Source organism: Lepidochelys kempii, chromosome 12 (assembly GCF_965140285.1).
Source record: "Lepidochelys kempii isolate rLepKem1 chromosome 12, rLepKem1.hap1, whole genome shotgun sequence".
NCBI lineage: Eukaryota > Metazoa > Chordata > Testudines > Cheloniidae > Lepidochelys > Lepidochelys kempii.
Genome location: NC_136391.1, coordinates 6,624,245 through 6,869,805, shown reverse-complemented (window position 1 = coordinate 6,869,805; position 245,561 = coordinate 6,624,245). Strand labels below are relative to the sequence as shown.

General features: G+C 48.0%; 3 protein-coding genes and 2 non-coding genes across 25 annotated transcripts; 2 read left to right on the top strand and 3 right to left on the bottom strand.

Annotated features, from left to right (window-relative positions):
- Positions 1 to 45,377: 45,377 nt before the first annotated feature.
- On the top strand, positions 45,378 to 136,245 carry NDRG4 (NDRG family member 4). Of its 8 annotated transcripts, XM_073307347.2 has the most exons (18): positions 46,495 to 46,663; positions 65,516 to 65,607; positions 71,038 to 71,082; positions 100,641 to 100,721; positions 106,400 to 106,505; positions 114,235 to 114,355; positions 114,998 to 115,060; positions 116,559 to 116,619; positions 117,752 to 117,838; positions 119,091 to 119,147; positions 120,065 to 120,168; positions 124,462 to 124,518; positions 124,610 to 124,661; positions 125,679 to 125,726; positions 126,759 to 126,794; positions 127,332 to 127,383; positions 129,288 to 129,326; positions 131,668 to 136,245. In XM_073307347.2, the coding sequence occupies exons 1-18, from the start codon at positions 46,627 to 46,629 to the stop codon at positions 131,820 to 131,822; spliced, it is 1,293 nt and encodes a 430-aa protein (XP_073163448.1). In that variant the 5' UTR covers positions 46,495 to 46,626; the 3' UTR covers positions 131,823 to 136,245. The 8 variants fall into 8 exon arrangements, with proteins under 8 accessions (XP_073163443.1, XP_073163448.1, XP_073163440.1 ...); XM_073307342.2 differs by lacking the exons at positions 46,495 to 46,663; positions 100,641 to 100,721 and adding an exon at positions 45,378 to 45,733; XM_073307339.2 differs by lacking the exon at positions 100,641 to 100,721 and having other exon boundaries at positions 46,501 to 46,663.
- A 1,916-nt stretch (positions 136,246 to 138,161) lies between these two features.
- SETD6 (SET domain containing 6, protein lysine methyltransferase) lies at positions 138,162 to 157,013 on the top strand. Of its 2 annotated transcripts, none has more exons than XM_073307338.2 (9): positions 138,162 to 138,359; positions 142,532 to 142,630; positions 143,147 to 143,291; positions 143,776 to 143,917; positions 144,379 to 144,573; positions 144,872 to 144,995; positions 147,706 to 147,886; positions 148,319 to 148,461; positions 149,953 to 157,013. In XM_073307338.2, exons 1-9 carry the CDS (start codon positions 138,333 to 138,335, stop codon positions 150,262 to 150,264), a joined length of 1,368 nt encoding a protein of 455 aa, XP_073163439.1. In that variant the 5' UTR covers positions 138,162 to 138,332; the 3' UTR covers positions 150,265 to 157,013. The 2 variants fall into 2 exon arrangements, with proteins under 2 accessions (XP_073163439.1, XP_073163438.1); XM_073307337.2 differs by having other exon boundaries at positions 142,529 to 142,630.
- Positions 153,122 to 243,897, bottom strand: CNOT1 (CCR4-NOT transcription complex subunit 1). 13 transcript variants are annotated; one of them, XM_073307322.2, is made up of 49 exons: positions 243,685 to 243,892; positions 232,707 to 232,977; positions 227,803 to 227,910; positions 226,898 to 226,996; positions 225,547 to 225,615; positions 225,384 to 225,438; positions 224,777 to 224,980; positions 222,985 to 223,153; positions 221,269 to 221,395; positions 220,784 to 220,894; positions 220,030 to 220,200; positions 219,290 to 219,417; positions 218,223 to 218,463; positions 216,258 to 216,377; positions 215,218 to 215,340; positions 214,831 to 214,982; positions 207,366 to 207,516; positions 205,792 to 205,993; positions 204,932 to 205,078; positions 203,602 to 203,726; positions 201,100 to 201,386; positions 199,391 to 199,469; positions 197,459 to 197,692; positions 196,792 to 196,932; positions 195,192 to 195,371; positions 191,093 to 191,209; positions 190,564 to 190,674; positions 189,518 to 189,595; positions 189,019 to 189,196; positions 187,819 to 187,949; positions 182,238 to 182,534; positions 173,464 to 173,604; positions 173,277 to 173,381; positions 172,131 to 172,250; positions 171,330 to 171,521; positions 169,240 to 169,382; positions 168,474 to 168,582; positions 168,210 to 168,379; positions 166,966 to 167,218; positions 163,146 to 163,394; positions 162,443 to 162,606; positions 162,054 to 162,171; positions 161,423 to 161,524; positions 160,195 to 160,368; positions 157,613 to 157,762; positions 156,509 to 156,689; positions 155,220 to 155,352; positions 154,853 to 154,987; positions 153,122 to 154,155 (listed from the first exon to the last, which is right to left on the bottom strand). In XM_073307322.2, the coding sequence occupies exons 2-49, from the start codon at positions 232,806 to 232,808 to the stop codon at positions 154,077 to 154,079; spliced, it is 7,155 nt and encodes a 2,384-aa protein (XP_073163423.1). In that variant the 5' UTR covers positions 232,809 to 232,977; positions 243,685 to 243,892; the 3' UTR covers positions 153,122 to 154,076. The 13 variants fall into 13 exon arrangements, with proteins under 13 accessions (XP_073163423.1, XP_073163428.1, XP_073163425.1 ...); XM_073307327.2 differs by having other exon boundaries at positions 166,987 to 167,218; XM_073307324.2 differs by having other exon boundaries at positions 204,947 to 205,078.
- On the bottom strand, positions 192,476 to 192,614 carry LOC140896573 (small nucleolar RNA SNORA46). The gene has a single exon (XR_012154583.1). It is a non-coding gene; the product is annotated as a small nucleolar RNA SNORA46 (small nucleolar RNA).
- Positions 206,894 to 207,029, bottom strand: LOC140896574 (small nucleolar RNA SNORA50). The gene has a single exon (XR_012154584.1). It is a non-coding gene; the product is annotated as a small nucleolar RNA SNORA50 (small nucleolar RNA).
- Positions 243,898 to 245,561: the final 1,664 nt, after the last annotated feature.

Sequence of the window (245,561 nt, the reverse complement as noted above, 5' to 3'; positions counted from 1 at the left end):
CTATATAATAAGATTCCAGGATTGTCACTCTGGGTGTCATTTTGATGCCTAGTGTGTCTGTTGAAACAGGGTGAAGAGATGGGAACAGCTACAAGCATGGCTGAGAGCTTTTTGTTTAGAGTATCACCAGGCTGACTCATCACTGGGATTTGCAGTTTGTTACTTGTCCAGTTCTCAGCCATTTTCACCTTTTTACACGCTGCAAATTCAACCTGTACGACAGCCTGGGCTTTTACCTAGGGCAGATCATTATTGTTCATCATAACCCAGGCTTCCCATGAAAATACCTCCTGCGGGAAGAGTCTCTGAAGATTGCCCTCACAGCAGAGTTTTCAGTTGGGGAATGGAGCTGGGTGTAGAATCACAGTTCATTCTGCAAGGATCTTACTCCAAGCCCATTGACTCTTGGGGAATCTGTAAGAAGCCGCAGACTTTTGCTCCAAGGCCATGTCTTCTGTTTCCTCGCAGCAACAGGACCTTAGGGGTATGTTGGCACTGAAGGCTGGAAGCAAGCGCCTTGACCTAGCACGTTAAAAATAGCCGTGTGAGTGCTGCAGCTTGGGCTGCACCTTGGCCTCTCAAGCCTAGGGGCTCAGGTGTGCTTGAGAGCCCAAGCTGTACCCTGAGCCACCATGTTCACGTGGCTATTTTGAGTGTGCTAGCTCGAGCCAAGCTAGCATGAGTCTGTCGACCCAGGCTGGCTCCCAGCTGAAGTGTAGATGTACCATCAGCATCTTAATCACCTCTCCATTCACACCCATTCCCATTACCAGCAGTTACTCACATGCCTTGAGAGAGGACAGACCTGCTGGGGCTGGGTTAGATTTTGACATGTACATTACTTGCCCAACACCTTCCCCCACAGTTAAATCTGGCCCCGGAAATGCTCAGATCCCTTGCTGATGATCCACAGATTCAGTTTCATTGGAAGAGGGAGGAAGGCTCGGTGATGTCCGACTACTGTGACCAAGCCATTGTGATCTCAGCCAGTCATTTAGATTGGAGTGGCCAACCAGAGCCTGAGAAGGAGCCAGAATTTACCAATGTACATTGTCAAAGAGCCCCAGTAATATGTCAGCAGCCCCCCATCAGCTCCCTGACGGTGCTCCCAGCGCCTCCCTCCCACCCACCCCTTTCATCAGTGTCTCCTGCTCCCTCCCCAGCCTCCTGAACAGCTGTTTTGTGGCATGCAGGAGGCTCTGGGAGGGTAGGGGGGAGGAGTGAGGGCACTGCAGGCTCAGGGGAGCGGGAGGGGAAGGGGTTGAGCGGGGCCAGGGTCTGTGGCAGAGCCAGAGGCTGAGCAGTGAGCAGCCCCCGGCACACTGGAAAGTTGGCGCCTGGAGCTCCAGCCCCGGAGTCGGTGCCTGGACAAGGAGCCACATATTAACTTCTGAAGAGCCGCACGTGGTGCCGGAGCCCCACGTTGGCCACCCCTCATTTAGACCAATCACGTCAGGAGCTCAAGCTGTATTGTCTGCTGCCAACGTAAGCGACTTACAGTCGCTCTTCTTTTTATGGCAGTGTTTGTATTAACCGCTTGCTTGCGGAATCATACATATGTATCAGTTAATTACTGAATTTTCCCCACTAGTTCCGAGAGGAGTTTGAAATAACCCCATCTGTGCACTCACCTTCTTTGTGCTGTTTGTGAATCGCCTTGTCAGAGTCAGCAGAGGGAGCACTGAGCAGAAGACGCTGTTTTTGTATGAATCCTACCTTAACTTTTTTTTTAATCTAGGCTAGTATGAATCCAGGTGCTATTCTCCAGCAGCTGAGGTCAAAGTTGGAGCCTAAATTACTTGAGAATGTCTCTTTGAACTTGTAGACACTGTAACAGGATGGAACAAATATCAAATGGGACCCAACCTGCGCCCTGACAGCTGCAAACAAAAACCAAAACGTTAATTTCAAGCTCCATCAGGGACGAGAAAATATATCCCTGTTTGCCAAATAGAAAAGGACCAAACTGGCGAGAATGAAGCTGTGCTCTGACCTACAAACAACAGAGAGGACAACCGTTAAAGTAAAACAATGGTAAAGACTATTCCTTATCTGCGTCCTGTTAACAACAGCCTTGCTTGTGTTAACAGATCGTGCATCGACTTTGGCATAAAACAAGCCCCATCAAATCATGAGTAACTATGAGTTACCGGAAGGTCTGGTAGATGTCACAATGAGTCAAGGAATGGAACCCAGGCGTTCTGACTCCCTGTCCCATTCTCTAACTGCTTTAAAACAGCTGCATAAATATCCATCTGTCTGAGAGCAGGAGAACAGCAATTCCACCAGTAGTTTTGTTATGAATATGTTCCCCCTCCATCCAATAGGTCAGCACCTTGTGCCTGGCTTTATTTCATCCAGTGCTAAGAGGAGGAGAAAGGGACATTTTTGGATTAGTAATAACTAGTTCTTATACAAAGGCCAGTATCTTTAACCCTGCTGTACAGATGGGGAAACTGAGGCACAGGGAGGGACGTGAGTTGCCTACGGTCACCCAGCAGTCCAGGTCTCTTGAAAACACAGGTCTCCCTATCTGCTAGGCTACTCTGCCACTCCCACCCCCATATAGCGCACTCACTTTCCCTCCTCCCCCTCCCATTTCCAGGGCGCAGTGCTGTGGGCCATGCTTCCTGCACAGGCGAAGAGCGCACCTGATGTTAGTCTTTGCTATTCCCTTGTAGAGCAGAACTCCATTCCAGAGAGCTGTGCCCTGGGCATCCCTTAGATTGTTGTGGAAAATTACAAGGAATGGCACAACCGAAGAAGCCAAGGCGCTCGCTCCGCTTTTAAAACACTTCATTAATGTCATTGACAATTCCAGCAGGTTCCTGAGATTAGCACACTTCTATTTTTGAAGAGTTCTTTCTAACGGCGGCCTGCCAAGCAGGGCCAGCAGCCTCAGAAATCTTTCTATCTGGATTGGCAGGACACCCTGTGGTCTTTCACCTTGCATTAGCCTCTGTGAATTCTTGTAGCTTCAGCTCTTCCCCCTGCTGCTCCCCCGTGCCTGGAAAAAAATTGAAGTCATGTTTCGTAGTTAGCCCTGCAGGGAGGTGGAAGCAGATGCAAGCACCAATCTTTGGGCATGACCAGCATAAGTTTGTTGCCCTGTCTGGGCAGAATTTTGGGCATGGTGAGTCTCCTCCTAAAATATTATGGCGCTTGGGAGGGTCCCCTTGCCGAGCTCTGTGCCTTGGTGCCTCAAGAAAATGTCTGGCTGGATTAAAACAAAAAACCGTTCAGCACCAAACCGCAACCAATGCTCTCAGCATTGGGGGCGGCGTGTGGACGGCCCTTGCTCTCAGTGGGAGCTGAGCCTTCTTGAAAACAGGCCAAATCCTGCCAGACTGCAACTGGAAGCAAAGGGCGCAAAGCACCTCCCAGGATCAGGCCTGTACGGTGGGCCCCTGCCCCATGGACCCAACCGACCCCCCTCCACCCCTTCACCGTGAGCCAGCTGCACGAGCTGCAGCTGGTCTGCTTCCAGACCGCGCCACGGAAACATCCATACACGCTTGTGCTTCACGCCCTCACCCTTGTGTCCCGTCCCGATACAAAATGGCGGGACCTCCTGCCACCTTTGGAGGGTGAGGAGCCCCGGTGGGCCAGCCTATATTCCACCTTGGTCCCGAGGCCCACCGGGGATATCAGTTGGCGGCTCCTTCACGGAGCCGTGAGCCCGGGCGTGTTCTTGGCGCGGTTCACCTCTATCCCAGACACCTGCCCCTTTTGTGGCGTGAGGGAAACCCTGGCACACACATATCTGGAGCATACCAGGCTGCAGCCCCTATTCTGGCTCCTCACCAATATTTTATTATGCTTTTGGTTCACTTTTCCCCTCACCCTCTTATTTATGCACTCCTTATCTGCTGCCCCACAAAGTCACGGGATCTCCTGGTCAACCTCCTCCTGGCCCTAGCTAAAACGGCCATCTATCCCGATGGAGTCTCTGTGACTGTGGGGCCTATTTCCTATCCTCTGTCCGTTCACGTATCCGGGCAGAGTTCCTCTGGGCATCGTTCACTGACTCCCTTGATGCCTTTGAGGAGCAATGGGCGCTGTCCGGGTTTCTCTGCTCGGTGTCCCCAGCCGGTTCCCTTCGTTTGACCCTTTGACTGCACTCCTGTCCCTGTTATTTCATTAGTTGTCCCCCGGATTTATTTGGTGTCCAGGTCTTGTGGATCCCCCTCTTAGGCTGGTGCGGGGGATCCTTTAGCAGTGGATGGGCTTCGCCTGCCCACTTCCCGGATCCCAATCAGATCAGGCCTGTAGGGCCCAGGTATTTCTCTTGCAGGTATTTCTGTAGTGCCTGATGCTGTCTCGTGTGTGTGCGCTGGGCAATAAACAAGATTCAAGCAGAACATTACTTCTAAATCCTCGTTCCCCTCATGCTTCAGAGTCCATCTCCTCACGGAGTCCTAGGCATTAAAAATGGAATTATCCCAGCCAAAACAAAAACAAAAAAACAACCCCAGGGAAATGCTTTATAGCCTCTTCTGGTTCATCCTGGGATCAGAAGAGAAGAGGCTTCCTATATTAAATCTCTGCCAGAAAAATCACCATTTGGCCTAAGAATGAACGTGAGAAATTTCAACCTAAAGGTAATCTACCTCCCCCACTGCCCCCAGAAAAGTGCCCGAAAACAGGCTTGTAATGAAAATCCCTTCCTGGACCATGACTTTGCTGTTACAATTCTGCTGTGACATTGTAATAAAAGCATCAATGTAAAAAAGCAAATAGAAATGTTAATAAAAAGCCAACCCCCATAGGATCTGAGCTCTCAGCTTGTGAGGCCCATAAAAGCAGACAGATATTCTGCTAGCCACAGGAGGGCTCTGGGCTTGTTCCCTGGTTGCAGTAGAAGCATATGGAGAATTACAAGAACAAGAGAAAAAAAAATCAAATACCAGAGCTGAACTGATCAAATAAAGCCCTGTGCCGGGGTCACACCAAGAAATTGCAAAAGGACTGTGCAAAATTACCATGGAAAAACAAACCCAAAGCCAGCTCCTTGGCAGCTGTAAATCATTGTAGCATCAGTGGGGTTGATGGAGTTATGACAAGTTTACACCAGCTGAGGATTTGGCCCACAGTCTAATGGTTTAAAGATGGGATACAAGGCCAGGAACGCATAAGAATGGCCACACTGGGTCAAGACCTAAGGGCCCTCGAGCCCAGTATCCTGTCTCTCACCGTGGCCAGTGCCAGATGCTTCTGGTAGTAGCTCTGTTTTGACCCTGCTGCTGCCACTTACTTGCTGGATGATCTTGGACTAGTTACTTAATTGTTCTGTGCCTCAGTTTCCCTAGATGTAGACCAGGATTAATAATGATCCCCTTCTTCCCTCCCTCCCCCAGAAGGATGGTGGGATCTCCTTTGTGGCTGTCATGCCCAGCTGGAGGGCGAGTCGGCCAGGGGCAGCCTAGCTTCTGAAGGAAAAATGTAGAGGAAACCACACAAGTCAAATGTCATGGAGCTTCCTGGTGCTGAGTAAGGACTTCAGTATCCGCCATCATTAGAGCCATGAATGCCTTTCTTGGCTAGCAGAGGCATCTGTATCTGTTCCAGGCCGTCCATCTGGATGCTAGAGCTTTCACGATTGATGTTATATCCAGAACGTCATGGGTACTTGGCTCATGTGATAAGCGGCAAGTTACAACTTGGGTTAAAATTAATTTAAATGAGTATATCTGTCTTTAACAGACTCTTTACCTAAAATCACTGGAACGAAATAACCCCTAGCAGCCCTAGGGGCCTCCTCTTTCCTGCTGCTTGAAACATGCAGCCAGCCTACAAGGGTGCTGCGCTCCTGCAGCCGGGCCCCAAAGCCCCTTATGCTATACCGCTGGGAGAAGGGCCGGGGTAACGGACACATGCAAACGCTGGGGACAGGAGGCAGGGGGCATTCAAACAGAAGACAGGCCAAAACCCACCACATAATTCTCCTGCTAAACTCTCCTGATTTGGGGGTCAGTTGCATGGTTTGAGGAATTGGCAACATTGAGTGATATGACCAAGGTGACGTAGTGTGTCAGTGGCGAGCAAGGAATACAATCCAGCTCTCCTGACTCCCAGCCCAGTGCTGTCTCCATTGGCCCATGCTGTGGCCCATCCAGTATCCGTGCAGCGCCTTATCCTGTTCTGTTCTACATGGCCCAGGCAGTGGAACTGTCCACTGTGACCCCGAATGTAAATTCTGAATGGGCGTTTATTACTGTGGATGGTGTAATCCGATCATATGTGTAATTCACATTACTGCAGGTTGTGAATTAAACTCCCAGTGATCAGGAACCAGCAAAGGGAAATAAGGCAGGGGCCCTGTTCAGAATTAATGACATGTATGCTCCCAGCCTTCCTCAGCCATATAGAAAATGGAGGTTTTTAATGACTGTTCAATCATTGATTCTGAGGCTAGGCTACACTCCATAAATCAGTGGAGTGACGGCATCCATTCCTGAGCCCTCCTCCGCAAAGGCTTTCAAAGGAAAAACCACTAAAGGATAAAAGCAAGCCAAGGGCCAGCTTCTCATCTCAGACCAGTGCAAATCAGGTGTATGCTGGAGGAATGGAGATCAGAATCAGGTCCAAACTGTACCACTCCAAGCAAGACCACTATGTGGTCACTCTTACATTGGTGTCAATCTGGAGTAATTCCAGTGGAGTTGCTCCAGATTTACACCTGTGTGGATGAATCCTGCCTTGGTCTCTGATCAGGTTTCTGAAGGTCTTGCCTGCATTTTTGGTACTTATTCAGTGCTAAATCATACCCTCAGATACACAGGCACTGCTCCCATTAACAGCACTGTGACTCCAACACTTGCCTCCAAGGAGAGAACTTGGCTCATGCACTCCTCAGGACAGAGATCATGGGCTAGATTCTGACCTCTGTTACATCAGTGTAACTCCATCGACTGGAGGGGTCTCTCCAGGTTTACACCAATGCCTTGGAGCTCAGAATCTGGCCCATGTCTCCATCTCTGTTTAGACAGCACCGACTGTACTGACGGCATTTAGTGACCAAACGACGTTTCTAGGAAGCAATTGCCTCGCTTGCGGGTGGCTAGGGCTACCCATAAATCTGGGGGCACAAATCTATTGCAAATGAGTCTGCGTAGGCCCAGGGGTTTTGCCTGAATCAGCAGTGCAAAAGTGCAGTGATACCTCTGGGTGACATAGAGGCGACTGCTTTAAATCGCGCATTGGGAACTACATCCAATACGGGGCAAAGAAAGACGCTCTCATTTACAATTGCTTCTATCATAAAAACAAGCAGGGACCTAATTACTTGGGAGCCATCTGCCTGGGAGAGCTCTGATCTCACCAGGCTTTGAGCAAATCTGTTGAACCCGTTGGTTTTTTCACCAGAATAGCTGATATGCTGCCATACAGAATGGATCGGATGCCTTTGGCTGGCCCCCTCTGCCTTTACCGTCTGGAATGCAGGTGATGACGCAGGATGGGTGGATTTTTGCTGCACTGTGACCATTGTTTCGTGCCCTCTGCAGGCTGTGAGCAGAGAGTGTCTGTTACTCTGCACATGGGCAAGAGCGTCTCTGCACAGCAACCTCCGGTGGCAGGAGATGGAGACAAGCCCAACTGATGCTGTTGAGCACAGTAAACGGCAATCATCTCATTTGGGAGGCAGCTCAGAAATCAGCTGCATTGGGACAATATAAGGGATTTGCAGCCTAGTAAACAAACAAGCCTGCAGACAGGCTTTCCGGAGGCCTGATGCTGAATCTCCCTCTGCGTGAAGGGAGAAGGAATCCTGGCACTATAGTGAGAGGAGCTGAATAAATACCTAGGTAGGTTACACTGGGGAACCTCCTCTTAGCAGAGTGATCAGTGCCTAGAAGACTGGGGGTCCCGGAACACAGGGCCTTCCTCTTGGGTAGCATCTCCTAGAGAGACCAGCCGTGTCTGGCAATGCAAGACTGACTCGCACCACAGCCCCCTCTTGAGAACGGTGCGATAACAGCACCCACAAAAGCAGGTCAAGCAGGGAATCTGAGATTATTAGCCCCTTGTGCTCCTCCTGTAAACGATCAGAAAGCCAGCGAGGAGACCAGCGGGCAGGCGTTAGGTGCTCCCCTTGCCTCGGGCCACTCTGGGCCTGGAGCTATATTCTGCCTGGGTGCATCCATAGGCGGCTGTGAGCAGAGTGCATTGCGTGGGTCCAGCCTGGAGGGGGCAGAAATGTCGCTGATCATGTGGAGGCTTGTGCTGGAGAGCCGGCCATGAGAACCCAGAGAGAGGAGCTGCAGTCCCTTGGCCTGCTGCAGACGATGTAGCCAGTGGCTTGTGGCGCCTTCCTGCATGGGAAGGGATCCAGCGGGAGCCTGGGGCTGCAAATCATTTTGATCTCCAACGACTGGGTGCTTATGTAAATGATCCTTTGGGGGTTTACCAGGGACAGAGGATGTGGCTGCACAGACAGAACTTCTGGACTAGAAGTTGGTCCTGACGCCTGTGGCCACGGCAGATTCCTGCCCCCGATGCTACAGCTTGAGCCTAGCAGCCTTTAACTTGGATCAAGAGGAAGCCATGAACGTTGGGAGGTGTGATCTAGAAGGGGGGGTGTGTGCCTCCATAGGAGATGCGGGTGGGTGTCCTATGGTAGTGCCTAGCAAAGAACCTCACTAATACCCAAGTCATGAGATCCACCCTGCTCCTCTAGCTGAGCAAAGAATAGCTTCCAGGCTGCTTTCAGACTTCCATAGCCCTGGTCTGCCTGCCTCCCGCTCTGCAGCAGAGCTCTCCTGGGGGGCATGACCTTGCTGACCCAGAGCCCCCCCAGCCTCGATCGCATTGTGTGACACTGACCTTAGCTTCCCCAGGAGAGCAAGAGGGACGGGGGGTGGGGAGGGATGCTCCCAGACCTGTAGCTCCCTCGCCTGAGAGCTGGCCCCTAACCGTCCACAAGCCGATTAAGCCCAGCATGTTAATTGGCTGTGACAGCTCATTTTGTTATCGCCCGCCTCGTTATTGACCTGGTGCGCGTGACCGGGTGCAAAGTGAAGGTCAGAGCCGGCCCACAAGCCTCCCATTCCAGCAGGGCTCGGAGAGCAGCAGGCCCGGGCTCAGCCCTGGCAGCCTCTAATCTGGGACTGTGCTGGAAACAGGCCACGCTCTGGGATAGGAGGGAAGCTGCATGGTTTGGAAGCTGTAGCTTAATGCCTCTGCTGCTGGACAGGCCCCTCCTGGCAGGCTCACCCTCTGGGCTGACAGCCCCCTCGCCCATCCCACCCTCCTGCTAAAGAGGTCTCCCTTTGGAGTCCACCCATTCTGCTCCTTTAAACCATCCTTTGGAGTCACTGCCCAGCAATCTGCTCGGGCTGCCTGGCACGCTATGGTGCAGTGCTAAAAAAAACCCCAGTGGTGGGGGGCACACTCCTGTCGTGTGCACTGGGACTGCAAGTGAGCAGGCAGAGCAGAGAAGGCCTCCGTGATGAGAGCTGAGGAAGGTGAGGCACAGAGAGGAGAAGCCAAGAGAAAATGGGTGTTAGGCACACCTAGGTGTGCTCAGACCCACTGAGGTCAACATGGCACAGAAGTACGCAGGGATATGGGCGGGGGGGACTAAACCCTCTCAGCTTCAGAGCTGGCCAGTGCATATATTTTTTTAAAGGACAGCCTCCCTTTCCTTGGATGCAATTTGCCCTTGCAGATCGTGTGCCCACATATTTGTTTTGCCCCGGCAATGAACGACAGACACCCATCTGACTATTTAGAAGGTTAAGCCTCTGAATTGCAAGGTCCTGGGCCCTCGACATGGCTGGATTTGCATCCGCAGTTAGCTGCATGTATAAAAAATAACCCCACATGTGTGATGGGATGTGATGTGATGTGATGGCTTCTTGGCCAGAAGCAGAGGCAGGGAACTCAACCTCTCTCGGGTTTGCTGATGCTCATGGGATGTACACTACAAAGTCTGCTTTCCTGGGCTCCTGCAGCTGCCCCTCCAACTGTTCGGCCATCTGCCCAGCTTCGGCTGCACTTCTGGAAGGAGGAGCCTTCTGACCATGAGCAGAGCATTGCCTTAAGATGAGCTGACTCAGCCCTCTGCGCTGGGGCCTTCACTTAGAATCATAGAAGATCGAAGTTGGAAGAGACCTCAGGAGGTCATCTAGTCCAACCCCCTGCTCAAAGCAGGACCAATCCACAACTAAATCATCCCAGCCAGGGCTTTGTCAAGATGGGCCTTAAAAACCTCTAAGGATGGAGATTCCACCACCTCCCTAGGTAACCCGTTCCAGTGCTTCACCACACTCCTAGTGAAATAGTTTTTCCTAATATCCAACTTAGACCTCCCGCACGGCAACTTGAGACCATTGCTCCTTGTTCTATCATCTGCCACCACTGAGAACAGCCGAGCTCCATCCTCTTTGGAACCCCCCTTCAGGTAGTTGAAGGCTGCTATCAAATCCCCCCTCACTCTTCTCTTCTTCAGACTAAATAACCCCAGTTCCCTCAGCTTCTCCTCATAAGTGATGTGCCCCAGCCCCCTAATAATTTTCATTGCGCTCCGCTGGTCTCTCTCCAATTTGTCCACATCCTTTCTGTAGTCGGGGGCCCAAAACTGGACGCAGTACTCCAGATGTGGCCTCACCAGTGCCAAATAGAGGGGACTAATCACTTCCCTCGAACTGCTGGCAACGCTCCTACTAATGCAGCCCAATATGCCGTTAGCCTTCCTGGCAACAAGGGCACACTGACTCATATCCAGCTTCTTGTCCACTGTAATCCCCAGGTCCTTTTCTGCAAAACTGCCACTTAGCCAGTCGGTCCCCAGCCTGTAGCTGTGCATGGGATTCTTCCTTCCTAAGTGCAGGACTTTGCACTTGTCCTTGTTGAACCTCATCAGATTTCTTTTGGCCCAATCCTCCAATTTGTTTAGGTCACTCTAGACCCTATCCCTACCCTCCAGCGTATCTACCTCTCCCCCCAGGTTAGCGTAATCTGTGAAGTTGCTGAGGATGTAATCCATCCCATCATCCAGATCATTAATGAAGATGTTGAACAAAACTGGCCCCAGGACTGACCCGTGGGGCATTCCGCTTGATACCGGCTGCCAACTAGACATTGAGCTGTTGATCACTAGCCGTTGAGCCCGACAATCTAGCCAGCTTTCTATCCACCTTATAGTCCATTCATCCAGCCCACACTTCTTTAACTTGCTGGCAAGAATACTGTGGGAGACCATGTCAAAAGCTTTGCTAAAGTCAAGGTATATCATGTCCACTGCTTTCCCCTCATCCACAGAGCCAGTTATCTCATCATAGAAGGCAATCAGGTTGGTCAGGCATGACTTGCCCTTGGGGAATCTCTATTGACTGTTCCTGATCACCTTCCTTTCCTCCAGGTGCTTCAAAATGGATTCTTGGAGGACCTGCTCCATGATTTTTTCGGGGACTGAGGTGAGACTAGTTCTCTGCATTCTCCTTCTTCCCTTTTTTAAAGGTGGGCACTATATTTGCCTTTTTCCAATAGTCCGGGACCTTCCCCGATTGCCACGAGTTTTCAAAGATAGTGGGCAATGGCTCTGCAATCACATCCACCAACGCCGTCAGCATCCTCGGATGCAGTGCATGCGGCCCCGTGGACTTGTGCTCGTCCCACTTTTCTAGATAGTCCCGAACCTGCTGTTTAAACCTTAAACATATATAAAAACACGAGGCTGAGGCTTTGCTATGAGAAGCAAAGCAACCGACTGTGTGGGCAGGTGTGTCAGGCCACTCACTGTGAAGGATCCCCAATTGCCTTACATGCTGGGTCTGTGGGGATAAGTCACCAACCACTGAAATGCAGCCACCTCTGGGGTGTAGCACCTGCTTTACTCTAGCAACAGCTTTCAGGAGGGGCAGAACAGAACATCTTTTTGCATCAAAACCCCTTTGGGAACTTTAAGGAGGCAGAGCTGAAGTTTGTCCAAGATCCCAGAGCACTTACCCCTGCTCTTGAACAGATCTTTAAGGCCCATGAGGGGTATCTCATCAGCAAGACAGCCCTGCCAGCAGCACTGTGCCCCTTTAGCACCATGCTGGGGCTTCTTTCCAGTACTGACTCTGCAAGGGATGGGGGGGCAGAGGGGAAGAACGCCCCCTATTGAATCTTTAACACTGCTTCCTAGGTTTGATGTTGAGGTTTCCCACAGTTCTGGAGCAGGACTGATCCTGCTTAATACACAAGATTACAGCCTGAGTGGGTGGGGCTGAATCAAGAGGGGGGTGGCTCTTTCTCCCACCCCCCTCATGCTTTCGATGGCTGTCTCTCTTTTCGGAACCATTGCGCTGTCCTGAGCGCAACCCTCAGAGGCCGATTCCTGAGAACCAGGCCTGGAAAGTCCCTGCACAAGTTTGGAGCGCTTGGCCTGGGGGGGGTTGGCTGTTTCTGGCATTCTCCGCCCCCGGAACACAGTCCTGGAGCACCTGTGTGACTCAGAGCCATTACAATGGGCATGAAGGGGGTCCAGATCGTGTCCCCTGGCAAGTGAAATATTAACAGAGCTGGAGACCCAGAGGCAGTAAGCTACTGCTGCGAGGCTGGTGCCTTTTCGTGCTCCGCCAGGTAGCAAGACGTGGGTAGGAGGCAGAGATCAGACCTCTCCATGGAGGGGGGACAGTCCTTCCCTCTCCACGCCCCGCCACCACAGGCTAGCTGTCAGTGGCAGCAGCATCTGGCATGTGCTGTGGAGATCAGCTGGCAGAGGTTACTGCAGAACCAATCGCTAAGTCTCGCACGTCACTACCAGCATGCACTGAGCTAGCCCGGGCCCTGGGGATTTGGCATCTTTCCTTGAGCCTGGGTTTTCTTATTTTGCAGCTCAGCAGGCTGCTGCTGGGAAGATCTCTGCTCAGCTGCCCCAGGGACGTCATGGCTTTGTGGGGGATACGGCCTCTTAAGGGGTGGGGAGCTGATGTGATCGCTTTCCCCTGGGATAGGCGTTTCAGAGGTTCCCCCAGCTGCGCAGGGTCAGCAAGGCAGATGGGATACAGCCCCAAGAGCACTGTCTACTAACCCTTCCTACCCACCCTGGAGGCGAAGGGCAGGGGCTTGTGAGGGCAGTTCCCCTCACTGGCACCTCTGTGCCATCTCCACTCCCTGCAGGAGGTGGAAAATCCAAACCCGTGAATGACTCACAGGACTCCCCCAAAGTCCTAAAGTAGGGGATGGGCCAAAGGACTGCAGTGGTATCCGAGTACCCCAGGGAAGTTGTAATAGTGGGTTGAACCAAAGAGGGGGCTGTGGAACAGGGGGTGCGGCCCCTGTCCTGTTTGATTATCACACCCAGCTGGGAAGAGGTTCGGTGTTCCCTGTAAAGGGCTGAGAGACCCCGGGGTGGAGATGGGGATGCAGGAGGGAGGTTGGCTCCTGTGACTAGCCCTGGGATGCAGAGTGAAAGGTTCTGGGTCCCAGCAGTCTGCATTGGCTGGGAGCTTTGTGTTACTTGTGGAGGTTTTATTTGAATTAAGAAAACGGTGGTTTGGAGGAAGGGGCTGAAGGACCCTGGATGTGGCAGTGAATCCCTCATAGGCTGGGGAGACAGGCCAGCAGCCTACGGTTGTGACAGCAAAGCCTAGAGACAGCCCTTTACTTGGGGAGGTGTTTGAAATCCAAACTCCAATCCAGATCTGCATTTGACAAGCGGCTCTTGTCTTGATATGATTAACAACAATTTATTTGTGTTTTGGTAGCACCCAGGAGCCCTAGTTATGGGCCAGGACCCCCTGGTGCTCGGCGCCGTACAGTCACCGAACAAAACAACTGTCCCCGCCCCAAAGAGCTTCCAGTGTAAGGGCAAGACGAGAGACAACAGATGGATACAGAGTACAAGGAAACAAGGAGAGAACCCAACCCCACTCCTCCAATCCAGGGAGCAGAGTAGCCAAGTGGGGAGGATTCCAGACTGACACCTAGGTTTTCTTCCTGGCACAGCTATTGACTTGCAGCGTGACCTGATGCAAGTCACTTCCCTGCTCTGTGCCTCGGTTTCCCCATCTGTAAAAAAGGGTTAGTGGTCCCTTGTAAAGTGCTTTGATCTCCTTAGGAGGGATTTGCTGAGTGTTATTATTGAGCATCTCTGCACATTGGCTGTTTCACAGATTCCAAGGCTAGGAGGGACTGCTGTGATCATCTAAGCTGACCTCCTGCATAACCCAGGCCAGAGAATTTCCCCAAAATAATTCCTCCAGCAGATCTTTTAGGAAAACATCTAATCTTGATTTAAAAATTGCCAGAGATGGAGAATTCACCATGCCCCTGAGTAAATTGTTCTCTGGCAAATTGCTGGGCTGAGTTGCTTTGCAATCCAGGTCCAAATTGGCACCTCCTTGAGCTCATCGTGCTCTTGCAGAACGCTGCAGCAAGTTCTGAAAGCAGAGTAGCAAGAGAAAGGCAGCAGGGGCTGACAGAACAGTCTGGGGAGGAGGAGGTGTACAGAACTCTGAGCTGAGTGCTTGCTGCACCGCACCCTGGCTTGGTGTCTGCAGGGAGGCTGAGAGCCCGTACTTTACCACGGGGGCGGGGTGGGTGTGTGTAAGCAGTGTTGGAAACCTGCTCAGACACTCACGCCAGGTCTCATCAATCAGCACTGATCCAGTGCCCGTCTGACGCTGATGTGCCGGCGGGGAAGACTGCCAGGCTGGGGTGTGGCTGCTTCTTGACGTACCAGGCTCAATCTTGGGGACTGGGCAATGAAAACAGGGAAAGGAGAAGTGCCAGGGCTCTGTTTGTTGTTGCCCTGCAGTGGCTTTCTACTAGCTGGCCTGGGGCAAAGGGGCCACTAGGGCAGGCATACAGCCACCCCAGGGGATAGCCCTGGTGCAGGGGCCCTCTACGCCAGGTACACATTCAGCTGCGTGCTGCCCATGCAACAGGGGCTGTTCAGGGCAGAGCAGGAGTGGACCACAGGAAGGAGAGAGAGTGTTAGGGGCATGGATGGGGTGTTCTTATGCCTGCTGATTCTGCACGCCTGCAGTGGCCCATGGGGCTATTCCAATAGGAGGCCACGTTGGAGCAGCTGCTAGGGCTGCCAAGTGTACCCCTCCAGCCCCTAGGGATGCAGGTTTCTCTGTTAAAAGGGCAGCAGCTCAAACATGAAAACCACAGAACTTGGTGTTTACCCTCTGTGTTCTGCATCCCTTGGGAAGTGACTGAGAACCAGCTTCCAGCCCCACACACGAGTGATGTGTGGTCTGGACTGAAATACCAGTTTGTGACCATTAATCTTTCTCTGAAGAGTGACTCTGTGAAAATGACATTGTGAGGTTCCTTGTTCATTGGACCGATAATTTCCATCTCAAATGTTTGCCATTTACTAAGACAAAGATACGATTTTTCTAACGGCCAGGTCTGCAAGTTCACCTTGGGATCTGAGACTCAAGCTTGGTTCTTTCCTTCTTGAGCATCATCAGCTGTAATATAATTTGCCCTGAATAATCTTTGTCCTCATTTAGACCTTTACAACACCAGTGGTTTTAAGCTATGCCCTGTGGGACCTCTCTGGAGTCACACTGCTTTCACTAGTTTTAGTGTAAACATAACTTAGTAATCAGTTCTAGCGATAATACCCAGGAGCTATGGCATGGTCTAATGCGTAGGGCACTGGTTGGGAGTCAGATGACTTGAGTACTTGTCTTAGCTCTGTCCCTGAGCTGCTGTGTGACCTTAGGCAAATCAGCTCTCCTCTTCCCCTCCAACTTTTTGTCTACTTCGAGTCTCACCTGTGTGTGTCTAGCACCTAATACAACAGGGCTGCAAGGCACTATGGAACAGCCACCACTGAAAGAACAGGGTCCTGCTCCCAGAGTTGTGTAGAAGTTACAAGCAGTTCCATTTTCTGAAGTCAGAGCGGATGCAACCCTGGATACAGGCGGAGGAGGAGGTCTCTCTGAGTCCCACGATGCCATTTTGCCATGGACCCTTTCCAGTGTTGGCCCACACTTCAGGGCAGACGCTTGGGTCCCTGAGAGAGGCCGGGCTGCAGAAATTCTGCTCAGGGAGCTTTGGTTAGACAGTATGCAGCAGAGATGTTCAATCATACCCCGTCTGCTCCCTCGCTTGAATGCATGCTGTGTATTGTCAGCAGCAGCAAGGACGACTCCTTCCACCATCCCCTTGCCTGCCACTTCTCTCCCTGGCCCAGGAGAGCCACTAATTCCTTTTTTAAAACCGTGGGTGCAGATGCTGGAGAACTGTCTGTCTGTGGCGGGCGCTGGATACAACGCAGTCACACGGCCAGATACCGTGACATGAGCTGGATTGCTGTGATGCTCGGATACAGGGCAACAGCATCTCTCTCTTGGCTGAATGTGCGTGATCTATTTTCCTCCACTGCCTACAGCACTGCAGGGAGGCTCAGAACTTCTGCAGATCCTCTCGTGCGGGGATCTCCAAGCACTTTGCAAACAGTCAGGCACTGAGCCTCGCATCACCCCTCTGAGTTGTTATCAGAATTTTACAAATGTGGAAGCTGCGGGCCACAGAGGTGAAGTGACTTACCCACGGTCACGCAGTGAGTTAGTGCCGGAGCTGGGAATGAATCCCAGGGCTCCTGATTCTCACATGCCACATTTTGACTGCTTCGCTATACTGTGTGCTCTAAAAATTCGCCTAAGGCAGGCGCTGAGCACCATATGCTCAGAAAATGAGGAGGACAGCCGAAAGGGGAATGCAAGCCAGTCCGTGCTGGTTCTGAAAGCCCTGGTAGGAGCCTGTGAATAAGGTCATGGAAGGTAGATGAAAGGTTACAGAGCAGGGAGAGGCAAAATGCACAAATTGATGAGACTGTTCCTCGAACCCGCTCTTACAAAGGAGTATAGCCAGCCCCAGCGTGTCAGCTATTAATAATGCAGAGGCACTCACAGAGGAAGGTACTTGGTCTGTAGAATCCATGCGTCCTAGGTGGAGCCACACAGCACCATTCCAAGGAGAGAAGCGAGGCCTTGTCTGCACAGATTTGCCCTGATTTCCGCTACCAGTGACAAGCAGCCAGTGCAAACCCCTGGAGTAACCAGGCAAAGGCACTATCAGCCCCAGGGAGCGGAGCGCCTCCTCACTTGAAATCACGGCTTATAGTGGCGTAGCCTGTCTGCACGAGGGATTTGCACGAATGCAGTTACACTGGAGCAAAGCCCTAGTGCAAGGCCTGAGTTTCATTCTCCCACCGAAACCTCCTCTGTCCCCACCAAAGATACTTGGTTCTCCTTTGTGGTTCTATGGCCCACTTAGTGGCAGATTCCAGGGGCCTGATTCTCCTCGGCCCTGTATTACTTGTATTGTGGAAGCCGCTTGGGGCCCCGATCAGGGCCCCATTGTGCTAGGCGCTGTACAAACACCCACCCAGCAAAAAGACGGCCCCTGAACTGAAGAGCTTCCGATCCAAGTACAACAGCCGGGACAACAGGTGAGCACAACAGACGCATGGCGGGAGCACAACTCCTGTAGCCACCTGGGCAAAGAGGGTGCAAAGTGCGGCCAGATCCAAATTCTCCGCTCGCAGCAGTACCAGCGTTTTACATTCCCTGTGGCCAGGTGCAAATGATGACGCCAGGCTGCAGAGAGCTGGGCCCAAGGTGCCCTGCACAGAGGGTGAAATGCGATCACCCGAGGCATTACGTTGCTGCACAGAAGAATGCTGCCTGGCACACATGCGTGCCTGCCCTGATGGCCCTGGGTTGATACGCGGCTGCATTGACAAGAAGCAAAGCTTGTTTGTCGGGCGACGGGATCGATCGCTGATGCTGCAAGTCTGGTACTGACCTTGTAGTAGACACAGGCAGCCTGATCCTCCCCTCACTTACACCAGTTTAAATTTTCCCTTGACTTTCACTGGGCTACTCCTGATTTACACCAGAGTGAGGAGAAAACAGATTCTGCAGCATTTCTGTTGCCAGCGTTTCTTCGCCAGGAGTACGGTGTCTTCAACGCAGCCCGAGAAAGTCACCAGCGCTGGTAACTTAGGGCCTGTCTATGCTGCGGCTGGGAACAAGCCTCCCAGCCCGGGTAGACTTGCGCGAGTGGGGCTTGAGCTCCTGTGCTAAAAATAGCCGTGTGGACTCTGGCGGAGAGTCAAGCCACCCGAGCTCAACCCCAGTGGGTCAGGTCGGCTTGAGAGTCCAAGCCGCCACTCAAGCCGCAACGTCCACACTGCTATTTTTAGCCCGCTAGCTCAAGACCCACTAGCACAAGTCTGTCTGGGAAGCCTGTTCCCAGCTGCCCTGTAGCTATACCTTAGTCCAGGGAGAATCGACATTTCAAAGTTTGGTTCCTTATGAGACACACACTAGAATGGCAGGAACTCACCGGTCCGCCTCTGTGCTATTTGATCAGGTAGCTCCCTTCGTGGGTTTGGATCAATTACAGACGTCAGGAAGGCAGGTTGCTTCCCTTAGAGTGATGCCAGGAGCACAGATCCTGCTCTGCGCACTCAGAGATCCTCTCCTATGTGATCACTAGAGTTTGCTTAACACCGTAGCAGGCATGCCAGCTCTCAGGGAATTTATCGTGAGAGATGCGATTCCGAAGTAAAATTACACTTTACTCATGATCATAGAATCATAGGACTGGAAGGGACCTCGAGAGGTCATCTAGTCCAGTCCCCTGCACTCAATGCAGGACTAAGTATTATCTAGACCATCCCTGACAGGTGTTTGTCTAACCTGTTCTTAAAAACCTACAATGATGGAGATTCCACAACCTCCCTAGGCAATTTATTCCAGTGTCTAACCACCCTGACAGTTAGGAAGTTTTTCCTAATGTCCAACCTAAACCAGCCTTGCTGCAATTTAAGCCCATTGCTTCTTGTCCTATCCTCAGAGGTTAAGAAGAACAAATTTTCTCCCTCCTTGTAACGACCGTTTATGTACCTGAAACTGTTATCATGTCCCCTCTCAATCTTCTCTTCTCCAGACTAAACAAACCCAGTTTTTTCAATCTTCCCTTATAGGTCACGTTTTCTAGACCTTTCATCATTTTTGTTTTTCTTCTCTGGATTTTCTCCAATTTGTCCACACCTTTCCTGAAATGTGGCACCCAAAACTGGACACAATACTCCAGTTGAGGCCTAATCAGCGCAGAGTAGAGCAGAAGAATTACTTCTCACGTCTTGCTTACAAGACTTCTGCTAATACATCCCAGAATGATGTTTGCTTTTTTTTGCAAAAGCGTTACACTGTTGACTCATATTTAGCTTGTGATCCCCTATGACCCCCAGATCCCTTTCCGCAATACTCCTTCCTAGGCAGTCATCTCCCACTTTGTATGTGTGCAACTGATTGTTCCTTCCTAAGTGGAGTACTTTGCATTTGTCCTTATTGAATTTCATCCTATTTACTTCAGATCATTTCTCCAGTTTGTCGAGATCATTTTGAATTACAATCCTATCCTCCAAAGCACTTGCAACCCCTCCTGGCTTGGTATCGGCCGCAAACTTTATAAGTGTACTCTCTATGCCATTGTCTGAATCACTGATGAAGATGTTGAACGGAGCCAGACACAGAACTGATCCCTGCGGGACTCCACTCGTTATGCCCTTTCAGCATGACTGTGAACCACTGATAACTACTCTCTGGGAATGGTTTTCCAACCAGTTGTGCACCCACCTTGTAATAGTTCCATCTAGGTTGCATTTCCCTTGATCTCGCCATAGAACTCTCAAATGTCAGGCTTTCTGAGGAGGATCGGGGCTGATGGGTTAAGGGGGCTGTATTGATGGTGGGCTCTGAGCAGTGGGGTGAATGCTGGGAGGGTGAACTGAGAGTGGTGGGGGTCGCTAGGGTAGGGGGGCTGGACTGATGGGATGCTGATGATGCGGGTTGTGGACTGAACTGAGGAAGAGCTGAACTGGATGGGGACAGAACTGACGGGGGACAGGATTAATTGTGGGGATCAGAGCTCCTGCAGCAGGAGCAAAAATTACCTTATCCAGTACATGTGGGAGAGTGGGCAACACTAATTGTCACAAGTACACATCCTGGGGATGGCCAGGGGAGTTTAAAAATCAAGAGACTGACCTAAAAAACCACAATATGATCTTTTTTTAAAAAATTGTCATGATTTGTGGGGCAATCTCATAATTTTGGGGGATCCGACTCTCGCTTTTTTATCTCCTGAAGTTGGGAATACTGTGTACCCAAACCAAACAGTCATGAAAACATGACCTAGGGCCAGAAAAACCCACATCAGTTCCCACTACCAATCCTGGTAGCGGGAACTGTCTTAGAAATAAGGAAACTGATAATATTCATAATAAAAACCAATAAGCCGGTGAATAGTAAAAACATTTTATACGTCTATAGCCTCTGTTCCCTGAGGATTGCAAAGCAATTTACGAACATTGAACGAACCCCATAACCCACTGTGAAACAGGAAAATAACACTGACTTTTCTTAAAGATGGAGAAGAGGCCCTGAAGGTTTTTCGCCTTCCTCTGCAGCATGGGGCACGGGTCACTTGCTGGAGGATTCTCTGCTCCTTGAAGTCTTTAAACCACGATTTGAGGACTTCAATAGCTCAGACATAGGTGAGGTTTTTCGCAGGAGTGGGTGGGTGAGAGAGATTCTGTGGCCTGTGTTGTGCAGGAGGTCGGACTAGATGATCATAATGGTCCCTTCTGACCTTATTATCTATGAAACTGACACAGAGGATACGATCAGTGTTTTCAAAGGTGGGCACAGTAATTCATGTTTAAGCCTTATTTTCATGGATGATGAGTGCCCACAACTCCCACTATCCCCAGTGGGTGTTCTGGATGTCAGCATCTCGGGGGGAAAAATAATCAGGACTCTTAACGAGGTGCCCAACTTTGAAAATGTTGGTCTGAGTGACTGGCCCGTCATCCCACAGCAAATCGGTGGCAGAGCTTAGAATAGGATCAAGGTCTCGCAGTTCCCAGGCCCTCACTCCGACCACTAGGCAATATCGCCTCCCTTTAAAACCCAACCAACCAACCAGTGGCATAGCCAGTACCATCACAGCAACAACATTAACCGCATTAATGCAACTGCTCGCCTCTCTTTCATCGTGTCTGCACAAACTAAATCTGATGGCCCAGGTGCATTGTGCGTGAGAGGGCCAGGGGGGTCAAGACACCTCACAAAATGATCTCATTCCCTAAGGGAGAAGAGCTGTTCTTTGGAGTTGCAGGAAGGATTCATTCATATTTTCACGCTCTGACACTACTCCACGGGTTTCCAAGTACAGCAAGTTACCTTTATTGATCTCATCTGCGCTGCTGCAGGATGCAAGAATCCACCTGTCTAATTGCTTCACTTACAGGATTGAAACGGAGGAAAGGGAACAATGTGGTTTTTTTCCTTTTTGCGTTACCTTAGCACCTGGGAGCCCTTGTCCTGGATGAGGACCCACTGAAATATACAACTGTTGTCAACAAACTGCATTAAGGTAGGTTGGTTATTTGGCTGCGTGATGTTACAGTCGTTTAGTGGCTTTACAATCCCATCCGTTGTGCAGGAAGAGAATGGGTTGTTTACTTCAATTTTAAATGGCCTTTTGTTTACTGGCATGCAATATCATTTGGTGGAATTCACTGTGGGCAGGCATCATTGTATCAAAGACAGATCAAATCAAGGTGAGGCAGAGGATTGGAGAGGTGTGAACCCCTGTGGCTCTCCCGTGAGAAGGAGCTCTGAAAGGTTCTCCCCGGGGAGTCCATGCAGCACCAGAGGGAGGTGACTGAGCGAAGGAGCTCTCAGAGAGGTGCTGATACGCGGCTCTGAGTATTGTACTGCATGGCACATGCCTCCTGCTTGTTATCTCTATTGGTGGTGGTCTTGGGTCTAGAGTCAGGAGCGTGTGACTTGTAAACAACCCTTGAGCAGCTACAATGTCCTTTTAAAGTGTGGCTGAAAGTGACTTTGGCACCATGAGACTCTGCTTATTGTATCTCGGGTTTCCCAGAGAACAGCTGCTCAGCTTACAAGGGAAAAGGTGGCTTTTTCCTGTCTGCACAGAGCTGGGAGGGATCATTTCCAGCTCAGGGAGACATACCGGTGCTAGCTAGTGTGCTAAAAATAGCAGCATAGCCATGGCAGTGCAAGCGGCGGGAGGGTTTAGCAGCCCCAAGAACAATCCTGTCCGAGACCCTAGGTGCGTACTTGGGGCGGGTAGCCCATCGCCCTGCTTGTGCTGCCATGGCAACACTGCTTCACTCTAGCCGGAGTGCAGCCAGTGCCCATACGTCTCTGTAGCAAAGCAGGACTCACCCCTGCGGCGCCTCCTGCTGGTCGTCTGGGAATTAGCTCTTTTCCAGCTGACGGCGCGCCCTCTGCAGGCCAGTGTCTCGCCTACTGCTGGCGCCATGTCCCTCCCGGGCCCTGGTGCCCCTTTCCTCAGGGTTCTGCCCCAGCAGTACCCCCACCCTCTGAGTCTTCCCTCCCAGGGGAACCCCCAACCCTCTACACCCACCTTGCCTCAGTGACTCCTGCCAGTCATCATCTAGCCCCCTTTCACTGGGGCAGTCTGCAGTGGCCACTCATCATCGGCCAGGGGTTAGGACCAGCTGCCTCTGCCTATTCCCGGGCTGTATCTCTGCAGCCCCAGTACCTCTGTAGGCCTTCAGCAAGGCCTGCAGCCTGGGGGTTTACCAGGCTGGAGCTCCCCAGCTCCCTTTGTCCTTCCCCAGCACTGCCCACTTCAGGTACCTCACTCCCAGGCAGCCAGGCCCTTCCCCCTCTAGCGCTAGAGTGAGACTCCTTCAGCTCCTGGCCCCCAGCCCTCTTATCAGGGCCAGCTGGGGCCTGACTGAGCTGGCCACGCCTGTGGTCAGCTCCTCACTCAGGTGCTTTCACTCCTTTTCCCAGCTGCAGCCCTCTCCCTGGCTGCTTTTAACACCCTGCCTGCAGCTGCCCCATGACAGTCTCCTTGACACCTCCCAGCTCGAATGTAGACATACCCTAACAGCCAGCCCCGCAAACTCCTCCCGGGTGCAAAGGTCACTCAGGGTTCTGCTGGGCTCCTACACCAATACCAGTAAAGATTTGGCAGCTGGAGCTTGGCTGACCCGATTCTGATGGTGCATGATCCAGAATAGCCAGCTCCTTCGTCCAGAGCTCTGGTGGCTCTGCCTCACTAACAGGGGAGATCGTCTTATTTAGGTAGTGAAATAAGCGGATGTGACTCTGAAGGGAACAGAACTATTGCGTCAGGACGTGGGAGCCAGGGAGGTTTTCAGGGAGGAATAGCATTTTAAGGGCCTGGGTTCTGCTTAGTTACATCAGTGCAAATCGTAGAATCATAGAATATCAGGGTTGGCAGGGACCTCAGGTTATCTAGTCCAACCCCCTGCTCAAAGCAGGAGCTATCCCCAATTTTTGCCCCAGATCCCTAAATGGCCCCCTCAAGGATTGAATTCACAACCCTGGGTTTAGCAGGCCAATGCTCAAACCACTGAGCTATCCTTCCCCCCAGGAGTGACTCCACTGAGTTACACTAGTGTAACATCAATGTGAGATCAGAGCTGGGCTTAAAGGAATGAAGTGTTGTAGTTTGATGTCTCAGAGGGGCCAAATTCTTCATACCAAACCAGATGCACAAATACAGAGTGGGGGATAAGTGGCTTGGCAGCAGCGCTGCTGAGAAGGATCTGGGAGTTGTGGTGGATCACAACCTCAACACGAGTCAGTGAGGTGATGCTGCTGCAAAAAATAAAAGCAAATGCAAGTTTAGTTTGCATTAACAGAGGCATAGCATGCAAATCACAGGAGGTGATAGTACGGCTCTACTCAGCGCTGTTAGGCCTTAGCTGGAGTACTGTGTCCAATTTTGGAAAGGACCCAGAGGCGAGCGACAAAGATGACCCAAGGGATGGAATGCAAGTCATATGAGCAATGGCTGAAGGGACTGGGTATGTTTAGTTTGGAAAAGAGACGCTGAAGGTGGGGGACATGATAGCGGTCTTCAAATACTTGAAAGGCTGCCATAAAAGAGAAGGAGAAAAGTTGTTTGCTCTTGCCACAGAGAGCAGGACAAGAGGCAATGGGTTCAAACTACAGCATGGCAGATTTAGATTAAATCTCAGGAAAAGCTTCCTAACTGGAAGAACAGTAGGACACAAGAAATCCTGCATCTTGGCAGGGGGTCAGACTAGATGCCCCCTGCGGTCCCTTCTAACCCTGTGATTCTATGATTCTGGCTGAGCTAGTCCCACTAAATAACAGAATTTCTTCATGAGAAATTCCACCGAACTGTACAATGAGCTAACTGCTCATTCCTTGACGGGTGACTATCCTGGGGCATGGCTGCCCGTACTGCTAGCACTCCCTGGCTCAGTTTCTTTCCCCAAGGTGGGTCTCCTCTGCTCGCCACATACCAGGCTGTGCTGGAGATGTGGCTTAGCACTCTGGCCAAGTCACAAACAACACTTAACCACTTCCAGGGTAGCAAAAGTCCAAACTACAGAGTCCCAACAACCTCAAAAGTTCTTCTCCCTTTTGGGGGCATCTCTTCTAGGGTTGCCAGTTTTGGTTGGACACACTCCTGGAGGTTTCATCACGTGATCTAGTCTTTCATTAAAGATAATACTATAACAGGGTTCAAAAAAGAACTAGTTAAGTTCATGGAGGACAGGTCCATCAATGGCCATTAGCCAGGATAGGCAGGGATGGTGTCCCTAGCCTCTGTTTGCTAGAGGCGGAGAGTGGGTGGCAGGAGATGGATCACTTGGTGATTACCTGTTCTGTTCTTTCCCTCTGAGGCATCTGGTGTTGGCCGCTGTCAGAACAGGATACTGGGCTAGATGGACCTTTGGTCTGATCCAGTAGGGCCATTCTTATGTTCTTATTAATCTTTAATTCCTGGAGGATTGGCAACCCTAATTTCTTTAGCCCTGAGGGCCATATTCCCAGAGTCTTTTGGACTCTGGTATAGAGCGCTGGGCCCCCAGGCTGGTTCCCCTGGAGTACCTGGCCTCCTGCAGACCCTGGCTCAGGGCCTTCCATTGGAGCCAGCCTTCCTGCCTGCTCCCTATGGTTTCACTCTGAGGGCTCTCATCTAACATTTTTTACAAGACCCAGGTGTTGATTCAGCTATCACCTGACCCTCTTAGCCTGGCACCCTCAGGCTGCTGGGAAGCTAATTAATTATGGCACAGGTGTGGCTGGCCCCATCTCCCCTTAAAGGGGCCAGTCACCTTGTGACAGTGACACATCTATGCTTAAGCATTGAAGTACAAGAAATACACTTACGGGTGGCAAGGAGCTGCAGGAGCTGATGGCACAGGTGTTAATGAAATGCAGTATTATTAGTTGACGTACAGTAGTGTCTTGAGGCTCTAACCTTGTGCCAGACACTGTACAAAGACCTAGTGAGAGACAGTCCCTACCCCCGACAGCTGTCAATCTAAATAGGCAGACAGGGTGGGGCAGAGACTTGCTCAAGCACAGACAGAGGGTTAGTGACTGTGTCAAAGTGGGAATTTTCTCAATGTTTTGTATGAATACGGTGTGTGCCTCAGTTTCCCCTATGTGTTGCACTAGTCTCTAGGTGGTGGGACAAGGATGTGTGGTCATTGCGGAGACCCCTAGAGGGGCGGGTGTGACTGCCGTCTAGTTCCCTGGGCACACACAATGCCCGGACACTCTGATCCTGGTAACTGCTGGCCGGGGCCCACCCTCAGCAAGAAGCCAGCTGGAAGAGTTGCAGAACAAAGAGAGAGGTGGAGGCCAGGTAACTGGTTTGCCCGGAAAACAGCACAAAGGACCGAGAAAGGGCAGCTGGGCGTTACTGAGGGTGAGCTGTGGGAAACTGGACAGTCTACTGGTTTGTGGCTCGGAGGGAGAACCCAGGGCCCTGGATCCCCTGCTCCCCGCCCCCAAGATGGACTCTGATGAATCTTCCTGCTTTCTGTGCTAGCTAAGAACTGTTCTACGCTGTGTCCCAGTCAACCAGTAAACCCTTCTTTTCACAACGCTGGCTGAGAATCACTGCTGACTGTGAAGTTTGGGTGCAGGGCCTCTTCAGGGGGCATGTAAGGCTTCCCCAGGTGTCCTATTCATGTGGACTCACTGCGGGGAGCTCACGGCGTGAAACAGGGGTGCTGAACACCCCGAGGTCAGGCCCAGGAGCTGTTGAAGCCAGGGAGGCTTGCCCTAGTGAGAGTGTGCCCTGAGGGATGTCACACTGCAAGAGGGGCTTGTCTGAAGTTCATTCAGAGTGGCTCCAGAATACCGAGTCTGTGCACCCATGACCGTCACAAAGCCAGGAGCAAAACCTGGGTCTCCTGACTCTGAGTGCAGTGCTCTATTCACTAGACCACACTGCCTCCCAAGTGCACATCCTGGTATGTGCATGATCTGAAACACTCCATAGAAGGGACAAACAGCGAGGGCCCTTTTCCAAGGGACCTCGCAAAGGCCAGTGAAGTAACTGCTCCTGGAGGGGAGCTAGCAGATGGGCCAGCTCCAGTGGATGCTGGGTAAACTGAGATCCTTCTGTGTTGCAGAGCAAGAGGTGAGTGCGTGCCCAGGCCCACCGGAAGGAGCTGGTGCTTAGTCCTGAGAACTGAATTCTGTGTGGCCCAGGCTGGTCACATTGAGCCAAAAGGTTTCCCTGGTGGGAGGACAGAGGAACAGACACTGTGCAGAGAGGTCGAGGGCCCGAGAGAAGGGAGCGGGCTTGGCTCAAGGGTATCCCAGCTGGGATTCTGCAAGGAGATTTGCTATCTGCCTCTTCAAGGGAGATAGCAGCTGGAGGGCTCTGCTGCTCTGAAAAGGGGGTTGCCGGGGTTGGGAACCTAGTGAGAACACAGAAGAAAAAGAGATTCAGGCCAAAAATGTCAAGCTGGGGAATCTAACATGAGGCACCTAAATCCATATCTGAGCACAACTGTAAATAAAAATGGCTTGGTGTGGAGAGGTGTGATTTCCCACTGAGATCAACAGGGCCTGGAGGTGCTCAGACTAGCAGGCTGCTTCTCTTTCCTGCAAGGGAGGCTCGAGCTTTTAGACCCGGAGGATCGCTGGTCCAGTCCCCAAAGATGCCCAACCCCGGGTGTCATTCCACTCAGATATGGATTTAGGTGCCCAAGTGTAAACATATTGTCCTCGGATGTTAACTGTGGACTTAGTGCTGGAAAAGCTTGGCATGCCCCAGAGCCAGGGCTGCCTCCACCTTGGAGCAAGGCAGATGTTTGTGTGGAAGCTTCGCAGCGAGAGACTGTCTGCTGGGCCCAGGTGCCGTGCGAGAGCAGGGCGTTTGCAGTGGTGGAGGGATTGTATGACGAGTGCCTGCTTCTGACGGGCAGAATCCAGGAAATGGACTGGGTCAAAGACAAAAGGGAGGAGGGCAGGACCCAGCGTAGACATTTCATTCCACCCGTTTATTATTTCAGCTTGTGCACTGTGCTGCTCTATCATCTAACTGCCCCCACGAGCAGTTCAGTGTTTCAGAACAGATCCTCAGCTAACGTTTTCCCCTGCCCATGTGACTGGAGACCCCTCCCCACTCAGCTCAGCCGCTCCAAACTGGCCTGGATAAATGAACCTTGGGCTTCGCCCTGACAGTGCAGTTTTATTCCGAAAGGTGACTTGGGCCAAGATTTTCAAAAACAGGAGCCTGAAGCTGGGCTCCCAAATCCTGATGGAGGCTCCTAAATCAATGGGCTGATTTGCAAAAGTGCCAAGCACCCAGCAGCTCCCATGGAAGCCAAGGGGAGTGAAGGGCGGTATAGATTGAACCCGATGATAAATGACAGTGCCGAGCTAGACTGCTGTGGGCTGGGAGCTGGGGGAGGCTCTCGTTAGAGGGCTGGAGAACTTCTGTAATGGCGGCACTGTTAAGGGTTAGCCCGTTGTCCTGTGTCGTTAGCCTGCATTGTGCTAGCCTGGTTGATCAGGCAGTCCCTGTGGTTCTCTAGGGCCTCTGTCCAGCCTCTTTCGGGACCTGTGAGACACAGTACTTGGAAATCTCCACCCCTGTTCCCAGCGGAGAAATATCCACAGCCTAAAACCCGAGTGGCATGTTAGTGCATCAGCGAGAGCCAGGACGTAATCGTTACGAACAATGGATCCATCCCCAGAGAAAGAGGGATTGATCGGCTATGGGTCAGGGAGAAGGGCAGCAGCTGCGGGGCTGGAAGGGATGCAGGGCACCCTGTGCTGTTTCTGAACTGCGAATGAGCAGGCAGCCTTGCCTTTCAGTGCCAGCTTTTCTGACAGCTCTTAGTAAAAGCATGTAGGCTCAGTTCGATACCTGCTGTGTCCTCTACAGGGGCTGCCTGCCCTTGTGAGGACGTGGACTCGGTGGTCTGACAGCTGTTTCTCTCACTACTGTGATCCTAGGGACAGAGCCAAGCGATGGCCCACCACCCCAAGCTTCATTCTGAAGAACCTCCCTTTGCCTTTTCCATGCACCATCTTTCTGATGGGCGCTCCGGTCAGCCTTCCCTAAAGTTGACACTGATACATCTCCAGGAATCAGCCAGGACGAGTCACTCACAAAGCAGCCAGAGGTCTATTTCCCTGTCTTCTGCCTCTGACCCCTTTCCTGAATCTGAGCATGCCGCTTCCCCAGCTCTGGCATCCCCGAGAATGAGACCCAGGTCTCAGAACTGCTGACATGTTACCGTCATCATTACGCACCACGCTGTGGGAGTCTAGTTTTTGTAATGTTACATTCTTGTTGCTAAAGGTGTGGATCCTAGCGACAGATGCTCTGGATCCATCATTGCCTAGTGGCTTAAACAGAATGGGCATGTTAGGGTCTTTCAACACTAGAAGATGTACAACCCAGGCAGATGGGAGCTTGAATAAGGAGATGATAAGCCTGTCAGATCCATGGAAAGAAACATGGGTAATTAGTGGCTTTGTCAGAATGGGTGGTCATAGAATCATAGAATACCAGGGTTCGAAGGGACCTCATCTTGGCTGTTGGGAAACACACCATATCCTGGGCAGAGAGGGTTATTAGTGTCATGCAGGGGTGTATTGATGTTTATTGACCTAGTTATAGTCTAGAGAGAACTGATAGCAGAGCACAGTTTGCTGGATCCACTCGGTAAATAGAAGGGAACTCCAATCAAGCCCCACAAGCTGGGGGCTTCAGCTGAAATCTCCCCTGATTGTCATAGATTCCAAGGCCAGAAGGGACCAGTCTGATCTCCTGTATTACACAAGCCATGGAGCTTCCCCAAAACAACTCCTAGAGCAGATCTAGAAAAACAGCCCATCTTGAGTTGTCACCCTGGGTGCTCCGCACCTCTGAGACGCAGGGTCTCAAGTGGATCTGAGCACCCCATTTCAGAGGCGAACACATCATTGTGCTCTGTGTTATCCCGCGGGTCTGCAGCAGGCACGTCACACTGGAACAGGTTGTTCGTGACATACTATGGCCCGAGCTGTAATTGGGGCCAGAAATGTGCCCAGTACCTGGGGAAGGAGGCTGGCTCCTTCGCAGAGTGGGACCTTGGTGTGAAAGGCAATGTACCACCCCACGCCCACTCCTGTTCTGGTAGCTGAGCTTCTGACAAGCAGCTGGATTGACGTGCTCTGTGGTTGAGAACCACGTTCCCCGGGACTGTAGGAGTTGGATTCCAAACCCTGCCCTTTGATTTCCCAAACCGGGCTCTGGTTGTCATGGATTTTTTGAACGTGTGGAAACTTTTAGAAAAATGATTCTTTCCACGCCGACCCCCATAAAAGCCACAGATCAGCGACTTGGAGCAGGTGCATTGTGCTGCTCCCTGGAGGTAAAGTAAGGAAGTGGGCGTCATCCTCCCTCTTGATAAGTGGCTGCTTTATTAAAAATGCTTATTAACACTCCCTCTGATAACATGCTGATTCCTTGGCACTTAATAGAGGAGACCCTGTTATCCCTGGCCTCTCTGTGCCGTATCAACTTGTTAAACACATTTGCACACAAACAATCGCCCCCTTAACAGCCCCTCTCTGTTCCTTTGACAGGTATTCGTTTAAAGTCCAGCTCTGCTCTGAAAAGTACGTCTGTCAGTACTGTCACCATGGGGCTTCATGTCTGTCACCTCTCACTGACTCCAGGTCAGAGGTGCACAGTTTGCAAGGAAAACTGGTTTTGGGGAACTGCTGGCCTGGCAAATTCGTGCTTGGATCCAGATGTCGAGTGGGGATCTTGCTTCTCACCATGTCACTAAGGGGCTGCTGCTGAGAGCTGTTGACACCGCTGCAAACCTGATGGGGTTACATGGATTTGGACCTTAGCACACTGTGTCGTTGAAGTTCATGAGATGGAGGTGAAATCCTGGCCCTATTGAAGTCAATGGGAGTTTTGCTGTTGATTTCAATGGAGCCAGGATTTTCCCCTTTAGCTTGTTTTCTTGTACCTGTGTTGGCTCTTCCCTGGCTAATGAGTAAAAAGTAGTCAAAAGATAGGATTCTGAATATGCAATAAGGGGTCAGATCTGTTGAGTTAGAAGACATCATCTTTACAGTCACTTATCCGAGTGGGAACACACTTGTTCCATTATTTGATGCAATATGTTTGGTTAGGTCCATAGGAAAACGTGGTTATCTCATTAGGTATGAGGTTGGTCTCCAAGGCTGTTGTATCTCACAGAACTGTAAAGACAATTGTCTCTTGTGCGTCTCCTTTAGAGAAACTCTAAATTCCTGGTTTGGGGCTCGGTCTGTCTTTCATCCAAAGGGGCCTCTTTACTGTGGCATACGTAGCTAGGGAAATGTAGGGACGATGATTCTGCTTTTCCCTGCACTGCACCTTCAATGTAAAGGCCTGCTTTCCCCACTGTCTGGCACCTTGGGGAACCAACTGGACCTGTACAGAGTGGATGTCAAATGTGATCAGAATGGTAGTGTCTTACATGCACTTTCCACAGACATAAGGGCTTGGAGTCAATGGAAAGACTGTGATTGATGTCTGTGGGCTTTGGATCAGGCTCTATGGGCCAGATTCAGTTAGTGCCTAGGGTTAGTGGTAGGAGATAGTGACGGGGTGTCCCCACCCGAGCCAGGAAAGGGTTAACAGGCAGCTGGGGGTGCAGTGCGCCCTGCCTTGTGACACCAGAAACAGGTGTCAGGCACCAAAAGAGGAGCTAAAAAGGAAAAACCCAGCTCAGAAGCTGCCTGGCTGCCGGGAAGTGGGCCGGGGGGGTGGGGGCAGACTTTGAGCTCTCGGTGGCGGGGACAAGGCTGGAGCCAGGAGCTAAGGAAGGCTGCTCCTTAGGAAAAGGAATGGTTTGTTTCTTTGTGATGATTGTGAACTCCGGGTGCCATGGGAAGGGTGGAACTGTCATGTGACATAGCCGGAGGGCTGAGCCACCTCCACCCGGATGGTGTTAGGGGCTGGGCAGAGCCGCAGGGTCAGGAAACTGGATGCAGAGCTGGGGCAGAAGGGGGAATGATGTGGCCACAGGGCCATTCCCATTGAAGTCAGTGGAAACTTTGCCATTGACTTGGAGAGCAGCGGGGTCGCCGACTGGTGCCGCTGAAGTGGGTTCATATATAACTAACTAATGCTCAGCCCCCTACCCCCTAAAAATCAGGGCTGACTATATATATATATATATATATATATATACATATATAACTAACTAAATAACTCAAATCGCTGGGCGAATTGTCCTCACCCTTAAAAAAAAGTCACCTTTGGGCTGAGACCAAAACTGGAACATGTCATAACTGGCCAGTTCTGAGCAGTTGAAATAAGGGGAGCTAGAATGGAAACTGGTGCACCTCAGAGGAATAAGTGTATCCTGAGATCTCTATAGATCTGTAAGAACCTGTACACGTCAGCCCAGCTCTTTGAAGCCAACTGAAGTCACTGGAGCCAGCGGAGCTGTGCTTTAATTACACCATTGAGGATCAGGCCTCAGAGTGACACTTGCTACAGTATTTTGTGTCTGGCTAGCAAAAGAATCCAGATAGAAATGCTGAGTGGCACAGGGAGACCAGATGCAGCCTCGTGGGTGCAACCCCATTGAACCCAGTGGAGTTACCACTCGGACGCAGCTGTCCTATGGGAATTTCTATGGTCGGGTTTAAAAAAAATCCTCCATATTTGCACAAGATCAAGTGTGGGGAGGGAGGAGCTTGTGTTTACAAGGAGACCAGACGTCCCTTTGAATCATGACTTTAATTGACTTGAAACATGAATAACAAAATAAATGTGCACTGCATGGACTGGGGGCTTCATGAAAAGAAAATCTGGAACTGGACCCAGCCCTATTCAAGATACTTAAAGAAGAATCTCTCCTGCAAGGACTCTGGTTTGGGAGGCACTGGCTGCCAGGGTGGAAAATTACTGGCAGCCCTGTGCTGACAGAGCGGAGGAAATGGCATGGGGAAGCTGGCGTCCTTCCAGCCAGAGCACATGTTACACACTGAGGCTGAGGGAGAGGAGCAGCCGCGACTCTGTGCTACAAGGAAGCAGGCTGTGCTGGCCTTCAGAGACAAGGCTGTGGGCCTGATCCTGGGTGGTGCTAAGCACCCCCTCCACCCATTGATCTCAATGAGGGTAGAGGATGTTGAACTCCTTGCAGGATCGGGCCTTATATATGCCCCGCATCATAGGGTGCTGGAAAGAGAAATTCCACCCTCCCCCCACCCCCCATCCTGTTATACGCATCTGCTTCATTTGGAATCCTGGAGCTGATTTGCCTTCTCTGGGGGGGTTTACAGCCAAAGCCAAGGGAAACAAAGTCCTCCAGGAGTGTCAGTCTGACAACCCCAGCGGGCCATGGGCTGAGGTTCTTGCTCAGCTTGGTCTTGACTCAGGGAAAACTCCTGTTGGGCCAGAGGACAAAATCTTCACTCCATTTTTATTTACGAAGACAAAAGTGGCCCCATGCCCTTCCCCCAGTGTACCCCCCAACTGACTTCAATGCGGGTTTTGCCTGAGCGAGCCACGGCTTCAGGACTTGGGCCTTAGTCTATTTCACAGACAGAGTACGTGCACATTTTAAGCCGATGTGGAAGTCTTTGTAGCCACTGGGACTTAAACCAAGTGCTTAACGTGCATTGCTGAATAGGGATGAACTGCTGAGTCAGGGCCCAAAGGAGATGGTTCTGGGGTCCAACTGAGTCAAAGTGTATGGGCAATAGACGATCTCATGGAAACATGGGAACCATTACTAAGTTATAGCACGAGGAATGGTGCAAATTAAAGTGCAGGGTTTTAGCAGAGAAGGTAATTAACCATTGGAACAACTTACCCAGGGATATGGTGGATTCTCCATCGCTGGAAATCTTGAAATCAAAATTGGATGGTGGTTTTTGATTCTTTTTTCCTGACCGATATGCTCAACCACAGCTCTTGGGTTTGAAGCAGTAATTCATTCAGGGAAGTCTATGGGCTGTGTTATGAAGAGGTCAGGCTAGATGACCACAATGGGAATTTCTGGCCTTTAAGGGTACATCTATGCTGCAAAACCAGACCCATGACAGCAACCCTCAGAGCCCGTGTCAACTAACATGGACCTTGTGGGGCCGGAGCTGCAGGGCTAAAAACTGCAGTGTGGATGTTCAGGCTTGGGCTGCAGCCCAGGCTCTGAAACCCGGTGAGTGGCGGTGAGGGTCTCCGAGTCTGGACTCCAGCCCAAGCCTGAACGTCTTCACTGCTATTTCATAGCCCCACAGCCACAGCCCAAGTCAGCTGAACTGGGGTTTGAGACACGCTGCTGTGGGTTTGGTTGGGGTTTTTTTTTTGCAGTGTAGACGTACCCAAAGTTGACACAAATGGTCTCTATCGAGGCAGCTGGGCAAGATTTTCAGAAGTGATAGAGATTTTGGGGTGCCTCCTCCTTTTGGGTGTCTGGCTTGAGATGCCTTAAAAGGCCCTGAGGCCTGCTGGACACACAGGTTTTGTCCTGGCATAATTATTTCAGTTAGGGGCTACGTTTTTTTTCCTGCTATACCAGTACAAGCCGTTCTCTGCCTGCAGTTCTACTGGTATAAAAGTGCCTCATACCCATAGAGCGTATTCTCCATCCCCACAGGGACAGCTTCGCCAATACTGATCTCCTTGGTAAAGTGCTTTGAGATCTACTGAAGAAAAGAGCTGTATAAGGGTTGCCTATGTAATTGCAGCCACAGTAGTCCAGGTGTACCGCTTTAAATGGATCATTATAGAGAAAGTGATACAACTTTCTAGGGAGACCAGCCCTGATTTTTAGGGGGTGGGGGGCTGAGCATTTTTTGAAAATCCACCCCCTTTAAGGTGTCTCGGGTTGGGAACCTGAGACACAAGGCTTCCAAAATTGCTAATCCCTTCAATCGGAACCAAAACAGACCATCAGACGTTCAAGGCAGGGATGCAGAGGCCAGCTAGTCACTGAACCAAACTGATGATCAGATTTATTTCTTCTTCAATGTGCTTTATAGCAGGAAGGAACGTACCTCAGTGTGACATATGTTTCTGAAGCACTGCGATGGAGACAGATCGGCTTCACTGAAAACCAGCTGCACCTTATGTAGAATGACCTTCACACAGAATTGGTGGATTGTCATCAGGGCCGGCTCCAGGCACCAGCTTTCCAAGCAGGTGCTTGGGGCGGCATTCAGACTGGGGCAGCCGTCCGTGTCCCGCGGCGGCAATTCGGCGGCTTCTGGGTGACAGCTCCGCCGCTCTTCCGGGCCTGGCGGCAATTTGGCGGCGACTGCTTGGGGCGGCAAAATTGGTAGAGCCCTCCCTGATTGTCATCCGTCTCTATGCACCCCTTTTCCTCTTTTACAGACACCCCCTGATTGCTCTGTATCTATGTTGATATCTATTTATATACCATAGACCAATATGTGGGAGTGATGTACTGTTTGCAGGGCTCTCATAGGCTGATATATTGGAAAATGCTTCTGTCTGTAGATACAAATGAATGCAAGAGAATGGATGTCAGATCTGTTCTCACATGGACGTTTTTCAGAACTGCAAGCTGTTCTGCATCTTCCCATGGCCAACAATAACACTTGTAGCTGTATAGCCTGAATCCAGCTTCATGCTTCAGGACATAAACTGAGCAGAGCAGAGGGCAGGAAGGCACTCCCCTACCCCAGCATTTAATCTTCCACTCCTGGCGAAGATGACTGAGAAGAAGGTTGCGGTGAGACGAGTCTGAGTACCTGACTGCTTTTAACTGCCTTGAGCCTGGCCAATCTGCGTACAGAGCTGGGCGCTGGTTGCATTAGTAGATGATCGACTCCTAGAGTTGGATGGAGATCAGGTATCCAGGCAGGTGTTAAATAAGCTGAGCAGGAAACGGGGTTCCCGTCCTGTGAACATTTTTTAAGATTTCAAAACTTTTCCCTGTTCTGAACTGGGACAATAACGGAGACCTGCCAACATTGTTTTTGTGGAAAATGAGAGCGAGGGGGCAATTGGCTCTTCTGGGGTCTCTTTCCCTCTTTCCTGGCCAGCTGCTGTCTCCCTTCGATACTCATGGCCATGAGGGGTTGCTGACTCACTTGCCAACGGAAGCAGGAGTAGACTGGGCTTCTCTGCAGTAGCTTCGTTTTTCAAAATGGGAAAGATCCCTGTGAGCGTGGTTTGGAGCAATTGCTTTTCAGGCCCTAGAGCTCTCTATGCCCCTGTTCCCCTTTCACTGTGTACATGGAACTGTTAGGGAAGATTCCCATTGAGTCTAACAGGCACTGTGTCAATGCCTTAGTGAGGAGGCACGTGCTTCAGTGTTTTCAGTGTGCTGATAACATTCGACTCTGTCCTGCTGTCCCATCCAGCCCAGCAGATTGAAAGCATTGCTAGGTGATTGGTAATGACTGGAGCATGGAGGAAAACTAACTGGCAGAAATTCAATCCAGGTATGCTGAGCGGAGGGTGGGGAAGCAACTGGACGATGTCGTGAGAACTGTATCTGTCCCTTTAACTGTGAGTGCGTTGTGTGCGCACGAGCACCATTTGTTTTGAGAGTTTGCAGCCTGGAGTAGTTGTCTCTCTGCCTGTTGTTGTATCATCCTGTGGCAGCTGCCGGATGGTCTGTGTCTGGACTGGAGATTGCCATTACTGCAAGATGGGCGTCTTGCTGCGATAGTCCATGTCTACGTCACTGCGACAGACACGATGCTTTGGAAACGGAAAATTCAGGCTATTCTACTGAGATGTGACGGACACGTTGGAAACATGGAATGTTCAGACTATTGTACGGATGTTATACTGTTGTATGTACCATTGTGGACTGGCTAGCGGTTGTATTCCTGGCTCAGTGATGAGCCAATGAATGCTTCTTGCAGGAACTAAAGTCCCGGGGGATAATTATTTCAGGTCCCCAATCCTGGACCCATGCACGTATCAAGTCTGTGGAAAGTATGCCTCCAGCCTAGACTGGTTTGACCTGGTTCAAGAGACCGGGAAGACAAAAGACTTGAAATTCTGTAAAATATCAGCCCTGGCCAGAGGGGAGCGTCACTCACACTCGATCCAAGAACTGACATGAAACTGGGACCAAGAGAGACAGGTCCTGTGAGAGGGCTTGAATTACTTTGTTCCTACCAGGGTCTCCATAGGGAAGATGGAGATGGCCCGGTAAGCTAGCCGTAGCAGCTCTTTGTTGTTTTTGAGATAGCTTTTCTCTGAAATGCTTTTGTTCTGAATAAATTGTCACCTGTCCTTTGCTTTAGAACTGCTGGCTGGTCGTTGATTCTCCCTGTCATTGCCCTTGAGAGAACAGAACTGCTGATGCTGAAAGGAATCAGACCTGCTCAGATAATCCCAGTGAATCGCAGGAGCCTGCAGCCTAAGGCCCAGGAGCAGACTGCAGGATCCTGTCCTGAGAAAGGTGATGGCTGGAGGCCTGAGATCAAAGTCCTTAAAGAAGTTATATAGGGGTTAGGCGCAGTTGCCTCAGGACTGTGACTGTCCCCTCAAGATCAGATCCCTGCAATGTACTACTCCACATGGGGCTACGCCTTGAAACAACTTGGAATCTGAAGCTGTCACAGAACAGGGCAGCCCTCTGATTGAGCCTTGCACATAGCTGTCAGCATGACACCAGTGCCCTGGGGTCTTTCCCGGCTGCCTATGTGGAACACAGGCATTGCCAGGCTGGGTCAGACCAATGGTTCTGTCTCTAGTGGTGACCAGACCCAGTGTCAGAGAAGAAGCTGCAAGAAACCTGGCAGTTATGGAATAACCTGCCCACAGGGAAAGTTGGTAACTCTGGCTATTCTTGTTCTTCATAGAAAAGGACCTGCCCCTTTGGGAGGTCCCGTGCTAGTGCTGATGGCTGTCGGTAGGCCACCAGTGATCAAGTAGCTTCTTGAGCCCCCTCTCTCCCCTCCCTTCGTTGCTCATGCATGACTACCATCTAGCTCCAGCTTGATATGGAGTTTCCTGTTCACAGGCAGCTGAGAGCACTATTCATTAGCCTAGCTGTCTTTGCAAACACTCTCAAGATGGATGAACAGAGAGGGATGCTGTTGATAATTGCGCACTACCGGGCATCTTGGAATGTATCATCTGCCTCACTGGACACCACCCACAGCAGATTTGAAAATGCCTGTTCAGGGCTTTGAGTTACTGCAGAGAATTCTGCCCCAGGTATCTGCCTGTGAGTCTTGCCCACGTCTGAGTCTTGCTCAGGGTCTAACTGATCGCTATATTTGGGGTCAGGAAGGAATTTTCCACTGGATCAGATTGGCAGAGACCCTGGGGTTATTTCGCCTTCCTCTGCAGCACGGAGCACGGGTCACTTACAGGTTTAAGTTAGTGTAAATGGTGGATTCTTTGTAACTTAATGTCGGTAATCATGATGTGAGGACGTCAGTAACTCAGCGAGTGATTAGGGGTCTATTACAGGAATGGGTGAGATTCTGTGACCTGCGATGTGCAGGAGGTCAGACTTGATGATCACGATGGTCCTTTCTGACCTTAAAGCCTATGAGAACTGCTCTGTGTCCCCTTCCAGGCTAGCAATCACTGTCCCAGAGCAACGCACCATGTCCTCTCCCTGTGTTTAAGGTAATTTTTTCCATCTCGCTGCAGGATGGTCCATTCCTTTTGAAAGAGCTCCCTGGTTTTCTACCTCAGAGGCAGACTCCGCTGGAAGAACTGTGCCCGGGGCACCGAGGGTACCAGTCAATCACCTTTGCACCTGTCTTGGTTTCTCTGGCAACCACCTTGCAACAGTCACAGAAGCAGAGGGAAGAGAGGAAGGAAAGTGAATGTGGGGAAGGAGGCCTCTCACCTTGAGAAAGAGTCTGACGGTTAAGAAACAGCATAGTAATGAAAATACTGAGGAGAAGACTGCGTGGAGTGTAAACTAGGCATAGGGGAGGTGGCGGGGGATAGCACTGGTTAGGGGAGAGAGCAGGCTGGATACCACTGTAGATTCTGGGGAGCAAGCCTCCAAACTGGGCCCCTAAATGCATTGGACTTGTGGGGTGGGTTGACCCTGGCATTGCAGAGGGGGCAGTGACCTAATGACAAAAGCCAATCAACACCTATTAGCTAGGGATTGATGGTCTTTGTTTTGCTTTTCTTACATTTTCTTTCCATTGTTTTTCTCCAATAAAGGAGAAACTAAATGTAAACGTTGATGCCTGTCAGGGTCGAGGAATTAAGTACTCCGCAGTCAGGAGGTTCTAACTTCTCTGTCTGATTCTCTGTCCTGATCAGACCCCAACTCCCCAGTACCCCTGCCCTCGGAGCACAGATAGGCAACTTGTGCAACAGCGGCCACTTGGAGGGAAGCAGGATGGTCCTTTGGTTAAGGCTCCAAGACCTACAGCTCATTCCTCCTTCTAATCGGCAACCATGGACTCAGCCTCTCTGTGCCTCAGTTTACAAAATGGGGCTAATAAAACTTAGCTTGCAGGAATGTTGGGAAAATTAACTGAGCTTCATAAAGTGCTTTGAGATCCTTGGACATAAGTGCAAACTATTACAGCTGACAGTAATGTTAGTTCTAAGGATACATGTACACAGGATGTAACATGCAGGCCTAGTGTAAATGATTGCAACTCCCTGGGCTTCAACTAAACCTCACCAGCTTACACCAGGTCTGGATTTGGTCCATGAACTCTCTGGTATGCAGCTAACTCACTCTTTGCACATCCCCGGACACAGTAGCATCTGCCCAATACAGAGCTATTACAAAAGTAATTCATGGGACACACAGAGACAGCTGCTGCTTTCACATCAATGAAAGAACAATCCAGTACTCCCTGTTGTAGCTGTGTGTGGGTGTTGGCACTCGGAGTGCCCTGGAAAATGAAACGGGCGTGTCTATGGAGGTGGTGAATGATACATGTTGAAGGCCTGGTGAATGATGTGTCCCTGGGTTATATCATTGTAAAACAAACTACGGCAGTATTCTGCAACCAGGGGCCTAGTTCCCCATCACTGTGGCTTAAGCTAGCATCTCTAGCATCTAGCAGCTGCATAGGCCATTGCTGTCGTGTTTGTTCGCAGGGGTGTGGTGGGGAGAATTAGTGATGTGCATTTGGGAATGAGGGGGTTAATGATGCTGCCTTTTATTTCTGTCATGTGGGTCCTTGTGTCTAATATATTCAACCTATTGCCTGGCAAAGGTTTAAAGACGGCTTTGGCAGATGACACTGCAATTACGGCAGAAGCCCAGACTTCCCTGAACTGCTGAGTCAATGGAGTGTGCTCGGTCTTATGACCGAGCCCTGACTCACCTGGCTGCCTTCCCTTCCTCCTCCCACTCCGGCTTTCAGTGCAAGGTGGAAGAACAACCAGACCGACCGGTGACGGACAACTTCCTGCTGACAATGGAACCAAACTGGATCTGATCTGTGTGTGACTTTGCAGGGTTCATCTGGAACCGGGCCGGCCCCGCTGCGAGGATCTCAGTGGAATAGGAGGCCGTAGGTTTTGCTCATTGTCCGGGGAGGCGATGAGCATTGTTTTGGAGCATCTGTGCAGGTGTCACTTTTAGTGTGGCTGAGCTGACATCCCTCCATCTAAAGTGTGTGTGAATCAAGTGGGACCCCACTGATGTCTTGTTCCCTGCACCTGACTTCCGTGACGCCCCCAGACTGGTCAACCCCACTGCGGTGTTTCGGAGAAGAATTAAGGAGCAGTTGGGAGATTAAGTATTGGAAAGGGCTGGAACGCAGCTTTTGGGCATCCTGCCAAAGTTCTGGCAGGAGAAACATCTCTTGATTGATTGTTTCTGCAAAGAAACCTCTAGCACAGATAAAATTACAAGACCCACCAGTTGTCATGCTTCAAGATACAAAGCTGGCCGCCAGCTGGGATCAAGGAGAAATTTCACCCTGTTCTACTGTGCAAAAAGCAGGCACAATTATATTCTTTTAGGGGTTTTGTCCCTTCTTCCAAAGCATTTGCGTTCAACCACATGGGCAACAGGATATCAGACTGGCTGGCTCGTTGGGGGGTTATGGTATAGCCAAGCCAGTGGGTCTAATTCTGATCTCACCTACAGCAAAGACAGGCTGTCTACACAGCAACTGAGAGCTGTGATTCCCAGCTCAGGTAGATCTACACATCCTAGCTCTGTTCGACCTAGTGCACCAAAACCATCAGTGTGGCCATGGTGACATAGGTGGCAGCTCAGGCTCTCTGCCCAAGTACAATCCCACCTGGCCCTGGGGGTACATACTCAGGGGGTGGGGTTGGGGTGGGAATCAGGCCCTGTATTCCTGCAGGAAGTCCCTGAATGCCAAAGGCTGGATATTTTCTAGGCAACCCTCTTTTTGTTTTTGTTTCCCTGGGCCAAGCTCTGGTCCCATTAAAGTCAATCAAAATCCCCATTGACTTCAGTGGGAACAGGATTTAATCAATGTTTTGGCCTATGGGTGTCTTTGCTCCAGATTCTGCTCTCAGCTACACCAGGGTAAATCCAGATTTACCCTGCTGTAAATGAGATCAGAATAGGGCCCCTGGTGCCTATGCCCACTGAGGTCCAGGTCAAATCAGAGAAGGTTCCAAGGAGCCCAACAGGTTTAATTCTGACCCTAAGAGGCCACCATCTCCTCAGTGCCTTGAAGTCAAGCACATCCTTTAGCCTGGAGCCCTGGTGACTGCTGTCGTGGAACATGTGAATGTTGCTCCCAAGATTGGCTCAAGACACCCACCCCATTTTCACATCCACAACACCACTCTACTTTGTTTCCACAGCCTCATTTAAGTCCTTTCTCTTAAGATGCACTCAGTCTGGTCTTAAAATTGCCATTTATTTCAGCTTCCTGGATACTAGAGTTGCTTAGTGTACAGTGGCTTAGCCCATAGCACAAAACGGTTACTGCTTCTAGGGATCAGTCACTAGACACCAGCCCTTCAAGGTGTGTAGAACCCAAGCCCCTGTGGGTATAAATACTAGAACTTAAAACCTTTCCCAGGGACTCTGGGACTCAAGCTTTCTGGAACTCAAAACTTCTTGAGATGGGGTCAAACTTCTAAAACTCGAGCCATCAGTAGCAGGCATTAATTTCTGGTGGGTGGGCCTTCTGGGAGGTCCTAATCCTGTAATGAAAAGCTTCTGGGTGGTCTTAACTTCTAGAACTCAAACTTCCTAGGAACTGACTTGGACAAATCAAGCCAAGGCTTTTCGATGGGAGCTGGAGCATTGTCTTTTGGAACTCAAACTTCTTGGGCATCTAGAAACCAATCCTGCAAGACCAGGAACAGGCTTAATCTGTCTCCTCGAGCCTAGGTCTTCTTGGCATCCACGTTTTAGAACCTTGGCCTTCCTGATCTTCCTTCTAGAGCCCAACCAATATTCAACCCTCTTAGCTTTGGTTGGCTGAACTAAAAGCACAATGAAAAGCAATGTGGAAAATGCTATGTTGACCTGAATTGAAAAGCAATGTGGAAAAATCCATACTGCAGAACCCCATCTTCTCTCTCTTCAAACACACAACTTCCATGCACAACACATTTGTCCTACCAACAGATGTATTCTTTTCACAAGCTCTGTTTCTGAAGTATCTGTCAAACTGTGTTCTACATTCTCTGGCTTACTGTACAGAAAGCCTGTGCTTTTGGAGGTCTAATTAATATTGCAATTTATTTCTGGCACGCAGGCTGTTCTTCTTAATGGGTATCCATCTAAAATCCTTTATTCCATTATTCAATAAAGCTCGACTTGGTGCAGAGATGATGGCCAGATGCTGATCTTATTTACAGTGGTATAAGTCCCTGGAAGTCAGTTGAGTTAGTCCAGGTTTACGCTGGTGTAAATGAGACTGAAATCTGGTCCATTTTATTCCCATAGCAGAAATACACATAAACCTTTGAGTTCTGTATTTTCTCTCCTTGCTCATCTTTCCCCCGTGACTTAGGGAAGCACCATGAAATTCAGACCCATAATTTTCCCAGCCATGGTGAGATGACTGACCATAGAGTGCAGACTTTAAGGCCATGTGATTGCTGGTGACCTGTCTGGTAGTAAATTGTGGGGATTAAATGCACTCTGTGTTTTCATGTTCTCTCAGGAGTTCTCACTGGTAAGTGAAGATTAATGCTATACCTGATACTTAGCTATTAGATGTTCTGTTCATACGGCAGAAAGGTCGAATTAAAATTAAAAAGGGCTGCCAGGTGACACACAAAGTATGATAATAGATGAGTGATGATGCACCGACGATGAAATTAAATGTTTATATCAATAGTTTGTGTCTCATCAGCCACTTATTCCACTCGGGTGGTGAGAATAATGGGAGTTATCAGAAGTTATGAACCCTCCTTGAATGAATATACTTAGCAGCCTACAGGTTTTCCCATTGTAGGGATGTGTGTTTGTCATTTTAAGACATTGCACAATACATTGGTATTAGAGCAACCTTGTTGGTCAGCTAAAGAGAGAACAGGGTGAAGCTTGTGGCTTCCGTCTCTATACATCTCTATCAGCCTTTATCCTGAAAGATCTTTGAGTCCTGGGATTTTTATGACAAGAAGCCAGATTCTAATGCCCAGGTAAATGCAGGGTAACTCTAGTGGAGTCAATGCAGTTCCTGCAGAGTTACACAAGTGTGAGTGAGATCAGAATCTGGGGCAAGGAAAGTGAACTAGTTCATTAGTAATTTTCTGAACCACCAGCTCACTACAACCAAATGATCTGAGGTCACATGGCAACTCCTAAATATATGGAAATACATTTTAAGCAAAAACCTGTTAAGATTGAGACTTTAATGTCACAGTTGTAAGCCAGAATTTAGCAAGGGAATCCCCCGCATCGCTTGCAGTAAAATCTGGATCTCTTTCTCTAAATTATGCTATAGCTCCAACAGAAGTTATTGGCTTCATGCAGAAATTACTGAGTGAGGTTCTCTGGCCTGTGTCGTGCAGGAGGTCAGACTAGATCAGCATTTCCCAAGCTGTGCTCCGTGGAACACTGGTGTTCCACATGATGTGAACAGGTGTTCCGTGAAAGGATCTAGAATTTAATTTTGACTCTTGCACTTGATTTTTGCACTACTTTGTGCGTGCTTCCCAGTTAGAAATTGTTAGTTCACGTTATTTTAAATTTGTGTTTTTGCTTTGTTTTATACAATAAAATATATTTGAGCCTAAATAACGCAATTTTTTATTTGAAAACCAAACGACTGCAAAATAATATTATGCGTGTTCTGTAATAGGCTAAAAAGTGTTCTGTGGCCAAAACCGTTTGGGAAACGCTGGACTAGATGATCATAAAGGTCCCTTCTGGTCTTAAAATTGATAAATTCATGATCATTCAAAAGTTAAGGGCTCCATAACACCTGCATCTTGGCGTCATTATGCCTTTGTTACTCTGCGAGTGGTTAAATGGATTTCTTCAGAGGTAATGTGAACCTTGAGCTCCCATTGGCTCCAGCGTGAGCAGGAGATATTGATACCACAGAGAGAGAGCCTTCATGGAGCTTTGAGGTATGCTGGAGTTGCAGATCCCCTGCACAGCATCCCTAAATCCTGCCTCCGCGTGCAGCGTAACTGTCCCAGTCCAGGTCGCTCCACACTCAGAGGGCAGCATTTGCCCTTTACAATCTCAGCCTGAACACAGCACTTAACATACCGCTAGCTTTTGGCCTAGAACTTCTTTCTTGCTCAAAGGAAGCGAAAGCAACTGACCTTAGGTCAAAACCGTGACTTACATAGGCTGGGAAATAAATGAGATGCTTAAAAATCATTTATAAATCAGTGCCAGTTGGTGGCTTTGGCAACTAGTGTGTAATGTGGAAAGCGGAAACGTTTTCATCCCTGCTACAAATTCCTGTTGAAAATGTTCAGCTGGTTCCAGTGAGTGCTGGGTTTTGGAGTGGAATATGGGGTTTACTGGGCTGCTAACGGGCTACCGTCAGGACAGAACATAGATCCCCCTGCTCCAGAAGCACAAGGCCCTGCCACTGAGGCTAAGAAACAAAACTCGTTTGGCTGCATTCAGTATAGGGCTATGATAGGGGCTGGTGCAGGAACGGGCAGCAAGGTGTACCTACTAGCCACTCTCCCCTAGTTAAAGTCAAGGCTCAGGCTTTGCAGTTCACATGCCCTGGCTAGCACCTCAGCAGGTTCAGCTCCAGCACATGTGGACTGAGCAGAGGGGCTGCACCCTAGCCCTGGGCTCACCATCATCTTTAGGGGGGTAACAGATGTGAGAATCATAGAATATCAGGGTTTGAAGAGACCTCAGGAGGTCATCTAGTCCAACCCCCTGCTCAAAGCAGGACCAATTCCCAGTTAAATCATCCCAGCCAGGGCTTTGTCAAGCCTGACCTTAAAAACCTCTAAGGAAGGAGATTCCACCACCTCCCTAGGTAACGCATTCCAGTGTTTCACCACCCTCCTAGCGAAATTGTTTTTCCTAATATCCAACCTAAATCTCCCCCACTGCAACTTGAGACCATTACTCCTTGTTCTGTCCTCTGCTACCATTGAGAACAGTCTAGATCCATCCTCTTTGGAACCCCCTTTCAGGTGGTTGAAGGCAGCTATCAAATCCCCCCTCATTCTTCTCTTCTGCAGACTAAACAATCCCAGCTCCCTCAGCCTCTCCTCATAATCTCCCGATCGTTTTTGTTGCCCTCCGCTGGACTCATTCCAATTTTTCCACATCCTTTCTGTAGGGGGGGGCCCCCAAAACTGGACGCAGTACTCCAGCCGCAGCCTCACCAGTGCAGAGCCGAGGGGAATAATCACGTCCCTCCATCTGCTGGCAAAGCTCCTATTACTACAGCCCAAGATGCCATTCGCCGTCTGGGCAAGGAGGGCACAGGGCTGACCCGTATCCAGCTTCTCCTCCACTGTAACCCCCAGGCCCCTTTCTGCAGGTGCGGGTCTAGACGCCGCCAGGCTTCTGCCCTCCACGCCCCCGGCCTCGCGGGGCCCCCCTGCGGTGCCAGCTGCCAGCCCCAGTCCCGGGCCGGGCAGCCGCAGCCGGGCTGAGCGCTGCCTCCCTCCCTCCCGCGCTGCGCTGCGCTGCGCTGCCCGGTGCGGTGCGCCCGCTCCCCGCTCCCCGCGCCGCCGCTGCGCGCTGCGCGCCCCGAGCCCTCCCCGACGCAGCGGTGCCTCCTCTCCCCTTTAAAGCGGGGCAGCCCAGCCGCTCCCTCCCCCTGGCTGCAAACCCCGCGCCGCCGGCAGCCGCATCCTCCCGCCGCCCCAGCCAGACGAGCCCCCGCACGTGGGTGGATTTACAGCCCGCGCCGGCCGGCTGCCTCCCCTGCCCCCCCCACCCCCCCGGGACCGAGCCTGGGGGCGACGCGGTGCGGCGGCGGGGCGGGGGGCTCGCGACCCGCCCGCGCGTGGGGACTTTACCGCCGGGAGGCTGCAAAGAGAGAGGCGCAGAGGGCAGCCGGAGACCCCCGCCCTGCATCGGACTGATCTGGTGAGTCTTGGGGGCGCGGCCCCCCCTCCCGTGTCTCTCCCCCCCCCTTCCCCCGTGCCCATTCCCCACCTCCTGGAAGTCACCCCCACCCCACGAGAATGCCCCCCTCCCCCAGTAAAGCCTTTCTGCCCAGATCGGACCCAGGGAGGTGGAAACGCAAGCGGGGGTAGGGGGGATCGGTTCTTGGCTCTTCTGCAGCTGGTTGGTCCAGGCACGAGCTTCCCAGCGGCGGCCCTAAAAACGGGGCCCTATTTGTATAGCGCTCAAAGGTAAAATCGGGCTGCATTTCACCACCCCGGTAGCCTGGCCTTTGAGGGTGGGCGTCCCTCTTTGGAGCTGGGAAGCAGCCCTGCTTTCCCGGCGCCCCTTGTTGCTGCATGCGTGCCGGCAGACCCCCCCCCCCAGCTTTGCAGACATGACAACTGTTGTGTAGCGAGAGAAAGCTTTGCTCTTTTGTTCGAGAAGGAGGGGGGGCGGCTGGGGTTTTGTCTCCGAGCCCACAGCCTGGGTTGGCGGTCCATCTGTGCCTGGAAAACCCCAGCCGTGCGGTGCCAGGCTATCGGCTTTTTTAATGCCTGGCATTTTTGCAGCATAAGTGAGGGGTGGGTTTTTTTGGTCTTTTTTTGTGAAATGGGTGAAGCTCCTACCTATCTGCATTGAACAGCCAGTCTCGCGCCTTCTCTCTCTCACTCACTCTCTCACACACACACATATGCTCCATGTTGCACTTCCCACTCCATCCAGGCGCCCTGTTTCATTCCTGATCCAAGCTGCTTTGGGCTCAGAGGACTCTGATCATCCCTCGCTAGTGGATTTTCCTTACTGATTGTCTCCAAGAGCTTCCCTCCCCCCCCCCCTTGCCATTTTCACCTGTTGGGAGAATACGAATCACAATGAAGGTTCTGGGACATAAGATAGAATTATTAACAGGTAAATGCTGTTTGTTTTTTTCGACACCATTCCAAAGGCACTGTTCCGTCTGCTGGGCTGATGGCCAAGTTACTTTCCAAGCTAAAGTCGAATGGGTTTTCCTACTTCTAGCTCAAGCAAAGATTCTTAAATTGATATAGCTACTTTCAGCGGCACTGCAGTGGCATAATGACTTGGGGCAAAATCCTGCGAGTCGGGGGAAATCCCCAGGCGCAGACCTCATCAGAGACTGGCTTGAGCCCTTGGTCAGGTGTCTGTCTAGAGGAGAGGGTGGGGATGTGGCTTTATGCAAGAAAATAGTGGTGGAGAGTTCTTCTTTATTGACTCCTGAACAGGAGGCGGTGGGATGGGTTGGCTGGCTGCAGGAGTCCAGGTTGGTTCAGAGTCTGGGTATCTTTCACTTTTGGGGGCAGTTTTTCTCCTTCCCTGATCCTTCTCTCTCCTTAGCTAGTCAATGTTTGTGCAGTGCTTGGAAACGTGAAGTGCCATGTAAGTCTAGTTTGTTTTTCCTCAGTGACCAGCAAATTCCCTGCAGCCAGCAGTTTTTTCTGGGGTATTGACCTCCATCCTGCTCGGTAATCTGCCTGTTGCTGTGGGGGGTGGTTAAGGAATGGAGAAGGGGGCCATTTCTCCGTGCAGGAGGCCGCAGTTATGCCCTATGTGACGCATGATGCTTTCTGCCTCCTCCTCCACGGGACCAGTGATTGATCCCAAACCCTGGTATGTGCGGGTGGGTCAGCACCCCCGTACTGCGTCAGGGTTCCTCGGACAGGATGGGCACTGGAGAGTCCTGACTTCCCCTGCTGCCGAACGGCACCACTGCCTGCCCACCCACGGTACCTGGGGATCTCGCTTGGCTTTTTCCCTGTGTTGCTTCTGGTTGCCAACAGCCTGTGCATCTGCCAGGATGCTGTGACTGGGCAATTCAGGGTGTACTATGGCAGCGGGTCCCTCTGATGGGGGCACTGTGTGTTTGGGGCCCCCAACCTATGATAGGGCTGTGAGGTGGCAAAGAAAAGGGCCTGTACTTGGCCCCAAATATGTCTGGGGCTCTGAGTTAGCTGCAGCTCCTCATCATGTTTGCGGGGCAGGATTCACAACCCCGAAGAACAGCTCTAACTCTTGGTTTTACTGCAGTACTCTGCAGTAATGGCCCCCAACAGGAGAATATGGAGATATTCTGGTAGGATCTTTTTGCTGTAACAATAATCCCTAGCTCTTCTATAGCACTTTTAATCAGTAGATCACAAAGTAGGACAGTGTCATTATCTGCACTTTATAGATAGGGAAACTGAGGCACAAAGTGGGAACATGACTTGTCTAGGTCAATAGAATCCAGCGCTCCTGCATCTCAGACCCGAAGAGATCCTTGATCTCCTCCAGAGGCTAATCCCCTGCACCCCAGCAAGGGCTGGAGCTGGGGGAGGAGGCAGCCCAGTCTGTAACGAGGGAAGCCATGACCAACTGGTGGGGGACCCAGACAGGATATCTGGAAGCTGACCTGAGGTGCATAATCTGCTGGTTTTTATGAGCACCCACCTTGTTGGAGTGTCACCAAGCGAGTAAGGAGATGTGGCTGAAGCCAGGATCCCTCTTATGGCAGGCTAGAGGAGCTGCTGCAGGGAAAGTGCTGGAATAGGCATGGGTACTGTCTGTTTTCTTTCTTGCTCCAAACCCTCCTGCGCTGTCTGGCTGCTTTTTTTTTTTTTTTTTTTTTTTTGGCTTTCCTGCTCTGAGCTCTGGGGATTGGGGGTGGAGAATAGGTTACAGTCAGCCATAGCTGCAGCCCATGTAGACAATCAGTATATAATGGGTCCCTCTTCACGGTCAAGGCTGCTGTGCTTGGGGATCTCATTAGCTCACAATAGCACCTAACCAGATGTTAGGTTGTTATGTTGATGTATGTATAAAACGGTTTAGTTCTTTGGGGACCAAAGTGTTTTACAGTATCAGGAAAGATCAGGGCTGTAATAGAAATCTGTAACATGGTTCCATCTACACAGACGAGACTGAACCAGACCTCAGCCTTCCATGTGACAGAGTGGATGTGAAAGTGCGTACATACCCTCGTGTCTGGGCCCGTGCCCCGCATGGAACGTGCTGCTCTCTTGTTGACCAGTAGGGGGCGAGCTTCCCTTGGCATGGGACTCTCCCGCCGCTGGCGTCTAAGGCATTGTGAAAGCAGCGAGAATGTTGGCACCAGCTGGGTGGCCTTCCGGCCTGGGCTTCTTGGGGTAGGGACTGGAGGGATGCTGGAGAATGATGCCGATTCTCTTGCCCTGGGATCTGTCCAAACTGGGGTGCCGTGTGTGCGGGGCCACTGATCTTTCCTAGAGTGGGGAGGGGAGGGGAGCAGACCCTACTGGGGAAAAATGTGCTCTGCAAGGGGCCAAGATGAATTGTATGAGGATGCTTTCCCTTGGTATTGACATTGAACCAGTGGTGCCCTCCCCTCCCCTCCTCAGGGACTCCAGGTTAGACTGTGACGCTCTGATGTAAGCTTTCTCCATCCATTGCCAGTTGGGGATGGGGGGAGGCGAAACTCCCTTGCCTCCTATTTCGCTGCGGCCTTGTTCTACACACTCGTGATTCAGGGTCTCCTCCTGAATGCTTCCCTTGCCTCCCTCCTCCTCCGATTGCTCCAACTCTCCTTCGCTCCTCCATCTGGCGCTGGGCCAGGCCTGGCTCCTCCAGGAGGTGGTTTCGTTACTCCCCGTCGATCAAGGATTCCTGTATTAGCCCAAAGGCTCCGTGATGGGACTCCTAAGGAGTGGGGGCCGGCACCAAGCAGGCGTGCTGACACATTAGCCGCCGTGCCAGCAGGCCGTGCCTGCGTGTGTGGCAGACGGAACCGCCGGGGAGCCAACAAGTCGTTCAGTTTGCTCAAAGATCCCCAGTGCAGCGTTGTAATTCATGAGCGTAACGGCGGGCACTGTGTGATCTGTTTGCGCCGCCCTTACAGGGACACTGCTCTTTATAGCCTCCCCTGCTCTTTCCCTCTCCCGTTCTTAGAATCCTTCCCGAAGCTTCATAATAAATATTCTCTCCCTGACGTACAGTTTATTCCTTCTCCAGGAGGTTTGGCTGTAGTTCGCCGGTGCAGTGAAAGCCCAACGTGGTTGCCTTTCGTTTGCTTCTTTGCCTGTACTCTGAGATCTGCAGGAGAGGGTCTCTGGGAGCAAAGGCAGGACGTGCTCCTTTATTCTGATAGCTCCTTGGGGCCAGGGCTGGCCCTCACTTTGTACAGTGCCTGGCGCAATGGGGCCTGATCATGGCTGCAGCCTCTAGGTGCTGTGATAATGCAAAGAGCAGCCCGTCCATTCATCAGCACTCCCTGCCTGACACATGTAGAGGGAGATTCGAGGAGGCTTTTCTTTCTGCAGTGTGGGATTAGGAGGAGAGCTAGCCCCTGGAAGCAGACTCTCCGGCTGTGTTACATGGAGTTAAATTGAGCCCTGGAACAAGTGGGTGTTTCTCCTCTATGCTTCAGTGCAGGTTCTCTTTCTTGTGGTAAGAGAGAGCCAGTCATTGCAGAATCTGAGGACTGAAGTACAGCAAAATAAGAGGCATAAGCGACAAGCCCACATGGGCTCTGGTTGGGCTCCCCTGGGGTTCAGTCTCTTGGCTTTTGCTTTAAGTCTCCTCCCCAGTTAGTGTGGTGAGGCTATTGCACTCTGGTGGGATTAGCCCGTGGCTCTGAACATGGCCAGGGGAGAGCACAGTGTGATACTCTCGGTGGGAGTATTCCACCACCTCCGACTTCGCACAGAAAATCCCCAGTCTCCCTCTCCCAAATAGTCCTACCGTACCTGTTCCTTGTTTGTGTCTTGGGCCAGTGATGCTGGATTGGAGGGTTGTGGATGAAAAGATGGCAGCACATGTGGGGCCCCCATATACAGAGGCAGGTCTGCTGTGCCAGGGGATCTCATTAGAACACAGGAGTGCCCTGACCAGGTTATAACACGGTTTGGTCCCAACGCACTACGATTAGCATGCAGGCCTTGAGTCGGAGCCCGGGTGTGATGTTCTTCCCATGACCAGGCCTGCTCAGGAGGTGGGCAGCTGAATGTTGGGCAAGGTGGAATTTGGGTGGCCTTGGCTGTTAGCCCTATGTAGAGGGTGTTACAGTCAGTAAGTCTGAGTGATGCATGGTGGGTTACAGTTGCCAGGCCTCGGAGGACAGGGAATGGTCTCCTGGCAAGTTGGAAAGACATTTTTCCTGGTCTCTCTCGACCTGGTTACCCAAGAGCAAGGATAAGTCTAATACTGCCATGCAGCTTTGCAGTAGGATGGCAGTCAAGGAGTAGAGGGGAAGGTCGCTGGCTCCTCAAACCATTTCCCTTTCCAGCGCCCCTCTGGGCAGAGCTCCAGGCAGCTGTTTTCATCCCGGTGTCCGTCTGTGGCCGGCACTGACGTTGTGCGAGAGCACACAGCAGGGCAGTTTGCTGAAATAGACGTACAAGGCAGGGTGGCATCAGCACACCCGTGGCAGAGGAGCCTGCGGTGCCTGCTGATTTCCCATAGGAGTCTGTTGAACAGAAGAGGGGGCAGGCTTAGCTTCTGCAGGATTTCACTGAGGAGGAGCATCACAGCGGAGATCTGCTGGGGAGATGCGATGACCTAGGCTAGCATCAGGCTGCCCATCCTGCCTGGTCACGAGGGCAGGTCAGTAGCACTGTGTGATCTGGTGTGTTGTAGGTTGTTGATAGGAAGAGCACAGGAGTCTGACCACACATGCTGCTCAAATAGCTTCTGTGCTGGGACCAGGTCTGAATCCTGAGTTGAGGGGCTGAAGACAGAGGTTGGCAGGGACTCTGTTCTTGGTGGAATGGTGTTGCCAAGGAATGGGGTAGAGAGATGCATCTCCTTATGTCCGTGCTGAGTGTGGTCCAAACCATTTCAACTACTCCATTTCTTCTGAGAATCCAAACTGCTGGCAGAATGTACTCCTCAGCCCCAATACACTGAGCCACCCCAGAGTTTCTCCTCCGCTTAATCTCCTGGCAGGACCGAGTGTTCCCCCGACTGCTGTGTGGCTGGCTGAGTGCCTGGAGTAATGCCAGAAACACGGGAAGCTGCTTTGCTTTAGGACCGTTACCTGCCATTGCCGGGAACCCCAGAGCCCTGCACGGGGGGAATGTACCTTCCGATTGTTTGTTTGCAACTTCAGTATAAAGCTGTTTTATTTCTGGTCTGGGATCTTAAGCTAAAAAGGGACAATGCTTTTCCATTCTCCTTCAAGTCCTTTTGCCTGCCTCAAACTTCCAAAAAGCCTGAACATTGAGAGTCGAGATAAAATTGATTGTGTGGCTCTGTCCTTCACTCGCACTGTGTCCTAGTATATGTACCACATGTTACACTCAGTCATCACAGTTCTCAGACCCTGCGATACCTCGGCCTGGCCATGAGATTGCAGCACAAGGCTAGGCACTGAAGGGCCATCCCCTCCATGAATACAGTGCGTCAGCACTGGGATGCCGTGTTGAGTGCCCACTAGTCACTAGGGAAGAGGCCAGTCAGCAAGTTTTCAGGCAGGTAGATTGTTGGCTTGTGCATATTCTAGTGCCCCCAGCATGCTGGGGGGGGGAGGGATAGCTCAGTGGTTTGAGCATTGGCCTGCTAAACCCAGGGTTGTGAGTTCAATCCTTGAGGGGGCCATTTAGGGATCTAGGGCAAAAATTGGGGATTGGTCCTGCTTTGAGCAGGGGGTTGGACTAGATGACCTCCTGAGGTCCCTTCCAACCCTGATGGTCTATGATTCTATGAATGTCACGGCTAACGCTGAGCCCATCTCCTCTTAAAGCCCTGCCCGCTCTGTCAGAATACCTATCTAACTGCTGCTCTGAAACATGGTCGTGCATTATAACAGGGCTTCTCATTGTCAAGCGAAGGAACCATGTCCTGGATCGCGTCTCTGCTAGGGGAGCTCTGCCAGGCCGCCCTGTTGACACCGTGAGTGTCCTTTGACACTGTTTAAATCATGTTTTTATTCTGAGAACTAACTGCTTAAATTGTGCTACCGCCCTGGCTCTGTCCAAGCCAGTAATGTGGGTTAAGCAGATGGGTCCCCAAAGGTGTCTGTCAATCCGAGATAAAACCATCTCAGGGGAGAACTGGATGATCCCCCAGCAAGGAGGCTGTCGCAGCAGAGTCTTACTCCTAGTGCGGCTGTCAGCCAGGGGAGAACATGGGCCACTACTTTCTATTCACACAGGCAGGAAGGAACCATATCAGAACATGGTTGGCCCACAGCCATGGTTCACAGCTGGGTTTAAACACTGGGGCAGGGCTGTGATTGATGCAGGGCTCGGACTTCAGAAACACCTTGCAATGAGTCAGCTCTACCTCCAGTACACAGCCATACCAGTCACAGTTATCTCTAGATCGCAGAGATTTACAAAGGAATAGTTACACTGGCCCTCCTGTTTTACAGATGGGGAAACTGAGGCATGGAATGGCCAAGTTATTTGCCCAAGGTGTCAAGGTTCCTTCCCCACTCTGAACGCTAGGGTATAGATGTGGGGACCTGCATGAAAAACCTCCTAAGCTTATCTTTACCAGCTTAGGTCAAAACTTCCCCAAGGTACAAAATATTCCACCCTTTGTCCTTGGATTGGCCGCTACCACCACCAAACAAATACTGGTTACTGGGGAAGAGCTGTTTGGAAACGTCTTTCCCCCCAAAATACTTCCCAAAACCTTGCACCCCACTTCCTGGACAAGGTTTGGTAAAAAGCCTCACCAATTTGCCTAGGTGACTACAGACCCAGACCCTTGGATCTTAAGAACAATGAACAATCCTCCCAACACTTGCACCCCCCTTTCCTGGGAAATGTTGGATAAAAAGCCTCACCAATTTGCATAGGTGATCACAGACCCAAACCCTTGGATCTGAGAACAATGAAAAAGCATTCAGTTTTCTTACAAGAAGACTTTTAATAGAAATAGAAGTAAATAGAAATCACCTCTGTAAAATCAGGATGGTAGATACCTTACAGGGTAATTAGATTCAAAACATAGAGAACCCCTCTAGGCAAAACCTTAAGTTACAAAAAAGATAGACAGAAATAGTTATTCTATTCAGCACAATTCTTTTTTCAGCCATTTAAAGAAATCATAATTTAACACATACCTAGCTAGATTACTTACTAAAAGTTCAAAGACTCCATTCCTGGTCTATCCCCGGCAGAAAAAGCATATAGACACACAGAGATCCTTTGTTTCTCTCCCTCCTCCCAGCTTTTGAAAGTATCTCGTCTCCTCATTGGTCATTTTGGTCAGGTGCCAGCGAGGTTACCTTTAGCTTCTTAACCCTTTACAGGTGAGAGGAGCTTTCCCCTGGCCAGGAGGGATTTCAAAGGGGTTTACCCTTCCCTTTATATTTATGACACAAGGCAACATAGCTAATCCATGGCAGAGCCAGGAATAGAATCCAGGCCTTCTGATTCCCAGTCAGGTGCCCTATGCTGTAGGCAAGCTGCAAACCTTTCAAGCCTTTTGGGCCAGCAGGTTTTTGTGACTGCACTGTCTGTGTGGGTTCATGGAGTGGCTGGATGTGTATTGGTATGGGGAGAAACCTGAAGAACCCTATTTGGCCCGTGCTGTGTACAGAGAGCTGCGGGAGGGCGTCTGGAGAGCTATGGATGGGGAGCTGGTCTAGCGACCACGTAAAAACAAGAATGGCCCTAGTGGGTCAGACTAGTCGTCCCTCTAGCCCAGTATCTTGTCTTCTGACAGTGACCAATGTGAGATGCTTCAAAGGGAATGAACAGGAGAGTTACCAAGTGATTCATCCCCTATTGCCCAGATGCCACATCTCGCAGCTTAGCAACACTCAGCATGGGGTTGCATCTCTGACCATCTTGGCCAATAGCCATAGACGGACCTATCCTCCAGGAACTTATCTAATTCTTTTCTGAACCCGGTTATACTTTTGGCCTTCTCAGCATCCCCTGACAATAAGTTCCACAAGCTGACTGTGCGTTGCGTGAAGTCCTTCCTTTTATTTGTTTTAAACCTGCTGCCTGTTAATTTCATTGAGTGACCCCTGGTTCTTGTGTTTATGTGAATGGGTAAATAATGCTTGTTTCTCCACACCATTCATGATTTTTATAGACCTCTATCATATCCACCCTTACTTGTCTTTTTTCAAGACTAAACAGTTCCAGTCTTTTTAATCTCTCCTCATATGGAAGCTGTTCCATCCCTGTAATGATTTTAAAATATATCTTTTGAAATGGGGCACCAGAACTGCACATCATCATTGTCGTCAATCCATTGGCATTTGAGGATGATTGCCATAAAATGATAGCCAGTATGCAAGGTGTGGGCATACCATGGATTTATAAAGCTGCATTATGATATTTACTGTCTTATTATCTATTGCATTCCTAATGGTTCCCAACATTCTGGTCGCTTTTTTGACTGCCGCTGCACATTGAACAAACGTTTTCAGAGAACTATCCACTATGACTCTAAGATCTTTCTGGAGTGGCAACAGATCATTTAGACCCCATCATTTTATATATACAGTTGAGATTGTTTTCCAATTAGCACTATTTTGCATTTATCAACATTTGAGTTTCATCTGCCATTTTGTTGCCCAGTCCCCCAGTTTTGTGAGATCCCTTTGTAACTCTTCACAGTCTGCTTTGGACTTAACGATCTTGAGTAAATTTGTATCGTCTGTAAACTTTGCCACCTCCCTGTTTACACCTTTTTCCAGGTCATTTATGAAGATGTTGAACAGCACTTGTCCCAGTACAGCTCCCTGGGGAGACCACTATTTTCTTCTCTCAGTTCTGAAAACTGAAGTTTAGTTTAGATTTAGTCCTATCTTTTTTGTTTCCTGTCTTTTAACCAGTTTCTGATCCATGAGAGGACCTTCCCTCTTATCCCATAATTGCTTACTTTGCTTAAGAGCCTTTGGTGAGGGACCTTGTCAAAGGCTTTCTGAAAGTCTGAGTACACTATATCCACTGGTTCACCCTTGTCCACGTTTATTGGGCCCCCATCAAAGAATTGTAATAGATGAGGGAGGCATGATTTTCCTTTACAAAACCCACGTTAACGCTTCTCCCAACAAATCATGTTCATCTAGGTGTCTGATAATTCTCTTCTTTACTATAGTGTCACTCAATTTGCCTGGTACTGAAGTTAGGCTTACCAGCCTGTAGCTGCCAGGATCGCATCTGGAGCCTTTTTAAAAAATTGGTGTTACCCTAGCTATCCTCCAGTCATCTGATACAGAAGCTGATTTAAGTGATGGGTTACATACCACATTTAGTAGTTCTGCAATTTCATATTTGAGTTCCTTCAGAACTCCTAGGTGAATACCTTCTGGTCCTGGTGATTTATTACTGTTTAATTTATCCGTTTGTTCCAAAACCACTTCTGACACTCATTCTCGGACAGTTCTTCAGATTAGCCACCTAAACAGAATGGCCAGGTGTGGGAATCTCCCTCACTTCCTCTGCAGTGAAGACTCATGCAAAGAATTCATTTAGCTTCTTCACAATGGCCTTGCCTTCCCTGAGTGCTCCTTTTAGCACCTTGATCCTCCAGTGGCCCCACTGATTGTTTGGCAGGCTTCCTGCTTCTGATGTAGTTAAATTTTTTTTTGCTATGCACTGTTAGAGAGAAGGAGACCCAGCAAGCAGCTGACCCAGTCTGGAGCCTGGGCTGGGCTGTTCCACAGTGCATGTGCTCCGCTGTTTGCATGGAGACTTAGGTGAGCTCTCGCGAATAGGAAGGCTGCTGTGTTATGCCATGAGGCTGTATGTGTTGGGGCTTGTTCACTTGTTGTGGACTTGGGACCTTGGCAGGGCGAGAATATGGCTTTCACAAGCCTTAATGTACTGGAGCTGGGACTCCTGGGCTTGGTTCCTAGATCTGCCACTGACTTGCTGCATGAACCTGGGCAAGCCGCTTTGCTGGTGTGTGCCTCAGTTTCCCCAGCTGTGAAATGGGGGTGATCATTCCTTACTTCCCGGGGGTGCTGGCTGGCTGTATTCACAATGTTCTGAGATGCTATGAGATCCTCCCCTGTGGAAGGGCAAACTATTATATAATAAAAATAACATTTAAGGGACAAATTCCTGCACCCAAGCTTGGGTAACTGCGGGAGAATCCCCAGTAAGATATAAATGGATGCAGCTGGGTAACACTAACAATAGTACCCCCCGTCTATCTATGTAGCCTGGCCCCATGGCCCTAGCTCACCCCCATCCCTGTGAGGCATTATCACTATTGTACAGGTAGGGAAGCAAGGCCTAGAGAGGCTAAGGGACTTGCTGAAGATCACACAGGAAGTCTGTGGCAGAAAATTCCCATCTCCCAAGTCTCAGGCTGGGGCCTTAACCACTGGACCATCCTTCCTCTCCAAGTGCCTGGAGACTGGAGGTTTGCTCATTAACTGGGTGTTAACTGCTTGCCCAGCCAGCCTGACCTTTCCCTGCTGCTGTATGATCGATCAGCTGCCTCTCTGATGTCCTTAAGGTTGCCGACCTGAACTGGGGCTGGATGAAAATCCACCCCCCCCCGCCATGTTAAAGGTGCCAGGTTTCTTCCATATTGAGCTGGGGGGGGGGGGGAAGAGACTTTTTTTAACCCTTCCATGGATGTGCCGCGGTCATCACTGCTCTTGTGCAGCCATGGTCTACTCCCTGTGCTGAATGCTCAAGTGTGTCGGGGGTTAAAGCCATGGTTGTGCCCCATGATGGTGATGGGGGATAGTGATCAGAGAGAGGTCTGCCCCACCACTCTTTGGGTTAACCCGCCGTCTGCGTGTTGCGTGCCGCCCGAACGCTCCATCACCTGGGATAATTTCTTTGGCTAGAATAGAAACCCCCCTGGGTCTGTGCTGGGGGTGGGTGGGTCTTCAGGGGGGCTCAGCCCAGAAATCTCCCTGACAGAGGGCTGCAAGTGCTGCTTGGGAAATGCAGCCCCCGACCTCGTTGGCAGGGCTGAGTTCACTGGGACTGCGGCTCCGTTTGTGGCGCAGTTTGCTCATCACACTGTACAGCATTCGCTCCTTCTTGCTTTACTGAGGCATTAACCACCTCATTACTGGGGTCGCCCTTATGGAAAAGGTCTGCAGAACTGAACAGAGAAGTCTCTCTCCTGGACAGCCCATGGAATTCTGTAGCAGGAGGCTCATTCCCTGTCAAACTCCATAGGTCGATAGAGTATCTCCTAGAGAACCCTGTTAATGTCGTCTTCTCCATGAAATTCCCCAGGACATTTCTGTAAAGGGTGACCATTGGAGTCGTGCCCAAAGCCTCCCATGAGCTGGGGACTTTCTGCCCTGAGTTGCCAGTGCTGGAACTAGAGCTTATCTGAAAAATTAGGACTTTTCTGTGGAAAATTTCAGCAAAAATGAAGAAATTTTGTTTTTGTCGACCGTTTCCATGGAAAGTTTAGAGTTTTCAATGCAAAATCCAAACTCAAAATATTCTGAAATGCCACCATGGTGCCTCATGGGAGTTGTAGTTTGGGTGCTTCTGCCTTCAGCCTCTCCTACATGCCAGGCTCCCTGGTCAGACTACCCTCTTGGTGAGGGGAAGTGGTGCAGTTGCATGGCTGCAGTGCATCATGGGAGAAGTAGTCCAGTTGGGAATCCCAGTCTCTCGAGAAGAATGGGAGAAACAAAGCACTTATACTGCAACTCCCATGAGGCACCTCAACAACATTTCACCCTCAAAGTATTTTTGGGTTGGGCAGTCACTTTAATGAGGAAAAAAAAGGAGAGAGCAGACATTTCCACCCAAAAACGTTTTCTGGCTGAAAACCCAATTTTGCATTAATCCCCCCCCTGCAGTTCTGACAGAAAATGTTCGACCAGCCTTTGCCAGAAGCTCAATTTACAAGAGCATTTGGAGTAGATGAACGCTCCCTTGCCACTCTTGTTTTCTCCCGCTCCAGCTCCTTCCTATTTCAGTCCATCCCTCCACATGCCGCTGTCTCCACTGCACCCTTTTTATAGCCGCCTCCTCTGGGGAGCTGAGTGGCAAGGGGTTGCGCCAAGATACCCAGTGGAGTAGAGACGATCTGTGCATACCGATAGTGGGGGGGGAGGGGCAGAGTGAGGGCAACTGGCTTCAGCAGCATTACTGAGCATGCTCAGTCCGTGTGAGCATGCGCCGTACAAGCCAAGCCGCAAATCTGGGGGTGGGCACATGACCCCGCATGCCCCCCCCCGCCCCGCCCCGCATCACTCAAGGAGCAGGGAGAGTTACCAGGCAGCGCCCTCTGCCATGCGTGGTGCGCAATGGCTGCGCGTGAAGCCCCGCGTCAGAACAGCTAGGGAGAGATTTGGCATCTAAAAATACATCCTGTCTGCATTGGGTCCTCCAGTTTCCATGGATACAGCTGAGCCACGGACTGTGTGGCCAGGGGCTTGGATGGAACAGGAACGATCTGTCCCCGGTGCAGTCCAGGTGCACTAACGAAGCCAGGTGCTTCTCCCTATCAGTGATGTGGGGCTACTGTTGGTGGGAACACCCAGGAAACCAGCTGGCGCTGGCTAGCAATGTGTGACTCTCCAGTATCACCGCTAGCCTCCTGCACAGACCCAGGAGGGGATGGTGTGGGAATCAGTAGAGACCTACCAGACCTGCCTTGGCTGGGAGCCCTGGGTTGTCAAAAGAAATCTAAATAGAAAAGATTTCCATTGGGAGGAGGAAATGAGGCCTAAGCCTGAGGTATCAGTCAACCACTTCATTGCTGCCTAGTGCACCAGATCCATGGGGCAAAACATGCTTCTGGGATGTGTGGGTCTTGAGGGCTCTGCACCTGACTCTCATCTCATGCCTGGGTGAATAATGAATCCACTGATGTCCATGGAGTTGCACCCATTTTGCAGCATTGAATCCCCATAGGTTACAATGGTGGTTACAGCTGATTGACGTTGGCATCAGTGAGATCAGAATTGACTCTAAGCCAGGGGGTGTCTAAGGTGTGTCTCACCTTGGGATGCAAGTACCATCCCTCTGCTTCCTCTGCAACCTTACTCTGGGCAACAGTCTTGGCAAGCACAATTTCCTGGGCCCTTCTTTCCCTGCGGGTGCATAACGTGGGCCTACGTGTTGTTCTCCTTGAATCTCTGATTCCGTCAGGCACAAGCGAATACGCCTGTGACATACACCTGTTGTGCCAGGCACCTGGATGAGTCCTGCGAAAGGGGCCTGCACCACTTGGCCACTTTCAGAGCCATTCCAATCATACCAAGCTTGTCAGGGTCCCTGGGCTCTGGCTCTCTTGACTGGTGCTTCCTTCCTCTCTCTCCGCTCAATGCATCCCCACATCCAACCTGGGGAAACTTCCCCAGTCACGCTTTTGGCAGGTTGGCCCTGTACTTCTCCACTGGCCGAGGCTTCTGGCCCTTCTGTCCTGCTGGCTTCAGAATGGGGGAAATCCTGGACCCACTGAAGTCAGTGGTGGAACTGCCAGTGTCTTCAGTGGGGCTAGATCTCCCCTGAGATCATCCCCTACTTGATAGGGGGATATTGAAATTCTGTTGTACTCCAGGTGAGCAAGTTTGGCCCTCGGTTACTCCACTGGAGCACCCATGACCTCAATGGGGTTTCATGGATGTAGCAGGGCAAAATTTGGCCCTTGGTCTTACAGTTTGTCCCCCTTTGGTCCCTCAATTCAAAAGACTTGACTGTCCCCTCACTTACACCAGTTCTGCACTGATGTGACTCCAGGGTCGCTACTCCTGACGTACAGCCGGGAATGGGAGAGGTGAATCAGGCTTCCTCTTACCCTCAGATGGCTGCCCCAGAACAGGAAGAAGAAACGTAGAGATTCTCCCTTCGCTTAATTCTATTTCAGAGATGCCGAGAGTTGGGATTTCTTCTTTAGTTCTGCTCAGACTTGAGCCTCAGTCCTATCATTTTTAAGATAACCAGGATAATGAAATTACTCTACCATGAGAAGCCTGGTACGGGCTTAAAGACAGGCAAATAGCACAAGACAGTTTGCATGTTTTCTTTAGAGGAAACACCAGGAGTTTGCTGTGGTGGTATTCACGGTCTGGGTGATTTTGCCCTTCCCCCCGGCCCCCCAACGCTCCTGTTGCCTGATACTTTCATTTTTTGGTTTTCATGTTGTGCAACTGAATGCTCCAGGTGAATGTGTTCCTCCCTTAGGTCTTGCCTGGTATGTCTAAAAGAAAAGGAGTACTTGTGACACCTTAGAGACTAACCAATTTATTTGAGCATAAGCTTTCGTGAGCTACAGCTCACTTCATGGGATGCATAAAAGTGGAAAATGCAGTGAGGATGTTTTTATACACACAGATCATGAAAAAATGGGTGTTTATCACTTCAAAAGGTTTTCTCTCCCCCCACCCCACGCTCCTGCTGGTAATAGCTTCTCTAAAGTGATCACTCTCCTTACAAAATAAGTGATCACTCTCCTTACAAAATGGCCCACCTTGATTATCATACACATTGTAAGGAGAGTGATCACTTTAGAGAAGCTATTACCAGCAGGAGCGTGGGATGGGGGGGAGAGAAAACCTTTTCAAGTGATAAACACCCATTTTTTCATGATCTGTGTGTATAAAAACTTCCTCACTGCATTTTGGCCCATGGGCCATGACTCCTCTGCTGTCCTATCCATGGGCCTCTCTTGAGCAGAAGTTCCCCAGTCCTGCCCAGTAGTGTGGCCTGTGGGTATGCACAGCTGTCTCTTAGGGGCAGGATAAGACTTGGTAGCCCTGCTGAAGTCTCCAAACCCTCTTAGGGCTTGTCTACATGGGAACGGCGTCCTCTTTGATGCTGAGAAGGTGGGACTACTGGTAGGACTCCCCATGTGGACGCTTATTCCAATCAAAAAGCAGCTTTGTTTTGGATTAGCTCAACCCCTTCCAACACAGAGTAAATTAAACTGCCTAATGCCACTGCTGTGCTGGAAAAAGTGTGTCCGTGTGGGTAGTCACACAAGCATAACTATAGTGGTTTAGTTATACCGGTGTAACTGGGAACACTTTCCTGGTAGACAAGCCCTTACTTAAGACCCCCTACCCTGCACTCCCAGGGCAGTGGTTCTCGTTGCTCCATTGCACAGCCTGGACCCTGGGACAGGGCAAGACTTACCCAACTGCAAGCTGCTCCGGAGCGGGAGTGCCCCCCCCCCCTGCTGAGCTAAGGAGCCCAGTGCAGAAATGCAACAGGAGGGTAATGAGCAAATGACTTGTAATGGGCAAACTAGGGCATCCTCACGCTGCTGCCCTGCCCTCTAACCCAGCATTGTCTACAAGGGAGTTAATTAATCTCAGCTGCCTGACACCTCTCTAGGGAAGTGAGAGAGGGAGGATGGTTTGGCTCAGGCTATATATAGAGGGCGGAGAGTACAAACGTGAGGGTGCGGAGGGGCTGTGATGTCTCCTAGGTAGGCGTGCGTGTGTTTCAAGCCTGAGGCTTAGCTCAGCAGATGGGGTAGAAGAAGTTCAGATCCATGGGTATTACTCCAGGCTCTAGCTGTTGTGTGGCTGGAGGGGCTCTGTTCTCTCTTGGGGGGGTGGGGGGGCCCACACCAAGCACTGCTCTCCGTATTCTTTGCAGTATTCAGGTGTGGGCGCACCCCTTGAGGGCAGGCTTTTGTTCCAGTCCCCCATCGTATCACTTTGTGCGTAGCCTCCTTGTGCTGCGGCAAGCCTGACACATGTCCAAAGTCAAGCGGGGCTGGCCCTTAGCTGGGGGTGGTGCTGCTGGGATGGTGCCACGTTTCACGGTAGGTTGGCCACGTGTGGTCACAATCCTGTGGCTCTTTCTACAGAAGCAGGAGAGTTTTTGCCTGAAATTCCAGCTTGGACTCTACATGCTGAATCCCCTGCTGCTCGGTCAGTTTGATGCAGCCTCCTTCAAGTCTGTCGTAAACTCTTGTGCAGTGGAATATAGCACCCCAGAGGTGGCTGGGGTGGGTGAAATGATTGGTGTATAAACTGCTTTGTGCAGCTGAGATTAAATTTATCGGCAGCATCTCCCTGCTGTGTCTCCCTCCCCTCCAGGGTTTACACGGGAGGCTTGTTTCCCCCTCTTCCAAGATCTTTTGCACAGTTGAAATCTCTGTTTAAACCCGTCCAGTTTAGATTGGAAGCTCTCTGGGGGCAGGGATGTTATTTTTGGGTCTGTGATTGTACAGCCCCTAGCATGCCGGGGTCCGGGGCTGTGTCTAGGACTCCTAAGTGCTGTGGCAATACAAATAATAAATGATAATTAGGGCCCGACCAAATTCACGGCCATGAAAAACGCGTCACAGGCCGTGAAATATGGTCTTCCCCTGTGAAATATCCTCTTTTGTGGGTTTTTTTTTTTACCCTATACTATACAGATATCACAGGGGAGACCAGCATTTCTCAAATTGGGGGTTCTGACCCAAAAGGGATTAGCAGGGGGGTCACAAGGTTATTTTAGGGGGGTCGCAGTATTGCCACCCTTACTTCTGTGCTGCCTTCAAAGCTGGGCGGCCAGAGAGCGGCGGCTGCTGACTGAGGGCCCAGCTTTGCAGTCACCAGCGCAGAAGTAAAGACCAAGCCATCCTTCCTTCTGCACTGCTGCTGACCGTGGGCTCTGCCTTCAGAGCTGGGCTCCCGGCCAGCAGCCACCGCTCTCCAGCTGCCCAGCCCTGACAGCAACGCTGCCGCCAGCAGCTGCGCAGAAGTAAGGGGACCCCCCCCCCAAACGCCTTTTTGGGTTGGGACCTCTACAATTACAACACTGTGAAATTTCAGATTTAAATAGCTGAAATCGTGACCTTTACGATTTTTAAAATCCCATGCCCGTGAAATTGACCAGAATGGATGGTGAATTTGGCAGGGCCCTAACCATCATGCTCTTGCAGATTACTCGGCAACGGGTCTGAAGGTAACCGCTGCTTGGCACCAGCTTTCTGCTCACAGGATGGAGTTAAGCACAGACCTGCGCACAGAAAGTGAAGCTCTTGTCTTGTTGCCAAGCAGGAGCTTGGGCCCAGTTTCCCAAGGTCCCAAACGGTTCGAGCCAGCTCAGCGCTGACTTGCGTGGGTTCCATATGTAGCTGTTAAGAGTCAACAGTTCCCCATAGCTCAGATTGCAAACCTGGGCCGTTCCAGCTGAGCTTTTCCCTCGCCTCTGAACCTCAAACAAGCTGGGGCTTTGTACATGCACTTGGGTGCACTGATGGGTTAATCTGGTGCAAACTCCGGCATGGACGCTTGGTTAAGAGCAGCTGCTTTCAGTTTAGTTTAGCTTTATTCCTAATCAGCAGGAGTTTAAACCGAATCAGCCAGGTTTCTGTGGATTTAAGCGTGTCCGCACCGCTTTTTGCATCAGTTCAACTGACTTCACTTTCAGTTGCACCTTTCGTTGAAACTGGTGCAGCTTTGCATGTGGACACAGAGCAGAAGGAAGGATTTTTGTGACAGCCCAGTCTGATATGCCTGAGGGTTATGCAGCTGTAACAGTCCACCCTGCAATTCCATAGGTAATCTCGATTTATTCCAGGGGCTTGGACATCTCAAACTCTTGGCTATTAGGGGGCGACAGCTCCAAAGCCTGCAGAACTGATGGCCCTGATTCTAGATCAAGCTGTCCGGGGTACTCACCTGACCCCTGCGCACCCCTCACAAGTGTTAAGGCATTTCTCCCCACAGCACCCCTGGTGGGCAGGGCAGACCTGTTATCCTCGTGACGCAAAGCAGGAGCGGAGGCACAGAGAGACCGAGGCCGAAAATGCCTTTAGGCGCCGTTCTGCTCAGTGTTGCAAGGCCTAAGACCCAGCTCCACAAAGGTCATTAGGCTCCTAACTTCAATGGAAATAGGAACCTAAATACCTTTGCAGAGCTTGGCCTGAGTGACAGAGGATCCTGGGCCCCTTTCAGTGAGATTTAGCTTTACAATGCTGAAGTGACGTAGGAGCCTGAGTGGTGCACTGCCTAAATACTTTTAAAAATCAGGGCCTAAGTGACTCAGCCAAGGTCACCCAGGACGTCAGTGGCAGAGCACAGATTTGAACCCAGCTCTCCCAAGTCCCAGAGTGCTCCCTGCCCTCGATGACCACTTGGAGGATCCAGCCAGACGCTGCCCACAAATTTGTCAGTGCTTGTGGGCTTCAGCCCAAAGGGTCCCCCTGGGCCAGCCAGCTCAGCGGGGTGCGCTAGGATGAGGGCACTGAGGTTAAACCCCAGGGCCCCTGGAGCGGTGAGGGACATGCCCCTCTTTCGGGTAACGGGCTCGTGGCTGAAGCAAGGAGCTGGGGTGCGATTCCTCTGGAGAGTCTGTCACCCAGCGACACGCAGGAGCCTCCCTCCCCACGTGGGAGGGTTTCACAGGCTGCACCCCAGGGTGCCCTCTCCTGGCAGAGCAGTTGGGTGAAGGCATCATGCACACGTGCCTGCCCCCCTGAAGGTGAGGGGGCATCAAGCGGCACTAAGCCTGTCAGACCCTCCCTCTCACCTTGGTGGGGAAGTTCCCCTCCCGCTGCCCGAACCTGTATAGCGTGGGCAGCAGTAGTGCAAGCTGTACCCACCCCACCAATGCGCCCCCCTCTAGGCACGACTAGGGTCAGACTCCACGGCCCAGTCAATCCCTGGCCCCTTTGCTATGGCTGTCCATGCGGGGGACCAGCTACTGCCTGCTGAGAGAGCCACCATGTGCTGGGCACATCAGCCCCATCCTGATGCCACCCCAGATGGACCTTATGGGAGAGCTGATCCTTGGGGCGCGCACAGCAGAGATCTGGCTGCTCTCCTCTGCAGCTGGCCCTCGCCAGCTCCAGCCCAGAGCTCAGGCTGAAGGTCTGTGGGCAGTGCTAGGAGGCTGGCTGCCAGGCAGCTGACCTGTGTGCTGGGTTTTTTTCCCCCTGCAGGGCTGCTGCTGCAGGAAGTGACCATGGCAGGGCTGCATGAGCTGCGATTCACCGAGGAGAAGCCACTGCTGCGAGGCCAGGATACCGAGCTCGTGAGTTGCCTTCCTGCCCCACCCCGTCCCGCCTGTCAGCCTCCTTCATTCCCAACACGGAGGTGCCTGTGCCGAGCGAGGAGGTGTTGATTGTATGGAAAGGCTTCCTGCCTTGCTTTGCTCTAGCCTTGGTTTGATCTGTTCACCCAACAGCATGGGGTATCTGTAACGTACTGGCTTTGTGTGTGGGTGATGTTGCCCCCTAGTGGCTCAGCGGACAAGGTGGATAAGGGATCTACTACAGCCACCAGCTAGGGGAGCTCTCCTTTAGCTCAAATGCAAGGGATCTAGCCCTGGCTCTGTGTGTGTGTGTGTGATTGTTCTCCTCCTCACACAGCTTGTCCTATAACCATAAATTTACCAGTGCATTCTGGGATATGCATCTGTCCCAAAGATCCGTTTCTCGGAGCATGGGCTTTTGGATAACTTCCACATAGAGATGCAGCTAGGAGGACTAGCTGACCTGAAACTAGTTGCAGTGTTTGCCCACGCTGAAGGGAAGCCATTATAGGCTGGACTAGTTCAACGGGATTTGAGCTGAGGGCGTAGCTGGCTTTGTGAGCCGCGAGGGTGACATCATGTGGCCCAAGTGAAGAACGGCAGCTTGCACTCTGCAAGGTTCTGAGCGTCTGGTAGCCGCTGGGCCCCTGTGGAGAAGGTGGCCAAGAATCAAGTGCTTGTCTGTTCCTAGTGTCTCCACTGCTCCCCTCGGCACAGCCTGGAGTACAGGCTGGCTGCAGTGACGGGCAGCGCCCAGCTGGGCAGTAGGTTCTGAAGCAGATGGGAGGGTGAACAATGCAAAGGCAGGAGATGAGGGTGATCTGGCTTCCCCCACCACTTCCTGTTCCTCAGAGGCTCCTTTCATGGCAGCCTGTGTTCCATCTGGAGTCTTGCTCCTAGCTCAGCTGCAGGGGGTTCTCTGACCGAATGATGCAAGATCACCCACCTGCCCCTGCCAGGCCTGGGAGTAAGGGACGACTCACAGGGACTCCCCCCACCCCGCGATCAGACCTTAGTAGGTATTTGTCTCAGAGTGGGAGGGAGGTGCTGTCTGGAAAACAAGTGGGAAGGAGTTGGTGAACGTCAACAAGCTGACTTCTTCCTACAGGCTAGAAAGTGTGGGAGACCCAGCCAGCCCAAAGAGCACGCCCCCAGCACAATCTCTGAGGCCTGGAGGAAGGGGAGAATGCACGGTCATCTTCCTGAGGCCTGTTGGGTGGGTGGGGTGCAAGAGACAGGTCTGGTGGAGCTGAGTTGATAGGGGGAGGAAGGGGTTGAAACGACTCTCACTAGCTGGGTGTGGGTGGGCTTGTTCCTCCCCATCCCGCTATCTCCTGTGGCCTTCTAATGTCCCTTCCCTAATCCCCTATGAGGATGAGAGCTCCAGCACGCCCTCCTCCCTGTCGTAATGCTGACCTTGAAGGGCCCAGCTTGGTCTGCCGCTTTCCTGGGTTCCCCCAAGCCACGCTCCTGGAGGACCGTGCTATCTGGATGCCGGGAGGTGGGGAGGGCTGGCTGGTAACCTGGGTGAGTTCAAGGAGCAGGCAGCTTGCCAGGCCCAGCCAAGAAATCTGCGTTCTGAGTTTCACAGGGAGGAGGGGAGTAGTGATGGGAGGGGAAAGAACTGGGCAGGAGGCAGCTGCAAGGAGCCAGCAGGCTGCAGCTTACACTGAGATGGTGCATCCATCGTTGCACCATCCTACCTTGCTGCCCCAGCTATGTCCATGCACCTCCAGCCTGGCCTGTGGCACTCCCTGCTACTGCAGGCATATCAGATGCTGTCCAGCCTGCTGAACGGTGGGTTGGCTCTCTCAGGTCGAAAGGCGATCCCCAGCAGTGAGGGGGTTGGCCCCCTCTCGCTGAGCCAGTCTCCAGCATCCTACCTGATCTCAGGAGTTGAAAGGCTGTTTTGCCAAGCCAGCGTGTGAGCATGGACCTGCTAAGCTGGGTGTGTCACCACCCGTCTGTCTGTGCTCCTCTCGCTGGCCTCATCAATCCGAGAGCGGGAGCCAGAGGACTGGGTGTGTGGTGGGCAGGGCCGCCCGTCCTCAGAACCTGCAAACATTCATTCGCTCTGGAGCTGCACTGGGACATTCCTCTGGGCTCTGCAGTGGTGCCCAGGCATGGCGTGTGGCCGGGTCAGGGATAACAAAGGGCTCCTAGCGAAGCAGACGTGGCTTTGAACCAGAGACTGCATCTCTGGACGTGCCCGTGAAGCTGTGTCCTCCAGCATTGTTCCTTTGGGGACTGTCTTAGTGTCCCAGAATCTGGTCTGATGCCAGGACTCTAGAATCTGAAGAGGTTTGACTTGGCCCCTTCCACCTTTCGGAGGTGGATATTTGCTTGGTGGGGATGCTGCAGACGAGGTCACATCCTGCTTCCTGCGGGTGGGCATTGGAAATCTCATAAGTGAAGGGGTTTTCCCACGTGTCCATGGTCAAAATCTTCCACTCCTAGTGCTGTTGTGGTGGTGGCTGCCCCCCACCCCAGAGCTGGCTGCATTTCAGGGCCTCAGTGTTTGGCTTGTAAAGTGCTCTGGGACCCTTTGCAACTCAGGACCATCCTTTCAGCCTGAGGTTTGGATCTGGAATCTGATCTGATCCCAAACTCCTGCGAAGTCTGGACATTTGAGCCGGATTCTCCTCTGCCTTTCCCCTTATGGAATTGTTTACACCTGTGCAACGCGGGGCTCGGCTGCTGCCATTCTGAGATGTGCCAATTGCACTGGTAAAAACCAGTTGCACAAGGGGGAAGGCAGTGTTCTGGTCCAGCCTGTTACAGACAGGCCTGAGTGACACAAGTCAGATCTGACACAAGTCAGAACTCCCGCCAGGGGTTGCGGGAGTTAGACCAGGCTCAGAACAGCAGATCCATCTCCAGCTGGATGGTGCTACAGCAGAGATGCATCCCACTACATTTTCCAGTGTGGGTGCCTATAGTCAGGCACTAGAGTTGCTTGGAGAATGGGATTTCTGTCCTGCAGGAAATTCCGACATCCTGAAAGTTTGTTGCATTTCGAATCGGGACAGAGTTGAAATGTTCTCGGAACAGAAATTCCAAAATATTTAAATTCAGAAACACTGAACCGACCTTGTCAAAACGTTTAATTTTGATAATGTCAAAACATTCTTCTATAAAATGAAGTAAAATTACAGTAAAAGTCTCAAGGGAACAAAGCCAGAAAGTCCAAACAAGTTACCTGGAACCATTTCTGTTGAAATCGACGCGTTCTTGCAAACGCGTCGTTTCAATTTCAGCAAAATAGCATTTTTCTGCTAGACTGTTGCCTCGTGTGCTTTTCACCCTGCTGTATTAAACCCCCAAATAATTATCCGGTGAGGGCCCCTTTCCCCGGATTTCTAAGCTAACAGGAGTTGTGTGCTCAGCACTTCTGAGAACTGGGCACCTAACTTTAGGCCAATACGTTCTAACCTTGGCGTCTGGGTGTCCGCTTCTGTAGAGCCAAGGGTTGGGTGCTGGGGATGGTAGCGTTCCTCTACCAAAAATGTGACTCTTCCTTGTCTTCCACCCCCACCAGTGCTCTCTCTGCCCCCCGCCCCCCGGATCCTGTCTCTGCCTGATCACTCGGAGGAGCGGTAAAGCTCGGACTATGTCACTGATGCCAAGAGGCCGAAACTGCTGGGAGACTGAGCACGTTAAGAGCTTTATTGATCCACTTGAATGACTGGCTGGGGGCCGAGGGAGGCAGCAAGGGGTTGGGGGAAGGTGAGGCCTGGCTCAGTCAGCTGCAGATGCCAGGTTGCTGGAGCTGGGCAGGTGGCCAGTGAAGACAGAGGCACTCTTCCAACCCAGCCAGGGGTGGCTCCATCACTTCATCCTGGCACGGAGGGGAGGGGAAGAACACACACTCCTTGGTGGTGATAGGGGAGGGCGCAGTGGTCAGCAATTGCAGGCTGGAGCCCTGGAACTGTGCCGGGAAGATAATCTCTGCAGAGATCAGAGCAGGAAGCCTGTGCCCAGCTATCTGGTATGTCTGGGTCTCAGGTCACTCCAGCCTTTGGGTCTCTGCAAATGCAGCCTGAAGTCTGGATGCGGGGGAGCTGCACATTCATGCTGAGTTGTTCCATCCTGGGCTCCCTAATACTGAGATTTCAAGGCTCCAGGAGTCCAAATATTGCCTCCTCCCCCCCCCGATCCCTGGCTGTGGTGCTGGGGACGGGATGGACGGGAGCTACAAGCACTTGCGTGGGTGTGGGGGACTCGTGCCATGTCCAGGGGCAGATACTCTGAGGCCTAGTGACTTCTGCCAGGCTCAAGCCTCTAGAGGCTGCTGCCTCCCATCTCATCATGCCTCCTCCCAAGTTGGTGCCACCAGCTGATGGACAACGCTGTGACCCGCCTCCCAGCTGCTGGAGGTACTGAGGGATTGGAGTCAACTGCTGACACCAGGCAGAGCTCTGCTTCGTTTTCCGTGGGGAGACTCTCCCTTCACCTAACCAAGCGTGCAACAGGAAGCTTCCCCAGCAACTCAAAAAGCCGGGAACCACCTGAGACGCCAGCGGGAGGAATCTTGCTCCGGCCTGTCCTCCTCCTTGTGCTCCTGAGTGTTCCCTGCCTGAGCCCTCTGATCCGTGCGTCAGTACCGAATGCCATCGCGTTATGAGGACACGCAGTCCTATGCCCGAGACACAGCCCAGGTGGCGTCTCTAATGCCCATGTGCGGATGCTGATCCAGGGCACATGCCTGCACCCAGACAAGGGCTCGCCCAGGCGCTGATGTGGGATGCTGGTGTAACCTCGGCACGTCCCCCTCTGGGCCTGATCCACCGGCAATAGGAGTGTTACAACCCCAGCTCTTTAGCTCAGGCTAGCGCAGATTACGCTTTTAGCTCTGAAGGTCCCCAGTTCAGTCCCCAGTGTGTTGGCCAAGCTGGTGGCAGCTGGACACGTACTGAGGAGGGGGGCTCTCAAACCCTGGTGGGCACAGCTGCCAGGGCTTCAATTCCGTAATCCCCCTCTGACAGCATTCCTAGAGCTGGTTGTGGCAGAGATTGGCAGAGAGGCCTGCGTCAGCGGCAGGGGATGAGCCGCACAGCACAGGGCTTTGCCGTCTCAACGCTTCTCGGGTCAGTTGTCCACTGGGACTGGCAGCTCCCTGCCTCCCTGATCTCGACGGCCTTTGGGCCGGCAGTCTCAACTGGCCGCTTTGCTGCGGTCCCCGAGATCCTTCCCAGCTCTGAGTGGCGTGAATTCCTCCCTGGGGTATTCGTGATCGCCGGCTGTAGCCTTCTCCGGGGTCCAGAGGAGGAGGCTGTGCGGAGGCGCATCAGAGCTCTCAGCGGGTGACCGGAGGGCAGGTGGTGGCAGCGAGGGCATAGGGATGAGGCGATAGCCAGATGTCTGTGTTACTGCTCCGTGGTCGGGCCTATATGAGCTCTGATGGTTCTTTCTGGTCTGTTTCCCCTCCAGGAGCATTCGGATACGTTCCTTTCCGCGGTGGACACGGACTGGAAGGTAAGGCCCCTCCTCTGACTGTCCATCCCCTCTGCCTATTCTCTGGGACCTGGGTGGGATGGTCGTGTTCTCCCGATTGGCCCCGCTGTTCCAGCGCTGTCCAGCAACGGGCTCCCCTGCTCCCTGACCAGTGCTACCGGGCTCTGCTCAGCTGGGAATGCTGCAGAACAGCTGCCGTTCGGCCCTCCTTTCCTGGTGCGCTTGGGTTCTGTGGCTAGTCACCCACTCCACATGCCTGAACTTCAGGAGCGAGGGGGACAAAATGGCTTGTGGGCACATCCCTGAGTGTGGATGGCTGTTGTGGGGGATTCGGCCTGGTTCCCAGCCTGAGGCTCTGTGTCTCTCATACACTAATACGAATACTCTCAATGCTAACGGGTCTCTGTGCACCTAAAATCAACGGGACCGAAGCCATGATCTTCAGAGTGGCAGATAGTTAGCACATTACAGTATTCCGCCGCAAGTGTGTGTTCGCATCGCTGTCTTCTGATGGAGGGAATTGGACCTGCTACACTGTGTGACATTGGCCCTATATTGCTAACCTTTAATGGAGATCCTCCATTAGCTCAAGTGGTGGAGACTGAGCAGGTTTAACCGCACTGTCACAGTGACATTGCAAGTGGCGGTGGCATGTGGTATAGTGACAGCCATAACGTTGTGACTGGCTTTGGATTTGTTAAAATAGTTCAGCTTTGAAATCACCCATCTCGATCTATTCTAGTCACGACACCCACCATGGAAGTGCAGCCACCTCTGTGGTGTATCCTGGCAGCTGGTTAATGGCACCACTACAGCTGGGGGCTGGAAGTGTAAAGAGAATACACTATAGGAGAACAGAATATCCAGACCTGCAATAAAATCCCCCGCCCCAATGCAATTAAGTGCATGGGGCCAAATTCAGCTGAGGTGTAAGAGGATAACTGCTGCTGTCAGCGTTGCCCCTGATGGTCACACTGCTGTGGAGAGTGACATCTGTGGGGTTTATGGGCCCTGTAGGGGACACGTTGGCAGCTCTCCCCTGTCTCCTGTTCTCTTTCATGAGGCAGCATGGGAGGCTGGATCTTATTAAATATCATTTTCCATTTATACCAAAACAAATCAAGGAAATCTCTCCTCATGCCTACGCCTGCCCAGTGCCCTGGCTTCCCCTGGCACTTATGCTCCTCGGGGTGGCTGTGCTGCCTGGAGAGGTGGAATCAGCGGGCTGGCCTTCAGGAAAACCGACTCCTCCCAGGAGTAGGGATGGAATAGGAGCGCAGGCTGCGGCGCTCACAGCTACTCCAGTCTCTGCCTCCTCCAGCAGGAGGCGCTGTGGGGAATTACACAGCAACGCTGGGTCTGGTGGGGGGTCATTACTGCAGTCCCTCGCTTCTACCAGAAGGGGGCGATATGGGGAATGGCATAGCTGCAAGCTCTAGGGTTGCCAACTTTCTGTTGGCACAAAACCGAACACCCTAGCCCCGCCTCTTCCACGAAGCCCCCCACTCCCCCCGCCCCCAGCTCACTTCATTCCCCCTTCCTCGGTGGCTCACTGTCCCCCCCCCCCCACTCACTGTCACTGGGCTGGGGCAGGGGGTTGGGGTGCGGGAGAGGGTGAGGGCTCTAAATGACGGTGTGGGCTCCGGGGTGGGGCCAGAAATGAGGGGTTCAGAGTGAGAGAGGGGGCTCTGGGCTGGGGCAGGGGGTTGAGGTGCAGGGGGGGTGAGGGCTCTGGATTTGGGGGACTCAGGGCTGGGGGTTGGGGTGCAGGAGGGGGTACAGGCTCTGGGCTGGGGGTGCAGGCTCTGAGATGCAGGAGAGGGCTCCGGGTTTGGGTGGGGCTCAGGGCTGGGGATTGAGGTGCTGGGGGAGTGGGCTCTGGGGTGCAGGAGGGGGCTCTGGGTTTGGGGGGATCAGGGCTGGGGGAGGAGGTTGGGGCTTGGGGTTGGGGTGCAGGCCTACCTCAGGTGTCTCCCAGTCAGTGGCACAGCAGGGGAGCTAAGGCAGGCTACCTGCCTGTCCTGGGGCACCGCACTGCACCCCGGAAGCGGCCAGCAGGTCTGGCTCCTAGGTGTGGGGGAGGCAGGAGGCTCCATGGCATGCACTGCTCTCACCCATAGGCACCGCCCCCTCCCAGCTCCCATTGGCCAGGAACTGTCCAATGGGAGTGCGGAGCCAGTGCTCAGGGCGAGGGCAGGGCACGGCACGGAGGCTCCTGGCTTCCCCACTGCCTAGGAGCTGGATCTGCTGGCTGCTTCCTGGGCACAGGAAGGGCAGGGCCCAAGGACAGTTTGGGACTAGCCTGCCTTAGCTCTGCAGCACCGCCAACCGGACTTCTAACAGCCCAGTCCACTGTGCTGACCAGAGCCCCCGGGTGTTCCTGGTCACCCTAGTAAGCTCCCTTTTCCTAGTCTCTGGAGCACTGGCTGGTGCGGTGCCAGCCTTGGCCTGAAGCGTGAGCCACACACGCAAACGCTTGGGGGTCTCTGCCTTTCGGAGGCCACAGAGTCTCAACAGCTCACAGGCTGGCCCAGTCTCCCTTCCTCAGTAGAGCCGAGAGGGGCCCTACGAGCTGGGAGCCCTGAGGGGAGCTCCCAGCGTGTTCCAGCAGGAGGCGCTGCAGGGGATGGAGTAGCAGCCCTGACTGTGGGGGGGGGGTTTGCTGTTTGCTTCACGCACACACAGCCCCCCCATCTCTCAGGACTTGCTGTGGGGCGCTCCTAGGGACTCTCACCAGGAGTTGCTGTGGGGCAGGTGTTGATCGGCTAAACAGGAGTGGGGGGAGGCTGTCAAAACTAGCAGCTTCCTCCAATAAAAACCAAGCTGACTTTCAGAAATAGCTGCCGTTTCCACGGTGACAGTTGCCTGGGCAACTCCACCCTGGGTTTTGTGCCAAGCCTGCAAATCTCCCTCTTCCTCTGAGGGCTTTCGGCCCTAGAAAGCTGCGGCTTTGCTTGCGCTCAGAGATCCAGGTACCCCCTGCTTGTGCGGCAGAGAGATTTCAGCGCATCTCTTACCGAGACCACGAGGAACAAGCCCATTTCCTCCAGCCCTGTCTCAGCAGGGTGCTGCGTGGAGAGCTGTTATCCAATTGTGTTAGGCTGTCTGGGTCCTGCTGAGTCTGGCTTTCTGAAGAGCAGCTCTCCCAGCTAACAACATCCACGCAGCTGAACAGAACTGGAGCATGCGAAGGAATGACTGGAGAGTGGCGTATGTGTGAATCTCATTGTAATACCTACGCTAACAACTCTGTGGCCTCTGTAGGACTTGTCACTCTGTTGCCCAAGTCGCTTCTGTGCTCTGCTGTGCCTCGGTTTCCCCATATGTAAAATGGGGAGAATGCTATTGACCTCTTTCTAAAAGTACTTTGAGATCTGCCGATTAGACTGACTGTGTAGAAGAGCAATATATTATCAATAGAATTCCTTGGAACTACACGCTGACGGTGCTCAGGGAACTCGGATCTTTTGGAAGGAGAAAGAGACAGTATCAGGGCTATGACACGCACATCGGATTCTGGCAGCAGTGTGTCTCGCTCCTCCTCCTGTCCCAATCCCAGTTCATTACAATACTTTCTACCTCTGTCACCGGACAATGCCAAAGCATGGTGCAAATGTAGTAATGAATTACTTCTCACATTCCCCCGCCCCGCCCCGTGCTGCTTGATTAGCCCAAGGTCACACAGCACATGGGTGCTGGAGCTAGTGATAGAAGCCAGGACTGCTGATCCCCACTCTAAACCATGTTTGTTTATAGCGGGGTCCAGGCCCATGGATTGTGACTGTCAATTTCCACCCTCCCAGCAAGACACTGAAGAGCAATACCATGATGATTGCAGTGTGCAGTGGAACCAAGTTAACAGGCATAGAGTGGGCTTGGGGAAGCATTTGGTGCTGATGGGCTGTGGGTCCTGGGTTCAAACCCTGCTGCAGGGGGCAACCATTTTAAAATGTGTTTTACTATATAAAGGGGAAGAACAGGCCTGTGGTTGATGCACAGAATTCTGTGCATCCATTCCCAGCTCTGTCACTGCCTCACTGGGTGACCTTGGCCAACTCGCCTCGGTTTCCCCACTTGTAAGATGGGAATGATTCTTGCCTACCCCACAGGGATGTTCTGAGGCTGGTAAAGAGATCGGAGCTTCTCAATACAAGGGCAAGGGGCTAACGGGGTTATTTGATGCTGCAGAGTTTAAAGGCCTGAGACGTCACGTTTTTGGCATTCCACAAAGGCTAAATGTGAATGTAGCCTGTAGGCATGCGTGTTGTGACGAAGTGGGCCTGTTCTTAATGTTTCCTACAAATATTGTGGGGGTGCCTCAGTTTCCCCTATGCAGTTCTTAAGTATCTAGGTTGTGGGGTAAGGGTGTATGATCATTGCAGAGCCCTAGAGGGCAGGTGTGTGCAGGGGTCTGGACACAGAGAATGGCCAACACCCTGTTTCCTGGCAACTGATGGCCTGGGCCCTTCCCCCCTGCAAGGTGAAAGCTGAAGGGTTGGAGAACAAAGGAATCAGGTGACCACCTGGCCCGGGAAAGGAACAAAGCCCAGAGGAGGAGGGGCTGGAGGGAGTGTCAGTTTGGGGCTGGCTGGGACATGGAGTGAAGGGCAGACGTGGTTGTCTGGCTCACTGGCCCCAAAATGGACCCAGCTGAGGGGTCCCGTTCTCTGCACCTGCAAGCTCTGTTTTAGACCATGTTCCTGTCGTCTAATAAACCTTCTGTTTTACTGGCTGGCTGAGAGTCACGTCTGACTGCGAAGTTGGGGTGCCGGACCCTCTGGCTTCCTCAGGAGCCCCGCCTGAGCGGACTGGCTGGGGGAAGCGCACGGAGGGGCAGAGGATGCTGAATGCTCCGAGGTCAGACCCAGGAAGGTGGAAGCTGTGTGAGCTGTGTGTCCTGAAGACAGGCTGCTCACAGAAAGGCAACTGCCCCAGAGTCCTGACTGGCTTCATGGGGAGCAGTTCCAGAGCATCGCCCAGGGACTCCGTGACAACTGGTGGCAGCGGTGGGATGTACTGCACCCCGTGGATGGCGCTTCCTGCAGTAAGTGACTGGGGAGCAGTAACACGAAGGGGGATCGCCGAGGACCAGGCCTGCTGAAGGCTCAGAGAGGAGCGGTTTCGGGGGGCGGTTAACCCCTGGGAGTGTGTGACCAGCGAGAAGGACTGTGCAGTAATTGGGTCCCCCTGGGGACTGCAGTGAGCAGTGTCAGGGGCGGAGGAGCCTGCAGCTTGGCGCGGGGAGAGAGAAGGACTTTTGCAGTAACAGGGTTCCCCTGGGGATTGCAGCTACCAGTCCAAGGGGCGGAGGAGTCTGCAGCTCGACCCTGGCAAAGAGGTGGTGACCTCGAGAAGGGCTGGCACACTAGGGGTTCTCCCTGGAAACCGTGGGGAGCTGAGAACACATGGGCCTGTGAGTCCACAACAACTTGGGAAGAGCGGAGTGATGGCCTGTCCCCGTCTCCTTAAGAAGGACATTGTAACCCTGTGCAAAAAGAGAGGGTTGAGCGTTGGAAAGTTCACCAAAGCACAGTTAATCGTGCAGCTGGAGGAGGATGATCGCTCTAAGGAACAGATTCCTGACCCCAACTGGGGCTATCGCAGGATCTGGGAGCAGCTGGAGTGGGAGCCAGGCATCGCCAAGACTCCTGTCCCCGACCAGACGGGGGTCTTCACGATCGGGTTCCCCATCGGGGGATCGAGACGGATGGGATTGGAGCTGAGTCCGAGAGAGCAAGAGGACCGTGGGAGACAGCGAGAGCCCGAGAAAGAGCTGCAGAAGCAGCAGCAGCATGAACTGGCGGTGGGGGAGCGGAGAGGCCTAGGGGACCTCCCCGGGGTGAGTGGGGATAGATCCCGGGGGGCCAGTTCCGCAGGGAACCTCGAGACTAAATTGCTGCCCCTAGTTAAGGAGGGGGGGGTGGATGCCCACCTCACTGCCTTTGAGCAGGCTGGCAATTTGAACCAAGGGGACCCTGCGGAAAAGCCCCGGTGTCTAGCTCCCTTGCTGGGTCCCAAGGCCACAGACTCCATCAGCCAGATGGGTGGGGAGGTGGACAGGCTCCCACTCCTGACCCCAACCTATATGTCTGTGTGGAGTTTCCTGGGGCCAGGCCCCTCGGACCCCCAGTGGGAGCGGAAGGTGATGGTCAATGGGGAGACATTCCTGGGGTGGCGAGATCCTGGGACAGAGAGAACTGGTGTCAGACCCTGGGTGGTGCAGCCTCAGATGCTGAGGGTCTGTGTGAGCTGGGTGAGGGTCCCAGGGACGAAGCCCCTCGCCCTGCCTATGGCCCAGATCCCTGTGCAGACCAAGGAGGGGTGGGGCTGGCTGGTCGTTGGGGTGCCCCAGGACACCAGCTGCGAGACCCTGTTGTGGGGTGACTGTGTCTCTTTGGGACAGGATCCAGGCCCTGTTCCTGTAACTGCCAAGGGTTTGAATTTGAATCCAGGGAACCAATCGGCGGAGAGGGAATGGTCAGTGAAAATGCAGATGACCTGGCTGGCAGCAGGGAGGAGCCGCTAGGCTCAGGCTACCTGCCTGCCTGTAACCAGACCCCTGGGGCTGGGTGGGACAGAGAGATGCTCCCTGCCCCCTTGCACACAAGAGTGGGGGCTCTCGCTGGCTCTGATGCATTGAGGAAAGCAGTGGCCTGCCCCACTGGGACAGCAAGGGCAGTGCTGAGCACAGTGGGAGCTGAGACCCCAGCTGAGTGGGGGGAGACATAGGCAGGGCAGGGGATCTGTGGGGAGTGGCAAGGTGCTTGGTAAGGAAAGTTTGGATGAGCCTAGGCAGCCTTGTGATCTGATGGCTGTGTCCAGTCAGCAGGGTGCGAAGGCGAGGAGAGTGGAAGATGAGAGTCCCTGGACCTTACCTGTTAGCTGGGTGGAGAATTGGGACAGTGAAGGAAATGGGTCTCTGTCTGTCAGGGGTATTGACTTGCCTATGGAGGGAGCTACCCTGGTCTCCAAGCAGTTGTCTGTGACCAGCCTTGTGTGCTGGGACAAAGGGAATGAGATCCCAACCTGTGTGTCTGGTAAAGGAGAAAGTGTGTCCGGCTCTTCTTGGTCTGTGGAGCAGACAGAAGGGGCCTTTCAGCCTGTGATGGTTGAGGGTCGTGCAGTAGTCTCAGAGCTGGTTCTGGACTCAGCTAAAGCCCAGGAAGGGAAGGGTCCTAAGTTTCTGTCTGCTCGGGAGAATGGCCCTGTAACTAGGTCGCATCCAGTTAGGGTCTATGTAAAATCCCCGAGACCAGACAATTCTGGTGCTTGTATTTTGCCTGTTGCTAGTGTGTTGTTGGAAAGGGTGGAGCAACTCTGTCTAATCAGGGTGAGATCCTAGCCAGGGCACAAGGAGAGCATGAAGGTGTGTGATTGTGTTACCTACTGAGGGTGTGGAAACCTGTAGCAAGGAGGAAAAGATTCCTGAACTTGTGTGTGGCAAAGGGAAGGAGAATGCTTCTAACCTTTTATCTAGGAAGTCTGTAAGTTTGCCTGAAAGGGGATTGTGTAGGAATCCACCTGATGGGCCAGAGGTGATTCTGGATGTAAGGGAGACCCAGAAAGAGTCTGTTGTTGCTCAGGAAAGTGTTCCCCTAGAGCAAGCCCTAGGTAAAGAGGGTAAGAGCAGAATTTCTGGGAGGGGTGAATTGTTGCATAGAAAAGCCCTTGGGAAAGGAATCCTCATGGAGTCTTTGCAAGCAGTTTACTGCAACTGAAGGGTGTGAAAATGATTTAATCAAGAAAGTTTCAGTTCCTAACAGCCAGAAATTTTCTGTTGTGAATGGATCCACTGACTTTCCTGTTGAAAGATCCAGTGTGGATAGCTTTGAGAAGGTCTCAGATGGAGTGAAAGCTGTTAAGAAAGGTATACCGTCCTATAACCAAGTGGCTGTGTTTGGCCAGCTTGTTGGGGAGACAAGGTTGTGGAGAAAGGGATGTCTCCATGCTAGTTCTGTAAGTGAACAGTATGTGGCCCAGGTCAAGATGGGGGCCCTTAACCAAGAGAGCCCGAATTGCAGCCCTCCAGACTGGAGCTCTTGGAGAAAACCCAATCCCAGTTTGACCCCCTGGGGTTTTGGGGTGGCCAAAGGGCATGGGCTGCAGAAACCTTCCCACATGCAGCCTGCTAGTGCTATCGACCACCCCCGACCTAAGGGAGGGCGTGAAACTGGAAGGACCTGGTGTAACTCCTACCAAGGAATGGGAGAGATGCTGGGGCATCCATGGGAACATTGGTGGCTTCGAACTTCCCCAGGTCACCGGGTAAAGTGACCCCGCTCAGTTCGATCTCGAAGGGGGGAGAGATGTGACGAAGTGGGCCTGTTCTTAATGTTTCCTACAAATATTGTGGGGGTGCCTCAGTTTCCCCTATGCAGTTCTTAAGTATCTAGGTTGTGGGGTAAGGGTGTATGATCATTGCAGAGCCCTAGAGGGCAGGTGTGTGCAGGGGTCTGGACACAGAGAATGGCCAACACCCTGTTTCCTGGCAACTGATGGCCTGGGCCCTTCCCCCCTGCAAGGTGAAAGCTGAAGGGTTGGAGAACAAAGGAATCAGGTGACCACCTGGCCCGGGAAAGGAACAAAGCCCAGAGGAGGAGGGGCTGGAGGGAGTGTCAGTTTGGGGCTGGCTGGGACATGGAGTGAAGGGCAGACGTGGTTGTCTGGCTCACTGGCCCCAAAATGGACCCAGCTGAGGGGTCCCGTTCTCTGCACCTGCAAGCTCTGTTTTAGACCATGTTCCTGTCGTCTAATAAACCTTCTGTTTTACTGGCTGGCTGAGAGTCACGTCTGACTGCGAAGTTGGGGTGCCGGACCCTCTGGCTTCCTCAGGAGCCCCGCCTGAGCGGACTGGCTGGGGGAAGCGCACGGAGGGGCAGAGGATGCTGAATGCTCCGAGGTCAGACCCAGGAAGGTGGAAGCTGTGTGAGCTGTGTGTCCTGAAGACAGGCTGCTCACAGAAAGGCGACTGCCCCAGAGTCCTGACTGGCTTCATGGGGAGCAGTTCCAGAGCATCGCCCAGGGACTCCGTGACACGTGTACACACACACACATACGTATTGAGCATGCATATAACAGGGTCTCTGCTGTGCACTGCACTATGTTGTTAGAACTTAAGGCCAAATTTTGCTCTCACGGGTCTTGCACCTGTGAAATTGTGACTTCAGGGGTGACTCTCACCTGTGTCTGTCAGATCTGAATCTGACTCCTGGGGCCTAACCCTGCTTGCACTGAAGTCAGCAGGGGTGGGATTGGCCTTGCTAGGTGATGCTAGCTAAGCAGGATGTGATTATAACTTGATTTCTAAACCAGCTTTGTTTCTACTCCTCAAAGGCTCCTGTCCTCTGTATGGACTCAGCCCAGGGCATGGTTTAAAAATAAGTCCCTCTGGTCCTCGAGAAGCAAAAAACCCTGCCACTGTTCTGACCTAGAGAACTGGGTGTTTCTTGGGCCCCCCCTCCCCCCCCACGCACACACAGTTAGGAAAAGTAGCTGCTGGAGTTGTCTTTCCAAATCCAGTTCCCATGAATCCATCACAGCAATGCCAGTCGCTGATCCTAGAGCAGAGCTTCTCAATGAGCTGTCCGTGGACCGGTGCTGGTTCCTGAGATCTGACGCAGTTTAGGAAGGCAGCAAGCCAGTCCCTGGTATCAAGAAGGCTGAGGAAACACTGTCTTAGAGGACTGTAATCAGGCCTGTTGTCCCAGCTCTCAGTGAAGCCAGTGACACAGCTTCTATTCGCTTTAACAGAGACCGGGCTGGCTCCAGTGTTTTCAGGCTTAAACCCTGTTAAAACTTGGTTTCAACCCTGTGAGCCATTCTTTCCGTTTGGACCAACCCGAAGCGTTTGTCCACATGGGGAAATTGACCCAAATAGCTCTTCCGAAATACCTCCCTGTATAGACACTCTTATAAACACTTCGGAAGTAGATTAAGCTGACCCACGCATTTCGGGAATAAGTGTCCATATGTGGTGTGACTCTGAATGTCTACAGCACTTTCAGTTCAGAGCCTTGCTTATTCCAGACTAATGTAGCCTAGCTCCAAATTTAGCATCCTCTTGGAAAGCTGCTTTTCCCCCTTGTCTGGCCCAAGTTGCTGTACAGCTTTCTACCCTTGTGCGTAGACCTAGAACGGGCCAGCACATCCAGCCCACAGCATAAAGCAACAGGGTGCAGCAGGCATCCAACAGCAGCTAGCTTAGTCTCCCCCCCTGTTTGTTCTTTTTAGCAGCAAATCTAAAGCTGAAACCCACTGGAAAACCGCAGAAGTGACTTTTCCTGTCGCCATCCCTGTCCCTCAAATTAGCACTTGCGTTTTCGTCACCTGCTCTTTATAACCCTCTTCACATGCGCCAAACCCTCCCCGCACTCAGATGACCGCCCCTTCTCCATAGCCTTGGGCAGCACACCCTGCGGCTTAGAATACCCCACAGCTGGGTGCTGAACTGTCTCTGAGTAGGGCACTGGCTGCTGCACCATTAACGGTGAGCTGGGAAGCATTGCGGGGGGGGACTGATGTCAGGAGTTGACGGTGTTACTCTGCGTGCTCATTTGCTGTCCACGCTTGTAACACCCCTTGAGAATCGGGCTGCAGGTGTAACCCACTGGTGCGTGCGTGTCAGGTTCCCCCCTTTGCGCCTGGTCTGCAGGGGGCATGAGTCTGCTACATCCCACCTAAGGAGAGCTGGCTCTGGAGTTCACACTGTGGCAGTTTATGCTTTAAGCTCTGGAAGTCCCCGGTTCAGTCCTTGGTATGGTGGCCATCACACAAGTGCCTTGAGGCAGAGAATGGGTCTGTCTCTTTGTGCTGTACGGTGCTTTCCTCGTCTTGGATGCCGTGAACAATCACTAAGGGCATGTAACCAGCAGGGGGCACTCAGACACTCTGATCTGGGGCTTGTGTGGGATGGAGTGGGGACACTGGCGGAGGAAAGTAGTCTAGGGTGATGGGCTGAGTCCAGATGAGCATCCTCAGAGGCGTAATCAGCAAGACCGTTACTCAGCAATGCCGTCCTCCCATCCTGGGCTCATTGTTAAGGTCCCTTCCATGCAGGCAAGCTCTCTCTGGGCCTGATTAGCCTCTCACTTACGCTGGTGTAAATCAGGAGCAAGTCTACTAAGTCACTAGTTTCACCAGGGTTAGAGGAGAATCTGCCGCCATCTCCCTTTGCCGTCGAGCAGGGAGCTGTAGTCCAGATTCCCTGAGTGCGAGCCTTGCTGTCCGGGGAATCGGGCTCTGCAGGGGATGAGATACGGTGCATTAATCAGCTGCATCACAGCATCCTCACAAGAGTGAATGAATAACAAGGCCATGACCTCAGAGGCTTTCAGGGACAGCCGCTCACTGTGCCCCAGGAATGGAGGGAACAAGTTCTTCCCCAGTAGCGGCATGGCCCTACGTCTGGGAGTATCCCCTCCCATAGAGTGGGTGAGTCAGTCTGGCACCAGCCGCCATTGCACTGAAATCCGTGCTCCAGTGTGAGGTTCCTCGGCTGGTGAGCTGCTGCTCCTGGCAGGAGGGTTATTCGCTAACACAGCTGGGTGTTCTGCTTTCTCTGAGGATTAGCACAAATGGGAAGGAGTGGCTGTGTCACTCTGGAGAGCTGTGAAATTGACAGTGATTGCCCTGCCTGTGATCGCTGGGTGCAGTGCAGCAGCCGGCTGCTGCAATTAGCACTCTCCTGTCCCGTGATCTGGCTAAATATATTGGACTCTATATCAGTCCGTCAGCAGCTGTCCCTCTGTCCTCACGTGTACGGTGGTGGTTAAAGAGGAAGAGTTGCACATGCTCAGCAATCAGCCTGACATGACCAAATGAGTCCCAATTCTGAGCCCATTCTCCTGCCCTCCAGAAGTGGCTGGACCAGGTGTTGGCCATAACTTAGCACAAAGGCAGTGACCAGCTAGAATTCATGAGCAAGAGTTTTTGCAGCCTGAGACAGGGACCTTCTTGTGACAAGGTATAGTAGTCTGAGTACCTCTTCAGCACCAGGTTAAGCTCTAGGGATTTGACTTGTGCATGCTCACAGAGAAACTGGTTGTAGTACTTTCTATTCTGGCAGTAACTGGGGAGGATATTACACAGCAAATGCTAAAACTAAACTTTTTCACATCTGCGGGACTGGATAACTTGCACCCAAGAGTTTTAAAAGATTTGGCCGAGGAGCTTTCTGTGACATTGATATTTAGCAGTGTTTGGAGTGCAGGGGATATCCCAGAGGACTGAAAAAAAACAAACTAGGTTTGTTCCAATATATAAAAAAGGCAATTGGTATAACCTAGTTAACTATATGTTGGTTAGCTTGACTTCGATCCCTAGGAAAATCATGGGAACGCTGATATGGGGTGCAATCAGTAAAGAATTAAAAGATGGCAGCATAAGTAATATCAGTCAACATGGTCATATGGGAAATAGATCTTATCAAACAAAGTTAGTATGTTTTGATGAGAATACAGGTTTGATTGACAGATAACTGTGATATAATATGCTTCGACTTCTGTAAGGCATTTGACTTAGCACCACATGACATTCTGAATAAAAAATTAGCAGTATTCAAAATCAGTGCAGCACATATAAAATGGATTAAAACCTGGCTACCTGATAGAACTGAGAGTAACGGTAAATGGAGAATCCTCATCCGATGGGGACATTGCTAATGGCGTCCCACAGCGTTCTGTTCCTTGCCCAGGGCTATTCAATATCTTGATCCGTGATATAAAGGCAAACATAAAATCATTGCCGGTAACGTTTGCTGTTGTAACTGCTAGCAAGATGCTGTTCATAGCTCTTGGAGAAAAAGCAAAGCACAGGGCCTCTCCTTTAGGCAGACTGGCAGTCTGGGAATATCAGCAGTGTAAGGCAGGGAGCTGTGCAGCCTTAAAACCCCCAGTCAGGAGGGAAGGAGACCACGGTCTCCACCCAGGAGAGGTGATGGCTGGGAGCCAGAAACCTTAAATGGGTGCCCCCAAGGGACCACGGAGGGGGAATACAGGTACTGTTACCCTGAAACTGAGATATCCTCAGTCAGCTAGTCTGCCTAAAGGCCAGCCCCTGTGCTTTGCTTTCTCTCTCCACAGGCAGTGAACTGCGAGCAATTACAGTTACCACACAGCTCCTTCTAAGCAAGCACATTTATTCTTAAGGTAAAAACATTACAGAGAAAACCTATAGGAACATATATTTATATAAGTATGCTTAAAGCTCACTGGGGGCCACTCTCATGGGACCCTCGTCAACCAAAGTCTTTCCAACCCTTCCACCAGGGTTGGGGGGCCCCCTTCGGGCAGAAGGTCTGTCCATTTGCTGGATCAGCATTGCTGTGTCTCAGGCCCTGTCTCAGTAAATGCTCATCCTTTTATGCCCAAAAGCCCTTTCTTTGTCTCTTCATCTCTGGAAAACCAGCTTGAACCAGTCTCTGCAAACCCCTCCAGGGAGTGGTACTTCTCTAGGGTTGTTCAGTCTCAATGATTCATCTTCATCACTGGTTTTAGTGCCAGGAGGAGCTGTCATAACCCCCTTTTCCCATGGAGTAGAACATAATCATACATAACCCTTTCATAGAGCTAATGCAATATGGACCCCGAATAGATTGGTAAGAATCATAGAATATCAGGGTTGGAAGGGACCTCAGGAGGTCATCTAGTCCAACCACCTGCTCAAAGCAGGACCGATCCCCGACTAAATCATCCCAGCCAGGGCTTTGTCAAGCCTGACCTTAAAAACTTCTAAGGAAGGAGATTCCACCACCTCCCTAGGTAACGCATTCCAGTGTTTCACCACCCTCCTAGTGAAAAAGTTTTTTTCCTAATATCCAACCTAAATCTCCCCCACGGCAACTTGAGACCATTACTCCTTGTTCTGTCATCTGCTACCACTGAGAACAATCTAGATCCATCTTCTTTGGAACCCCCTTTCAAGTAGTTGAAAGCAGCTATCAAATCCCCCCTCATTCTTCTCTTCCCTCAGCCTCTCCTCATAAGTCATGTGTTCCAGTCCCCTAATCATTTTTGTTGCCCTCCGCTGTACTCTTTCCAATTTTTCCACATCCTTCTTGTAGTGTGGGGCCCAAAACTGGACACAGTACTCCAGATGAGGCCTCACCAATGTCGAATAGAGGGGAACGATCACGTCCCTTGATCTGCTGGCAATGCCCCTACTTATACATCCCAAAATGCCATTGGCCTCCTTGGCAACAAGGGCACACTGTTGACTCATATCCAGCTTCTCGTCCACTGTAACCCCTAGGTCCTTTTCTGCAGAACTGCTGCCTAGCCATTTGGTCCCTAGTCTGTAGCGGTACATGGGATTCTTCCGTCCTAAGTGCAGGACTCTGCACTTGTCCTTGTTGAACCTCATCAGATTTCTTTTGGCCCAATCCTCTAATTTGTCTAGGTCCCTCTGTATCCTATCCCTACCCTCCAGCTTATCTACCTCTCCTCCCAGTTGAGTGTCATCTGCAAATTTGCTGAGGGTGCAATCCACACCATCCTCCAGATCATTTATGAAGATATTGAACAAAACCGACCCTTGGGGCACTCCACTTGATACCGGCTGCCAACTAGACAAGGAGCCATTGATCACTACCCGTTGAGCGCGATAATCTAGCCAGCTTTCTATCCACCTTATAGTCCATTCATCCAGCCCATACTACTTTAACTTGCTGGCAAGAATACTGTGGAAGACAGTGTCAAAAGCTTTGCTAAAGTCAAGGAACAACACGTCCACTGCTTTCCCTTTATCCACAGAACCAGTTATCTCGTCCTAGAAGGCAATTAGATTAGTCAGGCATGACTTGCCCTTGGTGAATCCATGCTGACTGTTCCTGATCACTTTCCTCTCCTTTAAGTGCTTCAGAATTGATTCCTTGAGGACCTGCTCCATGATTTTTCCAGGTTCCGGCACTTAACTGTCGTTACAGTTTTAAAAGTTTTTCCTGATATTTAACCTGACTCTCCCTTGTTGCAGACTAAGCCTCTTGTCTTTTCCTCAGTGCAGATGGAGAACAAGTTATCACTGTCCTCTTTATAACAGCATATTTGAAGATTGATATCAAGTCCCCTCTCGCTTCTCTTCTCTGGACTAAACATGCCCAGTTCTTTCAATCTTTCCTTGTAGGTCATGTTTTCCAAACCTCTTATTTTTTTTGCTCTCCCCTGGACTCTCTCTAGTTTGTTCACATCTTTCTTAAAATGTGGTGCTGAAAACTGGACACACTACTCCAGCTGAGACCTCGCCAGTGCTGGGTAGAGTGGAACATATCTTCTGTGTCTTACGTACATCACTCCTGTTAATACACCCCAGACAGATATTCGCCTTTTTCGCTGCTGCATCACATTGTTGGCTTGTATTCCATTTGTGATCCATTATAACCTCTGGGTGCTTTTCATCAGTACTACTGCCTAGCCAGTTACACCATTTTGTAGTGGAGCATTTGATTTTTCCTTCCCAAGTGTAGTACTTTGCACTGCTCTTTACTGAAATTCTTCTTGCTGATTTCAGACCGATTCTCCCAATTTATCAAGATTGTTCTGAATTCTAATCCTGTCTTCCAAAGTGGTAGCAACCCCTCCCAGTTTGGTGTCATCTTCAAATTTTATAAGCATTATCTCCACTCTATTATCCAAGCCATTAATTAAAAATATTGACTAATACCGGTCCCAAGACAGATTCCTATGTGATCCTGTAGTGGGGTGGGCTGTCTGGTCAGCAGGCGTAGTGGCCTGCTGCTCTAGTCTTTCAGTTCAATGTGTCTGGCATCCCCTGGACAGGGTTCAGCTGGATCCGCTTTCTTGTTGGTAGCTCTCTAGTCCTGCCATCCCAGGGCTAGGCGTAGAGGAATCTGGGATGAGTAGGGGGACCTAGGCCTTTACTAGGTCAGGGCTCTGAAGATGTGACAGCACAGGCTGGCCTACGCTTGGCCCACCTCCTGTTCACCTTCCCCTGGGCCTCTTCCTGTCCCACGCGATGTCTCCGTTTCAGGCATGGCTGCTGTTTGATTGTAGTTCTTTGCTCCAAACCCCCAGGATCTCAGTGCTGATGCAGGGACCCTCTGGTGCCCTGCAAGTGGTTCTCCATGTCTCTGGGGCGGCCTCCAAGGAGGGGGAAAAGACTCAGTCAGGCCTCCTCAGGACGAGCTCCTGCTGCTCCTGAAAGTGGTTTCTCTCCTCCCCACTCCGGCCTGGGCTGCTGGAGCTCTCGTTAAGCTGGGCAGTGCCAGTGGGACAGAGCTTTCCTGGCCCAGTGCTGCTCCAGCCTCTCCCAGCCTTAGCAAGGGGTCGTAAACCCCGTCCCAGAGCCCACTAGATCCATCCTGCCAGTTTGACAGTGACTCTGGGAGTATGGCAAAGTTGTGCACGCACCTCCTAGTAATTTCATCTCCATCCCATTTCCCTCGCTTGTTTATGAGCCGCTCCTGCGAGGCTGTGCCAAAAGGCTTCTTCTGAACTCCCTCTGTATCCCCTCTACTGCTTCTCCCCCATCCATTGGGCTGGGTACCCCGTCAGAGAAGGAAACTAGGCTGGATTGGAATGGTTCTTCACAAATCCATGCAGGCTGTTCCTTAGCACCTCATTATTCTCCACGTTTGACCAAACTGATTGGTTAATACTTTGTTCCAGTCTCTTTCTGGGTATTGAAGTTGGGCTGCCTGCTCTATAATTCCTGGGGTCCCCCTCTCCCCACTCTTTGAAGATAGGTGCTGTTTGTCTTTCTGCAGCCCTCCTGGCCCTCCCCCATCCTCCAGGAGTTCTCAGAGATGATTGATGATGATGATTCAGAGGTTGCTTCAGCTGGTCTCTTAAGTACTCTAGTGTCCATTTCATCAGGCCCTGCCGACTTGAATAGATCAAACTTATCTAAGTATTCTTTAACCTGTTCTTTCCCGATTCTGGCCTGAGATCCTTCTCCCTGGTTAATATTCATTGTGTTAAAAAGATCTTTTTAGTGGAGACGGAAGGAAAGAAGGCCTTAAACACTTGTTATGCAGTAGGTAAGACTAGATGATCATAATGGTACTTTCTGGTCTGAACCTCTTTGAATTTGTAATTAAGGCCGAGTTGAGTTTTGCAGCCTCTGTGTTAGCGTGGATGCTACACTGGGTCCTCTCCAACCTTCCAGTGCTGGCTCTTTGAAGACAGAATCCATTTTCTGAGCATTTGCAAGCAAATCTGTTGATTGTTTGAGTTCACATTAATTTAAATGAGCCTTCTAAGAAATAAAATATGTAGTAAACCATGGGCAGTACCTAGGAGCCACAAGATGTGCAGGTTAGAGATTCTTTGGGGGTATCTGCTGTCCCCTGAACAGCTGCAGCCAATAAAAGAATGGTTAATTAAAAAAAACAAAAACCCCTCACCCCTTTGGCCTTCCTAGTTGTCATTAGGTTACAGCCACCAGCCACTCGTGGCCTCTTTGAGTCGGCGGAGGTAGAACTCAGGCTCTCCTGCTCTAAAAGCATAGGCCTTTACCGCTTCAGCTAAAGGTGAATCGCCAGTGAGCGTTAGTAGTACGGGGGGTATGGCACAAGTACTGCCATTCCGATACCATCCAGGAGAGGGCAGCGGCACCGAAACACTTGCCTGTTTACTACCAACTGCTTAATCCTGATTCTGTTCTGGCATGGGAGATCCATATATTTTTAGCCAAGGAGACTGGGCTGTTAGCTCATCTGTGTCTCCTCGGGTTGTGCTCGGAGGCCAGGAGTCAGATTTTGGGCACTAGCGCTTGGAGGTTGGTGGTGTGAATTCCAGCGTTGGTGCTGTGGGGCGTGGATCCTTCTGCGCTGAGAGGCCAGCTCCAGGAGTGCACCCACCTCACAGGGTCCTACAGCCCGGGCTCCAGCCTGAGCCTGGAAGGCCACACAGCAATGAAACAGCCTGAGCCATTTGTTGCCCTCAGAGCGTGGAGTGTCACTACCCAGACAGATCTGAAGGTCTAGTCCGTTTTACAAGTTTTATTAAAGTTACAGTTAAAGTTATGATGATAGAATTTGGATATGCATGGGTCAAGACCTGTGCACAAGTTACTCACGTCCTCCTGGATCGCGTCAGGGTCTGATGGGTCTCTCATGGTTTGATCATCAGTAAAGGGATGGTTCCTGCTGGAGTTTCCCATAGGGAGCTCAATTTGTCCCACTCTTTTTATAATGCGATTCTGACTATACCTCATTCGCAGGTATGCACATATTGCACCCCGTGGTGATGGCATGTGCTAGAAAAATATGATTACCGAGTATCTGGTAAGCAAAACATTGCTCTTACTATTGATTTTTTGCAGTATCACCCACTGGGACCTCTTTTCCCATCATCTTGTGGCATAGGATCATTCTTTGGTCACTTACGTATGTCAAGCCTTCTCTTAAGCCTATGGCAGGGGCAGGCAAACTTTTTGGCCTGAGGGCCACATCGGGTTTCGGAAATTGTATGGAGGGCCAGTTAGGGGAGGCGGTGCCCCCGGCCCCTATCCGTCCCCACCTTGCTTCTCGCCTCCTGACACCTCCCTCCTCCCCAGGACTCCTGCCCCATCCCCTACCACCCCTGCTCCCTGTCCCCTGACCGCCCCTGGAATCCCTGCCCCTGACTGTCCCGCACCGCCCAATCCAACCCCCCCTCCTTCCTGACTGCTCCCCCTGGATCCCTGCCCCCATTCAACCCCCTCTGTTCCCCACCCTCTGACTGCCCCGACCCCATCCACACCCCACCCCCTGACCACCACCCCAAACTCCCCTGCCCTCTATCCAACCCCCCCGCTCCCTGCCCCCTTACTGCGCAGCACAGAGCACCGGTGGCTGGCGGTGCTATAGCCGTGCTGCCCAGAGTGTTGCCCGGCCGCCCAGAGGCCTGTGTAGCGTAGTAAATTGCTCTCCCTAACGGCTACCAGTAGCACATTCCTACGCGGAGCAGTTTAATACACGACACCCGCAACGTGGCATGCTGAGGCTGTGGGGGAGGGAGTACAGCGGGGGAGGGGCCGAGGGCGAGCCTCCCGGGCCAAGTGTTCAGGGGCCAGGCAGGATGGTCCCGCGGGCTGTAATTTGCCCACCTCTGGCCTGGTATGGCTAACATAAAATCTTACAGGCCTTACGTTCAGCCCTACTTACTTAGATACCTAATGCATACTTAATCCTTCTGACTGCTGATCAGTCTCATACTTCTATAATCCAACAATTTAACACTAATTAGCATACAGTAATTATATATGATGTGATGTTGCACTCCATATGCTTTATAAAACTATATTTATAAGTGTGAGTATGATGTAACGGGAATATGCTTTATGCAAAAAGTCTCTTGTAAGGTATCATTACAAATCTTATAATCTATTGAGTGTGTTCATTCTATTTGTATGAATGTATCATTCTTGTATCTAAAACTAGGAATATGAAGTATACCTCTGAGGTCCTATTGTAACTATGCAAATTGTGGGCCATTAATGATGATAATGATAAAGATAGAATCTTGATGGCTCCCATTGACTAGGACAATTGGTTGTAAATGGGTTATTTACCTGCAAGCCTTCCTGTATATGTGCGGACCAGCCCTGGAAGAATGGAGGGGGGGTCTCACAGGACATGTGAACATGTCACCTAATACTGGAATTCATCTTATACCTGGTGCTTTTCCATTTCGAAGGAGGGGTGGGAACCCAGAGAGACAAAAGATTCTTGCCTTGTGCCAAAAATATAAAGGGGGGGTGGAACAGGACAGAGGGGGTCCCAGTCATGAGAAAGCCCCTGCTTTTCACCTACGATGCCTGCTGGAACCGACAAGGACTGTATCAAGGGAAAGGATTGGGCCCAGACTAGGAAGGGGTCTAGTCTGTGAAAGAAGTGTATTGGAACATCTCTGAGGGTGAGATTTACCTGTAATCAGTTTCTTAATGTGTTAGGCTTAGACTTGCGTGTTTTGTTTTATTTTGTTTGGTAACTTACTTTGTTCTGTCTGTTAATACTTCAAACCACTTAAATCCTACTTTTTATACTTAATAAAATCACTTTTGTTTATTAGTAAACCCAGAGTAAGTGATTAATACTTGGGGGAGCAAACAGATGTGCATATCTCTCTATCAGTGTTATAGAGGGCGGACAATTCATGAGTTTACCCTGTATAAGCTTTATACAGAGTAAAATGGATTTATTTGGGGTTTGGATCCCATTGGGAACTGGGTGTCTGGATGCTGCAGGAAGGTAGCCTGCTGAGCAGTTTTTGGTTAAAGTCTGCAGCTTTGGGGGCGTGGACCAGACCTGGGTCTGTGTTTGCAGGTGGCTAGCATGTCTGGCTCAACAAGGCAGGGTTCTGGAGTCCCAAGCTGGCAGGGAAAATGGGCTCAGAGGTAAATTCAGCAGGTCAGGTGACAGTCCCAAGGGGGTCTCTGTGACCGAACCCATCACATATGACATGACATGTTGGTCATTTATGGTGTGATGTTATGATTAACTAATAACCTAAAATCATTGGCTACAGCTGTAACGAGGTGGTGTTGTGATGAGGGGTGATGGCAGACAGCAGGGGAAGGTTTTCTGACTGTTGGGTCCAGTAGCAGTCGCAAACAGGGATTTTTGCTCTGTCAGAACTGATTTGCATGTCCCTGGCACGGTGCGTCACTCAGCAAAAATAAGCCATTTGAGCCGGGGCGGAGCGCCTCCATACATCCACCAGCTCCCCTTACCCTGGGGCAGTGCCCAGCGCCCCAGCAGCGCCCCAGCCAGTTTAGATCGACAGTGGGGTTGTGGCCCTGGTTATACATCAGTAGCTGGCCAGCCGGACTGCACCTCTCTCCAGGCCCCACCGTGCAGTAGGGCACTATTGGTGGACTCTGGGGACTTGGCACTGAGCCCCCTAGAGCGCTCTCCAGGGTTTGGAATGTCAGTACAGTGGCTGAACAGGGGGTTGGCATTCCAGAGCATGGCTTGTGGGCCCTGACACCTTGAGAGCTGGGTGTGTCAGCAGGCCTGTATTTGGGCTGATGGCTAGCCTAGCAGGGGCAGTTGCAGGTCAGGATGGAGGAGCATGGGCAGGTCTGTGGGAGCCTGGTCTGGAACAGCATGTGGTGCTGCAGCTCATGGCTGAGGTGTGTTAGCAGAGCTGTGCTTGCTTCTGTCCCTGAAAGACTGGCTGGTCTTCCCCTGAAAGCAGGTCAGGGTTTGCGGGGCCCCTCTGCAGTGCACAGCAACGTGGGAGTCATTTTCAGAGGACTGACACGGCTCCTCTTCCCCGAACTGGCACAGCAGGGTCCTCTCTAACACATAGGCAGCAAAACATCAGCAAGGGAGATGCTGCTCCTCGTTTGTGTGTGACTGCAGGGCTGGGAGGGCCAGGCGTCTGCCTAGGGCAGCAAGAATCCTCACCCAGGCCCTGCAGCTACGTCAGCGGGAGGAGAATGTGCGATGGATTTTTATATGTAGAAGTTAGTCCAATAAAAGAGGTTCCCTCGCCCACCTGGTGTCTCCAATGGATTTTTAGGCAGGAAAGACTAGGGATATTGATTTCCCCCCCCCCCCCATGACTTTCCCAAGGAAATCCAGACTCCTTAATTATGTAACCCACTCTGATGCATCCCCTAATCCCATAGCATCCTGAATATTATTTATCAGGGTTTTCTTCACTCCATCAGTCTCCTTCTCCCACACTTCAGCTAGGAAGTGAAGGGGGAAGGCCAGGAGCTGAGCTGGGATCAGCACCACTGAGATGCTCAAAGCTGCCAGCTTGCCGTTTTCTCCTGGCTGAGTTACCTGGCGCTGACCTCGCTAAGATCACCCGCTTGCCAGTGCGTTGCAGAGGAGAGGAGGAGGTAGAGGAAAGGAGGGGAGCTGCTAGCGCAGCTCACTAGCCTTGTGCCACTGGAGACCAGGGATAAAAATCTCACTGGCGGCACATGTGCAAAGAGTTTGGAGATCTCGGGCTAATTCCCAGTGGGAGTCTCAGAGCCAGCACCCCATTCAGGGAGCTCTCCAGACTGGAGTGCAGTGGGCTGTCGAAAATGAAAATGACAGATCCCAGGGAGTTCATTGACAACCCTTCCTCCCACTGTGACAGTCTGTAGCTTTACGTTCACCACTTATACAAAACTATGATCAATCTTGTACAAAGTATGTTTTGTGAGGTATCACTTGAAAACTTATAATTGGCTGATCATTATTGTCCTGGTACAATATGTGTGGCAAATTTGTATGCAAAGTTATAAAATTCTATTGTATGATTTTACTGAGACATGCTCCAACTTTAGAAAAGCAGGCATTGACCAGTTTCTCGGGGACAAAAGGCAAACTGGCACCTCAGCCAGGTGTCAATGCAATTGAATGGACTATCACCTGGTTAAGTGGCCATTCTTTGGCAGGAAGAAGGGGGGGAGTGAGAAATTTACGTTTTTGGCAGTGGAACAGCTGGGGGTTCCCATGTAAACAGACTGGCTGTCGCCTGAACCCTAGCTAGAGATGATTCTCAAAGAGAAGGAAAAGATATACAAATGAGGAACAGAGGCCCCAAATCACCTCTCTTCCCTCATCTCTATTCATGGCATCAACAATGGTTGAAAGACAAAGGAAGCATCATTGAACTGGGGAAGAGGTCCCGTCTAAAAGACGCAGCCAGACTGCTGTGAGCATGTGGTGAGGAAAAACTTTTTGCTTCAAGTTCAGGTAGCTTGTTAAGTTAGGTAGTAGTTTGCGTTGACCTTTTATTTCTTTGCAACCAATTCTGACTTTTATGCCAGCCTCATTACTTGTAATCACTTAAAATGTGTCTCTCTGTAGTTGTGTTTGGATTGAAGTGTGTGGGAAAACTCCATTTGAGATACCAGAGTCTGTGCATATCACTTTCTGTTAACAAAATGAGGGACTTTCTGTGAGCTTGTATTGTCCAAAGGAAAGAGCTGGGCAATACAAGATGCACACTCCTGGGGACAAGTCTGGGACTGAGAATTTGCTGGTGTCTCTGTAATATAATTCAGGAGTGGCTGGCTAGAAGCACTCGTGTAATTCAGCTAGGAGTGATTTTGCACACTGGCAGCTGTGTGTGAACAGACCTGGAGTGGTTGTTCTCACAGCGAAGCAGTGTGAAAGGCACCCCGGGTTGGAGAACCAACGGGACACAGCTGTTCAGCAGTACAGATTGTATTCCGGGTAATGTCACATCCACCCACTGTGGCGTTGAGTCATGGGCTTGCCCTCTGACTCCCTGGCCAAAGCAGCCCCCTTGTTGGGCTAAGCAATCCTAGCCCTGCAGTCAAGAGGGGAAGCCCAGCAGAGAATGAACTGGGCAAGGAGCAGGGTCTGATGCTGACAGATGCTGAGCACTGAGGGATGAGGAGTGGAGGTGCCAGTGAGCCATCCAGGTATGCAAAGGCCCCTTCTTAAGGATCCTAGATTTTGTGGCCTCTTTTCCAGGTTGACCCTTTCACTGGTTCCTTCTTTTGGTGATCTACCCCCCCCCTGCCACCCCCACTCCTGCAAAGTACTTGAATCCACTGGATTTTAACAGCTCAGCCTTCCTGATGTTTCAGCAGGTTGAACCAGTCCCTCTAGAGCAGTGGTCCTTAAGCAAGGGGACGCAGAGGTCTTCCAGGGGGCACATTAGCTCATCTAGACATTTGCCTAGTTTTACAACACTAGCAAAGTCAGTGCAAACTAAAATTTCTTATAATGAATTGTTTATACTGCTCTCTATACGACACACTGAAATGTAAGTACAATAGTTATATTCCAGTTGATTTATTTTGTAATTTATAGGGTAACAATGCGAAAGTCCGCCATCTTTCAGTATTAGTGGGCTGTGACCCTTTTGTATTTCTATGTCTGATTTTGTAAGCACATAGTTTTTAAGTGAGGTGAAACTTGGGGGTACTCCAGACCAATCAGACTGCAGCAAGGGGTACAGTCTGGAAAGGTTGAGAGCCACTGCTCTCAGAACGGGTACCACTCTGCACTATCACAGCAAACAGAGTGAGGCCTATTAAAAATGCACCGTGTACTAGAGAAGCCGTGTACCTGTGTCCCTACCTGTGTGGGGTTGTGCGTGAGCACATTTTTCATGTCTCTGTGGGCATGTGTCTGTTTGCATGTAGGCATGCTCATGCCCTTGTGGAGCTGCATCTCTCTGGGCGTTCTGATGCATGCATGCATGTTAATATACTTCCTGTTATGTGGGTCTGTGTGCATGTATGCTTGTGCATGTTTCCATCTCTGTGTTTGTGTGTGCATGCATGTCAGCACATGTCCTTTTGTGTGTGTGTGTCTCTCTCTCTGTCAGGGCAAGGAAGATGGAGGGCGTAGTGATGATCTGCAGTGGTTTGTTTTTTTCTTAAACGGGTATTTTGAGCCAATTGGAGCATGCATAATTTTATCAGCAGCCAATTGCTAAGCTCCTGGGCTCCATTTCAACAACTGCCTGCAATAAAAAAGAAGGAACAATTCCTAAGCCAGAGCTGGTGGAGGGAGAATGGGGCAATGGGAGGGGCTAATAAAGGGGATGGAGCTGGTTTATAAATCAAAGCCGAGAGGTTGACTTCATAGCCAGGCTGTCAGCTCTCCGCACTCAGGACAGGGACTCAGGAGGTGGGCCACTGTCACCAGTGCTACCTTCTCTCCCCTGAGGAATCTGCACCGGACGAGCTCCTCACGATGCCAGAGTGCTGGGACGGGGTAGGTACAGCCCCCACCTCTCCCCAGTGTCAGGTAGGGATTTCCCAGGCAGCAACACCCATGATCCACACAGGGTCTTTGCACCAGCCAGGGCTGCCTTTCACAAGCCAGCCCAGGCACCAGGGCAAAGAAATCTCACCCTGCTTTCTAACTTGTGCATTTCCCCGTTTCCCCCCACCCCTGAATTGCAAGCAGGGGTGCCCAGTCCCCAGCATTATCCTTGAGGCTTCGTCCCCACTAGGCTCGGGAGCTGCAGAGAACCGCCTTGGTCCTTGCAGCCCTGAGGGAAGGAAAATGAATTCAGGAGCTTTCTCGGGCAAGAGAGATGAGGTGTAGGGAAGCATGCCTGGAGTCCCGGGGCCATCCCTGCATGTGTCTTTCCCAGCTGTGATGCCTGTGTCCTGAGAGGTCTGCGGGCTGGCTGGGGGGCGATGGGGGGCATTGCGTGGCTTGTTGCATGTATCAGCAGCCATCAAAGCCAAGCACATTCTGCAGTCTGCAGGGACTGCAGTAGCAAATGACAACAGGCACTGCTGGGGCGGGGGGGAGCACTACAGCGGGTGTAGTGGATAACCTTGTGCAGGCTGTAACATCGAGGCGAGATGCGCAGGGCTGGGCTTGACGAGCCCCGCCGCAGCGTGATGGATCGTCCCCTTGAGCAGCAAACGTACGGGGCGACCCATGATGACACCCAGGGCCTGGATGGTGCTCCCCATATCGCCCACCCAGGCTCAGTCTCCTCCCTTTGCTGCGACCCTGGCCCAACGGCATCTGAGCACCTAAGTTGGGCTAATTTGTGATGAGCTAGGGTCTCCCCCCCCCCCCCACCCTCCTTCCATGTAGGGAAGCAGGGTGCAAAGGGGCCCTTCTGCTCAGCCCAGGGGGAAGCAGGGGGACTGGGCTCAGGGACGCAGCGGTGTTGCTAGGCAGGGTGGAGCGTGTGGGAAGCTGCAGGGGGACGCTGGGGAAGGGGCAGGGAAGTTCTGGGCTATTGACCCTGCGCTGGAAGGAGCCGGGCCGGGGTAGAAAGGTGTGGGGCTGGGGCACCGCGTGGCTGGAGAGGAAGGTGCAGCAGCAGCAGCTTTGGGTAGCTTCCTATTTCCGACCCATAAGGTGGGGGATAAGTGCTACATAGCACCGCATATGTGCTAGCTGTTAGTCGCTAGCCAGGGATAGCAGGGCATGGGGGGGCTGGTAGGTAGGTCTCAGAGCTGAGTGTCAGGACACCTGGGTTCTAGTCCTTGCTCTGCCCTGTTCTGTGACCTTGGACAAGTCCCGTCTCTGCTTTGTGCCTCAGTTTCCCTGTCTGGAAAAGGGGGCTCATGATCCTCCTGTGAGAACGGTGGCTGAGAAGTGGAATATAATTGCCAAGCGGAAGTAGGGACGGTCATGGGGATGATAGGTACTTGCCTCCCGGAGGGGTCATGAGGCCTCGTTAGAGAGCTTAGGACAAATTACGCTTGGGCAGAAACAAGCGGGTGGTCAGGATGGGGTGTGCAGGGGGGACTCATGACCTGGAGGCTCAGCACCATCCTCTGGCCCCATTGAGACCTTGAGCAGCTGGCTGGAGCTCATCAGCCTCCTTTGGAGGATGGGCCAACCTTGGAGCAGGGAGGGTGATTCCTGAGCATCTCGGTCTCTGTGGCTGATGGCTAGGATTCCCCTTTTCCTCCCTTCCCGAGCCATGGTCTGTCTGTCTGTATCGGAGACACACATGGCTGTGCGTGTCATGCCGAATTCCCTTCTGCCTCTGCCCCTTTGGGAAGAGACGCATTCTGCCTTGGCACGGGGAGGGAAAGACCGCTGTGACCCTTGCCCCAGAGCCAGGAGGAGCAGGCAAAGCCAACGTGCCTGGATGGGAAGGGGGATGTACTGGCTGAGACAGAAAGCACAGCAGTTTAGTTAAGGTGACAACAGAGAGCTTTCCTAGCCAGACAGACACTGGGTCCAGGTCAACCGTGAGTTATCCTTGCGCAGCATCAATGAGTTTGCATGGATACCAGGGAGGACAGGATCAGGTCCCTTGCATAAAAGCAAAAGCCACACCTGGCCAGCCTCCCCATGGGGTGTATTTCTATTAAAGCCAGCAAAGTGACACCAGCCAGGAGTCTAGATTAGGAGCCAAAGGGCCTTTAACTCACTGGGAGGGGACTCTTCAGAAATGCACAGCTCTAAAAAATGGACAAAAGCAAGACGCAGTCTCTAACCTGAGTCCGTCCTTGGGAACACAGGCAGGGGATGACATCACTGAGAGCCGGTCAGAGAGCTGAAACTGCATCCCAAAGCCACCTTTTGCTTTTTTCCTTTGTTGCAACTGGAATTTTGTCAGGAACAGCTGAAGAGGGAGTGTTGGTTTGGGGTTAGAGCAGAGACCTGGGAGTCAGGATTTCTGGATTCTGTTTCCATTCCTGCCACTGAACTATTGGGACACCTTGGACAAATCACTTAACTGCTGTGTACCTCAGTTCCCCTAGAGAGAATGATTCTTTCTTACCTAACAGGAGCAGGGGAAGCTGTGAAGTGTAGCTATTAGAGCATCTAAAGTCCTTGGAGATCCTTGCCAAAAGGCTCGGAAGAAAAGCACAGGGTCACTGTGAAGTGTGTTGGAGAAATGCAGACTCTCCAGCCAAAGCTATGCACAAAGCTGAGAGGTCAAGCAGAGAGCACACTAGCAATCCAGGCCAGGGGACATGTAAGCTGCATGTGCAAAACACCTGGCATGCTTGAGCAAGGAGGGGATTGGCTTGCAGATGTGTCTGCGTGCATAGCCCTGGCTTGCGCGTACAGATCAGGTGTTTTGCAGGTGGGAGTGCACTTTTGCACACGTGCTCTCAAAACAGTGTAAGGTACCGGGGCCAAGAGGGGGATGCGGGAGGGGTGTTCTCAATGTCCCAAACAAAGTTTGGTGGCACCTTGAGGTCCAAGTCTGACAGGGCCCCATTGTTCTGGGTGCCGTACATGTACTCCAACTGCTCCTCTTCGTCCTCCTCCTAGCTAAGGTCTGGGTCAGAGGAGCAGTTCTGGGTAAGGGGTCCATGCCCTCTCCCAATCCCTATTCACTAACACTGAGCAAAGCCCAGAAGCTCATCTCCAGAAAGGCAGTCTGACCCGTAAGTCATGCACGGCGGCACTGGTGTGTGACGCTGCACACTCACTGGGGTGCTGAGACTCCCATGTGGCAAGCCAAGGGTGATGCTTAGTTCTGATGCCCAAGCATCCTGCCCTGTCCTGTTCCCACTAAGCCCCGGTGACAAAATTTCCATTAACATTCCCGTCTCCTAGTTTTTATGTATTTAACTGATTGGAATTAAAGCAAACCCTTCCATAAACCAAATGTGATTTGTCTATGGCTCTGCTTGTGAGAGGCTGGACAGGCACCCTGGGGACAGCATCAGGCCTGCAGGTTTTTGCTGGGGGGGATTTTTGCAAGCACACTACTATAAGCATACCGCTGCTGCTTTAAACCAGTGGGCCTGGGTCTCGGGGTATCGTTTTCCATCCTTGCACATATGACCCACCCTGTTGCAGCTGCTGTTTTGGAAACCCTCATTTCTCATAAGCTTTTAAGACCCTGGGCCTGGTGGAGCTTTTCTACCCTTTCACATAACCATGGGAACTTGGCCACTTTGGGCAGAGTGAATCCAAAATGGCAGCCATGAGAGGGAGGGAAGGTATGGAGGGGAGACATCCAGCAAGCCCTGACCCGTGTGCTTTTAAAGGAATGGCAATGATGTGATGTATATTAGATCACTGATTTGGGAGATACTTTTATGACTCCCTTGTGAGGCAAAATATACATATTAGGGGGAGATACCCAAGGGCAAAGAAATACCATGGGCCCAATTTTCCTCTGGTCTGGTGCCTAGTTTTCGAAATACTGAGCACCCACCACTCCTGTCAAAGTCAACGGGTGCTGCAGTATTATGGCAATGCCAGAAGTCTAAGTCAGGACTGAGGCCTCATGGTGCTAGGTGCTGTACAAACACACAGTCCCCCGCTCTGTTGACAAAGAAAAGGAGCAAAACCCCTCCACCACAGAGCTTCGTGACAGAGGGGCAGAGAGACCTGTAGCACCGGGCATGGGGTGGAAGCAAGGATCAGAGAAAGAGGGGTTGTGGAATGATTAGTTGAACCTCCTCCCCTTGTACCCAATGCCCTTCACCCCGGCTGAGTGACTCGACCAATGCCGGGAAGCCAACAGAAGCTGACTCATGCCTGATTCTTGTAAACTGTTCCTCTCTGATCCACAAAGGGCAGGTCTGAGCAGCATGGCCATGCTTGAGGTAGCAATGAAAGGCCGGCTCCATCAAGAAGGCTCCCCAAGGCCATCCCAGAGCCCAGGCCTGCATTCCCTGGAATGTGGCCAATTATTAGCACATGGCCAGGTGCACTGTGCAGTCGATTTCGTCTGCATGGTGATACACACGTTGCTGGGATCACGGGCAGGTGCCCAGAGGTGGACTCCAGCTGGGGATGTAACACCCTGGGCTATGGCATCCGATATGCCCTTCCCCCTCACTGCCGGCAGTGAGAATGTACGGGGGGCTAATTAAGAATGGAAGGGGGAGCCCTGAAGTCTGGGGACTTCTGGTCGATCTGTCTGTCTTAGGGGCTTATACTGCTGCCCATCGGCACGGTGCTGTAAAATCAACAGCAGCAGCGAAGTCCCGAGTGGACTTTAGATTTCAGATCAACCCACTGGAACTGGAAAGTCCAGATCCAGATTTGGGCTGAGATTTCGAACCCCCCGACCCTGGGTGTGGTGTGGGTGTTGGGTTGGGTCCCCTCTTTAATCCTATTATATATGAGTGCTCGGTGCTATGGGGCGTTCCTGCCCCAAGGTGTTTACCAATCTGATGCAGACACCAGAGCTGTGCAAGGGGATGGGTTCTTAGCAATGGGGTGAATGTTCTGACTTAACACCATTTTCCCCTACAAAAAGGAGAGACTTCATGGAGAAGATCCGGTTCCTCGGGAAGATGGGTCTGACGGTAGCAGAATAGCTCTGATACAGCGGATGGAGGTTTGGCCGGAGATGTCCTTGCTTTCTGCTGCGTGAACAAAGCTCCATGACGCACCCTCACTCACCCCTCGGCTTGTGGGCATCTATGATGCGCTTTACTGGGGACTAAACTAAACGAGCAAACACCGTAGATCAAAATCCCGGGGCTGGTTGCCTCCCTCCTGTTTGTTCCAGCGCATTGCAGGGCTCTGAGCTCCCGCTCCCTTTTGGTGCATGCTGCAATACTGCCAAGCCACCATTAATCCCTGCCCCAAATCAATACTCCGCCAGGGGTGGGAGTCGAGAAAGCAAACCCATCAGAGCAGGCAGCTGGAATGTGGCTCATAAGAGGGCGAGTGGGAGCTGGCAAGCAGAGCCGATTGGGTCTGTGCCCTGGATCTGACTGAGCTGGGAACTGGAATGAATGCTGAGCAGGGAGGCCAGGCAGCTTAGGGGCTGGAGAAGGAGAACAGAGCGGCTTTCCCCTCGCTGCTGTGGTCCTGGGACAGACAAGGGCCAGCTTTGTTCAAAGGGGGCAGGATTCAGCCATTTCAGCAGCCGTACAGTGGAGCTAGGAGGCAGAGCAGCAGATGGTGCAGGATGAAAAGCTCAGGGTGTCGTCTGGAAACCATTCAAGTGACTCTTTGTCTGACAAGGGCTGCCCTTCCTCCCCCTCCACAGCAAGACAGATTAGGGTCAAGGGCTCTTTCTGAGGGAGAACCTGGAATTAGAGCATCTCTAGCTCCTGCTGATTGCGATTGAGCGGGACCAGGGCTCACTGCGTCTTTTAGCATCGTGCCTTATTGGGATTTAGCTTCCCGTTTTAACCCCACGGTCCTTGTTGTGCTATTCCAGTCCCCTCATCCCACCCACCCACATCCATGCTGGGAATGATTCTTTCTTTCTAGCAGGCTCCATTGTCTCCAGTAAGAATGATTTTCTCTAACACTAAAGTTCTTGCTGATTCTGGCTGCAGATCCTGTTTGCTAATTGCCCTAGTTTTCGTTAAAAGGGAACACTGATGTCCTGAGCCCGGCATCCTGCTCTGGAATCTGGCAACTTTCCAGTCCTCCCCCCAGGCGCTCTGGGAAAACCCCTGCCATGGCCAGTTTGCAGCCCCGGCACATGCTGTCTTGAGGTTGTTTCCAGCCATGTGCCTGTGACCCCAAAACCCCGAGAGGCTTGGCACGGCTGCCCTGAATCTGTCCTCCTGCCAATGCTGCTGCCTCTCTGGTTATAGCACTGGGTACCGATGGGGGGACCGGGAGCTGGAGGAAGGTGTTGAAAGACTGCCTGTTCCAGCCAATAACAACAGAGGCTGTCTGCGATTGACTGCTTACATTATCCTCCTCCTCCGGTAGGCAGGAATGGTGTGTTCTGATTGGCTGGCAAGGAGATCACGGTGCGGGTGTGATTGGCAATTTTTAAGGGCAAGGGAAGTGGCAGCCCTGACAAGCTTAATGCCAGCCCAGAGGGACCACCTCTAGGCAGGAGCATAAGCCAACCTGTACCAAATGGGGAGAAGTGTTCCCTGGGGGCAGGTGGGCCCGTAACTGCCTGCTGTGGGGATGCTTGTGCCTTCCTCAGGAGCAGCTGGCTGTGGCCGCTGCTGGAGATGCGGGGGCTGGAGTGGGTGGAGCTGAGCAGGGCTGTGGCCTGGTCTGGCAATCTGCATGTGAAAGGGCATTTCAGACGCCATAGCCCATTCCGTTGAGACAGGCAGCATCCCAGGCGTCATGGGGGTCTGTGAGGTGGACACCTAACCTGAGATTCTCCAGCTCATTCCACAGCAAACGCCTGCGTGATCGTGATGGCTGACTTAGGCCTGGTTTGAACCAGTGACCTAGGGATGAAGGGCCCCGTAATTGCCCTCTCTCTCTCTCTCTCCTAACCCTGTGCTCATCGTCACTATAGTATCTGAGCAGCTCATCTCCTGGTGTTGGTTCCTCTCTTCGGAGGCCTCCATGTCTGCCATGACCCTAGGATCCTCCTCACCCTGCATCGTGACCTCCCACTGGAATTAGGAAACTCTCAACCTCTGGCGTGAGATGTGTGGGAGCAGGAAATGGGGCTGCCCCAGCCCCTGGTCAGTACCGTGGGACTCCCTCGTGGTGGAAATGAGAATGATCACGAACCATAGCATCTTCCTAGTGCAACGGCCCAGCCTTCCCCCGGGAACAGAAACATCCTATCCATGGGGCAGGAAAGGCGTGACTGTGACATTACCCAGGGTTGGGAGGCACCTCACCACCACCTGCCCTGAGCACAAGGAAGTCATGTCTGTGCCTGCTCTGGGTCAGCTCCCTGACACCAGCAGCCTCTGGCAGCACGCGTGCTGCTTTGCAGGCCTCTCTGTCTCTGCGCAGGTGGCAAAAGGGGCACATCAGCCCCTGCCTCATTTGCGTGTTCCCTGTATAGTCCAGCCCCTTATCCACTGGACAGTCACAGACTTACCAGGCCTGCTCTTCCCAAAGGAACACATCTCAGGGCCAGCACTTCGTGTAACCCTACAGCATTGAGATGTAGCGAAAACAAGAATAAATTTGTTGTCAAAGCACAGAGATTCAAGTGAGAGTGAGTAAGAACGTTGGGAACAAGTGGTTACGTACAGAACAAAATCATAACACACTTTCTAGAGCCTAAGCTTAACTAACCTGTTCTCCCCCGTCTGTTTATCGACCCAATGTTCTCTTCAGCGTTCTCAACCATGCCTGGTTGAGACTCCTCTTTCATGAAGTAAAACCCGCTGCCCGTTTACTTGCTAGGCGAAGGAGGACAGAGTGTCGTCTTTGTTCCCCAGATACACTAGAGCAAACCTTGGATGTTTACCTCAGGGAAAGCCCTCTCCCCCAACCCCTCCCTACTCCCTGCAGGGTTTACTTTTAATTTTCTCTCTTTGAAATTCTTACAATCCTTACGGGCAGTTCAGACAGGTGAGAGGAGACCTGTTGTGAAACATACAATACTTAATTTATATGTCAAGAGCCAGCTAGATAAATATTTCTTATCTGAAAGAGAGCCTACCTTTCACTTTTGCTGGTGACTGGTCCCCAGACCGACTCTAAGAACACAATTTTCAGTATACATACATAACTCCTCACACAGCCTCTGTACGTACGTTTCACGACAATGTTGGTGACCAGTGTGACATCGGCTTTCATTTGAGACCTCACTTGACGTTCTTTGGTGAACTATAATGTACATACCCGACCCAAGAGATCCCAAACTGTGACCCAACCTCTCTGCACCCCCTTTGTGCTGCTTGCCAGTTGGCATTAAGACGTTCCTGGGTCACATCAGACCCTTTGGGGTCTTTAACTTGTAAGGCACTTGGATATCATGCTGATGAGTCAGCTGTAATTGCCTGGACAGTCATCCCATTATTGTCAGTAAAAACCACGCTGAGTTCAGTCCCTGTGATCTTCCCAGATCTCTTGTATCTGCTGTCAAGCTAGTGAATTGGTGCGAAATTTGCTTGTCTGCAATTTGGTGTGTGTCTCAGCATTGCTGTGATGAACCTCCCTTCACCAGATTCTCCGCTGATGTAAATTGACATCGCTCCTTTGAAGTCAATGGATCTATGGTGATTTCCACTGTCTGAGGATTTGGGCCCTGTTTCTCTGCAACTGTTGAGCTGCTAATTCAAGAAGCTTAATGGGACAGGACATTATTCCCCTGTGTACCCACTTCGGATCTTCCCATTTCATTAGGGCTTCTGGTAAATGCTAGAACTGCAGCATAGAGATCAACATTGGTGTCCCAAGGCTGCCTTGTGATGCCTTTAACTCTCTGATGGTTTAGGAAGGAGGGGGAAATTTCTTAGGTGATTAATTTTTATGAAGCTGCCGCTACTCTCTGGAGTGTCAAGAAATCTGTGCTAATAAGAGCCTAATGAAGTTGACATTTACAGGAAGGATTGTGCGTTTTATGGGTGCCAGGAGCTGTCACTGACTCTCTGTGTGACCGTGGGCAAGTCACTGTCTCTTGTTGAGCCTCAGTTTCCCCATCTGTAAAGAGATCCTGATGATTGCCTCATTGAGGAGTTGTAAAGCTTAATTCACAAATGGGGGAAAGGCACCCTGTGCAGAGGGGGTTTAAGTAGGGATTTAGTGGGATTTAAATGGTTCAGGTGGTTTTGTGCCAGCCTTCACCATGGGGCGAACATCACCCTAATGTTTCTCAAGAGCTTTGACATCCTTGGATGGAATAGACCCTAGAAGGGCAAAAGATTATTTTTGGATAGCCTCTTTCATACATATTATGGGCCTGCTGCTATTTAAGTCAATGAGAATGACCGGTCCCTGTGTCCTGATGGCTTCATATAGTTAAATAATAGAGGAGTGGGTGAAATGCAGTGATTTGTGTGGAATTGCCGTGTGCATGTGTGTGTGTAATTAAAGGTGGAAAATTCAAATCTGATGAAAGGAAATCCTTTTTCACACAACACACAATTAGCATGTGGAACTCACTGCCACTGGATGTCATTGAGGCCGAGAATTTAGCAAGATTCCAAAAAGGGATTGAACAGTTGTTTAGATAACTAGAATAGCCAGAGTTATCAGAGTTAATGATGATACACATGTTGGAAGGGGTTCAACCTTGTTCTTCAGAGCTTCATTCAATTATTAGAGACCAGTGTGGGGGGGCAGATAATCCCACATCTCTTGGTTCTTGCGCCTTCCTCTGAAGTATCGGGTTCTGTCCGGGGTCAGAGACAGAACACTAGGCTAGATACCTTCAGGTCTGCTCCAGTCTGGCAATTCATAGGCTCCTAATCTTTGGGGCATACTTCAAGACCTTCCTGGGGCTGGAAGACAGCAGGACAGCCCTGTCTAATCTGCTCTAGATCCACATCTGGCCTTTTAAAAATGCAAAATGGCAAGACAAATCTGGGTTGCTGTAATCCAGAGTCTCCTGCCAATACCTGCCAGTGGGGGATATCTGGCATGGTTTTGGATACTTTTGTCTGTCCCATTGCTCATCCCGGTTGGGTATTTGTGCAGGTAAATGACCATGTGTGTTTCCAGTTGGTGATTTGGGTGTGAGTCATGTATGCAGATGAGGTTGTGGATTTGGGATGCGGCTGTTAAAAATCCATCGCCCCTTTTCTATCTTTGGGAAGGATGTGGGGGATATTTGTGTCGATCGGATCCAATGCCATGAAAATGGTTGCTGTGTTTATGGGCATTTATGGGAGTCAGTTTGGGGAACGTCTGTAGGAGGGAAGGGTCGACTGGAGCGTGCATCTGCATGTGAGGGTACACCTGTTTTGAGCTGTAGCTCACCAAAGCTTATGCTTAAATAAATTGGTTAGTTTCTAAGGTGCCACAAGTCCTCCTGTTCTGTTTGGCAGAGTGGACGCTAGAAGTGTGTAAAGGCATGGGTGTGTCAGTGCGTGAGAGTGAACGTGTGTGCTGCATGTGTGAACAGGCTTGAATGCATGGCAGCGTACACACGTGTGATGATGTCAGTGACAGGGGTGCATCTGTTGCAGGCAGAGTGTGTCTCTAGTGATTGCTGTCACTGGTTACTTCCATCCCAGCACGATGCATGGCCAGGCTTGCATGGCTCTGCGAGTGAGAGAGCTGAGGAGGGCAGAAGTTGCTTGGTAGAACTTTGTTATTGGTCACCTTTTTCGGTAATAGGGTGACCCCAGGGAGGGGCGACATGTAACCCTGTCTTTTCTCTCTCTCTTCCAGGAGCATGATATCGAGACCCCATACGGGCTGCTGCATGTGGTCATTCGAGGGTCCCCAAAGGGAAATCGCCCGGCCATCCTGACCTACCATGATGTTGGACTCAACCGTAAGTGCAACCCTTCCATCCTGGCCACAAGCTGCTAACCGTGTAGGGGAGGAGGGGGCGTGATCCCATTGTCAGTTTGGTCAGTGTTATCCCCAAGGAGTCCAATGTTTCATGGCTGCAGTCATCAACTGGCTGCCTTTGGGGTTTGGCATCAGGAATAACTAGCAGAGGTTGCCAATGCAACCTGCTGAGAGTGAGCAAACTGCTGCAGCTCCGAGGGTAGTGATGGCTGGGATGTAATGTTCTCGCCTTTTGGGTTTCAGATCCCATTTCTAGGCAGGCTTAGGATATCTGTGGAACTCACTGCTGCCGCATGTGATTGAAGCTGAATAAGATTTACCAGAGATTTAAGAACGTGCAATGGGGCCTAGTAGCATGGGTTCTTAGATGCTGGGGTAAAATTACAAGAGGTATTACTCTTTGTGTGCATGGTGCAAACTGATCACCAGCAGGGGGCAGGAAGTTCTCCCTCTCCCCTCCATGGCTGTGTATGACGCACGGCAGGTTATGCTGCTTGAAGGTTTTCCACCTTCCTCTAAGGAACCCATGTTGGCCACTGACAGAGGATGCGGGACAAGATGCAGCCTTGGTCTGCCCCAGTATTGGAATGTCTGTGCCTCTATCTCCCGACACTGCAGAGGTGCCGGGGGTCACTGTGCTCCTGGAGACGGGCATGTCTACCTCGTGAATTACACCTTCTCCCAACCCTCCAGGATGATGCCAGGGAGCCCTGAGCTGCTGGGTGGTGGAACTGAGCCACCTCGGCTGTAAGGCGCCAAGTAGGGGCTGAACGCCTGTGACCTCGTTAACGTCCTCTCTGATGCCTCAAACTGACAGGGCCGTGCCATCCTAGGCAGCTGCATTTGCGCTCCATCCTGAGCTAAGCGCACTCAGGGGTCTGAGTGCGGGCGTGGTGGAGAGAGCTGGCAGGGGGTCGGTTTTCTGAGCACAGCCCCAGCGGAGAGCAGCGAGGTTCTGTGGAAGTGGAAAGTGAGGGGGATTAGACGCAAGCCCGGAGGCAGGCTGCCAGCCACAAAAGAAGGGCAGAAGAAAGTAATCCTAGTCCAGAAGAGACTGGAGATTATAGCTGAGGGGCTCCTTGCCCGTTGCTGCCGGAGTTGGGGTTGATGGCTGTGTGGATCTGAGACAGCCACTGCTCCCTGATCTCAGAGCAAACCCAGATGAACTGGAGCCAGGGGCTTATTAGCCAGTGATGATGGGTGATGGCTCAGAGCAGCAGTCACCACGGGTGGCCGAATTGGCTTCCAACTTAAGTCCTCCAGAAATTCTGCACCTGGGGTGAAATCCTAGCACCAGGGAAGTCAAGGGGAGTTTTGTCATTGACTTCACTGGGCCCAGGATTTCACCTCTGCAATCAAGCTGCAGTCTATACTCTCGGCTGCAGAGGCAGGGAGTGCTATCTAGTGGTGACAGCAGGGGTCCGAGGATCAGCACAGATGGGTTCTGTGACTGACACTGGGACAGAACAGTGTGTTGTGGTTAGAGGATGGGGACTGGGAGTCAGGACTTCTGGGTCAGTTCTGCCACTGACTCTGTGTGCACGGGGAAAGGCCCATTTAACTCTCTGAGTTTTCCCACCTGAAGTTAAGATTATTGTTCCCATTTTTGTCTCGCAAGGGTGTTGTTATTTTTACTTCAATGTTTGAGAAGAAATTATTTGCACTTTCATTCTAGATCATTTTATGACCCCAAAATGTCTTTTATTTGAAATGGTCTCCCTCCGCCCCCTTCAAAATTGAAGTTTCTCACATTTCCAAATTTCACATATTTGGATGAGAAAAACTGATTTTAGAGGCAGTGACACTGTGACTTTTGAAAAACCTTTAACTATTTGCCTTAAAACGGAATCAACAATTTGAGAGTGAAAATTCTTTTTATTTATTTGTAGCAAAACCCCACCTTTCCCAGGTGCTTTGTGAAATTTGAGATAGTTTTGTAAAATCTGTTTTTTTACACAAGTCTACTTTTGAGGATTTCAGATTTTGTTCCAATATTTTGTACAGCCCTCAACCCTGGCCCTGCCTGCCGTGCAAGGGTGAATTCCATTGAATAACACTGAGTTCCTGTTCAAAAAACTGAACAGAGGAATTTTTAAGGGCCAAGACAGTAGTTGTGAGTCCAAGTGAATGTTAGTAAAGCACATTGGATGAAAGGGAAAGCATGTATATTAGTTATTTTCTATCTATCTAGGTGTTTATATGGCCCTCAGCCCTGTAATAGCTGAGCACCTCTCAATCCTGAATGGATTTTATCCTCACAACACTCCTGTGAGGTAGGGAAGGGCTTTTATCCGCAATTTGCAGAGCAGGGACCGAGTCACAGTGATATTGCCTAGGGGCTAAAGCACTGGAATGGGAGTTGGGAGACCTGGGTTGTGTTCCCAATTCTGCCACTGGCCTGCTGGGTGACTTTAGGCAAGTCACTTTTCCCTGTGTGTGCCTCACTTTCCCCATCTGTGAAATGGACATAATGAGACTGACCTCCTTTGTAAAATGCTTTGAGATCTATAGATGAAAATTGCCATATCAGAGCAAGCTATGATGATGAAGTGATTTGCTTAAGGTGACACAAAGGGTACGTTTACACTGCAAAAATAACCCTTGGCAGTGAGTCTGAGCCCAGATCAACTGACTCGCACTCACGCTACAGGGCTAAAAATAGCAGCATAGACATTCCCACTGGGGCTGGAGCCTGGGCTCTGAGACCCACCTCTTTTGTTCAGCACCCGAGCGGGAACGTCTACACTGCTATTTTTAGCTCCATAGTGTGAGTCTCAGGACCCGAGTTAGGTGATCTGGGTTGTGAGACTTGCTGCCACGGGGAGGTCTGCAGCATAGACGTAGCCAAAGAGTCTGGCTGAGACATGATCTTTTGAGTCCCAATCCAGTCCCCTACCCACCAACCTGTCCTTCCTATCCCATTACCTTCTCCTGGTGAATTGATTATTATTATTGATTATTTTTGATGACACCAAGATGGAAGTGAGCTGTAGCTCACGAAAGCTTGTGCTCAAATAAATTGGTTAGTCTCTAAGGTGCCACAAGTCCTCCTTTTCTTTTTGCAAGATGGAATTGTCTCCAGTACACAGTTCTTGATGCAGAATTGTATTAACGCAATTCCCCATACTGGAGTGTGTGTGAAATCCAAGTTCCATTGACTACAGTGGGGCCAGCATCATGTCTGTAGGGCTACCAAGCTGTATCCACTGACAGTGTGAATGGCTGTAGTGTGATTGGCAGCTGTGATTAACCAATCAGATTACACAGATTTGCATAAGCACCATACAGTGTTTTCTCAAACTGTGAATATACAAATCTGTCTACTCTGATTGGCTAACATCATCCCAGCACGCAGGATAGCTCCTGTAACTACTTCCAAGCTGGCGACAGGGATTTTCTCCTCCCACACTGACGTCCATGGGAGCTTTGCCAGTGAGGTCAGAGGCTGCAGGATTAGCCCCTCATGCCTGTCCCTTAGCTTCGCTGCAGTCCCTACAGCCTACCACAGCTCTTGTCCCTACAACAGCGGCTGTTTTTTACCTTCTGAGAGAATCCAAGCCCCTCCCATCCAATTCCATTGTGAAACAAAGTAGCAACAGCAAAGGGTTGCATCCATTCTGGGGAGGGTCAGCCTTGCTGAGTATAATAATGACTCCGCAATAATCCTAGCTGGGTAGGGAGCTGGCACTCTGGCACTTTCGAAAAATGAGAAGTGGGGGGGGGGAGATTTTGTTGTGGGTTGAAGCGAAAACAAACTTTTTTGAAATGTGTGCCGAATCAGAAAGTTCAAAGCCTTTTGTTCAGGAGCAGAGAGTTTCGATTTTGTCCAAACAAAATGTTTTGCTCATTTCAGTATTGACCCGTTTCAAACATTTTTGACTGCTTTTTTTAATTAAAGGGAATCTTGGACTGAAAAATCAAAACGTTTTGTTTTTAAAAAAAGTTGAAACTAACCTTTTTGGTTTTTCCACACTTTGGTTTCAATGAAAAAAAAAAAACCCATTCGGCAAATCCAGCATGAATTTGTGAAACATTTCTGTGCCACCGAATCTGCATTTTTTTGCAGAAAAAAAGTTTTGGTTGAAAATCTTGCCCACTTCTACTTCAGAATTAACCCAGGATAGAATTATTAACTCCTAGACAGTGGAGACCCTCCAAAGTTGCTGTCAAAATAAAATAGTACATAGTGATTGCAACAGGCTGAGTACAGAGGAGCCCAAATCCCAAAATGGCAGATGATATTTTATGTAGGATTATAAAATCCAAAGTCTCTGAGCACATTCACATTGGATTATGTGAGACCCTTGTATATTTAAAAATCACCATCTGGCTTCTTCAAAATATATTCAATTAAGAATGGGGTAGAAATGGTCGTTTAAACCACAGTATGCAGCCGTTGAGTAATCACATGGCGTTTTCCTTACTTTATAATAAATCCATTGTTCATCCTAAATAAAAATTCCGCGAGAAAGCCCTGCTTTGACAAAGGGAATTTCACAGTGCAGTTATTTGGAAGCTAGTGAATATTGATATTAAACTCCTCCATGCCCCCTTCTATCTCTGGACTTGCTGGTGGCCAGAGTGTGGTGAATGCTGCCTTCTGTGACAGGATGTGCCAGCTAGGTTGAAATGGTTCCAATTCTGCTACCAGTTATATGGGTGTAAGTCCGTAGTACTTTTCCAATACTAATACAGTCCCAAAGCTTGCAGAAAGCAATGCCTGCCTCCAGCCTGCGGACTGCAACAAGGAGGAGACCTTCTTCCAAGCAGGCTGCGGATTCCAAGCTAATGGAGGCTGCAGCCGTGGAAAAGCAAACAGGAGCAGTATGATCAGCCGCTGATTTAGGGACTGTACTGAAGCCTCAGAAGGAGGGCTGGGGTGAGAGGAGCGGTGGGGGGAGGTCTGATACACCTGGCTTATTTTTTTGCCCAGTATAACAGCGCAGAGCCAGCAAACATTGTTTGATGTGACCCTGAGACACGAGGAACAAGGCTGTGCCGAATCAGCCTGCTAGTGCTTAAAAACGTTTGCCTCTCCCCAGGGATAAGCAGTAGGGGATTCTAGGGCAGAGAATCGAGATCGAGATCAGCCCTGCTTCTGGGAAAGAGCAGGGGCTGCTTTCATACCCAGGGAGGCTTTTGGTGAATGCCCCATCCAGAGGGGATGCCACCGGGAAGGTCCCAAAGCCCCCATCACTTGACTTGGCTTGGCTTGTGGGGCCCATGCGTGCATCACACTGTCTTTTCCTTCTCCTCTCCGCCCACTCCATTCTTGAGAGCAGCCTGGCACCGAAGCGTACAAGAACCCTCAGAAAGCGATCCCCTGCCCGGGGCACCCGTACCAGCACAGCAGATGGGCAGGGCGAAAGGACAGTGGGGCGCAGGCAGCCAGCCAATGCTGCTGGGTTGCCTGCAGGGAGCTGGACGGTTGGTCAGCTGTGAATTCCAGTGCTGGCAACAGGCGCTGGGTTGGGGAGCAGAGTCCTCTCCTGATCCACAGCAAGGGATGCTTTCCCCCCTGCCCTGACCCTCTGGGGAGAATGAGGGAGCGTCTCCATGACGCATTTGGTTCTTGGCCAGGCTGCTGAGTCTGCTGCTGCAATGGCGATCCCAGTATACACAGCCGTGCCCTTGGAGCTGGCCTTGGGTTCACGGCAGCCTGGGTCACATTCAAACCGCTGGCCTAGAGCTGAATGCCGTGGTGTTCGCTGCCCATCCACTCCGCCCCAGCTGCTTGGAGGAGCCCGGAGGTTTGTTCTTTCCCCCTGGGATCGCGGTGTGAATGTTTTCTGGGGCATTGGTGGGTTGTGTTCAGTTCTGTGGCCCAGCAAGGCCTCGCTGAGCAGTTGTGGGCATGGCAAGCTCTGGTTTGAATCGGACTTCCTCCTCAGACAGGCGATGGCTGGAAGCAAAGGGGGGAACCTTGTATCGTTCACCATGGAGCTGAGAGGGGAGCATTGATGGGATCCAAAGGGAGCCCTGCCCAGAGAAGGGCGTCCTCTCCTGTCCCCCTTGCTCAGCTGTGACAAGGAGCCCAAGGCTCCTTGGGGGGAGTTCCTAAGTGTTGGGGGGAAGAGTTCCTAAGTGATGGGGGCTTTGGGACCTTCCCGGTGGCATCCCCTCTGGATGGGGCATTCACCGAAGGCCTCCCTGGGTATGAAAGCAGCCCCTGCTCTTTCCCAGAAGCTGGCTGTGGCTGTGCAAAGGGAGGACTGGATGGGAGCAGAATGGATGTCACCTGATTGCAGGCTGGAGGCAAGCTGCTGCTGCAGGAAGGTCACCTTGGAAGCGCTGCAGAGGGGGGAGGGGAACGGCATGCAGGCTGGCCTGCCGGAGAGAGGGGGGATGGTAACCATCTTAACCAGCCCTGGTGAGCTGGGCATTCCCAGGTCAGGTAAGTGAGGCATACAACAGTTAGGGGATGAGAGTTTTGAAAGAGCCCAGGGGGATTAGGAGCACAAATGCAGCCCAATAGCATTTTGGTGGGGCATGTGTGCCTAAGTCACTTAGATGCTTTGGAAAATCCCACGCCACGGGCCCAGTTTCGAAATGTGCTTGCCTGTAGTTAGACACCCAAACGACTAGACAGACCCCACGAAGAGTGGTTTGATTCTCAGTGCCACGCAGCTCTGCAGATGCTCTGAAAATCAGGCCACTGCTGTGGGTGCCTCCGTATGGATGTAGGTGCCTGAAGATGTTGGCCTTTCTGACTTGCCCAAGTCCACACGAGAAGTCAGTGGCAGAGCCTTGAGTAGAAACCTGGAATTCTGACTCTCAGACCTGTGTGCTAACCACTAGACCACATTGTCTCCCCTAGCGATGGGTGAGTAAAGTGTAGCAGGGAAAGCCCATCAGAAAGGATTGGTGTTTGTGGCCAAGAAACACAAGATGTTGAGAAGAGGACAGGCCTGCTTCTGATCTCGTTCACCCCAGGGTGAATCAGGAGTAACGCTCTTGATGTCAGCAGCGTGAGTCAGGGGCAGGTGTGAAAGGCGAGTCAGGCCCATCCAGGAGTCAGATACCTGGGGTACCACATCTGCTCTGCACCCCAGAGCCAGGCTAGATATTGAGAGCAGCAGCTGATGGCCAGGATTTCTCTCTCAACGTTTGTCTCTCTATGCATTTGTTTTCTTTAGCCTTCATCTTGATTAAATGTCAGCTTGACAGAATTCCATTTGTATGTTTTTACCATTGCAATAGATCCTGTCGATGTTTATTCTTAACCATTTAAAAACATTTTTCATGATTTACATTGTCACAGTTGCAGGAAATTACGGAGGGATTGGACCATGGGGAGGGGAGGGGGGGTCAGACATAGGGTGACCAGATGTCCCAATTTTATAGGGACAGTCCCGATTTTTGGGTCTTTTCCTTATGTAGACTCCCACCCCCTGTCCCGATTTTTTCACGTTTGCAGTCTGGTCACCCTAGTCAGACAATTAATTACCGTAACACGTCAAAATATACCAAGTGTAAATATCCTGTTCTCAGGCAGCGTTCTTCTTACTTGGCCAGTCTGTAAATTTCTATCAGGATCGATGGAAATATTTTTATTGGTTTGTGTGTGTATGGTGAAATTGACGGTTTACCAGCATTTACTGCTAAAAATCTAATCATTCCATGCCTAATTAAATGGTTGCTGACCTTTTGCCTCTGGTCTTTTTTCCCCTTTGTCCTTTGTCCTCCTTCCTTCCCCCGACCTTGTACAGACAAGCTGTGCTTCAACACATTCTTCAACTTCGAGGACATGCAGGAGATCACCAAGCACTTTGTGGTGTGTCACGTGGATGCACCAGGGCAGCAGGCCGGAGCGTCGCAGTTCCCACAGGGGTAGGTGCCCAAGCCCTCCCAGCCTGTCTGGGATACTGTTCATGGAGGAGCCCAGCTCTTCATGTTCAGGGTCTCTGTCTGATTTCCTGGCTCCTTTCCCTGGTTCAGAAGGTGGGCTCTCCTGCCGGGAACGCCCGGCCTGTACCAGCTGCTAGGAGGCGCTGCAGAGCAACTTGGGACTTGGCCTCCCTCATCCTGGGCCCCGCAGAGCATCCCGTTTCTGAAGGGGAGTCAGGTTCCTCAACCCCTAGAAGGGTCAGGATCATGGGGACTTCCTCCTCCCGAGCACATCAGCACGGCTCCTAGCGTAGCAATAGGGAGGGCGGCTGGAAGGGGCACCAATGGGGTCCCTGGGCATGGCCCACACCCTGTGGGGGGAAATAGGAAGGGGATGGTTGTGTCTGTCCTAGAGGGGGGAAGGGAAGGGCTGTGCCCTGCTCTGGGAGGAGAGGCCAGGTAGTGGGGAGTGGGAGGGGAAGAGCTGTCTCTCCCTGGAGGTAATGCGTGTGCGTAGGTGCCCAGAGCCTCTCCCAGCCCTGGCCTGGGTTCTCCAGGCCCCAAGGCCTGGGCTCCCCCTGTATGAGCACTTTGGGGCCTTGCCCCAACACTCCTTTTCTCACTGTGTGTCCATCCTGCCCCCAGGTACCAGTTTCCATCCATGGACCAGTTGGCTGCCATGCTCCCTAGCGTGGTGCAGCATTTCGGGTAAGTGTTGGGGGCCTGTGACCTAGTGCCATGGGGCCAGCAGGGAGGGGTGGGATGTCAAGAAAAATGCCAAGGGCAGGCAGCGGGCGTAGGGAGGCAGAAACCATGATGTGGCGTTTGGGATGCACAAGCGATGCAGGGTTGGGCCTGGCTGAAAAACAGGGATCGAAGCACCCATGCCTGCAATGCACACTGTTAGTGCCGAGACTGACCTACGAACACCAGGTAACTCGGGGTTCCAGGCCTCACAGCTTGTTCCCTGCTCTCCTGCCTTGTCCACTTGGCTGGCGCTGGAAACAGTTAGCTCTTCGGCCATGGCTCGGTGACCCCCAGTGAGACAGGTCAATCCCCTCCACGCCGTGGGAGAGCCGCGTGGTGCGCAACAGACTCCGCTTGCCACAGAGTCACTGCTTAGACCAGGGTCACAAGAGACTCTCGCCCTTTGTCCCCTGCTCGTGGTTTGTGCCGTCACCTTCGCGGCACGGAATAAGGGAAGCTGCTTTCTCCGTTTCAGGAGCCTAGAAATGCACCCCAGGGCCTGTCCCGTCTGGCCCAGGGGTCTGAATCCAGCCCAAGTCAGTAGTAAGCAGCTGATCGATGCCCTGTGGTGAAAAAGTTGGGAGGTCTCCAGTCCTCACCAAAGCCACCCTGATGTCTGGCTCTAGCTGGCTTCCTTCAGGGCCCCACTCATCAGGGAATACGCCAAGGGACCTGAACTCCCGTCTCACCGGCAGGTCAGGGCCACGTGTGTGAGGGGGTTAGCATGGCAGTTGGCCAGGTTCCGTGGGTAGCAGTCTTCTAGCCCCGAGGCGCGGTGCCAGCCCCCAGGCTGGATTTCGTGGCTCAGGACGACAGTCTGGTGACAGCCACAGGATGCTCATATTCCCTACCACTCTGGCCTTGATTTATCAGATGCTGCCCCTAAAGTGAGAGAGGGAAGATGGGGGCAGGTTTACTCACAGAAGAGGAGGAATGTAGTGTACAGCTGTTTCTGGCGGCTTCTAAACCACAGAATATGGTGAGCACTCTTAGAGGGCTCCCGACCTATTTAAAGGGACACTACCCAATTCCTATAGGCTACAAGGAACTCTGTTTGACCAGGACTTGAGAGCCAGGAAAGGAGCCCAGGATGTCAGGGGAGGGAGAGCTCAGTGGTTTGAGCATTCGCCTGCTAAACCCAGGGTTGTGAGTTCAGTCCTTGAGGGGGCCATTTAGGGATCTAGAGCAAACAGTGGGGATTGGTCCTGCTTTGAGCAGTGGGTTGGACTAGATGACCTCCTGAGGTCCTTCCCAACCCTGAGATTCTATGATTTTATGTGGAGACCCAGCCAGGGCCCTGTGGGAAGATCTCCCAGGTACCGCCTCCTCTTGCCTTGGCCCCGTTTCCCTCTCTCTCTGCTGCTCCCTGTGCCCTGCCTAGAGGCTCCTTAAAAAGCCAGACTGGCCTAGCAAGGGCTATTGGGAGCTGCACAGGGACACTTCTGTCTCTGTTTCTCAGGTTCAAGTACGTGATCGGAATCGGCGTGGGAGCAGGAGCCTATGTCCTGGCCAAGTTTGCTGTAAGTGAGCCCTGGCTGGGAGCATTCTGCAGAGTAACCCAGGATCCCATAGAGCAGGGCAGGTGTGACCCACTTCCAAGAGAGGTCACGGGGCAGAGGGAGAGCTGATCTCTCAGGCAGCAAGTCAGGCTGCTCCGTTTGCACCAGCGGGAGCTTTCTCAGGGTGTGGGGCTCATTCCTGGATGGAAGGAGTTGCAGTAATCAAGCCTGAAAGGAGGTCATCAATGTGTGGATCACTGTGGCCATGGCTGTTTCTGATAGGCTGGAATACAACTTCCTGGCCAATCAAAGCAGGTGTATTTTGCCACTGTGGCTATTTGGGTATCCAATAGCATTGAGGAGCCCCCAACAATGTCAGCCCATAGCCTTGGGGTACCAGATTCTCTGAGAAGTCGGGGATCTGAGAGAGGAGACAAGTGCTTCAAAGTGCGTCCCGCATCTGACCAGCCAGAGCTTGGCTTTAGCCAGCTGTTCTTCATCTGGCTGGTGATTTTGGCTGAGCGTTGAGAGAGCTAGGAGATGGTGCTGTTCACGTTTGATGTTTGGGAGCCATAGTCCTGGGCGTATCCTGTAGGCTCTTATGAGTCACATGGACGAGAGGCTTGGACCATCTGGGGCTGCGTCCTGGAGCTGCCTGTGACAGCCCTCTGGGTTCAGGCCGACAGGAAGGGCCTCTGCCATTTCAGAGCAGTTCCTTCTATCCCTGCAGTTCCTTGGTGTAAAGAATGCAGGGAGGTGCACCAGGGTGAACGTGGATGCCCTTCCCTTGTCTGGCGGTAGGGGCAGTTATCCACCAGAGCCATCTCTGGACCATGCCCTGCTCCCAAGCCTGGCTGGGAGGGATCCTGGCAGCCTTGTTGTAGATTCTCCGTGGGCAGAGGTGCAGAGCAGTGGTGTGCAAAGCCTTTACCTCGTTGGCACTGGTTGGCCTGTTTCATGTCGGAAGGTGGTGGGAGGGTCCATCCGAGGACGTGGTCTCCTACCCATCCCTTGCCCCTGGAGAAGTGCGTCACTGTCAGTAAAGGATCTCCACCTATGGTGAATCCACACATCTGCTAACTGCCCCCCCAGCATAGGCCTCTCCTATCGCACCAGTGCCGTGAGCAATAGCCCTGTGTCTGCTTGCCTGCAGCTGATCTTCCCAGATCTGGTGGAAGGGCTCGTCCTGATGAACATCGACCCCAACGGCAAAGGCTGGATTGACTGGGCAGCCACCAAGGTGAGCAGCGTCCACCTCTCAGGCTCCAGCTGGGATGCACTGGGATGAAATCACTTGGAGCGGGCGTAGGCACTGGCAGGGTCTCCTGGGGCACAGGAGAGCCGGGGTTCGGCTGTAATGAATATAAAGGGAACTCGTTAATGAGGCCGCTGGACACAGACAGACCCTGTGGTTCTGTCTGGCTCCCCAGCTTGAAGGCTAACCACAGCCCATGTTGCCTGGTCTCACCACACCGTGTCTTCCTCAGGCATGGCCTTGACTGAGGCCTCTGTGCTTAGGAGAGGAGGGAGCAGGGAAGGAATAACGTGGATTGTTGAGTTTAAAATAGTCTCCTGTGGCCAAATCCTGCCTGAAAATCCACCCATGGAGCTGCCCCGGTAGTGTGCAGGGACTGTGCCTGCTTCCCCTAGGGCAGTGCCCCCCTGGGGGGAGTGTGCGGCAGAACCCAGCCGGCCCTGACTGGGGGCAGGGAGGGAGCGCCACCCAGTCCCGCTCTGGCCCCAGCTCCACTCCGGCCCTGCCCCCAGCCCCAGCTGCAGGTCCGGCCTTGGCCTCAGCCACCAGCTGGCCCAGGCCCACTCCCAGCCATAGCTCCCAGCCCTGCTTCTGGCTGCAGCCCCTGGCTCCCAGCCCCAATCGCAGGCCTGCTTCTGGATGCGGCCGCTGGCTCCCAGCCCTGACTGCGGCCCTGCTCCTGGCCAATGCCCCAGCTGCAGCACTGACCCCACTCCCAACCATAGCCCCTAGCCCTGCCTAGGGCCCCGCTTCTGGCTGTGGCCCCCGACCATGGCTCCTGGGAGGGCATGGACCAGGTAAGGGGGGGACATAGACCAAAAAGTTTGGGGACCACTGCCCTAGGGGTTAAAGAAGTCAGTATCCCCAAGAAGATCAGCCCTCGGGGTACATGGACCTGGGTAGTCCAGGGTGCAGAAGCTCCAGGCATGGGTGATCACCTCACAGCAGATACCATCATCGGGCTCTTCCCTGACCCAGCCCTGGTCTACAGCAGGCTCCCCAGAGACAGGGGATGGTCTCCGACTCCTCTTCTTTTCTTTCTGCTCCGATTGGTCCGAGCCAGAGCAGCTGTTGCTCTTCCCCGCTGGCTCAACAGGTTCTGGGCTCTGGCTCCAGTGACGCCTGCCTGTCTCCAGTTAACGTCGCGAGGAGGGATCCCCTGGCGAAGGTGCAGGGGTGGGAGTGCGTGGTGCCTGGCGCCAGTCAGCGTAACACTTCTAGCGTTCTCTGTCCGCAGCTCTCTGGCCTGACCAGCTCTTTGCCTGACACCGTGTTATCTCACCTGTTCAGCCAGGTAAGGGGGAGAGCACTGGACACGTTCACAGCTGCCCTGCTCAGATCAGACTCTGGTGGAGAAAGGGCCAGTGTACAATCCAGACAGAGGGTCAGCCAGCTACCGGCTGGACTGGATCAGTAACTGGGGCTGCTCTGCTGTCTCCTGGCCATGCTGCTGTATGGAGGAAGAACAGGCCAAGAGATGCCTCCCTCTCTGGTCCTGTCTGTAGCTGGGCTATGCCATGGGGAAGGAGAGCTGGCTTGAGATGCAGGCCCCCGAAGAGAGCGCAGTTGTGAGTGCTTTGCCCGCCTGTGCCCAGGATGTATAGGAGGGGCCCATCGACAACTGGATTTGTAGGGCACAACGTGGGGTGTCTCCCCCAGGATGCAGTGCTGGAGGGCCCCACAGCCCACAGTGATGCATGCTCTGCTCCTCTGGCCAGCACCCCTCTCCCAGACTGCAGCCTCTTCAGCACAAACTAGTTAGCGGGATGGGTCAGAACCAGTCCCTGGGAGCCAGCCCCAACTCTTGGAAAACTGAAGCCAGATCTGACTCCCAGTGTCTCAAGTGGCGTCACCTTTAGAGCAGGCTGAACCCCTGTCCTGGACCCAGGTACTGTGCGATGTTCAGACTCCAGATCCCAGGTCTGCAGCTTCAGTCCCTCTCCTGGTGGCAGCCAGAGGCCAATCTCGGGAGTTCGTTAGGAGCACTCCCCTCCCTCAAATACAGCCCTGCAGGGTGTGAATGCTCTGCGGGCTGAGTGGCTAAGACAGCCCCTGCAGGGTGATCCTGGGGGAAACTGGGTCTTTTTCCTCCGTTGCACTCAGATCAGTCCCCATGCCCCGCTAGCCTGTCCCTCCATAAAACACAAGCCGAGCCCTTCCTCCCTGCCACGGGCCAGCTGATCTCTCGTTTCTCTCGCCCCTGCTGCTCAGGAAGAGCTGGTGAGCAACACGGAGCTGGTGCAGAGCTATCGACAGCAGATCGGGAGTGTGGTGAACCAATACAACTTGCAGCTGTTCTGGAACATGTACAACAGGTAACTGCCCCCCTCACCTCTCCGCATGGCACACGTCTCCACCTGGGGCAGACTGTACCACCCGGGAGGGGTTATCTCTGGCGTCATGGGCTGAAGAGCACAAGGGAGCAGGCACCTTTGGCCAGATGCAGATCCTCTGTGGTGCGGTGGAATCTCTTCCAGCTGGCTGGGGGGTCTGTGCGGCCACCGTTGGCCTTTCACATGCAGACCCAGCAGAGGGTGGGTGCCTCACGGGGTGACCCTCTTGTGCCTCGTAGCTAATGGCCATTGTTAGCTGGGGCATGGGTGGGGCAGGGTGGCACGGCACCGGTGGGAATGGGAGGGAGATCTCTGCTCCATCTGCCCGGGTGGCAGCTTTTGGAGATGGCAAGCAGCGGAGCTGAGGATGCCCCTGGTGCCACCAAGAGCCCAAGACCATCGGATGCAGTTCATTGGTCGAGGAGCAGGAGACCCCATGCGGGTAGCCATAGAGCCCTGCTGCTTCCGGGCCCCCTGGGGACGAGGTGCAGGAGGCCACCCTCTGAGAGCTGGGGTGGTACGTGTCGTGTTGCCCCCCGTCAGGCTCCAGATCAGGATTCGCACCCAGCACCCTCACAGACACAGGCCTTTGGTGAACGGCAGCCAGAGGCATGGGAAATAGCCCGCAGCATGTCTGGCCTTTCTAGCTTGGCCACCACCCACGGGACCGTGGCTGGAGTGGGGCTCTTTGCCTGTGAGAGGCAGGTCCTGAGCTGGGCACCCCCGTTGCTTAGGGGCTGTTGGGGTGGGAATCAAATTACAGCTGGGTCAAGCACCACCGAAAATCCAGCTTTGACGGGAACAAATGGCGAACGTGGTGCCTGAGGTCCTGCGGGGAGGCTGTCACTGCACTCGTGTGCTTTGGGCAGTGGGGCACACAGATTGGCCGTGCTCCCAGCAGGGGAGTAGTGGGGCATGTGATCCAGCCCTGCTCTGGGCAGGTGGGGTGGCAGGGGTATGGGCTAGCCCCAGTCTGGGAAGGGGAGCAATGGGGCACATGGATAGGTCACACTCTGGCAGGGGACTGGTGAGGTGTGCTGGCTGGCCCCACTCTGGGCAGGGCGGGTAGTTGCGACACCCAGGTAAGCCATGCTCCAGGCAGGGGGTGGTGGGAGGCATGATGCGGACCAGGCCTGCTTCGGGCTAGGGAGTAGTGGGGGCATGTAGGCTGGCCCCTCTCTGGCCTGGGGCCAGTGGGGCACACGGGCCATGCTGCGAGCAGTGGGGCGGTGGGGGCATGTGGGCTGGCCCCTCTCTGGGCAGTGGGACATAGGGGTAGGGTGCAAACAAGAGTGATGGGTTATGGCTGGAATCTACGAGAGCCCATCTAACCAGGAAGAAGAGATGGGTGAGGCTTTTTTTAAACAACTAACAAAATCGTCCAAAGCCCAGAACTTGGTGGTGTTGGGGGACTTCAACTCCCGAGACATCTGTTGGGAAAATAACCCAGCAGGGCACAGATTATCCAACATGTTCTAGGAATGCACTGGAGACCATTTTTTATTTCAGAAGGTGGAGACAGCCACCGGGGGAGAGGCTAATCTAGATTTGATTTTGACAAGTAGGGAGGAACCAGTTAAGAATGGGAAAGTGGAAGGCAACTTGGGTGAAAATGATGGTGAAATGGTAGAGTGCATGATTCTAAGGAATGGTAGGAGGGAAAACAGCACAATAAAGACAATGGATTTCAAGAAGCGGACTTCAGCAAACTCAGGGAGTAAGATGGCAAGAGCCATGGGAAGCAAGTCGAAAGGGAAAATCAGTTATTGGCAGTTTTTTAAGGAGACATTATTAAGGGCACAAGAGGAAACTATCCCCCTGCATAGAAGAGACGGGAACTCTGGTCAGAAACCACTCTGGCCTAACCAGACCTTCAGTGAGCTGAAACTCAAAAAAGAGTCCTACAAAAAATGGAAACTATGTCAAATTATGAAGGATGAATACAAACAAACAACAACAAGCATGTAGAGACATAATTAGAAAGGTCAAGGCACAAAACAAGATTAAGCTAGGTGGAGACCTAAAAGGTAACAAGAAAACATTCTACAAATACGTTAGAAGCAAGAGGAAGACCAAGGACAGGGCAGGCCCATTACTCAATGAGGAGGGGAGAGGAACAATAACAGAAAATGTGGAAATAGTGAAAGTGCTAAATGCCTTTTTTGTTTGTTTTCACCAAAAAGGGTAGTAGCGATTGGACGTCTAACATAGTTAGTGCCAGTGAAAGTGAAGTAGAATCTGAGGCTAAAATAGGCAAAGAACAAGTTAAAAGTTACTTAGACAAGTTAGATGTCTTCAAGTCACCAGGGCCTGATGAAATGCATCCCAGAATACTCCAGAAGCTGACTGAGGCGATAACTGAGCCATCAGCGATTATCTCCAAAAACTCATGGAAGACGGGAGAGATTCCAGCAGACTGGAAAAGGGCAAATATAGTGCCCACCTATAAAAAGGGGGAATAAGGACAACCTGAGGAATTACAGACCAGTCAGCTTAACTTCTGTACCTGGAAAGATAATGGGACAAATAATCAAGCAATCAATCTGCAAACATCTAGAAGGTGATAAGTTACAGTCAGCATGGATTTCTCAAGAACAAATCATGTCAAACCAACATAAATGCTGTTTTGACAGGGTAACAAGCCTTGTGGATGTGGGGGGGGAAGCGGTAAATGTGGTATATCTTGACTTTAGTAAGGCGTTTGATACTGTCTTGCATGACCTTCTCATAAACAAACTAGGGAAATATAACCCAGATGCGCTACTATAAGGTGGATGCAGAACTGTTTGGAAAACCCTTCCCAGAGAGTAGTTATCAGTGGTTCACAGTCAAGTTGGAAGGGCATAACAAGTGGGGTCCCACAGGGATCAGTTCTGGTTCTGGTTCTGTTAATGATTTAGATAATGGCATTGAGAGAACACTTAAAAAGTTTGGGGCCGATACCAAGATGGGAGGTTGCAAGTGCTTTGGAGGATAGGATTAAAATTCAGAACGATCTGGAGAAGCTGGAGAAATGGTCTGAAGTAAACAGGATGAAATTCAATAAGGACAAGTGCAAAGTCCTCCACTTAGGAAGGAACAATTGGTTGCACACATTCAAAATGGGAGATGACTGCCTAGGAAGGAATATTGTGAAAAGGGATCTGGGGGTCATAGTGGATCACAAGCTAAATATGAGTCAACAGTGTAACACTGTTGCAAAAAAAGGGAACATCATTCTGGGATGTATTAGCAGGAGTGTTGTAAGCAAGACACGAGGAGTAATTCTTCCGCTCTACTCCGCTCTGATTAGGCCTCAACTAGAGTATTGTGTCCAGTTCTGGGCGCCACATTTCAGGAAGGATGTGGACAAATTGGAGAAAGTCCAGAGAAGAACAACAAAAATGATGAAAGGTCTAGAAAACATGACCTATGAGGGAAGGTTGAAAGAATTGGGTTTGTTTAGTCTGGAGAAGAGAAGACTGAGAGGGGACATAACAGTTTTCAAGTACATAAAAGGCTGTTACAAGGAGGAGGGAAAAAAAAATTCTTGTTAACCTCTGAGGATAGGACAGGAAGCAATGGGCTTAAATTGCAGCAAGGGAAGTTTAGGTTGGACATTAGGAAAAACTTCCTAACTGTCAGAGTGGTTAAGCACCGGAATAAATTGCCTAGGGAGGTTGTGGAATCTCCATCACTGGAGTTTTTAAGAACAGGTTAGACAAACACCTGTCAGGGATGGTCTAGTTATTATGTCGTCCTGCCTTGAGTGCAGGGGACTGGACTAGATGCCCTGCTGAGGTCCCTTCCAGGCCCACACTTCTGTGATTCTGTGCTCTGGGCTGAGGAATGGTGGGGTGTGCGATCCAGCCCTGCTTTGGGCAGGGGGGTGGGCCAAACCGGTCAGGCCCATTCTGGGTAGCGGGAGTCAGGCAAGTGGGTTGGCCCTCCTGCAGGCCTGGGGCCACGTGGGGTACGCATGGTTGCAAGGGTAAGAGGAAGACGGCCAAGTGTCTCATTAACCCCTCTGACACTGGGTTCGGGGAACTTAGTGCTCGTGCCAAGACTTTGCCGTTGTGATATGTGCTGGAGTTCGGAGACCATCACTCCACATTTCCATGGGTTGGGCTGGGTTCTGCTGCCCTCTTGCACCTCCATCCATGACTCTCCCCTGTCTGGATGAAGAGAAGCTTTCAGGCCGGAGAAGCTGCTGGCGTGCTTTGCCTATGGGTATTCTGGAAGGTCTGCCATTTTGCTCTGGGGCACTAACCTCTGGCCCCACTCTCTCCCCCTCAGCCGCAGAGACCTGGACATTAACCGGCCTGGGACTGTCCCCAATGCCAAAACACTTCGGTAAGTCACACACTGGTCCCAGTGGGGCTGAATTGCAACCGGGTGTTAAAGACCAAGCCCCTGACCACTCTCCTCCTCTTGGTGTTTCCAGCTGCCCAGTCATGCTGGTGGTGGGGGACAACGCTCCTGCTGAAGATGGGGTGGTGAGTAAAGGGTTAAACCCCATGCTGCCTACTTCTCCCCCTAGCAGGAGCAGGCATTCCTAGGGCACTGTCATGTCCTGCCCAGACCCTCGGCATCCTGTGCCACTTTCAGGCTGTTCCAATACACCAGCCTTCATGCTAGGGGGATTTAAACCGGCTCCCCAGAGTAAGGCAGGAATCCAGATTCTCTCTCGCTGCTGCACCCCCACTCTCTTTTCTCCATTGAGCGGTTTCTCCTGTCCTCACTCCCTGAGAGTCGGTTTCTTCTCGAGCGGGTTGAAAAACAAAATTTGTTGACATTTTGATTTTCTTTTTCCTTTGCTGTATGTCCCTTTCTTCTCCCTCTCTCTCAGCATGTCTCTCTTTCTCTTCTCCCTGCTCTCCCGGGTTTTTGCAGAACAAATTCCCGTTTTCCACCGGGTTTCTCCCCCAGCACCTCTGCATGCCCCCATCCCTGCCACTTTCCCTTCTCTACCCCCTGCTCTCTCCCCATTCCGGGCAGACACAGTAAGTCAATCCTTCCCTACGGACACTGGGAGGCCACTGCCCCACCCTGCAGGGCACTTTTTCTCTCCAAGTTCCAGCCTCTGCCTGCATCCCAGATTCACCCCGAGCTGAGCCCCACCTGGCATGGAGCGGATAGTGCATGCTGCAACCACGGGGCCAAATGAGGAATCCCTCAGCTACTTTCTGGTTCTCTGTGTCTTGCTTTCTTGACCCATAAAGGAGAATTAGCTCTGGGCACATGGAGAGGGAGGCCTGTCTGGGACAGAGTCAGAGGGTGGGGCACCCTTCAATTCATAGATCCCAAGGCCAGAGACCTTCCCCAACGTAATTCCCAGAGCAGATCCTTTAGAAAACCAGCCAATCTTGATTTAAAGTTGCCAGTGCTGGAGACTCCACCACGACCCCTAGTAAATTGTTCCAGTGGTTAAAAACGCATGCCGTGGAGGTGTGGCAGGCATCCCCGGCACGCTGCTCTCTGACCATCCTAAACCTCTCTCTTCTCCTTGACAGGTGGAGTGTAACTCCAAGCTGGATCCAGTCACCACCACATTCTTGAAGGTAAGCTGGATCCGCCAGCCACCTCCCACTGCGTGGGGGGCTGGCAGCCAGTCAGGGCTGAGAGTGGTGCAGACTTCTCCCTCAGAGTTCTGCCCATGCCTCTTGGCCCCCCCGCTATTCCTTTCCCGAATCCCCCCTCCCCCGGCTCTGCCAATGGGGGCCCCTTAATCCTGCCCTGGAGTCCTCCCGCTACACCAGCCCTGCCCCCCCAGCTCTGCCAATGGGGGCCCCTTAATCCTGCCTTGGAGTCCTCCCGCTACACCAGCCCTGCCCCCCCCAGCTCTGCCAATGGGGGCCCCTTAATCCTGCCCTGGAGTCCTCCCGCTACACCAGCCCTGCCCCCCCCCAGCTCTGCCAATGGGGGCCCCTTAATCCTGCCTTGGAGTCCTCCCGCTACACCAGCCCTGCCCCCCCAGCTCTGCCAATGGGGGCCCCTTAATCCTGCCCTGGAGTCCTCCCGCTACACCAGCCCTGGCCGCCCACCAGCTCTGTTCAAACCCCTGAGTCCCGCCCTGCAGTCCCCCTGCTACACCAGCCCTGGCGCCCCCCATCTCTGCCAACACCCCTCGATCCTGCATTGCAGCTCCGCGCTCCTCCCACCCCCCACCGTTATGCCAAACCTCTCCTGCACGCTCCTCCCCCAACAGCTCTGCTAGCTTAGACTCGGGTAGTAGGAATTGCTAGCTGTCCCTCCATGGGCAGGGCTGGCCTCTCCCAGGAGTGGCCTGCAATAAATGGCCCGCGCCGTGTCCCTGTGGCCTGTCCCCCGCCCGCAGGTGACCAGGGGCGTTCCAGCAGGGAAAGGGCTCTTTGGGCACCCCCACCACTCCTGAGCGCCCATGTCCACCTTGCTGGATTCCCCCTGCGCAGCCAGCTGGGCTGAGGTGCTGGCAGGTTGGAAGAGGGTCCCTGCAGACTGCCCCAGCAGCCACCGAAATGTCCATGCAGCAGGTGGGCTGGGCTCTGAGCCAGGGCGCCGGTAGAGTTGTCCCCAGGGCCCTCCACTAACAGAGTCCTGTTTTTCCCCTCCAGATGGCCGACTCTGGGGGGCTCCCACAAGTCACACAGGTGAGTCCTCCAGCCCCCCACCCTGGCTCTTTCTCTTCCCTTCCCCCATCCCGGTCCTCAGCTCCACGCCACCCTGGCTCTGTGCTGGAGCAGCAGGCAGAGGTGTGTCTGCGTGTGGCTGGAGGGGGCGGTGGGATCCCTGCCCCAGGGGCTCGGTGAGCTGCCCCCGCTGCTCTGCCCAGGCCCTGCGGAGGCCCCCACTCTGCTCCGCTCCCATGGGGGCTTGGGGTGGCCCCTGGCCCTGTCTAATAGTGGGGGAGGGGCATGTGCAGAGTCCACCTGGCTGCTTTGCTACAGTCAGGCCAGCCCCGGGGGCGGGGGCATCACCGCTGCCCAGGAGAGGGGGAAATCCACCCCCCCAGTCTCCTCATAGCCTGGGAAGGGGCTGCCGGGGATGGGGTCTCTTGGCCTCTTGGGTTTGGTGAGGGAGGGCAGCAGTCTGTGTCCCAGCAGCCCCTCCCTGCTGAGCGAGCCAGCAGCAGCCAGCATCTCCTCCCGCCCTTTCAGCCTTGTTTTTCCTCTCTTCCCCTCCAACAGCCTGGAAAACTGACCGAAGCCTTTAAGTACTTCCTGCAAGGGATGGGTTACAGTAAGTGCAGGTGCCAGGTGTGTGTGGGTGTGAGTGTGGATATGGCTGGGGGGACAGGTGTGTGTAGGGTGGTGGGAATGTGCCCTACACATGCGGGGGTGTGTGTGTGTGTGTGTGTAAATGTTCGTGCATGCAGGTGTGTAGGTAGGCGTGTATCCATGCCGGTGCGTGAAGTTGTCTTTCGCACGGCACTGTGTGTGTGTAAGGGCACAGGTTGGGTGGATGGGCACATGCCCACCGGGGCGTGGTGGGGTACCCATCTCTGCGACTCAGCCTGGCACGGTGCAGTGCCCGGAGCCCCCGGCATGCCAGCGCTCTGCCCCCATGGCACTGTGCTGACAGCACGGTCCCCCCTGCCCTGCCTGTGTAGTCACTGCCCGTGGTGTGAGCATGTGCCCTGGGCCAGAAGCCCCTGCCAGGCCCCTGGGCCCAGGGAACCCAGGAGGGGGAGAACCGAGTTGGTTTTCGGCACTCAGGAGGTGCGTGTGAAAACCACAGATCAGTGAGACAACCTGGCTGCCTCCCCACGGGCTCTCTGGGCTCCATGCTCAGTCCCTGCTCTTTGCAGATTAATTAGCGTGGCTCAGCTCTGCAGGGACAGAGGCGGCAGGTTGCCCCTTGGAGGGAGGCAGGCGGAGAGCCCTTGGCCCTTAAAAAGCCAGTCCCAGCCCAAGGTGCCTGGTCTCCCTGGGTGCTGAGCACCCACTGGCTGGTGGGAGCTGCGGGCACTTCAGGATCAGGCCCCACAGCAAAGGCCATCTGAACTTCCTTGCAAAGCAGTGCGCACAGTGTGGGAATGCGGCGAGGGGGCCTGCCCAGCCCCCCCCTCGCCATCAACACTGCTGCCACCTTCGAGCAGGACGAAGGGGCCTGTGCACAGGGGAAGGGCAGGGCCCGGCCTGGCACTGGGAGGTGTCCGAGCCAGCTCTGATTCCACAGTGGGGGAATGGAGGGGGATGGGACTGAGCTGAGATTCCCCTGACCCCTCTGCTCTCTCAGGCCTTGGCTGCTCTGGGGTCTCCAGGGGGTGGCCAGGAACCAGCATCGCTTCATTAGACCCGTGCGGTCCCGTTGATGGTTCTGTGAGACGGGCAGAGAGGTGGGGGGCGAGCGTTGTCCGATCACATTGCGACTTGACTTGCCTTGTACAGATCACTGGGCTAGCCCCCAGGAGAGAGTGAGTGTGTGTGAGTATAGATAGGGGGTGTAATTGTGGGAGTGTATAGACGGGGGATAGGTGTGTTTGTGGGGAGGTATAGACAGAGTGTGTGTGTGTCTGTGTAGACTGGGGGGGTAGAGATGGGGTGTGGGGGGGTGGAGACGGAGGTGTGGGTGTGTAGATGGGGTGTGTGGAGACTCTGTGTGTGTGTGAGGATAGAGACAGGGTGTGTGTTTGTGTAGACTCTGGGTGGGTGGGTGCGTAGAGACAGGGTCTGTGTGTGTAGACGGGGTGTGTGTGTAGATGGGGGGTGTGGGGGGGCGTATAGATGGGGGTGTGTGTGTAGACAGGGGTGTGTGTGTGTCTGTGTAGACTCTGGGTGGGTGGGTGCGTAGAGACAGGGTCTGTGTGTGTAGACGGGGTGTGTGTGTAGACAGGGGTGTGTGTGTGTGTGTGTAGATGGGGGGGTGTGGGGGCGTATAGATGGGGGGGCGTGTAGACGGGGTGTGTGTGTAGACGGGTGTGTGTGTGTGTGTAGATGGGGGGTGTGGGGGGGGCGTATAGATGGGGGGGGTGTAATCCTTCCTGCCATCTGTCTCTCTCCCTCCCACTCTCTCCGTTTTGTGGTTGCCATCCCAGTTGTTTGGTTTTTGGGGCAGATCGAATGCTGACGCTCTCTTTCTCTCCCAACGTCTCTTGTCTCCCCGCCCCCTCCCACCCCCCTTGCTCTCTGTCTCTCCCTTAGTTGCATACTTGAAGGATCGGAGGCTGAGTGGAGGAGCAGGTACCCCCGTCACTGCTGCTCACCCTCCTCCCCATCCGCTGCATGCACCCCCGTCCCCCAACTCCATATGCATTGCTGCGGGGGGGGGGGCTGAGTTCCAGTGCCCACCCCCAGCCCCGCCCTCTCCAGGAGAGGAGCGGTGGCAGAAAGAGGCTTCCCAGAGTGAAAAAGTCTCCGGCAAGCTGTGAAAGAGGCCAAGTCAGGGATGGGGACGGGACTAGGCTTCGGGTGCAGGAGAGGCGGGGGAATAGCTGCTTGGGGCAGGCAGGGTGGGGAGCACCCTCCCTGCTTGGAATCCGACCCCTTGGGATCTCTACCCGCAGCTGGGCATCGGCATCCTCCACTCCTGCTGTTGGCCGCCAGTGAGTGGCTGGTGCTGCGGTGGCACCTTGTGCCGCTGGGTGCTCTGTTCGCCGGGGCTAGCGGCCAGCTGTGGATTGTGCGTGTTGGTGGTGAGGATGGGAGTGTGGCTGGGACAGCTCAGGGCTGCTACATGTTTCCCCTGCTGGGTACCAGCTGCTCTGCGGCCCCCACCTAGGTTGGAGAAGCAGCCTGGCTCTAGGGGTGCCAGGGCTGCTGCCCCTCACTTTCGAGAGCCCCTTGCTTGCCTACCCGACACCCGCCCTGAGCTGCTTGGAAAGGCTGGAGAGGTGTTAGTGGGGAGGGGAGGGGACGATTCCTGTGGCCTGGGACCATTCCTGTGCCACTTCTCCATCCCCTCCCAGGGAGGCAGGAGAAGGCTGCTTCACCTGGGACCCCAAACCAGGGAGGAGACCCCTTGGCTGCTCTAAAGGCCGGGACTGGAGCAGCGAATCACCGAACCATAACTAGTTCTCGGATGATCTCCTCCCCCGGCTCTGCTGCACTGAATTGGGTCTTTTGCCTCCTGGCTCCTCTGGGGCCCAGGACGCCGGCTCAGCTGCTGCAGGGGGTCCTGCCTCCTATTTCAGGGAAGATTTAGGGATGTCCTGTCCTGGCAAAGTGCATTCAGAGCCCACCGGATGGTGCGCTGGGGACTGCGGAAACACCACCATGAGAATAATTAGCTGCTCTTCTTGGCCGCACATGTAGGGTCTTTTCAAACCTGATGCAGATGGGAATCCCAGGGCAGCATCACGGCATAAGAGTGCCGGTCAGATGTTGGGGGAGCGGTGGGCTTACAGCTTCCCCCGTGGGGTTGTGACTCTGAAATCCAGCAGTGGGCTAGTGCATGAGAGCCCAAGAGAGACCAGCCTACTTTCGTGGCCCCCAGGTGTAGACGAACAGCACAAGTGGGTGAATGTGGCTTCCATCCCACTTTGGCTCTTACTGCCACATCCCTTGGGAATAAGCCGCATTCACAAAATGTAGCTGGACTAGTTCATTGCTGCTGGGGGGTGTCTCCTTCCTGACCTCTGCTCTGGGGGGAGTTCTAGTAGCAGTGGTGTGTCCCAGTCTCACAGGATGGGGACGGGAAGGATCCCATTTCCCATGTCCATTTAGCACAGAACAGTCTCCCCTATTCTACCCTCTCCGTAGGGAGCAGCTCCAAGGCAGTGTTCCCCTCCCCCAGTGTCAGGCAGAACCCCCAGGGTCCCCATTGTGGATAATACGCCCTATTATCCACAATGGGGATAATATTGCCCCGCACAGTGATTGAAAAGCTGTGTGGAACAGTGCAGGAGGCTGAGACCCCATTGCTTTAGCCCATGTATTTAAGGCACAAGACACGTCACCACCCCTTGTGCATTGCACTAGGAGGGGTATGTTTCACAGATCATCGTGAGTGCACGATGGCATGCCAGCATTCTTGTGCGTGGGGATTTTCATGGCCATATCAGATGCTCTGTGTGCACAGACCAGCTAGCATACCAGTTGGGTGTTAAGGCCCAGATCCTCAAAGTCTTTAGAACACCTGACCGCCCGAAGGGGCAAAATATCACACGTTAAAACCTCCGCCTGCAAACTCCCACCGGGACTTGCTGGAGGCTGGGGAGCAGCCCTTCCAATAGTCTGTTCCCACACAGTCTAGAGTGCACCGCTCCAAAGGTATCTGGGCTTAGCAGCAGGAGTCTCCCCACCTCCCACTCCATCCCAGTGACAGATGGATTAATGGACCCCTGCTGCCCTCCATCCTAGGCCGGTAGCAGCTCATCTCTTGTAACACCGCATGCTTCAAGCTTGAGCAGTTGGAAGCTGGCATCTCAGTATGCAGAGGCTGGGAGAATGGCGCTTCACTCAATGGGCTGGAGAGCCCGTTACTTCACCAATGTTGGCTTTGCTTGTGTGTCGTGTCTGCCTGAGTCCTCCTTGCAGGCCCCGGGTGCAATCCCTAACCCCATCTTTTTCTCCCTCCTCCCAGTGCCCTCAGCCAGCATGACCCGCCTGGCCCGCTCCCGCACTGCCTCCCTCACCAGCGCCAGCTCGGTGGACGGCAGCCGCCCTCGGGCCTGCACCCACTCGGAAAGCAGCGAGGCCATGGGGCAGATCAACCACACCATGGAGGTTTCGTGCTGAGGTTTCTGGTCCCTCCACCGTCTCCTCCTCCTCTTCCTCCTCCGCTGGAGACATTTAGCATCGTTCTGCATCGAGTCACCATCCAAACGGCCATCCTGTGCGGCTTCCAACCGTTACCGTGTTGGGGTTTCGTTTTCTTTCTCGTTGGGGTTTTTTTTCCTTTTAATATTACATAAAAAAGGGGAGTGAGGAAACACCATTGTAAGACCGACGGTTCAATCCACCTCTAGCTATAGCTGCAGCTTTGAATTAGTGACGTTATCTTGTTGTCAGTAGAGCCGTAACAAGTCTCTCCACTGGTCAGGTCCGCAGGTTTCTGCCGTGCAGTTGGTTCGGAGAGGCTCCTGAGACAAGCCCTTGGCAGAGGCAATGGGTGTTGGCTCCGCCCAGCCACTTCGGTAGCTTGTTAGCCAAAGGCTTGGTTTCCTCAGGTCACCCGTGGGAAGTGTCAGCGAATTGGCCAACGGCGGGAAAACTCAAGCAAGCACGTAATGTCCATAGTCACCGAAGGGTTCACCACAATTCTTTCACGTGAGGTGGGGTGTTCATAACCATCTGGGTTTGTTTGTTTGTTTAAATAAACTGCTAAGAGTTAAATGTCGCATGGGCCCCCCCCCTTCCAGTGATCGCCACCGTCCTTTTTTCTCCGATTGACCTGCCCCTGGGGGAATTGAACCTAGGACCCCAAGAGCTAAAAGCATGAGTCCCTACCACTTGAGCTAAAAAGACCACCCCAGTTAGCCACAGTACACTCCTACCCTGCTATAAATGGTTCGGCCACTAGAGGGGGGACAAAGACCCACACAGCATTTACACGGGTTAAACACTCTATGGTGTTGAGTGTCACTGGGTAGCCGTACCCAGGGTCGGGTCCATGCATCCTTGGGATAATATGGGAGATGGGGAGGAAGAAACAAAAAAGGGCTTGAGAAATCCTGGTTTTAAAACGTTGCTGCCCACTGGGATTTAATCCCGGTCACGCTGAACTCTAAGCATTTGCCTAGCCATGGAAAGAGCAATCCGAAAGGTAGCTTCTCTGCAGAATGGCTCCCTGGGACCTTCCTTCCTAGCCCTCTGGCCTGTCCGTCCAAAACAGGAAGTAGAATTGTTTTAAGGCAGGAAGTGACGTGTCATGAGGACTGGGCATTAGCCCCTCCCCTACAAGACAACATCACCCAAATGCCACAGGGGTGAGAGCTGTAAAACCATATAATAAAAATAACCATGCCCCAAGAAATACCTACACTAAATGAGACCTAGTGATCTCTGCCCTTTCTGGTTCCAATAAAGCGCGCAAGTCACAGGATCTTAAATTTGCCCCAGACGCATTTAGAAACAATAGTCGCGCATGAGCCAGTGCTATAAACTAAGCTCCCAGGTGCTCCATGGCAGTAAGGAGCCCTGGGGTTCCTGTGCGTGTGTGTTCGTGATTCGTGCACACACGCAATTATTTTTTGCAAGAAGGACAATCAACGACAGTAACCAAAACCAGACTAAACTCCTCCGCGGTCTCTGCACCTCCCCCTCCCTTCCACACCGATCCAAGAGTCACAAGGGAAAAGCTCCGTCCTGGCTCATGGCAGTGCTGCCAGGGGCAGGATGTTGGGGCTAGAGGATGGAGGAAATTTATGCAGCGGCAGGTGGTGGCAATGTCCGTGACAGGGCTGCTGGCTGTGCAGGTGTCTTTCTCCCTCCCTTAATGTGAGGCCTGTTTCTGCTCTCCAGAAAGGCTGTTAGAAGCAAACACTCCAGGAACTTATAAGGAGCGTCCAAAGGCCCACGGGGCAGCTGCTATTGTTCTGTTGCTGTTTTGTGCTCTGTTGGTGGACAACTGTAGTATTTACAGGCCATGTGCTGGGGATAGCCTGCCCAAGGGACAAAAGCAGTGCTTAATTTGTGCCAGAGCTCGCCAGGGCTGATCCCCAGCACCTCCAGGCTTGGCAGTTCAGAGCCCCGGCACTTCTGGGCTTGCCGCCTCCGATATGAAAGTAAAAACATTGCTTGAGCACTGGTACCTCTTTCATCACAAATTGAGCACTGGACAAAAGTATCTTCGGTTGTTTGTACAGCACCTACCACAACTGGGCTAAGTTCTAGCGAATGGGTGATGCATCTTTGCGTGATTGGGACGTGACTTCATTGGGTGTTGTGTGCGTACCACAAGCAGGCGGCATGGACTCCAGAAATGTCTCTCTCCCTCTGACTGTGTGTCCAGTACTAGCTGAATTAAGTCTGTAATTTGTCCCAGTCTATTCTGTTTACTGTTAGTCTATGTGAATTGGGCTTTGAACTTTGCATCCTATGCCCACTGCTAGGCAGGTGTGAGGCCTTGTTTCTTGGCTTTGTGCCAGTGTTTCTGTGGTTGGCGCAGTGGAATCAGGGCAAGTGGGTACCACCTTTCACAGGGATATTTTAGTCTGTGCCAGTCAAGAGTTTTGCTCCCCAGATTCTGGTGGGAATCCCATTGGAAACCCCCAGAGCCAACACCTCTCCCCCCACGCCCCATTCTCATTGTCTCAGACACATTTGTCGCTTGGCGTACCGTGCTGAGTGTCTGTCTAGGGCTTGGTTCTTCCTCAGTGTTGTGGCTCGATCCATTTTGAGTTGGTGAAGTTCCTACGTGTCTGTGATCCGTCCTGAGGATCTGGGGCTGAGTGTGGTTTGGGTCTGGTGTTTCGGGCACAGGATGAGAATTTGTATTGTAACAAATCCATGTCTCTGTGCTGCATGGCTGCTCAGAATGTCCTGGTGACAGCGGGGAACTGAACACAGATCCTCTTGTTCCAAAAGCCCAGCCCTACCCACTTGAGCTAAAGGAGAATCTCTGTGAGCTGTTAGCAGTACAGGACCCATGACATGCAGCTGAGCATTTCTGATTCCATCTGGTAAATGGCTTGTTAGCCAGTTTGTTCCAGGGTTTACTAGTTGGTGCGTTGGGAGTGGAAATTTCCCTAGTCTCACCTGTCAATGGGATTCCCTTGGTTGTCAGCGCCTTGTATGCAGAGGGTGAGGAGTGCTTGGGAGGGCATCTGGGGTAAGGGGAGCTATGTTATCATGTACTTTGTATGAAAGGGCTTCCTAAACTTCATGTTAGCCCCTCAGGGTCACCTGGCTCTGGGGCTCTGCCCCCAAAACCCCATCACAGCATAAGCTGGAGACAGCCAGCATTTGCAATTCCTCTGCATGGTTATAGAACTGTTCCTTTTTCACCAGTCCTGGGGGGCAGGGAGAGAAACAAGAGCTGACCTTACACATTCCCGGGATTAGCCACCATCTCCTTCCACCATGTCCCAGGCAAAAGTGAGTCGCCAAGGGAGGCCACAAACCAGTGGGCCCAAGCATGAGCCACGGCCACATGGGAGTGCCATATTTTCTCTGTTAGGATGAGAACCCTCCCCTTCCTGTTGTATTGCCCTTGGGCCAGGGAGGGGGGAAATGGACCATAAGATGAAGTCAAAGGGACTACCGAAGACCATGAGGAACACAACCAGTGGCATTCTGTGCCATTTCAGCTGGTGAATGCCAGCTCACTGCAGAGCCAGTTACTAAGCTACTGAGCATTCACCATCTCAGATGCTGGGTCTCCAGTCCCTTTGATCCACCCAACTTCCATTCTGGTCCTTTGTGACCACACAGTCCCTACAGGGCTCCTCAGCTGCCTGGCTTGCCACTCTAGGTGCTGGAGGGAACAAATCCAAAGCTGATCATACTAGCAACAAGAAGAAATTCTATTAGAGATATAAAGAGAGACAGCATTAAACATCCCGTGGTGTTCCAGACACACTGTCTCTATGCTGTCGAGGAGAGTGTGCGTCTCTCACCTCTGCTTACCATACGGATAAATACAGAACACACACGCCACACACAAGCATACTGCCTTTAAATGGTATGACATTACCACAAGCATTCTAGAAACTCTCTGTTGTGTATTAGTTTGTCCCAGACTCTGTTTTTCCGTGTGCTTCCTTCTGAACATTAAATGTGAATGTTTGAAAGCTAGTAGGAATTCTTTTTACTGTAGATACTGCTGCAATTTTTCTTGGTTTTTTTAGTGTGTCCTTTCAGATAATATATATATAAATACCTATACATAATATATATATTGGATTTTCCCCCCTATTTCTTTCGTTCTTGTAGCAACTGGTAACAAATGTGTGGTTTTAACATTTAAGGTGTTCTGGCTGTAATTTTGTTCTGGGTTTGTTTTTGAGTTTTTTCTTTTTTCCTGGTTAAGGTGGAATTTAATGGATTTCAGACTTCTGTATGAGGTGAATCCTCATAGTTGTGTGCATTCAGATGGTCGATGCTCAGAAAGTTGCATCGATGCCATGGTATTTACAGACGACTACGAAAATGTAAAATGGAACAAAAAATGGTTGATGTAGAAAATTGTGTCGAAAATTAATAAAGACATTAAGAAGAACCTAGCAGACTCTCCTGCTTCTGTATCTATCAATATTATGTATATCTTTGTGTGTGTGTGTGTGTGGGGGGGGGGTACTAACCTTCCCCCAGGGACCAAAATGCGGTGGGGGGGGGTGATTACTGGAGGGCAGGTAAACCACTCTGGTGAAGTCTCTAGACTGGTCAGACTGGATTCAAGAGGCCCAAGAGACAAAGAAAGAAAGAGCTTGTGGCATTTCTCTAACATATGGCTTAATCCTGGTTCCATGGAAATCAATGGCGCTGAATTCTCAGCAGCAGAATCCGGCCCTTCACAGGCATGTTGGGTTGGGAAGCGAAAGGAGGGAAAACGCATCCTGTTCCCTGTGTATCTCCCCAACCAAACTGGCAATGAGTTTGGCTAGGAGCCCTTCAGAGCAAACAGCGAACCTTGTTCTCTTCTGTCTGCCCTAGGGGGATCCCTTCAGAGCGCTTTGGGGAGTGGTCTAATCATCAACTTCCCTCTAAAAGGGCTTGATCAGAATAAGGCTTGTCTTTTAGCAACATGTACGCTATAAAAGCGGGAGTTTGGGGCGCGTGTTGTAAGGGATTGAATGGGATTGGGAACCTTGATCTCAGTAGCCTTATTGTACTGTACCCTTTTGTGATGGGGTTTGTGGATCTTCCAGCTCCCGCGTCAGATTGAAAGGCTAGGGCAGAGACTGGTAGGACAGTTCTTAGGTATGTATATTCCTTATGGATGGCCCAGGAGCTACTTCCTCCTACTGTCACTAGAAGACTGAGTTCGTGTCTGACTTTCAGCCTTCTGTAGTAGGTCCTCCACCTGACACCTCCCAAGGAATGTCGGCCGGTAGAGGAAGGATGGGCCAGTGGTTAGGGTGCCACACTGGGATTTTGCAGTTCTCTCCTCCACAGGCTTCCTCAAAACCCCTGCTCAGCTCCTATCTAACCCTGCAGGTGCCTACATTTCTGCCAGTGGGCATGCGCAAAGCCACCTAACTCCTGCCACTGCTGAATTGCTCTGGTAGGATTCACAAACTAGGCATTCCCCTGCCTATTTCACCTGCAGGCCCGACCTTGTAGGCATTCTCAGAGGCTCCCTTTAAAGCCATTAATGACACCAACATCCCAACCCGCTTCCTTTGGCTAAACGTTTGAAGCTAAGCCAGCTGAGCTACAAATCAGTGTGTCTGACAACGCTTCCTAAAAGGGAAAACCAATGACTTGGGCACAAGGTTTACAGTGTCAGTGTTGAAGTGACTACAGTGTGGGGCCACCACCCCAGGAAGGCCATGGGGCTGCTCTCATAACCACCCCCTCTGAGAACTGATTTAGCTCACTTCACCAGTGGGAATGGCACCTTCTTACTGCAAAAAGCAGCAGCAAAGGGTTTGAATTTTAATTCAGCTGGAAACTTCTGAAACCAGAACACTGAGGCCAAGTGTTTCCAATGGGACCAGGGGCTGGACTGCCTTGATTTCTGGGTGTTCAACTTGCCACCCAAGTCAGGCCCTGCTGAGCCACCTGCCCTCTGGAAACAGGCTCCTTTGAGGCACCTCTTGTCCCCCCTCCCCCCAATCACTGGTCCCTTTTGAAAACCCCCCCGCCCCCAGCTGCATTCCCCAAAGCACTGTGCGCCCTTTGTTTTCAGGGCGCCTCCCAGGGGAGCCCTACACGCCAAGGGCCCACGGGCTGCGCGCGGACCCCACAGACCCCCGCACTGGAAGGGGTTGTCCCGCCAGAATGACCCTGCTCCCCAGGGCCTGGGGCTGCACTTTATTGGGGGGTGGGGTGGGGGAGCCTGGCCCCATTCCCCCAGTCACCCCTCCTGGCCCCTGCCCCCGGCCCTCGCCACCCCTCCCCCCTGGCCCCGCCCCCTAGTCCCCAGGAAGCCCCGCCCCCTAGTCCCCAGGGAGCCCCCTGGGGCTGGGGGGCGGGGGGGAGGAACCTGCCGCGGCAGGCCCATCTCGGCCCCCGTAAGCGGAGGGGGCGTGGCCGGCCCCAGCCCGGAAGGCGGCCCCGGGTGCTGGGGAACCACGTGGAAGCGGCGGCCGCCGCCTGTTTTCTGCGCTGCGGACGCGGCTCTGTCCCACCCCGAGGCCGGGCATGGCGACGGCGGCGAAGAGGCCCAAGGTAGCGGACGCGCCTCTCGGGGCTCCGGCCCCTGCCCCCCCACCCTGGGCGGCTCCAGCCTCGGGGGGGGCCGGAGGGAGGGAGCGAGCCCCGTGGGGCGGGACCGGGCCCCCGAGATGCCGGGGGCTCTCGCTGAAGGAACAGCCGCCTCCCCAGCCGCTCCTCCCTGGCCGGCCCCAGAGCCGGGGCCACTTGCCTGAGCGAGGAGCGTTTGCAGCGGAGGGCGGAAGACGCGGCTCTCCCAGGCTCGCCTGGGCTGGGCCGGGCCGGGCCGAGCCGAGGAGGGAGCGGCGGGCTCGGCTGCAGCCAGTAACTACTGGGGCGGGGTGGGGAAGCCTGTGGGCTGGTGTGAGCCGGGCTGGGGAAATAAACCCCCCGCCCCGGGTAGCCGAATCCAGCTCTGCCGGAAACGTTGTTCTGCCTTCGTTAGGGGCCGTGTCTCCTGCTCTTTATATTAAGAACAGGAGGATTTGTGGCACCTTGCCGCTGCAGCTCAGGAAAGCTCACGCTCAGATAAATGGGTTAGTCTCTGAGCTGCCACAAGGCCTCCTGTTCTTCTTGTGAACACAGACTAACCCGGCCGCTACTCTGAAACCCATCTTTATATTGGCACTTCCGAGCCTAACAGCCAGTCACTGTCATCAGCGCGACGGGTGAGAGCCAAGAGTCGGCCCCTGTATTGACTCCCTTGAAATCTACTTAAATTAAACATTTCTTAAAGCGGGTTAAAGTCTGAATCTAAAGGTCTGGAGATGGGTGGTGGGCAGGGAGGTGGCAAAGTTTGCAGATGCTACTACGTTACTCAAGATCGTTCAGTCCAAAGCAGACCGGGGAGAGTTACAAAGGGATCCCCCAGACCTGGGTGACTGGGCAAGGAAGGGGCAGGTGGAATTCAGTGTTGATAAACACAAAGTAGTGCACACGGGGAAGTATAATCCCAACTATGCATATAAAATGATAGGGCCTAAAATAAATTAGCTGTTACCGTCAAGAAAAAGAGATTGGAGGAGTCGTGGAGAATCCTCTAAAAACATCTCAATGTGCAGCATTAGGGACCGCTAGGAAAGGGATAGATAATAAGACAGAAAATATCATAATGCCATCATAGAAATCCATGGTACATACAGCTCTTGAATATTGTGCACAGTCCTGGTTCCCCCATCTCAAAAAAGATAGATTAGAATTGGAAAAGGTACAGAGAAGGGCAACAGAAATGATGAGTATGGAACAGTGTGAGGAGAGATTATAAAGACTGGGGCTGTTGAGTGTGGAAAAGAGAGAACTCGGGGGATATGATGGATGTCTATAAAATCATGACTGGTGTGGAGAAAGGGAATAGGGAAGTGTTATTTGCCCCTTCACATAACACAAGCACTAGGGGTCACCTAATGAAATTAACAGGCAGCAGGTTTAAAACAAACAAAAGGAAATATTTCTTCACACAGCGCTCAGTCAGCCTGTGGAACTTGTTGGCCTTCACAGCATCCCCTGCCAAAAGTATAACTGGGTTCAAAAAAGAATTAGATAAGTTCACGGAGGACAGGTCCAGCAATGGTTATTGGCCAAGATGATCAGGGATACAGCCCCATGTTCTGGGTGTATCTAAACCTGTTTGCCGGAAGCTGGGAATGAGCGATGGGATGGATCACTTGATTGTTACCTGTTCTGTTCATTCCCTCTGGGGCACCTGGCACTGGCCACTGTCGGAAGACGGGATACTGGGCTAGCTGGACCATTGGACTGACCCCGTGTGGCCGGTCTTATGAAGATTAAAATCCTGAAAATGAAATCAAACCAACCTTCTCACCTTGCTCACGTTAGCAATAAATATGTAGGAATAATGAGTCAGAAAAACACCGAACAAAGCAACTTGACTCTAGAGGGAGTGAATACAGGTTTTAGGTGGAATCTTTTCATCAAAGCTTGTCAAATGGTTTTAAATAATTTTCACTAGCAAAGTAGCTCCCTTTAATTAGCAGCTTAGTCACAAACCAGCCCTGATTTCTGCAAAGCTGATTGCCGAATAGTCTGGTTATGGAATTTTTACCTATGGGTTGTTTCCAGACCGCCCGCTTTGACCCTTGGCTGTTTTGTGTTGTATGAATGGCCATGCAGTCTTGTTTCTGCTGCCTCATTGGGTAAGTGACCCTTTGAGCTAGGGCTCGTCTACACTACTGCTTATGGCGATGTAACTTATGTTGCTCGGGGGTGTGAAAAAACCCCATGCCAAGCAACGCAAGTTACATTGACTTAAGCCAGAGGCGGGCAAACTACGGGCCACATTCGGCCCGCAGGACCCTCCTGCCTGGCCCCTGAGCTTTTGGCCCGGGAGGCTTGCCCCCAGCCCCTCCCCCGCTGTCCGTCCCCCTCCCCCGCAGCCTCAGCTCACTGCGCTGCCCATGCAATGCTCAGGGCGGGGGGCTGGGAGCTCCTGGGGCAGCGGTGCTCTGTGCCCAGCCTGACCCGGTGCTCTGTGCTGCGCGGTGTGTGGCTGGCTCCAGCCGGGCAGTGCAGCTGCCTGTCCTGGTGCTCTGGGCGGCGCGTCAGGGGAGTTCGGGGTGGTGGTCAGGAGGTGGGGGTGTGGATAGGGGGCGGTGCGGTCAGAGGACGGGGGGGTTGAATGGGGGCAGGGGTCCCAGGGGGCAGTCAGGAAGGAGGGAAGTTTGGATGGGGCGGTGGGGAGCAGTCAGGGGCAGGGGTTCCGGGGGGGGGGGGGGCTGGTCAGGGGGAAGGGATGGTTGGACGGGATAGGGGTCCTGGGGGGGGCAGTCAGGGAACAGGGGGGGTTGGATGGGGCAGGAGTCCCGGGGGAGGCCGTCGGGGTGAGAAGCAGGGAGGGTCGGATAGGGGGCGGGGGCCGGGTCACGCCTGGCTGTTTGGGGAGGCACAGCCTCCCCTAACCGGGCCTCCATACGATTTCGGAAACTCAATGCGGCCCTCAGGCCAAAAAGTTTGCCTGCCCCTGACTTAAGCAGTAGTGTAGACAGGCCCTTTGTAACACTCTTCTAGAATGAACTTTTGGACCAGAATGATCACCCTGCAATTTGAAACGTTTGGGATTAGCGAAGGATTAGACACCTGCACGGGCTAGTCGAGTGATTGTGAATGACAATAATGGCCCCACAAATCCTTGCAAATGGAGCTCTGTGTTCTGACCAAGGGGGGGGGGGGGGGAATCCCAGATCGTTGTGTTTTGCCTGCTACTTGTCTAACGTTTTCAGTAACAATCCAGTTTCAAATGCTAACTTTCAACGATACTTTGATTTTTGGCATTTCCCGGCATTTCCCTCGAACGTAAGCTTGTTCTGACCAGGCAAACAAACAGTAAATGGGAGGGAGATGGGTTTTATTCCCGTTGGGGCACAGACTCACCAGTGGTGTGGGGAGCAGCCATGCTCGCACTGAAGGGGGTAACAGTACCTGTTACAGTCTGGAAGACTGCTGGGCCCTGTTGAATCGAAGAGCAATAGCAAATAATCTGTCTGTGCCACAGAACGGAAGCCCTACCCGAAGAAGTGACTTAATCTCTTGTAAATGTTTCTGAGATCTTTTAGCTTCCAGTTCAAATCTTCTGATCGCAGCCGAGAACAATCATTTTCTGTCATTCTTCCTTTCTTCCCTGCAGCCAGGGCCTGTGTTGGGAGAGACAAGCGTGACTAGCCTGTCTTCTGATGATGATCTCGCATATATAAATGTCCCCTTTCATCCCAAAGCACTTCACTCACTGCAGGAATGCAGCCATCTCTGCCCAGAAACACAACAGATGTGTAACAGTGCATAGCAGCCCTTAAAGACAGGAAGTGAAGGAACCAGGGTATCCAATTGAAGCTATAGGGATAGCTATTAATAATACTCGGTCCGTCCGTAGGCTTCAAAGCAGTTTACAAAGATGGATAGGCACCCGTATCACCCTGTTTGAGATGGAGAAACTGAGGCCCAGGTGAAATGAAATGATTTGCCCAATGCCAGACTGATCCTGGAAATAATACCCAGGTCTCCTAACGTCTGATCTGTTCCGTCCGCTGGACCCTAGGGCTTCCCTCTGTGGTGTAATTTACCCAACCTGGAACTTAGGGAGGCCTCCAGGGTTACCCTCCGTTCTCTGCCATAAGATCTCTCCAGTGCCTGAGCTGTCCTTGTTTTCTAAGCTTGACCCCTATTTCTGTTAGCAGGTAGCCGCGGGGGGCAGCCTTGCCGAGGATGGCAGTGCTGACGCCCTTTCTGGCTTCCTGGATTGGTGTGAGAAGGTCGGGTTGGAGCTCAGCCCAAAGGTAGGAGGATCCGGATGATGGAAGCTGGGTATCGAGTGACCCTCACCTGGGTGTGAGTCCCAGTGTTCAAAGGTCTCAGGCTGAGTGTGGCGTATGGGTATCTGCAACCCATCGGGCTGATAGGGCAAGGCTGGCTCCCCAAGGGCAGGGTGATCCCAGAACTTCTGCAGATGAGTGGGGAGGGGTTGGAGTGGTGGGCCGGGAAGCAGCGAGGCTGAGTGTGAGGGCTTACGAGGTGGTGATTTCCAGTTACTTCTCACATGCACTAGTGCAAGGGTGCAGCTGTCGGGTCGGCTATCAGTTTGTTATTTAAAAACCAACCTCCTGTTTACGTTGGCAGGAAATCCCTCGGCCACGTGGGGGATGAGACTAGCTGTCTGGGCTTCCATGGATGCTGCTTGGATTTATTCTCCTGACCTCTTGGCTTCATTTCTCTTGCAACCCTTCACTGCTGTCCCATCAGAGGCAGGTTTTCACCAGGGTCCCCACAGGCCCTGACAGGCCTCTCTCTCATAGGTCTACGTGAGCAAAGAGGGCACGGTGTCAGACTACGGCCTGTTGGCAAGAGAGGACCTCCAGATGGGAGAAGTCCTCTTCACCATTCCAAGAGCTGCGCTCCTGTCCCAGCACACCACCTCCATCCGGTCCCTCTTGGAAAAAGGTAGGAGAGCAGGGCACGTGGCGTAGAGCTGAGGAGTCCTGCAGCTGACTTCAACTGGCTGCCACGTTGGAATGAAGTTCTTAAAAGTTCGGTGCTTTTCTAACCTGGCTGTCTTTGATTGGACCTTAGTCAATGGCCAATGTGCTCTCGTCTGCTTCAGGCAGCCTGTAGCCTGAAGAGGGAGTTGTCTGAGCTAGAGCTGGAGAGGGCAGTGGTTGGCAGGGCTTCTAACAGAAGTGGGAGAAGGGATTGTTGGTGGAAGAGCCACCCCCACCCTCGTGTCTCCCCGCCATCCTGGGAGTAGCAAGTCTGGAGTCCCCAACTCAACCCCACCCCTTCTGCCAGGGAGCCTGGAGCAGTGCAGTGATTTTGGTCCGTAACAGCCTAGGGCACTGGCTCTCCGGTGAAGGAATAACAGGACCTGGGATCTCGGCATGTTCTTCCTCTCCTCTCCTTCCTGTCTCCTCTGTGTTTGGCTCCCTAGACCAAGCGTCCCTGGAGAGTCAGTCTGGCTGGGTGCCTCTTCTCCTGTCTTTGCTGCATGAATACACGGCCAGCAACTCCCACTGGCGTCCTTACTTCTCGCTCTGGCCTGACTTCAGCCGCATGGATCACCCCATGTTCTGGTAAGATTATACCACATGCTAGCGTCAGGCTGCAGAAATCCAGCAGCCTGCATGAGACTCGGTCCTGGGCATTGGGTCCCTCCTGCCGCCGGGGCGCTGGCTCTTGGGAGTCGGTGTGTTACGGGGGATAAAGCGCTGGTCTGGCCTCGGTTCTGTTCCTGGCTATGTGCCTCTTGCCCTCTTTGGCTGTTTCCCCAGGGGTCAGCAGCACTGGGGCTAGGCATGTTTGTAGCTTGGTTCTGTTAGATACGTTAGCAGCCTAGGTGGCTGCCCATCCTAAATGCTAGCCAGGGTTTATGGTGGGTTGAACTTGGGGTCCAGGCTAACTGGATGCAGACAGCAGTGGAGTGGGAGGCCATAGGAGATCCTGGAGACTTGACTCAAGGGTAACTATATTAATTCAATCCCTTCCTGGGTGGGGATAATGGGATCGTCTTTGCCCTCCCTGCCCCTTGATACAGGCCTGAAGAAGAGAGGGTGAGGCTCCTACAAGGCACTGGCATCCTAGAAGCAGTAGACAAAGACCTGGCCAACATCCAGCTGGAGTACACCTCCATCATCCTGCCCTTCATGGAGTCCCACCTGGACCTCTTTGACCCCAAGCTGCACACGCCAGAGCTGTACCGGAGGCTGGTGGCGTTCGTCATGGCCTACAGGTGAGATGGGGAGGGCAGTTCCGCAGCAGACATCTCTGGATCCAGAGGGGCGGAAATGAAGCCTCCCTGGGTGAGCCTGAGGAATCTCCTTGGGGAGTCAGACAGGAGGGCTAGATTGTAGCTCACCGGGCTTCTCCTGGAAGGAGGTGGCTCTGGCACTCACACTGCTTACTCTTCTCTGTGCCCTCCGAGGTAGCCAGCCGGCCCCTGGCAGTCACCGGCCCAGGGTGGGCTAAGGGCCATGGCTTCATTTCACAGGGCTGGGAATCGGCTTGTCCTCTCCTCTCCTCCCAAATAGCTTCCAGGAGCCCCTGGACGAGGAAGATGAGGATGAGAAGGAGCCCAACCCGCCCATGATGGTGCCCATGGCTGACATTTTGAATCACGTGGCCAATCACAATGCCAACCTGGAATATTCCCTGGTGAGTAGGTGGGGAGCCGTGTGAGTGGAGAGTGTATGTATCCCTAGGTATTGGCCAGGACTCATTATTCGTCCAGCTGGTTCTGTCTGATTGCAACAAGCTGCAGTGTGGTTCCCCTCTGGTTTTCTCCCTCTTGATGGGGGTGCTGGAGGGGAAGCCCAGCCCTTGCTCTCCACTGAGACGCCTAAATTCCAAAGCCAGGTGGGGGACTGTTAAATCATCCAGTCTTCTGCCCTGCCTGCCACAGCCCCATCCCTGTTACCCAGTACTGAGCGCCGTGACTTGCGACCCATATTGCTCCTGCTTGGTGGAGGCACTGCTCGGCGACAGTAGCCCTAGGGGATTCCACGCTCCTGGCCCCCAATGCAATGACCAGATCTTCCCGTGTGAAGCCCAGTGGGGTTCTTCATGGGCAGCAGGGTGTGCCTTTGCCAATCTGATTGCAAAGGGGGCGTTGATGCCTCCATGTTGGGAGCTGTCAGCCTGGTGGCAGATAGGGGGCTTGGCTCCAGGACATGCCGAGGGCCTGAGCACTGGGAGGTACGTTTTCCTGTAGGGCAGGGGTAGGCAACCTATGGCACGCGAGCTGATGTTCATTGGCATTCACCCTGCTCAGGTCCTGGCCACCGGTCCGGGGGGCTCTGCATTTTAATTTAATTTTAAATGAAGCTTCTTAAACATTTTAAAAACCTTATTTACTTTAGTATATAACTAAACTCACGAAAGCTGATGCTCAAATAAATGGGTGAGCCTCTAAGGTGCCACAAGTCCTCCTGTTCTTTTTGCAAAGACAGACTAACCCGGCTGCTACTCTGTAAACTATCGTTGTACGTATAGACTTACAGAAAGAGACCTTCTAAAAAGGTTAACATGTATGAGTGGCACGCGAACCCTTCAGCTAGAGTGAATAAATGAAGACTCGCCACACCGCTTCTGAAAGGTTGCCGACCCCTGCAGTAGGGAATGATGCTGGCCTAGTTTGCCCTCTTTGAAGACTGATGTCCCTGTTTGCCATGGAATGAGCACGGGCAATGGCAGCGCAGACTCTCCCATCCCAGCGACTTGGGGCAGGGGAAAGGGCTTTGTGATCACATGGGCCACCAGGGTGCTTTTATGTGACAGGAGCGGGGCCAGAGACTGAGAGGTTGCAGCTGATGTTACACTCACCTCTGTGTTTGCCAGGGACTCTCTCTCTCTCCCAGGTCAGCCTATTGTGCCTGGTATTAGCTGGGCCATGGAGAAACCCTCCTGCGTTTGCCAGGCGATAGGATTTCTTGGTGTGTCCCAGTATCATGGGACCAAGGGAAGGTCATGCCTGACTAATCTAATCGCCTTTTATGATGAGATTACTGGTTCTGTGGATGAAGGGAAAGCAGTGGATGTATTGTTTCTTGACTTTAGCAAAGCTTTTGACACGGTCTCCCACAGTATTCTTGTCAGCAAGTTAAGGAAGTATGGGCTGGATGAATGCACTACAAGGTGGGTAGAAAGCTGGCTAGATTGTCGGGCTCAACGGGTAGTGATCAATGGCTCCATGTCTAGTTGGCAGCCGGTATCAAGTGGAGTGCCCCAAGGGTCGGTCCTGGGGCCGGTTTTATTCAATATCTTCATAAATGATCTGGAGGATGGTGTGGATTGCACTCTCAGCAAATTTGCGGATGATACTAAACTGGGAGGAGTGGTAGATACGCTGGAGGGGAGGGATAGGATACAGAAAGACCTAGACAAATTGGAGGATTGGGCCAAAAGAAATCTGATGAGGTTCAATAAGGATAAGTGCAGGGTCCTGCACTTAGGACGGAAGAACCCAATGCACAGCTACAGACTAGGGACCGAATGGCTAGGCAGCAGTTCTGCGGAAAAGGACCTAGGGGTGACAGTGGACGAGAAGCTGGATATGAGTCAGCAGTGTGCCCTTGTTGCCAAGAAGGCCAATGGCATTTTGGGATGTATAAGTAGGGGCATAGCGAGCAGATCGAGGGACGTGATCATCCCCCTCTATTCGACATTGCTGAGGCCTCATCTGGAGTACTGTGTCCAGTTTTGGGCCCCACACTTCAAGAAGGATGTGGATAAATTGGAGAGAGTCCAGCGAAGGGCAACAAAAATGATTAGGGGACTGGAACACATGACTTATGAGGAGAGGCTGAGGGAGCTGGGATTGTTTAGCCTGCAGAAGAGAAGAATGAGGGGGGATTTGATAGCTGCTTTCAACTACCTGAAAGGGGGTTCCAAAGAGGATGGCTCTAGACTGTTCTCAATGGTAGCAGATGACAGAACGAGGAGTAATTGTCTCAAGTTGCAGTGGGGGAGGTTTAGATTGGATATTAGGAAAAACTTTTTCACTAAGAGGGTGGTGAAACACTGGAATGCGTTACCTAGGGAGGTGGTAGAATCTCCTTCCTTAGAGGTTTTTAAGGTCAGGCTTGACAAAGCCCTGGCTGGGATGATTTAACTGGGAATTGGTCCTGCTTTGAGCAGGGGGTTGGACTAGATGACCTTCTGGGGTCCCTTCCAACCCTGAGATTCTATGATTCTATCACTTGCTCTCATGCGCAAGGGCCATTGTGGGGAGCCAGCAAGGCGTAGTTCCCTTTGCAGACGTGGCGGGGGAATTCGGCCACACTTGCCCCATAAGGACGGAGTCTCTTACTCTGAGTATCGTGACACTGCCTTCACATTCGTGCCTGTTCTGTCCCTCTGCCTACAGGAGTGTTTGAAAATGGTCACCACGCAGCCCATCAGCAAAGGCCAAGAGATCTTCAATACCTACGGCCAGATGGCCAACTGGCAACTCATGCACATGTACGGTTTTGCTGAGCCGTACCCCGGCAACACGGACGACACCGCCGACATCCAGATGGTGACGGTGCGCAGAGCTGCCCTGCAGGGTGAGTGGCCTGTAGCATTTGGAGGTAGGGTAACTTAATTCTGAATGACTCTGGTAGAAAGAGACTATGGGCCATATCTGCAGCCCTTTAAACGAAGCGTATGGTAGGCAGCCTTTCATAACCACTCACTGTGGGGCACCCTCAACGTTTTCCTTCCACCATCAGGGATGAGCTTCAAGGCCGCCACAATCAACATCTGCCTCTGCTTTAGGAACGGTCCCTGAAAGTGCTTCTTGCCTCTGGGTTTTAAGGGGTGTGGTGCTCAGCACGTCGTGGCAATTGGGCCTCTTTAAGGCATTGCACGTTGGGGTACAAATTCGCTAGCGGCGTTTGAAAGTCTCGGCCTGTGTCTCGCTCTACAGAGTTTTGTCCGTCCCCCCTGCAGTATGTAGCGGGCGTGGTTGATGGGTCTCCCCCGTTGGCCTCAAACAGGTGCCAGCACTGAAGCGGAGCGGCAGCTGGTTTCTGAGCAGTGGGATTTCCTTTGCCAGCTGGAGATGGTGGGGGAAGAAGGCGCCTTTGTGATTGGCTGGGAGGAAGTGTTGACGGAGGAAGAGCTGTCCATGACATTGAAGGTGCGTGGTGCTCTGGGGGAAGTGATTTCATCTCTAGGTGGCAGAGATGTCTGAGGTCTACACTGATCCTGCCCCATGGAGTCCCGTTCTCCAAAGGCTCCGATGACTTGTGCTGTTGTTCCTTCTATGTGGGGTTACAGGTAAAATCTCTGCTCTGGAATAGTTTATAACAGGGGTAGGCAATCTATAGCATGCGTGCCAAAGGCAGCATGCGAGCTGATGATCAGTGGCATTCACCCTGCCTGGGTCCTGGCCACCGGTCCGGGGGGCTCTGCATTTTAATTTAATTTTAAATGAAGCTTATTAAACATTAAAAACCTTATTTACTTTACATACAACAATAGTTTAGTTCTATATTATAGACTTATAGACAGAGACCTTCTAAAAACGTTAACATGTATGACTGGCACGTGAAACCTTAAATTAGAGTGAATTAATGAAGACTCGGCCCACCCCTTCTGAAAGGTTGCCGACCCCTGGTTTATAAATACAGTATGTTGACCTGTTACGGAGATTTTTACTGTAAGAATAAAGGGGATGGGGACATTTTTGCCTTCCTGTGATTATAGCTTTACTCAGAACTGGGAGGAAAGGGCCTAATTGCAAAGATGGAGTCTGGCGCTCTAGGGTTATATGGAGGTCAAGTTAGTCTAGTGTGTTTGCACTCCTTTTATTGTGGAAGGAGATGCGTGAGCTTCCTAGGGTAGTTGAGGTTCTGTGCTCTGATCCTCTTCAAGAGGGAGAAGTGCTGTGACAGGTTGGGGGATGTGGCATTTAATTCTTTGGTGGCTGCGAGCTCCAATTTGTAGCAGGGACTTGATGTGTAGTGGAGAAACTGTGCAGGAAGCTGAGAGCAGTCATGGGCTATCCGTATTGGAGGGTCTATGCTTGTGACAGCCCTCATGAAGCTAGCTGGGAAGGGGGAAGTAAGTATTTAACATGAGGCCCCTTCACTCCCCAGCTGTGCATTAGCAACACTGAAAACTTGGAATCAGACCTCTGAAAACCATGATCTTAAATGTTGAGCTGCTTTATTTGCCTTTTTTTTTTTTTAAAAGCTTTCACAGTGCAGTTGACTAACATTTAATCTCTTCTCTGGAAATGAAAACAGATTCTCATCTGATAAGGTTCCAGGAGCAGGGAATTTTAAGAAACACACCAGCCTTCCCCCCTCAGGACTGTTGCAATAAAACTGAGTACTGCTGGGAAACTGAGGCCCCTGAAGATCACATGCTGTACTGAAGCAAGCAAGCATGCTCAGCATTCACATCTTGGCCAAATGCCCCCACTAAACCAACTAGCTGCTTTGCTATCCTGCTGATAGGAATGGGTGCTAAGGAGGTAGTGAATAACCCCATGCAAATCGCTGGGAGTCCAGAAGGGTTGTGTTTTGCTAACTTCAGTAGCTGAAAATTGGGACCTTGATTCTATTCAGCTGTAGTCAAGCTTCACTGCCTGAGATAATGACTAGGTATCTGTGGTTGGTTGTAGGTGCTGTGTATGGCTGCAGAGGAATTCAAAGAGTTTAAAGAGCAGGAGGGCTGGGAAGAAGACACAGAGGATGAAGAGAGCTTTACTTTGTCTAACGAGACAATACCCAGACTCAAAGCCTCATGGAAGAAGCTGCTCCATGACAGTGCGCTGCTCACTCTGGAGTCTTACAGCTCAGACCTTAAAGCAGAGCAGGACTTGCTCAATGACAAGGTGATTTATGGCAAACTAAGCCAGCGAGAGCAGCAAGCCTTGCAAGTGCGCTATGGGCAGAAGAGGATCTTGCACCAGTTGCTGGAGCTGGCCAGCTAGCAGAGGATGAACTCAGCTGTTGGAAGCAGGGAATTGCAGGCTTTGTATAAAGCAAACCTTGTTCTCTCTCCCCCACTGTCAGGACAGATGGGGTGGCCACTTGTATTGAGGAAGAACAGAGGGTGAGAGTTGATTTGGACCCAGTTACTCCTGATATGTCTGTATTGGCTTGTCATCTACCTCTTGACTTTTCTATAAATTACATACCTGTCTTACTGGGGAGGAAAGTCTGTTCATTAGATTTTAGCCTTAAGTGGGACATGGAGGAGGGTTCCCCATGTTCAAGAACCAACATGGGTGAGAGTTGAGGAGAAAGCATACCCGGTCTAGCTATGCTAACTTTGACCAAGGAGTGCTTTGCAGGGAAGGTAGTCAGAATGATGATTTTATACTTAGCAAGGATGACAGCTTGAAGTGGATTCTCCTCCTTCACTGTTACAAGCATCTCAGAAAATGCTCATGGTAGTCAAGAGGGAGTCAAGTCAAGCAGGAACAGCCTGCAAACTTGAAGCAGCTGGGCCTGCAGCAGTGGTAGTGATTTGTTCAAAGCCTGAGTAGGGCTGCAGATTTGTCCAATCTTCAGACCCCTTGATCTGCTACAGTTGGCTCAGTACCTCTCCCTTGGACTTCATTCTGCCGATGGTCAAGCAACAAACCATAAGACAGCTAGCATCATACTGTTACCTCAGTTTTGCTGTAGGTAAAGCCTATGTTTGGAGGTGCCACTGAGACTAACAGGCTTTTAGTGCTGATTAGTGTTATGCATTTTTTTTGGCCTGTACATGACAGGATGTTTTTACCTGCTGCTTAGAGGTCAAGAATTCCTCTGAGTGGCAGTGGCTATTTTGCTTGCTTATCTGCCTTCCTCAGTCAGCAGAGAGCAGCTAAATGATCTGTCATGCATTAGGTAAGGGATCCTTGGCATCACAAGTTGTCTTTAGGATTGCACTACTATCTAGAGGCCTGGATGGTCACTGCTAGAAGCTTAAGAGCCTGGAATTCCCTATTTTAAGGTAGGTACATCTCTAGGAATGCTATAACTAAAAGTGCCGATGCCTTAGTGAAATGAGGCTTTTTTGGCCTATTAATACTAAAGGCTCTGTAGGTCCAATTATGCCCTTTGAGTACAAATTCCTTTGCTTTCATAGTTTGAGCTGGACTCTGCTGGTGCTGCATGCTGATAGGAGTAGTAGCTGGGTGCTTGCTAAAATGAAGGTATGACAATTCACACAGGGAAGAGGTCAGCTGCAGTAAGGTTTACTTACCAGAGCTTTTGCATGTCTTCTTTTAATCACTTGTACTTGTCCAGTTGACAGCTGGGTCCCTGATTTCCCCTTATTCACCACTGCAGTAGTTGAAGCCTCTAAGTAGGCAGGGGATGGAAGATGGGCTTGCTTTTCTCCCACCAACTGAAAGTGGTGGGGCAGTGAGCTTTTCCTTTACCATGAGTGACCTGAAATACTACTGTGGGATTGACCACAGGGTGTGTGCATACTGTCTAGCAGGTAGTTTGTGGTGCTAGTCTTAAGCCATGGTTGCATTGCCCAGGGTCTAGCCACAGGCCTGCTTCCTTCACCCAGATAGAATTCACTGTATGGCAGGACCCTAATATAGGTGCCCACTAAAGAGAAGGAAGCCCTTAGCCAGCACCCCCCAACTTCACTGCAACCAGGCAGTGATGCTCTCCCTCATTCTGCTTTGCCAGCTTTAGGCAATTTTGTAGGAACAGGCTCAGTCTTTTGAGACATTGCTTGATTAAAAACCAGACATGCCAGAACTTCAGCATATCTACTCCCTTCAGTGACTATTTAGTTCAGTTCTTGATAGGGGCTGCTACAGCTGAAAAGCAGTTAGTTGACTGGATAACAGCACCTATGCTGCTGGTATCCAAAGCTCTGCTGCAGCCCAAGCTAGGAAAAAAGGGGGACCTAGGGGTTTTGTTGGTATCTGCAACAAATAACCAAGTACCCTAGAAATTCATTTACCATAGGGAACACACAATGTGGCAGGGCTTCTGTGGTCAGGTTTCATTTTAATCATGGAAAACTTTGGATTTTTTCCTCTTCATAAACTAGGATCCCTGTTAATAACTAGTAAGGCCTCTCACCACATTCAGCTGGTGGCCAGCCTGCCAGAACTGCTTAGGTTTTGTCCAACTGCCTCTGAAGTATTGTAGAGATGTGCTGTACAAAACACTGTTCAGAGACAGTTTAGGGTGCCAGAGTTCACCATTGTTGGATCCTTAGCTCTAGTTTGTGTGTTGCCAAGGAAGACAACATTAAGATGAACATGTAACTGTTCACAGGCTACTGTGTGGCGTTTAAGAAAAATAAGTGGGTATTTTTACATGAAGTTGTTAAACTGAACCTTGATGGATGAAAGCCAACCTATTAAGTGTCAGTAATTAAAAGACAGCTACACATTAATAAGATCAGATTCCTTCAAAGGGAACTTATGCAGGAATTATATTTACTTGATCACCAAGGATTAAGACAACTGAGCTAGTTTACTGCTTTATCCACTTTCCCATAATGCTATATTAACACAGAGGCTAGTCTAGCCAGGAAAGTACCCAAAGCTCAAGTTTGGATGCTTTGACAAACTGCTAATGTCATCATTTGTGCATGTGAATTTGTGATTAACCTTATGAGCCTCCCTCATGTTACACTACCATCCACTCCTTTGAGATTGGAGTTACAAACATGACATTTACTTGAATTTTCTCAGCATTAGCTCAAGTTCAAAACATGTCTAAGAGGCCTGGCCCAGGTAGTATTGTACTATAATGTCTTTCAAGTGAATGACTAGAACAGTGTTGTGTATAATGGTACTACTGAATAAGCAGAGCTGCACTTGCTGCATGTCATGACTTTAATGTGTAACTACAGTATGCATACATACAAGAAGTGGGAGAACTAAAGCCCAAGAACTAGAAAGGCTACAAAATACAACACATGGACCAATACATTTACAAAACATTCAAAATCCTTACAAAATGGGCTGTATTGGTCCTTTGTTCTTTTTACAAACTTATGCTGTGTGGCCACAGGGGACAGTTCTAGATTTAGGTCCCCCCTTCCAAAATTTACAAGTGTTAGGGGGAAAAAAATGCTATAGGCCTTGTCTCTCTACTAAAAACAGCCGACCCTCTCCCAAAGGGCCTGATGTTTATCTTCTCCAAACAGGAGGAGGGCTCTGAAGCCTACCTCCCCCCACTGTCAGCAGTTGATTGGGGGGCAGGAGGAAGAAGCAACACTAGACCTTAATCCCAACCCCTCCCTCCCACATTCCATAGTATTCCCATATCCCAACACATCCACTTTTTTTTTTTTTAAACAACTTAGTGATTTAAAGGTCCCCCATCCACAAAGAAAAAAAATAAGTTACATAATATTTAAAACTGGCTTTTCAATATTCTTTGGGAGTCCGGGAATGTCAGGACAAGGAGGTCTGCCCTAGACAAGTGCTTGGCATCAGCAGCTGCCCCTTTATTACAAGCTGGACAGGCACCAGTTATCTGCCTGCCTTTAACACAATTTGCACAAACCCAAGAAGTCCAGACAAACGTTTCGGTTCCATGTATTTACACTAGTTCAAAATGATATTCACAGCATCTTCTGAATTTTGGCCAAGAGTCAAAATTTTGCTTTAAACTTTGGAACATGCCCACACAGACTTTCACCCAAAGGCTGCTTGTGTGTACTCAAATCGAGGGGCTGGGAAGGTCAGGAAGAGCTTTAAGGATTCTTCTGTCAGTTTGATGGGAAGGGGACCTCCAGGCTGGCACGCTTACAATACAAGCTGCAGTTCATCTAACTGGCACCAGTCCCTTCCATCACTTGCTGTGCCTGCTTCTGCCCCATGCAGCACTGTGCAACTGACTGAAACAACCTAAACATGGACAGAAGAGCAAAAAGTTGAGACAGAGCTAGAGTTCAGTCTAAAAATCTTCATTTTGAGACACTTTCAACACGGGGATTTCCTATAACCATAGGAATACAAGCGCTCACAACCCACGTAGCACCAAGCTGCATTTTGAGATGCTATTCTGAAGTAGCAGTCATGGAAGCTACAGCATAATGGATCGTTCTTTTTCCAGTTTGATTGATTTAGCTTTCAGACAGGAATACATTGATTTGAGACTTTCAAAAAGAAAGCCACCTTCCACTACTGAACACAACATTTAGAGATTTATGAAATATCAAATTACATGGGAACATGCTGTCATGGGGTTATGCACTCAAATATGCAAACAGAGGCACTACAGTGAGATGGACAGTAAACTGTCCTGGGAGTCGGACAAGTTCTATTCTCACTTCTGCCAACGTATTCTAACATTGTGCCTCATTCCCCACAATCTGTAAAATGCAATTATTTCACCTGCTTTATGGATGCACTTACATATCTATCCACGTAAAGCATTTTACAAGGCCAAAATAGTAATATTTATTGTCACCTATTTTATCCAATGGGCCTATGTCAGCTTAGTATGAAATGGAATATCACCACTGATATTTCCATTACATGACTGAATAAACCGAGCGAGCATGAGTTTGTAATTAAACCATACAAAAAGTTATCTACTCACTTCTCAATTTCTGGAGCACAGTGAACAAACTCATGGTTCCAAAATTTAAACGCTGGATTTTTTATCAGCTCAATGAAGGTAATGAGGAGACCCCATGGGTGAGGCCTATTTACAATCAGTCGTTCCAACAGTACCCTGAAGTACACAAAGAAAAAAAAAAACAGGGAAGGCTCAGAGATCTCCTAGACAGACACAGATATTTACAGCTACAGCCCAGTGAAGAGAACACACAGGTTTGCTTTTTCTGTAGCACTAGACAGTAACATTATACAACTCAACACCTGCCTCCAACACTAGAAGTCATTTAATGTCAAGCAAAGTGAAAAGTTGAACTATAAAGGTTGTGAATGTAACTGCCCCTCCTCACCTAGTGATCTGTTCCTGGATAGCCTCAGTATTGGCCTCTGCAAATAGGTAAAGCATGGTACAACTGAAATAGTGCGTATGGCTGTTTGGGTACCGCAGCTGATTGGCAATTGCATTCAAGAAGAGGTACCGACCTGGAAAGAGAGCAGGCGTTTAGTAGGAAGGAATTGGTTTTCCTTAGACAACACAATGTCGCAAGGAAGCACCCTAGCACCGCTTATGGATTCAGTTGTACGGCTCTGCACTACACAGTTTAAAGAAACTTCAGTTAAATAAAGCTAAAAAAAATTAGGGGTGCTTCACAACACCGATCCCAGCTGGAGTTCTCATACCAAGAGTCTGGGCTTCCTCCTCATGAGAAGTGTTTCAAAGTCGTGCATCCCCTCAGGTCTGCAGCTAGCCCAGGAAGGCTAAACAAGATTTCCTTTCATTGTACCGATTCAAAATTCGCTGCCAAAGCAACATTCCTACTCCAAATTCAGAATCTATTACATTAATTAATATTCATAAAGCACTTTAAAAGATGGAAGTTTCAAAACGAAGTGTTACATGCCGAGTATTATCCTAACACTTTTTATATTTCACAAGCCATGCAGGTGTAAATCTAACTTTTGCAATCTTACCCACTACTAATCTTGGATGGATGCTATTTATTAAATCTTCCCAGGACAGAAATACCAGTTTGTGTGCCGATTATTCCAGACTCTAGAGAACATGACCTTGGTGTCCATCTTGAAGCAAAGCTCACTACACTTAAAGGTTATACTGCGTAAAGGGGGTGGGAGGGTGACTAGCTGATCTCAGCACATAAGTAAGTCTCCACTAGAGGAAAGAATCAATATTTCTCCAACAAGATTCAAAATCTAGTTCACTCCAAAATTAACTTTTTACTTAGCGAATTGTTAATGTGTTTCAGATAAGTTTAGTTCCAATAAAATATTTTTAGGGTATTCAGAATTCTATCTTCTAATGCAGTGTTGCTTAATACAAAATCACTAGCAGTTAAGTGGTATTTCAGTTTTTTCCCACAGTACCCAGAACTAATCTGCAAAAAGAAAAGGAGGACTTGTGGCACCTTAGAGACTAACCAATTTATCTGAGCATAAGCTTTCGTGAGCTACAGCTCACTGCATCAGATGCATCCGATGAAAAGTCCTCCTTTTCTTTTTGCGAATACAGACTAACGGCTGCTACTCTGAAACCAGAACTAATCTGCTCTCTTAACTAAGAAGGTTTCAAGAACCATTTCAGGCTAGAAGCAAACAACCGATCCAGAGAAGTTCCACTTACCTTCTGTGTCCAGGTCCACAGCCAAGTTCTGGAAGATGTCCATGTGAGCTGAATGGGTGATAGTGCTCATAGAGGGTGTGCTGCCTTTGTTGTGAATATGTGCAATAGCCTGAGTGCCTACATAGAGCACTAGTGCATTAATCAGCTGGATGTTGTAGCGATTGCCAGGTTCATTTGATACCTAGGTAGGCACAGCACAAGAAAAAGGTTAGCTTTTTACAATCCTTCAGAGTATGACAGACCCGAGAGACTCTAAATTAATTACAGCCTAAATTAGATCCTAATAGCCAACCTTTAGTACCTAATTCTGTGGCAGGTCAAGCTCTGCAGTTACTGAATTCACATTTAACATACACTAAAGTGGTCTTTAGCTTCCATGGCCTGATTTTCAGAAGTGTTTGTGTATACATGAAACATCTGCAACTGCATGAAACCATGTACCAAATCTGAATGTATAATTACACAAATAAAAAGGAATTTCCATTAACAAGTGACTCAAAAGCAACTTTGACTCGAACTTGTTTAATCACTTTTAGAAACTGATTAGTTGAGGTGAATGCAATAAAGTCTGGTGAGAGTCTCAAAGATGTCCAGGTTATAAACGCTAAGCTGATTTGAGAACTGCTGAAAAGACAGCAGACATGGACACCTCCTCAGCCCACTGGTATCAGAGGCTCTCACTGCAGGATGAAACCATCAGAACACATTGGTTTGGAGAATTTTTGCCAATTCATGCACTGAAGCAGTTTCAGGAGTAGGAGTTTATGGTACCCTGAATGGCAAGTGAAGTCCTATTTTTCTACAGGACTAAGATGGATTCTTCTCAAAGCTACATTGCTTGAGGATCACTGCAGTTAACACTCCCTCTGTCAAAACACCACATTCCTCTTGGTGATACTAAATTAGCAAATTATATTTGTCATGCACTGGGAAAAACACTGAGTATCTAGCAGGAAAGAGCATTTTGGGAGGCTCTTATCCCAGTCACATCTTCCAAACAGTACATCACATGGTATTTTATACCCACTGAGTCACATTATCTCACTTCCTACATGGTTTTCAGCCTTAGACTCTAAGAACATTTTCAAGAATGGATCCACTAACCTGTAGATTGCTGCGCAAGTCAGACAGGAAAGTGACAGGAGAGCGAGTTTTGAGATAGGAATCCAAATCTTTTTTGAACTGAGGGGGCATCACTCCAGTAAAGTTGGTGAGTATCCGTGGTGCAATATTAATCTCACTTAACATGTCCACCTGCCAAAGAAAAACTCAGTTAATAATCCTTTAACCAATTCCTGCTATTTTAATCCAAAATTATTGTTGCAAGACTTTCTAAGGAAAGCAAGTTTAAGTTCGCCATACCAGCCACTCTTAACTATACATTTTTATATCAGAAGGTATAACATGAAATTCAATTCGCCTGGTGCAGGGCTGGAGCTCTGTATCTTAGTTTTCAGACTTCAGAATAGCTGGTTTCTTAATCTGATGTCACTTACAAATTGCTGAAGACTGGGTAGGTCATAAGACTGATAATGGGATACACAGCGTGGCCACTCTAAATCAACTGACTGAAATCAGCCCAGACTGGTAGCATTCAAAGACCATGATGGATATCTGTGTGAAGTGGATTTGGAAGTCTTGTTCTAGCTCCCACATCAAAAACTGCCATCCACATTCAGTTCTCTTTTCTGCAGTCTCAACAAGGAAGACTAAAACAAAAACGGGCCATTAAAAAACGCAACTCCTACCACTTCTAGAGGTGGTTCATGCAGTAAGGGATCACAGAATATTAGTTAGATGACTCCTGAAGTCTCTTCCAGTCCAACCCCCTGCTCAAAGCAGGACCAACACCAACTAAATCATCCCAGCCAAGGCTTTGTCAAGCCAGGCCTTTAAAACCTCTAAGGATGAAGATTCCACCACTTCCCTAGGTAACCCATTCCAGTGCTTCACCCTCCCAGTGAAACAGTGTTTCCTAATATCCAACCTAGACCTCCCCCACTGCAACTTGAGACCATTGCTCCTTGTTCTGTCATCTGCCACCACTGAGAATAGCCGAGCTCCATCCTCTTTGGAACCCCCACCCCCTTCGGGTAGTTGAAGGCTGCTATCAAATCCCCCCTCACTTCTCTTCTGCAGACTAAATAAGCCCAGTTCCCTCAGCCTCTCCTCCTAAGTCATGTGTCCCAGCCCCCTAATCATTTTCATTGCCCTCCGCTGGACTTTCTCCAATTTGTCCACATCCTTTCTGCAGTGGGCGACCAAAACTTGACAACACTCCAGGTTTGGCCTCACCAGTGTCGAATAGAAGGCAATAATCACTTGCCTTGATCTGCTGCCAGCGCTCCTACTAATACAGCCCAATATGCCATTGGCCTTGGCAACGAGGGCACACTGGGACTTGTGGGGAAACTCACACTGCTGCAGCTGTACCCATTATGTGGATTAGAAGACTATGGTCTTCAGGATTTAAATAGGCCAAAGCAGTAATTCTGTTAAAGTTTATGACACTTCAGAATGGCTGATCTAAAAAAAATTACTGGAGACAGCAAGTAACTAATGTGTATTTTGAGAAGAGTCATAAGTACACCATACAGAGAGCACTTCATTTTTTTGATCCAATAGAGAGGACAATTGCTCTTTTCACTGGTTGCTCAACTGGATTCCAGCCAAGCATACACCAGGGTAGATGAAATATACTGTATACCTCCAACTTCTAGAAACCAGACCAAGAAATGAAGTGTAAGTTGTCAGTTGAGCTCTGTTTTACTGACTTTCTTCCTTTAAGAAAAAGAACATACTGAACCAATATGGAAGACTGCCAAAGTAGTCAGTGGTTTCACAGATAAGCGAACAGGAGGTAAACTAGTGTAGTACATAACACTGGAATGCTAGAGAAGGGGGCATTAATCCCAGTATCATACCTCCACTGGTCTTAAGTGGTGGCCTCAATATCTTTGCTCCAGTGTTTAGTAGTCAAGCATGATCAAAAAAGCCTCTATTTGCTTCAGATTTTCATATCTAAAACCCTTATGGTATTTTACTGTGAGAAATCCAGCTTCCTGTTTAATGCTCCTCAGCTGAGCTAAGAAAGCCAAAGGACCTGATCCTGCAATTGGATCCATACAGGCAGACCCCTGCAGCCATGCAAAGATCCACTGGCATCAGTGAAGCACCACACATGTGCAGCTGTCTATCCACGTGGATCCGATTGCAGGGCCAGGGTCTTGTACTTATGTTCTACAGGATGAGGACTGAGTTTCTCTCTCTCTCTGGAAAGTCTCTAGCACACTGAGTGCTACAGCAATGTCAATTAAAGACTATTATACCAAGTTATAATTATAACAGAAAGAAAAGGAGGACTTGTGGCACCTTAGAGACTAAAATTTATTTGAGCATAAGCTTTCGTGAGCTACAGCTCCTTTTCTTCTTGCAAATACAGACTAACATGGCTTCTACTCTGAAGCCTGCAATTATAACAGGCTATTTTACTTAACTAATTCCAATGATTAATTGCATATCCAAAGTGTTACATACCTTAGGAACTTCTAGATTGTTGTGTTTATCAAAATAGGACTTTGTTTCTGAAGTTTCACTCCCTTTCATATTAGATTTAAAAGAAGCCATGCAATAACGTTTCCCATTGTTTCCTTATGTGTGATAGTTTGAGACAGCGTGCTACGTACTTTTAGGTTGGGAGTGAAAGGATCTGGAAGCCTCATGTTACGTGGGAAGGCACTCAGGATCAGATTCCTTAGTTGGATACAGTTTGGTGGGATCACATCACAGAACCCATAGTGGTAGTCACAAAGGAATTCTGGGAAATCATGCAATAAGACCAGCAACACACGCAGAGTGCCCTACAAAAGAAAAAGGAATGGGGCATGTAATTAGCAGGTTCTGAGCTTCCCCCAACAGCAACTGTACCACAGCCAGACAAGCAGAAAGGGGGAGGCCTTTTCCCTCCTGACGCATCATGTAATCAAAGTTTCTTCTTCCTGGTAATGAGTTTAAGCAGCCAGTGTTTAGCAGACAAATCCATTCCCTGGTCTCCAGTGTCTTACAGCAAAGTTTCAGCTTACAGATTCATAGATACTAAGGTCAGAAGGGACCATTATGATCATCTAGTCCGACCTCCCGCACAACGCAGGCCACAGAATCTCACCCACCCACTGGTCATTACTATTTCATCTTGGTACTCTTGTCTTTGGGAGAATTGTTGAAAATAGGATGAAAAGAATATCTTTTAGAAGGACTTACTTGAAATCTAGTCCATTTTAAAAAGTTAGTAATAGTTTCAAGTACTAGAGCGGTCCCTGAATTTGCCATCAAAATTTTTTTTTTTTATTAAACAAAGCATGTTTCTGTGTGACACCTACCCCTGTACATCAGTCGCACCCGAAACTATTTTTAAAAAAAAAGACCAAAAAATGTAAGCAATGAGATTTCAAGTAGGTCTCCCTAAAAAGGGGGGGGAAATGGGAGTTATTCAATGCAGTGCTGTAGGAATATACATCTTCTACTCCCACAGTAGAAGGGCTACTAACTCAAGACTCTGAGATGAGAGGAAATTAGTTAATGTTTTACAAAATATAGTTGTAGTTAGATTAAGATCTACAAGGTTTGTTTTTGCAAGAATTTCTGTTCACCATCATCCATGACATTAGAACAGATTACTTCCTGCTAGAAACAGGTAATACTATCAACCTCTGATCAGTTACCTGTGATTAACAGTCAAGCACTGATTTCTTGACCAGTGTAAATACCTAAACTGTACTTAAATTAACCTCTAATTCACAAAAGATAGTCAGTCATTTATATTCAGCTAACAAAAATAAGTTGCTTTCCTGTGCACTCTAACCCATCTTCAAAGTGCTTTCCTGGAAAATACCTGCATCAGCCAATACTGTTTACCTTGTAGAGAATTTGCATAGGTTTAGTGAGTTCCACATTTCTAAGGAAAGGAGCCAAGTACTTGAAGAGATCAATTAGCAGCTGGGCATACATAGGCCAACCCTGCCAAGAGAAAACCACCACATAAGTAATGTATAAACAAAAGCAATTAAACCTAGATTGTTACAGTTTGGTAAAAAGCAGAGTCAGATAGAGATACATCATGTTTAGACATATCCCCGTCTAAGTTTGAAATGATCATTTGCACTACGACTAGTCAACGACTACAGTACAGCTCCAGTTTTCTGAGGGCCTCAGGGTTACCTGGAATGTGTATTTAAGAAAAGTCTTCCTCTATGTTTTGTATAGCACCAAGCATGCTATGCTTAAGTGACATGGAAAGCAATGACCAATACAACCTCTGACAGTGACAGAAAGCTTGTGGTAAATTTGATGATTTGGTTTACAGTGGAAACCCTTATTTACAAAATTCCCCAGTCGGTCTCCCCTCCATGTAGTTATCATGAATACAGAAAACTACATGTGAAGACATACAAATAATGCACTAAAAAAAGTGAAACAGCATCAAATCAGTTAAGGAGCCTTCTCAGTAAGAGTTTTATAATTTATGGAAGATAAACTGCAGCCACACCTTCTGCTGTGGTGTATGTGCCAGCATTCTCGCAATAAATATCCGATGGGAGATCAGTTCCAGCCAGGCATAAACAAAACCTGGAGCTTTTGTAGGCCTCAGGATGTGAAATGTGTTACTGAAAGAAAAGTTAAAGGTGATTAAGAGCGCACAGCGGTAAGACTTGTTTTCACAAATGTTGAGAGAGAATGTATGTAGTGCATAAGACATTAGCGTCTGTTTTACTAATAACCTCCATTAATAATGAATTAGACAATACAGGATATTAACGGTTACAAAAATGATCAGAGCTGCCACTATGGAGCGGTCAAGTTACTTTTAAATCCAAGTCCTCACCCTAGTGGAATGCTTAAGTTCTCTGCAACAGCCATTCATTCAGAAGTACGTACCAGAAGGCTGTAAGGGTCTGGAAGTTGATGGTCTCCAGCACGTGTTCAGGAGCATTTAATTCCAACAGCAACATGATGAAAATGCGGTGGTAAGGAAGCTGCTGAAATTCACTCTGCCGAACATCATGGTCCTGGAGGAGAACTCCCACCACTATACCAAGAACCTAAAGAAATGAATCAACAAGCTTCACTGTTTTTAATGTGTCAATTGTAGAAACCATTTCACTACAGTCAAAGCCTGCATTCAGAGTACCTATGAAGAGCTGAAAGCCATTTTGGTAACCGGAGCGCATCACATTGATTATTGTCCATTAAGCGTGCAGCTCAGCCTCACAAAACAGATCCGAGTTCTCACTCAACCAAATGGTATTTATTGTAAGTTTCAGCCTTAAGCTATTTTTTGTATCTGGGGCACTTTATGTTCATTTTTAAAATCTGGCAGCATTGGCCTTTTCAGCAACAAAGACGACAGATATCATGTTTGACATTGGTCAAAGGTTCTGTATCACGGAGAAAGCTACCTGGCTTTGCCTGCAGTCCTGCCTATACTCCATTTTAAGAGTCATCTGAAAGTTTAGTTCCCATCTCAGACAGTCTGCCCCGCCCCAAGTTAAGGCCTATGCATTAGCTCATAAGCAGAAATACATCAGGTTATGTAATCTAAGTATGCCAAGTACTGCTTGGAAGAGGGAAGATTTCCAACCTTGTTCAGCAGGTTGATCTTTGTGACAGTGTTGGTTGCCTCCCCAGAGTGCTTCACTAGCAGTGCGATAAGCCGCACAAAGGCATCCAGGTTGTGGTAGCACTTGGCTCTGATCATGGTGGGATTGGCGGCAGGATTGTGCTGCTGCTCAGCTTGAGCACGATAGCTGATTTCAACACACATTTCAGTGCAAAGACGAAAGAACCGAGTTATCAGGTCATCCGTTTTCAGGATTCCTTGCTGGTGCATCTATTACAAGGACAAGAAAAACCCTCAGAACTACAGAATATGGTAATTTAAAAAAAACTTCACTGTTATACTGAAGCAAACAAGTAACATTTTATGATAATTCATCTGCCATGCAACATGGATGTAACTCAGCTACCTCTATAAAAAGAAACAGGCAGCAGATTACCTCCTTCATTTACCCCAAAACAGATGTTTCTAAAGCAAATGGGAACAGCTAGAGAGTTAAAGCTGTGCGCCTACATAAAAGTACTTTATCAATGGCACCTGCTTCTAAATTGAGGGAAAAAACCACGCAATCCTACTTTTCAACCATCAACAGAGCTGATGAAGTGTGGTTCACTGTCAGTGCAGCAGTATCCTTCCTCTGCTACTGGTGGCTTAAGCCTTGGAAGGAGAAGAGTGGAAGCAAGAGTTCAAGTTGCCTCACCTTTAGGAGCCTACAGATTGCATCAGTTATTGGGGTTGGTAAAGTTTGCCTGATGCCTTGTTGGATTATAGTGCTACAAATCTACTTGTTAAGTCATAGTGGGATACTGTACTTCACCTGTTAAGGAAGATAAATTTTTTCATAGGAACATAACATGCCAAAAGGAATGCTAAACTCTACACAGTTTCAATGGCCAGTGCCCATATCTCTAGATAAAAATCTCTTTTGGGTTTGTTACCAAAGTACAAGGTTAAACAGGAGTAAGCTATTAGCATCACAGAATTATAGAATACCAGGGTTGGAAGGGACTTCAGGTCATCATCTAGTCCAACCCCCTGCTCAAAGCAGGACCAATCCCCAATTTTTGCCCAAGATCCCTAAATGGCCCTCTCAAGGACTGAACTCACAACCCTGGGTTTAGCAGGCCAATGCTCAAACCACTGAGCTATCCCCCCCAGATTCAGATTAGTAGTGGACACCAACTTTGCAGTTCTTGAACAAACCTTTTTGGAAGTTGCTACAGCCATGCTGACAGCGTACTTAAAAGCAGCAGAAATTCTACTGCAGTGAAACTGGCATGAGTAGCCATGTTAAACTTTCTGGGGAAGCTTTTAGAACTTATGAAGTGGCTTTGGAAAAGTGAAGGCACATGCCTGCTTTGTTGTAAGACGTGCTCCTTCCCGATTTAAGGAGGCGTTGGGGAAGAGGCGATAGTATTTAATGAAAGCAGACAGACTGTTTTGAGCCCTATCCCCTTGTCCAATTATTACCAGAGCTCCTTTTGGTCTCATGTAACTTAAGGAAAAAGTCAAGACTACAGCAAAGCATTTCAAAAAGCTTTCAGTTATTCCAAACCTTTCCAAATAAAGACTTATGAAATATCTAGCAGCCCTAATGAAATTTGTTCAGAGTGTAAAGTAGCCTAAAATTTCAGAGTGTAAAGTAGCCATTTTCTTATTGTTCATTAAGGGGGCAGAAGTGGGACTGAAATAGCTCATGGAGAGTGGAGACAAGAGGTAGAGAAACATGCTACAAAGCGTCATGTACAAGACCCATAAAGAGTTGTTATATGACAAGAAGCAGAAAGAGCATACACAACATAATTTACTCTCCCTAAAGACCAACTGTGATGGCAAGGCAACAAGAGAAAGTTAAACAAAAACAAAAATCAATATAGGTGCAAGTTGCAACATATACAGTATCCATCTTTATAAAGATCACCATATAGTATTTACAGCCAGCCAGAAAGCGAGACATTACTATAAACTATGTAGTTGCTCTTTTATGGGCTAGAGTGTTTTTACATAGGGTTATCTGCCTCACTCAAACAAACATGTTTTGGTGCAGGGAAAGGGGATCGTCTAGGCTGCAGGGAGGGTAGTGAGGTCCCTTCCCTAGAGGGTGTATGGAGTAGCCCAGGTTGTGCACGATTTGTTTTTACCCATACTGCACCACCACCACCACCACAAGGAAAGAGAAAAGATTACAAAATGCTTGTTGCATTAGACCAGTGTGGAGAATAGAATCTTACAGTCAAGGGCCTGCCAGGAGTTTCAGCCTCCTAGTGCTCATACAGCCCTCAATCTCTTGTAGAAACCAGGGAAGCAAAGAGGCTCCACCACCTGGAGCCAATAAAAAGGAGATATAGAGCTGACTTAAAGTGAAGATAGTGATGTGATTGAGCTGCATTTTCAATAGCCCCACATAAGCCAAGAAAAGTAGGTACCTTTCTATACGTCACACAAAAGCACTCAGGGGAAAAAGAGCAAAGCATACTAGTTTCTTGGTCCCCTCATACAAAAAAGGAGCCACATAAGTGATCCTTTTATGCCTGTCAGAGTTCATAGCTACATCAGCAATACTTCACAGGCATCAGTAATGAAAGTAGCTGATCAAATAGTGACTATGAATTTAGTTCCCATCCCTCACAAGGAAAACACTGACTATTTAATCTAGGGCCATCTGTGCCATGACCTGGCCTGAAGCCAGACTGAAGAGAGGACCGGAAGTCTGAGAACTGCAACTGGCAATGCATGTCAGCCTCTCTCAAGTCTAAAAGGTTACAAGCTAGACTAGATTATTCACATCAAGAAAGAATGGGGGGGCTTCGAGTTAGAGCTGACCCAAATAGATGGATAAAGAAAGCAATACCCCTTAGCTAGGCTCCATTCCACTTGCCCTGGCCTCTCAGAGAAACACCTGAACTCCAGTTTAGATTTCATATAGCTGTTGCTTTGTGGCTCATCAGTCTTCTGTGGACTATCTAGGTTCTCACTGCTTATAGTTTTGAAGGGGGAAGTGATATCAGCAATCAATCTACAGAGTAAACTGGGAACTTCCTCTCCTTGCAGCCATGGCTAAGTTGACTTTGTAGCAAGTGCAGCTGTTAACTGCAAATTCCATTATAGCATAAGTCTTGCTGCCATCAGTTTACAACATATGTCGAACGGCTGCATTTTTGTCCATACCCAAAGAACGAAGGTCAGTAGAAACACTGGGCTACTTAATTCCCACTTCTCTTCACTGCAATCCCCATCCTACTCCCACCCAAGTGGATAGAGTTCCATCTCTTCAGGCAAACCCTGTAGTCATGCGTGTTAAAGTAGAAGCAAGAGGAATGGCATTTATACAAGTTTAGAAACCATTTTAACCCATCCAGTTTAACAGTTTCCTCCAAAAACAGTGGATAAAAATTGAAGGTGTTTCCTGTTCAGGTAGGACAAGGCAATCAGATGCACTTCCACCCACCAGACATTGGTTTCTCTAGACTGACTTTGCCACACAGTTTCTGCTAAGTGTAGGGGAGAAGCAATGTTAAGCCAAATTTCGTTTGACGCAGCTATTACCAAGATCTGTCTCAATAGCAGCTCTCCTTCTGCCAGATTTACTCAGTAGAATCACAACCCGCACTGACAATTTGTTGCTGTGGTAACTGAATTGGAACAACAATCACTGAAGGGAGGAGAGATTTTCCACTAAAGTGTCTATCATCAGTGATTAGAAAAACATGCCATAGCAGATAAGATAGACAGAATTTTGATAGTCATACTCATGAAAACTTCAAAAGGATGTTTAACACTGGTACATAACACTGTGCTTTAACATGGAGGGCATCACACCCTACTTATGTTGAATAAAAAGCACCTTTCTTTCCAAAAGCTCTACCTGTCCAACAAACGCAGAGAAAGCTTTGGTACTGTCACGGCCAGCTGCAGCTGAATGGTAGAGATTCACCCATTCCCTCAGTAGATACTCTGCCTTCTCCCTCAGGCCTGGTGGATCATCATACTCAGAGGCTTGGGAGATCCCAGAATGCATCATGAAGTTAGGGCCTCCATGAGCACGATCAATCATTGCTTCATAGTTGGATCGGACCACTTCCATCAACTGGGGTAATCTAGTCAAACAGACCCAAATTAAGAATTAGTCCTATACATTTTATTTTTGGGAACAGCATGTAAATGAGAAGCTATTGAGAATAAATTAAAAGCATATTGTAAACCATTTAGCAACTGCCCTTCTGATACCTTATATTAGTCTCATTGTGCTACATGTAATACAATTATCTGGAAGGAGCTTTACCCCGTAGCGTCCCTGTACAATCAAAAATCAACTCATTTTTAGGGAAAGTCAAATTTTGAAGCCCAGCCCTACTCCCCGAACTTGAGTGTTTTGACAGAGCCATCCTTCCCATCACAGGATGGGAGTTCTACTTCCTATGGATTAGTGGGGCCCTTAGGAGGAGAGGGACCAGTGACAGATGCCACGGCCTAGTACCCAGATCGGTAACAGCAGAGTAGGCGGCACTGAAAGTGTTCCTTATGCAAGATCTCAGACCATCAGAGCAAGCCAGGAGTTACTTGGCTGCAGCAACAGAAAGGTTGTCGAGGATGAAAAAAGGTAGGTTGGGTTAGAGACCACATGTTCGCTAATACAGGTTTATTCTCTGCCAGTCTCTGCCTAATCTAATCTAGACAAACCTAAAATGGCTGAGTGAGAGACTAACCAACTTAGACACTGAGAATCTAGTGAACAGAGCTTTTTGTCCACCCCGAGAAAGCAAGCCTCGTTGCAGTTGCTTTTCTGAAGTGCACATAGGTTTTTGTGCAAAAGTTTAAATGCGTTAGTCTAAGGTGCCACAAGGACTCCTTGTTATTTTTGCTGATACAGACTAACACGGCTACCAATCTAAATATAGAAGAGTTTCAGGTGGGGACAACTACATCAGTGATATCAAGACAGAAGTAGATTAATCTAGTGCAGAAATGTGTCTGAGAGGAAGTTTAAGTCAGAATATGCAAAAAGAGTACAGTTTTAAACAATTTTAAATCAGATCAGTATTGAGCACCTTAGAGAAGTTCAGTATTTGACCAGTATTTCAGTCTCACCCTTCTGGAGCATTCCCTCTGGAGTGAGCATTAATCCTCATCAGAGTCTCAATGGTGTGGAACAGATCTGCCTCTGTTACATGGGCTACACTCCTCTCATCCACCAACAAGATCCTCACCAACTGCATGGCAAATGCCACTGCCATGTAGTTCAAGCCATTCTCCATTGACTGCCAAGATGGAAAATGTAGTCAAGAATATGAAGTGTAAATCCTTTAATGAACTGCTTACATGAAGTGTGTTCAAAAGGAAAAAACCTCTTACCTGTGCCAAGTGAAGATCGTACTGCTGCATGGTAACAAGGTGATTGCGGATTAGCAGCTCCACAGCTTCTACATTGTACTTATACTCATCCCGGCATTCAATCAAGCATCTATAAATATTACACCTTTTTAAGACATGCTTGTTTAGCCTAGCTGCACTTATTAGAAAAATGTGATACCTCAAGACAGCTATAGATTTGAGACATTGATTTATTGTTCAACTCTAACAGCGATCTCCTCTACAGGGTTCACCAAGTTAGTGTTTGAGCTTAAGAACAGTCTCAACTGCATCACAGAGCAGTCTAAAGCTTTGCCACATCTTAGCTCTGGTCATCAGTCCTTTTTAAAAGGCTTTTTACACTGAACCGATGAAGCTCTATTTCCAAAGCATGGAAAATTACATGTCTACCTACCAAGCACTCCTGGAATCAGTCTCTAATAGAAACACATCAACATGAAGACGACTTATTAAAATTAGATTCTCTATATAAAAAAAAAGTGATAAACCTGTCACGCCTGAGGTATGTTTTAAACCTTTTAATAAAAAAAGTAGCTTCCTATCAATCTCTTGGGCAAAGGAGCAATACTTAGACACCTAGTTTTAGTTCAAGACAAATGGGAAGTGACAAATTATGTAGGAGTTAGTCTTTTGTACAGTTACACCATTTTACACACAAGTGTTCTGGAATCACATATGGTAACTCAACAAGACTAGAGGACAAGGTATGAGGTATTCAAACAAGTGTTCTCTTCCTCCCGTTACTGACCTGGTGATCTGCTTGTTACACCATGGAGACCCATAGGCACGGCCATCCTGCAGAGCTTTTAGTACAAGTAAGTGACACTCACGGTAGCGGAGCAGGAGGTCAGCATCCGCACCACTGGTGGCATCCAGTAAGCCCTCAACAGCCTAGAAGAGAAGCAGCTGGTCAGCACATATGGAAAACCCAGTCCTTCACTACTGCCTCCTGAAAATCAATGAACTTTAAGTACTTTTCTCCAAAACCAGTTAACCTTAAAATGTGGCAGCTGCAATACTATCCAAAAACCAGTGATCTCTGCTCATAATGCTAGAATATCCGGAAAGGTCTTATATAAGTTTACCACATGGAGGGCATTTAGTTAACTGCTCATTCTCCACAAAGGTTTTAACAAAGTATTCTGCAATGATTTTATATAAACACTAAACAATAAGAAAAAAATTGCAACTCTTTGGGCTGCAACATCAATAAGCCAATGTCTTTTCATCAAACCCAGGTTCTAGAGTCAAATTCTATGTCTGGCTCAGATAAGAATGTGGATGAAAAACTGGGAGAGAAGTTATACCTGTTGATAGAAGTAAGCATTCAGATGGTCTACATTAGTAGACCTGACCAGTTCAGGTGAGGTTTAAACACAAGTTATCTAAGCCAGTCCTAAAAAACTTTGCCCACCCCTGATCTACAAGCTGATATCCTGCATTACATGAGGAGGGCAAACTTCTTGGCCCAAGGGCCACATCTGGGTATGGAAATTGTATGGCAGGCCAGGAATGCTCATGAAATTGGGGGTTGGGTGCGGGAAGAGGTGAGGGCTCTGGGGTGGGGCCAGAAATGAGGAGTTCGGGGTGTGGGAAGGGGCTCCAGACTGGGGCAGAGGGTTGGGGCACAGGAAGGGGTTGGGGTGCAGGCTCCAGGCAGCATTTACCTCAAGGAGCTCCCAGAAACAGTGGCATGTCCCCTCTCTGGTTCCTGTGTGGAGGCGCAGCCAGACAGCTCTGTGCACTGCCCCATCCGCAGGCGCCACCTCTGCAGCTCCCATTGGCCGTGGTTCCTGGCCAATGGGAGCTGCAGGGAGGCACTTGGGACTGGGGGCAGCACATGGAGCCCTCTGGCTGCCCCACGGAGGAGGACATCACACTGCTCCTGGAAGCAGTGGCGAGTCCCTGGCGGGAACTTGAGGGCCAGATTAAAAACATCTGAAGGGTTGGATGTAGCCCTGGGCTGTAGTTTGCCCACCCCTGTTGTAGATCAATTTAGCTGATCAAGGTGCAGTCTAGGCTCCTGCCAAGACCTAGTCAAGACAAAAACCAGTAGAGGGTGTCCACACCACCTCCTGAGGACGTAAAACTATCTTTCACACTGGTTTTCAGCTTTTAGCACTTTTGGCTCCATCACTGTTCCTGGATTGTAAAAGAGCAGTGGCACCGAGTGTCTAATACTAGTTTCCACACAGAGCTTGCAAGATTCTTCTGCATTTGTCATCTCTAGACACTCATCACTATAAAGCCATACATACCATGCTCAGACCCTAGGTTAGGAGTAATGTAATATGCTCTACTTAGTAGTAATCCTTGATGTTTCAATTATTGCAGAATGCAGCTGTCTCATCACAGCCAATTCTGTTTAGGAGTATAGCCCCCTGTGCTCAGCACTGATTTGTTTTGTTTACTTCCAGGTGCAATTCAAAGGTACTGATGAGCATATTTAAAGGAATCCAAGTTGATCTGGAAGCACATTAAGAGACTGGTTGATCTTAACTAAGTTCCACAGACTTAATTCTCCCAGCTGCAGGGTCTCAGTGAGGAACCTCTATAGTGTTGGAACTTGTTCCTCGTGGTGACTTGCCTAAATCTGGCATCCTAGAGGGCATAATGTCAAGTGTCTGCATCTTGCGTGTAATCTGTTTTTGCTTCTTTCATTTCTTAACATCTGAAAAAGGCAGTAGTGGTCCTTCAATACAATTCACTGAGTAGTTCCCCACTGCATTTGTTCAATTCTAACTAGGCATCTGCCAGCCAAGAAGTAACCTACAGGCAAAAGGAGTCGTAAAAGCAAACGGAACTGCACATTAGCTGACAGGAGAAGTTTACACTAACCTTCTGGAGCAGTCCAAGCGCTGCTATCGCATCACGGGAGTTGCGAGCTACCACAACAGCCTCCAACAGGCTGCGTAAGGCTTGAGCTTGTGGGTTCATGGCCAGGGTGTGGGGTATGGATTGCAGGTGTTGCTCCAGTTCTGTCATACATTTATCATAGATCTGTGCTACATCATCTGTAGCCCAAGCTTGCTGTTTTAAAAGGAAGTGGACATGTTTAGTAAGACTTGGCAAGGATTACTTGAGGGGTGGGAGGGGGGGGTTTAAAAAGTAAAAACAAGTATGTAGAATTCATTAAATACCAATTAATCTTTTGACTGCAGCAGAACCTCTGGCACCAGAAAATGCATCGTAAAGAAGAATCCTAACTCAAATGCCAATTTAATTGCTTGATTAGTGATATTTTACTTGAATGTACAGTCAAATATTGGTAGCATACTAAGTTGTGTAACTGGCAGAGGCGATCCAAATATGCCAGTTTAGTTACAAGTTGGTCCATTAACAAGCTCCCAGAAATACCAGCATTGTTATCCATTACATTCTCAAAAGTTACATATCTAGTCCTCTCAGTTCCCTGAGTAGCACTTCAGAACTCAACACAACACACACACTGATGTGAGGATGGTGTTACGTTTCCTTCAATTTGGCTGTAGAAGCCATCAACATCCCTCCCAAAAAAAAAAAAAGTTTTCTAAGTGCCATTAAAGCCAGAATACCAGTGGGTAATCAATGTGAAACTCTGCAAGGCTCATCAAAATGGCTTTGATATCTTCAAGCCAACACAGTTACAGAAATCTGTACCTTCATAGGCTGAGCCAAGAATCCTGTGGGCTGGGTTAAATCATTGGTAGGCAAGAAGCCGGGGACATTGCGTGCAAACTCTTCATAAACAGCCAGCTGTTTTGGGTCCACACCACCAACCTTTACAATGAAAAAAAGTGGCAAGTCCTTTATTTGGCTCTGACAGTGGAGAAAAATTGTAATTGCACAACTTGCCCTTTAGTTCTAATCAAGTGACTTATAGAAGTAGCTCTCAACCAAGAGTATGCATACCCATGGGGGTACACAGAGGTCTTCCAGGAGGTACATCAACTCATCTAGGTATTCGCCTAGATTTACAACAGGATACATAAAAAGCACTAACGAAATCAGTACAAACTAAAATTTCATACAGACAGTGACTTGTTTATACTGCTCTATATACTGAAATAAGTACAATATTTATATTCCCATTGATTTATAATTGTATGGCAAAAATGAGAAAGCAAGCAATTTTTCAGCAAGTGTGTGACATTTTTGTATTTTTAGGTCTGATTTTGTAAGCAAGTAGTTTAAGTGAGGTGAAACCTGGGGATATGCAAGACAAATCAGACTCCTGAAAGGACTACAGTAGTCTGGAAAGGTTGAGAGCCTCTGACCTATAGAGCATAAACTCAAAGCTGTACACATCTGGGGAAGAGTTCAGTGCAGGATTGGCGGGAATCCTATATTCCCTACACCCTACTTAACTGCAAAGCAGGAAAATCCCCCAGTCTATGCTGCTGCACTTAAGTATGCAGTCTATCCATTTCTTTCTGCCACTGTGAACACTGTCTGCAGCTTTAGTGAAGCAGATGTCATCTTAGAAGGTGATGAGAAGCAAAAATAGAAAGATGGAAGACACTCTAGTGACCTTCCTCTACCACCACTGAAGCAGTACTGTAGACAATCTCTAGAAGGAACATACAATATCCTCAGAGTTGAGAGGAAGGGAAGGGGAGAATTGAATAGCTTATTTCACAATATGTTTCAGCTACTAAGCAGTTGGATTATTAACCATGAGACCAAGGCAAAGAAATAAAGACTCATCTGCTAAGTGTTGCCACCTCCTCCTGCAGTTTTAAGATTAGGAAGAGAGGGAGAAGAGCAACATCACCAAAAATTAAAATTCAGCAAGTCTGTTCTCACCTTCAATCTGATCTGCTCTGGCATCCGTTCAGCCTGGTAAGTTAATACAACAGGATCACAGTACCGACGACCCTCTTGTCTAGCATGCTTTCTGAGCTCAAATTCCTGCAAAAGCAATAATACAGAGAAGTTGTCAGTAGGCATCTTCTAGAGGCTTCACATAAACAATAGACACTTCTATACTTACAGTTGCCAGCCTCTTGTCCATTTCAGGGCCTGCCTTTTCCACAGCTGTCTTCTGAATGAAGCAGCATGCTAATTCACAGTTATCCTGAGCTAACTGTGCAGCTGCCTGCTCCATCATCTCCCTCTGCTGTGGGGATGCTGCCTATTAAAAAAATGGTATATTAATGAAGGCTGTAAGTTTCCACTGTAAAATGCATCAGTTAATCTTGAAATTTGAGCCACTGACTATACATAATGCCAGTATCAAACAGGCATGTTCTCATGAACATGAGTCACTTTGCATGAAGTTAAATGCTTTATGTTTTATATTTTATATCAAAACTTTCAGTAAACCATGCAGGTAGGGGAGCTAACAAGCAACTTGATCAAGAAATAAAATCAAGAGGGATCTCCTGTACCTCCAGTGTGCGGAATTAAGGAAGAAAGCCCATCAGTACTAGGCTGACAGAGCAGTCGGTTCCTATGCAGGAGAAAACAAGCTTCATGTTAAATAGTCTATGGCCCACACAAACTAAGAAAAAAGTCATCTGCAGCTAGCAGAGTAAGTTGCTCTATTTATTCCAATGGCGTGTGAAACACTGACTAAAAATGTAAATCTGTCAACGGCTTCCATCTCCAGAAAGACTAAGTGACCACTGCTCTACTTTAATGTGTCCTGATGGGAAATACAGGTCACAGACAGACCTATTTACAGGGGTACAGAACTTGCATTGCAGTAATAGGATGTGGGTGCCCAGTACCTCAGAAAACCATGTCAATATGGTTCAGTCAAATTTTCATATACAATATAGCCTTAACTAGAATGACAGTATTTTTCCCTTCCCTTTGGAAATGCTACGTGTGCAACAGCACAATCTAGGCTACATTCAGACAGACAAGACAGACAAGAAAAGGCATTATGAATCGAGACATTTTGTAACAGTGTTTAGGAGCATACACAAGATGTCAAAACTATCAGAACCATTCGGCTTCCCTCCCTCTCCTCCTCCCCCACAAAATCAGAGTTACTCCTTTTTTACTACTATTTTCTGAAAACCAGATTGCCTCTACATATTAAAATTGGCATTTACTAACCCGTTCTAGGGACATACTCTGGATTTAACAACTGATTTAAGGTTCACCACCTGCATATTATCTTTTTAAACAGCATAACTTTACAGTAAAGGTAGTTTGTAATCCAGGAAAATTCTATTTCAATACCCTGTAGCTTCAAGGGTAGAGAAATCCTTGCTGCTTTTAGATTTCTACAAACAAGGATAGTACAAAGTGTCACACAAGCAGTGAGCCTCTGCAAAACTGAAATAATCCTTGGCTGTCCCTTAATTCAGAAAACCATGTAAATGCAGAGATTTACCTGCTTCTGACTCTGAGAAACTGCCACAAATTCAGAGATTAATCAATCCTTTTTTCCAGCTCAGGTTATTTTGATAATCATAGCTTTAGCCATGATTGACAGAGTCAGTCTCCCAAAAAGAGAGTTGTCAGCATCTGCAGGCAAAAATCCAATGTATCTATTTTAAGCATGAAACTCGAGGTGGATGCTTGCATCATATCCAATTTTCTATGACTCAAGTCTACAGAAATGGGTGATCTCACCTCTAAGAAGGCTAGACTGTCAGAAAAGGAAGATCACTTACCTTATAGTAACTGGAGATCTTCAAGATGTGTGGTCCCCATGGGACTCACTATACTCCGGCATACACTCTATACGTCTAAGACCGGAAGAATATTCAATTGGTCCGCACCTGTGCCCTACACCTCAAGCTCTGAACCGAGGGTATAAAGGGTGGTGCAGACCAACTGCCTCTCCAGTTCCTACTCTGCCATGAATCAAGTGAGAATCTGAACAGAGGGAAAAGGAGAATGGGACATGAATACCCATAGGGACCACACATCTTGAAGAACTACATTACAATAAGAGCAGTAACCTTCCTTCCTTCACATGCTGGGCAGGCACTGCTGGTGAACTCTCAAATAGTGCTCACAGAGGAGGATGTGAGGAAATTTTCCACACCACAATTGCGGGAATGCTGAAACAAAGGAAGCATCCTTGGCAGAAGCTTGCACTGGGTAAAAATGCTTACTAAAAGTGTGAATGTAGAGATGCAGGGCAGCACCTTAGAGCTGATAAGGGGTTCATGGGTTCAAGTTGAAGGTTCATATGTGCCGACTGCACCAGGTTTTAATACTGGAGGAAATGTTCTAATAATGCCTTTTAGGAATTTCACAGTTGTGGGATGAGGAAAACCAAGCAGTAGTCCATTGAAGCAGGAAAAGCATTAATAGCTGCTAAGTAGTGAACTAATGGATACAGCCGATGTGTTCAAGGAGAGAAGATACTCCAGGATAAGAGGCACCGCAGACTCCTCACAGAAGATAAGTGACATTGCTGATACCAAATGAAAAATCGTTCTACATGGCGGTATAGCCCTTCCTTCTTGAGGGTTTCCTGCTGTCACTGAGGATGGACTGTACTTTTTGCGAACATGCTCTCTAAAAATTTGTTGTCCATACAAAATCCAGACTACCAGATGAACAGAGGCTGGGTTGGGATGGATGATCCTGTTTCCTTTCTGAGGCATTAAGTGTACATATGGGCCAGAGGCCATCTGTAGGACAGTGAACTAGAACTGCCTTGGCCACCACCAAGGCCACCATCAAGATTACTGTTGCCTTTTCCTGCCTGATCTTCTTGAGTCCAGCCACTGTATCAGGAAGGCATGCCCTCTGGAATTGTGCCCCATGGCAGCTTGAGAGCAATAGGCTGCATACATGTTTCTCTGGATTGCAAAGAGGTCCCAGGATGGGAATCCCTACTGCTGAAAATTATACAATACTCCTGAAAAGTACAGCTCCCACTTGTGATGCACCAGTTCCAGAGCTTGATTGCCTCCTGGCAGAGTGGGACAAACTTCACTCCCCTTTATTATATAAAACAAAAACAGTCATCTTGTCCCACCTGATCTGGACAAATGTGGACCATATGAAGGGTAGGAATATCTTGCACACTTCATGCACTGCCTGAAGCTTGAGAAGACAAAGAATCGGGACTACTGCAGAGTTTGGAGACCCTGAGCAGTATAGTCACGTGTGTGTGTTGCCTATCTTTGGTGGGTGATGTGAGAACAAAGTGAACCCCTCCACACACACTATCCTTCCTTTCCTACCAGGTGAGTGATGGCCAGATGCTCTGCAGAAGCAAGACTCATTTGTCCAGGGAGACCCTGCTCAAAGTGTAGCCTGTCATCAGGCATGGTTGCAGACACCATAAGTGAAGCCTTGCAAAGGGGGATCATGTAGGTATATGAGGCCATATAGCCTACCAGGATCAGGTAGAATGGGACTGTCATCTGGGGGCTGAGCCAAAGTTGGGCCTCTGTCCCAAGGTAATTCTATAACTTGTGCAAGGATTAAAGGAGACTTTTCTAGATTTACCTGAAAGCCCAAGGAAGGAAAGAGTTGGGTTAGGAGGCAACTGGTACCTGTGCCTTCTCATATGACTGTCCCTTGAGCAGCCAATCACTTAGGTAGGGATATATTAGGCTGCCTTGTCAGCACATATCCACTGCTACCATGGACAGTACCTTCATAAAAACCTTTAGGGCTATCAAGAGGCTGAATGGGCACTCTGTTGAAAGTGGTCTAAGCCCACTGTAAAGCACAGAAAGCTTTTCTGTGTGGGGTGAAGGTCTACATGAAAATAAGCATCCTTCAAATCAAGAGGCACATACTAAATGCCTTTGTTCAGGGAGGGGATTACAGTGGCCAGTGTAGTCATCTTAAATCTTGAAGAACGAATGAAGACATTTAGCTGCAAGGTCCAGGATAGCTCTTCAGGCCTGCCCTGCTTTCTTTTTAGGGATGAGGAAGTGTTTGGAATAAAAGTTCTTCCCCCATGTGGGGGTGGTACAGGCTCTCCTGCCCCTAACTGGATTAGGGAGTCCACCTCTTGTCTGAGAATGCTCTCATGAGAGGGGGGTCCTTGAAGAGATAGGGAGAGAGGTTTGGAGAAGGGGGCAGCAAGGAATTCTAGGTAGCTAGTAGAGATAACACTTAACAGTAATCTGTCCGATGCGATACACTGCCACATTAGGAGAAACATGTCAGGCAGCCATCTAAGGGGGTGGTGGTGCCTTCCTAGGAGGCAGGTGAGACTGAAGAGGGGAAGGCAGTGGTTGTGGTTTATCTCTTCTGCTGTATCCTCTAGCACTTCTTAGGGAGCTCAGGCTATACGGCTAGGTGGTACTGATGAGAAGGCAGCCTGCAACATTTCCTATGAAGTGCCTGGGTATATATCCTCAAAGAGCAGAGGGTGGCATAAGAGTCCTTGAAGGAGTGAAGCTCCTCATCGGTCTTCTCGCTCAATAGGTTGTTACCCTTGAAGGGGAGATCCTCTACTGTTCCTTTGATTGCCTTGGGAATTCTGAGAACTGCAACCAAGAAGCCTGCCTCAACCACTGAAGTGACCACTGGGCAGAAAGCCAAGTCCACTGCATCGGGAATGCCCAGAGAGATGATCTGGCAACTAGTTTCCCTTTGTCCAGGATGGCCTGGAATTTGGGCCTACATTTCTGAGAGAATTAGCTTGCTAATAAGCTAACAGTTCACTGTAATTAATATCCTATTTGGACATTAATGCCTGATCATTCACTCTGCAGAACAGTAAACTGTCTGATGAAAAGTTTTTGCCAAAGAGCTCTAGTCTCCTTGAATCTTTGTCCAAAGGGGTATACCTATGCTAGTGCATCCTGTTTTGTTCCCTGACTGCCTGGAGCTTGGATAGAGTAGGAAAAGAAATATTCTGCCCCCTGGGAAAGAACAAAATGGGGTTGAGGCACAGGTAGCTGGTGTATGCCAGCACATCTTAGTGGGCTCTAATCAGGCCTTATTTGCAGGCAGTGCCAACTTGGACTGAGCTGCAGTCTGGAGACTATCCAGTTTACAAGTAAGATTGTGAACCTTTTCTAGTGGGTTCTAGAGAGTTTCTGTGATCCTCCTCAATAGGTCCCCAATACCGCCTAGGATCATCCAGTGATGAGGAAGAGGCCAATGTTACCGCCTTGTCTGGAGAGGAAAAAAGTGCTGCTGACAGTTCTAGCTGTACTGGCTGTTCCTGCTCAACAAGCAATCTGGGAAGGACTGAGGCTCCTCTGGGCACCAGTGTCAAAGATCACCACCCAGTGCCCTCATAGTCAGGGACTCAAAAGTACAGACCTCAGGAGCTCAAACGGTGGAATCATAAGGATACGAGTCAGTTCCCAAGGAGGGTACTACTAGTCACTAACCCAACACTGCAGATCACAAGGGGGTGAAGGCAACTAGGAGCCTCTGGAAACTGTCTGAGCTGATGTCTGGACTCAGACCACCCAGGGGAACCACTGGTATCTCTTTCTGCTCGTCTGAGGAATAGGAGTTATCCAACTATTGGCGAAGCGACCACTCAAACGGTCACAGTAACCAGCAAATAGTACACTGACAGCATCCAAGTGCCGACAGCATGGCTGGTGCTTGGGACTGGCAAACGATGTGCCAATGATTTAGGGATGTCCCCCGATACCATCCGGTCCGAAAGGATCAGTGACTTGGGAACAGTGTAAAACTGCCAGGTCCTACGAAGAGCATATTCAGACCTAATACAGTGGCTCTCAAACAGGAGGTCCCGAGGTTATTACATGGGAGATTGCAAGTGGTCAGCCTCCACCCCAAGCCCGCTTCGCCTCCAGCGATTATAGTGCTAATATAAAAGAAGGTGTTTTTAATTTATATGGGGAATTGCACTCAGAGGCTTGCTGTGTGAAAGGGGTCACTAATACGAACTTTTGAGAACCACTGGCTTAATAGAAAGAGTGCTGGAGAGAGTCTTGGTACTCCTTTTCTTTTTGGTACAGGTGGATCCACTGGGTGAGAGTTTTGGCACAGGAATTTTCTTATGATGTGTTCCAGGGATGAACACTCCCGCTACCCATGTGTGGTGCAGGGGTCAGTCCTGGTCCCTTTCATTGACTCTTTTGGAGCGGTAGCACTTCCCAATAGTAGGGGTGCTGTCCCCACTATGAGCTCTTGGTGCACCCAGCCCTGGGCACAGCATCTCACTTGGTGCCAAGAGGGAGAGGAGAAACAATCCTTTGGAGTCTGGGCCTACCGCAGGAGTCTGAGCTAGAGCACTCTGGTGCCAAACTGGCACTACCCAAAGGCTCAGGTTGACAAGATGGGGAGGAGGCTCCAGGATCTCACTGGGGCCTAATGGAGCATTCTTTTAATTGTATACGAGCCTCAACTACTTGGAATGCCATTACTTTTCCCCTCATACTAGGCAGTCACACTTTGAAGGAATGTGCAAGGAGAATCCAGAAAGACCAGGGGAGCCTCAAGAACGGGACAATTCCTAACAGTAGGAAACTGTGGCAGGCAGAACATGTAAATTGAGTAAGGGTCCTGCAAGAGGACCAAGAGCTGATGGGGCGAGGACAAGCGATAGCTTTTTGAGAGACACAGGGATCTCACCCGGGACCATCAAAGAAGCCAAGAGGAGGAGCGTGCCAAAACAGGATTCTTCAGTAGCTTGGCTGGGTACAACCCTGATGTTGGCCAGTCAGAATTGTCTCCACCTTTACTTTTCTATGCTATCTTGAGGACTTCCCAATGCTGTGTTCCAGTTGACTAATAAACCCTACTGTTTTGAAAAGGCTGCTTGATGTCACGGCAAATACTTGCTGAGGTGCACTAATCCCTGAAGAAGGCAAAAGTCTAGGAACAGAAGAAGTCTTATTTCGACTTGCTAGACAGAGCTCATGATGTGAAACAGGAGTGCTGGAGCCCAAAGACTCAAGATGCTGAAGCCATCTGGCTTACCTTTAAGAATGGGACCCTTTGGGGGTCTGGCACGCTGGAAGTGTTCCTCCAAAGGACTGTTTAAAAGCTGGGACATAGCACAGATCCTGTGGATCTGTGACACCCTCCCACCTACCTCCACAAAGCCACTTCAAGCCAATTTATGAAGCAGCAAATGTTGTTTAAGATGAGCTGACAAAATTCCTTTGAACTACAAATGCCAGACCAAAAGGGGTATTCACTCTGTTTTAGTCAGAGAACTAAAGCAATGAATTTTTTAAAATGCTTTCCTGGTTTAGTTTTAACACCTCAGAAGAAGATTGCGCTGTCCTTCTTGGCCTGGCAACAGGATTTCTACACGTACTGCTGAAATGGAAGGAATCTGTTAAGTGATTTAAAGGATCAGGCATATCAGATCAACATTTGATCTACATTCAGACTGCATTCTGGTGACAGTGTGATCCTGAGATTATATAAGATGCCTTCACAGTTCATTTGAAGAAAACAAAATAAAAATCCATTATAGTACTACAAGTAAAGAAGAGACAAGAAGTCAAACAGTACTCTAGCTATAAATTTGCTATCTAGTCCTGGATGCATCATCAACAAGACAGTGCTATAATGAGACCTATTCACAGTTTCATGCGCTGCCAGGACTAGAAGTTTGCAATGGTAGATATGCACTATGTTTTTCTAGTTACACTGAGCATTTATCAATGCCATCAGTGATCTCAACTGCCAAAGCTGTGTTAGGACTGAAATGGAAAAATACAAGGTGGTAGTCTAAGTTAGTATCTTTTAACAGATTATTCTGATAGGCAGAAGCCTCCATCCATTCCTCTGAGTGCTTAAACCATACCAAGACAATTACATATAACTGACTAATGCCTCAGTCACCCGTTGCAATAATAGGTCTTGATCTACACTCTATGCCCCTCAACCCTTGCAGATGAATTGGGGAGTTCCAGAGTCAAGAAGTTGTGCCAGCAGTTCCCCCAATTTAACCCAGGGGCTTTCATATGCCTTCCACAGATCCTCGAAATCCTGCCCTAAGCTCATTACTATACAATGGAGCCATTCCATTACAACATGACCCCTCACAGCCACAGAAAAGGGGGAAGGGATTTGCCCATAACCAAGATGTAAACAGATTTCTTCTGGAGCCCTAATTTTACCCCTCAAAACAGCTACACCTTGAACTTGCATGATGCTTCAACCCTCATGTCTACCCAAAATGGTTCGTATACTTGAGTGCTGGTGGTAAGTATGGTAAGTTTTCTGGCTAATGACCTACTAAATGGATTTGTTAGGGGCTGGCAGTTCATAAATTGTTTAAAACAAAATTGTATCATCATCTTACATTACTTTAACCAATGGAGAAAAACCACAGGGGAAGCTTTAAAATAATGTGTTAGAAGACTTAACAGCCTTTAGAAAAGCCAATAAATCAAGCAGTTTAATTGTACAGAATAATCTCTCAATTTTATACTTGCTAATGGAACAATTAAGTGAATGGAATGGATGGTCTGAAGTATATACACATATACAAAGACAAACTTGTCTATTTTGTCAAGAAATTTAATTTTCAGTATCAAGGGCTAATCTCCCATTGCTTTTGGATTCTATTTTAAAGGTAGCAGGCCCATGCATGTCAAGTACAGGAAAGGTGAAGGCAATCAGGAAAAGAGACACCAGAAGATGCCTCTCAATGGTCTGTAAAGACTGAGGGCTAACTCCTCTACTATTTTAAGGCAAACTTAGTTCCACTTCAGCTAACCATGTTGTCACACCAATCATACAAAAACTTCTTGGTCCCTGGGATCCTCTACCCCCACATTCATGATTCCAGGTAACTCCAATAGACAAGAACTCAATTTATGGCAATGCAATTAATTAGAAAGTCAATGCTAATGGGTGAAGTTCAATGAAGTTGCACCATCTTACCCGCAGCGCAGTAGCAAAACTGTTCTTCAAGTTGGTAGCAATGCTCATCATCAGAGGTTCCCTGCAGGTAATCATGGCCATACCAGCAGTCAGGTTCCGCATCATGTGGTGTGCTGCTACACGCATGCGTGACTCCTCTGAATCCAGTGCAAAGTCCTTCCTGACTATCTGTTCACAGGTAGTCATGGCAATCTTAATGGACCGATCTACCACTGGATGGACAAGCTCTTGCACTGCACGCTCTATAGCTTGACGCACGCACTGCTTTAGCTGTGGGTGGGCCTGGAACAGTGGAATCTACAAGGGAAAATGAAAACCACTTTAAGTAATTAGGCAACAGAAGGCTCAAAACAAAGTCAAAGAACAGGTACATATATAGTCATACTAGTGTTCCAAGACTCACTCTGCCCTAAATATCCACAATTTCAAAACATTAAATCTTTATATAGAGCCACGACTGATGTATGAGCTTAGTATGTAGATCACAGAAATTCAAATTGTCAGATTTAGTTTTGTTCATCTTATTTGTTCCAAATAATTTGTTCAAAATAGAGACTTAGCTCGGGAGGGACACATCTGAACACATGAAGTGGTGATGTATCAATATAAAAGCTCAATGAATACATCTGCCAATAGAGCTAGGCAACTGATGAGATGGCCAAAACATGTGGAAAGCTGCCTAGACTGCTCTTAGGTAAGCAACCACTCTGAATTAGATCATGGAATGATAATTAATTTCCAGAGATCACCTGTTTGACCACTTGAAACAGCAAGTTTAACTGCTACATCTATTTTTAAAAAATAGTAAAATCATAGTTCTGATCTTTTAAAAAAAAGATCACATGTGGATTGCCAAGAATCATTAGCAACTTTAGCTGTGAACCACTGCTTTCCAGCTCACAAGACACTCACTCCTCAGCCAACCAACAGGTACTTGTTTGACAGCATTGGTAGCAGAGTGCTTTTGGCTACAAGAGAGCAGAAGTAACCCTTTCAAAAAGAACTAGAGAAAAAAGTCTGGAAATGAACAGAAAGGCATTTAAAAAGGGTAAGAAGCAAAGAGACAAAGAAACTGGGAGGTATGTAGGAGACAGGGCAGCAAAACTACAAAGCTGCAGTTTTACCTTGCAAAAGGGCATCCCTTAAAGGGATTTAAAATAAAGTTGGATTAAAAATGATAGTATCAGGTAGTACACCCCCTTCTGAGTCCCTGTGAACTGTTTTTTCCCTGTTGCTCTGAAAAACCCATACAAAAAGGGAAGATAGACAAAGTGCTATCCCAATGCACAAAAATAGAAAATGCTCTTTTTAAAAACAAAAAACACCTCCTAGTGTTACTTGTAAAACCTGAGACTAACTGAAAGAAACTAAGTCTCCTTAAAATATTTCTGTTGGTGCAGTTGTCCACCCATGTTCAAGTGTGCACAAGAGTGAAATGAGAGCTACAAGTTCAACAGGCTTTGTTCTGCACAGCTCTTTCAGTCAGATTGCCGGTGGAATCTGTCGTTGGTAGCTACCAGTGTGGTGCTCTGCTCTTGTTCGATAAGTCGGCTGCGTGTGTTCCCTCTGTGCTGCCTCTGCTCTGCGCAGGTAGCTAACACAGAAGGCTCCGAGAGAACTCCCAAAAACCAGACTAGTAAGGTATGAAGGAACCCGAGCCAGGTTTATTGTCAAACGAAGCACAGTAATAGTTCCCTGTAGACTCTACAGGGCATACTACCAATTTGCGCTCCCTGGCAATGAACACAGTTCAGTCAGTCAGTGGCGGGACACTCCACTGTCCCCTAGGCTGGGCAAAGATGTGAGCTCCCGAACCTACTTTTATACAGTTGCAGGACCGATTACTCATCATAGTTCAAACGAATCTATCCATCATGTTTTTCTTTTGACCCTGTCTTTAAGATGCACCTGCCTGTTCCTTGTTATGTCTGTGGAGTGTTCTGATGCCATCCTGGAGCAAGTTCCTCTCATTAGCACTTGTGCGTGTGCGCATGTGCTTTTAACAACCTTTTCTTGCCGACTTCTGAGAGTGGCACCTGCCTCTGGCTCACAGCCCAGCTTTGCTTAACACTGCCTGGAAGTACTTTGGTTCAGGCTTCAGGCCTCAGACTGGGCCTCTGATACAAGAGTGTTTCAGGGCCTCCTCTTACTAGAGGATCAACTGGTATCTTAAAACAAAGGTTACAAAAAAAAACTTCTCTCAATGCCAACGAGGAAGTGAAGCAACCAAAATTTACAGTAGGCTAACTGAAAAAGGTTCAGGTGTCCACACATTCATGACATCAGTTCATTTTAAAATACTAAACCAATCAAGCAGAGCTTCACATACAGATGAAAATTATATGAAATTAAGTATTCAGTACCAGCATTCTAAAAATTGTCTAGTGTACACAGACAGATGCTTTCCCTGCACCTATTAAAGACTTAGCATTGAGGTACTCCTACGTACAATTGTTTAGACAATTGCAGTTAGTTCACAACAGAAAAATATCACAACTCAACACAGAACATTTTAGTTTTGACCCATTCCACAGAGGTTTGGCTGAAGAGATTGATTTTGCACATCAGTGAAAGTTAGCGTTCTGATGGCCTGCCAGAGTAAATTCTATGCTCACTGACTCCAACATGTTCACTCTTGACTAGAAGCAGGGTGCAGTTCGAGTCAGCTAAGCAGCCTCAGCTGATCTCAGTTGTCATAACAGTAGTAAAGCGGTCTTTATGCAGTTAATCCTAAACTATACTGACTTTTACATTAAAGGAACTCAAACTGTACCTAAAAAAATTTAGCCACACCTGTGCTTTGTGCACTCCTGTAAGCTGTGGTTACTCTAATCGACTGCATTCTACTGAGGCAGAAGTTTTGAAAGGATCTTTAAGGGTGGGATAAATATAGCCTATTGCAATAGTCATACCTGGCGGTGGATAAAAGTATCACCTCTTCCACATTAGCAATGTTAGACCATAACTACAGTCCAGACCTGTTTCCTTACAGATGTTGGGAGTCAAGCAGTCGCAACCATGTGTTAACGGACCGTGGGTTAAAAGGGCCATGCTGAAAGAAGTGTCTATGATTCACTTAGAAAAAAACGCTGTTATTTTCTGCTCTTTCTGGCTCGCATTTTTCCCCCTCTTATGAAGTCTCACTTGCCACAGATGAATGATTTCGATATTTTCCGCATTTTGCTCCTCCGTAAATCTTACAACAGTTTCTACAACACTAAGGGCTTCTGTGGGTGAAATTTTGACCTTTTCAACGACATCCTCACCATCACTTTCGTGGTCCGACGTAGCCTTGCAGCCTGTTAATATTTCTTCCTCGGACAGAAATTCTGAGGTTGGACAAGCTTCATCCATCTCCAGCCACCTGGTAATGATTTCCGGTGACATATCCAAACTAAAACCTTTTATCATTTGAAAGAGAAGAAGTTTACCTTTAACCTTTATCCTCTTTTGTCTGAGTACATGTTTGTAGGATGCCTTCTTCCAAAAATCCTTCCATGTCTGGCTCTGAATCAGTGCCACTGTTGGAGTTTTCTGAGTCTGAGCCATCTTTGACAGAAAAGGCATCACCAAGAGCCTTCATCCAGCAGTTTTCAATGGACTTTTGTTTTACTCCGTCCCAAGCTTTAACTAAATAAATTTCCTTCATGTTTAAGGTTTCAGAGTAGCAGCTGTGTTAGTCTGTATTCGCAAAAAGGAGTACTTGTGGCACCTTAGTGACTAACCAATTTATTTGAGCATAAGCTTTCGTGAGCTACAGCTCACTTCATTGGATGTTTAACTGTTTCAGGAATTTGGAAACGCCTGAAGACGTGCATGACACAATCACCGAAATCAGCTCCCCTCAATAACTGCTTTTAAAATTCTGAAGAATGCCCTGGTCTAAAGGTTGACTTTTTGATGTTGCATTGAATGGCAGGTATAGCATTCAAATTTTTCCATCACTTGATACCAGTGATTCGGCTGGAGGATGGGCTGGACAATTGTGGTAGCAAAAGTGCTTTGGTTTCGAGTTTCTTCGACTGCAGAGGCTTACGAACAGCTGGAATAAAGCTGTTGTGGAACCAATCTCATCATCCAAGCATTTTTGCTGTTAGCATATATTACTGGCAGTTTGGCTCTATGAGGTGATTAAAGCAGCGAGGGTTATGAAAGCTGCCAACAAGAAGGGCAAGCTTATGGCTGCCCATCTTATTACTACAAAAAAAAAGTCACACGATCTCTTTTTAAATCCAGCTGTTTTCTGTGTCTCGTAATTAAAGGCTGAAGTCTTATCAGGTAGCAGTTTTGCAAATAAAGCTGTTTCATCACAATTATAAAGTTGTTCTTCGTGGTAGTCTTCATTTTGTAAAATAGATTTTAACTCGGCAGGAAACGCGTTCACGGCCGATTCATCGGTTTTCTCCAGAAATCAATACCTGCGCTATGCCATGACGCTTTTTAAAATGATTTATAAACCACTTGCTGGCTTGGAAGGATTCATCCCTTTAAATTTCCAAATTTTGTCACTTGGGCTTGAAGAATTGGCCACTTAGCGGCATTCCTTTCAGCCTTTCCTGGGCAAACCCCATGCACATGGCTGTGTCTACTGTGGGTTTTGCTGAACAGCGCACATGTTTTCGCCTAAGCCCCGTGGCAGAATCGATATTTTGTACAAAGCTGTTCAGTTTAGATTGAGGATGGCTAAAAAACTAGAGTAGATTCAGCAATCCCAATATCTTTTGAAACTTTGGCCTGGGTTTCTCCGCTATTTACTCATTCTACAGTGTAGGAACGCTGACGCTTGCCTTCTGCCATTATATAGGCCTATGGTTAAAATTTTCTAATGTAGTATATATATATATATATATCTCTAGCATGACGACTAAACGTGTGATACGTCTTTACCAATATCGGTAAAGACGTACCACACGTTTCCGCTCCGCACTTCCTGTCGATTTCTAGGTCAGTGAGTTAGTGAGCAAAAATTTTAGAGCTACATAGCAAGTGCCTGTACTGCGTGTTAACAAGTCTCCCGTGTTAAATACGTAGCACTGGGAGGCATGGCGCTACCGCACATTAAGCGGATTCGCACGTAAACGGGTCTGTACTGTACTAGCTAGTAACAGAAAAGCATTCTTAGTTACTGCTGCTACCTGGAACTGAAGAGTAATCAGGCATTCAGAAGTAAAAGACTGAATCTCTTTACCACAGATTGGACTTACTCCAGTAGATGCGGAGATGCTAACTGCACTTACCTTACTACAAAATCAATTCAAATTTGGTTCAACTCACAAGGTACAGATAGGTCTCATTCTGGTTCTAGTAGATCCTTGCCTAAAAAGTTTCAAGGCAATTTGACACCACTCCTAGGAGGAGCTTGGTGCAGAAACAGTTCTGGCAGGACATATGAGGACTGAAATACTTGTATGAAAGATGCAGACCACCTGTATACATTGTGCTTAACTTCCGTAAGTCAACATAACTAGTTCCTTCAATTTCAGAAGCAGAGTGCTTTTTGGCGAAAGACCCTGCAGGCCAATCTTCTACTCTGGACTACAGAAACTTTCTGTAACAAACCACAATGAGCTCTAGTACTTACAGTCGGATTTAGAGTAATGTGCGGAGCCAGCCCTCCCAGAGAGTAGACGTTGATGTCATGGTAACTGTACTGAGGTTGTGGAGGAACGGATGCTGTACAAGTGGTGTTAGTAGCTGGGGTTGTAGAAGCAGCTGTAGAACATAGAAGTTGTGAAGAATTCTTTAGAGTTGCTTCCTTTCTAGAAACTAATTCATTAAGAAACTAAAGTTCTATGCTTGCCTCGTACACTTGGAAAGTACATCATTTGAAAAATTAAGCTTTAACCATTTAATCGCAAAGCTTCTGAAAAAGCAGGGTGATAAGCCAGTAACAGCTTACACCATATCTCCACCTTAGCTTGTAGAAAGACAGCATTTACTGTGTCATGCACAATTATAGCAATCCTTGGCTACTTTTCTGCAAGTGCATCTTGCCACCCTCCCCAGCATACAGTATTTACAGGTTATTTACACCATCCTGATATACACCATCATTTCCACTCATTTCTTTTGAAAAAAAGTAATTTAGTCTATAGTTTACACATCTCACTTCACTGATGTCCCAGTCTGTCTGTTCAAGCACTGAGACTTCGTAATTGTACACTTTTCATTCAAGCCCACTACATAAGATTCTTTTATGAGATAGCGTAAGTTACACAGGACTGCTTACTTATATTACACTTATGAAGAGTTTAAAAACAATCCTGCAGAATAATAAGTGATCCTCGCTATCCTGCTTTTTTGTTTAAGGCCATGGTGCGTACACACCCCAAGCATGTGGACAGTTTTTGGTACATCCTTCACTGGGGACTGCAGCTTGACACCATGACATGTCAGTGACCCAAGTGCTCTACCAGTGGGAGAGCACCAACTCAGACAGGTCAAAGGATAGGGAACAGATGAAAAGCAGCCCACTGGTCTCCATATCAGGGGATGGGTACGTTGTTTAGCCTTTGTAAAAAAACCGAGAGCGCCATTCTGGCAAACAGCATGACAAATATGGGAGCTTTACTTGTCCCCTAAGTGATATCTGGGAAAGGAGGGAGGGTTCAGTTTTTGGTACATGCAAACATGTCTAGAAGCTTTCTCCAGATTCTGGGTTCTCGCCAAATATACAGTATCACTAAACCCTGCTGCTAGAAGTAATTTAGCAAGCCTCATTTTAAACTTCAAAAGCAGCCGATTGTATTTTTGCAATACAGCTGAAACTCCAATTACTTACTGGTTGTGGTGATCGGTGGTAGCTCCTCTGGCTGTTTTACATCCTTCTTTGGAGCAGATAGCTGTTCATCCAAATTTTTCAACCGATCCTTGTCTTTCAGGAGGTTTCCAGGTTTCAGCTCATTGATGTCTAGTGCAAGGTTCTTGCAGAGCACCTCAATCTCAAATTTCAGATTTAGCTGCACAACAATTCCAGTATGATCATTTTAGGTTACACTAATAAAGGAACCCCTCTATGTTTTCCATTTTACCTCTCATATCTTAAGACTCTAGGCATTAGACCAATATTCTGCAAAGGGACTGTCTAGAAGCACCAAAGTTAGCACCATGACTAAATAAGTTATCTAAATTCAGTCAAATTAAGCAATACTTTAAAGATGGAGTTGAGGACTGAAGTCTGGAAATCCAACAGTCTTCCTGCATTACATTTTGCTAATCTGATCAGTCAAGAAAATCCATTAACGTTCAGTAAGTGTAGAAATATGTTAAAAGCAACTTACTTTTAAGTCATGTTCTTGATGCAGCTCAGCTAAAACGTTCATGATTGCCATCGTCCAGGGGTTTGGAGGCCTGAAAACCTACCAGAGAATTGGAGAGAGGTGTATCAGACAAAGCAATTCCTTTCCAAAAGGTGTAAATTAAAAAACTCAGCACAAGTGTACTTTAAAACCAAAAAACACATTAACAGCAATTTGTATGGCTGTGAAAGAACGAGGACATATTTTTCAATAATGGCGTTTATGTAGAGTATAGCAATATTCTGTCCCAGCAGTACATTTGGGGGAACACCTCAGTTTAGCATTAAAGTTAATTCCAAACAGGAACATTAGAAGGAGCCAGTTCATTGTGGTTTTCATTTGCCAGATCAACACTGCCATTGCAGAAGTAGAATTGGGGAGGACAGAAAAGCTGATCCAGGAAGGAGAAAGGGACACAAAGCTAATGAGATTTAGAAGAAAACTGGGCTCTGGGACTTTCCCCATTTGTGGGCAAAGAGGAACAATGCACATATATTCCAACCAACCCTTTCTTCCAGAACAAAAAGAAAAGGAGTACTTGTGGCACCTTAGAGACTAACAAATTTATTTGAGCATAAGCTTTCGTGATCACTCTCATTACAGTGTGTATGTATATAAATCTCCCCACTGTATTTTCCACTGAATGCATCCGATGAAGTGAGCTGTAGCTCACAAAAGCTTATGCTTAAATAAATTGGTTAGTCTCTAAGGTGCCACAAGTCCTCCTTTCCTTTTTGCGAATACAGACTAACGGCTGCTACTCTGAAACCTTCCAGAACAAACTGCAACATCTACAAGATCTCTTTTCCCTTTGTTCCCAGGTCACAATATCTCTAAACTCTGAACACCTTGTTTCCATCCATTTCCTTCCCAATCACCTGACATAAGGTATTTAGTTTTGAATGAATCGTTTGTTAAAAAAAAAAAAATCTACATTTAGTTTACATTTGTTACATGATATTTTGCTAGCTAGTTTGGAGAGCTACTTCAATAGTTAGGTCTCATTTAGCAGGTTTGAGTTCACTTACCACACTCCTGACACTAGATTCTAAGACTTTGGCAACAAATGGCACTACATAAAGCAACTCCTGTTGCCCCTTAACATAAGCCTCCAGAAGTAACGATTTCACATCCAAATCCTAAAACACAAAAATATGTCAATTAAACTTGGGGGTGGGATAAACACTCCTATTTCTTGTAGGGCTACAGTTTCATTATAGCATTGACATTTGCTGAATCAAGACCTTAGAATTTTATGGAGCTGCTACTTTTTGTGGGAAGTAATTACTTCGCACACAAGATAGTAAACATTTCAAAGTGTACCTAATGTGTATTTATGGAGACAAAGTTACTTAAATATCACAAAAGTATGGATTTAGGAACCTTTGATAAACAAGGTATCAAAATGTTCATAAGCCTTTTAAACTAGAGAATCAGATTTTTGTACTTCAGCAAACTTGTTGTACAAAAAGGAAAGAACTAAGAGTTTAGCTGACTTTCTTAAGCTTGTGACAGATTTGAAGTCAACAGGTTTTTGGGGACAGATTAGGAGCTCACCGTGTGCAAGATGGGTTTATTTTTAGCCAGTGTGATCATTCCCAGCCAGTGGCCAAGGTTCTTCAGAAGGGAACGGTCAGAGAAGTTGGCTGCAGCTTTATCTGATGTCAGTAGCACCTAACAGATGATTAAAAAGGAGAACAACTTAGACATAAAACTAGGAGATAAACACCCAAAGCCAATTTAAGCATTTAATACACATTGACTTTAGAAAGTCTTGAGTTCTAGACCACTGAAGTATTTAGCTGCACTTTAACCATGAAGGAGACAGTCCTTTGACTTGAATACACTGAAACTATGGTTTGTCAAGTTTCTAGGAACAGTCCCCCTACTAGCCTGTCCTGTAACAAGAACTACAATAAGTTCTTCTCCTTCAAGGAGCCTAAAAAAGTAAACTGACAAGTACAACGCCATGCCAGGACTACCACACCTATGTATCTTGAGAAACAGCTAGAAATCCCTCCTACCTAGTGAGACAGGGTGTGGGTGAAGTGATATCTATTTTTATTAGGTCAACTTCTCTTGGAGAGAAGCTTCGAGCTTACAGAAAGCTCTTCAGGCCTGGAAAGAGTACTCAGGCCATGTCTACACTACAAAATTATGTTGACCTAACTTATGTCAGCATAGACACACTACAGTTAAACTGCTTATATGCACACTTGGCTCGTGTCAGTGATGCGTTTCCTCACAAGGAGCACTTTATCAATTGTATCGTCAGTGTGGGGCATTGTGGGACAGCTCCTGGAGGCCAACAAATCCACATAAGCAACGCAGTATTTACACTGACACTGTTGATCAAATTACATCAGTGACTCTACACCACTCGGAGTGGTGTTACTAAATCAGCATAGAGGGGCACTTCTGTTGAAGGAGACAAGTTTAAGTGAAGACACTTTGGCCTCTAGGTCGATGCGAGGCTCCTTAACTCAACCTAAGTGCACAGTGTAGACCAGGCCTTAGGTATCACCACTAAATACAAGGTGGAAAGGACTGTTTAGCGTAAGTAGCTAATGCACATTTCAAGGGACCATTCAAGGTGAAGTGACCTGTTAACATCACCTTCAATGGTCCCTTGAAAGCTTCTTATGATTAACAATTTGTTTCACTTCGTATTTAGCTGTGACACTAAGCACATTTCCCAGATGTGAAGCAGCTGTGTAAGCCTTCGAAAGCTTCTCTCACCAACATAAGTCTATCCAATAAAAAGGGTATTACTTCACCCACCTTGCGTTGTCTCATACCCTGGGACCAAACATGGCTACAAACACACTGCATACCTCCCATAGAACGGCATGTAAACCATCAGCAGTGAAGCATAAGTAGTTAGTTTCCCAAATATAGTTTGAGTCAGTTCTGGTCTCTGAAAACCTTTTAAACATGTAGTTCTGTTCCTTAGCTTACAGTAGCATCAACCAAATGGTAGGTGGTCAGTTGTGCTCAGAAGAGTGCCAAGGAATTATTTTGCACTACAGCGTAACCTATAGTGGAGAGAAATCCCATCCACAGGTTTAAGAATAGTGCTAATTGACATATACTGCCAATTCACTCCCGTTTTGTAGAAATGGGAAGTGGAAAACGAAAAATTTCTTATGTTAAAACTGGGCTGGATTTCATCTTCCCCTGCCTGCACTTCCACTTTCATTTTAACACCCTTCTAACCAGGGGTCACCAAATGGAACTAACAGACAGCAGGTTTAAAGCTTCCTTAAAAGGAAGTATTTCTTCAGACAATGCACAGTCAACCTGTAGAACTCTGCCAGAGGATGTTGTGAAGGCCAAAACTAACAGGATACAAAAAAGAATAGATAAATTCATGGAGCATAGGTTCATCAATGGCTATTAGCCAGGGTGGGCAGGGATAGCGTCCTTAGCCTCAGAAGTGGAAAATGGGAGACAGGGGATGGATCACTTGATGATTACCTGTTCTGTTCATTCCCTCTGAAACAACTGGCATTGGCCACTGTCAGACGACAGGATACTGGGCTAGATGGAGCTTTGGTCTGACCCACTATGGCCGTTCTTATGTTCTCCCTCACACTTCTGTTGCCAAAGCAGTACACAAACTATGCTTCCCTCAAGCTGCTTTACTGCCTTAACACCTTCCATGCAATCTTTTCCACTTGAGAACTCGCTGAGAAAAATGGCCACTATCATTCATGCAAACCCTTAAAATTAAGGCACACGACTTGTGGATTAACAATTAAATACTTTGCAGAAGACATTTTTAAAAACATGATTGCCTTGAGATTAAGTTTATCCAGCAGTAAGCCAGTATATTGTGTATCTGCATGGCTTTGCCCATTTAATTCGGGGGTTGTCTACACCAATTTACAAGGTTACAGTTAAACCACTGCAAACCGTGTGGATACTTACTTTTGTTTAAGACTGTCTTGTTTAAATTTAGCTTCAACATATCAATCAACTTAAGCTAAATCAAAAATGAGCCCAATTTAAAACAAGTAAGAGCATCCACACAACCTTTTTACTAGTACAAGTGAGTTGATTTCTAATCACACCTTTAAACCAGCCAGAACTCTTGCCATTTAGACGAGTCCTTCAATGGTGTAAACTGTAGGATCAAGGACTGACACCCCTAGATTCATCATGTCACTGCATGTCTTATTTAAAAGGACTGGCACTAGTGTTTTGCTTCAGAAATCCTACGTAACGAACTAGTCAGTTCCAACAGGACAATTTCTTCAATTTATTACAACGAATGACACCTATAAGTCATCCATTAACTGGTCAACATTTTCCTGGATATGCATTCAAGAAGGCTCTATCTGCAACTCCGATTCTTGGTACAAATAATAGGTACAGTATTTCAGCTGGCCGTTCACTATAGTCTGTAAGCACAAGTATTTAATTAAAGTCTATCCCAACTGCAATAATGTTACTATAAGAAGTTGAAAATTAACAAGTCACTGATAGAGAAAAAAGTAGCAACATACTGCTATCAAGCCAGTCAGTTTACACACTGAAGTCTTAGTTGTCAGATTCAAAACCTAGTTATCTAAACCGAAAGCGTTGTTATACTAAACAGGTTTTGTAATAGATAACTAGCAGCCAAAAAAATGTTGATAGATATCTCCTATTTCCTGACATAAGCTCAGTTACTCCAGGTCTGCTGAACCAGGCTTTTTGGAATTTAGTAGTCCTGTCCAAAAAAACCCAAAAACCTTACTCTACATGAAATAAAATTAAGGGATTGCTCCCCTTTCTATAAAGTTATGATTGTTAAAATAATGACCATCTGGACACTGTCTTCCCATGTTATATGAAATTCTGAATGGTTTAATATAAAGATTTAATTCAAATGTTTCAGAAAAGCATTTTTTAATTTTGTTGGATTTATGTATGTTAACACCAAAACAGATAACTAGTCTATAGAAAAATAAGTAAACAGCAGTTGAACATACTACACCTGCCCTGGAGTCTCCCAAGCAGTTGGTTTTATAACTCCATTTTCCCTTTAAAGAAATAATCTTTTCTGTGTGTGGGAGGGGGGAGATTTTTTTGTTTAATTTCTAACAGTAGCACAAAAGTTACCTATACAGAGTGCTGTCAAATGCAAACATTTCCCCCTCTAATCTTTCACGTATGTTTTTAGGTATATAATTCTCCAGATGCAAGTGCAGTTTTTAAGTTGATTGTGTCCCTATTAATGTCTCTTTACATTATTTTAATTGTTAGTAACCAACAGGCAGAGTCAATAGAAAGAATAATACACCATTGTAAGGTCTCAGTCTTATGGAGGTATGCAGTCTGCTAAGGAAAACATCTTTCCCCCATCCTCCCATGACAAAAGAGCTTCATAATGAACTTTTGTCCCTGTCAACCAAGCCTTGCAGGAGAGTGCTCAGCCAAAATAGTAGCACAGGTAGATACCAAACCTACTCAAGGTTTAGAAAGGGCCATCTAAAAGGCCATTTGTAGTACTCAAGGCACTTTCCTACCCACATTATGAAAAAAATTTGTTTGTCTACTTGATAAGTTATGGATAATTTAGAAGTTCCATGCCATATTTGGATAGCGGTGCAGTGTCTGTATTATTGAAAGCTTCAATGAAGTGTCAGAAGAAAAGCGATATACTACTCACCTTGATATTTCTGTAGGTTTCATTCAGAACCATCTTGTTAAACTCTGGATTCTTAAGAGTGTCAAGGAAATTTGAGTATAGGCTGTGAAAATTTGGCTCAATACTGACTCTCTTCATCACAAGATACTGTGAAACCCAAGGCATGAACTCTTCTTTCACAGTTTCCTTCAGCTCCTCAACCTGGCTCCACCACAAACCAAAAATCACAGAAATTACGATGAAAACAGATTGTGGGCAAATGACTTGATCAGTAGTGATCATAAATTTTACTAAATATTTTAGTGTTTGTTTTGACTGAGTGATTCCAGAACCATTTTGGTCATTCAGGATTACTTTAGCCAATGAATCAACTTAAATCTGTTTCAAGCACTAGAATGCAGTATCCCCATCTTTTGTGACATTTTGAATGTTTACTACAGTACAGATCATTAAAGAAAGTTTAATTTAGTATAACTTACTAAAGGACAGCCCTGGACAAGGAAGCTGTCTGTACACAGAACAGAGACCCTGGGTGGCTGCACCAGAGTAGGTTTCTACTGTTAGAGTTTAGGCACATGCTAACCTAGAGACTCTAGTGGAAGAGGAGAGCAGCTTAGTCTCTGACTATACAATCCTTAGCTCTGATCATAAAAAACAGGTATTTGTTGTGGTTGCATTTTCTGCAATGTGAACACTTGTCTAGATCACACCAAAAACAGCCATCAAAGTATTGTCCAAAAAATTATGACTGGTACAAAACGTTATTATAGCAGCTACCTACTAGGAAGTGTTCCCCTGAAACCAGAGGGGAAGAGAATGTGACAATACACAGTTCTAGTTTAGACAAATGATATTGCTTTGTGACAAGAATGAAGCAGCACCATTGAACAAGAGCAGTTAACTATTCAAAGATTACTGGATACCACATATTTCTTTGATGTGAAATATAGAAACACTAACAGATTCATAGATACTAAGGTCAGAAAGGACCATTATGATCATCTAGTCTGACCTCCTGCACAACGCAGGCCACAGAATCTCACCCACCCACTGGTCATTACTATTTCATCTTGGTACTCTTGTCTTTGGGAGAATTGTTGAAAATAGGATGAAAAGAATATCTTTTAGAAGGACTTACTTGAAATCTAGTCCATTTTAAAAAGTTAGTAATAGTTTCAAGTACTAGAGCGGTCCCTGAATTTGCCATCAAAATTTTTTTTTTTTATTAAACAAAGCATGTTTCTGTGTGACACCTACCCCTGTACATCAGTCGCACCCGAAACTATTTTTAAAAAAAAGACCAAAAAATGTAAGCAATGAGATTTCAAGTAGGTCTCCCTAAAAAGGGGGGGGGGGGGGGGGGGAGAATGGGAGTTATTCAATGCAGTGCTGTAGGAATATACATCTTCTACTCCCACAGTAGAAGGGCTACTAACTCAAGACTCTGAGATGAGAGGAAATTAGTTAATGTTTTACAAAATATAGTTGTAGTTAGATTAAGATCTACAAGGTTTGTTTTTGCAAGAATTTCTGTTCACCATCATCCATGACATTAGAACAGATTACTTCCTGCTAGAAACAGGTAATAAAATGAAACAAGGTAACGTTCTGTCACACTTGCCTTCTGTGTCATATTTGATTGAGACAGATTATTGAAGATGAAAGCAATTTTTTCCTGAACATTTTCTGGGGGCTCCACAATTCTCTCAGTCTGATCCGTTGCCACTAGCAAGGTATCAATGTTGGTTGTATTAATGGAAGGCTGTAGAAAGAGAATGACAATTAAGAAAAAAAACATATTGCAAAGAGGGACAGTATTAAGAGGCAAGAGGTCAAGGAGGACTTTTGTTCAGTTTAAAGTTAGTACTTTGATCTTCTATTGAGAAAGATGACCTAAAGAGTGGAAAAAAATATATAGTGTCTATGAAGTGTGACTATTCAACCCAATCCCCATTCATTAGGTCTATAGTTCCACTATTTAAAAAAGGTACCCTGCAACAGAAAAACCATGTTACCCCTTAATATTTGCTAGCCAAAAAAGCAATATTAGCCAAAGATTCAATGGCAAAAGGCTGCCCTGTGAAGTTACTTACAACCAATGAAAAAAACTTGTAAGAGACTAAATGCTTTCAGCTACAAATATGAATCCAAACAGGATCACAACTTGACAACCTAAAATATAAAACTTCTCATGACTGGTTAACCTCTAGGTACTCACTGAGAGCCAGCTGTTTCCATAATGCTGTTCTTCTCCCAATAAGAGCCCCATGAAGTGATGGGTAACTTACCGGCACATCCTTTTTGAAGCTGACTCCAGTTGGTCGCGTGATTGTAATGGTTTTTGCCACAGTGGTGGGGGTGGTGGAGGTGGTTACTATAGTGCTGACTTGGCCAGCAAGAGGAGCTTTTGCTGGAACCTGAGCCTGGGCCTGAGCCTGGGCAAGTGCAATACTTCCAGGGGTGGTGATTGAACCCTGCATCTTCACAGGAGGGTCTCGGGATTGCTGCCCATATTCAATGTACTAGAGTGAGGCAGACAAGAGAGACGCTAAAATCCACACATGTAGCAATGAAACTGCATCCTAATACTAGAACCCTCCCAACTCTAGCTCACTGCATTGAACTCTACAGAAAGTTGCAGTCTGGCAATTTTGTAGGAGAGTTTCTGGGTAATTCCAGAACCAGAATTAAAATCTCTGTATGATGTAGAACATTTGTAAATTCACTTTAAAAAAAATCTAGTAAGCAAAACCTAGAGATGAATTCCCTGTTAAGAAAAGTTCTACCAAAGAAGCCTCTTTTCAGTCCCTGTTTATTTAATGGTAAAGGGCTGAACGGTATGGCCTTCAGAGGCATGAATGCTATCCCCAAGCTAGACAGGCTGCTGCTGAGTGCCACAAGGCTTGACTCCATTCCAAGTCCACAGACAGCCACCCAGCATTCCCCACACTGCTGGCCTGCAGAGTGAGAAAAATATAAAGGAGAATGTGTGATCAAAAGACCTACTATGCAGAGTGGACAAGAAAAGTCTTCCCCAAAGACTTCAATGACAGTATAAAGATAGAGGAAGCCTGAACCATGCAATGATCAAGGAAAAAGCCAGTTCCAATAGTCTGCCTTAAATTTCTGCACCCACAGAAGGAATCCTACAGTGGTAGACTCTCTTTCCATAGTGGTGCACTTGCCTAGATCAGTGGTTCTCAAACTAAGGGGTGTGACCCATCCGGGGTCACAAAGTTATTATGTGGGGGGGTCGCAAACTGTCAGCCTCCACCCCAAATCCCACTTTAAACACCAAAAAATATTCGCCTCCAGCATTTATAATAAAGTTTTTAAATGTATAAGGGGGTTGCACTCACGGGCTTGCTGTGTGACAGGGGTCACCAATATAAGTGTTTGAGAACCACGGGCCTAGATATTTATAATGCACCAATCAAAAAGTACACAGATGCCAGATGTATCACTTGAGACAGCTATGAAATTGCTTTATTTGTGGAGTAAAGGTATTGTCTACTTGATGTCATGGCAGACCTTTATTTTTCCTGAGCTGCAACTAAACATTCAAGAGTGTGGCCTTAGGATAACCTTCTGTACATGCCTCCTCCCACCCCACCCCAACAGAAGGATCATTGAGACAAACCCATAATCAACATTGCTTTTACTGTTTGGACTACAGTGCATTCCCTTTATTTTGATCAGACCTTCAGGAATCTAGTTCTTCTGTCCCTTGTTTGGATTACTTTTTAGCAGGTCTGAACACAATTTGATCATTAACCACAGAAGAGAGGCATTTATTCAACAGGGAAGCCCAAAATTCTGAAGGAGACAGGAATATAAACCGAAAGAAGATTCATGGCAAGGATTAGATCTAAGACATTAATACATGACATCACTTTTTAAGTGGCAATATGCCCTGGATGGCCATATGGCTACACAGGTTAGGTACTTATTTCAAAACAAGCAAGCCAAATAAACTTACAGAAAAATGGAAGGCACTGGTTCCTACCCCTACTGCCATTTCCCCAAACCCAAGGAAAATGCATTCAAGTCTATAATTTGCTCACACAAAACATTAAAAATTGTTTGTATTTTGTGTTTATGGACTTGTACTGTCATACAAAACTTATGAAAGTTTAGGCCATTTTTAATGCAAATACAAATCAACTCAGTAGATGGTTTCTCAAATTAATGAATTAGTTCTATCATTTTTAAACACTCACCTCCTGTAGGTGATGAGGGAACTGTATAAAGTGACTAATAGAAGCCAAGTGCTGACAATACTGGGGATAGTCCTTCAATCTGTCAACAGTAAAACTATCCATTAGTCAGAGAGAAAGCATGAGCCCTGATCAAGAACACACCACAGAGCAATACAAACTGGTTACTGGCTATGTTGCTCCCTTAACACATCAAAGTTGCTTCTAAACTTTCCAGCTCTGCTGCACAAGTGATTTTTGTATGAGGATTTGTTGCAAAATAATTTGAGAGCAGTTACCCTTGCATTGCACTGCTATTAAGTCCAATTAACCCATCTATTCCCAAATATTTAACATCTAGACAGTTTACTATTTAGCAAGGCAACAATCTTACTAGACGCTAAATTGTGTTTGCAACAATGGCAGTTTGATTATACTTCTAGTTGAATGTTTAGAACTACCCCCTATACCTGACAATGAAGCCTCTCCCTGTATGTACAGTGGTTTTATTCTGTGTATTTGCAAATGCAAGATGGTTTCATCAATTTTATTAGTGCTTTAAGTTTTAAAATCCCATTTATAATGGTATGTGCATTTTACCAAGAGAAGTAACAAAGGCTGCTGAAGTATTGCTTTTGTCAGTCTTGACAGTGCCATTTTATTCTGCTAGGCTACAGAATGTTAATAGCTGTAACAAGACATCCAGCTATACAAAACAAACAGCTGTTGGAATATTTCAGGCTACATTTAAGATATACAAACAGCTGTTTCTATCTTAAATGTAGCCTGAAATATTCCAAGGCTGGATAAGGTGATAAAGAAGAAATTGCGGAATAAGGACAGAAGCATCTCAAGTAGAATCATGTTTTTAGAGCACACATTTAAAGGTGCTACACTGGCACCTTTGAATTAAGGAAGTCTTCTTAACTATAAGAAGAAAGTGTTTTCCCTTGTGTCTCCAGTGATACCTATAGAGCCAGACTTTCTGGACAGTTTCGCCATTTGCAAACAGCCTATATTCCTTGCCCCAAATACCTGGGAAAGTCTACAAGTGTCTGAGAAAGTGGTCTCACTGACAATATTTCATAGGCACTTTGTGGAAAGAGGAAAAATTAAGCATCTGCTGGCTGAAACGTATGCAGATGGTGAAGTTTGGAGATTCTTTGTATTACTACAGGGGTATTTCTTGTAACCCTATAGATAGCCAGTTAAGTAAAACATTCTGCAACATGGCTCATCTGAGATGATTTAACACTTTAGTGCAGGGACCAAAATTTGGGTTCTATAGCAGCACTTAAGTGTCTGACCAGTCTCACACTTAAGCAACTTCAGTTACTCTTGAATGATAAGGGTGCACATGTACAGAATTCTTAACCAGGGGAATCAAGCTTTACCAACTTAGTCTCTAAAGTACGGATATACCACCAGCCTTAACACTTGACTGAATTAGATTTCATAAAATATGGTCAGCTGAATTTTAGAGATAGAGATGTTTGAATGTAGTTTCAACCTATGTTGACTATATGTACTATATTTAACACAAACTGATTATCTTCCGTGGGCTGAGAGAGAGCTTGGAATTGGTGCATTATGTTCAAGTTGTGAGATTTGCAAGTATTATGACATATACCATTAATCCTGTATTGCTACTACTGAAGCACATAACTAGAGCAGACATAAGTTTAATAAGATATCCCATGCATTTTTTTTGAAAGATTACAAAAATCACTCACCTATTTTTAAATCTATCTAGTGCAGCAATACCAAAATAGTACATTTTGGATGCAAAAGGCTTTCGTAAGGCTTCAAGAACATAGCGCAGGGCCAGACCCAATGCCATGTAAGTAACCAGTCCTTTCTCTATTATCCCACCAAAGAGGCAGGCTGTTATGTGCAGCTCTTTGTCTGGGTATTGGGGGAAAAAACGGTACTCCTCAAACAAGTTCCTCAGCATACAGTTAAACACTTCTCGTTCCCGCTTAATGTTGGAGTCCTTAAACCTCTGTAGCATTTCTAACACCTGCAAAGAAATAGAAACTGTTACCAAGAGACTTATTTCATCTCAGCCCTTTCACACCAGTGGGTTCAAGAGCACCTGCAACTAGTCACTAATGTAAATTGCACTGGGAAAACCCAATTCCCAGTGCAAAACTGCCAAACCTGAGGGCAGGAATCTATATGTAAAACTCAAATTTATTTATTTATTATTTAAAGTCTTGTCAAGAAATGGTGGGACAACTAGCTTTTAGTGTAGCTGTTATGCAGATTCTGTGGATGCTAGAAACCTCATCTGTTTGTATTGTAGCTGCCTTACAATTTTTCAGGCCAGTATCTTTTTTTGCAAAAGCTTTCAAGTAGTTTGTCAATCTGACAGCACTGCTACATTTACAGGTCATGAGGCTTCATTTCAGCTGTACATATTCAAATTGGGCTAAGTTTATGTACATACTATCAGCCCAAAAGTATTAATTTTTAAAGCACTGAAAAGTGCAATTATGGTCAGAAAAGGGACCATGTTAAAAAAACCACTACCTCTCACTCAGATCTGCTCTCTACATATCCCAGGTGATGTCTGCTTTAGGCCTTATTTTATTTTAAGAAAGACCTCTTGTTAGCACAGTACAGCTAACAGAAATGAGAAAGAAAGCTAGATTTTATTTGGTTCAGAGTACATTCTGATTGCAGAATCATCGGGATAATACACAAGTCGCACACCCCTCTCATTTGAATTTCATTCTAAGGTTGAGTTTATAGGACTGGCAGTTATACAGATCTTTAGTTGTAAATCTGATTGAGTTTGATCAAAACATGGAATCCCAAGAAGTCATTTTAACTGGTATAATAGTTTTAAATCTTCCCCAGGAATCTCAAAATAGTCACGAAAGTAACATTCAAGGCTTCACAACAGGAGTGTTTCAAGCACACAGTAAAGAACGAGTGTGCAAGTACTTTACATACTAATTGTGCACCTCACCAATAACTAATTATGCCCATCTGTGCAAATAAAATGTCAGACTGTACTAAGTAGCCGCCTCATATGCATGTATATTGCTTTTAAAAAGGTGATTTTTCTTCAAACCTGTGGCCTCAGCAAAAGGAATAAACGAGCAAAATCCTATTTTACTCAGGTCAAATGGACAGTTTATCCATTTTCTTCAAATCCTCAGACATTCTAGTTTGTCAGAACAATACTTCCAACATGCTTGCTTCTGAGTTAAAGACAATCCCTTGTATGTCATTTTAGCAGAGTAATTACTTTCAAATTTTTCCCCCTTCAATACACATGAAGTAATTGGAAATTCAGCATTAGATTTTTACAGTATTTGGACTGTGAAATAATTGCTGGGGGAGGTTCCCAAGAATATCTGTTGTAGATTAGACCTGCTACAGTATTGCTCATAATTTCATTTTTTCCTTTATCAGATAGAGACCATGTTTATATTTATACATTTGTCAGATTTATTTGCAATGGTCTTCAAATGAGACTTTTTTAATATTGCTTTGTATTGCTCCTAAATTTGATTCTGAAATACAGGAAGTAGAGCTCATTAAACAGTGCTTTTCAATAATCCGTAAGTGTGCAAATATATTTAGAGGGACATCGTTAACTTGAAATAGTCTATTTCAACAAGCAAATTGAACTTAGCCTCAGGATTATACTTGCCACTGAGTCTCCCTGATATTTGTGTCTCTTTAAAAAAAATTTAATAAAGTGTTTTCCTCTCCCTGTTGTGCGAGACACACAAGAAAGGGGAAATTGACTAGTGACAGGAGGAGAAAGTAAACCACTACACAGTACTGTCAAGTGTATAAGCTAAAACTGAAAAGAGCATTTTTCACTTGTCATTTATAGTAATTTTAGATGTTAATTGCATATGTTCATTCTTTTCAGATAAAAATATGGTTTAAGTTGACGGTGTCCCTTTAAGCTTTGGCACCAATGTTGAATACTTGTGCTTGGATTTCACATGACTAGGTCCATCCAATTTAACATTTTCAGCAGCTAGAACTTAAAACTGCACTTAATGCACAAGTGCAACTGGGTGTTTTTACCCAGTGTACCACAGACAGGTCCTTGAAAATTTGTGCACTCAATTTACTTCCTCAAACTGCAACCAAACAAAAAGCAATGTTGCTATTGCCTCAATATTTATTAAAGACCTTAAAGAGAATTACTTTCAACCATAAAACAAGTCTCTGGACAAGTGATGTGATCATTGCAGAAGGAAACTCACCTCATCTACAGACATGGTGGGGTGTGGTGGATGATTATAAATGCGCTGAAAGTAGCTGTTTGCCTCATCATCTATTTCTTTACTAAAGTGCTGATTTGCCTCTGGCCACACCTGAGATAAGTCAGCTGTTGGGAAAATGGACAGTAAAGAGTAACATCCGAGTTAATTCATTAGCAAATGACTTTTTTCTTGTTCTTTTCAATTCATTTTCAGATATCTGTTCAAACATATGTAGAACCTACTTAATCCTCTTGACAGGGCTGATATGCTTTTAAGTAGTTTTTGTTGATTTAATGAGCACATTTTATTTAAAACCATGGGTCTGTTAACTTAGTAAGATTTGTGTTTTGCTAACAGTGATCAATTTGAAATAAACTGAATCTTAAGCTAGTGCTCCTAGAATATATTTCACCTCTAAAATTAAATTGAAGCCTAACCCAATGTGCAAGTGAACATAAAAAGAGAGCATGCTACACAACACTAACATGCAGACAGTCTTTCACACAAGCACTTTCAGATCAACCAGTGCACTTCAAGCCAAGTCACTGAATGCTCAGCCCAAGTAGCAGAAAGAGGGTCAAATCAACCTCCAGCTGTATGTTCACTGGGGACCTATTAGATTAGCTTTTCACACATTCAGTTTTATGGACAAGCTGCCAGGTAGTGGATTACTGACATAATAATGTCTGAAAGGTTTAATATCCGATTGCACATCTTAGAAAGTCACCAAAGCAAACGGTGTGAAATTTAACTGTATGCAGTCAAGAGATACAGCTGTGCCAGTTACAGCCAGACAGACTCTTGGCTGGACTGGGGAGACCAAATATTCCGTTCTCAGAAACAAACTAGCCTGAATTTGTTTTTCTTCCCAGTTTTAACATCCTAATTTACCACTTCCTCCCTTTATTAAATCCTCTGATTGGTAATATCCCACTTAAAGCACCTCTGGTTTATTAGTTCTCTACATAATTTCATTTTTGTAACACTAATCTCTCACACACATATATAAAACCCCTTATAAAAAGATGGGGCATATTTTGTTCAATATACAGCAGAACAAAGAAGCAGAGCAACACTGTTCATGCAGATTTATAACATTTCATTGAGCTATTTACTTCACTATAAAACTGCTTCTTTCTACTCCCTCAGGGCTACTCTGCAAGCTTCTAATGCCAGCAGTTTTAAAGTAGCCAGTTTCATGCTGCAGAGTGAAAACCAGAGCCATATTTCTGGGATCTGCCATCTACTGGCCGCAAGCCTGCCCTGGAGGAAATGCAGGTTAACTGCAGACCACAGTCACACTTCAGTCACAGACAACACTACCACTTACAAGGTTTCATCTTACTCTGCTGGAATGTAGGCTGGTTCAGTCCAGATGTACTCAGTTTCCTTTGCACGAATGGATCGTTGTTCACTGCAGGGAGGCCAAGGGCCCCAGTCCCTATACCAGTTAGGCTACCCGTAGTAAGACCACCTACTGGGGCCAAACAAGGTATCAGTCATCTCATTTGTACTCCACTACTTGCATGTAGTAAGAAAAAATGATTATTCCCACAAACTTGACCAGCTAGGTCACGTAATAAGTATCCCCATGTTATCCAATTTCATATGCAACTCTTTAGTCCATAATGATGGGTTTCAGAGTAGCAGCCGTGTTAGTCTGTATTCGCAAAAAGAAAAGGAGTACTTGTGGCACCTTAGAGACTAAAATTTGAGCATAAGCTTTTGTGAGCTACAGCATCCGATGAAGCGAACTGTAGCTCACGAAAGCTTATGCTCAAATAAATTTGTTAGTCTAAGGTGACTCCTTTTCTTTAGTCCATGTTACGCTACTTCAAGTGGTCTACTGAAGTTTGTCAAAAGGCTCAGATTGCTCCCAATCAAAATTTCATCCTTTTATTCAGATGCAGCACTTTAATATACTTCAGAGGGTCTTAAATGGGCAAAACATTCCAAGAGGTCAGAACTGCATACCCATAATTTTTTTTTTAAAAATGGGACCCTCCCTTTATTGAAGTACATTATATTGATTTGTTTTGCTGCACTGAGCACTTTGGTGTGGAAGCGGGAGCAAATTTTAATTAAATCCTAACAAATAAGCATACTGCTGTTCTTGCCCAATACCTCTGACCAAGGCAACTGTAGCAGCACTTGAACAGTTTGTTACCTCAAAATGCAAACAGGTAGTACCTGGAAGTTGTGAAGAGAGTCCTCCAATGCCACTGAAAGCAGTTGTCTGATTTTGGGTAGAAAGGGGAGGAAATGCTTTTGCTGGTGACTGAGGTGTACTGAAAGCAGAACCCAAATTTGGAGGGAAGCCTTGCATACTCTGGGTATGTGGAACAGCTGAACCACCTAAACTAAGAGATGCCATCCCAGCAAGCGGGTCAATCTGAATAAAGAAATGCAGATTATAAACAGCCATATACATTTATCAGCTCTTCTTGGCAATAACTTAGACACCACTCCAATACTCTCTTAGGGACTATTTTGGACACATAGCTGTAACTTTAGCCTATGACATCATACCGGTCACCCCAACAAGATCCTGTTTATCTACAAAATGTTAGACATTTATCACATTTTTAGATTTAACCTAAGTCTGCTACAACCCTATAGATGTAAAATCCAAGTCTATTAAAAGCTTTGAGATTCAAGACCCTAATATTACACATTTGACTTTAACAAAAAATTGGGTTAAAAAGCAATACTTATATATCTGATATTACAGCAACTTATGACTTTCAGTTTTAGGTCATTAAAAAAACGTTACTGGCTGCAGTAAAATTTCATGAACACTATTTATAGATCGCATTGTATAAGGGATCCCACTGTGTCCAATTTTAAGAGAACTGGAACATGATCTTTTGCATAGGCCTTCAGAGGTCCCACAATATAGCACCTATAATTAGAGATGCTGACTCTAGGAGGTGAGAGTTCTAGAAACTGCACCAGCTATACAGAAGATGGCCAGGCTACAGACTAGTTATCCAAAACATTCTGCTGCTCTAATTGCTCACAGTAGCAGTTTGTAGTGTTCCCAGGATATTTAATAGCTTTATCTAAGGAGTAGTTTTCCCACTTCTGAAAGCTGTTAAACTGCTTTACTTCTTTAGCCTGCAAAATACTGATGCCTTCGACATCTATAGGAATACTGAAGTGCCACTAATTTATAGGGGAAAAGTTCATTTCTTAACATTTCAATGTGCCATCGAATGTAGTTGCAAGAAGTAAAATCGGTTTGGAATGTGTTGCTCCCAGAGGAGGAAGGGGTGGTGAGCGGCAGGGAGTAAAATGTACCTTGTTTTTAAAAGAGCAGTTCAGTTGAGAGCTGAAGAGCCCCAGTTATAACAAGTCCTTATGCTCTAGCACTGTTGCTTGGCCCGTGAAGCTACAAACAAGACACATCAGGTTCAAAGGCAGTGCTTAATCCTCAAAAGTCTAAGTAAATTCTTTACCACTTTAAAGAAACCTTCACTAAGTTTTTAATTAAGCCAAGTTTGTATTTCACTTTTTATTGCTCCCATTCTGCTAAGCTTCAGTTACTTGTTACAAACATTCCAGAAGTGAAAGTTAGCTCTGAACTAAACCCATTACACACTATTTTGTAGTTAAAACACAAGCAAGTTATGTAGACATGCATGCATAAGTAGTTTAAGGGAGCCAACTGACAGATTATTTAGTTCTGTTACCAGAGTTCAGTTTATGCAGCAAACAAATGCCAATTACCACTGTTCTGAAACTGTAGCATGTCATTAATCTACCTGTACAGGAGAGATGGCATCCAAGCTGCTAGCACTTGGTGGACGTCCCTTTGGCATGACTCCAGGTGGTGGCTGTCTAGCCTTGTTCATGACATTACTACAATTGGCTACCATAGTGAGGATGGTCTCTGACAGCTCCTGTGAAACACTCCTAAGAAGAGAAGACTTGGGTGATAAGCCATATAGCATTCCTAAGACTGGCCAATCCAGCCTGTTCAGTTTCTCTTTAGCAAACGGGACCATGTATTTCAAGACAGGCAATAAGTGTGGCTTTCGAGAAGTAGATAAAAGATTTTGCAATTACTTTACAATAATTATACTATCCCTACTGTTGCATCTTTGTTAGACTCACTAAGCAGTCAAGTAACTTGAGAAGCACTCTAGAGACTTCTAGAGCCTACAAACCGCAGCATGTCTTTCTAAAAGACTTACACTAGACTTTAAACCAGTGACTGAGTGACCGCAGATACCATCTTTAGTGAAAAGTTACACACTTAAGTCAATATGTTCTAGCTCCCAGAAAGCAACAAAACCCTGCCCCCTCTGGTGTACAGGCAGTCCTCAGACTTAAGACAATTGATTTCTGAAAATTGCATTGTAAGTTGAAACAAATAACCTGGAACCACAATCCACTCCATTGCAGGACCCAGCGTCGTAAAGTCGAAACCAACTGTAAGTCGAATCAGGGTATCAATTCATAAGTGCTGACAGCTGTCAGTACATAAACATTTGCATAACTGTGTATTGAATATTAGCTACATTTTATTTGATTTCCATTAGATACATAGGAAAGGACAGTCTTGATAGGGAAACCAGTTTCCCACACTTGATTTTCCCTATGTCAATACTCATGTCTTAGATAATCCTAAAATAAAAGTTATTCAGTAATGTAAGACATACTGGGTCTCCTAAAAACAGAATATGCCTCTTAACAGGGTTTAAAGAAAGAACAGACTCCTAGGAAGCCCTAGTCTATTTCTTGGACAACATTTGAAACATGAGCTCTGTAGAAGAATAGAATGAGATAGTAGTTTAAGAGGGAGGGGGAAGGTTGAAGTCTCCTTTTGGATAAGACTACCCTGTTCTCCTATTTCATCATGTTGTACTTGGAGTATCAAGGTTATACACCATATAATTAGAGTTCTGTTACTGTAAGTCCAAGACCATCACTGCGTTGCTCTCATTCCATTCTCTAGCATTTTTATGCAGCCATAAGGGGCTATGGTTTGACCTAGCTAGCTAGCGTCACAGGAAAGCTTTTAAGAGGACGGGCATTTCCATGACTTAAGCAACAGTGAAAAATCTAAGACATTAAGAAGATCTCAGGAGGATTCAATATATTTAGATGAAAGAAAAGACCGGACAAGTCACTAACAGCTTTCTCTATAGAGACCAAGAAAGCAAGATCCAATAAATAAGGTCTTCAAGAGACGGGCATAATATGGGAATAGTCGAAGTGCTTTCTCTCTGCAAGAGAGCATACCCATTGCTAGTAAGCCTACTTTTCATGCTCAGCAGATTAGTTTCTTGCTCCAATAGTATATTTGTTGAATTAGTTTGCAAGACAGTGGGGTAGATATTCTTGCACAAGAACTGCACAATTTAACTTTGATGTGGATCTACTTACTCTAGTAAACCCCAGAGATTATTTTGACTGACTACCTCCTAATTCAGGGACAACTAGCAATAGTCTGTTCAAAGGTGCTAAATCTTTGGGGGTGAAGGATGTTTAATTAAAGGTGCATTTAAGGTTAATGATGTTTGGGTGATCAACTTACTTCCATATGTTTAAGAGGAAACAAGTATTTCCAGGTAAAAAAAACTGCTTAACTACAATGTTTTCATGCATCCGATGAAGTGAGCTGTAGCTCACGAAAGCTTATGCTCAAATAAATTGGTTAGTCTCTAAGGCGCCACAAGTACTCCTTTTCTTTTTAATGTTTTCAAAAAGCTTTCTATGTCTACTCAACCTCAGCTCTACCTTAACAAGTTCTTTGCCTGGAAGTTCAAGTTTTTAAGAAGTCTAAGCATTGCTCAGCAGCAACCCTTTCAGATATTTCATACCACCACAGTTCTCCAACATGGTTTCTACTCCCACACTCTGCAAACTAGAGCAACATGTCCCAGATCAACCTCAAAGAGTTCTTTACCTACCACTCCCATGCTGTGGGCTACCATTATCTATAGTTCAGCCATGTGGACTTTAGAAGCCCAGCACTGTCATGGCAAGAGGTGTGTAGTGTCTCTAAGTCAGCTCCCCTGTGCCTCAAGTTTCCCCAAGCTGCCCGTCGATCCAGCGGGTAATGTAGACAAGCCCTAGGTCTCCCCAGCTCTGACTCCCTTCTTGGTGGTATATCTGTAAAAAGGACAATGAACCTCTGCAGTCTGAGTGGAATTCCAGGTGCGTATGTATGTATATATAAAATTTTCAGAAGCCAAGGAAAAGAGGTGAACATTCAACATCACATGCAATTACTTCACCAAGAAATTTATTTTTATCTGAAATAATTTGAAGCAGGGACTAGAGGCATTTCCCAGCCATTCTAAGATTTTTGATCTCAGGGGGACACTAGGAGGATAGAGACCATCCCAAAATATATCTTAAAAAACCCACATTCCTCTTGATTTAAAACCACTGATTAGGCTGGGCACGGGGATCTCTGACAAAAAAGGGCTGTACTGCTTCAGAAAGCCTTAAGTAAATGTCAAATGTGCATGCTGCCCAAGACGAGGACATTTTTCAGTGGGATCTTAGACCTTATATAGTAGTAAGTAGTCAGAAGATAAAACTATTAATTTGTTATCCTCTGAAATATTACAACTGGCCTTTGCATACAGAAATAGATCCAAGACTAGACTTGTCATTTGCCTCTCAAGACAAGTCTTTATAAAAATAATCCCTTGTTCTATATTCGCTATAGCGCCCACATTGTGGGAAGTGAGCAGCTACCCAGTAAGCAGACCTCAGCATTTTGTATAAGTGCTATTTCTCCCTATTTCTCCCCTTCCACGGACTGCTCAGAATTAAAGTGGCCTTAATTCAGTTTAATTCACCAATTAAAACTAAACTGAATAATGGTCACTTCAATTCTGAACAGAAACATCCACATAGGGATTTATACAATGCAGTTCAACTAATCCACTTACAATTCACACCTTTAATTAATTTGGATTAATTTTCCTGGATGCCCCCTGTGTAGGCATGCCCAAAGTATTGCCTATTCTCCATCTATAACCAGCCATTACTGTAGGAGGAGAACCTCACAACCCCTATGGTATTTATCCTCACAGCACCCAAGAGGTAGGGAAAGTGCTATTATTCCCATTTTACAGATGGTGAACTGAGGCAGAGACAGTGATTTGTTCAAGTGCACAAAGTAAGATGGGTTCAAGTCCCTGCTCCGTTAGGTCTCCAGAGTCGGAAGCTAACCCCCAACCACTAGGCCATCCTTCCTTATGCATTCTCATTTGTAGTTGTTAATTCACATCAAGAGAGTCAGTTACATTAAATGCTTTCAGAGCAGCCCTTTTTATGAAAGCCATTGCTGTAGTTGCTGCATGGATACTACGTGGATGGGAGGATGAGATTGTTCATTATGGAGTTATTTAAATAAAGCTCACACTTATGAAAGCTTGAAGCCAGCTTGGATAAAAACTAAAAAGAATTTTATTGAAATTAAATACAGGTTCTTTTAAAAAAAATAAACCCATTTAAGATTAAATTTGAAGTTAACACCCTATGTTAAGACCTAAAATGATTAAAATAAATACTAAAAATATTAAGCAGTACATCTGATGCCAAGTCTTAAAGAAAGTCAAATAACCGACTAGGTGGAAGTCACTAGTTAGTCACCTGGAACTAGAATTTGAAGGGCTAAAGCAGCTGTAGACAGGTGCAGAGAATATTTTCTTCATTTCAGTTTATTCAACTACTTCAGGTCAATGACTAATTCCTTCTAAGGTAAGCCAATTGGGAGTTGGGAAAAAAGGAGGAAAAACTTAGATTGGAAAAAACCCATGTACACACATACTAGATGCGACGATGAGATCTACTAGTTACATAATCTTGAAGGATATAGTAAATTGAACTGATTTCTGAACACAAACTACAGTGAATAGTTCCTTTGTTCATTAATCAGTTTTAAATGCAAAACAAGTTTAGTGAAACATGTATGTTTCCAGCACAATAAAATTAAATTGTATTTCCATCTAAATAGACAAATCACAAGCAAAAAAAAATTATGTAGAAGAGAAATGCATTATCCACCATTTTCTAAAATACTAAGTTCAAATTAAGAATCTGAATAAGTGTAAATTAAACTGTTTAATTGCTTGAATAAATGTGTACAGTTATGATATATCCTCCTGGTTAGCATAACATTATGTTGATTTGTAACTAAATCTGTTTTAATGGTTATCCACCAATGAGGATCAACCTCTCTTTAGGAAAATAACTAAAAAAAGACAAGTGAAAAACAGGATTAATATCAATTAATGATTCCTACTTGCTGATTTAAATTTAATTAATGGTGATTTGAAGTCACTACACCCTGTTTGAAAACTCAAATGTTAACCTAATATACCTTGAATTCTACAAGAATCTCTCGTCAGGACATTAGTATATCTAGGCAGCAGAAAGAACTGATACACCTCAAAATAGGTAAAATTGAAGACTCTTTTTTTCATCTTATAACATTAGTACTCCTGTGGGAATTCTGCACAACACAGAATTTTGCAGAAATTAATGTGCATGCAGAATTTCCTTTCCCCCCCCACAGAAACAGGCTGCAGTGCTGCTAGCCACTGCTGGACCCAGCAGATTCCTGGCAGCTGCCAGCATGCCCTGAGGGAAGGAGAGAGCAGCGCACAGGAAACGCCATGTAAGCCTGGGACTGAGCATCAGGCTGTTTCTCTCTCTGGATCCCTTGGCTTGGGGTGGGGTATGGGGGGCATGTGCAGCTGGGCTCAGGGAGGGGCGGGGGGAGAAGAGGGTGTGGGTGTCTGGGGGCAAAGAAACAGGAACTGGGTTGTGATAGGGATTTCTGTAACTACTCCTGGGGAAGCGTAAATGTATGTATTGTTATAAACACTTGCTGACCAGTATTCTGAAACAAAATTACCAAAATAATTGAAACTGGCATGATTATGTAGTGTTATTTTGACAAACATTTGCAGAATTTTAAAATAGTGTGCAGAATTTTTAATGTTTTGGTGCAGACTGCCCCCAGAAGTACATTATGTAAAATTCTAGGTTTAAAATTTAAGTATCTCTGCATAATGTTAACTTTGTAAAGGATCATTTAGAATTGGTATGAAACATGGATGCCCATTTGCTTTTAGTGTACCAGCCCTATTGAGAAATACAGGAAGATGCCGCACCTACTTTGCAACCACAGGAAAAGAGGATCAGAAAATTTTGTTCATCAAATATAAAAAAATTGGAGAGACTGCATTGCCAGTTAGGTCTGGCTCCATAAACATTCAATCCCACCCTTTTAAATACCTAAATTTAAAAAAAGTGTTATTGTATCATTCCTTCCTGTAAGTGAAGCCTATTTACTTCCCCCCCACACACATTTTTTCCTGTATTCTCCCTCTTGTCCTCTCTTTTCCCACATTGTGTTTGCCCCTTTCCACATTATCACTCCTTTCCTGTGTTTACTATTCAGTCTCCCCACTCTCTCAACCTCCATTTCCTCCCCCTACCCCAAACTGTCTCCTATACTTCTTCCCAGGACAGAAGTTCATCAGCCAGCCTCACACCTCTGAAGTCCACACACTACCATCCTCTCCTCAAAAATCAAGCACGTATACAGGCATTGAGAACCCTCCTTCTCCCCCCCTCCCCAAAAAGAAACATTCACTCTCATGCAGCTTCCCAGGAGCCCAAATGGGCAGTCCATGTATCATGTGCCAAGCATGTCCCAACCCCCTCATGCCCACCCACACAAGCAGCCTCTCCTCCTCAGTTCTCTATCCATGTCTCACAGTAGTTCCTTCCCCTACATTTGCACAAAGGCAGCCATTCGCTCTCCAAGCCCTTTGATTCCCACACTTGCACTTGTTATTCTTCCCACTTACTTTGCCCCTTCAACCTCAACATGAGTCTAGCCCTGCTCAGAGAAGGGAAACTGTTGAAGGAGGAGGAAGTGAGGCAGTATCTGTTCCTCCTCCTCCCCCCACTGGCTCTGCCAGATACAATGATCCAGGAGCCAGTCAGCACCAACAGGAACTAGGGGTAAGGGAGAGAGAAAATGATGTGTTCTTGGAAGAAAGAGGAAAAGAAGAAACCTTTTCATTTTAATCCCTCTACACAGAGCAGGCAAGGGATGTTTGGAAGGAGTGGGGGGAAGAGAACATGCGCATCAATTTCATCCCAGTGATTGCACCTAGGGGGACACTTGTATTTATAGGGGTTTCATGACCCTAAAAAGTTGCCACGAGTACTTTAAAAAATAAAATTAAAAAAGGTGTTACCACTAATTTTTGACTCGGTACATACATATTCCTTGAGTAGAAGATTTGTTTCCCCCCTCCCTTCAAGTAACTTAGTGGTCTGTGAGTTTATCAGACACTTAGTAGATGAACAGATTTCAGTGTCTACACTTGTCTGACTTCACTACAAACTGTTCTTCAGAGTAAACAACTGTTTAAAACACTTATTGCTATAGAACAAGATTGCGGTTTTTACTAGCATAAGGACAAAGTGGTTTGGTCAAAAACAAAAACAAACAGGTTTCCAGGACATTTCTGGCATCGCTAGACGTTCCTGCACATCGTGTGTTGAAACTAGATTCACCAGCACTTTAGTTATAGGGATATCTTCCTAAATACATGTTGCACCATGGTGCAATTTCAAGGTAAAATGTTTGGGAGACAACTTCCCCCATAAATTACAATAAATGGGGAATTAATTTCTAGCCAGAAAGTTTACTAAAATGCTTGTTTCTGATTAGGGCTGAAATCCAAGATTTCAGACCTGTGATTGGGATTAGGAAAGCCTGCATACAAGACTGTTTTCTTCTCAATCTGGTCTCCTTTAGTAATTTTTTTTAGTGTGCGCAAGTGGTTCAGATTCTTAGATAAAAAGAGGAAGTAACAAAGGGTTGAGAAGATTTTTCTGGACCTTCTAGTTCTCCAGCCCAGAGGACATTAGGATTCAGAGTACAGCCAAAGTTATTGCTTGTTCTTAAGTGACTACTATGCAGACTAAAGCTTTCTAAATCCAGAGATAAACAAAATTTTAATAGCTTATGCATAACACTTGAGAGTACTGTCAAGAGGAATTTAGCAGTAAGATTGAACACACTGGTTCTATCTGGGACTGGCTCTAAATGGTACAGCCCCGTCTTTCACATGCACCAAGGGAATCCAAACCTCAAGTTTTAAGATACTTTTGCAACTATGACACTTGCAGTTGAGTCTTCAAGCATATGCAGTTACCATAAGCATGCAATTTTCTTACCCAGCACAAGCTTGCAGGCAGGCCAACATAGTTGCCAGTGTTTCTGGAGGAAGCTGAGCACTTTTGGGCTGGTCTTTCTCTGGGGCAAGGCCCCCCAAAATAGATGGGCATCGTCTCTTTAAGAAGGTCATACAGGCCTGGATGAAGGGCTCCTGGGGAAGAGAAATTCTTTTAATCTCTATTTAGACCACATACCAGCCATGATTTCAAATTTAGCAATTGCCAGGTGGAAAGAATTGCACTAAGCTATTATATAATTCAACATTTTCACTGAACTGTCAGACTAAAGAAGTTTTCCACAACTTCAATACTACTTAAAACTGTTATAGTGACTTAACTAAGTCACCAAAAATAAAATGCAGAAATGAAATAAAAATCCTGCTTTACCCCATGCTCCCGAATTTTATCTGTGAGCCATTTGTCAAGTTTGAGGTATTCCCGTCGAGAGGCAAGTGCAGCAAGGTCAATAACAAAGGCAAATGGAGTACCATTTAGCAGCATTGACAAGGCCTAAAGAAAAAAAAATAAGACTACTAGTGAAAATATCAGGTTACCCTACCCATTCTTTCACGCTCTCTGCTCCCCACCTGCTTTTTGGACAAGTTTTGCTACAACATGCTGCTACTGCTTTCTTGGTCAACAAAAAAAATTTGGTGCTATTAGCTTCATAGTTAAGTCTTGCTTATAAGACTAAGCAAGTGGTTCTAGATCTGAAAGCATGACGCTACCTTCAACTAGACTTGACCTTGTGCTTGGGCTTTTACAGTCTTAATATGAAGCCTTACCAATAAGTGGCAGAGTAATAAAAAAAAGTTACTCAGTTTCTATTGCAACACCACAGAAATCAAATCAAATTATCCTATCACTCCCTGAGCACAACATATGAGTATTTCACATCCATTCTGAATGTGCCTCATGGTCAACGGTAGTTGATGCACAGAAATTTTTTTTCAGAAGGCAGTCTGTCCAGCTATACCAAATGACACCCCAAATTTGTTACATCCACTTTAACAGGTGACAGATACCTCAAAAAGGTGATAAATACCTCAAAAATAAGTCAGCTGAAACTGTACAGCACATACAATTTCAGTGAACTAGTATGGAAAGTTACTGAACTAGTGTCACTTGTTTACCACACTTAAGTACAACTGTGCTCTTTAAACAAAGTTTAATTTTCTAAAATAAGTTTCCTATGCTCCCACTTCTAGCATCTTCAAGAAAAGAAAGTGTTGAAACTATTCTTATAGTTCTACATAATTTTTGTAGTCTTGATACCCACTTATGCCAACATCTGAATCCAAACACATTCTAGCAATACAGTTCTTACTAACTTTCTATCACTTGCTAGTTTAATTCCCCTTATAAAAAAGGAACATTAAGTTCATAAACACTCTAAATAATGACAAATGCCTCTCAAAACCACTCACCTTCAAGTCTTGGGCAACATCAAGAATACGGGACAATTTTGCCTGGTCATACTGCTCCCCTCTCATGTACCATTCAGCCATCGCATGCATGATAAGTTGGCGTATTGAAGGAGACTGGCCCTAGGGAAAGTTAAATTGTGATTTCACTTTATTCAGAGCTGCTTAGAAAAACCCCACACACTGTTACAGAAGTTTACATTTGGAATAGCTCACTCACACTTGTGCAGGATGTTTCACCTATATGCGACAGTTTTAATGGCGTTTACATGCAAGTTCTGTAGTTAATACCAGTTATAGTTCACTCAGTTAATCTACTGTAAGAGCCTAAAATCACCACCTAGACATGATTCTACATCTTTGAATTTCCTTTTGAATGGTGAAACAAGTTGAGTTCACATCCCATATTATTCCATCAGTAAACCAGTCTAATTCTTTTCCCATTCACACAGGAATGGAGACTGGAATAAGCTATTGTAGCATCCCATCTGCACTTATGTAATGGAATACCATATCTCATGGTTTAATACATGTTCTTGGAGACAGAATGGGAGTGAGATCCCCAAAACAAACAGAATTCAGCTTTTCATTGGTATCAAGGGTCTTTAAAGTCTAGCTGTTCACATAGATCATAGAATATCAGGGTTGGAAGGGGCCTCAGGAGGTCATCTAGTCCAACCCCCTGCTCAAAGCAGGGCCAATCTCCAATTTTTGCCCCAGATCCCTAAATGGCCCCCTCAAGGATTGAACTCACAACTCTGGGTTTAGCAGGTCAGTGCTCAAACCACTGAGCTATCCCTTCCCTGCTTTTTATCTTGGGAACACTTAAGTTTTACCAGCTGATGGAACTGCATCATGAAAGATAGACCAATGTTCTGCATTTATGCCACAACCTGGGCCAGTGGAAAATGCTAGATCTTGCAGTTAAGATCTTTACTCAACTCATGCTTTGTTGCAGCAAGTTTTCTCTGGTCAAGCAATAAAGACAACTCTAGCCCTCAATTTAAGAGATTTTCCTAATGTAACCAAAAAAACCCACCACAACTGGAAGAGCTTGAGATGACCAACAATGCTGAATGACCATGACTTTGTAGTCAGTATAGACCAGGACCAGGTCGGTTTTGTATCATTGAACTTCACTGTTCAGATCTACTCGAGCACAAGATTTTCTAATGCAGTTAGCCAAAAGACAGGGGTCTCAGCTACAGCCATCTTTTCCTTACCTCCAAGCATTTGGGCAGCTCCATCAGTGGTAGCAATGGTGAAAGCTATAGCATGGAGAGGGCAACAGGTAACCCCAAAACAGCCTGCTTATGTACTCATTTAGTGCCTGACATTTGCATACACTAAAAGGATACACAGGCAGTCACTTAATGACAGCTCTCAGTTTAAAAAATACAGGAATTGTAATATTGCAACAGACAAGTGTGACATCTGTAGTGTATACTGCCAGACAGTGATCAGTATGGATACGTCAGCCCAGGATGTATAACTATGGAATAGCCAATCTCTAGGGAAAACTAACAATTGGGCTTATGCCTGAACCTGACAGTTTATATCCCAAGATAATGCACTTCTTACAGGAGACAGAGAAACAAAAGATGAGTTTTTAAAAAAAACCCAAAAACCTGTGTGCCAACCAGCAAGAGAAAAGACTTGTTTTAATTTTACAAGGTCTTAGATTGAGCTTATATTCAAGTTTGAGTTTCCTAAGCTGATCTTTTGCTAAAGAGTACTTATTTACACAATGCAAAAAAGAGACCAAGTCACAGCAGTTTGCCTTAAGATCCAAGTGGTAAGCTGTCACCAGTGAGTTGCAATATTTTATAGAAAGTATTATTTTTACAATACCCTGGTCATAAATGAAGACATTTCAATGCTTTGCTGTTCCAGCTGCCAAATCAATCCAACACAAGCTTCTAAAATAAAAGTAATCAAAGCATTTGAATACTCAATTGAAACACTTACCTGTCCATGCCACGCATAGTGCAAAATGATGGCAGAGTTGGGGTGGTTGCCAAGGAAAATTGGCATAAGTGTAGAGATGAGTTCATGGCGCAAGGTATGCCAGGAAGTGTTGATCTGTAATAAGGCCAATACCAACATATCTGGGCAGTGCTTGATAGGGAAACTGAAGAGCTGCTTAACTTGCTCATACTGCCCCACTTCTGCCAACCGCAACAGAGACTCAATCAAATCCAGGCTCTTCCTAACAAAAACAAAATTACATACTAGATGACTAACAGGATTCTGGTCTGCAGGCAATGCTAAGCATTATTAAAATGCCAATTTCAAATAAGCAAACTTCATACAACTGTTACAGTTTTTGTTGAACACAATTGAGCCTGCAATGAGAATATTCCTATTTAATTTTCATTAAGTATTTAAAAACTCAGTGTTTAATAAACGGCTCAAAAGGTCAGAGTCAACTACTCTTGTGGTGAAGAGGATTTAAAAAAACCCACCTCCAACTGAGATATTTCAGGTTGAATATACAACTGAAAACTGTGGCTATATGTATATGCTTTAAATACTCATGTTTTATTTCAGGTACATGAAGCAAGCTCCTCCAGTGTCATGGAAAGAAAAAAAAAAAGACAACCGGAAATTATATCTCCTCCATTCCCTGTAGTCAGCTCACAGCATTTGTGCTTAGTGTTTCCCAGATATTTCTACTTCTTTAGAACACACCCAACTGCATCAGAGAACCCTGTTCTTGAATAGAATACCTATATATTTTTTAGAAGTGAAAAAGCACTCCCAAAACACATCGTCTGGAAGAGTTCCTACTAAAGACACCAGTGGAAGGATCAACTGGCAGCATGCTTTTCAAGTGTTACTATGGGCATATATGAGAAGTGCTCTGATAATGCAAGAACCAAGCACTAATTATACACAAATTACTTAATGGCTCATCTGCTGGAATATGCGTGCAGCTAAAAACTCAAGTCATTTGAAAAAGCCACAGTTAACTGTCAAATTAGTCTTATCCTCCACTTATGAGAATATAAATCCAACTATGTGACCAGGTTTACCATGTGGCAATTTCTCGATTATCATCCTCTGGTGGTGCTTTCAGGATGTCTGTGGCAACAGTATGACAGGGGTAGTCAGCAAAACAGAAGATCTCCGGGTTTATAAGGGAATGCTGGATGAAGGAGAGCTAGAACAAGTGTTCAGAAAAAGCAGTTTAGAGCTTCAGCAAAATTACATACCCTCTTTCTTCCTCAGCCACCATGACAGAGATTTTCAGAAGGGACCCAAAAGTTAGTGTGTGTTTTGCACCTAGACTTCTCAGGACACATCTACACACCTATGTCAGGGGACTTGGTTAAAAACTGTTCAGTTTGTACTGTATCCAGGACTTTAATCTTATTGTGTAACCAGGTTAAAGCCTTGGCACTATGCAGTTATTGAACATAGTTCCAGTTCCATCTACACTACAAATTGTAATAGTGTTAGTAACCGTCTTCCCTAACAAGGATGTGTCGTGCTCTTCAACTCAATGTGCTTTAATATGCCTTAAGCCTTCAGATAAACTAGTTCTACACAGTTGACTAGATCATACTTCAGATATGTGCTCTTGGCCTGTAGTCCCTCCCAGACAGAATTGCAAATTCATTCTTAGTTCTTGGACTAGTCTATTTAAGTTGCTATTTCACTCCTGAATGATGTTCCTTACTACACAAAGATAATAACCCAGTACAATTGTAACTGTTAAGCATGTAAACTGCCCAATAGCATGAATTTGGCAACAGCTCCAGAACAAGCCTACCTGGCCCTCAGCATGTTTCCAAGGTCTGTATATGAGATCAACTGGGAAGACTTCCATGCCTAGCCCTCTTTGGATACCGTACACCACAATCTGCAGACCCTTGCTGTCACGAAGTTGAAACCCAGGGTGGTCCAGTTCATAGGTTACTTCCTTGAAGTTCAAACTAGGATTCTGCAACCAGTAAAACAGGTTACCCAGCATCAAGATAACATCCATAAACATTCCTCAATACTTTCTGCAAGTGCACCAGGCAATCAATGATTACTGCATTCCAATGGAAAAATTTCAGCACAAATAGATAGTTTGGCAAAGTTACAATTTAACTGAAAACAGGCTCTTACAACAGTGTTAGACAAACTTAACTAGTGGCATCACAACCAGAAAAGACTGCAGCATCTGAATTCTGGCTAGGTGTTACTCTCTTCCATGCAAGGTGCATACTGCTTGAGGCAAAAGTGCTTATAAAGGTTTTCTGTCTAGTCACTAAAAAAAGGTTGTCTAAATAGTCACTCTAAATAGTGAGTCTAAATAGTCACTGTTTAAAAAAAGTCACTCAAGTTAGCCATTCTTGCATCTTTAGTTTCCCGTGGTATTATTTTGAGACTTTTTATTCAAGTGAAGCAATAAAGGCAGTTCAGAAATGCTGGTACTCTACGCCTAAGAAGAGTATACCAGAATTGACTACTGGTTGCTCCGAATGCTAATTACAAGCAGTCTATATTGATATATTACAAGCAAGAAGTCACAAACTCACCAGCTCTTTAAGAACATCTATCAAGACCTCCACATTCCAGGTATGGGCTTGCGTTCCATCACTTTTATCTTTCCCATCACTCCAGATCCCACTGCCAGGAGCCGAAATAGACTACAAATTAAAGGCATCTGATCAGATACTAGTTAAACTTAAAAAACAAGCACCAGAAAACAGCTTCAGAACATCCTGCATTATGAGCAAAATCAAGCTGTTAAGTAAGCAGGAAGAAAGGCTTTCACCTAAGAATCAAAGCATTTTACAGACATGCCCCACTGTGATGCAATACCCCTCTGCAAAATAGGAATGAACTGTGAAGTGAAGCATATAAGTTAAATGACTTGCTTAAGGTAACAGTAGTTGCAGAGCCAGAAATGGAATACTGGAGCACCAACTCCCAGTGTCCCCTGCTTTAGCAACAAGTTCACTCCTCTCACTAAAATGTAAATGTACACTGTTTACTACCACTCTTCAATAAGACTACTCACTTGTAATGGAATACCCTCTGTCAATCCCGAATGAGTTCGAGCCATCATTCCCAAAACCCTGGCAACCTGGGCAGCTGTGACCTCCCGAACACCAAACTGCATGATTATGTTGCGACATTCTTCAACACTAAAAATATAACCAGAAGAAATAGACATTGAGCTCAGTACCAAAGCAGGTTTCACCATGACAGCCAGCATAACATAACATGAGAGAGACTAGAGTGCGATATTCTGGTTAAAGATAACAAAAAACATTGAGACAGTTAGCTATTTCAACCTGATTGTGTATATAATAAGGACTATGAAACTGCTTGGCTTTGCAATGTTTTCAGTTAGAAGAGTTCTTGCTTTCCAATTCACACTACTGTACATAAACTTTCATAGAAATCCACTGTTTGCAATAAAGATATTTTGGGAAACTACCATATATTCAACTCAAAACCATATATCTCCACTAAGTAATAACCATGTGACCTGTATCTGACCACTGCACATAGTTCATACAAATTAAACTGTAGGACTCTGCCACTCTCTCAGCTCTCCATTAGACAGGAAAGGGGTCAAAAAGACTATGGGTAGATTACTCATGAACACCAACTTAGGTTCTGACATAGTTGGAGTACTCAAAGGTTACAGAAGCTTCATTAAGTGCCACCCATCTGCAACAGGTATTTGAGACCATGACTACATGCTTTGTGGGAAATGAGCATGTATAAATTCACTCTACAGTTGTCAAATTTTCCTCAATTAGACCAAGGGTCATCTTAATATAACTACACAATGAAATTTCAACTCATGAAATATTTTAGCAGTTGACCTAACTGCAGGAGTCAAATACAAAAAGGTAAATTAAATTTCCTACAGCTCAGGTCTTTATATCCTTCAAAGTTCATTTTACTCTCTGAAAATTTACCCAGTCTATAGGAGAATTGGTAAAAAAAATTGTGATGATTAAAGGAAACTCGAATACCTTTGATTTTTGTCTGAACTGGGAAAATAATAATTTACATAAACTGCACAAATTATGAGTAAGAGTAAGGTTTTTTTAAACCAAAGTTATTTTCACTTTTGGACACTGAAACCAGAGATGGCAAACACTGCAGGAAAGCGTTTAAGGCTATTCAGAAGAAATTTTTTGAAAGTGTGGAACTGTGTTTCCTCTAATTTTTCCCCACACATGTGCAGAATGAATTTTGTTATATGCACCTCTATGGAGGTGGTGTGACAAATCACGTTCACATTGGTGCACACAACAAAATTTATGTGGTGGGGGTGGGGCCAAGGAGTTCAGAGTGTGGAAGGGGGCCGCAGGGTTGGGGCAGAGGGTTGGTGCGTCAGGGTGAGGGGGCTCTGGCTGGGGCTGCAGGCTCTGGGGTAGAGCCAGGGATGAGGGGCTCAGGACTGGGGAGGAGGGGTTTGGGGTGCAGGAGGATGCTCTGGGGCTATGGGCAGGGAGAGAGGACTCCCCCAGCTCTCCCCCTGCAGAAGGTAGTTTACATTTACAATCAGAAAATAAAAAAAAAAAAAAACACTGGAAGTGAACATACCATAAACCAAGAACAAGCGATCTCATATTACTACTTGGTGGATACAGGTTAGTGTAGTTTACTTTAAGTCTCCCTCTTTTCCTTTACATCAAGAAAAAAAGGGACCGTTCCCAGACAAGGAGGCTTGATACGTGTGTGGAGAGAGAGCACGCACAGTTTTCCTACAAACCTTGTACAAAAGCCGTAGCCTACTTCTTGCATGAAGTCTGCCAGAGAGCTCTCCATCATTGTTTTGGCTATCCCTCCAGAATCAGGCAGGATCCTATCCATTAGGATGTCCCGTTTTTCAGGGTATAGAAGTGGTGCAAGCACCACAGGGCAACGCTCCTGGGGAAAATCTAAAAATGAGAGAAGAGCATGTATTCAGGAGCATTATAATGGCCTAACAAACAGGAAATTCTACAATACTACTTCCAGTCACAGATGACCATTGGGATTCTTTGTTTCTAAGTGCTTATGTTCAAATGACAATAGTATTTTTCAAGACAATTACACATTGCCCCTGGAAAATGAAGGCTTTAAGCCTCCCTCAGGAAAGCTTCCAATTCCTGAAGAATTGAAGCTTTTAAGTTTCTAGCCACTACAGTCGTAAAGAAAATCTACCAAATGTAAGCTAAGAAAAATCACTGCATCTAGCCTGCCAACATAGCTCTAGGTCCTCTATTGCTGTTTACAGCTTCCTCAAGCTGCAGGACCAGCATGAAATTGACAAGACTTCTACAGTTTCACTGCAGCTGCTTGGGAAAACTACTAACTGCAGCAGAAACAGGTGCTAGAATTATTCCTGTGGGGGGACAACCACCCAAAAAGCACAGGTTGGAGAAGAACACAGTAGGACAGAGCAGCTGTCCCCTTCCACCAGAAAGTATTGGTAATAGGTTACTGGCGTGGGGTGCTCCTCTCCATTCCATGAGACAGAGGTTTCAAAACACAGATGCACCATGGGACAAGAGAAGGACTTATGTTTTGGGCTATTATGCCAGCAACCCATCCACAATAGGACAGATTAGCCCAGTGGAAACAACCTAGGGGCTAGCCTTCCCTCAAAACAAGTTAGTTAGTGCGACTGCTTGTGTGGCAAGTTATTGGCTTGATCAAGGGAAACTAATGGTGGTCAGCACACCAAATTCTCTAAAGCAAAAAAAGCAGCTGTCTTGCTCTATGTATCTGTTTATACACACTGTATATCTACTTCTTTTTAGAACTAAGGAGGAGTGAGGAAGGGCAGGAAGAAGAGAAGATTAAAAGTTTAAATCAGGAACAGAGGGCCCCTTTATTAAAGATATTTTGCCAGAAGCCACTTCACACACTGAACACCAGGGAAAATGTTATTTCATATATTTAAACGGCCATAGCATCACAGACAGATGGTCTCTGCAACATGCATGGCATCAATAAAGTTCATATGCAAAGTTATGTTCCCTGAAAGTTCCCCTAAACGCGTTCTCGGAACTTATGTATTCTAGGACTTGCAGCAGCAGCCACCGATTTAATGTAAATATTATGAAGCCTTAACTATATCCCATCAATCCAGTAGCTCTTCATTTCGCATTCTGAAAAATTCCGTTTTAGAAAGATCAGAAGGAAAATATACAACAAATGAACTTTTGCCACAGGACAGAAGTTCTGAACTATCTAAAGCCCGTTCATTTGGATATCCCTAAAGAAAGGCTGCATTCCCCTCAAATTCTGCAGATTTTTTTTTAGTATACTGTAATACTACGTTACCACATACCAATGGAAAGAAGATTCCAACTATTTCAAACCAGCATGATTACGTAGTACACTGCAGCAGAGTACTTGTTCTCAGTGAATTTAGTCTCATGAAAAATAACTTGGTCGAAACCTTATGCACTAAGCATCCTATTACACCATCACACTTCTGCCACTGGAATGACAGGCTGCTGGTGCATCATGACAGGCATTCAAACAGGCTTCCTGAATGGGGATGTTCTACTTACCTCTACGTAATGTTTTGAGGAAAGCGTCAATCTGTTCCTGTCCAACCCCAAAGGCTCCCTTCTGCCCAAAAAGGAGATGGGACAGGAGGAGGTGCAGGACCTCTATTGCAATATCTTGGAAGCCACCTTCTTGATTTCCACTGACGTCTGCGTCAATGTAAGAACGCAGAAGATCTGGAAGTTTCTGTTTAATAAACTGGGCAGCTTTAAGAAAGAGAGAGGCTACAGTTAAAGCCTGAAAGTTACTTTAAAAATGTAGCATAGTCAAAGACTTAATTTGGTTCTGTTGGTCATGCATTGCTCTGGGCAAATTTAACACTCCACACCACCTCGTAGTTGTCTACCATTGATAGACAATATCCTTTTCATGCTCCATACCCCTCAGCCCCACCTTTAGTAGGCAAGACAGACTTCGCAGTAGGTCTGGAACAGACATGGCTATAGTGAATCAGAACCGGGGAAAGGAAGGAGGAACAACTCCTGTTCCAGTGCCTATTGATTTCAACTGAAGCAGCAAACTCAGGTAACCCAGACCCTAAACCATTGTCAGGATTGTTCTTAAATTTGGTGAGTCTCTGCTGTAGTATTCTGCAAACTCCACACTTACCAAAACCTCGTAGATCTGAGCTGAAGGAGTTCAGTAAAGCAAGACCAAAAATCACCTGTGAACAAATTAGAGGAAAGTAAAAACCCATCACGCATTTAATTTCAATCAAGCTTTGTATTGTAAAAACTTAACCAGCTAGTTTGGGAAACAAATGTTTACCCACCTCTTGAACTTTGCTTAATTTGATAACTTTACTCAGCTGGGCAAATAAATGGGGTGAAGGCTTTAGACTCTGAAACAGAATAAAGTATGAATTATTTTTATGGATGGTCTAGCTTGTAATATGAGAGACAGCCCGGAGGTTTTATGTGCAGGAGAGGGAAATTTATTTGCAGGAAAGGAAGCCATTTTGCAGTAGACTAGCTCACAAAGCCTGAATAGGGCAGTCAAAAAACAAGCAAAAGCTACCATTTTCAGAGTTAATATCAAGGTGATCCATGCTTGGTAGAAAGTTCAGATTCAGACATACTTCCCGGGAGTTACACTAGTTCAGTTACTAAGTCATTGTTTTCAGGACCTCCCCCACATCAACATAAAAATATAGTAGCACTCGGGACCTATTTTGTATTTTCACTGTTTTGAGGTCTATAACAAAATGTTCAAAATCACAAAAGTTTAACACTATTAAACCAGCTTACTTCAAAATCAAGAGAAAGACCCTTTCTAAAGTGGCTTGGACACTACTACAGTGCTTCTGTGAAAATGGTAAAGTGAGATGAGTAGCAGGAGAATAAAGTTAGATATAGCAGACTGTGCAATCCCAGATGTCCACACGGACAGCTAGCATTAGCTAATATCGTAAGGGAATACAATTTAGACCCAACATTCGGGTTTATAAAGAAAGGCTTAAACTCAAATATTTTTTCATGAAACAAACTGAGCTCTGAGTCTTGCTTGGTTTTAAGTACTCCCATCAAGTGTTTGCAATCCAAATATTGCTTATGGAATGCATAAGAACCTGAAATTGACTAATTTATATTTACTGGGGAAACCTGAGTGAAGTACAGGGAGCGATAATAAGGAGAGTAAGACTATTCAGTTTTTAAAATTCATGGTACTAAAAAAGACAAGAGCTTAAGTTTTAAGAAATTAAATCCCAGTAAAAACAAATAGAGGGTATAAACTACTATAAAAAAAGCAAGGCCAGTGAGGATTTCAGGCAACAATGGAAGCATGTCAAGTCTTACTCTAGATAAGGATCCTGTTCTCAATGCTAAAGACTGTCCTCAGTCCTCCTGCACTAGCACCCCTTCAATCCATCTAAATCTAGAAAATAGTAGTTCTTGAAGGGTAAAGGTTTCCTTCCTATGGGTTAATCCATTTCCCCTCCAACTCTAGCAAAACCTCTGTCACACTCCTCATGTTGGATTTTTAGTTTGCTAGTGCAGTTACACACTGCAAGAATGTTACTGCCTTGTTTGACAAGTTTTCCCGTTTAAAAAAATATTTTAAATGTAACTCATTGACTGCATTGTTTTTCCATGACGGACCCTTTTAAAACAGGGAATACAAACCTTCTGATAGTGCAATGGATTGTCAATGGCGTAGGACAGCGTCGAGATAAAGTTTGGCTTTGTAATCAGCGACGCACACTCCTGGATCAGAAACTGAGTCTGAAAAGAACAAGGTAACTGTAAAGCCGCTATTGCTTGGACATATTGAATCTGTATTTAGTTATCACTTCTACTTTCCACTCCACAGCCATAGTAGCAATAACCCAGTCAGATTACGGAGCACCTGAGATTTTGAATTCAGTATTTTGTACAAAGAAACATGGAAGGAGACAGACTAGTGTCCATCAGAATTTGACTTTCCTTGTCATTAAAATTTAGGTTTTAATATTTGCCAGACTAGACAAGCTAACCAAACATGTTTCGCAGTCACCTTGCACAGTAAACTCGATGTGCAAGTCTGGTGCTTTATTTCACTTGTCTCAGGCTCCTACAGATGTTGGCATAGACACTGTCTGTATGCCAAACAGGAGCACAGTATGCTAAGTTAATCAATGTTTCTCAAGAGATTTTAGGAAAGAATGGAGGTTAAGCCAGGAAACAGGTGTGCCTCAAAAGTCTAAATATCTTGGAAGTATGTAAGATAGTCCAAACTAGCAATACAATGAGCTGCTAAGCTTTAAAAAGGTAAGGGATGTTTTAAGAAGGTACTGCATGGGGCAAGCAAAAGTGGGGCCAGCATACTTCAGTAGCAGGTTTTCTGAGTCAGTTCTTTCAAAGCCAGAGACAAGCTCTCAGTATTTCTACCTTCTCACTAGTTTAGAGCCAACAAAAGGGGTTGTAATTCAGAAGCTATGCAGATTATTTTCCACCAATTAACTGAAGACTCTAACCTGTACCCTGCTTTTGTGCTTAAAATGGCCTGAGAGCTTTGCAATAAGCCAATTAAAAGTGTAATTAGAATTTACCTGATGGAAATCTTTGCCACTGCTTTTACCATCGCCACTGAAATCCACGTGCGAGAATAGACAGCGTAGTAAATGCCTGTCTGCCTCGGGACCGTGCCGATTCACAATCTGAAAGACCAAGAACAAACCATCTAGAAAACAAGACATCCAACAATTTTGATGGAAATTTGTCAGACACAGATGGGGCACCAGTACTTTGGTAACTGTAGTAATTTCACTACTTTGTACAATGGAATACTCCAATTCAAATAGGAGGCACTGAGGATCCAAGATACCACTACCCCCTGTGAAGTAAGGATTAACCTCATTTGGGGATGGAAAGACAGAATCAAAGCAGTAAAATGAGGACAGGAATAGAACCTCAATCTCCTAACTCGAAGTTGTAGTCTTTGATCATGCTTCTGCCCACATTAAGGCACACCAGCTTAAGCACTCAACTGGTTTGTTTTTGAGGAAGGAACCAGTACATAAGAGAATTCCTTTAACATCCTAATGAGCCTCATGCCACTAACCTGCACTGTGCCAAGTGACGGCTCTGTGAGCCAAAGTGGTGTGAGCAGTGTTTCAGCTCCAACACATGGGAGAATCCCTAGTTATCTATACAGTCTGCAGAACTGAAAAGTGTTTGGCATTTATTTTGTCAGATACCAACACATGAAACCAAAAAGATTAGTGTTTTACAAGTTACTTAACTGAACTTTTGAGTCAGTGACCCACCTAAATTGGAATGTTGTTTTATCTAGTAGCATGCTAGAGCCAGATTTGACCTGGTTCTACCAATGTCACAGGTTGGGGACCTCCTAGAGTTAATACACTAGTACCTCAATTCTTTTATTTGGAAGGAGGCGGCAATCAGGGGTAAAGGGAGTATACAAGTGGGCAAGGAAATATAGTGAGAGTCTAAGTGCTAAAATGAATTTTTGACTCATTAAGTTAGGATGCCAAGATTACAGGCCATTCAGAAAGTAAACAAGCATCAGATCTTTGACATGTCCTTCAGTCTAGTCCACTATTTTTCTTGTGTAGTTCTTGCAAGTGTGGAAATGCTCATTCAGCATGGCCTTTTGCACATCCTAGTTTAAACGAAGCTATTTAAAACAACTGGTAAATTATCTATATAACAGAATAAAGATATCTAAAAGCACAGGGTTAAGACGAATCTTGGGGATTCAGCTCTCATTTACATCCCACTTTACCCCCACATCCCATAAAACTGCAGCTGTCTTGACACCTGTTCAAACTTCCAGACTCTTCCCCTCAGCAGTCATACAGAAGGATAGTTCTGTAGTGTCAACTCTGACCTTGCACTAGTAGCCATATACTGAGCTCCATAAAGCCAGCATGCTCCACCACATCCTTCTGATCACAAGCCCCTCTGGATTCACTATCACCATCCACCCATACCCATGGTGTTGAACTACACACAGACTGGAACAAGTGTCAGTTATCAGTGCCTCCCATTGTTCTCCCTACTACCTTAATAAACCCCTAAATACTAGGGTTTTCTGTAATCTGAGTTAGACTCTCACTGATCAGCAAGCTTTTCAACATATATTTTACATCAGACAGCTGTGGTGGAGGCTCTGCACCAAACACTTTCCCCTCCAACATTAGTCCATTTATACCTAAACTGAAGAATTAAAACTAATTTGTCAAAAGGCACAGCATCAATAGTTTATGAATTAGCTACTTTGCAACAGGCCTCCTCGCCATCACAGCGACTTAGTGAGGTTGTAGTATACTGTCTTTAAAGCCCGCCTTCCTCTTGTCTTATGTTTCTAAGTTCTTGGCTATTAAACAGCTCAAGTCCAGGCCCTTGCTGTTTTAACTACCATGAGCTTTTTACACATAATCTGTTAACTATTGCTACTTCTAACCATTTCCTTCCCCAAGTTTAGATAACTATGTAATTTTTTTTAAGTCACCTGCCCCATTACAAGCCCAGTCAGTAATAGTCTGAGCAGAATCCACCACCACCTCCTCCAAGCACTAAATTGTGAAACAGAAATAGTGTATAAATACATTTCAGTAGTCTAGCCTACTCAGTTTCCATGGTGTATTTCCCTACCCTCCCATTTTACTTATTTCCACATGCTTCTCTTTTAATAGGTTTCTTTGTTTATGCAACAGGACAGAGTAGTACTGCCCTCTATTCAAGAGTAACTACCCCACTCCCTGACTGCGAGGGCCTCCCAGCAGGTCATGCTCACACAGGAGAATGAAAAGTCCAGATGTATTTACAGTACACCAAAAGTCTCAGATAAATTGTTGAGTGTGAATCTGTCAATCCAGGCTTCAGAATGCATCTAGAACTATGGGCAATCCAAATCACTTAAGTATTGGTATTCAGACATAGCTTCCACGCCTATGTCCCAGGCATTTGAAGGCAGTTACAAACCCCTGGCTCTTCAGTGTGCTATACCAAATAAATCTATGGACTCAACGGAGTCACTAAAGGTAGGAAAGTGAATGAGTATCCATGTTAAAGCCACCATTACAATTGTACCACTGCACTAATTAGCATCCATGAACTAACATAACATGAGAATTAAGCTGTTTGCTCATTTAGATGTTTTATTTCCTACTGTGAGGTACATTTCTGAGCAGGGTGAAGGAAAACTTATCCCCCCGCTGTTCTTGTCTCCACAGGCACAACTCTGACTTAAATGCTTTCTAGTACCTTTCAAACAGGACTACATCCACTTAAATTTTTCCTCAAGGAAATGTAGAATAATTGCCAGTTTGGGTCAATGATTCCTGCTACAGGAAAATTAACAGTTGAGGATGTTCCCATCCCGGTCAGTCCACTTGTTCATACAGTGAATTTATAAAAACAAAAAGCCACTGTACTACATCATGTATCTGCTTGGCTGACAGCCAGTGGCAAGTTCACTACTGCCTACTCAGCAACATAGGTTAGAGTAGAGTTTGTTTCTTAGCATCTTATGCAAATAGTTCAGCAATAAAAATGTCTAAGTAGATGTATAAATCAGATTACAGACAGATTTTCAGGAAAAGAGGTAGGCATTGTTTAAGTAACAGCAACATTTAAGTTGGGTGAATTTGAAGGAAGTTGTATGAAACATTAAGATTTAGTTATTACAATCACTTTTTTGGCAAAATCCAAATATTTAACACTACAGGTATGTTCTAGGAGCCAGCTATCACAGACACAATGATCACAGACACATTCAATAATTCAAGGGCTTTCAAAAAACAAATGCTCGTTTTGTGGCATGCAGCTTGAAAAATTAAAGTTATCTGCATTAGATAACGAAAAGTGTGAAAACATTTTAGTTTACTGCTCAAAAAAGGTACCATGACGACAGACCTAGAAAAGTGAAGTTTTCCACAAAAGCAGGATTTCACAGGAGGCAACAGTGCCCACTATGTTTGCTACTATGTCTCAATCCTGACTTAGAATGTCCCCTCTATAAGTGACAGGTTAGTTCTGTCTCCACACTCATTCAACCCTTTGATTTTCGGTTGACATTGCTCAACTGGATGACTAGTGCAAACTGATATGGTTATCTGCCTGCTGGGAACTGAACTAACTAAACTGGTTTCATTCAAGTCTGGAAGACCAGTTGCTTTAGGCAAACCAGTTCTAGAAACTGGTTCAGTAACATGTGTTTCCTCCTCAGCAATCCACTGTGAACAAGGCTTTTCAGCCCCAAGGGTTCCCTTTACAGTAAAAGGCTATGAACTCAAGATGTAGCCTGAATCTTAACAAATACGTCAAAACATTTCAAACCTAAAAAAAAAGTGTTAACAGTGGACATTTTAAGCTTCTATGTTTTATCTGCAACCCAGAAAGCAAACTTGACTTATTTTACATGTTATACAAGCATCCAACAGTTAGCCAATTAAATTTAGCATTGTAAGATTCAAGGACCATTAGAAGTGTTTAAAATGGTATCCTTTTAAAGGAGTGTTCAGATTTTGCCAGGAAATTGAACAGTGACTCTAGAATTATAGTTACCATCTTTTATTGCATCCAAGGTTTCAGTGAGAACATTTTGAACAAGAAGTGTCAAGCAAATAGCCTTGTAAGTTAACAATGGTACAAACTTAAGGATCCTGATATGAAGGAATTTAGGTAGATATATTTGCATAGTAGATTCTCTCGGGAGGCTGATAGAACACTTAATCAGTAGTTAAAAAAATGAAGTTAGTAACAGACTCTGCTGAGCTTTTGGGAGGAGGGGCTACAGACTAGCTGCTTGGTCCCTAGTCTGTAGCAGTGCATGGGATTCTCCTGTCCTAAGTGCAGTCCTCTGCACTTGTCCTTGTTGAACCTCATCAGATTTCTTTTGGCCCAACTCTCTAATTTGTCTAGGTCCCTCTGTATCCTATCCCTACCTTTCAGTGCATCTACCACTCCTCCCAGTTTAGTGTCATCTGCAAACTTTCTGAGGGTGCAATCCACGCCCTCCTCCAGATAGTTAATGAAGATATTGAACAAAACCAGCCCAGGACTGACTCTTGGGGCACTCCACTTGACACCAGCTGCCAACTAGACAGGGAGCCATTGATCACTACCCATTGAGCCTGACAATCTAGCCAGCTTTCGATCCACCTTATAGTCCATTCATCCAGCCCATACTACTTTAACTTGCTGGCAAGCATATTGTGGGAGACCATATCAAAAGCTTTGCTAAAGTCAAGGAATAAACACATCCATTGCTTTCCCCTCATCCACAGAGCCAGTCATCTCACCATAGAAGTCAATTAGGTTAATCAGGCTACAGTTCTGGACCTTGGGGAAAAGAGGAGTTAGTAAATGTGTAGAAATATACTACAAATGCTGTGAGGTACAACTCAAAGGGAAAGACCACATTTGATGCTTCCATTCTTCCATTCAAAGTTTCCTTTGCAGCACTCTCTTCTGTTAGTTTACTTACATGCTGTATTTCCTGCTGGCTGGCTCGGTAGTTTTTCTTGGTTAAATTGTCCACCAGGTAGCTGATTTGAGACAAGGCCAGCGAGAGCGAGTCAAGATTCATTGCTGGTTGGGGCGGAAGCAGGCGGCCGAGCCCGGCGCAAAATCACCATTATTCCCCTTTAGTCACCTCAGAGACAGGTTAATTTTTGTTCAGTTAGCCTATATCTGTTCTGTGCTATTTCTTCAGCTCTTCTTTCCAAGTGTTCTTATTCTGTTCTGAAACATGGCACCTAGAAGACAAAATAGCATTGCATTAGGTTGAATTTGTGTTAGTTTAGGAATCTTCCAGAGATTTCTGAAATTCACTTAAGTCTTTCATTGAAACTAGTATAATATTTAACTAGCCTTGTAAGTTTCACATAGCATTTCTGAATCACTTCAAGGGTAGAGTTTTGAAAAGAACTTTTACAAAGCTTAACAGAAAAGTTTTCCTGCATTTTTGTTTTTAGGTATTTCCATTAAAAACCAGACTTGGGAAAATATATTTTCCAGCAGTGGTGGAAGTTGAGCATTATGACAGCATAAGAACCAGAAGACAATTTAGGTTTTGTCCAAGAGGAGTGAAATGCAAAATAAATGGTGAAAAGGAGTCAGTTACCAGGTTTTACAGTCTGAGGTACTGATAACAAGGAATTTTATGATTTGATAGCTTCCCTTTGATGTAAAGGCCTACCATAACACATGGAACATTGTTTGGATCATTTCTCATGGTAGCCTATGTGCATGTGCCAATAAAGTGTAGTGTCCATAGAAGGAAGTTCTGTTACAGATTTTCCCCCAGCCCAGCCTTGTTTATGCAGGTCTCCAGCAACCTTTGAGGAGCTAGAGGAAAAAAAGAGCTCAAAACAGACAAAGGGATCACTGCAGATATTTCAACAGCTCTAATCTGTCAGTTGTACTAGAGACAAGGGGAATGAGATACATAACACATGAGATATCACAGAGAGCAAGAACCGACAGTCAATCATTCCAAGCTTCAGACACAGGTTTTAGGGACAATTCACTATTTGAAAGTTTTTGCAGTGTGCAGTCCTTCTTTGCCATATAGATCACACCAAGCAATTGTAAAGAGTAAATACAAGGATCTGCAACAGACCCTAAAATTTTATATAAGCCAGCTTTCCAACCACAAAACCAAAGCTTGACAGCTTAACAAGTTACTATGACAGTATGAAATCTTATTTAATGTGAAATCTGGCTTGTCAAGTTAAGGACTCTGCCAGTGGGGTAAAATTGCATGCCAAAACAAGAATGTACACTGAAGAGTCTTCTAGATCTTTAAGACTGATAGGAAACTGAAAGCTATATTGATAAAAGACATTGTAATCAATCAGCCATCATACTAACTCTTGAGAGTCACTGTATTGAAATGCCATTTATCTGAAGTATACAAAAACAGAAGTCAAGCTGGCAACTTGCCAGGAATCTGAAGACGTCACCTTATTCAGAGAAAACATTATATTGCCACAAGGTACTGAGGAATATACTCTGACCAAATGTGATCATACATGCTGGGACATGTTACCATGGGCTGCGTTTCAGCACTAAGAGGGCAGACATAGATTATTAACATTCACCCTGACTCTCATACTTGTGGCTTTCTAAGTTGATTTGCTACTTCTTTAAAAGGTATGGCCTTATCCAGAAGGGTTTTTCTGCCACACAAGAATTTAAAGTTGGATTCAACAAAAATTATGACAACAGTAACAATATCAACAAATCTGAAAAAGCTGTGCTATTCAACCTCTGCCATCTCAAATTTAACCAAGAATTTCCCCACATTTATATAAAGGAATCTCCTCCCCTTCAATTAGGATTGCAAGTTATGATGTTTATTTGACATTGGCTTTATGCTTGGAGTGGGAGGAGTACACATGGTTAGGCATTTTGTACTTTTCTGGTATCACAGATTGCTGTCACTCCAAAGGACTTGACCAGGTGATCGTTTTAGTCATATAAGCAGCACATTTGCTCCTGGGGCACAATTAGCTAGCTAACAACTGTCCATCAAAATGTAAGTTAGTCTTCCACACCTAAGAAGTTGACATGCTTCTTCTCAATTATGCCCAAAATTAAAGGGGCTCATTACATTTCACAAAAATGTTAGTTTTTATATTCAACAGATCCGTTTTTGGTATTCTGGTAAAAGCATAATTGGACTAGCAAGCGAGAGGAAAAAGATTTATATACATTCTTTATCAACCTACAGACCACTGTTGGATTTTTAAAGCCACTCTTCTGCTGTATTAGAAAAGCCCACATTTTTACGGCTGCCTTATGCTACAAAAATAAATATTACTGAAACTTGTGTGTATGACCCAATTGCCACCATTTATGAAAAAATTACAAGCTCAGAAGTTGGGAGGAAAGAAACTCCCTAGAATTAAAAGGCTTCAACTTCCAGAATCCTAAGAGAGACTTTCAGCTTATAAAAGTGCCAGTTAACTGTACTGCAAAGGGAAAGTTACAGACATCTAACATGTCTAACTAAAAGATTAGAGAAGTCCCTTCAGTTTTACTGTGGGCATTGGACAGGAGTATAATCCATTCACCCTATTTGGGGGTCTTTCACTCAGCAGAGAAAAGAAACAAAAGGTGACTTAAGGCCACAAAGACCTTCAGGAGTACTCTGAGCAGATATGTACTTTAAAAAAAAGTAGTTAAAAAAGATTACTAGATTCCCATTTAAAATAAATACATAAATAAATCTTTCAATGACTAGTTTTCCTGAACACGTCAAGTGTACATTCTTCAAAAGTTCTCACTGCACACACAGAGGCAGCTTACTGGCCCAACAACTGTACAGCTTGAGAAGTTTTTCATACTAACCTACTATACGTATAGCAGATAGGGAATGGCCACCAGCAAGGTCCAGCACAGTGCCTTGTTAAGAAGTTGAGCTCATCAGCAAGATGCTGACAAGAATTGATCACCCTCCCTTTACTAGAATACTTGGATTCCACAGTGATTGCTATGGTACGGACTAGGAACAGCACTCTACCTAGATTTTGCTCATGGGTTCTATTTTTGGGTAGCTAGTACCGATTCAAAATCTTAAAGCTCACCCATGTGGCTGCTGGAAAGTGAGAAGGAACTCTTCCTCAGCCCAAGAGCATCTGACTGATGAGAGAGTAGCGTGGTCACCACTGTACCACCCAAAACTCAGTTTGTATTTTTGGGCCCTCTTACCACATGGCTCCAGCAACTAGTTCTGCTGCTGATAGGAGGTTGACATGGTTCTTGCTTTCACCACCTACTATGCAGTACCCTGTGAACAGCAGTGAAACTGACCACAGCTTTGTTAGCTTAGAGTCATAGAAGATTAGGGTTGTCATCTAGTCCAACTCCCTGCTCAAAGCAGGGCCAACACCAACTAAAGTTTCACTCTGCCCTGCTTAGAAAAGCTAGCAGCAACAACAGTAAAACAAGGGCTTAATTTATGAGGAAGCTGGGAACTTACTCCCTTCTCCTGACATCTCACCTCGCCATGACGAGCATTCCTCCTTGCAAGCCTTGAGCAGCAGCATCTCACAGTACAATACAGTAATCAAAATTAGGATCCCAAATTTGGCTCTCATTTTAAAGTCAGCAGGATTTGAGAATGGCTGAAGTGATACTGTGGCTCAAAGATGAAATACAGTAGTAACGGCCCATACAGTTCTAGGAAGGAGCCTCATCTCAATGCTCTAAACACATCAAGATATAAAGTATGTTAAGGAGGGGTGGATTATATTTTTGTTACAAGCTTTTGTGCTTATTCCCATTACAGAGAACTTTAAGGCAACTATGTCAACTGAGAAAATACCTTATAAACCCTTTATCATTATACCTTTTTAAAGGACAATGACTGTTGATAAGATAAGGAAAATTAATGCAGTACTTGGGAAAGAGCTTGCACAAGTAGATATGTCTTGCACCATTCACTGAATGATCAAACTTGAGTGAGTTTGAGTAGTAGAGAGTTCCAGGGGAAAATAAGTAGATATTTTAGGCAAGTACATTCTTCAGAGACAAGGTAGGTGAGGTAATAACTTTCACTGGACCAACTTCTAAAGCTTGTATCTTCCATCAACAGAGCTACTCAGAACTCTTCTTCGGGGGAAAAAAGCAGCGTCTGAACTAAATACAAGTTGGGACAGATTGATAAGCAGAAGAGGTAAAGTGCATTGGAAAGCAATTGGGAGTCAGATTGTTATGCATAAAGGTTTTGAAGTGGGCAATTAAGGGTAGCAGATAGTGCAGATGTATTACAAGTTGTTGTAATGAACTATGCATAAGATTAGTGTCCTTGTTAAGTCCATAGTTTTTGGTGTCTAGCAGAGTTTCGAACTGAAGTTCCCAGGCTTGCTTTCTGAAGGTGTTGTGCAGGTTTCCCTTGAGGAGGGGTACTGAAAAAATCAGATATGGAGTTATCACATTATTTGCCCACAGGTGATATGGTGTTTTTGTCTTATATTTCTGTGCAAGTTCCTTCAAGAGCATAATGGTGGTCTGATTTCACCCATATAGTTATGGGGCATTTGATACAACATGTGGTATACCTCATCCAGTGTGATAAGCATGTGATACTCCACCCACACCACACCTTTCAAGATTCATGGTTTCTACACATGCTGATCACAACATGTAGTATAGCTCATCCAGATCATCAAATGCCCCAACAAGAACTATGTGGATGACATGAGACAATCACTACACTCTCCTCCGATCCACACAAAACCTGATCCATGATTAGTGGTGGTTTCAACCTGTGCTAGTTGGGCTGTCCAAGGGTACACATCAAACACCCGAAAGGTTTTCACTTGGGCTGGTACCCAACCACTTTGCAATGAGGATCAGAGGATAAGCCACCCAAATGCTCACAGCCCTCCAATGCCTTCCTACCACCCCTCCCAGCCCCCCATGTGCCCAGCAGGACAGACAAGTTCTTCCACAATTCACTAGTAAAGAATCAGAGTGACTCAGCTTACTACAGCAATAAGAGCAGTTGTGACATGCCCATAGAAGTCCTAACATGCTGATGAGCAGTGCAGCACCAGGACACAGTAACTCACATTTGGCTGCTCACACCTGGACAGGCTAGGCTAACCTCAATGATAATCACCTATGTTAACTTGGCAGGGAAGATGTACCCTGAGAAATCCATCACTTTACTCAGCAAGAAAGAATGTCAATCAGTTACTGTATGTATCTAGTCATTTTTCACACTTGAAAGACGTGTGTCAGAGTTCAGGCAACGGATATTAAACTTGATCCCAGTCAATTATAGAAAAGTTCTCCAAAAGACATTTTAACTAATCAAGAGTGCCTTATCTTCTAAAGAAGGAAAAATTCAGTAAGAGTCCCTGGTCTTAAGTAATGCATGTGGAAAGCTGCCTTTCCTCACCACCACTCCAAAAAAGTCACAGTAGTTTTCATCTTTCTGTTGCCCAGATATGACCTACTTGGCCTATTCTACAAATTAGGCTAACCAGCTGAAGTGATCATATACCAAAGTGAAGAGTCATTCACAGGGCAGAAAAAAGTCTGATTTGTGGATCATAAATTTCATGTTAGACTGTGTATGACTTAATTTTTAAACTATGAAGCTGAAAGCATTATGGCAACTGAATGACAAGACATTAGAAGTCACTGTTGATGCAAATGATGTTTTGGAATTTCCTCATTAGCAGTCTTCATAAAAGTCTTAAATATGAAAGTTTCAGAACATTATGAAGAATGGACTTCTAGAATACTGCATTGGTTTAGCTAGCCATCAACAGGGACAAAATGGTTTTTATTCAGCTGTAATGTTTAAAACAAGACTGTCTAGAATGTAACAGGCAAGGAAAGCCATTCTCCTTGAATGTTTCATTGCAAAACTCAGTGAGTGACCCAATAGGACAATCAGACTGCACTCCTTCACCTAAAGTAACTAAAAAAGCAAGGTGCAGTGCACCTAGGATTTTGTGTCTACTTTAAGATAAACAGGCTCAGCCCAAGACATTTTGTTACAAGCCAATTTTATCAGCATATTTGAAGTTAGAGCCCTGCAAATATGCAGACCATGTCTGCAGATCGGATGCAGATACAAGTTTTGTATCTGCACAGGGCTCTATTTAGATTATTTAAGATATAGTTCCTGCGTTACAAGGGGCACTACCTTCATAACAGATTTGGCCCTTAGGTCACCCCTTAAATTATTATCGTCATCTGTATTAGCACTTATCCATACTCTCACACAAAGTATAAAATTTTATTTCAAGTGGTACAGCATACCCACTTTAGTCAACTTATAAATCTTGCACGGAATCATTACACTTCCTAAAGAGAATGACAAGTATATCATAAGGAACTCGTATAGCAGGTAAAGTTTCAGTTGGTAATCAGAGCCACTTCTGAAGTGACTCTAATATTGTGGAATTCAGGTGGGCTATAAACACAAGAATAAAATTCTAGGCAAGAATCCAATAGTTTAGCAGTGAGCACAAACTTCAGTCTCCACAGAAAAGTCAGTATTCAGTACTGAAACGTTTTTACTAATCTATAAATCCAGTAAATGGAAATGCACTGTCAGTTACTGTGTGACACTTCAGTTGCATACAGTATTCCAATCTAAAGGCATGTGGCAGTTCAGTTGTGTATTTTACCACTGAGGAGGGTGAACTGAAAATGCCTTTGAAGTGCTTTGAAATACTTCAAAACAAGAAAAGGAGTACTTGTGGCACCTTAGAGACTAACATTTATTTGCGCTTAAGCTTTAGTGAGCTACAGCTCACTTCATCAGATGCATGCATTCAATGAAGTGAGCTATGCTCAAATAAATGTTAGTCTAAGGTGCCACAAGCACTCCTTCTCTTTTTGCGGATACAGACTAACACAGCTGCTACTCTGAAATCTGTCATTATTCAAAACAAGAGACACTCTACAAAAGTAGTCTTAAAATGGCTCAGGAAAGGTAAGATTTTATTTGAATGTTAGGAATTTTTCAAGGTGCGAGACAAGCATTTCCATTGGGTTTCAAAGGCAGTAGTTAAACAACATCACACCTCCAATGTGGATGTTAGCATTTTATCTGAGCCAAAAAATGTGAGGCCATTACAGGAATGCAAGTTCTATAAGATTCTGCATAAGGAAACAGTGAGGAGCAAAATTATTGAACTAGTTTCTGGTGGAATATGTTCATCTTGTCCTCCCATCAAAGCCACATAACTAGAGTTTATGAAGTACTCTGCTAGTGCCTCAAAAAACTCAGTTAGGGAAGAAACTGGAGGTATGCTTCAAAGCTAATTTAGACTACAAGACAGTTACTGCTTAAACATTTATGGCAAGAGAAAACTCACTGCATAAGCCACATGGATGACAATTTAATTACATTACTGGGAAATTTTACTCATTCTTTCCAATATAGTAGAACAAGCTTAATATTTGGTCTAGTAACTCTCACCACAACCCCAAACAGCTACTCTCCAACAAAAGTTTAGGTTTACTTTAGAGAAAAATAATTTGTAGAAAGCAGTTTGTTAACTCAACTGGCATAGTAGTAACTCAATTAAATGTTTCTTTAATTAGCTATTGAACAAGCTTTGGCATCCTTCCCTTATTTTAAGATTATAAACTCCATTTAGTCAATATGATTTCAGCAGTCAACATGTAGCCCCACACTTACATTTCAGCCACAAACTTGCCTAAATACATGGTCTTGCAATTTTGTGCTACAGAGCATTATAACTAGTTAAAAATATCAGTTTCCAGCCTCTTTTGCATTGACTGTGTTGAATGTTGGTAAGTATCCTGGGGAACACAGCAAGTACCTTTTGCTAGTGTCCCAAATGAAGAATGTGAAAAACACTTAGGTAGTGTACATACTGTAGAGCACTGATCTCCATCCTGTTTATGCACAAGATCACTTTTTGAATTTAAGTGCAACCCAGGATCTATCCTGCTCCTTCCCCAAGGCCCTGCCCCACTCATGCCATCCTCCGCCCCTCTATCACTCGCTCTCCCCCACGTTCACCAGACTGAGGTAGGGGGTTGGGGTGCAGGCTCTGGGCTGGGGCAGAGGAGTTTGGAGCATGAGAAGGTGCTCAGGGCTGACCCTGGGGCAGGAGATTGGGGTGCAAAACTCTAGGAGAGTGTTCGGGTGCCGGAGGGTGCTCTGGGCTGGGGCAGTGTTGGGGGTACAGGGTGCAGGCTCCAGGAGAACAGCTCAGGGCTGGTGGCTGGGATGCAGGCTCCCGCCAGGCAGCACTTACCTCAGTCAGCAGTGCAGCGGGGTTAAGATGGGTTCCCTGCCTACCCTGGCCTAGAAGCAGCCACCATGCCCCTGTGGCAGGGGAATGTGGCACTGCCCCCACAGCTCCCATTGGATGCAGTTCCCCGCTCCCAGCCAATGGAAGCTGCGGGGGCCATGCTTGCAGGCAGGAGCAGCATGGAGACCACTCCCCCTTCCCCCTCACAGGGGCTGCAGGGGCATGCTGACCACTTCCAGGAGCAGTGCATGGCCAGGGTAGGCAGGGAGCCTGCCTTAGCCCTGCTGGACTTTTTGCAGCCAGAGATCACATTCGACTGTCAGAGGCTCCAGGATCGACCAGCTGATTGCAATCTAACAGTTGGTGACCACTGTTGTAGAGCAACCAGGATACACATTTATATCCTATTTGCACTCCAGTTTAACAATGCAGTTTGAAGTTCTCCCTAGTCAGTGTAGTTAAGTTTACAATAGATAGGACCTATCTTCAGTGACCAGTGAAGATGGATTAGAACTGATTTTTTTCTACCAAAAACACGTTTAAAACTGTTGATAAATGTTACATGCCAGCGCCTTAAAGGAGAACTTCAGTGATTAATACTACATACTTCTCAGTGTTATTTATTAACTAAAAACACAAACTGAATCTCGCTAGAGCACAGGAATACTGTACTCAATGAATGACACTTCTCCCTGCACTTTGGTTTACTGATGGGCATTCACTAGAGTAATTTTTCCTCCTCAGTAACAGCAGTTATAAAAATCTCTGCTCTACTCCCTTCAGTACAGTCCATCCACATAGCTAAACATGGCCAACTCAGTATCTCATTTCTATCCAACTCCAGCTATTAAATACAATTTTAAAGTAAACACTGATCAGAAGAATGGACAGGAATAAATCTCTCTAGGGAGAAGCACAGGGGAGACTCAAGACTGGAGTTGTAGGGCAACAGGATGAGGGTCAGAAATTTAGACAGCCATGTTTATAGGGATATGAAGTGAAGGACAATACTGAATCTAGATGCAGGAGTGGGATGGAAAGTACATTTCTGCACAGCCATCCAAGACTGCTTCCTGTTTACAAGGCAATTACCTCATCCGGGCTAATTTTGCCTTCATTTTATTCAATCCAAAGTATAGTTACCTTGGAAACAGGAAGCCTCCTGAAGTTACTTATATGTATCAAGAATGAATTGTCATACAAGTCTCTTTAGAAATACCTGTATTTCACTACCAGCTTAACAATCTGACAGCTGCTTTCCATCATAGAGTCCTTGAAGTTGAGCTCAGAAAGCATCTGCATTATCCGATCACATGACAAAACTGGAGACTTCTAAACTTTAAGTTTTATGTTCCAGGCACTAAGTCTATATTTGGCTGTCACAGTGTCAACTTTTATCTGTTCATTATATTTAAGGCCCTTGTACATCACGTCTCACTCTTTTTGCAGTTGTATGCACTGAACAAAATCTTTTGCAATTTGTTAAAGTTAGCTGGCAGTCACCTTTCAGTTTCAAGACCTTGGAAGGGAAGGCTATTACACAAGCAATGAATGCCCATTTCAAGGGAGCTATTTTTAAAGAACAGTTTACACTAAGTTACTACAATTACATTAAGTTTTCTAGTTTTGAACTAAGCAAATGTTAGGACTAAGCAGCTGCTCATCACTCAAGTTAACTGGATGATAGAATTTAGAAATGTTTTTTCCTTTCAACTGAATAGCACAGCCACTTCTGGTATGCTGAAATAATTTGTAATTAAAGACCATGTCCTCACAGTACTTACTGTATGAATATGTAACTCCATTTTTATATATTTATTTTTCATCAGCCAAAGTAACAGAATAACCCTGTCTTGTAAATGTTGGGCTTTTCAAGACCTCCTCTTACTCGGCTTTTCAAGAACCCATGTCAGGTCAGGCCTACCACGGGCTCTTTACGTTAACCAACAGCCTAGAGGTTGGAAACGATCCGTGAGGGCCAGGTATTCAAAGACCTGATCCAACTCATTTCAAACCCAGTAACTCATGGGGATCCAAAAGGAGCCCAAGGGGATGTGGTAGCCTAAGTCCATCCTCCCTCACCCACCAGGGAAGAGGCAGGTTTTCCTAGGCTCCCTCCTAGCAAGCTCATTAACGCTGGTGTCTCAAAGAACCGTAGCCCCAGGAGAAAGGTAAGTTTCTGCCCCCCGCCCGTCCTGGAAAACTGGGGAGCTGGAGTCCAGCCACTCCCCGCCGAGAGCCCCAGCAGCCAGGCAGACTGGTCCAGCACGGACCGCCCAGCCCTACACACGGTCGAGCCCCGCAAACGGCTGGGCCTCGGAGCCTCCACTCGGGCTCCCCCTACCGGGAGCTTCCGGCCGGGCTCACGGGCCCCACCGCCGCAAGCCCGCCCGCCGCTCCGGGCGGGCGCCGGGCTGTCCTGCCCCCGACGTGCGGGGTGCCCCCTCTACGGACCCGGGCTCCCGCCTCCCCCAGACTGCGGGTCACGTCCCAGCCTAGCCCCCGAGCGCCTCACGACCGCCCCAGCACCGCTCCGAGCCCCCCACAAGACTCGGGCTACCCCACGCTCCCATCCTTCCGGTCCGTTCCTGCTCGCCTGGGCCCGGGCCCCACATACTCTAAGCCCAGGGCTGAGCCCGGCCCCAGGCCTCCGTACCCGCGGCCTGCTCCCAGGCGTCCAGCCCAGGGCCCCGTCGCGGCTCTCACCTCAGACGGCAGGGCTGGGGATCGTGGGGCCGCAGCAGGCGCCTCGCTCAGCCTCTGGCGCTTTTATCCTCTCTCAGCTTTTCACCTCCGCTGGTTTCAATACAAAATGGCGGACGGGGTCGCGCGCTCACGTCGCGGCCTTTCCCCTCCCCAGTCCCCTCGCGGCACGCCAGGCGCAGGGCGGGGCCGCGGCCCTCCTCCCCGCGCACGCGGATTCCAGCCAATCACAATCCAGGCAGGCGGCACGGGCGCCTGCGCTCGTGGGATCCGCCCAATCAGCGACTGGGGTTCATTGGGGGAAGAAATGGGAGCGCTGAGTTTCTGCCCCAAAGCAAGGGCCTGCCACTGATTGGTTAATGGGGTGGAGGCCTTCCTCCCTCCCCTCTGCAAATCAAAGGTCAGGGCGCCTGCGCGTAGGAGATGCGGCCAATCGGCGTTCAGTGAAGGCCGCTGGGCGCACAGGGTCCGGCCAACGGCAGGGGAGCGCGGCTGGGCAAGGAGGAAGGGGAAGTGAAGGAGGCCGCAAAGGGCGAGAGCGGAGACATTGGGGAAGAGGAGGGGCTGCCCAGCCCCAACTGGAGGGACAACACTTCCTGCGCGGTACCCCCGTCAGGTGCTACCCAATGGTGCAGTCCTTGAGGCGCTGCTTCATGGTGTAAGCAGTGCGCCCAATGGTACAGTCCACCTACCTCTTGCACTCCAACGCGGGTAGACTTCTCCCCCCCATGAGCACCGACACAATGGTACAGTCCAGTCCACCCCACCCCCTCCCTTTTCCGCCCCCACACATGCGCGCTCTCCCCCGCCACCCTGTTCCGTAGTGGTATGGCTCAGTTACATCTTTCCTCTTCACCGCCTCCCCCTGAGGTATTATGCGATGGTACAGTCCACCTGGCTCCAGCTCCCCCCCCCCCCCCCCGCCGTGTCACATGACGGCCCAGCTCACTTGCTCTGCACATGGCAAAGGACCTGGCGAGCCAGGGCAGGTGCCAGCTCGGATCAGACAGTCGGTGCCTGCTCTGCACCACCGCAGATCAGGAGTCACTCCTGAAGTCAATGGGAATGTGCCACCGTCAAACCAGTGTGAGACCAGAACTGCCCACAGCCAAGCAGGCAGCGGCACCTCCTTCCGCCTGGCCTGCCCCACGCATGGCTTGGGCTGGAAGCTGGCACCTCGCGGAAACATGGCTACTCCCTAGCCACCTCTGGCTCCAGAACCAGGGCACAGGGCGGCCCCATGTCCCGGGGAGAGACCGGCGCCTGTGCAGGGCCGTGTCACATTTCTCCGTTAGAGTTACGGAAATGCCAGCCAGGAAAACGAAAAATAGTCCAACACGAGAGGAATGGTTCAAAAATACAGGAGGTTGTGGTTATGGAAAAATTAATGCACCAATTACATACCAAGCAAAATAGAGGACAGATTTGTTGCTATTTATTCACGGCTCACACAAAGTATATTCATGTCTAAAAAACCCAGCACATATGTCAATCCTTGAGGGGGCCATTTAGGGATCTGGGGCAAAAATTGGGGATTAGTCCTGCTTTGAGCAGTGGGTTGGACTAGATGACCTCCTGAGGTCCTTTCGAACCCTGATATTCTGTGATCTATGATCCTGCATCTTGTGCACTGAGCCTGCTGTAATTTTGAGATGCTCAGTTTTCTGAACTTTTTGATATTATGAACTCCTCAAGTCCCAATTTGCTCATAAAATAGTTTGCACAGCTGAAGTACAGCAGTATAAATTAAGATAGCCATAGCCAAGGAGCCGGGCAGCTTAAATGCCCACCTCCCCTGAACAGTTGCCTACCCTTACACTCCCCATTTTCAAATGCCTGGAGAAAAAAAGCTGAGTTTTGCAACTCAAATACAATATGTA

Coding starts and splice junctions, on each gene's coding strand:
- NDRG4 (XM_073307347.2), top strand. CDS start 46,627: ATGAAGGTTCTGGGACATAAGATAGAATTATTAACAG. Junction 65,608..71,037: donor GAGGCCAGGATACCGAGCTC/GTGAGTTGCCTT, acceptor TTTCCCCTCCAG/GAGCATTCGGATACGTTCCT. Junction 119,148..120,064: donor TATCTCACCTGTTCAGCCAG/GTAAGGGGGAGA, acceptor CCTGCTGCTCAG/GAAGAGCTGGTGAGCAACAC.
- CNOT1 (XM_073307322.2), bottom strand. CDS start 232,808: ATGAATCTTGACTCGCTCTCGCTGGCCTTGTCTCAAATCAGCTACCTG. Junction 197,693..199,390: donor TCCCTCATCACCTACAGGAG/GTGAGTGTTTAA, acceptor GCCTCACTCTAG/TACATTGAATATGGGCAGCA. Junction 196,933..197,458: donor GCTTCAAAAAGGATGTGCCG/GTAAGTTACCCA, acceptor CTCTTTCTACAG/CCTTCCATTAATACAACCAA.
- SETD6 (XM_073307337.2), top strand. CDS start 138,333: ATGGCGACGGCGGCGAAGAGGCCCAAG. Junction 138,360..142,528: donor CGGCGGCGAAGAGGCCCAAG/GTAGCGGACGCG, acceptor TATTTCTGTTAG/CAGGTAGCCGCGGGGGGCAG. Junction 142,631..143,146: donor GGTTGGAGCTCAGCCCAAAG/GTAGGAGGATCC, acceptor TCTCTCTCATAG/GTCTACGTGAGCAAAGAGGG.